The 288,358-nt window shown below is 39.3% G+C and overlaps 1 protein-coding gene and 1 long non-coding RNA gene across 7 annotated transcripts; one reads left to right on the plus strand and one right to left on the minus strand.

The window, feature by feature from the left end:
• Positions 1–32,577: 32,577 nt before the first annotated feature.
• LOC141944856 (uncharacterized) lies at positions 32,578–159,647 on the minus strand. Of its 4 annotated transcripts, XM_074872112.1 has the most exons (10): positions 159,129–159,647; positions 156,727–156,761; positions 154,945–155,092; positions 113,516–113,705; positions 89,197–89,302; positions 73,231–73,343; positions 52,165–52,306; positions 50,012–50,089; positions 37,478–37,688; positions 32,578–32,799 (listed from the first exon to the last, which is right to left on the minus strand). In XM_074872112.1, exons 1-5 carry the CDS (start codon positions 159,133–159,135, stop codon positions 89,278–89,280), a joined length of 405 nt encoding a protein of 134 aa, XP_074728213.1. In that variant the 5' UTR covers positions 159,136–159,647; the 3' UTR covers positions 32,578–32,799; positions 37,478–37,688; positions 50,012–50,089; positions 52,165–52,306; positions 73,231–73,343; positions 89,197–89,277. The 4 variants fall into 4 exon arrangements, 3 of the variants coding, with proteins under 3 accessions (XP_074728213.1, XP_074728212.1, XP_074728210.1); XM_074872111.1 differs by lacking the exons at positions 154,945–155,092; positions 156,727–156,761; positions 159,129–159,647 and adding exons at positions 133,985–134,265; positions 135,318–135,775; XR_012629345.1 differs by lacking the exons at positions 154,945–155,092; positions 156,727–156,761; positions 159,129–159,647 and adding an exon at positions 134,180–134,372.
• Positions 135,971–150,562, plus strand: LOC141944857 (uncharacterized). Of its 3 annotated transcripts, none has more exons than XR_012629347.1 (2): positions 135,971–137,110; positions 149,912–150,562. It is a non-coding gene; the product is annotated as an uncharacterized LOC141944857 (long non-coding RNA). The 3 variants fall into 3 exon arrangements; XR_012629346.1 differs by lacking the exon at positions 149,912–150,562 and adding an exon at positions 137,524–137,663; XR_012629348.1 differs by lacking the exon at positions 135,971–137,110 and adding an exon at positions 147,810–148,686.
• Positions 159,648–288,358: the final 128,711 nt, after the last annotated feature.

Consider the following 288,358-nt stretch of genomic DNA (forward strand, 5'->3'; position numbering starts at 1 on the left):
GGGGCAATGATCCTCTTCACAAGCACCCACTGTCTCTTCCTGTCATTGTTGTATCAGTCCTTAAAGCCCTATTTGTTTTGCAAACCTTTTTTTTTTTTTTTTTTTAAATTAGTCAACTCTTCATTGACTGCTATCAAATAATTATACTAGAATTGTTGCTCCTGTTTACCCGAGTATTCAGTTCTCTGGGCCCAAATCTTATAATTTCACTTAATTTTGTAGAGTCCTCTTTGCCTATACATAGCTAAAGATCCTAAGACAGTTTATTGACTTTCATTTGCTCTTAGAGAAAAGACAAAGACTAGAATCGGTCATTATCCCACTCTCAATCCCATGAACTATATATACAGGAAAACATGTATTATTAAGTAAATAAAGGTGAACTATACATCTAAAAAAATCAGAGTGGAATACTGGATTCATAATGTACTTAATCTGAACCTAATCAATCTCTGATTAAAATATTTTCACAATGTTGATTTTTTTAAAAAAGTCTGTAATTCCTAGGAGAGCCCAGTTGGAAGAACTAACCCTTTTCCATTATTTTTTCTGTTTCTAGCTCTTACATTGTTTTTTTCACTCCAGAAACAGAAACTTTACAGCTGGTATATATATTACACTAATGATGCTTTACTTTAGAAATATACCTACAGATGTTAAATTAATCTAGTTAGATTTTAGTTACCTTTGAGACCTAACTACAGTGTTTTCTTCTGGAAGGTATTCACATTTTATTTGTCCCCATGGTTCTTGAAAGTCAGGCTGTCTTTGGATAAATTATAGTTGATTTCATGTTTTTCTTAGATATCCACTCGTATCCATAAATTTGAAAGGTGTGTATTGTACTACTGGAGAATGTACTTTGAAATCAGTTTTAGATTTGGTTGCTAATCTGGTGACCCTGCTTTTCTCTTCTGTAAACAATGTTAAATAGTGTGCAATGGGCCTGAGTCCAGCAAGGCTGTTCACTAAATAGCCTCCAGGTAGAGTTACTCGGCAGTGAAGGACAAACCCTGCAATAAAAGAGGAGTTTGATAATACAAACGTATGAAAATCTATACTGAATGCTTCTAGCAATATACATCTGTTTGCAGCTTTCTGAACTGGGATATCTGAACTGGATACCATTCCAGTGAGAAACAGGCTGTACTCAGAGCAGCCTGTACCTGATACGAGGTTTCTGATAAGCTGGATACCAAAAAGATTATTGAGCAAATATGTTTGATACAGTAGTCTACTATTTTATATTGTTTTTCCATTCCTGATCACCAGTCATCATAGGGCTCACAAAATTTAGGTGATTCAATTCTAAGGCTTTGTCGCTCCAGCAGAATTAAAAACTTACTTTTAAAAAATGTTCATGTGCCTTAGGAAAAAAACACCATCTTTATTCGCTGGATTAATCACTTGGAGCAATGTGCTAAATACACTGAGCCGTTCTTTTTGTGGATCAAGCCTTCGTTCTTGGCAGCCACGTCCTTCATGCCGTGCATACTGTAACCCACCGTTGTTATTTTTTTATTTATCATGGGAAAGCAGAGTGCTTTATAGCAAATAAAGGGATAGCTTCTCCCAGAGGGGCTTATGCTACAGCCAGAGATACACCCAGAAAGAGTGGGGAAACACAGGGATCACAATAAAGGTCACGATGAAAGCTTGACATGGCTCATATGTTTTGTTAACGCCACTTTGGATTTAGCGTGCTTCATCAATTTTTATGGGTGGTATTCAGATTGAGGCTGGGGAGTGGGGAGCTGGTATAAGAAAAAGGAAATTAATGTACTGCTGAGATGTACCAGATGCAGAGGCGTTGTGGAGGAAAGAAACAGAGACCTTCAAATTGCACATTGTTGACAGTGAAGAACTTTCAGTGGAGCCTACAGGCAGGGTGGCTATCGACACTTCTGCCCTTTAGTCTCTCTTCGTGCAACCTGTCCATCCTATACCCTGTGAGCACTTGAGCAAAGGGACTAGGTTTTATCTCTTTCTCCAGGGCTTCTGTGAGATAAAAGTGTTGTGATTTTTTTTTTGCCTTTCCAAATTCACCAGTGTAGAATAGAGACAAAACCAGAGAGTTACTTAAAAAACCTGCAACAAACAGCAAAATTACATTCTTGTTTTCCTTCCATATCATTAGCAAAGCGTATCAGTGGTTAGTACAGCAAAACTAAAGCCTATAAGACAGCTGATGGGAGGTCAGTTCTCATGCAGACCCGTAACAAAGACAAAGTTATAATCCCTGTCTCAGGGGTAACATGTATGGATGCATATATTTCTTGTATATATTCAGCTTTTACCAACATACCTCCAAAAAACTGTGCCAGAACTTACAGAGAGACGGAGGCAGAAGCAGAAAACACATTGCTTTATACTAACCTTTCCAGCATCAAGTGGATTAAAAAAGCATTGCTTTTCAGAAAAGAAGAATAATAGTAACTATCTGCAGTGGCTTAGCTTTACAAAGTGCAATCATCTAGTGTTAACAAAGTTATTCTCCCTATTTGCCAGCACGCACAGAAACCTTGCACTGCTCACACTCTGAAGTGTATTGTCAGTGTGTAGTCATCATCATAAAATTGTTTTCAAGAATTCAGCCCTGCAGAAAACAGCAGAGCTCACCAAAAACCCTGACAGGTCGCACTCAGGAGTTGTTCAAGCCATCCCTCTAAACATCACTCAAAGTGAATTTAGCTACTGCAGATTTTACAAGGACTGTATGTATGGAATAAAAACACCATTTGTGTTTACCTCGGGCAAAGCACATCCTCAGACCCCACATGAGACAGTGCACCCCGAAGCCCGGATGGGTCCATAAGCACATTCGGCCCTACAACACGACTGGAAATGACACCAAACGCACCAAAAAACCTGTATTGTAACATACTGCAGTAAGCACATTGCCGTACCCTCCACAACACCTAGCAGCTGCCCAAAACAGGAGCTACAAATGCTCTATTAATTAGGATATATAGCTTCTCTTTACCTGGTATTCACCTTCTGCTGCTTTTCAGAAACTCACAGCTTTGCCTCTTTACAGTTGAATTTCTCGTGCTTACCTATCGCATGAACTGGGTTTCACTGCAGTGTAACAACTGCATTTTTTTCATATTCCTCTCTGTGTTATTACTATTTTCCTTGTCTTGGCACCATAAATGAGGTAGCTTTTTGCCAAGATCATACTACAGAAACAACAGTGACTGTCTCTTACTGCTCTTCTGCTTGGATACAAAGATGTTGTTACTGTTAAGAAACAAACAGGAAAGTTGTCCATGCGGATAAGCCTTTCTTGCTGTAACAGTTCAGGATATACCAAGGTGCTTCTGAAGCTAGGAAAATTTATCATTTAAAAAAAAAATCTGTAAAGCCCATGCACAGTATGTTTTGTAGAGATGTCAGGCCCGATGACAAACTAGTGGGAGTTTGATGCAACAGGTGATATTTTAGAATGACTTTTTAACATTCAACATGCTTACATGACTTTTCCACAAGCACCACCTGCATGAAATAAAGATGAGTGCCTACCTACTGAAATTATATTCAGATTTGCTGGAAAGCACACCATGACTTTTAGATTTAATAGAACCCATTTTTCTCATTTAAAAATATTTCTCCTTGGATTTGTCTTACAGCATTACAAGAACACAAATAGAAGATTTCCCTTAAACTAATATTTTTTTATTCCTAATAAAATGTTGTCTCTACAAATAACAAATACTCCCCCTGGAAATTATTCAAACCTAAAAAAGAAACATTTTCTGTTTAAACTACTCTTTGATAGGATCAAAACAATGTAGTCCCTCTTCTGAGGACATTCTCAGAAGCAGACAAAGCTTTATGGCACAGACAGCAGAATCTGAGCAATTTAGCCATCAAAACCACTAAAGTAAATGCTAAATCCAGTTTTAGCAAACCATAAAGTAGTATCCTACAGTACTCTGTGAATAGTTTTGTATTACCAGCAGCTGACTTAAAATAGTAACAGGACAATTATGCCATCTTTTAAAATAATGATTCTATCATAACAAAAATATTTGCATGAAGTAAACGGACATTGAGTAAGTGTGGACTTTTGTACTGGTGATTACGTTGCATCAAGCCATGTTGAAAACAAGGTGGAGAGACTAGAAAAAAACCTGGACATTAAAGAGCTTCCACCCTTTTTCTATTCCTCTGCTTGCAAGAATATCCATGTGTCCTTTGAACAAGGATGAAAAGACTTACTTCTGCTACGAAAAAAATCCCCCAAACCCAACCCTCCAAAAATCCAAATAAACACAGTTCTTCCCTATTCCTTAATCCATCTGACTGATACTTCAAGCTTTATGATTTCTATTCTTTCTGCTGAAATCATCAAAGAGACTTTTGTAGCAGAAAAAGCAACAACCCGTCTCTGATGTTGTTTGCAGTTTTTCATAGTGGGCCAGATCCTGAAAGATGTTCTGATGTTCTATGGTGCACCTTCCTCAATCATAACCCCCAGAAGAAAATATTTACCATACCTGTCTCTAGAAAAAAGGGTAGACTAACATGCTCCAACACAAAGAAATTTAGGATACAGTCTCACCATGTTTAGACCCTGAAGTTGGAGCCATGTGAATTTGATGTGTTGATTCAGTTTCTGCAATTTAAAAATCACTCTTACATTCCTTTCTGGGACTGTACGTCCAGGAAATTGCCATCTCCAGGTGGCTTTTTTTTTTTTTTCTTTTTAAATGAAAAAGGCTTAAAATCTCTAACAAAATTCACAATTCACCTGTGAATATGGTGGATTTTACAGCTGTCTCTAAAGGTCACTGATTGCAGACATTTGCTGATTATCAAGGCTCTCTGAATAGTCACTCTGTTGTTTCTTTTAAAAGTGCAGTTCCATTTAAAGTTCAAAAAGAAAAGCCAGACTTCCTTATAGAAGCAGTATTGAATCAATTAAGCATGGTGGACCCTATCTTTTTGTAGAGCCATGCTCTTACAATGCTTTTTTCCTCAGTGTAAAACACTAATGAATTTTCAAGAATCCTTTTACCGAGTGAAAAGCATGTTTTAAAATATAATCAGGTAACTCAGAAGAGACTTAAGCCATCGAGGGAATTGGACTCCTGCTTCTGTATGTTCCCTTGTGCCATGGTGGCTAACAGCACGATTACAGGTTTACCTTTTAACTACTAGTAACCTGAATGATGTATCACAGAGCTCCCCTGAGGTCTAGAGCAGCCCTGAGGTTAGTCAGGTGCTGGGATGAAGATTTAAAAAAAAAAAAACAAAAAAAAAAAAAGAGAGATAATGGGTTTACAAATAGATTCTGAAGTGGCCTGCATTTCTGAGATGAAAAATGCGATTTTTGGAATTATGGTCTTCAAAATGATAAAGGTTTGTTTTAATTTCTGGCCTATGAATTTCCATAGTAATTTCAGTATGTCTCTCATTGTTCTGGAGCTTGATTCTCTATTAATCAAAGTGAACACAAATCAGGAGAAAGTCTAGGAAAGAGGGTTACTGCCTTGAGAAGAGAGTAAGGCTCTTTAAAAGGTGGCTGTTTAATCAATTATTGTGTTTATCTAATTGATAATAAAGTTGAATCCCTCCAAAATTCGGAATTGGCACGCTTTGAGTTTTTAGAACCTGTCAGGGTTCTAAAACATTGGACTGAGGGTCCCCTGCAATTTTTTATGGAGGTACAGAGTGCATCACAAATTCAAATTATGTATTTCAAACACACCTGGAAAATATTTTTAAAACGTAGTGATGACAATGAATAAAAGACTGCGCTCTGGGACATATATAATGATTGCTGTTCCCATCACAGAAATCTTTGTAAGAGAATTTATTGCATTCTGAAAGAGGTAGTGAAGGAAAGAGTAAGCTTTGAAGACTGTCTCTGTGCAGTTTACACAAGATATTCTGCATATCAGGTGGAATACCTTTTAAAGGGATGCTGGATTCTCTCCAGATTTTCCTGGGGAAACGTGTCTCCAGTGAAAAACCAGCAAAACCAGAAGTTTAAAGTGCTGAAATGGCAGCGATGCTTGGGGCTGATGAGCACACATCCAAAGGGCTGCATCCAGATAGCCTAGAGCTCTTCTTTTTACTACTGAATGGTTTCTGACAAAATATTGAACCCAGCTGTTTTATTTAACAAAGAAAGGACAGCAAAGATTTTTTTTTATCTCTTCTATAAAAAGCAAAAAAAATGACCTTCTCTTGCTTAGACCTGTGGAACAGGGGCATGTCATGAGAATAGCTTTGTGAAAGAGCAGGCTGTGGGGAGTTTCTTTCCTTCTGCTGAGCTGTTTTGGTCCTTTAAGAAACACCATTAATCAGCTGGATGTAGCCTGCATGTGTTTTCAAGTGACTGTAAGGCTGCCTACTAAATACCTGTTGTACAGGCTATCGATGGCACAACCATAAGATGGTTTAATGAGTATTCCTGTGGAGATGTGGTGTTGGGAGTGCAACAGCATAGGTGGAGTTCTGCAGAGCTAGATACAATTGCAGTGATGTCACTGCCTTGTGCTGTTTTAGTTAATCGATCTAAATAACAACTTATTTTATTGAAATTCTTGATTTTTCTTAGGCACTTCTGAGCAAATCATTATATTATGATCCTGTATAAAAATATATAAGTATTCATGATTTGTGAAACGATTATATATGTGGGCCTGGAATGATTGTTCTATTTGTGTTAGTCTGAATGAATATTCACTGTGTTCGTTGGAAAACACCAAACCCAATAAACTTTTTACATTCTTCATATTTTTACACAAGGTAGTATTACCGATTGTCTAGTTAATAAAGTGCCTGTGAACAAGCTGAAAAAATGAAGGACTTACTTTAGTGGAACTATTTCTATACATACACACATTGTAGGTGTGCTGGAAAACGAACAAAGCCTGATTTCCCACACATTTTGTGTGATGGGAACACCAGCTGGTCGCCTCCTCTCCCCCAATTCCTTTAGCTCTGTGGCCTTTGTTTTCAGCCCTACACTGAACAGTAACTCTCCAGCAACCCTCATCTGAGGGCAAAGCAGCTGGTTTGTGCTCTGTTGGTGCTGCCTGCCCAGCTGGCTACTCACTTTTGCAGTGGTAGGAGACCACATCACTAGGCAAACACTAATCTGTGTTGCTTATGACTATTCAATTTCCAATTTCTACGTCATTTATGGGGACTTGATTTCTTTGAAAGTAATATCCCTCTGGCGATTTTGGTTTAAGTCAGACTGTGGGGTCTACGTTGCTGGGTCCACATCACAGAATCACAGAATCATCTGGGTTGGAAAAGCCCTTGAAGATCCTCCAATCCAACCATTAACTTCACACTGACCGTTCTCAACTCCACCAGATCCCTCAGCGCTGGGTCAACCCGACTCTTCAACCCCTCCAGGGATGGGGACTCCCCCCCTGCCCTGGGCAGCCCATTCCAACGCCCAACAACCCCTTCTGCAAAGAAATACTTCCTAAGAGCCAGTCTGACCCTGCCCTGGCGCAGCTTGAGGCCATTCCCTCTTGTCCTGGTGCTTGTTCCTTGGGTCAAGAGACTCATCCCCCCTCTCTGCACCCTCCTTTCAGGCAGTTGTAGAGGGCCATGAGGTCTCCCCTCAGCCTCCTCTTCTCCAGACTAAACCCCCCCAGTTCCCTCAGCCGCTCCCCATCACACCTGTGCTCCAGACCCTGCACCAGCTCCGTTGCCCTTCTCTGGACACGCTCGAGTCATTCAATGTCCTTTTTGTAGTGAGGGGCCCAAAACTGAACCCAGTCATCGAGGGGCGGCCTCACCAGTGCCGAGCACAGGGGTAAGATCCCTTCCCTGTCCCTGCTGGCCACGCTAGTGCTGACACAAGCCAGGTTACCATACATCATCTCACTGTTCACCTACCAGAACCCAGTCTAAATGCAAGGGACAGGAGTATCCATCATCAAATGAGAAGCATATTCATCTACTTTGGGCTGGTACAAATTACTGTAAAAAACTGCTGCACATGATTCAAAAAGTGCAAGTACTGCATCTAAGAATTATTTTCATCACCGTTACTAATGCGCAAGCTATAGCTTCTCTATTATTTTTGGTACAGCAATAACTCAAATCAATGAATGTTTCTTTGTGCGTTGGGAAATTTCATCTCTGTACATAGCACACTAAAAACTACAAATTCTTTACACGGAATTCTAACTGAATTTTAAGTGTTCTGATTTTTAAAGAGCACATAAGCTCGGTGTGAATTCATAACTCATCTTTGCTCTGATTTCTAAGTTGTATTTATATCTACGTATAAATAAGTAAAGAGAATAATTTTAGGCAGTTTGCAGTGCTGTGATTTTTAAACTGCACAGCACGAATGGTTATTAATGACACTAAAGAGAATGATAAACATCTGACCTCTAGCGGCAGCTATCTCACAAGTAACTAAGGCATCCATTCCATGTGGGAGAAGTGAGGGAGGTGGAAAGGGCAAAAAAAAGTGGTTATAGAGTAAGCTGGAATTGTGGAGTGAAGCCTGAGCTTTCATTAGTTGCTTTGTTAGGTTTTGTTTAATTATCTTTTCCATCGAGATCCCAGTCCAGAATCCAGGATCGTTTTGTTTCTGAAACTTTTATTCATGAACCTTCAGTGTTTATTACTATGTTTAAGAAGTGTGTGCATGGTCTTCCAAAAGGAGGTTTTCCAAAAGAAATACAGCAAGATTCTAACGGGTTTTATAGCTTCACATAGGAAGATTTTGGTAAGTTTGTCGCTTTGGTTGTTTCCCCTCCTTGCACACACAGTTATTCAACAAGCACGTTTGGATCCTCATTAGACTCCATTCCTTCTCCTCAACTGACACAGAACATTTCCCCAGTGAAAAGACATACTTCACTATCAGCACTCTGTACATCAAAGCTTTCATTCCTATTGGGCTAAAAATACAGAAGCTATTCCATAAACAAAGGTCACAACCTTTCTAATCAAATGATTAATCCAAATATTAAATCCCCTCCATGAGAAACAACAGTCTTGTTTTTAACCCCGGTAGGATTAAATTTCAAAGTGCTGGTTTACACAAACTTTCTCCTAAGCCAAAAACATTATCTGCAAGCAAGCTAAGGTTAAACCTACTTTTCATTACAGCTTTGTGAAGCCTTCAGACCACTGATAGAGTCTTTTTAACATGATGGTGGCAAATCTGCAGGAGGACTGAAGCAATATCAGTTTCAAAGGGTCATTATTTTTTGAGTTGGAGTTAGAATAAGTTACGCTTATTTCCTGAAGCCAGAATGAAAGTGAAATTACATACATCTCAAAGAATTTTGTACATTAAAAACAAGTCGATACAGCTATATGAAGATATGATTTCTGCAACAACATCTGTGATAGCAAATATTTTAGCCCATTGAAATGATCAGATTAATTGGGACATAATAAGGGTAAATTTGTGTTTTCCTCATGACTGACAAGTGCTGATTTGAGAAGGGCACAGACCAAGTACTACATCATTTAATGTTTCTCATAAAACCCGCTTAAATTATCATAGTTATATTTAAACATCCTTTTATATTTGAGCCATTTGTTTTCTATTTAACAGAAAAATTTCTGTAATATTTTTCATCTAAAAGCCTCTGAGAATCACATCTTTCTCCTGTCTGTTGAGACTAGTTCAAAATCTCCTCCCTTATCTTCAAGGTGCTTTGGCACAAGCCCAAGATACCCGTCGTGTCCTACACAAGGTGTCAAAGTGAGTTAACAAAAAAAGATGTGAATTTAGAGTGAATATAACTCGAGCATATATAATTTCTCTATGGACACTCATTTAGGAGTCAGCTGGCCATAATTACCTTAATTTAATTCACACTCAAAGGGAATTAAACTGAAGTGAACTAATGGTTTGTCAACATGGAGAGACACTGTACAATAAGCTCGGTGTAAATTCACAACTCATCAGCTACCTTGCTCTCACTTCCCTTGTGGAAATACAGCGTGCCCTCAAGGTGCCTTTGTATGAGGTAACTTAATTTTTTTCGGGAAAAAAAAAAGCTATATATGGAAGTGTAGGCTGATTGATAGCAGGTGCAGAAGTGATTGTATTTCAGCGGTGCTACGTGTAGAAAGAAGGTCAGCGTATATCATTCATGCAGTTGAAGTTTCTCTACTGTTTTGTGACCATGATGCCACTTTCTATGCTATAGGGTCTACTTTGAACTGGAGAAAGCCAAACGACATTTTTGGTGTTTCTGTAGCAGGGGAACAGGCAGCACATTAATACTGAATACCCGGTGTACCATCATTTCATATTTTTATTGAGTAACTTCACCATGTAGGAGTGTAGAGAAGCCTTAACTATTTCTGAATGAAAACATCCGAAAGCAGTTACATATTCTAAATTTACACTGTTACGCATCTTGGTTTAACTTTACCGAGTATCTCAGTATTAATTTTCCACTAACTGATTTCCCACATTTCTTTATTCATTAGATTTAACAGCATTTTCTGTTAGCATAAACAAAGCAATGCAATAAGAAGCACGGTGAAATATCCCTACTTGCAATACTCCCTTTAAATTTAATCAGCACGGTCAGGCAGAGTCTGACATTATTATCCAGTTATGAAAACATCCCCAGCTCTATTCATTCAGCCATTTCTGCTCATTTTTCCAGGCACAGAAAGTTTGCGCTGTAGCGTGCCTTGTCAGATTTGGAGCCCTTCCAGTACCTGATGAGCATATTAACAGTGCTCCCATTCATAGACGAGAGCCTGCCAGTTCTATCTAATTTTAGTGAAGTTGCTATTTATAGTTAGATCACTGCGTTTTCTCTTGTGAAAGCCTCGCAACTGCTAGGCGCGGAGGGAATATATTTTTGTGCTGTTTTAGTTGGCACACAAAAAGTTCGCGGTTGTAATTTACCTAAGTCCAAAATACTCTGCAGTCCTCCCAAAGTAACAGCAACGCCCCGCGTAACAATTTACAACCAAAAATATTGTGGCACCGTTGGCTATTTGTTCCCGAGTCCACTGAGATGCCTACTGTGTCAAGAGTATAGGCGACCCAGAAATCAGATGATAGTACAAAATCATAGTCTTTGCTAAATATTACTCTACGCAGAAAGGTTTCAAGGTCCAAAGGATGGGGGATAGGGGGAGAATTTTGGGTCGGATCTCTCTATGCCTTAACACCTGTACTACAGGTCAATTGAACTGAATTCTTTCTGCCTTGTTTCACCATAGAAGAAAAAGCATATTAATAGCAGTAGTAATAATACCTTCCTTTTCACCACAGTATTTTTTGAATATTTATTCCCCAACTTTGCAAGTAGTGTTAAATGTCAAGAAATGTTATGGGGAAAAGGTTCTCTGCTGTAGACTTGGTGGTTAAATTTACATATATAGGTTGTTACAACTGAGACATTTCATTAATGTACCAAGAATTTATGCTCCACTATCTATATATGTACATGTGTGTGTATATATATAATCTATATGGGAAATTAAGAGACAGCTGAGAGGAAATCAACATTACAGTTCATTTTATCTTGCAGCAAAACATACACATGAAAAGCGAGCACTCTGAAACAATTTCATTTAGAAATGCAGTTTTTGAATCATATATATTCTAGTGCTGCAAAGTTGTATAATGATCCTTGGGCAAACACAAGCTGGCATCTTCCAGTTAGAAAAACACTTTGTTACATGTTTTAGTAATTGATAATTTGTTCCCAGTTTTGTTGACATGACTGGATGGTGGTTGAAAAAATTAAATTTCTTTTTTGTAAGTTGAAGTTCATCTCATCTTGGAATTTCAAAATGAATTCTGACCTCAGTAGAGGGAGGTTCGAGTCACAGAGTTTCAGTCCAGATTGGGTTGTTTTGGCTTCAAAACACCCGAAGTTGGTAGTGTCTACTCTTGTTTTGTCTCTGTATAGGCCTCTGATATTGGTAATGTGCATCTCCCATATATGTAAGTGGTGCTTGCAGGGGTTCTTTAGTGTCTTTCTGATGTCGTATCTTGCTTGCATAGAATACATATTCTGATCATCCCTCAGTCTTACTCCAGCAGCCATGAAGACAGAGGTTGGAACAAATACAACCATGAGAATCACGAAAAGTCAGAAAATAATCTTTGTACTCATCAATCTTAATTTCATTCTGATTTCTAGATATTATGTGTATCACAACAAGAAAGGGCATTGAACCAGCAGAGATTTTCTTTCAACTGAAATTTATATCCAGCCTGGCTGGGTTTATGCCGAGGCAGAGTTGAACTGGAACTGAATCAGAAAAGTAGCTGAAGAACGAAAAAATGGTGTAAGTCTGTGGATAATGTGGTTCACAGGACAAAACCCATTTTTTTCTCTATTAATTTGTAGCTGACTGCTCCACGTGATAAAGACCATACCCACTAATCACAGGCCGGCAGAGGACTCTCATTTCTCTAACTTTCAGAGGCAGAAACATGCTTTAGCTGCATGGTTCTGTCAGTAAGACTGTACATGTCCCTCCCACCTCCTCCAGCTGAACAGAGATGTTCCAGAAAAACGACTGGTTTAGATGTTATTGCAGTGTTGCCTAATCAGAATTACAGGTAAAGCTGTAACACAGCTTTAAAAGGGCCCTAGATTACCAAATATTTATATTAGCTTGAGCATGATTTATGGCGGACGAGGATGCTCCTTGTGTGTTACTGGCAGGGTAACACTGAGAAACCCTTGCAGCTGCAGGCATATTTGGTTCTATTTTTTTAGGGGATGTAGAAAGAGAGGCGACGCAGCACGCAGAGGTGACAGCCGTCGGCTGAGGGCTGGGAGTCCAGAGGGTTTCAAGCTCTTGTGTCACCGGCAGACCCAGACATCTGCGTGGCGGGTAGAGCACATACACGTGTGCTTGGCCAGCCTGTGGTTGGCATCATACTGACATCCTCAAAATCTTAAATAGGACCAAGCGCCTCTGCCAGGTGCCCACACCACAGGTTTTCCCTGGCAAAACACCCATCCCCTCACACCTCGGCCAGACCATGGCCACGGGTCCTCTGGCAGAACCCCTCCCCTCCTCGCAGCCTGCATGCTCTTCTGAATGCTGATTCCTGGGCACATACGTTGCTTTTCCCCTGCTCTACCTCATTGCAATAGATTACTAACCCTGTTCTATAAACATAAAGCAAGATATTTTTTTAACACACTTATTTCCTAATGCTTCGATTTAGCCACTTCTGAAAATGTCCTTCAAGCATAGTTTTTCACAACAAAAACCACAGTTTGAAAGGTTCATTCTTACTTCACAGGCTGTCAAATCTCCCTCCTTGCACCACGTCAGGCTATCTTGTTTGCTTAGCTTGTCTTGCTTTGTGGTGTCTATTAAGCAAATGAATTACACTGTCCTTGTTTTCATTACTGTATTTTATGAGCTTTTGCAGCCTTCCCAGAACAACCTGACACGTTATTGCTGCTCCCACAAATTGTGCTTTCTTCCACGTTTTCTTGCAACCTATGGAGACATTATGCACTTTTCCACTGTTAGATTTAGGCCCAATGTGATTTCTCTTCAGAAATGCCTCTAAAGAAACCTACTACATCACCACCTGTTGCTCTACACCCTGTAAGAGAGAGTAAAAAGCTTGTACATGGTGACCAGCCACAGAAGCTTCTCCTGCCACCACCTGGTGGGTTGGGGCTGGGTTTTGCAAGCACAGAAATGCAGTATCTCCATCCTTCTTGGATTTTATCTGGCGCTGGTACTCCTGCTCATCCCAGGCATTTAGAGCATTGATGGGTTTAATTACAGTGGCTTTATGGAACGATTTTGAAATAAACACCCGATATAAAATTGGTGATGGTTTTCATATGCCTGTGGTACTCGAACTGCTGGTGAGTTTTGCTTTATGGAGAAGATCTGGCTGATAGCGAGGCAGCGATTATAACTTCAGGGAAGTTTTTTACTTATGTGCTGAAATAAGACATTTTCCTCTACAGCTAATATTTGCCTTTTCTAGTTACTTAAGGTAAAGCAATCCCAGAATCATCTAGGTTGGAAAAGACCTTGAAGATCATCCAGTCCAACCATTAACCTCACACTAACAGTTCCCAATCGCTTCCATCCTTCCTATCCCCACCTCAACTCTTTATGTTTTAGGTCTGTTCTAGTTTATTGTTCCCAAACCAAGAGCAGCAGAATCATTCTACAGAGACTGATGCTGTGTCCCTAGGAAATTTAGGCTTACAGTAATAACCTTCCACTCTCTCTTATAGCACTCATTTTTGGGTTTACAAATGCTCGCATCTGTATCCAAAGTCAGTGAAAATTTGAAATACTGGAAGGACCCATGGCTCCATGTCAAGGAATCTTGACAGCTTTTGATTTCTTGACAATCATTTAATTTCCTTTTGCAAGATCTTTGCTGCTGCAGTTTCTCTCTGCTATTATGAGCCAAAGCAGTGGAGTTTTTCTGTTGTTCCATACTTTTTAGGACATTTTCTATCACTTGCAGCCAGCTGGCTGGTGGCTTTATCTATCCATCTTGTTTTCTGAACTGGCAGCATTGCAGCTGGGCTTCCTAATTTGCCCAGACACTGTTTACTTGCCCCAAAGGTTTTATCTCCTCAGTTCTATGTCACCTGTAAACTCATCTTGGGAAGCTACCTGCTGTTACTTTAAATATTTTTAGAAAACATCCAGCTCATTTAAGATTATTTTGCTCTTTTTGATTTTTGTGAGACTGTCTTTAGCCCCAGAATTCTCTTTAGCCCCAGAAGTTAATCAGCTTTCAAAATCTTGCATTTTATTTCCATTGAGAAGACCAACTGATAAATATATAACCTGTATTATTTTTTTTTTAATATATAATCCTATTTATTTACAAAGAATGTACTCAAAGTCCTGTTTTCCAAAAAAACCCACCTTTCTGCTTGCATTTCTGCTTCTGGCTTTTATCTTGGACACACTCACCTCCACCAAAACAAGGACCTGGCTCCCACATCTGCTTTCAGAGCCAGGAGGTCTGGTTTTGAGGCTTCAGCTCACAACCTACCCCAGTATTGCCATGCTGATTTGCAGCTGTCATGGTAGCATCTGCCACTTCAGCTTTCACTAAAACAAATGGATGAAAAGAGCGCTGATGTCTACAAGTTTCAGTGAGGTTTGTGGCTTCCTAAGGATCAAAGACGCGCTACTTGTAGGAGCTACCCAGCCTCAAGCATAACAATTTATTACTGCCCTAAAATATGATGCACACTGTTGGTACTAAACAAATGACCACAGAGAGGTAAAAGATATGAAAAAAATTAACTGTAATGCTTACAAGGTATTCAGTATCGTGCTACTGTGCAGAGCATTGCTAAAGCCAAAAGCAAGGCGGCCGGTTCAGCAGACTACGCTCTGGATGTTCTGTTTTGGAAATCAGGAATTTTTGTTCTCCCAATGCAGCATTTCTCACCCCAGTCTGCACATGTAGTTCACCTAACGAGGCACATCAACAGCCCCTTCCTTGTCAGTATCCAAGCCTGTCTTTTCCATCTTGCCCACTCTCCCTCCATGAAAGCGCGTTGTCTTTTTAGACGAGGAGAACATCAGTTCTTTAACATTTTTCCCAACCAAACTTGTTATGCATTTTTTCCATGAGCATCTAACTACAGCTTTCAAGATTTCATGCTGTGTAATTCATTTGTGAATAAACTCTTCCCCTGACAAGTTAAAATTAAACCACGCAGCTCACTGCTTACATCAAAGCCAATACAAATAGGCCTGCACCGGGGACTGAAGGAAGCAGCTTTGCAACTCAGATCTTGGGGGGAAAGGAGCACAAAGTTGAAACAGAAATATTTAGAAGTGCCAAAAGGGAAAGTAACTCTTCTTTCAAAGAGCAGCTTTCTATTAAGTCAGTAACAGTTGCTGCAAGAAAGTTGAAACTTTGTATAAAGGCACTATTGTACATGGAAAACATGTTAAATAAGTAGGAAGCAAGGAAGGGAGATGTTAAGACAGATTCATATTGGGGGTTTGTAAGCCATAACTAAAGTTTCAGTGCTTTTCTTTCTAATTTCTACTGCTTTTTTATGCATTTTCTTAAATAAAATTTCCTTGTATTTTCAGGTGTCTCAGCTTCTGTCTTTTGCCAGGGAGCTTCACGTGCATCTCCCAGAACCTCAGACGAGTCTGGCAGCTGAAGCTCTAACCCAGAATCACAGTGTTTGGAAGTTGAAGTCCTCGTTGTGTATTTCTAATGCATCTGTAGATAGAATACTTCCACATCCCTGCTGCGATCACTGGTGCCCCACTCTGATCTTTCTCCAGCCTCTCTTCAGATCCAGTTTATTTCAACTTGATGTGTTATATTAACCCAGCATTTCATTTTTTATTCTTGCCATTTTTAATACATGTCCCGACAATTTTGACAGTGTTGAAACATTATCTTTCGCGGCAGCTTCCGTGTTTCTCTCCGTGTCCTCTCTGCCAGTTCCCTGTACTTACGTCAGTCCTCAGTGGACATTTACACCTGCAAGTCAATAACAGTGCTTCAGAAATCTCTTGTCCCCTGACTCTTTTTTCCATGACTCCCTCTTGCACATTAGGAACTTAAAAGCTGCAACAGCTGCTGAATATTGAATTGCAGGAGATCCTTCTGGCTCTTGCTTGGCTTGCAGAATCTCACACACTCGAGAGTTCAGATATTGAGACAAACTCAGTTTGAAGACCAATTCAAATGGAGTTATTCTGAGGTAGTGTATGCTCTGTTCACTAGATGATGGCCTGTTGAGTGGGATAAATTTGCATTTTGAAAAACTCAAATCAGATTGATCAGACTCAGCTTTAGACTCTCTCCAGCGTCAGATTTCTATCTACTGGCTAAGCCAGCTTCCTCCACTACAGGTTCATTTTGCCATCTTCCCAGCTCAACTAATTATTTTTCCAACCTGATCATGTTGCACATATGCAATCGCAGTTGGATTTTCGTCACCTGTTGAGTCACTCCCTACGTCCTCCCTTCCTCCTGCTTCTAATTTTCCATTTTCAGGATTCCCTCCTCCTTTAGGAGAAAATGGACAAGCATTGTCACCATGGCTTTCAGCCTTATCTTGGCTTGCAGTACTTTTAGCCCACTAAACATTTGATTTAGCATCAGGCTGGACACATTTCAGGGCATTAATTACAAACACCAATCCATTAGTGCATATCCAGACCTTATTCTGCTTTTCATTCCTGTTATGTAGTTAGTCTATGTTAGATAATACAAACTTAAAAATAAATAAGTAAAAGACTTTAGTATATTGACTCTCTTGTTCAATCTGAAGGAATGTAAGAAGAGACAGGTAGAATTTTCTCCCCAAAATTTCCATTAACTTTTGTATTTTACAGCATATTACTAAGCTTTGAATATTGGGAATTCTTATTATATGATTTGAATTAATTTCCCCCTGCTTTACTCTCCCTGTGAGCCTGCTCATAGCAGGACAACTGCCACAAATAAGATGAAATAGGCAAAATAAGTAAGATGAAAAAGGCAAAATTTGCTTTAAGGCCTATGTTTGGATGAAGTAACTGCTATTCAGGTTTTTTGTTTTGGTTTGGGTTTTTTGAGGTCTCATCTTTTTATTAGTATCTTGCAACAATATTGAGTTAATCTACAATTCTGAACTTGGTTTGATACAGAAATAAATTAATTCTATATTTCCAAGCTGAGTTTTAGGTGGTTTAAGATGAAGTCTTTTATGTCTTTATTCCACACATTTGAAATTTTACTATTCCATATGAAAACAAACTTGAGGCACAGGTAAAGATCAATCTTTTAACTGTGGGCTGTATCTTTGGTTGCTTTGATTTGTGTGATCGTTACTGCGGTAAACAGATCCTCAGTTAATGAACAGATATTCTAGTGGTTTTGTTTTGTGGTGGCTTTTTTTATTTTTGTTTTAAAAACCTCCCCTTAATACAAAATGCAGTTATCTCTTTTGGCTTAATAATAGCTGATTAGGATATCCCTAATTCAATAATCTTCTGGAGGTCTCCTAATACATCTATGAATATAAGACTTATTTTTTTTGATCTAGCCAGCTGCACACTGGCTACAGATACATTACTGTGGTTCCTCAAGAAAGCAAGAAAAGTTTTGGCTCTGAAGACTCCATAGTTCACTCTCATTCAGCAATGCATCAGTAGATTGCATAATAGCCAAAACACCATGTGGATGTAAATCAACAAAGACCACTATAAATAAAATGAGGTTAATAGATTAATTTTTGCTCGAAGATAAGGCATTGTGATTTGGTCCCACATATACATGACCTCTAATTTTTGAAAGCTAGTTAGAACCGTTTACTTCATATTGTGTCAGAAGCTGTTTTGCCTCTCAAATATGACTTTAATATATGTTATGCCAGAACTCGTTAGTGTCACATACACTTTTTACATATTTTTATTTTCTGAGGAAAAAGTATTTTTATTTATATGAAAGCAAAACCAACTACGCCTTGTATTATTCCCAAGTCCCATAACAGTCATCATCCTCCTCTTTTTCCAGGTTCAGAAAAATCAGCATCAAAATGTTGTTGGTCCAAAGTCACACAAAGTGCCAGTGTCTGCGTGAACATACTAATTAGGCCAGCCAGTGTATATGCAACTCTATTCAGGACTTGTTAGGCTACACTTGGAATTTAATGTTCACTTTTGGCCCCTGAGCTCAAGACACTGAAAGACACTGAAAAACTGGAGAGGGTCCACTGGAGGGCCACCAAGATGATTAGAGGGTTGGAGAACCTGGTATATGAAGAAAGGCTAAAGGAAGTGGATTTGTTCAGTCTAGAGAAGAAAAGGCTCAGGATGGGTCTAGTCAGTGTCTCTAACACCCAGAGAAGGTAGTTGTGGAGAAGATAGAGATACTCTCTTCAAACGGATTCCCGGTGCCAGGACAAGAGGCTGTGGGCACAAGATGCTGTAGGGGAAACTCCTTCTGGATATAAGAAAAAATTAATCCTTCAGCCAGAGAACAACTGAGCATTGCAATAGGCTTCCCAGAGGAGTACTGGGTGGGACCTTTCTTGATGGAAATATTCAAGACTTTGCTTGACAATGCCCTGGATAACCTAATCTAAGGTGCTGGTTTCAACAGCAGTTTGGACGAGATGATCTCCAGAGGTACTATCTAACCCAGACTTTCCTGTGAATCAATGACGGGGCTTACAGCATCGTGTCCAGCAAACAGCTACAGTGCACAGAGGTACAGAGGGAGAAGGGGTGAGTTCAGGCTGAAGTGTGTAGTGCTAGGATAGACTTAGGACACAAATCAACAAGAAACTGCGTTTCATTAAATGTTTATAGAACAGCTTGTCAAACGTTGCTAACATGAGCAGAGCTTGTATGGTGCTAAAGCATCAGCGAGACAGTTCCTCAAAGTTGCCAAATTTACTTAAAGCCAAATTATAATCTATTGCACTAGTGCTGTCATACCCATTAACTGCCAGATGTAGTTCCTCCTAAAAGTTCAGCGATGCCTGGCTATTTAGAGCACAGGAAAATGTTGCTGAAACTCTTAAATTAGGCAAATAACAGCTGATACACTAGGCATCTAAAGCCATGGGAGATCAATGCATGTGTTAACAGAAAGTCTTTATGCAGTGTGCGCACAGACACTCGCTGGATAGTATTAGTTGAGAGGCTTCTTAAGTGAAATTGAAGTCTAAATCATCCAGTGTCTCCAAGAAGAAGCCTATATATATTTCAGATGCAAGAGTGAGAGACTGCGTCAGCAGATTTATATATATCAGTTTGCTTTTAATTAAACTTTCTGCTTGGCTCTAGAGTCTGCAGCATTTATTGCAGCTAGGGAATTGTGGTTTACTACAGCCCCTGGTTGAGATTAAGTATGCTGTAGAGCCAGAAGAGTGTTTACAGGCCTTCATTATTGATTCATGGGTATTTTCTGCTTGTAGCTATGAAGTAGAAAACTAAAGCTGTTTTAAATAGTTTTTGTTTTTTCCACATATGGAAGCTGGATCTAGATTTGCCACCAAAAGAATGAACGCTTGCAAAGTTTAGAACTGATCAGTAATTTCTCTTATTACTTTTTCAGCAACTCGGTCTGGTTTTGAGTCTTCGGTTGTGTGGGAAACAAGAGGCCGTGTTCACCTGAAACTGTTAAGTGTAAAGCAACAGCAAGTGTAAAAGGTTCAGGCCCCTCAGCTACCGTTTGACAGTTAACCAGTATCTGACAGTTGTTACAACATATCCCAGCCACACCAAATAAAAACTTTGGGTTTTGTGCTCTTCAACTTGCAGTAAGTCTTGATATATAAGCATTATCCCTGTTCTACAGATAAAGACATCATGTGTCTCTTTCTATGGTGGTGCAGTAATTTGACCTTTCTTTATTTAAATATGCATAACACAGCCCAGCAAGAAGTACAATACAGTTTAAGCTATGACTTTATACTTTCATTCTATCATAAAATCCGAGTTATGTGTCCCACTGGAATGGTTATAATTGAGCTCACAAATCAAGCGCAAGGGCAAGAGGCTCCTGACAGGAAGAACAGAATCCGAGGAACATCTTCACAACTCTCACATTGACCAAGTACATTATATTATAAAAGTAGTGAAACATAATGCAAAAATGACTAATTAGCAGGCTAACTAATTACCCCTAGCAAAGTCTGCTACCAACTCAAGACTGCTTTCAGCTGGAAGTCTATCCCTGGCCAAGTGGGGGACTCACACAAATACAGCAGCTTTGAGATTTATCTTCACCGTGTTTATCTCCACAATATTCTTTTCAAGCCAAGTCACTACTGCAAAGCAAGCAGAGCAAAGAGAAAACCATCTAAATGAACACAAGTTTAGTACTGTGGCAGCTGCCTGCTGAAACTCTTTCAAGCCAGTGCTCCTACTGCAAGAAAAGCCTTTTGCAACTTTAAACTTAAGTGAAAAAGTCCCTTCGTAAAATTAAGACACTGTCCTTCCAAGGATCCATCCTTTGCTGAGACAGGAGTGCTACATCTGCTGTGCTCATCCACATATGCCTCTCACTCTTACTGCTCTCTGAGCTGCCAAGGGCACCATGGTACACTCAACAGAAAAGATCTCCACTGTTTAACCGTAACAGCTTGGGAAAAAGCATCACTTTTTGATCATTTGGAATCTGCCATTCCCTAGGTCTCTTACTGCATGAGGCAGGATGCAGTTGTTCCCTGCTCACCTTCTCCACATCACCGATAATCAAAGACTAAGCTGACGACAACCACTTAGCAAATACATGGGATCTTCTGATGAGGTAAGTCATCAAAACAGGATTGAAAAAAAAATGGAAGTAGCATGTTCATACTGTACGAGGTCTTGCTCTATGTCATTACTGATACAGCAAAATACACAAGGACTGATTTAGATATTACACTGAAACACATACTGTTAATGTTTCAAAAAGAGATTGGTTTTGATGTCATCACAAACAGCACATACTGTGAGGAAACAAGCACGAGAAATTCGGTAATCGGTTGGAAAACAGAGAGCTGGGGAACACGAGGATCTCAAGGTTAGTGGGTGAGCACACATCCCCCCTTCCAGCAAAGTTACATCACTCACCCTTCTTTGGATGCCATTTCGGAGGAGACCATGTATCTCAGGAGAAGATTCACAGCTGCAACCTTCTAGGGCAAAGCCCCAGGCTTTGAGGCACTACACCTGGGGAAGAAACAGCAGCGGCAGTGGGTAACTGAGCAGCATGACAAACCTCATGCAAATTATTTCTGATAACTGGTTTATTTACTTGTCTTTAGAGACATTCTGTGCTGAAAACTAGAGGTGCTGCTAACTTTATAAACTTGAATAACCTCTGGACTCAGGTCAACAAATTTGTTTGCCGAAGAACCCAGGGAGGCAGTTTTGTGATGAACATCAGTTCTGATGTCTATCTTCCAAAGAAAAGGTGCTTCAGATGTGGACTAGTGGCCAGTGAAATTACCAAAGAGTAATTCAAGGCACGACCTGTTTTAACTTTCTTTGCTTTAGAAAGGGCTTGCAGCGTGATGAGCATTAAGCAGCTGGAGAATTGGCGAGTGTGTTGCTCTAGAAGCTTAGAAGAGCAGGCAGACTATTATTTGGACTGTTGGGTGCCTTTCAAGAAAAAGAAACCAAAAAAAAACCCCCAGCTAAAAACACATGCCATGAGAGCCTTGCCATAGCTCTAGGCTGTAACCAGAAGGGAGACAAATGTCTTTCCTCAGACAGAGAAATAATGATAATAAATCTGAGTGAAAGGGAGCCCACTGGAGCTTGTCTTATTAATGAAGGGAATGATACTGTAGCTGGAGGGGATTACAGCACTCACCTAGGAGGGAAAAAGTTCCTGTTCCTGGCTTCTGTTTCAAGACCAGGGCCTTAGCAGTAGGTGTTGGCTCAGGAGTCATTTGTTGGCTGTAATTACAGCTTTCCTCCCTCTTGCCAGCTGTTTTGCTTTGCATCTTGACGCAGAGTGTTTAACGCAGGCTGTGGTGCTGCAGGTGACTCCGTGCAGCTCTGCCCTTGTGCTCAGGTCATCCTGCATGTGCTGCAAGGTCTCACATTACCCAGCTGCAGAGTAAGGGCAGAGCCTGTATTTTTCCTATGTGCTACAGTTTTGGAATAATCACAGAATCCCAGAATCATCTCGGTTGGAAAAGCCCTTGAAAATCCTCCAGTCCAACCATTAACCTCACACTGGCCGTTCTCAACTCCACCAGATCCCTCAGCGCTGGGTCAACCCGACTCTTCAACCCCTCCAGGGATGGGGACTCCCCCCCTGCCCTGGGCAGCCCATTCCAACGCCCAACAACCCCTTCTGCAAAGAAATACTTCCTAAGAGCCAGTCTGACCCTGCCCTGGCACAGCTTGAGGCCATTCCCGCTTGTCCTGGCACTTGTTCCTTGGTTCAAGAGACTCATCCCCCCTGTCTGCACCCTCCTTTCAACCTCCTATAATCGATGAATATATGTAAATAATGCTATAAAGTAGAATGAATTACAGCATTTCTTTCCTTGTCACACCATCATATCACTGAAATCAGGCATTTTTTTGCTCCTCTTCCCTATGAAAGGCTATCACAAATTATTCTCCTCCAGCACCAGAAGCAGAGGGCTCTGCAGGACATCATTAACCCAGACAAGCACAGGTCGGGGCCACAGTGTGAGATGGCACGAGATGGAAAGCCTGTTCAGATGAACGTGGAATTCCTACCTACCCTGATGCTATGCATCTTTCCGGCACTCTATGTCTGAAATTAATTTAATTCACCAGTGGTATTTTGGGATTTCCTATGTGTGCCGAATCGTAATAAAAGACATCCGCTGATGGCGAAGTGTCTCAGCTCAGTGGATCACTGACTCCTCCCCAGCCCCTGGGTAGGGCCGCCTGAGACAGACGAAATCCACTTGAGATTGAAAAGGTGTGAGCAGTAAATAAAAGGAAATCCTGGTATAGTCTTCAGCTCCCACACTTTGACCTCCTTTGGTCCCTTCTATATTTTGTTAAGATTATATTTCTTTACGTGCTGCCTGGCTTAAAAGCCGTCATAAATCTGTGGTGTGCAGTAAGAATAACAGAGAAGGCACCGTGTAATACAAGGGGCTATAACTCTATCCCAGGCACTCAGAGAGAGTCGTAAATCAGCTGGGTGAAGCTTTAGCCAGGAGAAGCGGGGGCCGAGGCGGGGAGGGCGGCAGCAGCCTGGCCCCTGCCTGCCGCACGGCAGCCGCCGGACCTCGGCCTCCCTCGGGCTGAGGCGAGGAACCCACCTGCCTCGGAGCTTCTGCTGCCTCCGTGGATTAAAAGCATGGTCTTCAATTAACCCAAAGCACACAAAAAACCCCCCAAACTAGAGTTCCTAAGGTTTTCCAGGCTTGGACAGTGATAAAAAGGCTTTAAATATTTTTACCTTACTACCTTTGGGGGAAATAGCCTGCTGAATGCGACACACAGCTGCAGGTTTGTGCCTCAGCAGGTTGAAGCAAACCCCGGACGCTGCTCCCGTGGTGTGTGCCCGGGTGTTTACCTCCTCTTGGCATCCCCTGTAGGAACAAAGTCACGGCGTGTTTCGGCTCACATCTGGCCAAACCACACCTCGTCTTCCAGCTGCAGACGCTGAGCGTGGCTCAAGGAGCTGGAGGCGGGAACACGCCATCATCTGCTGAGGGCCGTTTCCTTCTGTAGCTGTTCCAGCTTTATGTGAGCAACAACCATTTATTATTGTGTGTTCACATACTTACCCAAACTAATGTAGATGTAGCTCCTCCGTTAGAAATTTGGAAATAGCCTGAGTTACAAATATACTACCATATACTGGATAATACAAATCTTTTTCTTTGCTCTAGTGTGAAAAATCTTTCAAGTGAGGAAACCTTCTGAGAGAGATTTTCCTAATTCTCATTTTGCTCAGATTTTAATAAAAATTGGGGACGATTACTTTTTCTTTTTTCCGTCAGCTAGCACAATATGATGAATGTCTGAAATGTAAGGTATTTATAAGGTTTCTTTTTGCTATGGCTAAGGTTTTAAAACTTCTTAAGCTTTGGAAAATCTGCTGAATTGCAAAAAGGAATGAAATGGAAACTAATTGGTCCATTCAAACTCCCAAGGCAACTCTTGAGTTTTGATAAGATGGGGAAATAAATGGTAAATCATTCAATCCTGGACCATCGATCATTTTATTTTACTCACGGTAAATAGCAGAAAAGGGAGAGAAAAAGAAAATATAACCAAAGTTTTGGACATGTTGGAAGTTTAGGAGGAAAAAAAAAGTTTTTATATTGTAACCACGGGTATCATATGCCTAACCTCAGCGGAGGTCACTGGAAGGAGCCAGCAAGCTAAGCCTAAATAAAAACAGGACCTATCGGATTCCCCATCTGATTTTCAAATAGTCACTGCTGCAACACCATTTGTCAAGCTCGCAGGGTAGCTTTTAACAAATGTAGGAGAGACAGTACCAAATTCAGGTTAAACCCAGAGAGAAGAGCCTGTACGTGTCCACATGGGAATCATCTGCTCAGGAAGGACTGTAAAGACTGAGATTAGGTTGAAACCTCCCAGACCTTGCAGTGCTGCGCACTGTGTTTTACCAGTTCCATGAAAAGTGAGATGTTTTCATCACCAAAAGTGAGATGTTCGAAAGACCTGTCTTGCTGTAAAGGAAGGATTAAGCTGCCATTTTTCACAAAAGGTAAATGACAGTTTACCTTATCAGGAATGATTTTATTTTCAGCTTAGATGTTTACATTGAGAAACACGTAAGAAAGGCACTTTTATTTGTGTTAGTTCTAAGTGCATCAAGTGTTTCTAGCTCTCTTCCAAGTGTTAATTAAAACCACATACTAATATGTAAACTACTGCACACTTTCAGCTGATTGAGAGACCTTTCTAACACACTAATGCCTTTGTTTGCATTATAAAATCTCACTTGGGCTCCTCAAGGATGGAAATATTATTGTTTACATTTGCATATGCAAGCTGGACAGGGAAAACCTCCAGTGAGAGCCTCAGGCCCTGGCTGGAATACAAACATAAGCCACATCAGGGAAACTTAGTTACAACTTGGTTGTCTCTTAACCTGGTTACTCATATGGTTTTGATTTGTGTTGGAGACTAGGCATGAACTGTATTCCACAACCAGACAAAAGCCTTTATACCATCAAATGCTTAGCATGACTGGTAATCATTACTGTTAATTGTAAAACAATTAAAAGTGCCAAAATGACTTTAGGAACACAGATCTATTTGAAAATCAGTGGGTATTTTGGCCTAGGTTTTTTGATGTCTTTGTCTCACTCTCTTAAGCAGTGCTGGCACTGATTTTTATGGTGAGATCTGGGCATCCAAGTCACTGAATCCCAGATCCTCACAGACATCTTCAAAGGCTCCCAGCTCCCATAGTTTTTGTAACAGAAGTTAATACCTGGATAATTTAATGGATGGTTTTGAGCCACACACCAGAGCCACACCAATATAGCTTTAAAATGTTTTGTTAATACTCCTGTCATTCAAGCCTGGTGTGCTCCTCTTAGAACTGGGCTAAGTTTTACTCTTTCCCCACCGATTCCACTTCTTGCGTCTGTATTGCAGCAACAAAGATGTCTGCAGCTCTCCCAGTTCTGCAAAGCCCACTGTGCTGGAGGCTTTCTAGCAGGAGCCCAGATTTGCTTCCTTGATGTTGCCCCAGTGAAACTCCAGCGAGGCACAAGGAGAATAAGCCAGGCAGACACGACCATGTGCTGCTGCGGGCGGGTATATAATAAAGGAGCTGGGCTGTGCTACAGCCCAAACCCGAGTACAACTTTGGGTTCAAGCACTATGGAAGACAGAATCACAGAATCATCTAAGTTGGAAAAGCCCTTGAAGATCCTCCAATCCAACCATTAACCTCACACTGACCGTTCCCAATTCCACCAGATCCCTCAGCGCTGGGTCAACCCGACTCTTCAACCCCTCCAGGGATGGGGACTCCCCCCCTGCCCTGGGCAGCCCATTCCAACGCCCAACAACCCCTTCTGCAAAGAAATACTTCCTAAGAGCCAGTCTGACCCTGCCCTGGCACAGCTTGAGGCCATTCCCTCTTGTCCTGCCGCTGGTTCCTTGGTTCAAGAGACTCATCCCCCCTCTCTGCACCCTCCTTTCAGGGAGTTGTAGAGGGTGATGAGGTCTCCCCTCAGCTGACGTTGTATTTAATCAGGTCTAAAGGCTGTGCTCCAGACCCTGAAGCATATCCTGGCTGGTCCTAGGGGAAATCCCTCTCTGCCAAGGAGAGAAATGCCCATCTAGATGTCAGTGTGACTGTACCAAAGGCCTGGCTGGGCTGGGAGCTCTGTGAGAAGGGTTATGAGCAGATACGCTCCTCCTCTCACCTGTAGTTCAACAGGTTTTCAGTGCAGCCTACATCCCCCTGCTGTGTAAAGTCAATGGCACCAGCAGGATGTCCCGGGTGCAACCAGGTAGGTTGTTGCCTTCTTAAAGCTAACATCCTTGTGAAGTCTCTGAATCTCAAGAGCGCATTGTTTGGATTTTTTCCTAGTAGATTTTTGTATAGTGCCATTCTTCTTGCTTCAAAAGTTTTCCAAACACTATCAGCAAGTGGGGCACAACTTGGTGCATCCTCTTAACAACTGGCCCCTGTACGCACCTTGGTGGGCTTCTGCTCTCGCGCTTCAAGTGTATTAATTCATGTAGTAACTCAGGCCAACGCAGAGAGCTACAGGGGAAAAGCCAAGCAGAGCAAACACCTCGTGCTCAGAGACAGACTTGGACACAAACACTTCTCGCTGTGACTCCCGCAGCGCTCTGACGTCGCTCCGCTCCGCCTGCAGCGACGCTACGTCCCACGCTCCCGCCACGCTGAAGCTCTTGGTGGACCCACAGCTGGAGTGCTCCTTCCCACCCGCCCGCCTGGTGGAAAAGTCAATTCAGCGCAACAGGCAGCGCCTTCCTGCTTGCATGAGCGTTTGCTCGTATTCCTTTTTTATTTTTTTTCTAAACATATGTAGTTTAACCGTGGAGCTCTGGTCAAATTCCAGTTTGTATAACCACCACCCTGCTTTTCCTGGTCCCTTTTGCAGTTTTAATCCAATTCTGTACCCTCCCTCCCTTCTCACCTTCAATTCGCTGTTGTATTTCATGACAGAAATGACTTTATTTCATCAATAATCCTGGCAACCGTTATTCCCGGAACTGATACGCATTCGTACTGTGAGAACTGCGTAGTGTTAGTTACAAAACCCCTCCAAGCCCCAGGAGGTTTCAGCCAGCCATCTTCAGGTAACTGCTGTGCACAAACACATTCATGGCAATTAGCAACATGCTCAGACCTCGATTCTCTGAACGGTGCACGTTGTTTTACCACAGATGACATGTGCTAATGTTTTATTTTGTTCTCATTTAATATTTGTCTCCCAGTACAAGCACAACCCTGGGACCAGGCCCTGTGTGGGGAGCCTTTCCGAGCACAAGGGTGGGCAGGCATTTTTTTCTTTCCTGAGGAGCACCAGCTCTCTCTCTGCACCCACAAGCGCCACTGCTGTATAGCAAGATGTGGTGTGTCATGTTGAATCTGTACCAGCATGGACTGGCGTGCCAGCTACAGTCTTGCTGCATTTTTTGGATTCTCTCCCAGTATAATCCCACTTTGTAATCTGCGCTTCCAGCGGAGCGCCCGGGAACTACTTCTGTGTTCGAGGTCTTTGCCCTCTCAAGAGCAGCCACGGAGGAACAGCCCCACAGTACCTACACACAGTCGCAGTGCTGGATTTTCACAAGTGGGGCTGGTAGCACAGCCTGTTACTAGGATTGTCTAAAAACATTTACCTTTGCTTTAGCATTTTGCCAAACGAAGTAAAAATTTTCACTGGGGGCATCTAGTTTTAGAGAATATGGAGGTTAGCTCACATTAAAAAAACCCCAACAAGAACATAACAGGATCACGGAAGAAGAGGTATAACGCTTCACACATCCATGCAGCTGAGATCTAAAATTCAGCAACAGCGGTTTTAATGTCAGGGATCTGCTCACCTTTTTTTTTTCATACCTTGTCTCAAAACACCACATATTTTCTCCAGGGCACAGACGGGAAACTAACAACTGAAATCTGGCCTCACAGAAAGTCCTTCACCCACCAATTTTCATCTGGTCTGTTAGACACAAACACACAGGCTTTGTTCCAGCAAGATGTATTAAGCTTCTGCACACCGATCAATATGGCTGTTACACTAAAAAAAGAAAGATGTTTAAGCAGACACAGATTTGAGTGTGTTATGATATACACTTATCACATATTATGCACACTCATGACGATGCTTTTTCCTCACACCTAATGCGAGCACCACCACAGCGCATGACCTCAAGAAGTAATGTTGACTTGAGCTTTAAAAAACTAGCTTGTTTTTCATCAAGATTCCAGCAGCTCAAGCTACTACTTACAATTTTCATACAAACATTTTGAGTATACAGTGCTGGAAAATATTTGGTACCACAGAGTTGTGCTTTAAAGTTTCTATTGGAGTTCCCATTAGCTGTAATGACACCTACTGCTAAGGACAGACCTGATTAACTGCAGGCTTGCACACTGCTAAATATAGGCACATGTTTTTGCATTTACTGTAGATCCTAGCGAAGAGAACGCTATGGATTTCTTTGGCCCTTTGTTTTAATGGGATTGCCAGAATGACTAGAATCTGAAAACTCACAGCTCATTACCAAGAACAAAATGCTGACCCAGGCAGAGCCAAAAGATTTTAAAACTACTTCAGAGACGAGATCTAACAGGCTGCTGTAGAACGTGGAGAGCATTTTCCCTCTGTTCACCCCTTTCTCCCATGCAGAACATTTGCTATAAATTTACTGAATGTAAGGCTAAGCTAGAAATTTCCAGCCAATTTTGCATCCTGGAGAGGAGCGGGATGTTTTAAGCTACACACAATGCAATCACTACTCACACTCATCTAAGATGTTTACACTGCAGCTGTGAGTCTGCATTTTCAGCAGAAGAAAGAGAGTTCAGAATCTGCAATGCATGTCCCGCAGCCCTTGAACATGGCCAGCATGGTAAGTATCCTTACAGCAGTTTTAAATTAAGAGATCCTCTTTAAACAGCAAGAAGAAAAGAGAAGATTAAAACCAGCCACAGTATCGCCTATTCCCCTATGTTTTTCAGACACACAGCAATTTTTCCTCTTGTACCAACGGCCTTTATCCCTCTCTATGAACAGAGTCAAATAACATTTCTAACCTTTCATTAAAGGTATTAACAAAAGATCCTGTTTTGAGGTGTTGAATGACCTCAAATACCACCCGAGTTCAGACACGTGATATTTCTGGACCAGAGAAGCAATAAAATACCCAGTTTTGCTGTCGAACATAACATCAGTTTTTTCATTTGCTCTCACCGTGGATGTCACAGCTTGCCTAGCTACAGAGATGAGGGTAATGCTTTTTAGGTGAACAAGGCTTTCTTTTGTGTAGCATGTGAGATAGGAATAGAGGATTATGACTAACTTAAATTTCCAGTTCAGCCTACAGTAATGAGATGCTGTATAATCAAAACAGATACAAATGGTTATACAAAACCAGTCTGATACCTCTGCTCTGAAGGTACCTTAAGGCTTACAGGATTTCTATTTCCTGGCATATTTTGCATGTGGGAGAACGATTTCTATGTCTACAACCAAAACCAGCACCTTGTTGTTTTATTCCCCTTCTTTCAAAGTTTTTTGGTGTGAGCCTCTATAGTTTGTATTCTCAAAATGTCTATAAGGGACCTAAGATCTTCCCTCCATGGTTTTCCAGATGCAATTTGTGCCTTTTAGATAGCAGCAAATTCTCTTTTGGGGGCACTTAAATGTCATGAAATGAGCCTGCTTATGGGAAACTGAGGGACCAAATCAATGTCTGGTTTTGGTTTTTTTAAATCTGGTCCTTCATTTTCATTGTTACAGCTTTTTATCTGTAATATAAAGGAACATTGCGTGACTTAATCTGGTATTATCTGTAAAACACCGGAAGATTCCTGAGGGGGAGGTAAGGTTGAACAAAATCAGTGCATTGCCAGTAAAATTTGTTGCACTCAAACTTAGATGTCAAGGAAGCAAGAACATCTTGAATGCAAGTTCACAGCAGTTTTGGAATAATTTCCCACGATAACTTCGTTCCACTCAGATGAACCAGAAACAAAACAGATCAAGAGCAGACAAACTTCAAAATAAACAAAACTTCTTTAATTCAAATTTTCACGATAAAGATTTTTAAAAATATAATTGTTTTGCAGGCAGTTATTAAAAATAAGGCGAGACACTAAATTTAGAGCTATTAGGGACAGGATGACAACAACTCTATCCAGACTTACTTTGCTGGTCTCAGAAGTATGTTTTAGCTCTTGTTTTTCTGTGAATTAAGACACTGATGTTGTTATGCTGCTTATCAGGGAAGGCAGTAGGTTGTATAGTTATCTCCTGATTGGGGCAAAATCACTACCCTGAAACCACACAACCTACTACCTCATCCTGTTAGAGCATCAAGCGCATCTTCTGAAGGAAACTAACATTTCACCATTTGCAAGCAAGATTTCCTTAGTACTTTCTAGCCCACACATTTCTCAGCCTTAAAAAGACCATAATTATGTCCTGTTGGCCCCTCCCCACAGTTCTACCTGGAAGTCAGTCAGAATTGGTGGGGTGACTCCAGAGACATACGAACCACAGTGGCAGTACACTGTCTCTCCAAATTAGCATTATGTAATAAAAGAACAAGTTAAATCAGCGTACAAAAACTGACTAAAGAAACCTCTTTACCTAGGGCTCAAGCATTTACCAGTTCCAGGGCAGAACATGAGCGACTGGAAGATGCTCTCTTTGTTTTCTGTCCAACTCATCACTTCATAGTTTCTCAAACAGCCTGTGCACAGTGGATTTAAATAGCTGCTGAATCAAAAGTGGGATTTTCTATTGAATATGAACACAAATGCCACAAAGTAATAGAGAAATGAGTCGGCTGTTTCCAAATGGCCACTGAGCATGAGCACGCCCCGCTGCAGACTGGGTTGTACCTCCGTGCCCTGTGACTTACACCCCGTTTTCTCTGAGAAAATGACAAAAAGGAAATTGCTTTTGAACCTGAATGGGAATACAGGAATCTAAACACTAGAAGGACATTTGTGTTCTTTCATAACCCTTCTACAAGAATCAAATCCAACATGTGGACAGAGCCAGAGAATGCTAATGTTTAAAGATATTTGCTTTGTCTTTTGAAGACATATCCAGCGATGATATCACAGCCACTTCAGGAAAGACAGTAGATTGTATAGTTATCTGACAGGCAGGGCATAACCCTAAAACTATACAACCTACTACCTCACCCCAAAGGACAGTCAGACTCTGATCAGATGAAATGCAAGTTGTATTCCCAGACAGCTGGATTGCTTGGCGACAACCTAGAAGAGAAAAAAAATCTGGAGACAAATATTAACAGTCTTGACTCTGAAATGGTTTGCTATATACCGGTCGACATTTTGCTTAATGAGCTCTAGTTTCACGTTTGAAACGTTTAATAGATTTGCAACTTGTGAAGTCATGTCACTGACAAGATACACGAGGGGAAAGAGGATACAGCATTCATTTTTAATAAACGCACTTTTGTACTTCCAGTTCTGACATGACTGCGTCTTATCAAACCAGTTTTGTCGCTTCAGGAAAGGCTTCGCTACAATTTAGAGTGGATGCTGACTTTGAGGGACTGTTTAACGTGCTTCTAGATATTCCTCTATTAATCTGGTGGGTAAGAGCTGAGTTTCTCTAACTGAATTTCCCAAGGTCTGCATGGGTAAATCCATAAGACTGAACAAAGAATTTGTCAAGACTGTGAGGAAATGCTGTGGCCTACTTAAACAATACGCTACTCCTCAATGAACAGTAACCCAGCTCTGAATCAATGGCCAAACCAAACATACCCTACCATACTACCCAGACTTTGGTTAATATGACTAGCAGAATTGCCACTATAGTATAATCTACTCCAACCTCACACTTATGTTACAGTTTGTTATGCCCTATCACCTGGTTTGATGGACCACAGCACTTCTCATTCAGGGCAGATATAAAGAAGTGGAAATCACTGAGATACTAGTCCATACTGGTAATATAAATATTGCTTTAATAAATAAGCTTAATCAGCTAACTTGCTTTTTGTTAACAGTTAACTAAAGAAAACAATAAATGATACACACATCAGCCACACACAGATAAACTAAAGCCATGTTTCACTATAAAGCAGATCTCACCCCAAAGGCAGAAGGTCCCATACTCGGAACTGAAGCGATCTGCCACCGCTTTCAGAATAATTGATAATGGGGATCTAAAAAGAGAGGAGCAAGAGAAAACACATACATATCAATTTCATTTCACTGCATACTGAAACAATTATGAGGTGAGTGAGAGCACGTGTGAAAACAGAGAACAGCTTCTCTGAACATCATTTCCTCAAGGAGAACCATGCACAGCACCAGCTTTCTCGTTCAGTAGTTACTACCACAATTATACCACGGTCTGTGGGGACACCCAATTTGAAACAGAGGGGCAAGAGACAAAGTACAGTTGAAAAAGTAGAAAAGGTATTTTTTTAGATCTGACTTAAATGTTAAGAGCATTGCAGAGACAGGCAGACAGAGGTATCAGCTACTTCACCTTCAAGGAACAAACACTTTGAAACAAAGCAGAGAAGGAAGGAGAATGCAGAATTAGGTATCAATGTGTTAATCCATAGAAGGCAATGTTATACCCTCAACTTCAAAGATCTTTTCACTGTAGTGGACTGAGACCACGTGTAGAAAGAAGTTAGTGGTTGCTGTGAGCTGTACGTGGTGCCTATTTGTTGCACAAAACAGAAATGGTGCAGCTGTGTCCGTTCTGAGACCACTGTACTGGAGGGAATACTGTACAACCCCAGATTTCACCTCTTGTCACATCAGTGCCCTTGTAGGCCAAGAAGGATATACATTAAAATATTCTTTGTATACTATGCAGAAGGAATAGCCTGAGAGATTTCAACATCTCATTAACGTACACTGGTGAAAACTGGTTGCAGAAGCCGCTCTCTAACCACTATCAAAGAAACTCATTTGGAAAGCTCTGCAGCAGAGAGCATGACAGTTTTCTCTAAGTAAATGTTAAATATCTGCATTTTCTGACCAGCTTTTTGGCAAGGTCAATTGCTCTCTGCATAATCCTCTGAAAAAACCCTACCCTGTACCTCTGGTTTTTACATAAAATATTTTAAAACAAACGTCTTCGTCATGCGTGTGGTCAGAGATCTCAGTATTTTTCCTAAGAGCCAAGAATTTGCATTGGAGCTTTGGCTCAAATGCTGGGCAGACGTCAGTCAGTTTTAGGAACACTGGGTGGGTACCTGTGTATTGTGCAGTCACCTCACAGAAAGTGCCTTCAGCGTAAAATAAACCCTACGTTATATAAATATAACAGCGTAACATAACATAATTGGAGGAAAGCTGTGTATTGTGTGATTGACTTCAAAGCGAGACTTTTGTATAAGCATCAGCTTTATAGTGGCAGAATAAAAACAACGTAACCTTTCAGCGTAGCAACTCTTTATGCTGGATGGGCCAGTGAAACCAGTTCAAAGGACCCATCTGGAATTGAAAGGACGCTTCTGCAGTAGTGAAAAGCCCAAACTACCCCACAGGCCCAAACACCTCCTACAACTGGAAATTTTGGATGAAGAAGCTACGCTTAACAGCTGATTCCAGTGACTCTAAGAAACAGAACGGAAAATACAGATTCAAACAATGGCAACATTTTGGAAAGCCTGAATATGTTCTAGGGATTTACATCGCCTGCCTATCTTTAATGTATCTTGAGCCTATCTTTAATATATCTTGACTTCACTTTCACTTTTAGGTGCAATGCTAGATAGGAGATTGGAAAATGTTCAGCTTTCTTGAAAAAATGGCGAGCTTTTATTAACCATTTCAAAAGGATTCTCTTATTTTTTACAATGATAATGATGCTAAATATTCTTTTCTTTATGTGCAGTTCTGATATAATGTTGCCTTAATGTATATTTTTCCCACAAAAATAGGAGTAGTTTCAAAGACATGGAGATAATTATTTGTAGAGTACCATAAACTTTGTGTAATACTATTTTCTGTAAGATCTGCTATTATGGGTATTAGTAGTACTCATTAGCAGACAAAAATGGAAGAGAATGTGCTTTATCCAACATCTAAAATTAACGAGTCTTCTGCTCTCACAAGCTGCTCATAAACTTATTTTAATTGACTAGATCACCAAACAAGGATGAACTTTAAAATACTTAATGAAAGAAAAATGCATGTTCATTTCCTTTCTATGAAGAAGACATGCATACAAAATAACTATCTGGCAAGAGTGATGTTTCTAGTTTAACAACTGTTTAATACCAGCAAAAATATGACATTTCCATATTCCAACTCTCACTGCTCACTGAAAAATGTCTGGGAACTGATGTTAATAAATACCTCAGCAGTCACTTTTTAGAAGGCACAGGGCCAAGTCTGCCATTTCTATGATGTAATAGGAAAGAGGACAGTTTTAAAGTAGGGTTGCTATATAATTAACAGCCTTACTAATTAACAGACTCTGGGACAACACGGAAGAGGCGTTTTGCGATTTCAGAGCACCTTCCGCCCAAAATGTCAGGATGATTTAAAAACACAAAACGTCACTGGGCTCCCAGGAGGAAAGTACATGCCCTGGGTGTGTGCTCCAGGTAGTCCACCGTGATTATACCAGGGAAAAAGATGGCTCGGAGGCTAGTGGCAAGGTAGGGATACTCCTCAGCAAGGCTGAGGGTCTGGATGCAGGCCAGATCAGTGGTTTCCAACATCTCTCCATATAATGATTATCTCCTGGCTTCCAAAGCACTGTACAGTCACCACTCTGCTCCTACAGACTATCCATTCACTATTAAAAATGTCACAAACATTTGCTGGCAAGAGCGGTTGTGGGGTAAATGGCTGAGGATCTGCTACGGTGGATGCTGCAGCCAAGGGAATCTTTCTGACCGGATTCAACAGGACCTGGATCAGTATATTTTTAACTAAATATAACAAAAATGACACAACGCCTCCATACAGCTTGCATCCTTCAAGAAGTAAAAAGTATTCTACCGACACAGATTTTGTGACTCCTATGAAGTACAACATACATCATGATCTTACTCATTACTTGAAGACAGCTGCTTCTAAAATGGCAAACGACAGCTCTTTCCCCAGTTGTGAAACTTTACTGTAATTTAATAATACAGGACAGATTCTGCCAGAACTGCGGGCAGGCACAATGGGAAATACTCACAGGACTGAGCCTCCACAGCCGCCTCCTACTTCACTGGAGAGGCATAAGTTTTTCTAAAATTGGATTCAGTTAGGCTCCTGCTCTAGACACTTCTCTGCACAAGTGTCTATCTTCCTCAGCTGGCTGCAGAAGAACATTGGCCTGCGTGCACTAACCTTTTAATATCTTTAACTAGGCATTAGTATAGCCAGGCTGTAAGTAGATCAAACTTATCAGCCTCTACCTTTGTGCTGACGTCCAAATGGGTGATGAACTTTGGTTGTGATGTTTGCTCATCAGTGAGGTGACTTGCTGCTGTAACATTCAGGTGTGCTGTTCTGGTTTTCAAACCCTATTCACAGTTTTGCATGGAAACATTTTCCTCAAAGTCATTCAGGAGACTTCTTTTAAGAAGGGGAGCAATTCACATGCTATTGAAACCAACAGTAAACCTTCACTTGGCCTCAGTGGCTTTGAAGAAGGTGCTGATGATCCAATACAGCAAAAATTATGAGAGACAGAAGTTAAATGCAACACTTCTGTATCCTTAGCAAGCTTACATATCAGAAAAGAATTTAGGCGCCAACGACTATTTGCATTTAGCAGTGATTCTATTAAAATCAGTTATACAATTTTTGTTCACCTTTGTCTACTTTCTTTATTACACAGAACAGCATAGCTACCGTGACATGGTACTATTTAATAAATAATTCTATGTATTCCCTGAAACCATTGTCATTATCTAACTGTTTGCAAATATCTGGGAAAGACGAGCACCTGTGAAATGAGTCAGAACTCTGGCTAAATGTCTCTGAGCTCTGCAATATTTATGTATGTTCCTAAAATCTGAACATTTTATGTATGGGAAAAAAAAAAAAGGCAACAGAATGCAAAAACATACCAATACATTAGCTTAAATAATTCAGTCTCACATACTGTAGCCTGACTACCAGCCCAGACCTGCACAGGAGCTTCCTTATCCTCATGTGGACCCATGCTGAGTTCAAGGAAATGCCTCCATAGAAATGACCACTCATGTAGCATGTTTCAGAAAAGGTTTACAATGGTATCAAAAAATGGGACATGCTTAATGATAGCTGCTTTAACCTACTGAATGGGTATACAGAGATCTGACTAGCAGTAAAGACAAGGAGCTTGGGCTGGGTATACATCAAAGGCGTTTGTATATGTATAGAACCTTCACAGACATGTTCTATACATGTATGTTAGGCAGTTCATAGCCTTGCTGCTATAAAACGCCTTGAATGTTAAACAGATGCTTCAAAATGACAGTTTTCCATCAAAACACCACCTCATTTTTCTTGGATGTGGGATCATGTCTTCTGCTTATGCAAACTGCAATACCTACACTGACAAAATTTTTATTTTTCTGTTGCATTTATTTCTGAGCTTTGCTTATGTAATACTCTGAACACAAAAGCCCTAAAAGCTAGTAATGATAAAAACACTCAGAATCTCTCAAAGCTTCCACAAAAGGGGAAATTAAACCAGGGGTATCACTGGCTGCTCTGTACGTTGCACTTGTATTCTTAAGCAAATAAATATTTAAGGAGATACATTTTTTTTAAAAAAAATAAACTCCAAAAGGAACGCAGAACTGTTCAATGTATTACGAGCTATTTGTTTTGCAGGACTTAAATATTTATCTTCCGTGTTTTCCTAGCATAATCTTTCCGTCTACTTACTTCCCAGGCAAGTTGTTGTGTTCACTCCGATGGGCTTTCTGCCCAGGTCTAAGACGACTGCCAGGCGTGACACGGACGGCTGAGAAAGCAGCAGCAGCAGCAAGGGACTCATGCTGGGCTGCCTTTCGGAGCTCTCCATGGCAGAAATGACGATTACCAGATCCTAATGCCCAGAAATCAGGGTGAGGCCAGCGTCCAGGGGAGATGAAACCTGTGTGGAAATGGCAAATCCACCGGGGGCAAGTGAGGGACGTCTTACGAAAAGCAAATGTTACAGGTACTCTTGATATCTTACCATGCCTGAAAGCAAAAAAGCAAGGCTGGATTATCTGGGAGATGAGTGTCTGCAGTAAGAGGAGATGAAGCTGTGACAAATTAGCGATTGTTTCTTGTTAAGAAAAGAGCTAAGAAAATGTGTCAGTTTTATTTTCTCTTGTCAGAGGTAGCTAAGAATAAAAGAGGCATATAACACCCTTCTTACAGTAAGCATTTCCTAAATATTCATAATTTATCTCCACGCTCTAATGCAGACTGTATTCATGCAGATGACACAAAAATGAAATATTAATGACACCCCCCCAAATATTGCCTTATTTTACAATGTTGAACATCAGACCTTATTTTTGGAAGAGCTGAACTCACGTAACTCAGCTGACATTACCTGGATTTGCTTAACATCTCTGAACACAATATTGGACATTTAAATTGAGCACTCTTATCTTTGATTTGATACACGATGTCTAACTCTCAAAACTGTGTCTTTCTTGCTTCCCCTCGAGCCCCGTGAAAATAAAAAATGCAACTCAGCACACTCATTGATGCAGAGAACAGTCAGGATCAGAGTCTTCCAGCCTCTCTAGCTAAGTACTCAGCCATCCCACAAGAACTTATTTGCGTAATGTTTTTAAGCATTTTTGGATGGAAAAATCTCTTACTACACGGAGAATCTTAAATAAGCCACTTGACTTTTAAGTCAACCAGATTTGGCTTTTTTGTAGCTGCAATTCATACAGCGTCACACCCAACCTATGTGATAACACTGATAGGAAGTGTTATTTATTTCAGTTCCTTATGTAAGCTAGGAAAATAACATTAACCAGAGTCACAAGATTGTGAAAACAGTATTCATCTGACATCATCTTAAAAACCGCCATCTCCAATCTCAACCCACAAATTCCTTTTTTGGAAAACTGAATTTTCACTCTGAAATGGATTTAAATCTTTGCAAATTGTTTTTTCTTTTAAAAAGAAATGCAATAAACCAGTATGTGCATGTCCTAACTTAATTAAGCACCAAGAGGGAATGTCTGTCAGGGTATGTTCTAAGTTTCAACAAGAAACTAAAATTCATTTTGCAGAAATGCAGCTGTGCCAATAATTCTAGTTGGTAGAAAAATGTCTTCTGCCCTTTGCCCCATAAGGCTTCCATTTAAAATTTTAGCCTTTAGTGAGACCAAGCAGCTGACAAGTAAGAGTGAGGAAATTAGCAGTCTGGGACCCAGAGTTAGATCAAGGGTCTGAATAACCCAGTGTTACATGGATTGAGCCTAAAATTCTGTATTTACATCAATGAACACTTACATTTGCCAACACCACAAACAGGATAAAGTTACTCGAGTGCTAAGGAAGAATAAGCTTTGTATTATGGCAGATGAGCAAAATCCATCCTTTAGAAACTGTTACATTTGTCATGTTTGCTTTCGATCCGTAGCATCTGAAATTGTTCATAGCATTATATGAAAAGCTGGCATAAAATCACCAGTCTATGTAGGATGCTCATTTTAAAATAGTGTTAAAAGCTTAAGATTCATTTCTATTTTAGAACGATGTTCTGAGGTCTGGACTGTATTTTGGCTCAAGCCACTGGGCTTGGTTCAACCTGACAGTCAAGAAGCAAAAGCCTGGAAGTTCACATACATTAACACAGGGAAAATACTGCTACAGGCCTTGCAAACCAAAACTGCAGCGGGCTGTTTACTTCTGGCTACTTTTTTGTGGAGGGGAGGGTAGAGACCTGCTCAAAAATCCCTTTTGCAAGAGCAAGTATTCTCATTGACCCTGTTAGACATTTTCACGTCCACGTTAGGGCATGGCTTTCCCATGGCACACCCGATGACAGTGAGAGATGTGGGGCCACCCGGCAGGGAAGGCCCCTGCCATGCCTCCTGCCTTGCGTCCCCTTCCTCTGCCGTCCTTCTGGAGCCTGAGCCAGGCCCTGCCTCGTGCACGCCTCTAACTCCCAGGGACCTCCATGAATTTGCTGCTAACACCACTGCTAATTATCGAGTTCCCTTTCTCCTTTTAGTTACTGTTTTTCTTTGGTAACCAGCAGATGATCTCTGTGTACACTAACAGCCCTTTGATATTCTCTCAAGTTGTGTTATGATTAAAAAAAATACACACGTGCTTTTGTCACAATTACTTTGCTCCGCGCTGGTCGGTTATTTTCCATTCGGAGTATTCCACGCTGCGGGCGCAACAAAGAGACCGAAATGAAGGCTTACACACACGCTCGCTGCGCCAGCTAATGAGATTACCAGCCTCATTAGCCATCCAACGCAAAGCCCAGTCTGAGACCCAGACCAGGTTTACGCAGCGCAAGTATTAAAAAGAGAGGGGAGAACCACCAAAAATTGCTGGTTTTACCGCAAGGGTCCGATTTGACCATTTGCAACCATGTTTTGAGGGGGGCGAAGGCTTTGGGAGTGCTGGGGGTGACCAGGGCAGTGCCAGCGATACGGCGCTCGCTGGCACAGGGAGCCCTCTGTGAATCACAGGTGAGGAGCTCGGGTGGCCGGACACACAGCTGCCTGTTTCAGCTCCCTCTGTACAACCTTTGGTTTTCTCAGGTGACCGGCGCTCTCCATAGATTTACTCTAGTGTAAGTCTTTTTACCTGACACGAAAGCTTTCACTGGTTAAACATTCATTAACGGCTTTAAAGCAGGGCTTCAGGTGGTAGAGAGCGAGCAGCTCTTTGCCAGAGCTCGGCGGTGTGTTAGACTCTTTGTGTCCATTATTCATGATGCTGTTGCTACAGGCCCTAATTTTACATAAATGAAAGTCACAAGAGAACTGTTAGGATGAGCAACTAGGAAGAGCACAGGAAAAGAGCGCCTCGTCAGTCGGTATTAAAGACACAGTTTAGTATTACATTTTCTGATTTTGAAGCCTCTTGGGAGTGGAAATATGCAACACATTTTCTCTGAAGAGTGACAAGCTGAAACCTAAAATCTTGAAGACGGTCTTTAAAATCAATTTCTTCATGTCCTCTGCACAACTCCATTCCAATTCCCCGCATATGAAAAATACATAACCTCTTATCTCCAAATTCATGCGCCTTACAGTTCCTTTTACCTCCTATTTAAAAACTACTAAAATCTTATCTTAGCTATCATGTAAGCTATTGTTCTGCGCCTGCTCTGGGATGCCGGAAGATTTCAGAATTTGAAATCTGTTGGGCAAGGAGCATATTATACTTTCTCTGAAGATAGAAACGTGCACACTAATAGTTACCAAGCCAGCAATACAGGAAGCAGACTTGATGCAACTGAAATAATTAATTCCCCTCCCTTTAACAACATAAAAAATAGTCATATAAAAATAGCTACTTTTCTGTCTCACAGCATTTATAGCAAACATACTGGACGGTATTTCAACATTTTCCTGCGGGACAAATGGCTTTGAAATAAGCTTCAGGCACAGAATCCATGACATGTAAATTAAGATACACTTCACAAGATATATCTTAGTTGTGAAAGTAGGTCATGCATTTAAGGCATTTCTAGACTCTTGTTTCTTGATGTAAATATTTTGAAAACATTTTTCGTGTATAGAATAATATTTTAATTATTTATCAGATTTCGTTCTTTAAGAACACTAAAGGAACGGCTATTTCTAAACGCCCTCATAGGGTAATAAGTATAACTACTTCCTTGCAACCTTTTATAACTTTATGTAGTGTTTATTCAAACCCTAAGGGAACTGCATCTTTGAAACACACCACAGAAAAGTTGATACAGTAGAAAAAATTAATGTGTGAAGATCACACGCTGTAGGGATCCTGACTAAACAGCATCACGAAATTTTCAAACGTTTACTACCTTGTATTATTTTGGGACTCTTGGAATTTCCTCAAGACTGGTTTTGGGTATTTGTTCACCTGGCTATGAGCAAGTTATTCCATGAGCAAAGTTAAGGAGGAAAAAAAAAGGAGAGAGAGAAAGTAAGAAAGCAAGAGAGTCTATGTGTTTGTAACGTGAATTGAGTTTCGAGGCCAGAATGTCTATCAAGAGAATCTAAAAAAACCAAGGAAATTCAAATCGGGACTACTATCAATTTATCCACTAGGTGTCACAAAATAATCATACAACCAGATGAAAAGCAATTACACGTAAAATGTGTCAGTGTACTACATCACTGAAGTGCTGCTTTGAAACGAAATCTGTTATAAGAGCAGATGCAGGAAAATGTCATGAATCTCATGAATATACATACTGTCAGGAGTGTATGAGAACCTGAGCCATGATACACAAAAGCTGTTGCTAACCACGGTGTATGTCATGTAATGGATTCACATACAAGCATATAAATGTTCCATTAAAAAAAAAAAATCTTCCTAAATCCTAGAAGTGGTATTACCAGTTCTCTGAATCACAAGTCTTATGTTTCTTGCTTTTTAATGCTCAGCTACTGGACTAATGTAAAAATCCCTCATGACTACAGGGTAAATGCCACAAAGAAAACAAGTTCTGAAGGCTAAAATGTATGAGGAGAAGAAACAAAAATACATTATTAATATTACTATAAAATCAAAACAAATGCCAAGCATTGGAATTGGCAGTAACATGCTGACAGACGCTCCTTAGATCTAGACTGTGCTTATGGAAGGGTATATTATGAAGGTCAGGGCAGAAATTACTGAATTGTTCTGTGGCCATTATTCATGAGAAATTAACCTCTATATTGGAGGTGGTTTTGTTCTTCAATGTTCCTGGGCCATTCTAAATTCCTAATTACATGTACACCTGCACTCATCCAAAACACTGACTGCATTAAAGGATCAAGGCTCTGCTGTTGAAACAGGCACTCTGGTTTCCAAAATGGTTCTTTAACAACAGTAACTTTTCCTCAGAGTTGCATAAAATTTTTACAGGCCAAGCAGACTCCAGTGTGAATTTATCATTATCTGTACTCACACATAATCCACACAATTAAAAATGTTGTAATCAACAGTATATGCAGCGTTATAAAGTAGAACAGGCCAGTTAGAAAAGAGAAGGAAACATACCCTGGACATTTTTTATCACATAAATGTAACAGTAACAGGGCTATATACACTCTGCTGACAAGTGCCATTTCATAAAGCCAGCCTAAGCAATGTTAAAAACCCTTCCCCCATTTCAGAAATGCAGTGAGAAGGAACATATGACCTAATACTGCACTATATGTTTATACTGCATTTTATATGTTTTATCACAGTTGTAAAAAGCAAGCGTTTTCAGGGCGTAATTAAGCTCACATGATAAGATTTGGACTTTTTACATAGTCTTTCTTTTTAAGATGTGCTTTCTAAATGTCAGAGCTGGCCAACAGTTTCCAAAGCTTTGAAATACTTTCTAGCTTGGAGATCACAGGAAGGAAGCTTTTTTCCCCTCCAATTTTCTCTCTTTTTTTGAGCAACAAAATTAAATACTTGTGCTTACAGGAACAGCGTACAAATCTGAGAGAGTTATTACTGGGCTTTTGTTTCCAATACTAGCATAACTTTATCCATATATGCTAAAGGAATCTGGTGGTTGTGAAATATACTTTCAGAAAAACTGAAAACTACTCTCTGAAGTTCTCCCCACGTTAAAACCATTATCTGACTTTAAAGAACCCTCCTATGATCTCCATTTAAGCTGAGAGAATTCAGAGCCTCGTGAAATCAATGAGAAGTTTGTTATCTGACTTCAATGAAGCTGTGATTTCACTTTAGGCAGAATCATACAGAAGAAATGCTGAGGTAACTATTCATTACATAAACCCCTGACTCTTTTGATGCCAGGTGTATTGATCAGATGTACAATATTATTAATTCCAACCTGATTTTCAGCAAGTTGTTCCTTTTTGATCTTCCCGTGGTCCAAATCTGCAATATTGTCCTTGTTTTAGTCCTTGTTATGACAGAATCAAACAACCACAGAATAATTCAGGTTGGAAGGGACCTCTGGAAGCATCTAGTCCAACCTCCTGCTCAAAGCAGGTCTAATTAGATCAGGTTGCTCAGGCATGTATCCAGTTGAGTCTTGGACACCTCCAAGGATGGAGAACCCACAACCTCTCTGGGCACCTGTCCCAGTTCTTGACTGTTCTTTGGTAAAAAGATTTTCCTTATATCACACTGGAATTTCTCATGCTTCAACTTGTGGCTGTTGGCTCTCGTTCTATTGCTGTGCACCTCTCAGAGGAGTTGGGCTCCATCTTCTCCTTACCCTGCGATCAGGTAGTTGCAGACAGCAATAAGGTCTCCCCTTTGCCTTTCTTTTTCCAGCCTGGACAGACCCAGCTCTCTCAGCTTCTCCTTGGTTACCATGGGCTCCAGCCCTGATGAGATTGGTGGCCCTCCACTGCGCTCATGCCAGTATGACTGTGTCTTTCTTGTACTAGGGTGCCCAAAACTGGACACAATACTCTAAACGCAGTCTCACAAATATTATAAAGAGGGGAGGAGCAGTTGGCTGTAGTTTTGCTAATGCAGCCCTGGATGCAGTTGGCTAGTTGGCTCTTCACCAGAAAGGCACATGGCTGGCTGACATCAACTTGTACACCAGGACCTCCAGATCCTTTTCTACAGAGCTGCTTCCTACACAGCTGCCCCTCAGCCTGTTTCATTATCATCTCACTGATGGCAGTATATACACCATTTCTCAATTTATCAATATTAAAACTTTTCTTTTTTTTTTTTTTTTTAAATTTGAAAGCTCATCTATCCTAGGCCTCACATGGCCTTGAAGCGCCATGAGTAAAACAGCTTAGGAATGTCAATGTACAGCAAATGTACTTCCCATTAGCTCTTAATGCCATAAATCTAAAATCCTTGATACTACTGCTAGAGCAGTGCTTCCACTCAAATCTTAAAGAAGCTTTAGACAAGATAGAAAGTCTCAACAGCAGCATACAAGACACTTACTTTTGCGTAGGAGCGACTTGTAAATGCATGTAGTTCAGAGGTCCTGCCCTTGCTCATCAGTATTTCACTTACAATGGAATAATTTTAAATTACATTAAGAACTATAATCATATTCTACTATCATTTGCTTTTTCATATCCTCTGCCACTAGAAATAAGCTTGAAGAAAGACATCCAGCCCCAAGTGCACTATTCTGGGAAAGTTTAGATTTAGATGAGAACATTTATGTTCATAACTACATGATTTTTTTTAAGCCTAATTCAACATGAATAACTGGTTCAACTTGGTTTCTGCTCATTAGTGAGCAGTTGGAAGGAACTGGTTAATCATTGTTTGCCATCTGCTTTGGAGAATCAACACTGTACAGACCCTTTTCTGCAGCCAGTGTAAAACCACAATGCACAAAGAGCACTAAAGGAAAATCCTGTTTTCAGCTATGGGTTGTTTTTTTTTTTTTTCAGTGCACACTAAAATGGTAAATATTTTGTGGTTAACCCCCTCTCACTTTCCTCTGGACAGTGGTCTCTGTGGTACATACCACATCATTTAGCAGTCCCTATAAAGGTAGAGCAATAGTGCTGTGGAGAAGCGTTAGTGGTCTGCTCAGTAACAACTTACTCATGGAGAGCCAACCTATCCAGCCACAAGGGCACCTTTCAGAAGAAGGTCAGAAGGCTTCCGGCCACGTACAAGATGTCACCTGTGGACTTTGCTGTAATTTACTTTGGTAGAACACAAATGTAGAGAAATATTAGTGACATTATTAGCTTCAGCTTCCCCCCTGCCCCATCTTTCTTCACATATGAACAGTAAACTTCTCCTATGCACTCCCCATCGAATTTCCTGGCCAAAAACGAAGGCAGCCCCTTTCAGATATTTGCAGTTCTCTCAGGAAGGCTCTGAATTCTCTGAAACTCTCCAGGCTGTTTTATTAAAACCAACTCTAAGTTCTTCCAAACATGCATGTCAGGATTGACTCAAAAAAAGCGTTTGCCTCCTCACACAAAAAGTGAAAATGAAAGAATAAAATTGGTTGACTATCCATGCTACTTTCTGGCTCATCTTCCCCATCTGGTGGGACTGACAAGAGCTGTGTCATAATTAAGAGAGGGAAGGAAGTTTCCATTTTTAGATTAGTTTCGGAATCCAGAATCTTCCTCAAAAAATGAGGAAAAACGTATGTGAATGATGTAAAAACATTCCACTTAAATATAGAAAGATTGCTGGGAAAAGGCACTTCATGAACTGAGGTTTTATTAAAATATACATTGTTAAGTGGCAAAAATATTGGAAGAAATGCTGAGCACGAGAAAATCAATACTGCTAGGCTCACTCTCCTATCAAAGATCTAGCACTGGGGGCCATAATTCAGGTTATTAAAGTCTTTTTTCAGGATTGATTAAAGTTCATTTTAGTAACATCAGCAGGGAACCCTGGCTCCAATGATCTTAATATTGAGAGTGCTAAAGACTGCAGTCTTCCAGCAGAAAATAAAAGTGTGTTCCTCTAGGCCTTCTTGCAAATACAGAACTCACAGTGTATTCAATCATTACAAAGGCCTGTCAGTGAAAAATATTTTTCCTTTAAAAAACCTCATAAAAAGAACACTGGGAAATGTTCCCTCTGACTTCTTCTTGCTCAAGCCATAAACTTTAATCATCCTCCTTTTCTTTGCAGATTTCCTGGGATATATAACAACTGGGGAGACCTACTCTTGCAGATTTCTGAAACCTGCCAGTGGTTTGTAATTTGAGATAACTGGTACCAACAGAGGTCTTAGAAGGAGATCATCCAGTAAGCCTTTGGAGACTTTAGGGTTCAGGACCCACCACTGTCTAATGTGCACTCCGGGACTTTGTGAGAGTACTGCTGGGAGTCCCCTCTCTTACTGCTTGCAGCAAGAGAAAGAAAGATTTAATGAGAACAGTTCACAGAAGAGCTGCACTGTCTTCCAAAAACTCAGCAAAAGAAGTCTTTGGAACAGAGAAGAGAGTAAGTTGGATTCATTTCACAACTGTACCATGTATTTCCATCATGACCTTGGGCAAATACTTGGGTCAGGTTTTCAGAAAAACAAGTTCATTTCTGCTGGCTTCTTCAGATGCTAAAATAACTAGTCAGACTCTCAAAGGCAAACTGCAACCCAGCTGTTGGTCTCCCTGAAAAATTTTCAAGATGAGTTGACCTACGCCAAACGCTTATAAATATCTGGCTTCAACTGTTGAGGCATCTAAAGTATTCACATCTGTGCTTCACTTCCACCTGTAAAATATTATGTTCCTACCTCTATAAGATGAGGAGAACAAACTTGTAATGTCCATGGACCAGCTTTGAGAATCTTCAGTGATAAGATCATTTAAGTATCTAGACTGATACCGGGAACCTGTTTCCTGGGAACCCACCTCCTACTTCTGGCTTTGACAAGAAAGGAACTGTGATTCTGCAAACCCCGAACTCATGATCGTGAGATGCCACAGGTGCCAGGGTAGGTTGCTCTACACTCTGCGGAGAGTCTGACCTTCAGGTCAACCATGGGAACGAGGAGGGCACTTTTCACTCCTTTCTTTAACTGAGACAAGTGCCCCCTCCAACGTGTCTGTGTTGAGTTCAAATGTTGGCTGTGCAAGTTATTATTATACAGTATCTCATTATAAAGCAGAGATATTTAGATCAAGATTTGACTTCCCTTCCTAAACTCAGCGATGTTCTTTGACAGGAACAGGATACTTAATCAAACAATTCAGATCCTGGTTTTGAGAGATTAAGACTATGTCAATACGGACATCTTACTCTATCTTCAAATTCCTAAAGGTGTCTTTAAATATGCTGCATCTACCATAAAGGTCACTAGCTTGCTTAAAATTTAACTGAAACATTTGGACTTGGGACATGTCAGAATTAATGGACCCACTCTCAAGACCAAACTCCTGGCTTCCAGATCACCCTTGTAGCATTCCCTCAGAAGGAACACAGTGTTTCTTGAACTTATTTTTCCAGAACAATTTAGAAGCACTTTAATTCACTGCTCATTAGGGTGAGATTGACACAGGTAATGAGATGAAATAGCGGCAAAAGTTCTCTCTTTCATCCCTCAGCTGGGTCTGGCGGAAGCCGCAAGCCAAAGGCCTTGGTAGCAGGAATTTCACACCAATTGACTCCGCATTCTGCAGTCATTTTTTCTAAGAAATTGTTACATTTGGTAAGTTAGATTTAAAAGACCCATCGGGAAGGTATATCAATAGTTTTCTGCAGACATGCAAGAGTAGAGGGAAAGCAGATTATTAATGCTAGAGTATCATCCTTAAGCTGGGCAGGAATCAGGCACAATAAAACATAAGGTGTGGGCAAGGACCTTCAGTCTTTATCTATGCCAAGACACAGCTATAGAGGCCTGTGCTCTGGTAGGCAATACCCAAGGCAGACTTAAGAAGTCTATACTCTGATTTTTTCCTATGGATATAACCACATGAATGTCTTTGCTTGAGGATCATGTATGTTTTACATCTATATACATATTCCATAAAAATCACCAGCCTTTCACTAGCATTCAACTCATTATCTACACTCCCCACATTACCACATCAACGTTTTATTTGAAGTATCAGTGATAGCATCCCATCAAAATTTAACAGCCACTTTCTATAATTGAAGTGTATTAACTCTTGGTTTCACCTATGCTAAGGTTTATCCTTCTCCTTCTTTTAAAATTCTAATGATATTAAAAATAAAATACCTTTCTACAGCATGACTCAGAAATGCATAATACTCCTTTCTTCAACTCATGGTAAAGGAAATAGATACAAGCAAAAGAATTCTCTATTCCAGTCTTATAGCTTTATACTGAATCTTGAGTGTCAAACGAACAGCGCTTTTAAGGAAAATGTCAACAACTGTAACAGTTACGTAAGATATAGTTAGAAAAATATTTTGCAAGGAAAAATGACAGTTTCTGTCACTTGAGAAGATGATTTATACTTCAGTTTTAGAACGCAAGCAGCCAACATGTGACCTGACATTTACTAAAGGAAATCAAAGAGATGTTCAGCAAGGTTACAAAGGAAAAGCACTAATCGTCCTACACCAGCAGTTCCTCTCTGTACTACAGAAAGGTCTGCATAGTCTTCCTCTCAACATTATGCAGAAAAACAGAAAGAGAGGTCACAATAACAGATCTCCCTTTTGGCATTTTGTGCTAACTCGCTCAATTTACGAAGGCCATCTGGTGCTGTTTACGCTGGCCTTTTTGCATTGTGTCTCATGTTGTTCTTGTGGACGAGCATGATTCACGGCTCACATTAACTATGTGCTTCAAGTTACTTTGCAAGAGAATCTGATGGTTAAAACTGCGCCTAAAGAATGTATAGCTGTTAATGTACACATTCCACACATGACAGAACATAGTGAGAAGGATACCAAAGGCAGGGATGTTCAAATAGGAAGGGTGGCAGGTCAGGTGAGCTGGCTTTCAGTGCTGGGTCTATTATATACTTCCTGTATGACTTGAAATGATTACATGAGCCCTTTGGGGCTCAGTTTTATCACTTGTTAAATGGAGATCATAATTCCCTATCTCACAGTGATACTGGGAGGCTTATTCATTAATGAGTTCAATGCTGGGCAGATGGTCAATACAAATTTTATGCATCGCTGAAGTAACATTTAACCTCAGAGCTTAAGTGGCATATAGCCTTGTGCCAGCCTCTTAGCAGTCACTGTATAAATATTATACATCCACATTACAGAAAATATCTGAGAGACCTGACTTGCTAGTAGTGCTGATTTTGCATTCCTCAAGTTCCAAATCTACAGGATGACAAATGTAAAAGAATGTAAAAAAAAATGTAAAAACAAAACAAAAAAATATTCTTTAAATGCAGTGCAAAACAGGTACTAGCACATCTCCTTGTAATGGTTATAAATGACCAAAAAAAAGAGAAAATGGTACAACTCGTGCACGGAGTATACAGCAATTTAAGTGAATCCATGAAACTATTATTTTAAAGTCTCAAGAATGACCATTGATAGCGTCTGGAGGGATTTCAGTTTAGTGGTGGGAGAAGGGTTGTTTTTACTGGCCTCTGACAAAAAAACAATTCATGAATGTGACTGCCATTTACCTGTAGAAATACAGCTACAATTCAGCATAGTAATGAGTTTAAAGGTATGTTTTAAGGATATTTATAAAGATATAAATACTTACTTTGCTTACTCTGGCAATCAAACACAAGAAGAAAGTTCTTTTCAAAACACCTTTTTCAAGGTTTCTGAGGACTATTTTTAAACTTTATTGCCAGAAGTAATCTACCATGAAGACCTAAGCACCAGCAAGAAATGAATCTCCAGTGTGGTTGCTATGCATACCTTGTCATTTCCTCTGCACAGATGACCAATCTTCACTTCTTTCATCTTCTAACTTGGTTCCCCAGTAAGTCATTCTTTCTGTTTCAAAAAAGAAAGAAAAAAAAAATAATGAAATGTACATGTTATCATTATGAGGGGAAAAAATGAGGAACAGACATACAGATACTAAATGCAGGCCTTCCAGTCTTTTCTGCAGGTGAGGAATATGCTTCAGTAGAAGGCCAGTGTCCCACTTCAAACTTATTTTGAAAGCCTTAATTGAGGTTAAGTGGGGCCAAGCAATTTTTAAGAAAAGTTAACAGATAAAAATATTTAAAACCTTTACTCCTGAATATCAGCCTTGTTTTCAGTCCTTCAAAATTACTCTACCGATTGGTAGTAGAAAGATTAACTGTGTTCAGACTAAGCAGCCAAGTGTGGACATCAATACATCTGGTATAAATTATTCATAAAATGTAGTATTCAGCAGTTTAGTCTCAGTAGCCAGTGATACTAACATTTTTTGATAATGTATTTGTGTCAGTCATACCTTTGCATACGCTTTGTGATCATAGCCAAATACAGAAAGCACAGTTTTTGTTTTCTTGTATTGTGCCAGTGGTAGAACCATGGGGAACGTGAAACAACACTCTAGAAAAATTATTCTGGGTCATCCCCAAGAAGTGATGCTATGACTGTTCTTTGTGTACTCATCAGACCGCATGCTAAATCTATTCACTTCTTATTGCTTCTAGTTTTCTCCAGTTAATTCTGCTGCTTTTTCTTGAAGAAAGGTTACTTTTCTCCACAACATCCTTAAAATTTGTATATATGCAACAGCCCATTGAATCTCCTTGGAATACTGTCTTCCTCCAACAAAATTCACTTCCCATTTTGGCATTCTCAATCTGTGACCACCATAATATGCAAGTGCTTCACAACTCCTGTTGAATGCTACCCTCACAGCAGAAAAATTATTGCCTTCATTTATAGAATAGGAAGATAAAGAGACACAGAGAGGATACAGCTCTCTTTGTCTAAATTAAGATGAGAGAATCATATATAGCGCCAGTAGATAAAGGGTTCTTCAGAGAGAAATCTGCAGTACATATCTAACATAGGTACACTGCACCAACCCCTTAGGGGCCTCTCTCCTCTTCTCTCTCTACAGTAGCACCTTAGAAATAACAATTACATATACATGCACCTAAATTAAAGTACAAGTGAATATTCTCTTCACTGCCAAGTCTAAGATCAAAGCCCTATAAAGCATCCTAAAACTTAGGTTTGGGTTACCCACTGTGAGATACCTGGCCTTGGAATGAAATACAGTAAGGCATCAGAGTTCCCCATACAATCTACAAGGAGAACTAAAGGCTTCAGACTGGTATTCCCATGCCTGGATATCAGACAGGTCTTCATACCAATGCCTATCCACTCCTCATGCCAATTCTCTCTTTCTGTGAAGACATCAATTATGTTAATGTTATGGTTTTTATAAGTTGGTTCCCCTGCCCCCCCTGCCCTTTGTTTGCTTTATGTCCCAAACTGATTTTCTATTTTTTCCCACCTGTTTCAGTATTGCATTTTCACTCCACAGTATACCTTTACACTTTTCCCACTTTCTTCCTTTGGTAGCATTTTTCTCCCTTGTTGCTGCTTCCATAGTTCACCCAAGTACTAGAATAGTCTGGCTTATTTTTCTCAAAGCCACCGTCTTAGCACTGCTTTATTTTGCTTTAGTGGTCAGAGACCAGCTCCTCTTCTTCTGCTCCTTTGGTGACATAATATTTCGTTCTCTATTTAACTTCGAAATGTGCCAGTACATCTGTGTACCATTCTGAACAGCTGAGAGAATTTATTTTAAACTGTCACTCAGTTTATTAATAAAGAAGAAAAATGCATGTGTATATTTTTCCTTAAAATAGAATATAGGTACTGTACAAAAATGTACACGAAAATAATCTTCAGCCTCAGTCAGACATGTGGCTAATGGGAACCCACAGGCAGAAAAAAGCCCAGACACAAGATGGGATAGAAATGCTACAGATAAAGAAACTCTTCAAACTTGACTGCCTTAAAGCTGTGTAAAGAATATGTGTTGATACAGTGCCATATTGAGATTTTATAGACATGGTTTTCAGACTATTCCATTATTACAGTAGGCTACAAACCTGCAGATGTTTAGACATGAAGAACTTTACTCAGTCGTGTCAGTGTTTTCATGACTGGGTCTTAAATTCCTTCTCCTGAGAGCTAGTAAGAAAACCCTCACTCTTAGATGTATCATAGAAGAGCAGCAGTTGCCAGATATTTCTGTTGAAACATGAGAATGAGAAACAAGAAACACCATATTAAACCTGTGTCTGTTTTCTGAACTGCACCGTGCCCATGCTTCAAGGACTTACTTAAATATGGAATTCAAATTAAAGATGTGTTTATGTATTGCTCTGAATTGGGACATTATTGAACATCAGATATATTGTTCCCCAATATGACCTTCTTCAGCAAGAACTGTATTTTAATACTTTGAGTAAATGCAAAGAGAGAAGGCAAACAGCAGGACTGTGTTAACTACAGCAGTTGAGACAGCAAAGTGATACAGCCTGAGAGCCAGAGAACTAACAATAATGCATCTCTGGAACAGAGAGTAAAGTTGTCCTTTGTATTTAATATCTACACACTGAAACAGTTAAGCAACTCTACATCTAGCTTTAGCTGAAGTCACAGAGCTGGTGGTTCCTCACTAATCCAACGCACCAAAAAAGAGTGCTAAAGATAACCTCAAGGATTAATGGCTGACAGTGGAAATCAGTGTACCTGTTTTAGCTTAACCTGAGTATATATTTTTGAAGGCCTATGGGATAAACCACCCTTTTACCGTGGCAGGTTTCAATACAACAGGATTGTTGTTTTAACTCACGCTTTTAAAAATGTAATTCCTATACATAATTCTTATGCATAATGACAGTAGTGCAATGCAAAATGCCAAACACTGTACAACTGACACGTAATGTCCACTAAAATGGAAAAGCCACAGTTCATTGGATAGCAATGCAAGATGTTTACTTTATGGAAAGAAAGGAGAAAGTATCCTTCTGATTGATTAAAAACCCCCAAAACAACATGACTGACTGGAACCCCATTGCTGGGTTTTTTTTGACTACTTGAACAATAGCATGCAAGTAAATTTTTGAGCACTTGCCACCAAGAGCAGTAGGTTTGAACCTACATTACCTCTTAGTTGACTTGCAGAAAGTGGAACTCCATTGCCCCACTACTACATGAATTATTCCTTCATGCAGCAAAATATTAGTGAGCTGTAATTTACAGTGAGCCTTAACTAGACTGCTGTGCTAATTTTCACAACTTTTACGGATTCTCCTTCCCTCCTCCTCCTCCGTGATTGCTGACTAATCTTTCTTGAGGAGTTTTAACATTTTTCCTCTCCGATATTCAAAGATCCCTGTGTACGCCACCTGATTCAGGGACTGAAAATATTTGCTTTGCTTAATTCAATAATCTGAGATCTGAAACTAGCAGAAAATTCCTATGAAGAATTAAAAGCACTTGCTCCAAGTGGCTCTCTTTAGGGAAATACTTCCTTTCAAAATCATACTGACAATACTAACCCAGCTTATAGCAACTAGGTTTCAATAATCTATCACATGACACTTTCAAAAAATCACTTTTTTGTTGTCTTCCCATAGAAATAGTCTTGCTCCAACTAACTACTACTAAGAATACTAAAAGAAGTTCCTGAACTTACCCAACTAAGAGCATTCATGTACAAAAAATCAAATGCTCATTTCTGTTTCACATGGACTAAAGCATTTGTTCACTGAGACATGCTCTTAAAAAGCAACCTAACCATTCTTGAAGTAGGAATCCGAGGTAACAAAAACTGATTTGAGCTCTAAATGGTCCTTGAACAATCTAGTGTCCTCAGTGGTAGCTTGTTGGGTTTGATACTTTTTTTAACTTTATGGAACTTTATTCAACTTTCAAGAAAATAAGTGAGTATCTCCTAAATATATCTTGGAAAACTAACTCATTTCTGCTGCACCTGTTCAAAGATAATCTTGGTGGAAGTAAGAGAACATATGAAAAGCATAAAATAGCATTTGTGGTCAAACGCAGTTACACGACTGACACGTCAGAGATGAACCCTACTAAAATGCAATGGATAAGGTGTTTATCCTCACAGTAGGATCTCCACGAAGTGACACCACTAATTCCATTTTAGGAAAATGTTGGCTATGAATCCTTTTTGGAACAATTTCTTATTTGCCAAAAGACATCCTAGGTGTGGTAACTACAGTTGTTTCCTATGCCCATAAGCTCCACAGCCTGACTGTGCAACTTCACTAAAACACCTCTGTGCAAAATGCAAATTTTTGTGGCACGATGACACTTCAGCCAACAATAGAAAATTGCTTCTACAGTCAAAATCTTCAAAACACCTGCAAAGACCAAAATAATGGGATTTATGCTGAAGTAATACGGAAACAATCAAGGCAAATCAAAACCATTATGTAAAGAAGCAGGTTACTAAAAATAATTAAGACTGAGTTAGTTATTGATTGCATTTGAACAACCTTGTGTTTACTGTCACTGAAGATGAATGCTCATACAATCAGATCACTTGCAAACAGCTGGAATACACGGACTTAACCCCAGACTTGTCTGGTCTTTGACACGATGCACTGTGCAGGCCCATATGCTAAAATATGTTATTGTGAATCCAATCATACAAATTGCAGGTTTTAGTGTAAGAATGCTCCAGCCTACGGCAACTGTAGTCCAGAGTGATTTCCCACCTGCAGTATAACTAACTTGAATAACCACAGCACTTCTGCCTATTTATTCCGTACACATACCACTTGTATTTTTTTCGTAACTACAGTCTACTAATCACTTCTGGAAACAAGACAGTAGGACAGACAGACCCTTGGTCTGGTTCAGACTGTTAATTCTTAAATTCTTAGGATTTCTAACTGAGGAGACTGTGTTTCTCAAAGTTTTGTTTAATATACATGCATATTGAAATTGCCACGACTTCTCAGGCTGTAATAATTCACAATCAAATTCTGTAACATCGTATAAGCAGGAAGAACATCCCTGAAGATGGAGAAGTGGTGAAACAGAAGAACAGCTAATTCAGTTCCTCCAGTGTCTGATTCACTGCAGCACGTTTCACAGCAGAACTAGGCTACCTCAGCCATCAATATCTAGTGCTCAGATTCATACCTTACTGAAAATTTCCATGAAAAAAGCCTTGGAAACAAAAATAAGACAAAGACATTATCAACTGTGTATTGTGAAAACAATTCTGAAAATTGTGAATGTGACAGCAGATGTGCCTGCTTACAGATTATTTCGTTCCACGCGTGATGTACCAGGAGTCACACAACTCCCGGCCCGGTGTCTCACAGGACCAACCGCCGAGCCTCAGAACATCACCACTTCAGAGCATCTTTGGGCCTGCTTGGGGGAACAGTGTACTTTCCTCGACAGCTATGTGAAGCAAACTTACTGCTCTTTTATGCAAAATAGGGCAAGGGCCTAGAAGAAGTTCTGACACACATGATTCCCAACACGTTGGTCAGGAAAACCAAGCTAGGTAGCCAGAAAGTACAGGTCCCTGCGGGTATGCTAAGGTGATGCTCCTGTGCTGAAGCAGAAGTTGTATCTGATACTGCTTTTGATCCATTTTTGTCTTTAGCAAAGAAGATACGTCACTTTTGAGGTAAACCCATATTCTGGAATGTGCTGAACAAATCACAGAATCACAGAATCCTCTAGGTTGGAAAAGACCTTGAAGATCCTCCAGTCCAACCATTAACCTCACACTGACCGTTCTCAACTCCACCAGATCCCTCAGCGCTGGCTCAACCCAACTCTTCAACCCCTCCAGGGATGGGGACTCCCCCCCTGCCCTGGGCAGCCCATTCCAACGCCCAACAACCCCTTCTGCAAAGAAATACTTCCTAAGAGCCAGTCTGACCCTGCCCTGGCGCAGCTTGAGGCCATTCCCTCTTGTCCTGGCGCTTGTTCCTTGGGTCAAGAGACTCATCCCCATCTTTATTTCATAATATTTCATAACAGGGGGAAAGTTTATCTTAAGAGTCATTTTGCTGTTAAATGATTTATTATAACTCGGAGTCAAGGCAGGTAAAACCACTAAGGAAGTGCTGTATCTTCCAAATAATTCAACTCCAAGTGGAGTTAAACTCTATACGTGAACAGGAGGGTTGAAGTTTGGGAGGAAGGTGAGGAGCAGAGTTTTGCCAATCAAAAAAATATTTCCCACACATACGTCAATGCAGTTCTCTGCACCACTACCTGAAAAATGAGCAGGCGTTAAAGAAATGCACACTTAAAGAGACTACTAATGAGGTTACTTCTGCTATCACAAAGTCTGGATTAGCCAATGAATCTTTCAAAGTATCTAACTTGAAAAATAGTGTTTGGCAAAGTCCACTGACATCTGCCACAACTTTATTTAGCCTTCTACATTCCCTGGAGGTACTGCATAGGAGCTGCTCTGCAGTACCACACTAGAGCAACTGCAGACAGAAGGGAATGTAGACAGACATGCAAAGTGTTTAAAATAGGAAACACAGCCTCTGTGCTGGGGGCTAGTATAACAGGTGTATATATATTGGGAGCTTATATTAATGAGGCTTCTGTTACACATGTACGAGGCTGCCGGCAGCCTTTTCAGTAGTAGATGGGTATTTTGGTTAAAGTCAGACAGAGTAACCTCATAGTAACCTCTAGTCTGGCTCACAGCCACTAGGGAGAACTCTGAAGGACTGTCCCTTGGTGCTGCATTGATTAGATTTCTTCCCATAATACATGCAGTGTTTTTGCTCAGTAAACCTTACTAACAATTGAATCAAGAATAAAGAGTGAGAGGGGAAATAAAAGCTGATCTCCATGTGAAAATGGGCCATAAAATTAACAAGGTTCTCAACATCAAGTAATTCTGTCTGCTCTACTGTGGCCAGAAAATCAGAGCCTGTAAAATACGTAAGCAAGCAAGGAGAAAAAAACCAAACAAAAATTTTTCCAGAATTTATACATCAAAGTTGAATATTTAAACACACAACACCTAAGAAATCTAAAAGCTTAACTTTCCCTACTAACATTTAAATATTTCCTTGTCCATATATTGTACATGCATCATTTTTGGACACTAGTTATGTTGGCAAATGCACATTTTGCACAATCTTTTATGGTGCTGTGGAAATGTTAATATACAAGTTTCCTAATTTCCATGTCTTGTAGCATCAACAATGCATAGAAAGCACCTTTATAAAAAACAAACAAAAAAGCCACATGCTCTTAAATAAAATGTGGATGATATACTGGGATGTAACAACTCTTCAGTGGAGTAATTCTGCTTCTAAGAACTTTAGCATCAATGCACCGGGGTACTATAATCCCGGAACACACTCTAATCTAGTTGCTGGATACTGGAAGTGCACTGTTGTCAGTTAGACTGTGTGGCTGATGTATTATTTCAGTGAAGGCAGACTGAGCCTGTCCAGTAGGAGACATTCTGAATGTACAATACTTTAACTACAGTTGTAAACAAACTTTCACGGAAAATTTTCATGTGAATAAGAATTTGCAAATGCAAAGATTTAGCACAAAAGTCTCTCAGACTTGCTGAATTCTTTAATGAAATTTCAGTCCTTTGCCTTTTGCAGCATGCTAATCTGCCTCCTCCAAAGATAGCTGGTATTTGCAGCATGCTAATCTGCTTCCTCCAAAGATAGCCCAACAAAAGGTTGGCCTGGTAGAAAACCAGGTATCTGCAAGGTTTGGTGGTAATTACCAATATTTTTTTTGCTAGAATGATCCTCAGTTGCTAAAGAAGAAATCAAACCCCAAATCGTGTCATTGGAAAGACAACTGCAACACTGAACGTTCCAGATAAACAGCCCATTCATTTAAGAAAGGAACACCATTTTCTATCAATAATGAATCACCTAAGTTCTGAATAACAATTATAACACTCACCTACCTGGTAATTCATGTAAGAAAAACTATGATCTTTCTAATGTAAACATAACCTATTACCAAGTATTAAAGTAGAAAGGATGAATAGGATTGTCATGACTTCAACTATCCACACCGCATGAAAAATGATAAAGTAAGTAAACTAAGTATTTTGCAATATCCAGAGTAAGATGGGAACATAATACACAGGATCGCCTTAATAAAGCATATGAGAATATACAAATAATTTATTTATATCTTCCCTAACAACACAAGTGCTCTCAGAATGGTCTGTTATCCAAAAATGATCAATATGGATAGGAAGACTGGTATAGCATGCAATGGAATTTTTAAAGGTTTATAGCTGTATCTGGATACCAGACTAGATCTTAAGCTACACATGTTATCATAACTGGGACCTGACAAAGTAGAAGCAAAAAAAGCTTCTTGCTACATGAAAACAGGTGTCTAATATCAAAGGGAAACAATGGTAATGACCTTTAAATACTGGCATTTGTTTGAGGTCTTCTCCCCGAGATCTTTTAAATGAGCGACTGGTAAAGCAATGTCAAGAAGCAATAATCAGACAAAAAATACCCAAGTAAAAAGTCATCACTACAAGAAGCTGATGCTGAATATTAACAACCCTTTTCACTTCTGGAAACACGGGCACTGTAATTTTTACAATTTTGTTTAAAAAAAACGATCTGATCATTTCTGACCCTTTGATATTAACTATGGGAAATGAATGAAAACTGGCCATTCACCTGGCACTAGCCTACATTCCTAGCCACTGCTGATCTCTAAAGTCCTTCTGAGTGTCCAAACACTGTGCAAACTAATTGTTGGCAAACTACTTGCAAGAACATGCAATCTACATTCAGAGGAGAAAGATCTTACTTAAAAATTAAAAAAATAATAATTACAAAATAAGCCAAAGCATCTTCATGAAAGAAAATGAGATTTTTCATAGAGGTTCTTTATGTGTTTTGGAGCTTAAACCGTGTGGTAAATGCATGATACATTTTGCACAAATGGCACTTTAAATATTCAAATATGACTTAAGTTTTTGAGTGTCATGCCCTTCCTATGTCCAACATCTCCTTTTCAGAAAAAGCTCAGAAAAGAATCAGATGCTTGATATACTCCACCGTGATAGTCTGTCCTCTACCATTCAAACAAGTAACACACAGAACTGTAGGATGAATTACAAAACACACAGAAACAACACACCCTATTAAGAGGCCTATTAAGTCTTTCATTTATGCCATAGGTACTAAGTATGATGAACTAAACCCATATATGCATAAGTATTAAAACCAAGCTGCTTCCGCAAACCTCCAAGAAAGGCAGTTTTGTACAGAAATGGAGACCGCAAAATTTTGCAGGGAGCCTACACAGTTTTTCACGCTCTCCACTGCCCCAGCATTCAGGGAAACTCGAGGCCTTTCCATGGCATTGGGCAGAACAAGTCAACAGCCCTTCTTGGAATTACTGGAAAGCTGCAGACCTCATCTGAGAGATCCCAAAAGAGAGTTATTAATCTATTCGGTTGTAGGATGCATTGTTCATATGTGTGCTCCGCTGCTGCAGTACATCATGTCTACTACCTGGAGTATTCTGGCCAGCACTGTCCTCCAAAGTTCACTGTAAGCTCCCATGTGCCATGAGGATAACAGAAAGGACAGTGCAAGCCCCACTTTCAGTTTCTGTCAACTCTGAATACAGTCTGTGACATTATACTAATGCGACAGAGGCAGGACATGAAAGATACACACAGATAACTCACCCCCAAGTACTTTAACTACCACACAGAGAAGTCTTCCTTTCTTCTTGGAGCGTCTGTCTACAAGGCACACTCTTGTGGCTCACGCACTGTAATGTGATGTAGAAGAGTTCAACTAAAAAAGGATGGCAATAAAGTTCTGACAAAAGAGATGTCTGCTCTGGATCATTCCACCAGCAAATGGTGTTTCCAAAAACTATGTGTGAAACCCCATATAGCTGTTTTCCAGATGTCAGCAATGCAGATGCATCTCAAGGAAGCAGCAGAACATGCCTGCTGCCTGTTAAAATCAAGTATGTAATGGGAAAGGACCTAGCAGAGCAGACAAACACAAAATACAAGCCCTCGTTATTGCTACTTTAAAAAAAATCCTTTGAGATATTGCCTAAGATAGGGCTTATCAAATAGGGTGGTAAACATTTTAAAGTTGTCTCAGCATGAACGTTTGTATTCTGCTTGCTGAGGCAGCTGTCCCTAGGAAGGATGTATTTATACGTAAAAATCACAAAAATATGCTATTACAGTTATGAATGCATAAGGCTAGGGAGTACTATCATAAGCTGCCTTGTAGTTCCAAGGTGGTTATTTTGAATTAATGGAAAAACACTTATTAATCCCCCAAGGAACCTAGATTTCAGACACTGAGTAAAAAACGCTCTTCTGTAAGAGGAAAGCAAACCTTATTAACTCCTAGTTACACCTTCAGAGAATTGACTGGAAATCCAGGTGTCTTATCTCTGTAACCTATGATCTGAGTCCAGATCATTTGCGTCTTTGTCTCCAATGGCACCTCCACTAAACTTGCTCTGCACTGAGTTATTTTGTGTTACATACTAAATAATTTGTGGAGGCTACTGTTCAACTGAAACTGAAAATCTCTTTCAGAACTTCCCCCTTTATTTATTGTTGGGGCAACAAGAATGTTTGAAATTAATTCATAACTCATGTCAGATGATTTGGGCCATTTTTGGTCCAATGTGATGGTCCTACCAGTTTGGTGACTGAAAACATCACTGTTTCTTGCTGATCCTTTAATAAAAGCAAAGCCTTTGATCAATACAATGGGTGAGGGTCAGTGTCAGAAAATGAGTGACCCAAGAAAAAGCTCACTCATGAGAAAATCCACGTGGAGGTGAAAATATAGGTAATATAGAGGTATGCTCTCACTGTAGTCAGTTATTTGCTGGAATAAGGTGCTGATACTTTTATACTCAAGATGTGTTAAAAATCCTCCCAGTTAATACACCGTTAACAGGACTGAGTCATGTAGTTCACATTTTTATCACTAACAACAGTGATAGATATATTTGCAGCATATTGGAGGAACTTCAAAGTAATTTATAAGCACTAATGACAAGGAAGCATTAATCCTTATTTTGCAGGTGAAGAACATATGTACAAGACACCTCTGTGCTTTTGTGTGAATCACTGCAGCAGAGGCAGAAACTGAACTTGAATTACCTACAACCTCTATTACATCTATACGAACAGCTTTCTGAAAGACCATGGTAGACATAGGAAGATGTCCTGAGAAGAAAACAGAAAGAAGCAATTTTCAGTGTAATCCTCTCAAAAGAAAGTCTAGCATCGGTATGGAGCTCCCACCTCAAAAGCCAAAACCAAAACCCAACAAAACCCAAGAACAAAACAGCCCATGCTGTATTTCTACAGAGAACTTTAGTCAAGTGTGGCAATTTCTGTGTCCCTCCTCACTCGGTCCGTAACAGCCATCCCCACCTGGCAATCAGTCTTGTTTGGAGGACTTACTCCCTGACATGTAATTCCAGATTTTTCTTGCAGCTTTGAGATATTGCTGTACATGTACGGGTGAGAAAGAAAGGAAGAATGACTCTACAGAAGGAGTTTCAGATGCTTTATTTTTACTGCTGTACACACCGTTTTCTGAGGTGTTTGGCACTAAGGGCGCAATGTATTAAAATGATTGACTGATTGCATTTTAAAAATAGAAGTACTGTTCTGATACTGGGATTAACTATTATCATTAAGATATGGCAGAATTTTAAACAGCTTTGAAGCTGCACCCTACTGTGAATGTAAAGCGTCCTTCCCCATCCCCCCTTGCCCACGTTATACACACAAAACAGAGTTTTTCATAAAGGAAGCGAGTAAAAGCCACTAACTTCGCTCCTCACACAGTGAGTACTGTATCCATAGGACCACAGTAACAACTCCACAGTGTCCTTTCAATTCCCATCGTGCATTTTTCATCTGCTTTCAGCAAACTTGTGGCCTCCCCCCCCTTTTTTTTCTTAACGTTATGTGTTGCTCTATGGGAGAAGCTTAATCATCGCTATTTTGAAGGTTCTTATTTTTAAATATCCTATATATTCTGGATCAAATCTTAGTTATCGAAGGGGCTGCAAATAATATTTGGAATACATGGTGTAATCTGGTGGCCTATTACAGTGTAAGCAGGTTCTGATTCAGAGCTGGGTGAGCGACTGCAGCTACAGGGAGACCCTGCCAGCAGCACATTCGTGCCAATAGAAAAGAACAGTTGATGGCATCTACCCAAGGTCAGCTCCTCAAATTCGGGAGCTGGTTTTCTTCCAGACACTGTAAAGTCGCTTGTTTAAATGCAGCCAGTCGGCAACAATTAAGCGTCTAAATAAAACATGCAGATTTTGTACTCCTTTTGAAATCTCCTCCATGCCATGCTGTTTATTTTCTATTTCTCACAGTCTTCATTATCCAACAATCAGGCTACAAAATGGCGGTCAGAGTGAGGCAGACATTTTGTAACTGTCTCATTAGAAGCCTAACAGAACAATGAAAATGCACCGAATGAAAAGCAGCAATCTGAGGAGCCAAAAGGAGCACTACGACGACCGAGCTTTTAAGCAAACCCTTTATCTTATTTTCTAGCAAAGTTAAAACAAAGCCACGCTGAGAAGCAACCTGACAGTATTTTACCCCCATGCAGGCAAAATATAGTCTAGGGTGGCCCTTTTCAAACACTTTCACTTCAGCGAGTGCAGCTCGTCACCTATGTGAGCAAAGACTCTTCTGTGCCCCTGTCTACTGTGTGCCATATGGACTCAAGACCACCCATTGACAGTGACTCAGTCGCTATAATCTTAACCACATTCTTCCCTTGAAAGTCCAGACACTAATGTTTTCTATTACAGCTCCAGGAGCTTTACAGTCTTCAGCACAGCTTTTAAAGCACTTGCAACAAAATCAGCAAACGAACATTTAAAGAATGGAGCCTACCTCCATCTCTGCAAATAGCTTTTCATTCAGACTTAACTATCTAATGTGTAATAAACTAGGGACAGCAAAAGCAGAACAAAGTAATACCATATCTGATAAAAGCAAAAAGCCCCAAGAATTAATAAGCACGTTCCTTTTTTTAAATTGTGTGCCCACCAAACTGCTCGTAGAAGTAGTAGCAACTGATGTATCCTCAGAAGCAAATATGCAAATCTTTAGGAAAAAACTGCAAAGCACATGCTACTCATTAAAGATTCAGGTACCTGCCAACTTCAGGTTCAGAAATTCAGACATTTTTAGACTGTTCCCTGAGAAAAAAACAAAAACAAAACCACCAACCTACAACAACTTTGAACACAGAAAAACTATGTTTTTGTCACCCTCCTATAAATAAAAAATGGCTGAGGGGATTTTGCTTACATTTTTTAATGATATAAAATGAGAAAAGCGGCCGGGCTGATGTTATATTTGAAAAGGGGGATACAGGTTTAAAAAAACCACTCTGAAATTATATAATGAAAAATATAATCATTATAAATTTTAATGCAGCTTTGATTTTGAGGGACTTGAAATATAGAACTTAACAAAACAGGTAAGGAATAATTACATAGGCATGCTGAAAACACAGGCATTAGACAGCTACACTGGCATTAGAAGAGATTAGGCTAAAGCAGTGCGTCTCTGTTCCCTCTTTTCTTACAAAGACTCGCACTCCAGTGTGGTGCTGCTACCTGATAGCCAATGAACCACGTCATGAAACAGGCAACTGAACGGGAAGAAACGGCTGGCCCTCGAAAGCCAAAGTTAGGGAACCCTTCCTGGGGTGCAGGTGGCAGAGTGAACCCGCTACCTGGAAAATCAGCCTGGAGAAGCTTATTTTGAAACTTTATCTCTTGGTGGTAAATGGAAGAAAGCTGGCGTGCCCGACTGTGTTGAGAGAAAGCCCCCAGAGAGAACAGGGTAAAATGTTCTTAGAAAAGGGAAAGATTTAGCCTATAGTTTACATACGACTATGACACATTTGCCATGTGAGAAGTTTCCAGGCTACACACTGACCCTTCCCTTACAAGCAAGTAAGAGATAACAGCAAGTGAAAGGTGATTTTTTGGGGGCCACCTAGACTTGTAGTATATATAAAAGGAGAGGAGGATAATTATTACCACAGCTCGTACCCTCGGCAGAGCCTGAGCTGCCCGGGACAGGCACACGTGTGATGCTCTCAACATATGGTGGAGGTCCCACTCCAGACTGTGCTACGGCGAGCCCTGAGAGAGACGTGTCTGAAGAGTCCAGCTGCTGAACGACCCCCTCCAGCGCTCGCGTGAGGCTGTCTCTCATAACACAATATAGCCCTCTGTGGTTTAGGGGAGATGTTATTTCTCCGAGACATATTTTGCAGTGTCCCGTATCTTTGTGGTGGGGCTAGCAATCTGCCGCACTGCTGTGACAACAGGTGGGATGGCTCTTTCAAAACTTGAACAAACCTGCCCAAATCCGGATGTCTGCCAAGCTTACCACACAGACGCTACGTTCAAAGGTTACGACCCATCTCTAAAACCACCGATTTAAAAGCGCCAATTGTAGATGTCCTTTGCTTTTGTTACAAAACCCCCAAATCTGGAAAGAATTCTGAGTTTTGTTACAAACTTGAAAACAGGCCAAATTTCATGAAGAAGTTCCCTAAGGGTCGTGATCCTTCAGAGTTAGGCTAACTCCAATCTGAGCTGGGAGAAAAAAGCTCTGAGTTAACGCAAGGTTTCACACGGGAAATGTGGGAAACTTGTGGTTTGACAAGATTTCCCTGCAAAGCCAGGTGAAGTTCAGTGGTTTCTGTGATATTTCACGAAGAGTGTCTGGGTGCCTTTGAACTTGAAACTCAAAGCAGAATCCAGCAGCTGCAAACTTAAACACAGCAAGACGAAGATTAAGAAAAAAATGTTTGCATCAGCTCCTGGGAAGAATATATTGTGTTTCACCTGCTGACATTTGAAAAAGCAAAGTCTACACACCCTACTGTTCAATTTAAATAAGAACATTAGGGAGGTACAGTAGAGGCACAGATGCATTAGACTTTAGACTTAAGTAAGGTACCTGTGGGTGGACTGCAGAGTCCCTGTCTACATTGCTGCCCACTGCTGTTCTTGCAACTACTCACATTGATTTCTAGAAATTATACGATGCCATCCCCACAGGCTGTATCACAGCCTCTTTTCTAGAATCACCAAAGCTACCAAGGCTTCCTTTCAACAATCAGGAGGAAACGAAAGAGAAGTTGGTTCTAGCCCTTAAATTCGGAGAATTGGAATTAAAAAGACAAAAGGACCACATGGGTTTAAGGTTTGAAGCAGTATTTTTCTTCAAACAGCACTATTCAGACATCTCCTCTACAACTGCAAGCTTTCAAGGCTGATGAAACAAACAGCTTGGAGTTTATATTATATATGGTGTATATATATTATATATATAATAAATATATATATTATATCATATATATATTATATATGATATATATTATGGTATTATATTAGTTCACAACAGTGTGAATCTCTGTGGTATTTGGAGTCTGTTAGCGAGCTGATGCAGAATACTTTGAGCATCTTCTGGTCACAATAAAGAGCAGCTTGTAAGCAAGAGAGGGAAACCAGTGTGTAAGAATGCCATTCGTGTGGGCACCAGTGGTCTACAGCCATGTAACTTATCAGCTTTGGTTTGCTATGTTAGAATAGGAATAATCATACCCTGTTGGGAATTCATAATATTTTCTATTTTGAAAGGGCTTTTCTTAATAGCACTGAAAACAGGAGAATCTACATGGAGCGCTTACAGCTGTAAGGGAAAAAGGGAAAACTGATTTTGGGATGCAGGAAACAAAAGAAGAATAAAGGACTGTAAGAGGATAAAAGAGAAAGGTAAAACAGGAAAGGAAAAGCGAGATGATTACAGACAATAAAGAGTGAAAAACAACTGGCAAAATTTGGGAGAAAGGTTTAGAAATCATACTGAAAAACAGGCAACGGGGATAAAAAAGACTAAGCATGTTAATCATGAGACACATTTCTTCGACACATTTTTTTAAGGAGAGTAAACTTTTTGTGCAGTAAAGTAATATTAGTATTGCTTAATTTTGATTCTACTGCTAAATCATTAGAGAAAGGAAAAAATTCGAAATTTTGTCAGCACAGTTTTGGTCTTTGGGGTTCCAATTCTTTGGTGAACTATTCCTTAACCACTTGTAAATGCTGGAAATTATATATGCTGATCCTAGAATAATATCCCTTGCTCCCCCCAAGTCTCCAATTATCCTTTAATACAGAAAATTAACCATTTATATTAAATAGTTAACCAGATCACCTCAGGGTCATTGCAGTATTCTCCCTAATGATGTAGTTTCTGCTTATGACTGAGTGAAGTTTTGGAAAAGCAGAAAAATATTTTGCAGAGACTCACAAAGTATCACATCTGGCTTTTTATATACTTCTGCATCTGTTTTTTGAGGTCTATTTCCTAATGGAGGAGCTTAATAGTTATATAGACAAGAGAGAGTCAAACTGATACAGCTGTGAGCATATAAATGCTGTGGTTTTCGATTGTGACCCTGGATAATACTAAAGTTGTAGAAATCATCTGGAATAAAAGGAACTACAGCAACAACAAACCCCAGAGTGCTTTCTTGCTAGTTTAAAAAGCACTGGATTTATCATTATGACCTAGCACATCTCTTTATATACATTCCCCTTCTCTTTATCATTTATGTAAGACCAGTTGCCGTGACAACTAAAAGAATTGTTTTAATAAAGCAATGTCCCCCTATATTTTAAATACTGCAGGTTCCCGAGACAAAGAAATCCACCCCACAACTTCAAAGATACAAAAATAATACACAACACAAAAAGAAGCTGAGAAAGAAAAAGGAGAACCGGCATACCAAATGAATTTGGCATGGAAATAGTATTTCTGGTCCACAACTCCAAGCACACGCTTACTGCTTATTATAAGCTTTATTACCGATACCTCCTACACCCCTAACTTCTTCTGCGTCCCCATGGCAAACCAATCAAAACCTGTGCCTCTTAATTGGACTCCAATCAAATAAGCACAACACAATGCAAGTATTACGAGGATACGGCCTTAAATGCGAAGAGCTCTATACCTACTGAGACCAAGGCATCAGTTAAAATCTGATGTGAGGTAGTGATGAAAGGCTCGTGGATTGCCAAGGGAAAGCAGATCCCGTGCATCTGAGCAAACAGTCTTCAAACAAGACTACACAGATGGCCCAAAGGAGGTTTGTCTTTGCTGGATCAGGTCCTTGCAGTGTAAGTAGCAATCCGAAAGTTTACTCTTAATTACAGAGACATGCGGGTGTACTGGTCAGCACAAATGACCAGAGCCTGGTGGGAAATTCTGGGAAGGAAAACGTGAACATCTTGGTTCACTGGAGTAAAATGCTAATTCTAAATTCTCCCTGTGTGTTGCTGTTCTTCAGATAGGGACTTCTGTGTGCTTTGTGCTGGCCTGGGGTGACAGAATTCTACCTATTCCACGAAGTTATTCAGACCACGAATAGTTAACAGAAAATGTACAAAAGAGAACAATCACACATTGTCAAGGGAGATGAAATTAAATATCCCAACAGACATTCCTGTTCATAAGACATTCTGGCCAACAGGCTTCCTCAGATACTACAGTGATAACAATATAATTAGTTTCATTATTAATGCTAATTCAATGGGAATTTAACAGAATAAATAGTTCAAATTAGCAATTTCTTTTAGGAGTTCTGGGCTGGCAACAGTAAGATCTGTCTCTGTGTAAAGCGACAACAGACAGCTTAAACTTCAGGTTTGCAACCTCTGCAACATTAGGCATCGCATTACTAACCCAGAGCTAGGTAATGATTCTCCTGCCAACCTTAATGAGCTTTCAGCTACCTAAGCGGGCTTCAAACTTAACGAGCACAGGTAGTATTAGCAGCAGCGTAGCCGCTGCAGCGCGGGGTTCGCAAGGGACGGGTTTATCTGCCTTAGAAGCTGATCTCTTGTGCTGTCACATCCAGCCAGCTCCTGGGACCCAGACCGGTCGGCCAGAAGCTGGTTCCTGCTAAGACGCCGTTCCGGCTCGGGCTTCAACCTAGTTCTTACTTGTGTGACAGTGACTACACCGAAACCCAGCGCTTGGACTACCAGGATGATTTGATTAGCAGCACAGCATGACTGGATTAGCAGCTGATGCACTGTGTTAACTCAAGTTTGAAGTCTCTCGCCACTTCTCTATTTTATTACCAATTTAAACATCGGTAGCACTTGTTCTTTAAAACAGGCTCCCAAGGGACTAGCTGACTCAAGTAAAAAGCACCACGCCACAAACTAGAGGTTTTTGTGGGTGAATGAAGTTGAGGTCCCAGTAACACTTGAGTTGGGTCTGTAGTTAACACTTCAGTGAAGACAGATCCTTATTTTACACATGCACACTCAGAGTTTATAAGATTTTTATGCTTTTTTTGCCCCATAAATTATTTATTTTCTGAAATACTTTTAGAACTGTGTAATTAACACCATGTTTCTGATTTTACATGGGAGGCAGCTTTTTAAAGATATTTTGAAGCATAAATTCTGCACAAACTATTCCATATACTTTTTTTACCTTTAAAAGCTTCCCTCTGCCACAGCGCATATTTTTGAATAGGAATCACAGATTACGTAGTTTAGAACCGTTGTTTACAGGAGTTTTACATTCCAAGTTTCCATCTTTTATTCCTCTGCAACTGTGAAAGAGTTAATCTCACATCTTAATGGGAGTTTGTCCTTAATAAGAAAGCATAAAGCAAGCCAACAATAATAAGCTAAATGAAGGCTATTCTTTTGCCTTTTGTCAATATTTTCATAGCGACAAATAGATCAAACACAAGATATTTTTTAAGGCTTTTATTTTTTCCCTCTTTGTAAATCATAAATGCTTTGGTATATTTAATTTCAAAATGAGTTCCCTGTGGATTAGGCTAACACGATGGATTAAAAAAACCTTCCCAAACCCTGCTGTATCTTAGATGGAAAAGTACACAAAATGTTCTTTTGCTATTTCCCCCTGCTCATTTTCTAGCGGCTGCTTTTTCCCCTATACCTAAAGACCAAGCTGTCTACGTTAATCAAAAAAGTTTCATAGTCCTATTCGGAGACTTCAAAACATTGTAACACATATTATTCAGAGGAAAATATTCAAGTACCTAAATATTTGCTACACCACACAGGTATAGCTGGCATATTCATGTGGGAAGAGGTAGAAAATTCCCCCCTGCAACACAAACTCAGCCCTTGAAAAGCAGAGGGAATACCTGCATTTTGCCACAGTCTGCACAAGGCACTACTTGGTGTCTTTTTGTGGGAGAAGGGTTTGAAATGTGTGCGAAGATCCAATGGACAACAGTCCTTCTCAATCTGTACAAGTTTTAAACCTTCCTAAGCAAGGTCAGAAGACACTTCTGTCCAGTGAGAGGTGTTTGTAAGACCTGACTAACTTTTCCATGCAAGGGCATTGGCCAGACTCTGAAAATATTCCTCTGCAATGCTTGCTTGCCAGAGGGGATTTAATTTGTGGACTTGAATGTCCTTTCTCCTGACTTTCTGTCCTTACTGGTTATATGTGACCAAGGGCTCCTCAGTGAAACATAGAGTACAGCTGTTAACAACTGCTGTAACATATGGACACAAGCCTTTCGTTAATGCAATAGGCTGGGGCTTGGTTCCCCGCCCCCATTAAATCTGTTTGATGGTAAATCCTTTTCCTGGAAAAAGCTTTTGTAGAAACGGTGAACTCTGGTCCAGCTGCGGACGGACGTGAAGGCAGCAGCGGTGGCAACGAGACAGACCATGGCCTCAACGCAGAGGGAACGTCCAAGGCTGGACTGCCTCCTCCTTCACGCACTGAACCAGAGAACAGAGTCTGAAAACCAGAAGCAAAAGTGACAGAACCAACTTTCTGTTTGATAATCCTCAACTCTTCCAGCTGGTCCCGGGCAGCTGGGATGTCTACCAGCACAAAAAGAGCCCATCAAGAGAACACCATGAAAACAGCCTTCATGGCTTCCTTACGTGTTTGGTGGCCCACCCGGCCCTCGTCCAAAGTGAAAGTGTGCCCTCTAAACATTTCACAAGAGTGGTAAAAGTACTGACAAGTTACTTACAAATAGCATCCTAAGTTTTAACAAATTTCTTTGGAGAGAGAGGCAGGCATGCAGCGTGAACAAAAAATAATGAATGCTAACTCTCAGAAAAACAAAAATCCCAGTTGCGGCTCCAAAAGATCATGAATTTCAGCTTTAGCATGGATGCAATTTTGGTTACTTACCATGTATTTGAAACAATTGAAGTGGTTTTTTTCTGTGTTTATTTTGGAGCCAGCTATTTTTAAGGTCACAATCCCTGCTAAGGGAGGAAACTCTGTCTCTAGGGTACTGGGAATTAAACAGAGGAAAGAAAAAAGCACAGAGAAAGTAGCTGCCTTACAGAGAGAATTCAAATGTTTTGTTTCCTTCCTTGTTCAGTCTGTAGTCAAAGAAGAACTTTACAGTAAACATTAACTCGTGTTTTTTTTAAAAAACAAATGTAATTCTGAATTTCACAGGAATTCTTTTTTAACTTTTTCCCTCCTGGAATTCCTTCTGATAAACTGCAATATAAAGGGACACCGCCACTTGTCGATCATCTTTTACAACCTCAGAGGTTAGGCTTATCACTCTCCTGTCTGCGGTGACTTATTTAACAGCACCTACGTCAAGCGAAGTATTTTGTGCAGGCAGTGTTCAGACTCGGAGATACAAATGAGGAGGTGCAGGGAAGGCAGCAAATGTTTTGAGAGCCTTGGAAAAGCCAATTGAGATAGAAATCAGCTACTGCAGAGGGCACATAGGAGTGCTGAGACCACAGACTCCTGTGCCAGGAACCAGAGGAAACCAGTGCTGAAGGAATGGTGCAGGAAAGGACGGGCGCGAGTGAACAGAGAGGCTGCACAGACAACCGAGGCAACTCCACCCCAGAGGAGTGCAGAACTGACGGCTGTCAGCCCGCAGTCTGCTCTGTCCCTGCTCGAGGAGGTCACACAAGATGATACCACTCTGTATCTGACACAAGGGATTCACTCTGGAGTCTTAGGTGTTAAGTAATGCAGAGAAGGATCAAAGCCAGCAGCTATATGGAAAGAGGCTTCTTTCACAACTTAATTGCTCATTTGCAAAATACCAGTGTTATTTATTTAAGTGGCTATGACCTTTTCTGATGCACTGGTCATGTGAATGCTCATGTGTGGGTGTCAGAAGAACATCATGATAATAAAATACTAATATTTTAGATCAGGAGATGCCCAATTTATTTTGCTGGGATAGCATCCCTACAGAAGCAGAGCTGCACCTCACTGAGGCAGGGGTTACAGCTGTTTCCAACTCTGCCCCAGGCTCTACATCTGCAGAAGAGAAATGCATTTGCATGCATTTTTCAGGTATCTTTTACTCATGGGCATACCAAGATCTTTGGAATCCTTCGTTTCAGCTAGCCTCTGCTCTTCTTGTCATATCCCAGATTACGGTACATGTCAGGTATGTTCCTCCAACTGCAGTGCCAAGAAGCATTATTTTGAGGTGCACAAGGTGACTTCCATGGCTCTAACTAAACACATAAAGCACATAGAGGCAGAGAATGGCACTGGCACACCAGTCCACAGGACATGCAGTGTCAACTAGAATTGGTTAGGGAACAGCGTGACCAGAATAATATCAAGAAGGCTAGCTGGTAAAGGAGGACACTCCCATGCCTTAACAGTGGTACAACGCTAGACATGATCTGTTCCTTGCTTACAAAGATGTCAGCAGTAAGACATAATGATTAAGGGAAAGTCTTTAATCTCTGCTTATTCCTTGGGCGCAACTTGGATAAAGAACACCAATAAAGTGCAGCAATTATCGAAACAGCAGGTTATAAGAAACTTAGGGGGGAAAAAAGAGGGGGTGTGATACAAGAGTTCTAAGAGTGGAAAAATAAGGAAAAATTTATCCAAATTATTCTTAGACTATTATTTTGCTTCAGAAAGGGCGCGCTCTGTCTCATACCCAGGCACCATAGTAAGAAACTATTATTTTGTTTCAGTTAGGATGCTCAAATTTGGGACATTAATAAAAATGGGACAGGAGCCCATGGCAATATAAAATAATTTTCTCTTCAGACATTGTCTTGTAGATGTATATGCAACTTATCTTCAGGTGATATCTGTGTGTTCATATGCAGCCTGACCTGAGTAGGGTACATACCTGTACCCTACTTTCCAGTGACACAAAAGAGCTACACAGCTTTTTCTTTTAACCACCTGCACAGATACTCTGTCATATACATTAATGTAAGTATCTAAAAATACAGATCAGAACTGACTGCTACTGGTGTGAAGGGAAACTGTGTGACCTCTCCATCCCATTTAAACACATTAGCAGGCTTTAATAAAGTCAAGCAATATTGTTAGCTATATTAGCACAACTAAACAGTCCTTGAGGTATAAAAGAACTGTGCATGCTCAAATGAGAGTATCAATAAATTTAAGAACTAATAGTATTCAAGCCATATGGTTACCACATTAAAACTAAGCTTTTAAGAGTTCAGGAAGGAGATTAAAAGCCTGTAAAGCATATTTAGATAGTGAATACACAAGAATTAGGTGTGTGTTTTGAGACTTGTTTTATTTAAATTCTGTTGTAATCAATACATATTTTGGAAGGCCACGAGAAACTCCTCAAGCAGATGATGTTATTCAATGAAGTCTGAATACAAGAATACTCCTTCTGACAGGCTGAGGGAATGTAGGCTTACCAAGAAAGATGTTCTAACTGAAACATGTGAATAATTAAGTCTGAAAGAATGTGGTAGCTGCATAGATAGGAAGAGCACTGTGTTACACTTGACCAAGACCAGAATACAACGCTGAGGGACTGTGAATTTTTCCAGAAGTTCAGGCTGTGGCAGGGTGTTCTAAGTAAGTATACCTTGCAGGAAGGTACTGCTTTAGATTTGCTAGCCTTCTGAAAGAATATACACTTTCCAAAACGTGAACAGTGGAATGTGTTTTTAGCAATGTTTCTTAAAAGCATACTTCAACTACAAAGGAGCAGAAAAAAAAAATCTGTTCAAGTGAAAGATCACTCTCTCAACTTCTTAATGCACATTAGGTGACTTACCAAAATACTTCTTTTTTGAGTCACACTACTTCTAAGTCTCCCTTGCTTGCTTTGACATCGTATCTGGAACAGACAATGGTAAGCAGAGTCTGGTTTGCATGTTATCAGTGAATCTGAAATAAAGAAAATAATTTTGTTCAGAATTACTTTTATTCTCCATGCCTCAAGGAACACAAGCACCATCAAACTTCAGTACCAACATACCTGAAAATCCCACTGAGCTGTCAAAGACAACATCCCAACTCATCAGAACCCAGCACCAATGATTCCATACAAGATGGATCTAAGTGAAGGCAGTTTTTAAATAAGATCTCATGTACAACAGCTTCTTACCCGTAACACTTATTATTCAACTGATGTCCAAGAGCAAGTCTGAAGCTCACTAATTTTCCCTTGCTAGGTCTGTTTTCAGTGGCATGCTGTTCAAAATATGACCATTGCTTGAACAAACTCAAGTATTTTCTATTTCTGAGTCTCAGATTTTCACTGTGACCATTTCCGAAACTCTCCCTTATGAAAGAATGACACATTTGTATTTATGAACAGCATGGCTCATGAACTTTCATACCGACTGGAATATTTTAATAAAAGCAGAAAGCTTTAGCTTTTTGTAGCTGAATCTCATGAGCATGCAACTCAGCAACCCAAAGTATCAATCTCATTAAGCCTCATGGCCTTGATTTTACACATTAATAATCTGATCACTATTTTTATCAAAATCAAGAAAGAGTCCATATGAGTTGATAATGGAATCATGAATCTCCGTCACTGCACGGCAACGTCAGACCATGTAAAAAGAATACAGTACTCTGATTATCTCTGCAACAATTATGTAACTTATACCTTCTGGTTTTCATCACTGACTGTCTTCTCAGTTGCCGTAATATCCAGCAAAAGTACGTGAAGCAAAGAAATCCTGTTGTGTTGAATGCGAGAAACTAACTGGTGGAAAAAAATCATCTATCTTTTACACTGTGCTTTGAAATCTAGGAACAATCCCAATTTGCCCCTCAGGACTGTTCAAAGGTTCCACCAGAGCTGTTCAGTGCATTTTACATTACATCACTGGGCTGCAAAATCCAATCAGGGAGATAATAATGTTTGCTATTTTTGTAATTACTCCAAGCATCTGTTGTGGATGAAGGTATGTCACATGGTTATGATTTAATAGCAATTAAAGATTTATTAATAGTGTGAGGTAGATCAAAGGTTAAATTTTAGCAGCACTTAATGGTTGATTGATTTAAAGATTAACAAAATGATTTGGCAAAATACGTTATGATTAAAATAGTGGCTTGATTACAGATTCGAGAATTACAAGATTCACACTAACTTACTACAAGGTATTCTGAATCAAAGTTTACATCTATATATGTATGTAAAACACAAGACAAACACACAAATAGCGGGGAAATATTTGGATAACCAGTGAAATATATACCATCCACACTTGTGAAGGTAAATGTGCATAGTTAAACACATAGATAGGTAAAGAGGTGGATGGAAGACGCCAGCCTAGAGTTAAAACTTTCCTCTTCTTGAGTTTGGAGTAAATGCTCACAATGTATCAGTCTTTCTCAATGGATGGTAACTGAGAGTTGAGAAGTCTGACTTCACCCTGGCCTTCTGTTGGTTTTGTGGGCAGATAATCTTCAAAATTCAAGAAGTCTGTGCCTGAGAGATGTCCCAGCCCAGGGGAGAAGCTGGTCACAGCCTGCTGTGATCCAGGGGAGCTCACAGGGTCTCACTTAGGGCCGCTATTTATAGGGTCCAAGATAATTGACTTTCATCAGGTAATTTTCCATTTCAGCCCAACTCGGAGGAGGAAATACTTTCTACGAGTTGCGCAGGCCCAGAACTTGCTAGATTTCAAAGGTCTGCTATCACCCCCTTCGGCCACGACCCAGGTACAGATGTACCAGGCTGTCAGGAGGTGATTGATTGTCATTATTGTTCCCAAGCGATAGGGAAAGCAGCAATCAGGTACGTTAAGGGGGTGCCTTGATGCTCTGGTCTGCTGCCTTTCGCCATCCATCTTGGGTTGGTCTGCGGCCCAGGAACGGGGGAATCGCACCAAGCACCGAGCAGTCCACGAGCGGGGACTTACACCACCACAGCATCCTGGTACCAAAAGCAAAAAAACCTGTCTTCCTCTGTTAAAAAGTTGTTGAGAAGGTAGTTTTAACTTCAGGAAATTACGAGCATTCTTGTTACATAGGACACATTATAATCATAGTCTTTTCTATCATCAGGTCTGTGAAACTTGTTAGGAAAAAAAACCCCTCCACAAACCTTGCTTTAAGGAAGACCTGGTGCCAAAATCTACACTGAAAAATTCTAACCATCTTCTGTACAGATTAAGTTATATTCAGGACATGATACCTTCCGTTTTCAGTGGCTGAACTCTCACTTTATACCTCTTCAGAACATTATGCAGAAATATGTTTCTTCATTCTTCCTGTGTGAGCTGTGCAAAAATCTACTGCTGACACAAGCAGCAGCATATCCAACAGTGAAAAAGCCTGTAAATGTCACTGGCAAAATATCTTTTCATTAAGAAGGAAAGCACACCCGTGATGGAATCTGATTTGTGTTTTACCGCTTTTAAAACTTCACAACTTACTAATTCCAAGTAGTGCTGGGCCTACCATTTTGGTAAGGAAGTACCAGCTTTTTAACACATCATCAGCCAGTGGTAGTTGCTGTATTATTCACATATTCTTTCACCTTTCCCAAGGTATAGCTCATTAAAAAGAAGTTTTGATGGAGCTTGCTGTCTTGAAGAAGAAGGTTTAAAGAACACTACGGCAACAAAATATAACTTCTCTCATATTTCTGCATTTCTAAAGACATAAAGTAGTATGAATAAAATACTCTTAATAGTAGCTGCTGTAATTATTCACCAAAACAGCAGGGGGAAAAAAAAAAAGTTGCGATACAGCTTAAAATGTATTAAATCCATTCACAATTAGCCTGGTCGCATCCTTCAAGTCAAAGGGAGTAAACCTGGAAGCTGAGTTCTAAGGTATAATTCCTGAGTTTTCATTAAGCACCTGCTGCCATAGGTATTGAATAGGCACAACATTTGTTATTCCTCAAAGCACTGCACTGAAAATGCACATACGAATTAAAGAATCAGACAAAGTTGCATGTGTGCCTAACTAGGCTTGCTCCCACGCAGAGAGAGATTAGGATATTCCTCGCCTGGACTCTGAGAGTTGCCTATGAACAGTTATTGTTTGGCTACAAAGAGCAAAATTCTCTGCAGGGTGCTTTACTGTGATTTTATATCTAAGGGAGGAGTAGTATTTAGTCTTGTTAATGACATTTTCCAGAAACTGCTTTGGATACATTCTTTCCCTCCCCAAAATTATTTTTATGATCGTCAGTACAAATTACTCCCAAGAATAGACTGTCTTCTTACACATGCAATGTCAAATGGAACTGATCAAAATCTAATCTATTTTCTTCACAGGTTTTTTTTCTACAATGGATATGTATGTATTTGTGTAAATCTGTATTCCAAACATTACTCCATTATTTTAAATAATAAATACTATTTTTAAAAGATAAAGTAAAATAAAATAAATAATAACTTCTTAAATTATAAATAATAAATCAAAAAGAAAACCAATACTCAGCTTCCACCATCAAACCTATCACTTCAAACTGCTCTGCTTCTATAAGGAAATTAAAGTTTTATGCTGCCAGTACTGAGAATCCAATATGAGCCTTATCCTTTGCACATAAAATGCCTTGCTTTTGCTCCAAACTCTCAAAGCCAGCTATGTTCTGGTTATCTCCTTCACGTGCCATATGTGTCCTGCAGTAAATTAAGTACCACAACTTCTTGCCTCCCTGAGAAAAGGCGGTGCCAGCTGTATTTTGCATGCCTACACGCAGCAAGTGCTAATTTCACAGATTAAACAGGTTTTCTCTAACTGTAACCACAATCTATGTATTACAATGCCACTAGGGATTTCCCCCCGCTTTACTCAATCCAGAGCTTTACTATATCGCTATCCATTATAACTGATGTACATTTACTATGCACATACATATCCATAAAATAATATGTTCTACGTTTTTATCCTCTGAAATATGAATTAAGGAATTGTCTTTGGTGACAGTCCGCTCTTTTGTCTGTGCATTACCAGCAAAAGAATAACAATGCTCAATGGATTTCAATCAAGAATTAACAAGAGGAATGAAAAATGTTTTATGTAGTTCCCTTTCTTCATATGCACAACTAAATCAGGCGTGTCTTCTCGGTATTCGTGCAGATAGACACTGTTTTCATACAGTTATAAATAATCACTGAGATTATCATCACAGAAAGAAGTTAGCGGGGAACAAACACATAAAAAGCCTTTCTGTTTTTGTTTATTTATACACTGTATTTCACAGCACTTTTTCCTATCGTAAGTCAACCAGTTAGACATTGCTGAAAGAAACCTTGCCCAACAACAGCAGGAAGAGGAAAAAAGCCTCGGAATTATTTTCTCAAAGAAACTAAAACCAAACCAAAACAAGGCACAATATTAGAATGACATTAGAAATTATATACCAGATTTTACCAGCTGGGGGAAAAAGGGCAAGCTAAGCATGTCCCTTTAGCTCTCCCATTTCGTTAATTCTTCACCAGTGCATGTACCTACAAAAGACTTCAGCTGAATTCCAGTTTAATTTCTCCCTAGACTATCCTGGAGACATTCTATTTAAATATGTTCTCATTTTCTTCATGTCATGTTATGTGTTTCTTCCCTGGAAGTGCAGTGTGTTGTCCTGAGAGGGTAATACAGGTAACATTTAATACATAATTGTGAAATAATAGTAGCATCTATCAACTCTGAATTCCACTGGCACTATTAATTCTCACAGAATATACCCACATAACTGAGGCCACAAGCTCTGGGACTCCAAAATGCTGTGAACCATTTTTAGCACCAGCAGCAGGGAAAGAGGAAAGTCAAGAAAAGTCAATTTGCATGAGGACCGGTGACTAAACCAAGTCTCTGTCCTGGTTCTGACAGCTGCCCTTAGAACTTTCTCTCACTCTCCCAAAAACACAGTGTTTGTGTAATCACAAGGAAACAAGGAAGACGAACTATCCGTAAAACATACTTGAGTCTCCCTTTCAATGGCATCTAATTTTTCAGTTGCAGTTTTGCACTGAGCATTCATTAATTCAACAGCAAAACAGTGGATGAACCACAAAGTCTAAGAGGAAATCTTTACTTTCAATTTTCTTTGTCTAATCGCTGACAAAAATATCCTCAGAGTAGACACTTCCTAGACAGTAACAGACCCATATCCAGCTCCAAGAATCTAGATGAAATATGCAAACTAAATGATGTACCAACTAATATGTACCACTAATGCATGTATAACCTTAAAAAGCACAAATTCTGTCTAAAATCCCGGAAAATTCAGTTTAGAAAAAGATCACCATCTTTGCTTTTTATTAGCTAGGAGTATACACTGCTTTCACCTGAAATACTGCTGCATTTTCCAGAATCCTACATTGAATTAAGTGGCTGCTTTACCACCTGCACTCTAACTAATATTATCTCAGCAAGTGTCACTGGAGTAATGCAATGCAAATAGGACTTGTATTCTCATCTCCACTTCTAAATTGTACTCGTGCCCTGAAAAAGTAGAATGCATGTGACAAATTCAATGCCCTTTATACTTTTCACCAGTAACACAATTCGGGAATGACCTGAGAAGTCAGGCATATGACTAAAATTATGCATGTGAGTGGTTCTCCAGATCTCAGAGAAGCCTACGCTGCCCAGTCACCACCGAAGCCGAGTTAAGAGAAAAACAAATGTCCCTGCAATGAGCGATTCCGTTGCTCAAATCCAGCTTCCACTTCCAACCCAAAGAAAAGCTAGCTGTGGTGGCTTATGTGCTGCTCTGTATGTAAGACCCTAGAAAGCCACATCCTTTTTGCCTCTGTTTCTCTGCAAGGCTGCGGATCAGCAGCACTCTGCTTAAAAAACCGGGTGGTGTGAGATCTGCCGCTCCCCACCTGCGCTGGGTGGCCCAAGGGGGACGCAGAAGTGAACCCTGTGGCAGAGAGCTCAGAGAGCACGTTCATACATGCTGGACAGAAATCCAACCTTTCTAAAGACCTAGGAGGATCTAAATAGCCACTCTTCTTCTGGAATTTGTTTAGCAGTCACAAACTTTAGAAGTCTGAAAAACACTCTTTACACCAGAGCTAATCAACTACCACACGCGATAGGACGCTCAGGTTTTGTCACTTCATACTCCCATACTTGAGCCCTGACACCCAAAAAAAGACTTAAGAAAGGCTTCCTATAGTGGGATGCATATTTTCTTCCAATATCAATGTTCTTTCAGAACAGTGCAACGTGGATGAACATCTGAAAACAGCATGGCAATGTGGAAACAGTGCCTGCATTTTACTTTTTTTTTTTCCTATTTTAATTATCAAGGCAGAAAGAAATTTAAGTATTGAAGGTTCTAAGTTTAAATTCATTAAACTTGCACATTTATTTATCTAAGCAGAGAAAAATCAGCAAGCTGAAAAGTAACTGAAAAATATTTTCAGTAATTGAAATGAAGTAACCAACATTAAGTAGGGGAAGGAAATTTGTACTTTGTTTTAATACGCAATTTTAATATAACACCTACTTAGGATGGCATTTGAGAGTTTGCATAAATATTTCAGCATTCTAAATTCCATCTTTACCAAGCTGTACATAATCACACTTCTTATTATCATTTTCACTGAAACAGAAACTTAGTAAACAAATATTTAATTTCAGTACCTTAAAGCAATAATAACAGAGCTGTACCTTTGCCTGCACTCTATGTCCATCTTCTCTGTGCCCAGGACTATTTTCAACTGTAAATGATTCCAAAAGCTATAAATGCACAGTAAGATACATAACTTGCTGCATGATTGAAATGGCTTCCGGAAGGAGGATGCAAAATCTGAACTGTCACCTCCAACTCTGTTTCTCAGTGACACGGAGGCAGAGTTCCACAAATAGCTGGGAAGTTATATTAAGAGGTTGTGTGATGTCCTGCCAGGATCTTTACTAGGCTTCTAGAGTACAAAGGTTATATATTATTTATTTATAGAGGAGGAGGATACTGTACAAACCATATGAGGTTTTAGGAAGCTTGTACTTCTAACCTGAGTGATTCTGTGAAATAATACAATGTACATCACATTTTGAGAATGGCATTAAAGTATGCCTGTAATTGAAAGGTGTCCCCATTAACTAGTATATGGTCTTGATTCAAGGAGAAAATCAAGATGCATGCTTAAATCTTGCTCAGCTGGGACACAGCTTACCTTGTTTTATGGTTTAAAAGGAATTTACAGGAGACTTCCATCTCTTTTAGATAGACTGAGCAGTGGCAAGATGAGGATTTCTCTTATTATGTGTTTGTAGAGCACAGCCGTATCTTCTTACTCTACACGTAAAATGAGTTTCTCTTCTGCATTTGCACAGCACACTGTACGACATGTCCTAAGTGTGATGAGTCCATCCTCCCCAGCCATAACATACACCAGTTTATGATAAAGGGGTTGGTTAAGATTTGATTCTCACCCCAGTTCTGCCATCTAGTAACTGCAGTCGCTTGGTCAAATCACTCCTGCCTTGCCTCTGCTCTCCTGGGACCAGGTAGTAGAGCACTAATGTTTGCCAGACAGCTGTTGTGTGGCTTAATTATCTCCACAAAGCAAAACAGAATTACTGCAAATTGTTGTTCAAGGACTTGAAATGCATGCCATGCCTGTCAATAGTATCAGCAAATCAATCAGTATTTTGAGTACACACAAATACAGGCTGTTTTCTAACAAATAAACACATTTTTCCCCTTTCCAGTTAAAGAAGGGAATAAAGTAGCCTTCAGGCCTGTAGTGAACCCTGCCTTCCCTCCCACTCTTCACTTATTAACAGGCTGGAAAACTAAAGTATATTGTGCCTATCTCTCTAGACACTGTTTTTATTTTAACATTACTGATTTTCAAACTTGACAGAGCCTTTAATAAGATATAATAGGAAAGCTGAACGTCAGTCCCAAGAGTCAGAAAAACACTCCATTTTAACCTGTCTGAAATGCAGCAAACAGCTTCAAGAAAGAAAATGAACAGACAGAATTACTTAAATATTCTGTGTCAAGATACTTCTATTGTATCAGTATGAACCTTGAGTATACGTGAGACATAGATGCCCTCTGGAAGATGTATGAAGTCACTGATTTTAGAAGTTGCTATTTGAGATTTTTTGCTTAGTCTGCATTTATTTTGATTTTAAATGGTATTCTGCCAATTCAATTTAGAAATAAACTGATTTCCTACCTTATCTGAAAAATACAGCTATTAGCAATCCTCCTAATACAACGAAGCTGGTCATTGCCAGCCCACACCAATCCCATAATAGTGGGATTTCTAGTGTTCTTTTAAGATGTTTTGATGGGCAGTACCATTTTCTGAATGTATTAATCCTCAGTTTCCTTCTGATTTCTGCTCAACACATTGTGGGAAAATTAATTCCCATTTTTTACCTGTTCAGGCATCTCAAGCTACTTTTGACATTTTTTTTTGATGGGTTCAATCTTCCACTGTCAGCAATGTAAAGTCCATGGCATTTTCTTACTTACACCTTCCCTCCTGTTGTCTTTTTCCATCTCCATCATAACAATGCCTCTTAAAAAACCCTACCTCTGCCTCTGAAAAATCCCTACCAAAATGGAGAAACTTGTTTTGTTTAAAACACTGGATTAAAGGTGAGTATCCACGTTTATTTCCTGCAATGAAACAGATTTTCAAAACAGCTTCTCTCCAGTGCTAAAAGCCCACCACTGATGTCAGATTTTCAAGTGAGCTCAGCATCAACTAGTTTCCTGCTTCAATTCTTCTGATCAGGTATTTGAGATAGCTCATGGCCAATAAAGCTGCGTATTTTTCAAAGTCCACCCTTCTGTTCTGCTGTCTAAACAGGACTTCACTATCTTTGACATTCTGGCCCTAATCTTTCTGTGCCCCAGTATGTCATATGAAAAGCAAAAAAAAACCAAAAAAAAAGGTATTTGTCTTCTCCCAAGGTTTATCTTTACATAAAAGGAATTTAGGATGTACATGATCAAATACTGTACTGCACACAGCTTGTCTTGAATTTTAACCTGGAACTCCACTATAAGACTCATTTAAGAATACCACTGTTGTGTCACGCAATGTCATGCATTATATTTACTATAATATTTTGCCAAAAAGAAGATTTAAGACACTTAAGCCAGCTCAGTTTCAGTGGACTAAAATTTGCAAAGCCTGTCTGCACTAAGAAGCCCGAAGTGAAATCTAGTAAGGAAAAACTCCCGCAGGCAGCAAGATTTTACGGTGATTTAGTTAAAATCAGTCTCTCAATATCATGATTTTGTATGTTTGTTCGGCTGGTTGTTTGTTTGCAGGAGCAACCTTAGCAGTCTGCAAAACCTGGTGAGTAAATAGTAATTTTAATACTTTGCTCTTTTCATTGCTTTCCATTTGAAACTCTTAATGTGTTCTACAAACACAGCAAAGAGCTCTTCTTTTTATTTAACAAAAGATGCTACAAAGGAGCGACTGTGTCTGAGGATGAAGGGCAGCTCAGGCAGCTGCAATTGCTCATTTCCAACTCTGTGCTAGGCCCAGTCTGAAGGATAAATCCACTCACTCTTTTCATCCCATAACCTGAGGGTTCAGTGGTGGGTAGAGGCTACATGGGACCTATAGTACATTACACGTGTTCTACTGTTAAGCCCAGAAGAGTTTAAGAACACTCTAATCTTAAGCACACCTTGTGACTTCTGGCAACATCCTAACTCATTAACTACAGGTGTGTTTATAAAACACTGGTTCTACCAGGAAAGAAAAGGTACCATCAAACTCTTAGAAGGTGGAAAATTTGACAATTTAACACTTAAAGTCTTTCTGATCTCCTTTGCCTATTTAAGTATTATTTAAGCATTTATTAGCCCATTCTAAGGAGATCATGTGTCTCAATATGTAACTGACTGGTGACTTCTGTTCTTCCTAGCTTGTTTAAATGTCAGGGTTCCTCACGCACCTTTACTCTCCTCTTCCTGCTTCTCTCTACCATTCAAGTCTCTTATCACTGGAAAGCTGAAAATCACTGAACACGTTGATCTCAATACGATCCCGATTAGGATCAGCGCTCTACCCAAAATGAGGGATATCCAACACATATCAAATGATAGCAAAGTCAAAAGCATAAGGTGTTCATCAAGCAAATATTTAAAAAACCCACCACCAACAAATGTGTTCCAGCAGCGTTAAGTTTTAGAAATAGGTACCTCAGGAATAACACCCAGACTCAGTAAAGTACCCCAGCATATATTTAGTCTGAAACATGGCAGTTGAGTTAAACACACACTTAAATGCTTTCTTTAACTGGAAACTATCATGAGTTTTTCTGCTGTTACCAAATATGCCCATGCTTATAATTGACGTGGCTGCTGAGACATAATTTCTCTTGAACTACAGACCTTTTAGGTTAGTGGTTACTTCACGTACAAGGCTACCCTGTCCCGGATTACTTAACTGTGTTCTATCTACCACACTAATCTAACTTCCAAAAATATCATCTCAATAATCCTTTACCAGCTTGGCTGTCAGATTCCATAAAGCATCCTTCCATCTCGAACTAGCAGGAGGTAGTTTCAAAACAAACAAAAAGGAAGTGGCTCTTCCTAACACGTGTGTTAAGCTGTGGGACTCCTTGCTACGGAGTTAACGTGGCTGCTCGGAGTTTGCAGGGCTCAGAGGGAGATCACCCAAGTTTAGAGAATAGAAATCCATTGTGGTTACTAAATAGAAAGAAACTATGCCTGGCTGTGTACGTCTCTGGGATGGCTGAACACCAAGAGATTACTTAGTCGAAATATGATATACAATTTCCTTGGTCTTACACACTTCCTTAGGCATTTGGTTTTGGCCAGTGCTGAGGACAGGTGACGGTCCGAGTGGCTGGACAATCCATCTACTGCTGGACGAGTCCTGGGACTAAGCTCACGTGCTCATTCTTATGCTCAGATGTTCCAGCCCTTCCTAGAGGGAGCTCCTACTCCCTGCACACTGCTGTTGAGTGAATGATTAGCAATAGTTAAACAAAACGTAAAATAGTACAGACTGAGGCTTAACCAAATCCTGTTTCAGCCTACTGGTTCAAACTGAGCAAAAATGTTTCAGCATTTTTCAGTTTTTCTGTTTTAAGGAAAAAAACTATCCATTTTTTTCAGTGCCACCCAAAACAGACATGCTTTTAGAATAATAGAGGTTTCATGAATTTTTAATGTAGTTCACTTTTATATTCAAAATTAAATTTCAAGCAAAAAGTTAAAGACATTCAGCAAAATCAAAACTGCTTTACTGATTACCTCAAGTTCTACCCATCAGCTACCAAGTTTAATGAGGTTTAATTCAATCTGACCAGCAACACAGATGTCTCCTAGTATTCTTAGCTAAGACACAGAGCAAAAATGATTGAATCTGTGAGAAACACTCTACTGCCTCTTCCCAATTCCTATCTATTCCTATCAGAATCAGATGTAAGAAGAAATTCCACCAGAAAAGTTTTTCTCATGAGACTGCCAACTGATTCTGCAGATTCAGCTAAATAACAGACTTCTGTGCGCTTCTCTGAACAGATCCTCCTAATCACTCTTTACAGGATACGAGAACAAAATTAGAAAAGGGGAGGGGGACGCGACTAAAGTAACACAGAAACTTCACAGATCTGTATGTGCCATTTAATACTTTGTGAGCAGCCAAGTATTTATTTTCATCTTTTAGGTGGAAATTTTAAGATGCTGAATCTTGAAATGGATTATAATTGTGCCAACTGAAATTTCATTCAAATAGACTTGGCAATCAATTCCACCACTTATAATCCATAAGAAATGCTTTGGCTGCAGTGTAGCACAAAGGATGTAGTTACTTGGAAACATGCTTTCAGTTTCAGCAATGAAAGGCGAATTTTAACGTTTTAAGAAAACTACTGCATTGTGTAGATTGAAGGCGAGAATTTTGTCTCCTGTCTTTATTCTAAGCAGTGCAGCAGTTGCCTTAAAATGCTGAAAATTGCCTTGCATTACCAAAATTGAAAGCATGTTTATGTGATTTTAGCTAGGTGGGATTACCATCAATGTCCATGGTCTCCACATGCTGTTGGAGGCTCACGGTCATCCCAACTGTTGTTTCTTTGCTTTTTGAAGTGCAGGGAGAGAAAAAAAAAATCAAGCTCCTCTGAGGTTTGGGATCTGACCCATCTTTATATCATTTTTAATACTAATTTTCCTGTGGCTTAAATCAATCCTCCCACTATCTGCAAGAGGCTACTGGGATCTGCCCTGTGAACCCCCTCCTTTTCCCCTAGCATACTTCTTTGGGATGATCTCATTCTCCACTCATATATCTTCACATTCCATCTGTAGGCCGATAACTCATAAATCTGCCCCTTCTTTCATGGCTTGTCTCATTTCATCTCATCCTGTCTCATGTCTCTTCTTGGGTGTTTTGTTGTCAGTTATGAGTCATTATAACTCAGGCTTAATTCACATCTGAAACCCTCTTCCCTCCCCGCATTACTGTTCAATATATGCCAGTTAGGTCCAATGAATGCCCCGCCTCAAGAAAAAAAAATAAAAAGGAAAAAAAAAAAATCAATTCATGTTTTTGAACATTATCAAGGAAACCAAACTTTCAGGCCACAAGTTCAGGGACTTCCAACAGGATGGCTGTCAACTAAATCATGTCTTAATTTTTTATTTTCTTCCTCCTCGGTGTCTTCACTGCATTTAGATTTTATAGCTGACATTCAACTAACCACTGCTACCTAGTCTTCATTTGGCAGCAGGAGCTGCTCACGCCTGGGCTGCGTAACAGGTGCAAAGCTGTCATTTTGAAACAAAGGCATCCAACCATCACCATCAACTTAACAGCACCCAGTCACCGCTGTCACCACTCAATGCAGAATCGATGTTCAAAAAAAGTAACCGACACTCCTGCACTTTCTGAAACCATTGCCTTGGTTACAAGATGCAGCAAACAGGAATAGAAGAAGTGGCTAACAATTAACTGGAATAATCCTGTATCGCATTCTTTAGCAGTATTTTGATACTAATTCTTCCTATACTCAACGCAGAGTGTTTTGGAAGGAGAAGGACTAGGGTTTTGAGACTTCCGCAAAGTTTTCCTGTTGGTTTCCTTGCTATCCAACTAGAAAGTCCCATTTCTGCACCGGGGGGAACTGCAAATGCCTTATTTCCTTTCAACTGTGTACAGAACATCCAGTTCCTTTTAAAATGCCATCATCTTCTAGAAATAGACTGTGACAATATACTGATTTCAAGTTTTTCAGGTCCTAAAATTACACAAAATTTGTGAAATAGAAGTACTCCTTCCGTGCAAACCAAAACTAATTAAAATCTTCATCTTGAATACAGCACACTTGTAAGTAGCTTTGTTATATTGTAATTGTAGTTTATTTAGAAAATAGTGTATCTGGGTAGTGTTAGAACCATGAAAGGATTTCAACAAGCATTAAGTGTAATTTCTTCCCCAAAGAAGGAAAAAAAAAATCTTCCTTTCTATAGTAGCTTGTTACTCATCGTTATTCAAATCATATGAGTTTGAAATTTCTAAGAGGAAAATCTGACTTTTAGAATTTTCCTATTTTGAGGGAATTAGAAGTACTGGAACGATCACAACCTGAAATTCTAAAGTAAACTATTTTCTCCATAACTATGAGTTTTTAGAACATTAAGTAAGGTCAGTAATTCATATCTAAAATACTGCATGTTTGATCTGACCACCACTTTTGGGTACAGAATTAGTGCTTAATTTCAGGTTACAGGATGTTCTCCGGCAGTATTCTTCCTATCTATTGTCAATACAATTTGGGTAAGGCTCATTTCTCCTGTCTTAAGAGTGTTAACTGTTTTGAAGGAACTGCATAACTAAGTAGTTAAACACTTTTTAATCTCGAGTGTACTTATTCTCAAAAGGCTTAAAAGTTAAAATTATTTAGATACAATTAATCTTCTTACAGAAAAATAGTATCACTCTTCAAAGTTGGAGAGAAACCTTTCCAAAATCTACATTAGGAGATTCTTACAGCAGTTTCCTGTTCTTACAGACAAAACTGTAGCTCCAGAGACCGAGGATGTTTCTGAAGGCAAATGATCTGGCTCAGGGTTCAAAACCACTTGGGAAAAAAGCAAGTTTTCACCACTGACTTCACATTTTGCAATGCCACTGCTAGCAACTACTTGTATCAGAAGACCAATGTTACAAAAAACTAGCCAGTGAAGACAAAATACTGAAATGAAAAGAACTAATAATGCTACACCATCATTCACTGGTCCCATGTGTTACATCTGTATTACGTGTAGCAAAACCTGGTGCTTTGTGATTTAATATCAATTTTGCATACGAGTTATCTGATGTTCACTCAGATGAAGCAAGCTGCACGAAGTCAAAGAAGCAGTTTGGTAGCAAAATTTGAAAGAGTACATCAATACTGTCTACGAACACACTGCCAAAACCACGGGAATGCACACATAATAAAATACGAACTTGAATAAATATCTGTAAGCTGATACAGCGTGTAGTTCAGGAATTAAAATAACATTCAAAGTGACTTAGCTGTTTACACATAGTTGGTTTTCAGACAGTCACATACGGTACAACATTTAACAAGAGTCATTTTCACATATTAGTGACATAACCATTAGACATATACCCTTAGGAGATACCTCTGCTTTTGTGGTTTTGTTTAAAATACTTAATTATAAATAATAGTTTGCAACGTTAATTATAACAATTTAATGATTGTAACGAGATAACGTAGGATTGTAATGACTATACAAGCAAAATGTTTTCTCTGAATGCACTTTGTATTGATGCATTCTGCAAACACAACTCTTACCTTTACGCCTGTTAGCAATCCCATTTGCTTCACTGAATTAATCAGCTATAAAGGGACGTAGCTGTGTACCGTCAATATCTCTACAGTATTATCATAATACCAAAATGTATGTAATTACTTGTTGCTATTATCAGTTTGCACATCTATCGCACGTCTGTCATCACCTGCTCACAAGGAGCTTTGAAAAGTAATCACATAATTGTTCTCCTTGCTTCAGAGACACATAACACAGACTAAACAGACCTGTGCTACTTTTCCCTGTATGTACTCGTAAAACAAAAATCTATTTTCCTGTAATATAGAAATTTACAACCTTTCTCTAGATTTCCCTTGCTATCCAACTAGAAAGTCCCATTTCTGCACTGGGAGGAACTGCAAATGCCTTATTTCCTTTCAACTGTGTACAGAACATATACACTATTTAAATCTCACTAAAATCCTTGAGGCCTGGCAAGAGGTACACAGGATCTTCTGTCATCTCTGGGAACCAAAATGAATTTCACCCTCACTGCAGGCCTAACCCAGGGCTTACACGGCTGCCAGGATCTAATTCCTGAGGTCACTGGGAGTTTTATAGCGCCTGAGCCCATCAGTAGAGGACAGGCCGTTCACTTTGCTCCAGTGAATGTCAGAAAAGAATCCGCTTTCTCCACCGTTCCTCAGAGGGCCATCAATGCTCTGCGTAGTCATAGATGGTAAAATCCGGCTTAGCTAACTGATGAGATGGAACATCCAGAAGCACCAACGTGCGTTGAACTCTGAGCTGCAACTCTGACACACCACCTTTCCAACTCCAGCTTCATCTTTAAGCTGCGTGGTGGCATTCTGACTAAACAGCTTTAAATCCTTCTTGTGACTTTTTCCTTTCTTTTATGTCATTTTCTCACCACTTTGTGCGAGTTAACAAGAACATTTTCCTTCAAGTGCATGAATTGCAGAGTACCCCACATCATGCACCAATTACTGGTATACGTAACGAAAGCACAAATACCTGAACGCCTTGCAGATTAGTCTCAAATGTCTCCTCTTTGTGCGTTTGGAGTTCATTTTGCCAGATTACTGCTTCATCTTTTTAGGGGCAGCTGGAGACAGATACACTGTAACAGAAGAAGAAAAAGCTATCTGAGTATGAATTTAGTCAGAAACTGCAGAATAAACACAGCAAAAGCCAAAACATCATAAAATAAACATTTAAGTACTGTTACCCCCTACAGTCTGTTTTACTGATAAGTGTGACATATCATGCAGAGCAGATAAACAAGAAACAGTAAACAAACCATGTCATTTCATAGAAAAGGATGGAAAATATTTGCACTGTTCCTTTAAGCAGTGGTTTTGAACTTTCTGAACTGAGCCACGCTCAAGACTATTGGCAGTGCTCGACGCTTTGCTGGATTTAGTGGCTCCTTTGCCAACCTCTCTCCTTCTCCCCTTCTTCAGTGGAACCAGAAAAGCTTTTTAGCTCGAGTACAACATCTCTTCTATGATATACAGACACCTCGCTGGCTTGGGACTACTCACCCAGAGTACACACATTATAGCAAAACTACACTCAAAACCTAATGAAAACTTTCCCTCTACTGGTTACTCAGGAATTGGGAGAATGAGAAACAAACCATTTGTTGTACACCAAGACCAAATCATCTGCCACATAAACTAACATAAGCTTGCACTGAGCAGAGTGATGCTATGCCAGTTCATACAAGCAGAGAATTTGGTCGCTGTGTGTGTAAAAGTCTCTGTGAAATATCTTTAAATTCATAAGAATAAAACCCAGAGAATCCTCTTCTCTCCAGGCCACTAAGAAAATGTTTGTTCTATTTTTGTGAGAGAGTCAGTTCACTGACATTAGCATAAAGATAAATCAACACACGCACACAAATACCACAACTTCACACAGATCTGGATGTTATGGAATGCCCAAAGTATACTTGTTTTCTTCTTGTTTTCCTTGATTCTGCTTATCTTTCAAAAACCCAAAGCAAAACCTGCCTTTCCCTCTAACATCCTTAGACCTTAGGCCGCTGTCAGCCTTTCCCTGGCTGAAGCAACTTGGGTATGGACTCCTCAAAACAAAAATTTGAACATCAAATAAAATGCATTCTCCTTCTCACTGCTTCTTCCAGATCCTGCCAGCCTGTGGTACAGAGTACACAGCAGACATAACTGGTGCACTCTCTCTCTGGAGGTCACCTGGCTAGTCCAGTCATCACATGTATCATAACTGCTTCTAGTCTCGTTGCATCAGTTTACCTATGTCAACAGTTACTGTGGACATGCTGTTTCAATTTAAGGTTCACGTTTCTCTTAAAAAATAACAATCAGTATGATCTGAGTTTTAACACTCCTTATTCTCGTATTTACTGCAAGTGATCACTGGAGCACAGGTCTGATGGGGAGCAGCTGAGGGAACTGGGGGGGTTTAGTCTGGAGAAGAGGAGGCTGAGGGGAGACCTCATGGCCCTCTACAACTCCCTGAAAGGAGGGTGCAGAGAGGGGGGATGAGTCTCTTGAACCAAGGAACAAGCGCCAGGACAAGAGGGAATGGCCTCAAGCTGCGCCAGGGCAGGGTCAGACTGGCTCTTAGGAAGTATTTCTTTGCAGAAGGGGTTGTTGGGCGTTGGAATGGGCTGCCCAGGGCAGGGGGGGAGTCCCCATCCCTGGAGGGGTTGAAGAGTCGGGTTGAGCCAGCGCTGAGGGATCTGGTGGAGTTGAGAATGGTCAGTGTGAGGTTAATGGTTGGACTGGAGGAGCTTCAAGGGCTTTTCCAACCGAGACGATTCTGTGATTCTGTGATTGCATCGTAAAAAAAAATTATGTATTTTGAATTACAATTGGTAGTTGTGTACAATACTTAGTTTCTTCTACCTTTAAAAAACATCTGAATGAAAGTTAGAGGTCATTGACAATAAGCCCTAGCAACCAAACACTATCATGGGCCCGTAACAGGCACAAGTCCAAGTCTCCACTACCCCCTGCTTCTTCAGCTTCTCTACCTCTCCTTATCATTAGGTACTGACGACAGCACATGGTAAAGTGATGTGTTATGTGGTCAAAGGTCACACAGCAGCATATAGGTCTAATTCAAATCCAGTTCCAGCAGCAGAAGACTGACACATTAGTTCCCAGTTTCAAATGCTTCTGCTTGCTAAGTTTTGCCTTTCTGGGAACATCAGAATCTACACACACATTTCAAATGGGTTCTAAAATGCATCTACTGTGCATGTAAAGTACTTTCCATAAAGGTATTCTTTCATTAAATATCACTGAGCTTGGATCTCTCATGAATATTGATGCAAGCCTGAAATTTTCAAAACTTAGGGCAATGTGACTTTAGAAGATGCAATCTTCCCTAACAGCAGTTTCTGAAGATTCCGGGTCCCTTTGAAGATTCCTGAAGCTGACCACCCAATATCACTATTTTCCAATCTTAAGGCAAGGTATATTGTGAAAAGTGATGGAGTGGCCACTATTTGGAAGACATCAGATGATTTACAGATCAGTAACATCCCATGGAGGTCAAAACCATGTCCTTTCCTGGTAGCCAAATTCTGTCATTATCAGCAAGTACATAATCTCACTAAAGTAAACTGTAAGGCTAGACTGGAAAAGGATAGATAAAGAAAACTCCATACACTGAGTCACTGTAGGGAGTCTAAAGCTGAGTATCTAATAATTAGTCTTATCTCTATCAAGGTGCAACAGAATAAGCTGAGAAGTGCAAGAATGCTTGACAAGGCCCTAGGGCTCTTCACAGCTGCAGAGAAACCTCATTGTTCTGGAGAACTTTAAGGATGGTCTCACGTGGAGAGAACATGAGAGATTTCGTTTTTGTGCCACGCTGCTGATGCGGGTATCTGGAAGGTACATTTATCTACACACTCTTCCCTTCATACAAGCCACAGCGATGCCGAAGGTTCGCTGTTGGGTTCCCCTTCACACGGCTGCTCAGGCACGGTGAGCAGTAGGTACACAAAGAACAGCCTCTGGGGCAGCCAAACTTCTGCTGTCTTGCGAGGAAGCCCAAAGGAAAACTCACTTTAAAGAGAGAGATGGCTTCCTTGAAGTTCTTACATTTCAACCTCTGCTTTACACAAGACTTATTCAGGATGCTTTAGTTAACACAAATCTTTAGATTTAGAGATTTACTGGTGACTGTTACACATTCAAACAGCAGCTGACACTTCACCCTCCAAATTGAAGGAAACACCCAGGAAAACAAGGTGGTTCCTCCTTCCCCGTGCTCTAATACAAACTGGATGATGTGTAAGTGCTTGAGTAACAGGTTTATGGGACTCTTCCTCCAAAACCAGAGCAGTTTCTCTCCAAAACGTACAAATGATATGACACCGAACTGATAGGGATCATGTATCTCTGTAAAATACAAGTTTCATTGTCCTTCTATTTTAAGACATGGTGGTAACTAGAATAGACATGATATGATTGCTTCTTCCTAAGGTTCACAGTTGTTCCCTTTTTCCATCAACATTTTGCTGAATAAGCAGGGCAAATGCTTTAAGCGAGTCCTGACTGCAATGTCCTGTGCAGCCATTAGTCTGGTTTTCTACAGACAGCAAATTCTTGTTTTATGGGCCATCCCTTCAACTGTCTGGAGGAATCGGGGTGTTTCAGCAATCCTTGTTACAGCTATTTCCTGTGACCAACCACTTCCATATTCTCTGAAGAAAATAAAGAATCAGTTATACTAAAACCAAAAGGGAATGTATGCATTTTTCATTTGCATGGTACTGTGGACTCACAGCTTTCTTCTACCCATCATGGGTTTTTTGCAAATTCCCATTCAAAGAAAGTGGAATTTTGCCACCGGCTTCAAGGAGAGCCGAACAGCTTTTGTGTTCACAATATCCTTTTCCTTGGGCAGCACAAAATAGTGCACTTGGGATATAAAAATTTGTTTGAGTATGAAAAAGGACCCAAAGCTTCTGTTTTTAATGCCCCAGCCCTTTCAATGCCTACAGCCCTCCAGTCAGCTGCACTACTTTTACAGAACAGGGGAGGAAGAGAAACTGGAAAAAACACCGTAACTGAAATACAAGCAAATGACCTAATCTACAACATGGATTTGTAGCTAGCCTGATTCCACTGCCAGAGAAGTCCAAGACAAGCTTTATCTTCAGAGAACACAACAGAAGATCTTTACTCAGTATAATAAACTGTGAGCAGTTTGCACTTTCATATAGTTAAAACGTATTGACCATAGTTGGGTCAAGTGGGTGGTTACGCCACACGATTTTTTTTTTTCAAGTTTTCTAATGCTCTCACAAGGTCCAGAGCCTTCTTTCTGCATTTTCTGAGAGAGACAAAAAAGAAACAGGGTCAGAGGGGAAAAAAATGGGAGGTCTGGTTACCCTACACCTTCCTTTCCAAAGCAGATGACAAATTTTATCATTCTTCATGATTAAGTTTTATTACCTGGGTTATTGTTGAGGCTTTCAAGTCTAAGTTAATTCACCCCAACATCAACTGACAGAGGAAAATCAGACCTTTATTTACACTGCCTGCAAAAAAGTATTACTGGCAGGCTGAAGCACACAGACAAAAGCTAATACCTTTATCTGTTTCATGATTTGTACAAACACACTCTTTGCAGCCTCTAGTGCACACCTAGCCATTCCGAAAATCCAACAGCTGCACAGTACCACTGACATTTACACTAGACTGGGTGATTGAATCCACAAGGAATACCATTTCAATAGAAATTCTGCCCCATAAAGTGACTATCATATTCCATAGATCTGTTCTCTGCCAAACGCAACTGGTCCAAGTCTGCCATCATGTGTCCCATCTGCCTCTCCAGTGAGCCTGTACCGGCAACCTCACGCAGATAAATCACCCGAGGAGCTTGTTCCAGGAAGGGCCTCTAACACTGCATGTGGAGAAGGCAGATGGGATTTGGAGCAGGCCACACCTTGATCATCCTGAGAAAATGCCACTCCTTAGCCAGCCCCTTGCCTGTAATACAACACATAGAAGGGACTTAACCGTAGCCATTTCTCTCCAGTCCATAAAACAGAGTAACAGCACTGCTCTGCCTCACAGGGTACTTGCAATGCTACAACCAAGAGCCACAGGCACAGTCTTTATTAGTGCTGAATGCCATTATAATGATTTGAAAAAGCCAAACTTAACATTTAGAAACTGACTGAAGTCAGACCTGACTGGAGAGTTTAAGTTAGAAGATGTACCTTACAATAACCTAATCTAGTTCAATGAGACTGTCTATATCCAATCCATATCGCTACTTATTCTTAGAGTGGAACTGCACTACCAAAAATACTGACTTGAGATGGCCACGAAGAAAACGTGCTAGCAAAAATTATTCAGAAATCATTTTAGCCATGTAAAATGCCTATGCTGCTCTGACATGTTCCATCATGAAATAGTTCACAAGATTCTGCCTCAAAGGTTACACTTATTACTCGCATGTACAGAAAACAGGACTTAGGACAAACTGTATTTTAAATACAGGGGACTGAGGCATGGAAGAATAATGTTCACCCTCTCCTAAGAGATAGTGCAAAAGACTATCCAAAGTAAATAAATAATTTGTGAACTATTATGCATAGGATTTTTTTTTTTTTTCAGTTAAACATTTCTTTCCTAATCCTTTTAGGACTAGAATATCATTAGTCTAATTCAAGACTGTGTGCCTTGTTTCCTCCTTCCCCCTCAGAACAAGACCATACCAATCAGTGTGTGTTAATCTTGCAAATCAGCTTCTCTGAACGGCTTGCTTTTCTCAGCAGCTGTACGCTGGCTTCATCATGGAGCTGAAGTCAGCTGCTCTGGTACTTGCCACTAAAACGCAGAATGTCAATCACTTACACTGCTCATGAGAATTAGCACAACACAAGTCTAATTAGAAACTAAACACTGTGTTATCTGCAATGATTCGGAGATGGAGTAAGTTGATGCATGTTTTAGGAACCTTTCTTGCTGCACAGTAGTTCATGATAACACCCACCTCACAGCTCATTAGCGAATCAAAATATTATACTGTATAAATACTACTTTGCTCTTTTACATTTTACAGAAGCCCCAGGTCTCAGAAGCCTCCATTACAGAGTATATGTGATTTAGTTATATTGGAACATTGTAGGAAATGGAAAGCAGCCCTGACTGTCCAAAAACAGCAAAATGGAAGCCAATATACTGTATACTTTGGTCCTCTCTCTATAGAAATAGTCCCAACCAGCCTCAAGACATTTTAAACTGAAATACATATTGGCAGAACACAAAGAAACTATATACTGTATGACACTGTACATGAATTCTCAGTACTTCTGCGCTGGATTTATTTCTTTCTCTTGCTCTTTTCTGCAAAAAACAATGTAACCCACTATAAATCTAGACGGCACTACTGCGAGCTTCAACCAGAAATCCAAATGCAAGGAGGGGGAAACCTGGCAAAGAACTGGAATCAAAGATGTAAATGTTTAACAGCAAAAGAAGGACATGAAAGGATATGCAGCTGTTTTGCTGCACGGTTTCTCAAAACGGGAATTGGAGAGCACAAACGTAGACCACGTTCTCACTCCTAGTTGAGATAAACATTTACAAGCTATTAATTTTAAACAGGAAGACGTAACATTAGGACACGACCTTTAATTTCACTGAGTCCGTGAAGGCAAACCACCACAGCTCTACTGCAGTGCAGTTAAACATCCAAGAAGAGGTGCATAGTATTCCACTGCTTTGTTATTACAGGTGTACTTGATTTTAGATTCAAGGAGGAAGGTGCAATTTTACGGCTGTGTGGAAAAATCTTTAAAATGCTTGCGGGTGGATGTCTAATGATGCCAGACTGGTGTTGCAAAACATAATATGAAGATAAAGCATCGAAGAAATCGTCTACGTGCCAATGAACAAGCATTTAGGTAAATAATACTAAACCATACACGCACAGATTTGGTGTCATTACGCTACTATTACAGATGCGTACCCTGCTTTTGTTCTTTTAAAAGGGTGCAATTCTGATGTGTTATCATTAGCTTTCTAGCTGGAAGCCGGTGGAACTTGAAATACACCAACAAAAGATAGTGGAAGATTAATTTACAGAGAAAATCTGCAGATTTTGAAAAGCCACAATCTACCTGTAGCTTGAAAGATGAAACACATTTCTTGTTTGTGTAACATTCCCCACGTTTCCCATCTAGAAATACGTGCAGACAATTTTTTACTGTGGGAAACTATTAAATACATAAGATACCGCTTTGTATTAATGGGCAAGTATGTATTTATAGCATTTTCTTATAAAAATGAAAGCAGGGCAAAGGCTGAAAGGTGACAAGCTTGGACTTTTGTATCCCAACCTGAGACACCGTATAGGTGGATCTCCTGCACGAAGCTGAATACTTTGAAACCTTTGGAAGGGATATCAGCAAGGTCTCAAGTTTGGTTCTCCAACACTGACACTTCCAGAATTACTAGTAATTTTTAAACCTTGGCTCACAATCTCTAAAATAAAGTTCTGTAGCATCCAAACAATCCCTGATAGAATCCGGTAACTCCGTAGGGGAAAAAATATTGTACACATATATTAAGGGTAAAATTATTCTCCATTGTACAACTGGCTTCTCATCATTGAGGGCCTTAAATAGACCCTCTGCTTTAGCTTACTAATACTTTCCATCAGAAGAAGACTGAGGATCCCTTCAAGAGGTTTATTTCAGGCTTAGAATACAGTTAGTTCCAACACAGGCTGCAACAGAGTACCCAAAGCTCTGGAACATGCAATTCCGAAAGCTTGAGAATTTTTTTTTTTAAGAAGCACTAAATACAACCATGACTTGGAAATATGAGCTAACTGTACTGAAGTAGACAAAATCCTTTGCACTATTTAATAACGTGGCAAAATGCAGCTAATGCTGTATTTTAATTTTTAAAATTATAAATACTATTTATTGAAAGACAAGTATACTATTTGCTATGATACAAATATACAGTGTTTTGTGAGGTTCTTTAATTTTCGGTTAGGTCACTCATATAAACGTGATTTTTAGCAGAAAGTTTTTTCCATTCTAGAATAAGTTTTTTCCATTCTAGAATACTTTTAGTGCCATTTAGTTTTCTTCAACAATAACATGTGCAAAACAAGTATTTCCTGTGACTCTGGGAACTGTTTTGGACATCAAGACTAGGGTTGCAATCCACATCCATAACACACTGGATTGAAATCTCAGATCCTAAAGCATATGTTAACTTGATGAAAATCAAAACTAGTACTACTGTGTCCTTAGATAAAATGCAAACGGCCTTCTTGCAAATGATTTCTCAATGCATTGCGGGCAGCAAAGAACATTTAGGAATTGTATTTTATATTTCTGTCATCTTTCACCTGAAACGTCTGCGTGCTCAACAAAGACTAACAAAGAGACCTTCCACAAGGTAGCAGTGCATTACGTGATGGTGAAAGGAAGGTACGGAGAGATAAGTGACCTACAGAGGCCGTGCAGGAGGGCTGCGGCACAGCTGAGAGCGGAGCCCTCACCGCCCCGGCCCAAGCCCTCTGCTCTAAGCACGAGCTCAGTTTCCCTGGTTGGAGAAGCACGTAGGAGGTGTGACAGAGAAGTCTTCTACCCCACCTTTTAGGAGGACAACTGTTTGCAATCTTATGAAGAGAAAACCACGTTCAGCTGTTACCAGGTTTGGTGGGCAATCCTGGACATGCCAGTTGAGAATTAGGAACATGTTTTAAAGTACCTGGACAGCACCTCATTGGAAGCTGGGGTACAGATTTCTAACTTCAAATAATACATAATTCTAAGTAGGCACAGGAATTACCTGAAAGCTTCTGCTACTTTTCACTCGACTTCCCATTGAGAACATGCGATAACTGAAATGACCTTGCTTGCCATATCCTACCTACGAACATTTGAAGAGAGTATGTTTCTTTGACTTGGGTCTGTTAAGGGACAAATATGAAGAATCAAAATTTAAAGCAACACTCAAATACTGGTAACCTATTTGTAAGCATTATGACAGCAAACATATCAGCATTAATTTATGATTAAAAATTCAGGAAAAAGTAAGGTGAAGAGAAGGGAAAAGAAGACTTGGGAAACACATAAAAGTCACCAAGTTTGTCCTACTCTAATTAAAGAACAGTCCCAGATGGCATTTCCAGGCTCTGTAATGGCACTGGCATGTCTGATTTTGCTGTAAAATTCTGATTTTATATTTGTTTCATGAAATTTACTGTCCTTGCTTAAAAGTTTTTTTTTTTTAATAAGAGATTCACCTTCTATTTATATGCAGATGAAAATGATCTAACTTGAGATGGAGCAGTCTTATGAATCAGGCCCAGAGACATTTAAAAAAGGGGGGGTCTGCTTTGTGCAGAAAAACAAGTACAGTCCATTTGCAGTTTAACAAAACACTAGGATCTTGTTGCAAGGTGTATAAAGCTAGATGTTCTTCTCTTAGTTCTAGGACTGGTTTCAGGTTATAAACATTATGAGCTGTTTTTTCTGAAAATTAATTGCTATAGATCCAGGCCAGTGTGGTCAGGTGAAAAGCAGCACAGGGCAAGACTGAGTAATGAAAATTTCAGTTCAGCCTCAAAACACATTAATAAAGGCAACGTCTTAAAAAATATGTATATACATACATAATGTATATATGTATGTTTTAGATAGCTCTGTATTTCTGGTAATAACTGTGGTTATTGCAGAGAACAGTAATTTGTCCAAACCAAACCATAAATAATTAAGGCCAGGATTTCGAAATCGGATCTGTGTGGGTGGATTTTTGCACCCCCGCGGATTCAGTGGCAGGATCAAAGATTAGGAAAGCCAGAAATACACTCAGAATCTGAATATTGCTGAAGTGCAGCACCTGGCATTTCCAGCACGGGTAAAGGTCTGTTTTCACTGCCACCCTCCCACCCAAATGCCTGACGAACAAACATTTTCAAAGCAGCAAACCATCATATTCTTGTCCCACCCTCCCCACAGCAGCCAATTCCTACCTTTGAGCCAATTCCTTCTTTGAGTTATGAGTTAGAGCTAAGGAAACAACAGAGCTGGCATTTTGAGCCTCAATTCTCCTTACTATTCCAATTAAAATAAGTTTAGCTTAAACCCCTCTTCCCAAGCACTGATTTTTTTTTTTGACTTTCTAAAAAAATCACAGAATCATCTTGGTTGGAAAAGCCTTTGAAGCTCCTCCAGTCCAACCATGAACCTCACACTGACCATTCTCAACTCCACCAGATCCCTCAGCGCTGGGTCAACCCGACTCTCCAACCCCTCCAGGGATGGGGACTCCCCCCCTGCCCTGGGCAGCCCATTCCAACGCCCAACAACCCCTTCTGCAAAGAAATACTTCCTAAGAGCCAGTCTGACCCTGCCCTGGCGCAGCTTGAGGCCATTCCCTCTTGTCCTGGTGCTTGTTCCTTGGTTCAAGAGACTCATCCCCCCTCTCTGCACCCTCCTTTCAGGGAGTTGTAGAGGGCCATGAGGTCTCCCCTCAGCCTCCTCCAGACAAAACCCCCCCAGTTCCCTCAGCTGCTCCCCATAAGATAAATAAAGTGTTTATTTTTATTTCAGCTGTTCTGAAAGTCATCAGAGAAAAACTACACCCGTTCCTAGTGGTGATAGTATGGAGCAGGGGCAGAACTTCTGGCTCCTGCTGAGGAAGTCGTTGACAGCTGTCACACAAGAAGTCACTTGATGGTGACAACTGGACAATAACTGCCCACAGACTCAACTTCCACTTTTGGACAAAATTACTGAGAATGCTGTCAGGTTCAAGCATATGAACAGAGTAGCCTTATTTACCCAAGTTGATTGAAGGACAGACATGGAGAGATCACAGCGTTTTGGTATTACCCTGGTGTCCTCCTGAGAACTTGCAACGGTCACGTATTAAGTGATTGCAGCACATCTACGAGCTTTTAACACTGGTCATCAGGAGACAGTACAGACACTGTCCTGTCCTCTAGAAATCTTAAAGAGTTGCTGACCTACTTTTTCTCTTCTAGAAATCCGGAAAAAAAAAGCCCTGCTATTCACTTCAACAAGTCTTGGTCACATGTTGGTTTTCCTCCTGCTCAGTATGTCTGTAAGGTAACGAGGGAGGTTTATGTCCAACAGGCATTTCCGTAGATGATGTTCAGTCCCTTTCAATTCAAACATGTCTGTCAAATACCCTGGCAGTAACTGGAAGAGAAACAGGCTGTGAATGAAGGCCATAGAGCTGCAACTCAACCTCCCTAAAAATGAGGTATGTTGGTTGTAGAAACTTAAAAGATCATCGTGACGATGACTGCAGCTGTCCCTGGGGTTTTTCTGAGTGTATGTTGCCAGGGTGTCAAGCACGTGTGTACATGTCATACTGGTTTTTTGCATTTTTGGTAAACCTGTGTTTCTCTGGATACAAGAGAATTTGTTACAATTACATTTGGGAACCTTGACTTAAATCACCACTGGAATACAGCTCCCATTCATGTAACTCCCAGGTTAAAAGAGAAAATACTAGGCCAACATTAGAAAGAATCAGTCTAGATGATGTCCCCCAGTTGCCTTAATTTGTGGGAGAAATTCAAAGCTGATCAGCAATTCAGCTGATTTCCATGGAAACAGGATTTCAACTCATGAATCAAAATTGCATGAGGGCCAAAAATTCCAAACACAGATTATAAAAATATTTTTCCACATTGGGATTCTCAAAATAAAAGGCAAATAGTTAAGCAGAATAGGAATAATAAAGTCACAAGGGACTCGTTTTTCATCATCCACGCTATCTTTGCTTTGTATGGTACATATCTACCTTGTATCTACACACTTACATTCTTTGAGTATTTCATTAAATGCCCTAAATATCAACCCATTTTCATGGTTTTAATATCTTTAACAACTTAAAAGCAGAAAGCACCTATATGTGGAGAGGACCCATCAGCATTTAGTTGAGCACCTGACCACAGGTGACCTCAAGATCTGGACTTAAACTTTGCTCAGGGGAACAGCTAAATACGTTATTACTGCATTTCCCCGTGGAAACATTGCCAAGAGCATTCTCTGCTTCAGAATTATCACTTCTCTTGAATACCCAACAAAGAATATACGATTATTCCTCTGGAACACATTTGGAGTATATGATTTCTTTAAGCAAACAGGGCTCACTGTTATACTTTTGCCTTGGTAGTAACTGAGGCTCTTGAAATAAAGACTTGCAGTAATATTTAACACTAGCAGTGACAAAGCTATGTAAGAATTAGATTATTTCATAATTGTCAGTATTTCACCAAAAGAGGTTTTAAAGTCCTCTTTCAGTTTACATCATTTCTCATCATCTACAGAATAAATCCAAATGTGCAAATATCCAGTTCAGCTCCAAGGATACAGAACAGCATGTGGTATTCTGCATTATACAAAAACTGCTTAATGTGTTAACATCTTACTGCCTAGGGAGAACTTTTTCAGATCACGTAACTTGGAGAAATTTTAAAACCTCTGTAAACATAGTGTAGTGTTAAGGACATGACATAGGTCAGATTTTAAATATATGATTAGCAACTTCAGCTCTTAAAATAATGAACAGATTCCCTTCCAAACTGAAGAGTAGCAACAACAACAACCACCAAGAATTGATTCAATAGCTTTAACTGAAATTACTGGGAGTCCTTCCATTCCATTCAATGAAAATTTTATCTGGCACATAGCTGGTGGTTTGTTCATTTGTTTTTTCTTGCAAATATCTTTATTATTTGGTCAGATCTTTAGGATGGTTGAATATTTTTCCATTAACTTTTCAGTTTTATGCCCAATTTTCTTTTTGAATAAACCACATGTACTGCAGATATATAATGAAACCAAGAGAATACTTCAGAACTGTGTATTTGTTCTGCTATGGTTTATTTATTCTTTCTACATATTCCTGGGTTTAAGAAACCTTCAAAGCACTACCCAAAATAAAACAGCAATGTTACACGTAACTTTTTAACTCAAGGAATCAGGGTTTCCTAAAGATAGCTTCTAATGAAAGGGCTTTTTTTTTTTTTTACACCACCTTTACTGATGCAATTATATTTAATCACTATTAACAGTCAAGATTTTTAGCAGCTAGATGAAGTGTACTGTATTAGCTTAATAGCTGTATCTTTCTCAGACTTTTCAGATCTTGTTTTTCTTTTCTACTAGAGCAGAGAGCTAGGGGATTGGAAACTTCCAGTGATTCTTCTGTAGACTGAAGTGGTTTAACTGTGTCTGCTCATGTAAGAGGACAACTCTAATTCTCACGGGTCAAGGAAGAGAACAACTGAAAACTACATTACCTTTCCACATTAGCCAGAAGCACATATTTTCAGAAAGCAAACAGGACAGAAAACATTAGCTGCTGTACCAAAAATATACAGACATAAAATAAAACAACTCAAGAAATCTGAGACTCAGATCTCTTCAAAGTTTTATGAAAGAGCAAGCCCACGCATTTAGAGCTAAACTGGATGAATCCATCACATGACTCAATACCCCAAAGAAAATGTGGCACGTAGTATATTAAGTTAATAAAAAACAAACAAATGTACAGCTAATAAGTCTGAAAATTCAAACCTTAAGTTCCTCATTATAAAAGCCACAAATGACTTTCTAAGCAGAACTACCCAAACCACTATGCCGTGTCCCTTGGGACAATCAGTTTTCCTTCTCATCTTCTTTGCTGCTTTTGTACTGATGCATAAAAGTTTAGTTGTCTGGGGCCCAACCATTTTCAGGCAGCTTTGAGCAGTCACCAGTCTAGCGACGAGATGATCATACGTGATGAAAGGACAAGGTTAACTCACAATTTCCGAGTTAGTGTTAGTGTTTCATGTACCACGTGATGAATAACAACATGAGAGGCCCTTATTCTTCTAAAACATAATTGGCGTTTCTTTAGAGAACAGTGTAGAGAAACACAAAAAATGGGGGTAACATTCAGGTCATGCTCAGATGGATTAACTTCCTGGTGCCTCTTTCAAACATTGTCGTCCTACTTCTCTCTGAACCGCAGATAAGTCACCACAACTTTCCTCTGGATGTGCTTTTCATGCAAACATCTGGTGACTAACCAGAGGCTGATAACCCAAAGACACCTAAAGGCTGGCCTTCCCCACCCAGCCCACTTGGATCAGCTTGATCTCCTATTCCTTCATACATGTTGAGCTCCAGAACACCCTTTTGGTTCCCGTTCTGCTGAAACAGAACTTGATTTCACCTCACTGAAGCCCCATCATAGTGCCTGTTGGTTTCTTTCTGCCTCCTTTATCTCTGGCCGAGGACGGGAGAGCCCACGAGGCGTCAGCCAGACACACACTGCACCGTCCCGCTGCTCGCTACTGAATTCCACTCCTGTGACTCCGTTCCTACCAGCCCCTAACGTTATTGTGCTTTCGTGCATTGCTCACAGTCTTCATTTCACCCCCGGCTGGCTGCCTCCCCACAACCCGGTCGCCCTCGTCCTGCCCTCTGCCTCCCACCGCTGCCTGGCTAACACTAGCCACAACAGTGCTACCGGCTGCAGATCCACGAGCGCGGTGCAAATACGGTTGTTGCAATCAGGAGCTGCAGACATAGGTGGTGACCACTTTCTGCCGTGGACATGTGCTACAAGATGTTGAATTTGCTTAAGTCTTGCTGTAAACTTCCTCCTGCACTGGGGCAATTTCTCCACGACTTCAAGTACAGCTGCTTTTTCACAGAAGAGGCTGCACGCAGCACCGAGACCTCAGTAATGATGATTTCCATGTCCCTTCCGGCACGTGTTCAGAGGAGTGTACCAGCACGCTGCCACAGCAGCATCCTTCACGAGCCCGTCTCTGCCCCGTTTCCTGGATTCATTTTAAGCGAGCCTGTGTATTGCAAGAGCAGGCCTTGTTCTGCTCCTTTCCCTGGACAGTTCAGCTCCTCTTGTTCTTTTGATTCATTCCTTTAGGGTTAGATGTCTTTTTCTCAGCAATTCCTCCTACAAACTGAAATCACATGTCCCACAAATGATCCTGTCTCTAATTAGGAGATCTTTTATGTCTCTGAAGTACACGTGCATGCCAGAATTCTCAGCAACACGATGCAAGCATCTATCCTCTGCTTCTTGCTTTTGGGATTCAGCAAAAAGTGCTCTGCTACCTCCTGTATATTTTCCTCAAACATTTTCCTCAGCTGTTCCAGGGTTTGTGTATTCATTCCTGGCAATTTTATTTCACTCTTTCATTTTGTCCTGTGAAAATGTAAAAAAGCTGCACCTTCATTTTGTCATTTTTATTCCCTTTGTCAGGTTCATATACAGACACAATTCTTCCACATACGCATGAAATCTTCCTGGCCTGGAATTTTTGCATTCCTAGTGGTCTGGTTCCTTGCAGGGGATTCATTTGCCCATTTCTAGGTGCTGCTAATCAGACTTTTTTCTCTCAGTGGGTCTCAGCCTGCCTGATGCTAACCATGTTTCCATGCACAGTATGCTAGGTAAGTAACATGAGGGCTCCATACTTTTGCAGCCAACTTTAACACAGGTATTTGGAGAGCTTTGCTACATATAATACATGGATATTTCAGTCAAGTACAATGAGAATAAAATACCCAGTTTTTCAAACTCGCAAACTATGCTCCTCTTTCCAAATTCCAGTTAGGTTGCAGAGGAGGTTGTTCTGACAAACTTGGCAGACACTCCAAATTTTCTGAAGTATTCTCCCTCACCTCCCTCCTCCCTAATTGAAGTATTATATTTCTTTTCCTAGACTTCTAATAGCCATGTTTAAGAAAACTACAACATTCTCTAATGGAGAGTTTCCCAAGAAGAAGTGACAGTGTCAGTCAGTCCCCACTGCAGATAAACATTCTTGCTTGAAAATTTCTGGAAGCATCGCTTGAACCTAACAAATCACCTAGCAGAATGATTTTTCTCTTCTGCACCACAGCTCCTCGACTCCATAGCAGACACAACCTGTCTCCCCACTAATTCATGCCTTTAAGAGCTTCTCAGCTCCATAAGCTGCCGGGAAATTATGTTTTAATCAAGTACCTAAGCTCTGAAATATAGTCGGAAGCTCTGCTTTGGGAAGACGCTAAAACCTGTAGGCCCAGAGCTCCCCTTCGGTCCCTCCTGCTGGGCTGAGCTGCTTTGCAGGTGCAGAGTGCCTTGCTGCCTCGGGTTGAGAAGCTCTACCGAGTCACCACCAAGGGTGCACATGCCCGAGGCACGGAGTCAAAGTGCTCTCCCACCGTGCACCCTCGATTCGTAGGTGGAGGTGGCCATTAACATTCACACGACAGCCAGCACTTCAAAATGGGTCACACACAACCATCCCAGAGGGACTGACGGTAAAACAGACACAGCATCCTTAGGTCAAGTACACGAGCCAAACAATGCTACGCTTCAAAGAAGTAAAAACATTGTTTAATGTACTTTAGGAGAGCAAGTGAAAATACTGCAAAGATGTGAGAATTGAAATTGTTTTGTGAGGTTACCGTATGCTTAATTTGACTTGGCCATAGAGAAATATCATCAAGCCACACCACTGAACAATACGTCACATCCAACTGGTCTTCTCTCAGGAGAACAAAGGTGCTGGACTTCATTCTTCTGGTGCCCCCCTTGGAAGCATAAGTGACAGTAAATTTTAAGGGCTAAGATTTAGGATCGGTGCAGACCTGCCTTTCTGCAAATGTGATTTTAAGGCTCAATGCAACTGTTGCTAAAAATAAGGTAATAGAAGGGTTCCGGTCTTGCACTATAATGAACTGCAGGCTCAATTGTTTGAAGAAGTAAAATTGCATTGATGAGACCGGATCAAAGACAAACGAAAAATCAGATATTTCCTCTTGAGGGTAAAATTTTTTGGAGGGTCATGCTTTCTCAAGCAGCCCTTACTGTGGTTTAAAGGCAGAGAGATCTTGTAATCAGATTTAATATATTATCAAAACAACAAAAAGAGAAGTGGGCACATGAAAACTCCAGTGTCAGAAAACGCTCAAAGAAAACCAAACGTTAGCAGTTCCTACTACCAAGTGGAACATGCGACCAATCTTGCTTTGTTTTAGAAATTAGCTGCAACACAGACAACAGAATGGCATTAGTAACAGCTACAACTGTCTACCATCCCCAGGCAGTAAACCTCCTGGAAAACTTCAGAGGCGCCACCATTTTTAATTCCTTGCCAACACGTACACTTGTCATGATCGCTGGGATGCCAACCACTTCATGACAGAATCCAAACAGCAAGAATTTTTAATCCAGGGAATACTCAGAGCAACTTATGTCAGTCCCAGCACCTCATTCCAAAGTCTGAGAATAATGTATCGCACAGCTGTTACAATTAAATCAAATATGCACTTAAAATTATTTATTCCTTCATGCTTTTTTAAAATAAATAATCGTTTCCTGTGGCCAGTTTACTAAATCTGAATTTTGTGGACATGTAATTTCATTGTCTAATAATACTCAGGAGAACTGAAATGAAAAAGAAGAACAGAGAGGCCAGATAATTGCTTGAACACAGGTTGTACAAAACCAGTTTTATAGATGTACCTTCTGATTATGTCAACCATCTTAGCAGCCCTGGACTCACTGTCATTTGTGGAGCTCTTCCACAAAGAGCTGACTGGTCAAACGGCATTGATGAATTTCATGTCTAGCTGCTAAACCGTATCTAAAAATGGGAAGAGGACACACTGCACTTTATACGATTATCCTATAATCAGTATTTGTAGTCAGAGCAGTAGTGCTGCACGAACCTGTGAATTTAGAGCAGTCTGTGCACCCGTGACCACAGCAGCTCCACAATTACATTAGAAAGAGCATGCCCCCAAATTTACTTTTCAACAACAGCGTGCACTCTGGACTTCTTGTATAGTCTGTCCCATAAAAGAAGAATTAGTTTAAAAACACCCCAACAAAATATAAGAATCATATCCTGAATATCACATGCTTAGATTTAACCAAAGAATACCAGATATACCTGTAAAAGGGCTCCAATATCTTCAACATACCATCTTCTCCTATTCTGCTACCAATCTCAAGAATTGCTACAGTCCCCTGATAGGCACATCAGGCTGGAACTGTCTAAAGTCTTCAAAAGAGAAATAATGACCTCAAAACTGGCAGGGTTTTACCCAGCATCTAAAGTTGGTTTCTTAAAAGCATACCTGAAATGTCTCTCCTCTCAGGCCACCTGGAGAGAGATATTCTTCATTCAAGGTCCAATGTAAAGGGAAAATTAAAGACTGGCCCCGAAGCAGTTCCTATGGGCCAAACTGAAGCAAGTGGCAGTGCCAGGCACCGACTGGTAAATACAAGCAAAAATAAAAATTCCTAATCAAACATCTCCATGGCTGCAATACAGGCTGTCTGGATGCTATAGCCACGCTCCAACCAGCTCTGAGTGCTAAAGGACTATGAGAGCACTGTTTCAGACCTCTAGGAAGCAGTGAAATCCAGTGGTGAGTTTTAAATCAGTTTTAAGCACAGTTCAGCTGATCTGTGTTCTGCAGCAGTAATACCAATATTGGGATCTGCTTTCATACCTGTTGCTTGTTCACAGAAAAGAAAACTTGCCATACGACCCAGCCTATAAACTACTGGGGCATGGGTGGAGAAAACGTCAGGAGCCACAAGAATCACTGGGTGAGAAATTAAATGTGGGAAAGAAGCCACAACTAAACTGCTAATGGCAGTTGTGCAGCCCATTCAACTGGATGTACCTGGGGCTGGTTTAGCACCAATGCAATACTACGTCTCAAGTGGCCCGAGGCAGAGTAAAAGTCACTTTGAGATACAAGACAGCATACCCCACAGCATGTCAAACACCTAACAGAGGAATTCCTCACCACAGAGCCACGTCCAGAATCACTGTACTTAAAATTGTGGCTACTTCTTAGGGGAGAAGACAGCAGACGCCTTTAAGATCCATTTACCTATTCTCTGAGGTGCATTTAATTTACTAAAAAAGGCATGCTTCTCAAATCCATTTCCCTGAAAGTACCAAAACCACACAGAAGCCCGAAGACTGAGTAACATAATGTCTGAGACAATAAGAAGACAGAACTGTATGAACAGATTCATCTGTTGCTAATGAACTGCAGTGTCATATTAACATTTCAAACAAGAATACTGGCACCTTTTTCACATCCCCTTTCTACCCCGATTTTGACCACTCTGTAAAGAAATAAATACAGAAACACATATGCATGAAAAATGATGTTAACAAATTATGATGCTTCCTAAAAAGCACAACTGACTTCCAGTTTTAAATCAGACGTTTTAGCAGAAACAATTTTTAAAATAAAAAAATTTTGCAACAGGAGTCGCTCTGTCATTCTGCTATTTCAAGACCTGCTTCCACAGAAATAAGCTGAAATACCGATATGTCCAATTTAGAAATAATACAGATGTTCATGCTGAAAGAGCTTTAGGTCCCAAAACACAAGAATGACTCCATGCTTTGGATTTATACAGCTCTGCGTCCACTAGTTGGTTGAGAATGCTTTGCCATCAATTGCACACACAGGTACAAAACATTATTAGCAATCACCCAAGTAATTTGATGTCCAGTGTGGCATCTGTCAGGAATAGCCACACGTTGCTAATGCTCTTCTGAGCTGTAGTGATGAGGCTGCTGGTGTAAATAAAAATACAAAGCTTCAACATCAAGACTCTTCAAAATTCAGCACTGAATTATGTATCCCAACTATATGATAATTTTATTTTATTTCCTTCAGTGCCAACACTTTTAGTAAAACCTCACGGATAAGGTTTAATTTTTACTTTCTGCTTGTATACATTTAATTTTAATAACTAGGCCATTCTTATTTCTGACAGTGAAATGAGGAAACTTCTTTTTATTAGAAAGAATAATTCCTGTTGCATTTTGCAAAGCAAGACCACAGAAGACACTTCATGCGTGTGACAGAATCCTGCGTGTCACAGTCCTCTGTGTCCTGAATTCTCCTGTTAAAAGCAGCACAACTCTTCCCAGTCAACTTAACAGGCACTAGTGCCCATCCCAAGCAACAGGGGTGTGCGGGTCACCTCCTGTGACTTCAACCTGCCAGGCATTGGGTGCCCGGGAGCGGGCACTCACTGTACCTGACAAAGAGGATACAGGCACTTACAGCAACAACCCTTTCACCCAAAGCAGGTTTTTAAGGTAGGTGGGAAAAATCACCCATCTCGTCTCATCCTACAGAGAAATTACGCTCCTAGGGCTTTAAACATAGGAACTATCAACTCATTTCATGTCTATCTGTCTCAAGAGTTTGCACTAGCTGGGTACGTAGCTTCCAATGATGAGAATTCATATATGCTAATCGTTGTTTGCTTAAAAATTCAGTTTCATTGATTACTAATATAAGCAAATTATTGGAAGTACTCAAGTAGTATTATGAGACTATGAAAATGTTTGGTAATTTGTAAAAATATAGTATTTATGGAAAAAAAGACTTATACCAAAATAATAGAAAGATTATGATTTTCCCAAAAGACTCTAAAGTAACATTACTGCCTTTCTACCTTTCTCCTGGTTACTCTGCGAATTTAATTACCCTCTTGTGCTATTCCTTGCAAGCTCCTTTTGTTGCTTAAATCTTCAAAATAAAATTTATTTTTTCAATATTAGCTAGAGCTGAGCCACTTTTTCTTACAGGACCTCTTGCACAGGAATTATGTACAGAGAAAGAGAGCCACATACTGAAAACCACTGCCATATTTATTTAAGCCTACAGACATTTTTTTAGAACCTATCAGAAAAAGGTTTGAATTATAAGGAACATATACTCATCTCACCATTACTTGTCAGCTGAAGAGTCAATCAGCCAACTGAGTGTACGAACAAAGATTTATATTTAGAGGGCTGAATAGAAAAAGGTTGCAGTTAAAGCATAAAGTTCTCAAAATCTAGAAAACGCCAAAGCTAAGACCGCCCTCTTCTCAGAAAAAGCTGTTTTGACTGAAATTGCTCTATCGCAGTAAATCTGAACAATATGCTCAGCATTCAGTGATCATCCCAAATATTTTAAGTTTGGCAATATTCTAAGGAACTGGTAACAATGCAAATACAAGGCAATCAGCTTCTCCTACAACTACCTTTCCCTACTTTACTACTATCATTTTAGTTGGATGGAGAAAGTCAAGACCTTTCCAATGTATTAACTAACTTGAGGATATACCTTAATCTTTATGTTACGTGCTGTATTCTATTCCACCACATTCCTTCTCTGAAAAAAAAATAGGATTATCAGTCATTTCCTGTGGACTGGAAAGAAATACAGACTTGAAAGGCTTGCAAGAGCAATTTAATATTGGAGCAACTGCACTGTTCATTTTCTGTATTCATTTCTCACCAGCTGAGTTACGATCTCTTGTGTACAAGGGAATCTGCTTATCACAGGTGGGTCTAAAGCTTTTGGAAGGAAAAGTCCAAATCATTCAATTTCTTGTGGAATTACAAAGAAAAATGCAGCTGAGAAAAAAAAAAACCCCGCAACCAAACCTCCTTCTTCAAGTGAACACATGTAAATTAACTTTCAAGAAATATAACAAACATCTGGTCAGTCTTTCCCCTCTGCTGGTTTGAGGATTTGAGAACAACATGCTCCTTGGGCCAGAAACTGAGAAATTAGAAATAAGCAAACTTAATTTGGATCTGTGTTTGCAACTGTTTTCGAAATGCCTCGTTTCTCACTTTGCAACAGGTAAGAGAAGGCCAAATTTACTGATTTCTCTTTCTATTCATATCTGGAGCAATGCAGCATCAGCTGACAGAGTCAACTGCACATCTCCAGGACACGGGAAGCATGGGAGAACAGTTTCTCCTCCCTCTGAGGATATCCAGAGCAAGCGTATTTGAAGGAAGGTTTATTGGGCATTAAAAGACTTTTAAGACATGTTCCAAAAAATCCTCCTGTGAATATGTAAGCGAGAACCAACAGAATGAGAAAACAGTAAGAAGATTGAATTTTAGTTAACCCAAGACAAAATAAACTGAATAAACTAAAGAAAATTTTGAAACAATATAGCAGTAAGAAGAGAGGCTAGTATTTATTGTATACATTGAAGATGTTCTGATTACAAATGTATTTTAATTAACTACTTGTGACAGTATCACGGGACATTACCCAATTTTATTGTTAGCTGGGTTTCTTCCTCAAAAAAATGAACTTCAAGCTGCGGAGACTTTAACCTTAACAAGACTTCACACATTAGAGTTCTTGGAATAGACCACTTCCTTAAAAATACATGAGAATCAAGTTTTAGAAGACTTTAGCTTAGTCTGTGATCTTGCAATTTATTCTGAGGTCTAGTCCTAAAGAGATATATGTATTACTAGACTAACGTACCTCAGCGGTAGCAATAACAACTCAGTTTTCTTAATAAGAACAAGGACCTTTTAATCAGACTGATTTTTCCTCTCCATTTTTTTATAAGAAGATTCTTATGGTGAGCTATTTGTGTTTTAAATTCAGTGTACAATATATGGACATCCAGATCTCAGCTTTTTAACACCACTGGCACATAATTAAAGACATAAAGCAAGACAAAAATCAGCAAACTGGTGACATTTCTCAAGTCATTACTCTATATAATTATTTTAAGGCCTTGAAACTTATAACCCCCCAGTACCTAGATATGCACAGCTCCAAACACATGTCCCTAGTTGTTGCAGAGATAAATGGGTTTCATAGAATCAAATCAGAGACTCAAAGGGTGCTTAGAAAAAGTCTGTTGCTGACAACTCTCTTACACACCAGGACTGAAATTTTAGCTGATCTCAACTGTCTCAGTACTGACACAAAAGATGCACAACCCCTTAAGTTAAAAGATCCATCACATACAGGGCTTCGTCCTCAGACACAGTAAATCCAAAACACTTTATATATTTATACACATGTATGCATGAACACACATACATTCACCCACATGTGTTTTCTATGCAAAACAAAGTCATATCATCCTATGCCAGGATTCCTGTTCAGCTTTATCATGTTCTTGATTTAATCCACACTTGGACCATGCAGGCTACAGATCAGTGCAATGGATTCATCAGCAAAAGGGTAATTTACACTAGCCATTTCTAGAAATAAGACACTGATGTAATGGTTATATAAGTCTTTGCACGTCTTCATTAGTATCTCTGGTGGTCTGGAGTGTGCACAGATTGTGGTACCAGTGTATAACTATCTTTTCTATCTACAGCATTGGAATGATAACAACAAGAAAGCATGCATGCTTTTCCTTTACTGCAGATACACAGACTACAGAAGGATTTCAAAAATAAAAAAATAAATAAAATCTGCATGCTCTTGATTCTCCCACACTTATTACCAACTGCTATGTCTTCTACCACAAATATTCTCTTTGATGTTAACAAGAAAGATGAGCTGCAAAGGCTGCAAGAATGCTTATGCCCATTACTGACTTAATTATAAACTTGTCTGACTATAAACAAAAGAAAAATAAATTGTTTGTATGCCCTGGCCAAATTCCTAAGGCTATAAAGTAAGCATTCCACTATTTGTCATAAGAAGCATTTTATATTGCCATGAATGTAAACACCTGCAATATTAAGAACTGTACCCAATACACATTTAGACAACAAGGTCTTTGGCATGAATTTTAGTTATATAGATGACCTGAAACAGAAGCAGGAGAAAAAGATTCATGTATACAAGAAAGTACTGATAGCCCTTGGAAATGCTCTTTATATGAAATACTATGACTACAGTCACAGAGAAGGTATCCTGATGACACCCCAACTACCTGTACTAAATTGATATAGCAATAAGGAAGTAAACTGGAAGAATTTAATTCATCAAAAGTAAGATAATGGAAACCACTACTGAATACAAAACAAAAACACTAAGAACAAGAAACAACACTAACTATACACAGTGCAAATATTTCAGCTATTTCTCAGGATCTAAGCAAGTCAAAATATATTGTACTACTCATCAATTCATACTTTCCATACTTACACTAAAAACTTATTTTTCGTAGTTAAACATTTCTGTACTTTGACATATATTATCAAAAGAATAAAGAAAACATAATATATGCTTTAATTTTTGAATAGGAAACAATTTCTTCAAATATGTATCTGTTTAATCCCGGTAGCAAGCTTAGGCTTATTGTTGTTTCTGTTTTCATAATTTGAACGTATATTGCCTTGAAATTTTCTTACGTGGAATTGCTCCTGTAGACATTTCAGCATAGAAGTCAATGCACAAACAGTATCTTCTCTGCCCTAGAATTACACCTTCACACTTCACATCAGCTTCTACTTTACAACTAAGTTGTTTGTTCTTTTTTTTTAATCTTACCCCAAGTTTCCAAAGAATCTTCTAGGAGTCCTGCAGACAATGTGATCGAAAACTTCTATTTGACTACTTTCATCCTGCAGGCGCTTTGAATGACGGTTCAGATGAGGAAGAGCTTTTTCACTGTTAAAGTGTAATTCTTCGGCTGTAAATTTCACACTCCTTACACGGAGACCACATCCAGGCTGATACACTGAAAAAATAGTTTAAAAAAAAAATATCTTTCACCATGCAGAAACATGTAAATATGCATCAACTGAAGGAGCAAATGTCTGTAACGGTTTTCTTTTTTCTGCTTTTGTAACTCTTGGGCAGGATCATCAATATTAGCTGTAAAAGAAAGGATGCCTGAGCTCTGCGTTCAGATCTCAAACATACAAAGAGGTCTGTACACAGGTGTGAGCCTAGGAATCAAAGTTTTACAGAAACATCCATTTTTTAAAACTGGGCCCTATATCGGAGCGTAGGCAGGGAAGAACAAGTCATTTTTAGCGGACACCTTTTTACTTCACAAGGGTAACAATTCTCAAAACAATTCCCCATACAATTTTATTCTTTGTGTGTCCTTTTTATCAACATGCTGCCAGACACTTCTCTATCTTAACCCATGAGCTTTGTGATCGCACTGCACAGAACACCACTCTTTGTCAGGAGACTGCACTGTACCACGAGGAAAAAGCAACAGCTCGAGCAGCGTGCACATATATTTCCAACTGCTCTCTATACAGTGAGACAAACTGTAAAAGAAAAGAAGTTATCTGCATTGTAAAGCAGGACAGCAGTATTGTTTTGAACTGTACGCCGCATGCATTTCAGCAACGTGAAAAGGACAGACACCTGCTTTTTGACTTCCAAGTCACGTAGTCTGTAAAATAACAGAGTAAACCTGATCTGATGAATTGTCCAGCATAGGAGTAACATTAACAGTTTCTCAAACATCTTGTGGATTATTTATTATAAAGGTTTTCTGGTATGAAGACTAACCGTGTTACAGAGAGTGGCAATACCTCACTTTGTAACTGTACAGCCTGTAAATTCACACTGGAGATTTCCTACGGACACCGCGCAGTGTTCAGGAAGCCAGAGATGGAATCAACATCACCAAGCTTAAATCTAAGATAAATCTAATTAATGGCTGAAGAATTATCGTGCTTTTTAACTAGAGAAGGGCCTCCTCCATAAAGCTCATCTCGGTAGAAATCCGTTCTGCAGCCTGCGAGAGAGGGGCCAAGCCTGGTGTGCTGTGAGAGACTCATCCCCATCTGCAGTGTGTATGTGGAAACTAGTCATCTCGGATGATTCAAATCTTGCAGAGACAGGAATTCCTGTTGCCCTGCTCACACAGATGCTTGTGGACAGCTCAAAGACTCCCGGAACAGTGTTTGAGTATCTTGGCAATTTAATCTTTAGTGGTTATTACAGTACGCTTGTCCCACATAGGTTAAATATGTAAATAAAACCCCACATGTATTTAATACAATTAAATGTATTTTTATATTTAAATTATATGCAATAAAATTAAATATATGAAATATTAAATTAACTGTATCCACGTAGAATACACAAACATACAACTTTCTATAGAAACATATATATCTGTTGTACTCAGCAAGCAATTTGTACAGTGGCAGGGTGATTAATTTCTATCCATACTTCCAAACGCGTGTCTTAGAGCATTAACGTATACTTTAATTACTGTGCCAAGCAGATGAGCACATAATAGCAGCTATCATTTTAGAACTTTAGAGACATGGTTCACTATTTGAAAAAACCCTTCTTAGATGAACATTTGCTTTACAAAAGCAACAGACTCTTGATCTTATCAATGTTGCTTAATTTTAAAATCAAATCACAAATTTCATGATATTTAGTATTGTTCTTAAAGCCTTGGCTCCTGCAGTTATGCAATTACAAGGCACTTAACAATTTTTAAGACTAAGTATATCTCTAACCCTCGTGTTTTATGCTTAAAATGTGTATCTCAGCAGCTCAAAAACCACCCAGCAAAGTAAAAGAAACTCTACAGCGTTTTAACATCTTACAGCATTTAAACTATGTCATGATTTTCAAATCCAGGCTAGTATTTTCCTAAATTAATACCTGAAATTAGTAACGCCACACTATTAACCCAGGAATCTGCTGTGAAGGCCAAGGCCAGGCCGGCCAACAGCATCAGCTTCTGGCAGCGTTTCTAGCTGACAGTCAGCAAAAATACCCATATAGCTTAGACCAGCTTGGAGAGAGCAGTACAGGCTCACGCGCAGCCATCAAGCCTGTCCTGGCTACAACCATCACGGGGACCTGCACGTGAGAGCCCCAGCGACACCCCGACAGGCCTCCTGTGTCACTCACCGGCTCGCTGAGCATTACCTCAACGCAGACAGAGTAAGGAGGAGGACCCCCAAGATGGTCGGGGGCTGGAGCATTAGCCCTGTGAGAAGAGGCTCAGGGAACGGAGCTTGCTCAGCCTGGAGAAGAGAAGCCTTTGGTGATAGCCTTTCCATACCTGAGGGGAGGTTACTGAGAAGTCAGAGCCAGGTTGTTCACAGTGGGATGTGGTGGGAGAACCAAGAGACAACAGACTTAAGTTGAAATATAAGAGGTTCAGGCTGGAAATAAGAAAAAAAACTTTTCCGCCATGAGGTCAGTCCAGCAGCGGAAGAGGCTGCACAGAGAGGTCGTGCAGTCTCCATGCTCGGAGGATTTCACGACCCAACGGGATGAAACCCCGAGCAACCTGGTCTGATCTCACAGCTAACCCTCCTTTGAGCAGCAGGTTGGACATCCTGAGGTCCCTTCCAACCTGAATGATGATCCCACCATCATTCTGTGTTGCTGATCACTGCTGCCTAACTTTCATGTTTTCTGGAGCTGGTCTCTTCTCACAAGGTTTTATTTGCTCTGTTCACTCCTTAGAGTCCTTACTCTCGACACCCTTCAGGCCCCAAAAGAGCATCTTATTTGACACCAGTGTTTGTTTTTTCTTGAAGAGCCAACTGTTCTTTCAGGCACTTGAATCCCGAAGTATTTTAGCAAATACTCTGAAATCCGTGAGTTGATTCTGGACTGTATTTGTTATTATCTAATGAGTAACCTTCCTACAGTATCAACATGCAAACCAGAAGGCATGAAACACCTGTAAAAATTTTTCCTCATCATGAACAAAATCCAACTTAGTTCAGGGCTTTTCCCTTATCTTTAAAAACAATACAGCCTTGTATCTGACCTTGACATACCCTTTCTTCACAGGGGTCAAATCAGCTGCTAAAACTGCTGGTATAAATGTATTTCCACTATTTTTTTCCTGCGTATGTTCTACATTTTTAGTTCCCGAAGCATACTGTGGAGACCAAGAACAGCCCTGTGCAGGCAGGCGGCTTTCCACACAAGAAAATCAAAGCACATGCACAGCAAGACCCATGAAGTAGATCTCCACACATGTACCTGTTTTTATGACTACTATAACTGTTACAGAGCGTAACAACATAAACACAATATACAAAGGAACTGGGAAGCAACAGTGCTGAGCCAACTACAACTTCAACTGACATTTGAAAATGCTCGTTTGGCTCTTACATGAGGTCCTGGGTACATATTGATACACAGAGTTTATTATTCAAGTCTAAAAATAGTGAACTCACTGAAAAAAACTTACTAGGAATAGTAAGAAATATACAGTTACAACAGGCCACCCCAAAGCACTTCTAAAACACAGTGAGCACAAACCTGCTATACTTTTATCAGAAGACCACCTTCCTAAAGCAACTGATTTTCATCACTTCCTGAAGTGCTTTTGCTTGATTTCTTTTTCTTGTCCAGCTGTGCCCTAACTTCATTTTACTAATGTATATAATTTTCCCTAAGAAAAGATTAAGTGGGTAAATCAGGTTCCTGCTCCTGGCACCAAGATATTAGTGAGCTCCATCAGCTATTAAGGGGCTCCAAACTATGGCAAACAAGTCCCCCAAGGCTCATTTAGGAAAAAAATACAAAAACACAGGTCTACTCTTGCCAGAGTGTCTGCCTCTTACATTCATAGAAACCTGTCTCAGAAGAAAAAAAATAAAATCTTTATTATGTATGAGGTACAGACCATCTGCAGTGGGCTCCAAGAGCCAACTTAAAAGAAGTGGGAGGGAGGGCAGTGTTCCCAGCTGCATTACCAGTGAGCTAAGAGCTTGAGACTCAGAAGCTGTTTGTGAGTAGGAAAGAGATGGTGGGTCAGGATGAAGGAGGATGTACAAGACCTGTCATCATAAAGGATGAAAAAAAAACGTTGTTACGTACATACTGTGTGTAGGGGTATATGGAGAAGGGCAACAAGAACAAAGAAAACCTGGTGAAGACACAAAGATCAGCCCATAAAAAGAGTTTTCTAGGAGTGCTCTCACCCTGTCACTGTGGTGGAAGAAGCACACAGAAGGTAAGAAGGGATGATAATATTATTGCTCCAGTTGTAATATGCACCACTGAGCTCTTCATGACATGGGAAGTAAGAATGGCAACAGAAGTAAACTGGTAGCAATGAAGAATTTGAGGAGGTTTGCTTTTTTACTCATTCTTTTAAAGCATTAAACACAGCTTTCCACATTAGTCTTACAAATTTTCCTACTTCTCTTGACACCTCTTTTCACTGCTGCCACTACACATACCCATATTAGCTATTTACTATTATGCATACCGTTACAGCTCTATAGTGTTTCATTTCTGAAAATGAAAAAATAACCGTTTTTTAATTTTAACCACTGAAACTCAGTTACATTTAATCTTCCCACCAAAAAAAAACCAAAACCCAACTCATGAGATTCTAACTTCTAGCAGCTTGCCTATGCATTTATGTGTTTGCAGTTCAATAAACAGGTGATAGTTACATGAGCTATAAAGGAACTGTGATTAGGTAAATATGAGTAAACCTTTCGAAGTGACTGTTGCTGACTGTCAGGAAGCAAATCTATTTACCTCTCTATTCAAGCCAAGAATCATCACAAGTATTTGTCCTGTTATGTAAAAATTTACTGGCTTTTTAAACACTACAAATTAAACCCTGGTTTCACCGATACCCCTGGCTAAAACCCCGCTCATCTCTCTGGAGGAGGATGGGATTTCACCTGGAATTTGAATCTATATATGGGCTGATGCTGTAAATACTTACCCACGATGGAAGGGGCATGGACATTTGAGCTCTGGTGAACCTTGTCACACACTGAAGACACTTTTCCCAGCGGTCTGCTCCACCTAGCTGCTGGAGATGAGGGCTCTCCATGCTGACTCAGCAAACACAGACCTCAGGCGTACTCCAGCAGCTTAGCAGAAAATGATTCATTGCGAAGGGTTGGAGCTGAACCTGGGGGTTTTGCAATGAAGCAGCTAAAGGTGTGGGCACACGTTCCCTTCTGGAAATTCTGCTACGGAAGCACTAATCCCCAGTCAAAGGGTGGAGCAGGGAGTTTGGGGCAGTAGCAACTTAAACCACTTCAAGGAGGTTTGCCAGAGCTTGTCTGTCAGTGCTGGAGCTTTACTCCTGTAAAAAGTCCTATCAACTTCAAAGGGACTGCATGCACCAGTGCAATTAGTGACATCCACGCTTGCAAAGAAGACTGAAGCCTAATTAAAATGCATATTTTTTAAATGCACACAGTGATATCGCTTTCATTTTGCTGAAGTACTACAAACACCGGGAGAAAGAGTGCAAGATTATTGTGCTTAAATTTGCTTATTTACTTAAAATAAGGTCAATTTTGCCTAAATATGCCAATATGCATAGAAAACTGTACCCCTACAAGTCTATCCTAATCTGTATACACTACCATAGACGAGCCCTTGCTATAAAAATGCCATTTTATCCATGTATCTAGGAATATGCTTATGCCTAAGCAGGGAATTTTAAGTTGTTTCCCAGACTGTTCCTGTATCCAACTGCAACCTGTTTATTTTGACCTCAGTTCTTAGAAACTGTTGATGCCACGGTAGAAATATGCTGTGTGTTCCAACAGGCAACAAACAGTCCTAATGACAGAATACTCCATCTGTGCTGCCAGAGCATACAGCCTCAGTCTATAGCTCATATATGCTCTAGCTGAGCACAAAGCCTTGAAACATGGGGAGAGAGCAGGAACGTAACCTGCACCCCAGCTCATCTTGCCAGGTGTATACATTCTGATGTGACAAAACTACCCAAAATAGGCCTTTGTAGAGAGTCACAAGTCAGCCAGTTTACACCGATACAATTCAAATGCACCAGCAGCACTTTTATCCTACCCTCCCTGTTCTGATTTTATTAAGTACAGGCTTTTTCAAATCTTTCAAAACTACAAAGTAAAGAAAGCTGACTTAAAATTGTCCAGTGCTATCAAAAGGTAAGAGTTAAAGTGTGCAGAACATATGGCACTATTTACAGCAGGCTAACACACTGAATTCAAGGGAATTTTCCATCAGCCTCGTACTCTGGAAAAGGTATATTACAGAAAAATGCATGTGGGGATCCTTTAATTTTTCTTGCATCTTCTCTTCTTATATGATGCAGCTGTGGAGCAACACCCACTGGTATTGGTAGCATGAAACAGCGATCCTTTCCTTTTACCAAGGTCTGGTACCAATTACCATGGATTTAGAGGCACTATATAAAAGACAGTGCTGATTTGTTTCTAAATTTGTATCTTGATTAAACTGTCAGACTATAGCACAAAAGCAGAGCTTACCTGCCTTTAAAATGCTGCTACAATAAATTATCCAAGAAGTGCAGTACAATTTGAAAATGCTTATAAATGGATCAATACTACGCTTTCTGCTTAGATTTTATATTTTGGTCATGCCAAATCAAATGGAATAGAAGCAGCATTTTATATTCAAACTGTAAACTCAGTATGTTCCAAATAAAAACTGTATGTGAGGAGAGACTGTGAAGCAGGATTCTAAAAATCACCCAAGTTGGCCAAGAGAATAACTGCATTATTATCTTCCAAATTATTTTTTGGTGTATTTTGGTTCACAAAAAAAGCAAATATGAAAGGCCAAAATTCATATTCTCGGGAACACAGATGTACACCTCCATGGGTCAGAACAGTGTTTTTTCAATTTACCCCTGTAAACAGAGCAGAAGTTGGTCTCGCCCTGTTAAAGCGAAGTCATTTCCCCCAGAATAGCTTTAATGATACTGAATATATTTTAACTATCTAGAATTTCAACATCTAGGATTAGTGCTGTAAACATACATAGGGACTGCGGTCTAATGAAAGAAAAAGTCAACATAAACATGGCGAAGCAAAAGCCAGATCAGCCATGCAGAACTTCCAAAAAGTAGCTTAGGAATTAAACTACGGTTATTAAACTACAGTTATTAAAACTTTAACAGTATACTGAACCACTCTGTATAATGCAAATATTATATATTTAAAAAAAAAAAGAGATTAATTTTCAATCATGTTTACAAGCCATCGCTTTTCCTAAAGCTTCTGCTTTTTTTGCCAACGTTCTTGTATGTCCTAACACAATTTTTCTACTTACTTTTATTGGGCATCCATGTAAGAAATAGCTATTCTAAAGTAACTAATTAGCATGCACCCTTCCAGAGAGAGAATATATGATAGAAGTATTACATAGTGAAGTTCAGGCATATTTTTATACCCTCAAAAGAGGGTAATTGATCCTCCCCTCTCCCCAGTTTCAAATGTGGAACTTGGCTGCTATGGGTTCTTTCCCACACAAATCAAGCCTTAGCTCTTTTGAATTGAAACAATATGGGATGATTATTGTGGGAAATTTTTTACTGTTACTGTAATTTAAAACTTTCTGTACCCAATTTTGCATTTTCTATAAATCAAAAACCCATTTCACTTAGGGCTACAATTAAACAGAGGAAATCAAAGACTAACTTCTAAGCGAGTCTTGCTATTAATCATAGGATGAACTAGTAGTACAACTACTTTTACTGCAGTTTCTTTCTGCCTGAGAACTACATTTTAATCTAAAGCTTGAGCTCTTTAGAAGAGACTGTGTCACAGACGAGACAAATTAAATAAAGGTATACTAAATGGTATAGCATTGCATGCTATTTAAGATGGAAGAAAAAACCCAAAGCATTCAGACTTCTGTAGTAACTCCAAAAAAAAATCACTAGCTACAATGCAATCAATCACGGTTATTTATAGCAGCCTCTCTCACCTTTTGACACAACAGAAGCCTGCTAAAAAGTACAGCGCTGGCAATGTTTGCGCCATCGCAACGCTACTACAGAGACAACTACTCAGGGTTTGATGCTGCAATTACAGAAGCTCCCGTGCTTTTTTCTTTCACCAGAAGCAGCCATGGAGTCACGTCTTTTACTTTACGCATCTGAGCTGAAATATCTTTTTCTCCTTTTTAAAGAATGATTTACAAAAGCAATTGATTTCAACATCAAAATTTACATTTAAAATACGACACACAAACACAAAATTAAAATATTAGTGAAAAATAAAACTGTGTGGAACATGTAAACTTTGGGCTTCTGTTTTTTAAAACTGGAAGTCAAAATGATGCATTTCTATTTCCTAAAAAGAAAAAATGCATCTTGATTGCTAGACAAAATAAAATATGAACCCTTAAATCAACAGAAAGACATGTTTCACCCAGCTGCCTATTTTTCTTTTCCTCTGTCTGTTTCTCAAACAAATTCTTTTCATGTCATTACTGTTTTTCAGTGCCCAGATATTTTTAGGGAGAGGTTTAATGCCTCATGGTGTTACTCTGCAAAACTCCTACAGAGGTGCAAGTCACCGCATAATTTTCAGCAGTACGTCCACAGTAAGAACAAGCAATAGTAATTTATTCATAAAATACATACTCAAAATAAAAACTGGCTTCCAGTTCAACACAGTCTGTAATGTGTATATTCCAAGCTAAAGAGGAACTTTTTACTGTTTGCGAGGTAAAATGTATCTTGCAAAAATTCCCATTTTTTTTAAATCAGACACAAAGAAAATAGCTGTGAAGAGTTCTGGGAGTTACTGGAAGGGCTTCTTACAAACAAAAATCTTCCCAACGCTGACCTACTATTCAAATACTGTGTTTCAACAAAACACCAACAGAAAAGTTTTCACCTCTGGGAAGAATTTGATTTTTAAAAGTAAATGACTTACTGAGACTACAGGTTGAAACATTATTTTACTATTGATTTTCTTCCTAATGAAGATTTCTAATGTACTTGGAGATCTCATTATCTCTGCCAATGAACTCCTGAAGCATCAACACCTCTGTTTCTCAAAAAGTGCATTCAAAACATGTCAGTTGGTCTGTGACACAGTGAGATCCCAGGTCTTTGCTTCAGTTTGCTGAAACTCGCTCATCATTTTGAGCGTACCATTTCCCGAGCTGAAGGACAGGGGAACTCTCATTTTGTCTTCCTCTCTGATCTGAGCATCAGCCCAAGGCAGGTACACAGGAGAAGCACAAGCCAAAACAATTCTTGCAACCACACCCCTGTCTACCAGTAATTTTGGAAAGACTGCATGTGAATTGACCTAAAGAGTAAAGAAAGAAAAAGTGGTGAAAACCCAAAAAATCAAGCACGGAAGTTTTGAAATCTTGTGCAAATGGCATGAAAAAAACTGGAGCGCTTACTGAATTTAGATAGTTACAAACCCTGACCAACTTAACAGTCCGAACTAGAACGTTTGCCCCTTCTCTTTTTCTCCTCAGGTTTATCACACTAATTTCTCCTATTTGATCTCAAACGATACTGTAAACTGAAGAGGGAAACCGCCCACCCTGGCGTGCTTACACTCCTTGGTGTGCAGGACGCCTACAGGGAGCTTGCACTGGAAGTGTTCTTGTACCACAGGTAATAAGAATATAAGACCACCAGTTACCAGAAGCACTGATGAGCCAGTCAGAAACACCTAAGTGAAAGGACTACAACATACTCAGGGCCCAGCAGCACTCACCCCAAGATTTTCAGCACCATTAATAATCGGGCTATAAAGCTCTGAAATTGGGCAGAGGATTGCTAGGAAACATTTCAGAAAACTCTGGCTGTAAGTCTCCTGTATTTTCACTTTTGGCTCAAAGCACTGTTTTTCACCCAGCCCTTACCAGCTGCAGATGAGAGGGGAAGCGGTGGTAGGAGGGGGAGAGGACGTGGAAGCAACACAGTCTGGGAAATGTGAGGATAATCCTGTTTATGAACGTCACTCGACTACCAGTGGGTGCAAGGTAAGTCCTTTGCATGAGCATCTGCAGGATGTGATGGTCACAGGCACACTTGCTAGAAAAGTAGGGGGAGGGGGAAAAAAAAAAATAAGCAAAGCAGTTTTTAGGGTATTCATTAAAAGACAGTTGGCCTTCCACAGTAACTAAGGCAGTCAGCTTTAGCTGGCTTGAAGCTGTCCACATGGTGGAACCAGTGTGGCTCTCTGCGCTCAGTCAAATCCTCGCCTACTTCCCAACTCTGTGCATCACGTGTGTGTCTGGGGCACTCTCCAGTGTAGCTGTGCCCTTGATGAGAATGAAAATTGTAGACAGGGTGACTGAGAAAGCCTGCTCACTTGAGCTGACTGTAATTTGCTACACAATGCCAATGCTGCGCGAACCAGGCACGCCTGCCTGTCTTCTAGAAACTAAACTCTTTTAGGACGAACAGAGGATAGGCTGCTGTAAAAAGAAATAAATCCTAAACTCAACTACATTCAGTCATGCAGTAGGATAAAAAGAATGGAATTATCAGAGAGAAAAAAAAGTCAGCAAACAAAAGCTTTAAAATATGCCAGTGTCTTTATTTTAAAAAGTTCCCTCCCAGTTTTCTATTCTGCAGGGAGCACATAAAATGTTATGATTTGTAAGTGTTAGTTTCCATGGTCATTGTTTAGTATTCTGTAAAGGTTTGGGTTTTTGCCTTTTTTTTTTTTTAGTCAGTGATCTAATTAATTTCCCTATACAGTCTTAAAATGCTATCAGTACACTGGATTTTAATTACTTGTACAGCAGAATCCTAAACTGGAAGGGCAACAGACCAAGCAATTTCACAGCCTCTTTCTACTGAGCTGCTCTGATCAGCCGTAGACTTTGATTTGGGGTATATCCATGCAGATGCTGTGCGTGCTGCACTCTCTCCCATTACTTATGAATGCATAAAACAGAGCGACTAATTTACAAGATGGTGGTGATGAAAGAAACCTCATGGCAAGTAAGCAAGGGAGCACATAGCCTTCCACTTCAGTGGAGAACACTGCTAAATTTTGGGAGGCAGAGGAGTTGCCTCCTAAAGCTATGGGTGAAAGTCTCCATTCAAAGGAAGTCAAGGACTAGAAGAGCAGCTGCAGCACAGATCTAGACTATGAGATGCCGCCTTGTGCAAAGCAGTATTTAACCCCTCGAATTCTGCAGGCACTGCACTGCAAAACTGCTCACAACTACTCCCTTCTCAGCTGCGTGTACTCCATGTGTATGCTGTACGTGGTTTATTCAGACAGCTACTGTTTCTCACAGAAGAAATCTCATGGGCAACATCGGAGTTACCTCCAACTTACGAGGGGAGGTGCTGAAGCAGAGAAGGAGGAGGAAACTTGAAGAGGCTCTTACTGTTACACCCAAGGCTGAGTGTAAAAGAATCTCCCAACTTCTTACTCATTTTTCCAGACAAGGGCACCGCGACTCCCACATATGAATACTTCACCAAGGCCTAATTTCTGGACAACAGCATGTCTAAGATGCACATTTTACAAATTAAAGGATAGAAGAGTGACTAGATAAAGCTCTGAGGACTGCAGATTATATTGATCAGAAAGAGTTAACCCCATTGAATGCAACGGCACAATAAAAATTATTCTTTGTACCCAGTATTTCTCCCAGTGGCTTCTGCAGTCGTAGCTCATGGTACATAAAGGATAGGAAAAAAGCTGCGTGCTATCTGAAGTGGTTTGAGTGGGACTTAAACTCTATGCAGGCCTTGAACTAGTCGTCTACAAAGAGGTGAAATTCACTTTGTGAAGAATGGCTTCACTTTTTTTAATTGCCGTTAGAAGTAATACCCACTAGACAGCGATGTGAAACACAGTCACTGATCACCTGGATAAACCTTTCCATTATAAGTGTTTTTCAAAAATACTCATACAGAGCTCTAACGAAGTCTGCAAGTGCACTGCCAAAGTAATTTTTCAGCTTGATCTCTTGATGTTAATTGAATTGTGACACTTTTCTATTTGTTCTTCCACTAATTGCAACTTTAAAACTAATATACGCAGTTAAAGCCTGATTTTTCACAGACTGATCTTCAGGAAAGATTGTTAGCTCTTCCTGCTGGCCCTTCAACTAATGTGTATTTTGGGTTAGATTGTATCTCAGGAGGAACACACCAATGACAAGAAAAGTTACAAAATTCAGGGATTTGCTACTGCCTCACCCACCCCCTCTTTTCCAGGTGAAGTTCAATCCACCCCCAGGCGGGTATGTACTCTTCCATGTACTCAGCTCGGCAGGCATCAAAAGTTAAAAGGCTTGCAGCAATTATTTTGACAATAACGGCATTTTAGTGCTCCTGTGTCCAACCCAGGACCTTATATGGGTGCAAACCAGCCATATCCAACTGACAGTGTAAAGAAATCTATTTTGGGAAGAGAATTATGCTCATACTTTAAGTTCCTTCGAACTTGGTAAAAACTGATTGCAAGATGCGGACTGCGCGTACAGCACCTTCCATAAGCATGGAAGCATCTTCATAAAGTTACAACTGGTTTGTTGCCACTCCTGACTCCCACACTGGCCTGGCTCTTTACAACAGGCACAACAACCTTTCAGTTTGCTTTTCTTTCCCAAATCAGTCCTCTTTTTCTAGAAACTCTAGACCACCTTGCTCCCTGCTGGCTGTATCTGCAGTCAGGTGCTATTCCTTATCCACTTGCCTTAAGCAACACTGTAAGCTTTGACTCCTGAAAGCATTTTGGGGCAAAAAATACAAGCACCTGACGGATACCATTTTTATCCTGTTAAACACAACCCCCTGAGAACATTTTATGTTACAGAGAAGAAAGTAATTGCCACTCTAAATAAAGCACTAAATAGCATCTTAAACATGTACACGCGAATATTACATGTTCAACTTCATTTTTATTTACACCAGATAGGAGTGCATCTATACAAAAAAATACTCTGATCTCATACGTGAAACGTATATATCGTAGAGTGGGTTATGCTTTAAACGAAATAATTTTATAGACATTCAGAAGGCACCAAGGAGACAGTAGAAATAATTGTTTTAGTATAATTTAAAATGTAAATGTCATGTAATATGTAATTTAAATGTAAATCTGCACCTTAAACCTTCAATCCATCAATGTAAGTCTCCATTTAAGAAACAAAATTTCCATGTGATCATGTTAATTCCTCCTTCTATAATAATTATAGAATGAGAAATGTATAACCTTCCATTAAAAAACTGGTAACTAACTATCTTCATAACAGACTGAGTTGGAAAACTATTTAAAAGGATGGTTACTAATAAAAATAGATTTAAAGATGCAAATGGTTTATTCACATAATAACTAAGCAACAAAAACCCCGCTATATTTCACACTGCATTAAAAACAAAACCAAACCCATGATGAACCCCCGCAGCAAAATTTGTATGTGCATACCCTTTGGGCCTGTAATAATTTCCATCCATTTTGAGATAATATGATCAATTCCTTCCCATGCACCCTACAATTCATAAATGCATGCTGGAGTAGGAAGAATACCAATGCTGTGTCCCTTAAAACAAGAAAGCAAGACTCTGACACTCCTTGGTTTAAATTAGACAAAATAAGAAGGGGAAAAAAGCTAACTGCTTGAGTCCATAAGGTCATGCAGAACGTAGCATTCTTTAAATGCACTTTAAGAGTCATTTGAGTTCAGGCTTCCTGTATCAGGTTTTTAAATTAGTGTTACTATGGTTTGAGAGCACAATCCAAAACTCTCTGATATCTGTGGGAGACTTTCCACTGACTCAGGACTGGATATACTATTTTGTTTCCTACAGACAAATAAGACAATACATCTCATCTGCCAAAGGTAACAAAAATATCATGAGAAGTCTCCTTTCTTAAAAAAAAAAAAAAAAAAAGAATCTGCAACAAAGAGAAAAATAAATATAAAAAGAAGAGGAAAAAAAAAAAGACTTATCAAAGAGTAAAATATTTTGAAAATAATACTTGCTGTATATACAAATGTAGAAGTAAATATACCAGAGCTCTTTGTGTACAGGTAGCAAAACAAATAGTGATCAAAATCTCTTGGATGCAATCAAATAGCTTTCCTACCCTTTTGCACACTGAATTCCAATAAAAAGCAAGACTAGTTCTGAAAAGGTTGCCAATGCATTTAAAACTCCACGTCAAAGCTTTGTGTTCACCAACTCAGTACTTTCTGAACAGAAACAAGTAACTGTCCATCTAAAACACTGTAAGTATTTGTAACTCCTTTACAGTTATTACAACTTGCAGATGAAAATATAAACGAACTCTTCTACAGCTTTACCTTCTGACCAGAACAAAGTCTTTTCTATCACCTATCCTACTGCGATTCTGTAAAACCAGTTACTGTGAGTGAGGTATTAGAAAGAATAATATAACTTGCGTCAAAAAAATCAGTATTAACTGTATCACCTTTACAGAAACCCCAAACTGACCTCTCTCTGATGGATTAACTTCAGTGTGAAGTATCTTGGCCTACCATGGTTGTAAAACACAAAAACGCTGTCACGTCTTTCTCTAAGCTACTCACTGCCACTGCCTGCCCCCCACCCCAGCATTAAAATAAATAAGACCTGATGGTGCTGCTTCTTGTTTTCTAGCTCCTGAAATGAACTGTTTCCAGTGTAGTTTTCTATTTTTGAAATTACATAGAACAAGAAAAAATAAAATAGGGAAAATAAAGAAAACAAGGCCAGTTTCAAATAATTATTTTTTTTTTTTCTAATTTGGCATTCTAAAAATCTTTGTGTCTGTAGTTATAAAAGCATGTGAACTCTTTTATCATTAAAATTGAAGCTGCCTTCTCCTTCTGGAAATGTCCACTTACACTGACAAAAGAATTTCAGGAGCTGAATGAATGCCACAGTAAACATATCTGTATGCAGGTATCTGAATACATGGGCAACACGCTAAGCGTACCTCAGATTTAAAGTGTTGCTAAATATCAGTCAGCAATTCAAACACCATCAATCAAAGGCTACAGAAAATGATGACTTAATATTTAATAAAGGTATATTGGTTATTATAATAATAAATTCATTTTTCCTTAGCTCCTCTTCCTTCCCCTTTGCAAAATCTTCAGTCGGTATCCAAAGCAATTTACTTTTCTATTTGTGTTTTAACAAGTTTGAAAAGAGCAAATCACTTTGAAACTCCTGAGAGATTGGACAGGAGCTGAATGTTTTCCTTGGCACATAACAGGATATGACGGTTGAGGTTAATTTAAACTTACGTGTGTAAAAATAAGTAAGTAGTACATTGCCATCTTAAATCTATAGACTCCTTCCAAAAAGACTGCCCTAATTTAAATAAAGAATGCATAAGGTAATGCATCAACTACATACCAAATATGGAACCAACATTTACTCTTTCTTTACTCATAAAACTCTTATTCGGAGCATCAGTGAGATGAAGCTCTTTGGAGCTTCCCCCCCCCCCCCCCCCCCCCCCATTTTTAAAACAAAACAACAAAACAAGATCAATGCTTAGACGTATATTTTGGAGTATCATGCCTGGACAATTTTTATGAGAGTTTTGAAAAGTTTTGTGGAACACCCTGAAAACCACCATAGCAGTCAAATCATTAGTGCAAACTATTATGTATATAGGCTTAATCCCAATCTCATTTGAAGTCGATGGAAAAACCCCTGCCACCTTCAGAGGCCTTTGGATCAGATCCTTTGTTTCCAGAGGTACGGCATAACAGATTTCAAACGTGTGCAAGAGGAAAGAGTGTACAACTGCTAAACAACTAAACTACTAAATAACTAGTAAAACTAACCTTCTGCAAAAAACGACTGTTTTCACAAAGGGCAACTCAACATGATGAAATCTTATATTTGATGGTATATATTTTGAAAAGACAGGCTGCAAAGGGCCTGATTCTGGTCATTTTATTCCCGCACATCCACCCACAAATCAAGGCATCTTAAACAGAATTATGTTCTGTTTTGGAGATCACAAGGCAAATTTTAATGAAATCCTACTAGTACTGGGGTTACTAGGAGATTTTAAATATTCTACGTGAGAGCAGGAATACCCATGGATAAATTTCTGCATCATTCCTAGCAAAATCACAAATTTGTTTCCTCAGTAGTGAGAAGTTACAGGCCAGATTTATCAGTGATTCCACAAACATGCACACGCACTACGTTAGCGAATATCTGGGTAGAGGGGGATTGCTCCAAAGCCCATCAAACTCAACAGAATTCATCCTATTGCAGATCAGGCACGGAGTCAAATGCATAAACAAGTACAGATTTGCACAGCCAGTACAGTTCAGAGTAGTATAAACTCAGGACTTGGAAAAGTGCGTGTGCATCTGAAAACATCTACCCCGCCATTTTATATCTACTGGGATCACTCTACTTATGAATGTCTATTGTGCTGGCTACAGGGATTTCAACTTTTTGTCTTCTGGCTGCAATCCTAAGTCTAGCTAGCTGCATGCATACTGGATAAACACCTATCTTTGCAAAAATCAAATGCACTGTACAAGCACACACGCTATACGAACACGTATGTAGCTATGAAGAAACATGTTCTACAGTGTGTCTTATTTGAGAAACAAAGACATGCAGTCATATTTCTAATTTTTTTTTTCTTCTTAGACAGGTACGGGCGCCATAAATCAAAATTAAAACTGTATGGCAGTATTGCTTTGTTATATATATTAGACCTCCAGAAAAACCATCGTTGCGCAGGGAGGAGGAGGGAGGGTTGATTACCTGCACCTGTTTCAAGCTGAGAGCGACTGATGCAGTTAGTAAGAAAAAAAAAAAAAAAGCCTAATTAGAGCGCATTTCCATTTTCTGGAGGGAAGGTGTCACAATCACAGGCCTGCCCGTGCCCTGAGCACCCATGTGCACAGGAGATTCTGAACGCTGCCGTATGAGGTACAAGGCCCTGCCGAGGTTTATCACGCCACAGGAAAATGTGGCACATGGACGAAGGCCGATTACAGTGAAACCATTCTGCCTGCAAGGGAGCTGCTGAAACACTGAGTGGACTCTCCTCCTCCCCCCGCCCCCCACCAAAGAAATTTTCTTCAAAAGAAAACTGGATGAAACATGGCATTCCTTCCACTCCTCCTTTTATTTCTCCTTAGCTGCTACAAAATGTTTACGAATACTTGGCATGTACAAGGAGAAGGCAGTGCTGTACCAATACAGCCATACAAAAAAAAAAAAATATAATCCAGCCTCACAGTCTTATGTTATCTTCTCTATTCAACAAAGACAAGAACTACGGCCTGCACCCATATCTGAAAGTGGTAACTCCTGCTCCATTCCCTTTCTTCTCTCCACCTCCTCCCTTTTCCCCTCTCCTTTACCCACAATAAAATCTCCCTTAACCTGATCCAAACCTGGCAGCGTTCACCCAGGCAAAATTCCAATTCATTTCAAAAAGTTTAGCCTGAATAAGGATGCCACTCGTCCCATTTCTTATCTCTGAAAGTAACCATCACATCGTAACCCACCTATTTGTGTAAAATGCTGTGGACTACGCTCCTCTTGTTTCATTGCAAGCTGCTCTCTGCCTTGCACGTAACAGTGCTCTCTGTTGAGCACTTCGTATTACTCACAGGCCTAGAACATATGTACCTTTCCCTCGTGTTCCCTGCTTTCTCGGCGTTAGTATCATTCGGTAAAAGCCATATTTTTAGTCAAGATAGGTGGGAGTTTAAGAATAGACTGTTCATTTATCAGCATACAGATCACCTTACATATCCTTCTGGAGGATAAAAATCCATGGGAGGCGGGGGGGGGAACACACACGGAGAGGGGGGGGACGACAGAGTTTGGAGCAAAACCAGTGCATCTTAGATTATTTTCACTGTGTTTCACTCAATTAGTATCTGACAATATGCAAAACTTCATCCTAGCCAGCTACCAAAAAAAAAAAAAAAAATCTTTTAATTAAGCAAAGTACTGTCTATACTTTTAATTTTTCATTCCACGCACCAAATATTTTGTACAAGAATCTTGGCAGTCCAACACAAAACACTTTCAAAATGTAAGTGCTCTAACTCATGTGCATAATTCCTGACGACATTCATCTGAGGGGCTGAATATTTCTATCAGCAGTTATATTTCAAGTTACAGACTAAAAATATTTTTAAATTTAAAACTTGGAATTCACCAATCTAATGAACAGATTTTAATCCTTCAATTAACATACACGTGATCTTTATGCACTATGTTCATTTTCAGCATGCTTATAGAAATCCTCACTGTGAAATAAGGCAATACTGCTTCTTTTACTTTCACAGCAATTATTCCTAGCAAGCCACCACAAAATAATGAACTAATACACCAGAAGCAATTTTATATTCCTTTAAGTGCTCAGCAACAAAACAACCCCAACAAGTATTACAACCTAAGGAAAAAAAAAACCCCTCTTTAGATAAACAGCATCATTAGAAGCAATATCACTGAGCACTCCAGAATTTCCCAGTGAGGAGTGTTTAGCAGTTTGTGATTTTATAACAAGGACCACAAGTCAAAACCCTCAACTAATATTTTATTTGCATTGTACTATGCAGCACTACAGGCCTCTAAAAAGTACTTTAAAGAAATTAATTTTAGCTATCACCAAGCCATACGTTCCTAAATTCCTTTCTTAATCTACACAGTCCACTGAAACATTCTCTACTTACTTTGAGCTTGATCAGCCAATAAATAGTGCTTTACTACTTAAAGTTATGAGTTGTTTTTCAGTTTATGTTGCCATAAAACAGTTCAAATGCAATGCCAATACGGAGATGGTTTTGATATAATTCTGTCAATGGCCTTGAATTTAAAACTATTTTTTGTACAAGTCAGTCGGTATCTTCTAATTATTTTGTGGGGGTTTTGGGGGGAGGAAAGAAAAAAAGCTAAACTTATTTGGATTTGTTTTGTCATTTAATCCCTGGATATAAATAAAATTAAAGGGAAAAGATTAAAATATTTTACATAGGCATCCCATTTTTTTCAGTGTAGAGGAAAGCATTTTGTTTTACAAATATATATGAAAGGACTAGTTTCCTCGAGAAGTGTCTTTAAAATATATTTATTTCCAGATACATTAATTTGCACATGCACTTGTCTATATAAAGAATACAAAGTATTATAATAGGTCTGGCAATTTCATAGTAGTAATAAATCTTAAGTGTATAACCGTCTGCCAAATTGTGCCTAACTCAGTACATCCATATCCACATGCTACTTTGATCTATAAATGGCATTACTCTAATATTTAAGTATTATACTTAACATAATTCTTCATTAACACCCAAAGAGCAAGAGAAAGAGAGTGGGAGTGTGCATGAGCATGTGCCCGTGTGCGCACGTAAAAGATAAAGAAGAAAATACACTTACAGCACTTACGGACCTTTAAAGGCCATGAAAAATAGTATTTTAAAAATGTATGATAAAAATGGTAATTATAAACTAATCCTGAACAATTCCAGGTATTACAAAATTTTAAGTACGGACCCTGAAAATAATTACGTCCAAATTCACGTTGCTAAGACAATCAGGAAACGGAACTGTAATGAGATACAATTACTGAAGATCATCACATAGTTACCTTAAAAATATTAGTTGAGAAATGCGAACAGGGACCCTTGTGTATACACACACAAATGGCATAAACCCCTGCGTACTTGTTAGCAGCTGCGTTAGAACTGCTCTGCCTAGGGATGTTTAATAACGTTTCAAACATACTGAAATATTAAATAAATATAAAAACTTGCACCGCCCAACTTTGTTTCTTTTCTCGAGCTTCCTTCTATTTTTTTTTATCAAAAAAAAAAAAAAAAGGGAAGGGGGGGGAATGCCATTCAAGAAAGAAGCTATATTGTAATCAATGAAGGCAAGACTGGCACAAGTCCTAGAACATTTGCATGCAGAAATAAAAGCTGTGATCGACCTTTGTCTGCTAAGAAAATGAAGCTTGCTGGTTTTAAACAGGCTAGCGAAGGGAGGGGCAGACTTGATAGAGAGGGAGAAGAGAACCTAAAAAATAGCAACAATAGCAAATATTAGTATATCACATCCCTAATAGCCAGCGAGCGATCATCCTGAGTGAGCCTCAACCTCGCCGGGCTGATAACGTCCTACGGGTTAATAATAAATTAATAGGCAGACGCGAGCCAATTCGCCGATACCCACGTAGTTTCTTGAAACTTAAAATTTTCCCCCTTGGTAATTACTCGCCTCTCACGCCACCGTCGCGAGTAGATAACCCCCAAAGGCTGGTGCCGGGGGGAGCCGGGGAAGCAGCTTACCCTGCGCAGGGTGGGGAGCCAGCCTCGGGGAGCCGCCGGCGGTGGGGGGGGGAAATGAGGGTGGAGGGGGGGGTTCACCTTGCAGCTCTGCAGTCTCCTGGAAAAGCAGGCAGAAGGCAGTGAGCGAGCTCTGTGGCATTTCTCGCCCTTGCAAGTGCACGCAGGCCCGGGAGAGGAGGGGAAGGCGGTCCTTACCTAGCAACCGGCGCCGGCTTCTCCTCCGCCCGCTCCCCTGCCACAACTGCCCCCGGCTGCCAGCGCCCCGCAGCAACAATGGGCGGCTGCGAGGGGTGGCATGAAGGGAGGGAAGGGAAGGGATGGGAAGCGGAGAAGGGAAAGGGGGAGAGAGAGAGCGAGCGAGAGACGGAGGGAGAGAGGAGGGAGGGGGGGAAAGGAAAAAAAAAAAAAGAGAGAGAAGCGTGTTAAGCTTGTCTGGTAGTTAACAAGTCTTGAATGAAGAATGTTAGCAAACAGACAAACAGCATGTCTGATGCATGCTAATAGTCCTGGCTTCACCGCTGACACTATGAATAATTCAGTAGAAAGGAGGGAAGGGGGGGGGGGGGGGGGAGAAAAAAGCACCCTCCACCCTCCCTTCACGCTTTCAAACGTCTGCAGAGAAGACGAGGATAAAAAACTATGCCGCAACTTTCTCCTTTCCAGCCATCGCTAAGAAAATATTCGGCAAAAAGGCCAGTTAGGCACCATCACTTTTGCCAGCGCTGCCTCTCTCGGAGATTTTCGATTCCTATTTTTGTTGGCTATTAATTTCCCCCCCCCCCCCTCCCCTCTTTACCGCCTATTTTACTTCTTTTGTCTAGGAGCTGGCACCTGTCCCAGAGACGGCATTTTACTGCACATCCCCTTTTCCCTTCCTCAGCAGAGGAAGGGGGGGGGGGGGGGGGGGGGGGGGGAGAGGTTTGCAAGGACGAAACAGCCTGTGTACCCCCTACCACACACCCAGCCCCCTGCCTCCTCCTTCCCGCCCCCCCCCCCCCCCCAATATTTCCATTTCAGCCATAGTCAAATTACAAGGGGTTTGGAGGGATATCATCCGCCCTATTTCACATGGCGCAGATACCTAAAGCTATTAAAAATATATTTCTATTAAAGAGAAAGAGAAAGCTAGCGAGAGGCTCCTTCCATGAGCAGCACTGTGCACTGATACTCGGGGGAGAAAAATGACGAATAAAAAGCCTTCATTCTCCCAGCACACAAACTAGCAAAGCCCGATTCATCGCTCAAAGCAATCCATTTCTTTAACGGAGGGGAAAAAGAGAGAGAGAGGAGAGAAAAAAGGATCAGCGGAGGGGAAAATAGTTGGAGCTTTAACCTCGACATTGCGATATACAGTAGAGCCGAGCACAGCGCAGGAGAGACGGAAAACGAGCCCCGTTCCCAAACGGTGGAAGAGGAGGGTTAAATAAAGCGGAGGCAAAAAGAAGATCCTATTTGCAGCATTTTTAAAAGTTCTGCTCTGGCAAAGGCCGTCTGAAGGGGAGGCCCTTGCAGCAGGAATGCGAGCAGCAGCAGCAGCAACCTTTTTTTTTTTTTTTTCCTCTCTCTCAGAGTCCAGCCTCCCCCTTGTGAGCGACTGGAGCAATCTGGCTAAGGAAGAGGAGGAGGAGGACGTGAGCTAGCGAAACGCAGAGGGCTAGAGCTGATGATGAAAGAGGCACGGCCCTGCGTGAGCAGGCTCGTCTTCACCGTACGCAGAGCAGCCACGGAGCCGCGCACCGCGCAACCGGCCGAGCGCCGCGACACGCCGCGACACGCCGCGACACCCACGGCCACCCCCGGCGCGGTGGGGCTGGGGAGGGAAGGAAGGAGGGAGTGGGGGGGGGGGGGACCCAGGGAGAAAAAGAGCAACTGGGAGGAAAGGCGCTGCGCTGGAATGTAAAGGCACCCACGCCACGGCAGTGTGCGTGCAGGGTAGGGCGGCTAATGAAGCTTTTAATTGGGGGGGGGGGGGGCGTCCTACGGGAACATCTTCCGGGATTAAAACGGGGAGGAGAGAGCTCCTCTTTCTATTTACACATACCTAGACGTCTCTCTGTAGCAAAGCAGTCCGCCAGGACCACGAAACTGCAGCGCACACACACACACCAAAAAAAAAAAAAACACCAAAACCAACAGAAAACCAAACACCAAACCCACCGAGCTGAAAATGGGTATTTGAAAAAGCAAACGCTGTATGTGACAAAAAAACTTCGTGATTTTGTTTTCTCATGCCCTTACTTCTAAACCAGCTGCACAGCCAAGCTCAGGCTGCTTGGCCCTTATAACTATCTTGGCACCGAGTCAAAAGCTGATAAGCATTTGGGCGAGACAGCTCAACTGCTGTGCTGGAAGAAAAACAGCTGCCATGATTGCTGTTTGATTGAGAGCGCTTACACACACGCACAAAAAAACATATCGGACTGCAAAGACGGGCCACAAATGCCTGAGGATTCGGCTTCAGAGGATCAACACACATTTCCTCTAAAAAAAAATTTAAAAATTATATAGTTTCTCCTCCATTTCCCCTCCCCTTTTTTAAAGAAAACGTACTGCGTGGACTTGCTTTTCTTCTTCCCATCCCCCCTCCATAACCTCAAGCAAACTCAAGGAATTGTGCCAAAAGTCCCGTTGCTAGTTACCAAGTGCATTTTTTTAAACGTCCCTTTGATACTTCTTTCCCTCGTGCTTGCCATGGAACATGCAAGTAAGATAATCTTTCCATTACTTACAAGAAGTAATTAAAAAAAGAAAAAGAACTTCTAGCTCAAGGTTCCTTTCTCTTTTTCTCTCTGAAGGGGCAAAAGGAGGGAAACGAGGGGGAGAAGGATGTTTTTTCTCTTTGCCGAGTCCAACATTTGGCTTTTTCCATTTGTGGCAGATCACTGTAACGCTATTGTAAAACAACTTCCTGCCCCTTTTGGCTCACGTTCCAGAAGCTGCTAGGCTAAGTTCATAGCACAAACTTTTTTCCCCCTTGCCGAAGAAGAGAGACAAAAAAAAATGTCCTGCAAATTATTTTCCCCCTTTTCTGGCTAATGGACTCACAAGGTGAATTTATTGCAGCTCTTTAAGAATGTTACACAAGAGACGTCGGTATCCCAGCTGGATAATTCATAAGCTGAAAAGGTGGGGTCATTATAAATATATGTCTGTCTGTGTCTGTGTGCATTTTAATTTTGTAATTTTGAATTGTAAGTCTTAATACCATCAGGTGGATAATGAGCTAAGCTGCTTCATCTGTCATACTAATTTGTGTATCTATCATAGCACAGATCATTGGCTTAGTATATACAGCCTCCTACTTTCCAATTGCTTTTGTACTCTAAGGTGACCTGCACCTCTCTTGTCTTCCTCCCCTCCTCTAAACGCTCAGTCTCATGAAAATACCCACCGAAAGCTTCTGAACCCTCCCTGCTAGAAACGGGAGATGTTGCAGTCTCTCTGCTAGAAGCCAAAAAGGAAAAAATAAGGCCTCCACAACTTGCTCTCTCACGATCTCTCTCTCCCTCTCCCTCTCTCTCCCTCTGTTTCTCTCATAGCAACAGCATTTCTTGGTACGCCTGCTTTGGCATACATCAGCATTTCTACCCGTCCAAGTGTCCTTTTGCGTCACATCTCGCCATTTCACTCAACCAATGAAATCTCCTTGTTGCAATAAAAATATATATACTTTTTCTGTTATTGGTATATTCAAAAAAATGTTTTATGTGCCTTCCTAACAAAAAACGTTGTCAAGCGTTTGATTTGCCCTACATGGGAGGGGGGGCGGGGGGGGGGCGGGGGAAGAGGCTGTACAGGATTCAACCTTGAAGAGTCTTCTCTGAGGAAAATATTTTACCATAAGAAAAAAGGGATTACATGGTTACTTAAGGAAAGTCATAGTTGTCCCTCTCATTTAATATTTATTTTGCTTATGCTATCATTGCTTTCCTGACGTACTTTTAAAACAGCTAGGCAGTTTCAACTAATCGGAAAAGTCAATACCATGTGTTTCTAAGACTTTGTAAAATATTCTTCAGGAAAAAATATATTAATTGATCTTTGATTCCTCTAAATATTGATCGTGAGGTGACAGAAAAAAATGCAATGGAAAAAGAAAACCGGTAGATTTGAGTTTCAATCCCTTGCAACTCTCAGATCCCATCCAAAGAGGCTGCTCTCCAACCTCCTGCTTAAAAACGCACTATCCTGCAAAATGGAGCAGAGGTCTTGGGAGGCACGGATTTTTTCCAGGATGCATTTCCTTCTTACATAAACGCGCATGATTTTTAAAAACGCAGTATTTAAATGATCAGCTGCGGTCATGAGAGTGAGAAAGACTTAATACTGTTTGCAATATATTATAGCTTGTGATGCAGCCATTCCAAGAGCTGTATGTACTCTGCCTAACTGGTAAGACTGGTGAAAGCAAGCCCTACTAAGAACAATATAATATACTGTATTTGACAGAACAGACGTTCTACCTGTACATCACCAAGTATATGAAAACCCATCTCATTGTTTTCAGGCCTGACTTTAATCACAATTGCTCTATTAAAATGCACAGTATTAGCCAAGTCTAGAAAGTACAGGGTGGCACATGTGGGTTTCTCGGAACTAGCTGGCTGTGCCACATCTTCAGTGACTCCTGCAGTGACATATTTAAGGAACCTCTGTTACACATTTTTATTCAGCCTCAAATCTCAAGAAAACGCTCAACCACTGGCATTCTGAGGAGAATAAACATTTCTTTTGTAAGCCAAATATATGTTTTATGGTTTACCCTTACCAACTTTCTTTTTTTTTTTAAATGGTGTGAAACCACAAAGTGTTTTTAATATTTATTTTTAAGGAATTATAGTAAAAGCATACTAGAGATTATCAGGACATAGCTCACAAGATATTTAAACAGTAACTTTCCCACAAATTTTTATTTCGGTAAAATGACACCTAGTAATTCTGACCTCTTCTAATAACTTTGGTATCTACTGCATAGACTGCGGATGCAGAGGATGTGTATGCATAAATTCTGGCTGGTCAAAAAGTAAAAGCAAGCAAAATTTCTGGATAACAGGCTTAGCAGCAGACAGCCATAATGTCCAGCTAAAATTCTTATCATTTTTGTTCAAAAATAATGGCACGACATTCATGATAGTATTTAACAGAACACAGACAGATGAGACTGTTAACCCTACACAGAAAAAAAAAATAAAATATATGCGATCGTGCATTCAACAACTTTTAATGCCAATGTAATATAAAAGACAGACCTGTTTTTTAGGGAAGGATCAGGCTCAAGTATATGAACAGCTTAGCTGATAGTGGGTTACTTGCATTTAATCGGTTTTCTGAATGACTTTCCCCTTTTTTCTGAGACACTATTTTTAGCTCCTTACTTATTTTTGTACTTGCTATATAAAAATACATATCTCCTCGTTCTTTCCTCTCCATACGTATCCCTTCCTTTCTCACTTTTTGTAGAAATGTGGAAAGAGCTGAGTTTCATCTCTGCTTTTGCCTGTTTCATACCTGGGGTAATTCTGGTGCATTTGGAGAGTTGAAAGTGCATTGCTTTTACACAATTATGGCTCAGGTTCATTCATGGAAAGTGATCCTTCTTCAAGGCGATATATAAATGCATTATATCTGTCACCATAGTTGTAAAATAAGATTGAAAGTCGTCTAACTTTAGCTTACCACAATACTAAAAAACAAGGATACAGGAAAGAGGAAAACAATTACGTGTTGTAAGCTTCACTTAATAGGAACGGAATTCCAAAAAGGGAAGTGGAGGAATTATTTTAAGACTCATCATGCCTGAATAAGTTCAAATTATGTAAATAGTAGTAAGCCAATATTTTCACACCACAGTTTACACTATTACATAATTTTATAACCTCTCTCTTTCCCCTTATCACAAGTTCTGTCTATTGGAAACTCATTACAGATACTCCTGCTATACACTAATTCATTTGCTTACATTTTAACTCAAGAGTGGTATCTCTTGTTCTTTCATCTCAGTTTTGTGTGATACAGACATCAACCCTAAGGTCTGCTCTAAACAGATCATGATTTTTTTCTTTCTAAACAATACAGCTCATTTTCAATACGGGGTGGTTGCTAATCTAACAGCCTCCAGAAATGTTTAATAAAAAATGATCAGGTACATGATCTTTTAAAAAATAATCCAATCAAACATATTTCTTTTTTAGGATTAAGCTAGCTAGAAAAGTGTAAATTCACATTTTTTGATTTTTTTAATCATATAATTAAAATAATTCCAGTACACATTTTTTAAAAATCACCAAGAATAGCTTTACTTAACATTCAGAGAGCTTTTCTTTTTTAAGACACTCTCCAGGGATTAAAAATAATAATAATTAATATATATATATAAAAAAGAAAAGCAGTCTTGTCCATCATTGCCTAAAGGGACCGAAGGTGCTCTGTGGGACTACAGCTGGTGTACACTTCATAGAAAGGACAGTAATGACACACTGTGCAGGCTACCTGGGAAAGTTCTGTTCTGCTGTTGACTAACTCGCATTAATTCCAATGGATCAATGGCATATTAAATTATGGGGGAAAAAAATACCAAATAAAGACAATTTCAAAGTAGGTGATTCAAACTGTAAAGGCAAGCTGAACACGGATATATTTCCACATTCTTCCCTTCAAAACATAATGAAGCATTTTGCAAAAAACAGTTCCTTCAGTGCACTGTATTTTAACAGTAATGTTTTATAGCAAACTTGGCATTAAACTGGTATCAACATAAATGAAGCTCTGGCAGTAGGACAAGTGTTTTGTTTTTTAATTTTTTTTTTTTTTTAAAGAAAGGAGGCATTAAACAGTGCATTGCATTAGCAGTTTTTTAAAGGGTGTTATCGACACAATTTTGTTTATCTTGCGACTATTTTTTTCCCTTTTTTTTTCACTGTACAGAGCTGTATGCTTGAAGCTGATATTAATATTTTGCTTATATACCGTGCTTACTGATGCAAATTTACATCATCGGCAGCAAATCAAAGCCCGAGACAGGATTTTATTTACTTGCTTCTACTTATTGAGCATAAAGAGGCTCCAAAGTTCCTGGAGGCTGCAAGTACTTATTCGCAAAGGAGGCGCAAGCTGGGAACTCAGCAGTGCCCCAGTCACGTCTAGTTTGACGGCCGGCTAAGCAGCAACCTCCTCAGCTGTAAAACACCCCCATTTTATTTTATACTGAAAACGTAACTCCACTTCGCAGTACAGCCAGTTTCCCCTAGCAGCCTGAAGTCATGCTCTGACCGACTGTAATTTATTCTTCACGCTGCGAGCAGACAATACGGCCCCGCACTCTGGATCACTGTCTCCTGTGCTTTCCTGACAGCCCAAGACACGCCGCCCCCCCCTCACCCCGGCCCAGCTCAGCTCGGCCCGGCTCAGCCCGCCGCTTCCCCACGGCCCCAGCCAAACCCTCCGGCAGCACCTCCACCACCCCTGCCCAGCGCCGGGGAGGGGGGGGGCACGTAGCCGCGGGAAGCCGGGACTACGGAGGCCAAGCCCAGGAGAGAACGTATTAAAGGGATTTGTGCCGTCCGATATCTCTGTACCTTCAGCAATAACCGAGGTGTCTAGTTTTCCGGCTGTAAAGGCTCGGGCCGGTCACTGCTTTTCTCCTGGTAGCACCAGGAGCACAGAGTTAAAACAAGCTCTTGGATTTTAAAACACAGCCCTCGTGTTTGTTTAAATGGACACATCTGCTTAAAATTGGATGCCTCACAGAAAGAGCTACTGAAGGGGGGGGGGGGGGGGGGGAGGAAAAAAAAAAAGTGAGCTAATTAAAAAAAAAAAGTAAATAAGACAGTGTAGAAAAAGAAAATGTAACTTTTCAGAGAATGATAAGCTGCAAAAAGTAAGCAAATGTACAAAATGAAACCTGTACTGAAAACTTAAAATTTCTTAGGTCTACAAAGGGGATTAAAACACCTTTATATTGTAAGTTACTTAAAGGCTTTTAAACTAGTCAAAGAGTTGTCCGGTGACCAAATTCTCTGATATTAAGAGTCTCTGTTATAATTACAAAACAGAGTGCTACAATCCTGAACGAAGTGAATTGGAAATGGGAACAAAAATTACACACAATAGAAATTCCTTAGTGGTTTTTGGTAGTGAAATGTTAGTAGAAATGAAAAATTTGTATGAAGTGTAAGAAAATAAAAAGGGATGTCTGTTACAGTAACATATTCATAGCATAGTTGCAATTATTTAGTAAACAGAGACACTTAATCCAAAATGGTTGTAGATACAAAATTCACAGGGACACAATCCGTTTATGAGTGGAATATTAGTATCATATCTATTTTATGTAGCCAACTTCAGTTTTACAGTTCAAGGCAATATTTCTGTTTAACCCATAAAAGCTAAAATATATGGTACATAAGGTGCATCTTAGATTGTCTATTGAGCTTGGCTATCTAAAATATCACTGGAATCTCACACTATAACAAAGTATATTGGCACTGGTAAATTTAAATCCCTCTCCTTGAAAAAAAATAATTCCTAACATGAATGATACTGACACATTATTGTTATTATCATCAAATATAACATTGAGAGAGTAATGAACCTACTGAAAGTGTTGATGTATTTATCTGGACAGATAACACAGGCTTCTACATTCTTTATATCAGTCGCAGGTAGAAATTAACAGTTGTGAAAAAAGAACACCATCTTCAATTCAATACTTCATAGAACTTGTGTTTCATGAACTGTCTTACCAGGAATCATTTGAGGTTTTTCTTCCCATCTGTCATGTTATACTTACTAAAGTTGTCACACTTGCATTATTAAATTTCTTATATTTTGAAGGGGTGCCTAAATTTTTATGTTTAGCTTTAACAGTATTCTGCTATTTTTCAGTTTCAGTAAACAAAATGTCACACAGACACGATTCTGTATTTCCTTTGTCCAGAAAGATGTATTCCTACAGAGACACATTTAACCATTCCATGATCTATACACATACATTTCACAAAAAAAAAAAAATAAAAATGACAGAGCGCACAGAAAGGATGTTAGCAAATTTGAAGGGACAACTGCCCCACTCCCAAACGCAGCCTGTGAACAAGGCATGAGGTAGCAGCGTGCATCAGAAGTTCAAACTTGCCCCACTACCAGCAGCTGCAGCGGTGGAGTGACGGCTCTGGGACTCCAAAGCAGACACAGCAGCAGCAAGGCCTCAACTCAGAGCATCAGGCTCTGAAAGGAACAGTTTCTGTTCCTATCGAAAGAAGAGACCTTTACGTTTTATTACTTTTACATCACATGGCACATAAAAGGTTTTTTTTAAAAAAGAAGGTGATTTCCATGTTGCCAGCAAACCAGAACCTTAGTGCAAAAAAAAAAAAAAAAAATATCTTTTTTTATAATCTCCCATTTTGCTTTTTAAAAGATTAATCAGCATCTATGCAGATTAAATGTATGCCATAGTTTAATAAAGGTTATTTTAATTAAGTTTATAACAACCTGACAAAACCAATACAAACACTCCTATAAGGAAAACATTCAATGGAGTTTTTACTCTGCTATCTACACTAATAAAATACAATATGAATGATAACACTGGCATCACACACCAAGGGAAAAAAAAAAAGGGGGGTGGGGGGGTGGGGGGGTGGGAATTGTGAAAAGATGCTTCCAGACTTACTCAGTGAACTGTTTTTCAGTTGTTTAAAAACACTTCCTTTTCAGAATACTGAAAGTTCCCAGGGGTATCAGTGACTAATCCATGGAAATTTTAAGTTTCAAATTTAACCATTTTTTCCTAGGGCATAAATGCATTTTACTGGAGATTTTAGACGGATGGTAAAAGCATTGAAATGTTAAAAGGTCAGTTCTTAAATTTCTGTTTCCAGAAAATGATATCAACAGAAATGTAATGCTATGAATTTTTCTTGGTCCACCAAAAATTTCAAGAAAATTGCAGTGTTTTTTCTAGTGCAAACAAGTAACTTCAGAAAATTGTGCAGGGAGAAAACGACGAGAGAAAGACTTTTTGCCTCTTGGCAACAGGACAGTGAGACTTGGTTCGAAATACAGAACTCTCCCTGACTCACTTAGAAATAAATCTGCTTTTCAAAAACTTTTGAAGCCAAATACCAAAATCAAAGTTGTCATCTAAAGCCCACATTACTTCCGTCATTTATTTGTAAGAAAATTAAGCAATTCCCCCTTCCCCCAACAGCCTTTTTAACAAAATCACATACTTCATCTCTTCTACATGTGTGCCCACACACATACGTGTGTGCTGTGTGCAATATGGTGGCCCTATATACGAGAGAGATGTATGTGAATGTATGTATTTATGGTCTCATGTTACAAGAGCCCTGTAAGTATAAATACTATTAGAGTAAGACTGTAAATTAATATTTAGTTTACATAATACTGCTCGATATAAGTCACAGTATTTTAATAATGCAGCCTGAAGACTGCTAACAAAGGGTTAGATTTGAATTATAACAGGAAAATCATAAAGGACATGGTTCAGGACTTTTTAGTTATACAAATAAACATCATTTTAAAAAAATGTTAGTATGTCTAAAGTATCGTTTAAGAACTATACAAAAGAAGTTGATTGTAACAGCACTGCACCAGCAGTAATTTCATCCCTTCAGCATTATCGTGACAACTCATGACTACATTCAGAGAACACGTACAGCCAACTGCTCTGTGGCTACCTGAGTGTGAGACCTCGCTCCTGTACTAGACCTGAAAGAATCAGGGAGGCTGACACAAAGATCAGGGATTTTGTCTAATAAAGCACTGTACACATAGACCAAAATGTTGTTCCAGCACTCAGCTGGCAGTGCTCTGCGTTTTCAACACAGAGGGAAAGCAAAATAGATACTTAAGATTCATTATGGGGACATACAAAACACAGTTTTGCTTTAATACTGGACTTACCCATTTTCTAGATCAGCATGTGTGTATCCCACATGTACAGGGAAAGATTTTTATAGGAATATCAGAATTACTGTATCATTTTTCAGCTTTTACTGGCCAGCTAATGGCCAAAACTTTAATCAGTCTAAGAAATTTTTTGGAAATCTATTGGAAAAGGCCATTTTGTGCTGGAACTACTCCGTTATTCCAGCTTTCATCTTTGCCCTTCCCTGACAGAACGCCATTTTGAGGCTGTCACGCATTTTTCTTTCCAAAGTGGATAATGCCAGTGGAAAACATAAGGATGGTATCCTCGTACCACAGAAAAATACAGCAATGCAGTTTCACAGAGAAGTAGCATTTTTATTTTTACAGGTGCAACTGAAGTCTGTCTTGTATTTTCTGCTCACCCTAATATTAATTTAAAACCACACACACAAAAATGTATGATATGCAGCTACTTGTATCCATTTAGCATTTTGAAACTTGCACATATTTCTTTTTATTCAAGTATTCAATGGAAAGAGGCAGAAGATATTTCACCAGAAGACAAATCAGGCAAATAAGCATTTACTTCAAATGAATTTTGCCGAGTTACACTGGGCCTAAATATACATATCCGGCAGTCCGGTGTTTAGAAAAATGTTTATCTTCAAAAAGTAAAGAACAGACTCAGTAATTTCCATAGTACATGTGAAGCCTGGCCAAACCCATATTACACAAGACTATGTTTTTAATTTTTTATTTTTTCTCTCCTTAGATAAACTGATATATTGCAAATCATTGTCCAAAGGATCGAGGAAATCAACAGGGTAATAAGAAATGGCTTAATATTAAAAGCAGAATAGACAGGTGGACAACAGTTGCTTAACAGAGGAGGCTGTTACATATGAATGGTTCTTACTTAGTTTTCACTGCAGGGGTCACATTTGGAAACAATTTTGATAAAGCAAATTTATAAAAATCATATAGAAGTTCATATTTTGAATTTCAGTAACACCTTTGTCTAGGAAATGAGAAAAGTCTTCACCACCACTAAGCTTTACCAGGTACACTAACTGGAGAAATCACTACCAGAAGTAGTAATGCTGAGGAATCAAGTTCATGCAGTATAATAGACTATTCTCTGCCCGTTCTATTAATCCAAACTTTGCCAGGGAAAAAGCTCTTTTTTAAACAGTAAAACAGAAAAGAAAAAAAAAAAAATCCTGAGAGGCTTGAATCGGGAACGTTCAAAGCAAAACATTTCCAAAAGGCTCCACTCAGTAGGAAGCTTTCAGAAGAGGGACTTCTACTATGATGTCTTAGATTATCACATTGCATGTTGAAATACTTAACACACACTAAGAAAAACTAGTTTTTCTTTCGAGCAGGCACTTACTATAGTTATTGTGAGGTTCCAGTATCTTTTTGAGGAAAAAGAACTATTTTAAAATTTGAATATTGGCTGAATTTTTTTTTCCTTTTATTCTAAGCAGCTATCCACATTTTAAAATTCTCCTACAGCTCATTACCTCCAAACAAAGCACAACCATATCCATGCTTTAAGGCAAAAAATACCACAAAAATAAATGCAACTGACATTGCCTTGACACTCTCTTTAGTCTTTAAAATCCTGCAGATAACAGAAAAGCAATACTAGTACTGAAGAACACATGGTGAGAGGGGATGGACCTTATTATTTTCATTTAGTAAGCATATTCATTATAACTAAGTAACAAGTGAGGAATATACCTATGCTAACCTGGTAGGACTATTTTTATTAGATAATGGGTATAATAAATACACCTTTCCACTCTGGCTTCCATTAAAATCTAAAGCTAGTGGATTTTGGGAATTTTAAGCAACGAATAAAGGACACAGAAGGGTTGGTTTCAGTATTGCTGTAGTCAGTGTCACTTGCTGCTCACGTACTAACTCTCTGCTGCTCACGTTTGGCTCAGCTTTGAATGCAACTTTTCATTAGAAGAGCATGATGTTTCGGTTGCTTGGCCACTCTTTTGTTTGAAGAGCTTATTTTGCTGTATTACAGAACGCACTTTTAAATCTAAGAGTAGATTGTGTTTGTTTAAATAATACAACTTCAAGAAAACTAAAGGAAAGACAGAACATTTTACTTGAAATGACTGGAATGCAAAGAAAACAAATTAAAATGAGGAAGGAGAAAGAAACAGAAAATTTTGCTCTTACACAAAAGAGAGTTACAGTATTCTCTATCGGGCAAATCCGTATTACAACACATAATCTGAAGGAGAAAAAAAAAAAAAAAGGCTTGGAAGCCTGCAACAATTAAAAAAAAGCAGCATGCCCTCTTCTCTGAAGAGAAGAGTCTGGTACAGAGGCAAAATCTGTGTAGCAAAGGCAGCGACACTACCCCAGGTTCTCTGTTGAACCCTGCCCAGCGCCTTGGAGAAGCCTCTGGAGAAGGATGCTCTGGGCAAGGCAGCGGTGCCGGGGATCTCCTGCCCACACATTCCTCCCAGGCCCCCAGCAGGATTGAGCCCCTCCAGCGTGGTTAAGCCTCCTGTTCCACAACAGTGGACTGAACACGAGAGGTGCCCGCAACTCTACAGAAGACACAGACCGAGAAGCGTCTCTTGGATGCCTTACTGCTTGTTCCTAAAGCAGCCCAAAAGGAGTCAAGAGAAACACAGCTGCAAACAGCACAGCATGTGCAGGATTGTACCCTAAACCAGCAGTAACATCAGGTGAACCCACCCTGCACTCCATTATGCCAATACAGTAGAGTCTTCTAGGGATTTATAGTGGTATAAAGCATGAAAAAAAACCACAAGAAAACCCCACCAGTAAGCCCAGAAATACCCAAGTTGGAGAGCTAAAAATTTACTGTTGTATACATTTTTATCTCCATTCTATTCATGTCAACTGCCACAGAAGCCTCAAAGCTTACTATCGTAGTATTACTTATTTTTGTGATGGCAACATTCGAAGCTGCCCCCAATACACACACATCCCTTGTGCTCAGTTTTAACCCTGCTGTGTTTTACACAACTTGGCTGTCATCAGCAATTAAGGGCTATTTTTTTTTTTTTTTTTTGATACAAGGAAGGAATGTGGGAAAGCAGTATTTTGACTGAGGATACGTGTTTACAGTTTAATTATTTTATAGTCTAGCATTGTATTTCACAGATTTCACTGCTCAAAGAACAGCTTATAGATGAAAAATAATAAACATCTTTCACTGAAAAGTGATGGTTTTCTATACGTGAGTCTTCCAGATAATTCATCCCAGATTCCACGTTAATATATGTTCCCGAGTCACAGCAACTAAAAATGAGATACAATGCATTCTGCCACAAAAAGCCAAAAAAAAAGAAAATCAGCAGCATTTTTGCATATAATTAGTGATAAACATGAGGAAGTCCTCGTTCACTTTGGCTTAGTACCCCATGCTTACTATGCTCGGCTTCACAGGGCTCTGTGCGTGTATTTATTTGGTGCAACACAAAGAAAATGTTATGAAAAAGGTGATGAATACAATCTGCTGGGACACAGCATCACATTTCCTTACAGGCCGAGAAACAATGCTTATTTTGAGACCTCAGAGGCCCAAGTTCAATGCTGCAATTGCCATGCGGTTTCTCTCTTTTAAGAGAAAAATTCTCTAATTTTCACTAGTCTAACGCTTCTTCATTTGGAACAGTCCAGTGAGAGGGGAAAAGAAAAAAAAAAGAAGTTTAAAAGCTGAAACCAGAGAAATTGAATTACTGGCAGCACGGGGGGAAGACCCAAGCAATATATTTGGTTCAACAAGGGATTAAGCGCCACAGCCATCGGTAAGTAAAGAGCTAATACGTCCTCTTTGAAATAGTTTGACTTCTACTCTCGCTGTGACTGCTGCACGCTCGGAGGTTCGGGTGAAGCAAACCTGATACTCTGCCATTCTCCGCCAGCACGTGCCTAAATTAGTTCTCCATTTTGTGGTGGCCCTCTGAGAGCAATTCCCATTGAGAAGTGAACAAAGGCCGCGACCCCAGGGTCAGAGTGTAATGCAGGAAGCATGACCTCCCCTTTGTTCAGAACAGCACTGTTTACTCTGCCTAAGTAAAGATCACCAATACATTAACTAAAGAGGATTAAAAAGGTCATATCCCTAGGGATGGAGCTCACGCAAGTGGCAACTCTCTTCAGTCACTAAATCATTTGACTTCCCCCCTAACCCCCCTTCAAAATAGAGACACCTTAAGCTGCCAAGGCTCAATGGCACATTAATTCCAGAGAAGTATGTATGAACTTCATGTGGTCTTCCTTCTAAAACCAGGTTAATTTCTGCACAGCTAGCCAGCTGGTTTGAAGAGGTTTTTTTAGTTATAAAAACATTTTAAGTGAAAACTATCACCTCAATACAATTTTTTTTTCTTTTATATCTCCTTTTGAAGCGTTCTGAGTTTATTTATTAAATTGTTTGGGTCTTCAAATAGTTATTAAAAAGTGTAATCTTTTGTAGCTATTACAAATGCAAATCTTAAAATATCCTGTAGTATGTGGACAGGCAGAAAAGTTGCCTGATGCTGTAGATAATTGCAAACTCCAAGGATGGCTCATCGCAAAAAAGAAACCAAGGAAAATAAAGTGAAAACAAGCTGCCTGTAAGAATTCACATGTGCTGATAGCTAGGCTTAATCAGGCTAAATAAGCACCTCCTTTGTCTGCTAAGCTTTCTGTTATACACTATCGTATCTGAGAACATCATTATTAATATGAAATATAACAACAGAAGCATCTCTTGAAACGGCTAAATTAATGCCGCACTGGTGACATACAGGAGGCAACGTGGCCAATTCGACAGCATGCTGGATTGTCTCCTTTCCATTCTCACCTCTAATCCTCTGGCCTGCTGGATGATCCCAACTTTTGCTTTGTGTCTCCGCTTCCTCATCTGTGGTGATATTGCTCACCGGGATGCAGATGTTACCATCAGTTACTCAGCCAGGATGGGAGAAAAAGAGCATGTGGAAGGGAGTGGTCTAGACTAAGACATTTTCCCCTCTCTACCCTCAGGCAGAAGCACTTCTGATGAAGCTGAACATTGCTAGAGCTTCCAGAAGAAAGTAATAGGAATAAGGCCAGGCAGGGGGCCCAAGCTGATCAAAGTCCTTGGCGCAGGGAGCTCAGCACCACAGACAAACCTCACGGCGGCTAAATGCAGTTGAAATCAGCCCTGGATCACCCACCATGCCAGCTGACTTTGAAAGGAGACTCCAAAAACCGAGGTCTTAGAGCAGCACAGTACAGGAGTTCACTGCATGGATTGTATGGGGGGAGGAGGGAGAGGGTGTCCTTCAATTCTCAGATACTTTGTGCAAAATAGCTATTTTCGAATCCACAAGAACAGACGCAGTTTTCTAGTCTCTAGCAACGTGAATTAATGCATAAAGCGTGGCAAGCTGGGGTCTCGTTATACCCAGCCTGCACTCACACTGGTACGCTCTGCCCCTTCCTGCCTCTCCTGCTAGCCCTGCATTCTCAAGTATCAGGCAGGACGAGGAAGGAAGATTCTTTGCACTCCTCTTCAGGACATTTGAGAAGTCACTCTTCCCATTTGCAGTCTTCTTCATAGCCAGGAACCCATGCATTTCAAATGTTTTTAAAAGGATCTGAACAGATAAATGAAATCAAGAATCCAATAAAAATAACATCATGTTTTCCTTATTACGTTCTCTCTGTGAAAAGAATAATTTCCTTCTTCACCCACCACTGCTGTTCCTCGTTCCTATGGTTTCTGATCTTTCCTCACCCCAGTAGGAAGAGAGGGAAACTTACTGTCATCAGGAAAACCAAAAGGAGGAAGTCTTCTCAGCATACACGTCCCACTGGGGAGCACAGGGTTTAGCCCAGATGGCTCACAACAGATTCTAACATGGCCAAGCGTAAAGAAGAAACTTCCAAACCATGTGTTTGCACCGTGATGGGCGGTATTCCCACTGCAGGTGGGTGAAAGACTGGCACTCAGTATAACTCTCTTCTACATTTTCTCACCTGTCCACTTCTGCGCCTGGAACAATCAAATCTAATCATATTGCTTCCAGTGATTGCTCTTCTCTGACATCTGATCTAAAAGTATTGGCCTTTTTATTATATACACCAGGAGTCAAAGAAAGAACAGTGGAGTCAGAAAGCCTTGACAGACAAGTTTAGAAAAGCCTGTGTCCAGAGCAAAACAAGCACCTAGTGAAAACCAAAAACGTACAGCAGGTATTTAAAATACAGTACCAAATTGCCACGTTTTACGTTTATCAGATCTTCCCATTGACTTCAATGGGAACACTCTGCTTTTCTGCATGGAAGATTATGCAGGCATAGCATATCAGTCAGGGGAAAAAAAAAAAAAAAAAAAGAGTTAACAAAAATCTCTAGACACAGAAGAAGTAGGTGGACAAGGGCAATCTGAATACTGAGAAAAGCTGTGCAATAGATTGAGGCAAAGAGGTATCTTTTCTGAAAAACAAAAGCCCTAAACTGAAACAACTAGAACAAAGAATATACTTAGAAAGTAATATTTAAAAATGGAGATTAGGAGCATAAGGACTGAACCAAAGACATAAGGACAATTTATTGACATACATTAGAAGCAGGAAGACTGCACAACAGTTGTCTGGCAAGTCTGAAATAGTACTGGGAAACAAAGGGAGTGAATAAAGAGGAGGAAAAACACTGCAGAAAAGATAACCGCTGATTATGACCTTGAGATACTCAGTCATGCAAAAGGGTAAACTCGCCCTTTCTCACCCTGTATGACCATATTAGCATTTCTTGTTAGCTGGGCTCCTGGTCTAGGGTATTAAAAAAAAAGCAAAGCTGTATACCCACTACTTCCAGTGAAAGCTCAGGATTATACCTCCTAGTCTTTCATTTCCCAGTTCTCTTTCACACCAGCCAACAGCACTCTCCCTCCAAGATGGGAAGTAAAAACCACACTCTGGAAAGCTATGGAATAAGACGTCCCTTCTCTTGAACAGGAAAAGGGAGGAAACATGACTTTGCAACACAAAATTCTTGCACAGTCCATTTTTTTGGGGCATGGAGCAATATTGACCCTACCCCATATTCCTGGATACACCTGTATCTCCTGATGCCCAGAAATCCAGACAGACCCAAAGGTACCTTTTAGCTTAAAAGAGAAGTTATCAGGCTTAACACAAGTGGAAAAATCTATGATATTCAAGTGATCAAATTGTCTCCTCTGGTCCCTCCAGACAACAAATCCCATTAATCAATTCTTTTGCAAGTAAAGGGTGAAAGAGCAGCAAATACCAAAACAGAAAGTGCTGAAATAACTGGATAAATGAAAAGGCAAGCCATTCTGAGGACTAGATACCCACGCAGGAGTTCTGAAGCTGCTCAAGGTTGGAGGCAGGGTTTCCAACAAAAACGTGCTCTCTCCTATCAGGAACGAAAGGGTAGCACTCCTTAAAAATAGCCACAAATGATGATCCAGATTACATGCCAATGAATTCTTGCATTTAGTAGACCTTCTGGAAGGCTACTTTAACAGATTATAACTTTAATGCCTAAGCAGCGATTACATAATGGAGAGAAAAACAACATTGCTAACATAATGAAAAATAGGTCTTTTTTAACTTGGAGTGCATCCGCAGAAGAAATTACTGTTTATTTGGCCTTTCAAATGGGCTTTGATAATGTGACTCATAAAGACCATAAAGAAAACAGAGTAATCATGACTGAAAGTTGGAGTCATGATTAAAAATGAGCTAAGCAGCCAAAATTAAAATGTAGGAAGAAAAAGAAAGACGTTTTAAGAAGAAAAAGGTTAACAGTTGTTGCGTGCAGAGGCCATGCTGGTTATCAGCTTTTAACTTCAGTTAGCAGTCTGGAAAGATCAGCTGTAAAAAAAGAGTGGCAAAGCTGACAAGTGAGGGGAGTGTATTTGGGTTACTGAAGGGTTTAACGAAGTCGAGTGAATCTGAAACACTTCAAATATTTTTTTTTTAAATCATCGCTAAGGAAATCATATTGCAACATTCTCGGCGAAGGGGAAAGACCAGGGTGCCATCATAACAAGTCGACGAAAGCTTTCATGTATACGCAGCGATGTCAAATAAGCCAAGTTTTACGATGCACACGAGAAAGCACAACATTACCCTCCTAATATATACCTGCCAGGGAAATGCCTTCACAGAGAATGCCATCTACAGTTCTTCTTACCTCACCTCGTTAAAGCTACAGAGGTAACAGGAGTGCAAGGACAGGTGACTAAAATGATTTGACTTACAAAAAGACTGCCATATACGAAACCATGAGGTGATGAAACCATTTATGTTAGCGAGCACGTAAGCAACAGGGAGCACAACAGAGATACATACTTTGAAAGTCAGGAATTATAGTCTGACTTTCTCGCCTACTTCCAGCCTTGAATGGGAGATTATTCAGTTAAATGAAATAAGCAGTAAATTCAAACTGTGGGAATACATTACTTTTACAAAGTGCAGGCTGAGCATGCGAAAATCGGCACTGCAGTCCATCATTAGGGGACATCAGTGGGATTCTGAAAGAATACGGTTCTATTCATAGCCCACAAAAATATAGTGTTAAATGGGATTGTTTGCTGGAAAGACCATAAAGACCTTTGCGCAAAGCCATGATAAAGCCATTGGCCAAGGGATCTAGCTGGCCCACTTTCTGACAAGGACAGGGTATTCCAAAAGGATCAAATGTTGGTCGTCTTCGCCCTCCGTTCTCTTACCAATCAACCCTTTGTAAGAACTGTCAGGGTAGACTTAGCATTAATTAGACTGTGGATCTGATCCAATGCAGTAATTTCTACTTTTGTTTCCTATGGCCAAAAGCAATGGCAAAAAAAAAATAGACAAGTTCACTTTAACTAAAGCGAAGTCATTCATCCTCTAAGCTAGCTGCTTAGCCTGATACAATGCTATCAATGCATCACTCAAACTTCACAAAAATACTTTAAAACATCTATGTTTGCTTTGCCACCTGCTCTTCCCCTTCCCGCAAATAATTAGCAAGAACCTACTATACAAATGTGTTTCCTTCTTTATTTTATTATCTTTTTCCCCATCCCCACATCTTTATTTGCAAAAACCATTTAATAATTATAAGAGATTCCAAGATGTGTGTCAGATCCTGGGATATTGCCACTTGTATGGTGGTTTGCTACACTTAGCCTTCAGTCTTGTGGCTAACAATTCACCCAAACTGTGATAATACCTCACCACAACCCACACGCTGCTGCTCTTCAAAGGAAAACAAGGGTACATAATTAAGAGATGATGAGCTCAAATGTAAGACAGGAGATGAGGGAGCAGATTCTGAAACCACACCTGTGAGTGGTTATACTACTGAAGAAGTTTCTTCAGCTCCATCTTCACTCACAGTATCAGAAAAGTCATGCATTTTCAAAACACACTTGCAGCAGCAGAGGAGAAAAAAAAAAAAATCATGCCACTGCAGAAGAATAGCTTTAATATCAATTATACAGAATTCAGATTATAAATAAGCATTATTAAGAAACAGCCCTTGTAACAAGCATGAACTACATCTTAAAAAAAAAATATATATATACACACACTTATAGTTTTACTGGAAATACTGTCAAAATCTCATCCCACAAGAACTGTTACCTGAAAATATTCTCAAAGTCTCATTCCAAGCTTTTGTGATTCTGTAATTGCCATCATAATATAAAGAACTATAGACAAAAACATCTGTGCGTATACGTGCCAGTTCAGTGGCTAATGGTGCAGCATACTGCATGGAAATAAAAACTAGGAAGTGGATACAGATACATTCTAGAGCCTACAGGATCAATCCCTTGTTGGATATTCAGAATAAAAAGAAATACCAAACCACTTTCCTTATTACTCTGTAAAGTTGGAACTAGTTTTCGTTGGTTTTGTCATGGTTAGTGAAGGAGTTGAGAAATCTGGGGCAGAACAAGATGTGAATAAAGCTACCGAACTCAAGTGAGGACAACCGACCATTCTTCAGAAATATGCATTAGGAAATAATAGGATTACCTGATTTCTGATTTTTAAAAAGTATTTTTGTTTTACCTGAAAGAAGTCTGTGTTTTGTCACGATGAAGGACCACATCTCCACAAGCGAGTGCCCGTCTGCAGGGCCAGATCCTCTAAGTGGCAGCCACACCCTCTTCTTCCTCATTTTTTTCCACTGACCATGAAATACTTTCAAAGCCAGGCCCTGAAAAAAAAAAATAAATACATTTTTAATGGACACCAGATACCACATTGCTGATTTAATTAGTCAGATTAGAAACAAATAAATATATTTGCACACATACATTTGTATTTTCTGTTCCATTTCAAACAAATTTGGTAGGCCTGATTTGACACTCCATTCAAATCACAGGAAACATAATTAAAAAGTGCTCTATGTTGATGGCAGAATCAAGACCTCTATCTCTTTTTAGAATTGAATATAACATGTTTTCCATTGGTACTGGAAAAATTCACAAATCAGAGGCTTTTCAGAGTATCTTCAGACAAGCCTATGTATTTTGAATTGTAATAGATGCCAACACAAGGCAAGCTTAGAAAGATGTTCCAGAGGTTGTCTCTTCAGTCCGTGGGGTTCTATGGACTTGAAACTCAGCCAGATCTCTAACTCTGACTTGATTTTAAAAATAGAATTTTTTTTAAAGAAAATATTTGAGTAAAACTTTCTCGGCTTATGTATCGCTCATAACCTCACCCAGATTATCAGGTGATTTGGATCAGGGTATCTACAGGACAGTTAATAATGATACTGCATAGCAAGTATCACCCAACATGTCCTTACTCTCACTATATTTCATACAATTTATTTTATCAATAATTTTGCAGCACATCGGACTATATGGAAATTGATTGCTGCTATAAACTGTTCTGCATATTGTATCATCTGCTGGCTTTAATTCATTATTTAAATGACACTGTAATTATACTACATTTCATATTCTATTTAACCAGAGAATATTGACTATGAATACAAAGTGATAAAAAACAACTTTTTCTAGTATCTCAAAACACACCCCCTTATTTTCCAATAACCAGCTCCAGCATTCAACAACAAAGCAAAAATACAGTATATTTAGGGTTCAGCAACCTAAAGCTCAATTTTTTGCAAACAACTGCCCAAAGATATTACTGTTCAGCTATCATTAGGACTATGAAATTAATAGTAAAATAAACTGCTTGTTTATTGAAATTTAGAACTAAATATGTAACCTGAATCCACAGCTTCATGCTATTCTGTTTGCTGAAGGAGCAAATTGATATTAAAATAAAAACGTTAAGGTTATACTGAGATGTGTGTTAGGGGATGACAACATATATTACAGGCAGTATATTAAGTAATGCCAAATCCAAAATAATTTTGTAATCCCAGCATCTACTACAAATTTATTCGTGTATGATTGCATACCCCCTTATAAACAAGTGATCCACTTGCACTATTAGTAGAGGTGTTGTGTTCACAGTTTCACACTGTCCTACATCCTAATAGGTTTCCAGTATACAATTTTGAAATCTCAAAGCCTGCATGATGCTGTATTCTGCACATATAGTAAATTACAATTAACTTGCAGAATAGTATCAGTACTATAGTATTTGTAGACATGTTTATTCACACAGAAGCCTTTTTTCTTTAAACAGCAGAGTATTAGGTGATACATGTACCTCTCATCATACTGGAGTGCTCTGATGCAGAACGCTAACTTTTAAATCCAAATACATAGGAGGGGAAAATGTTAGCACGTTACTGTTCTACTGGTCTATAAAGATTCACCCCGCAAAGCCCTCCCATCCATGTATTCCATATCAGAAAAGCAGACTTACTCCAGGCTGTTTGCGTTCATATTTACGAAGGTGCTCTGCAAAAAAGGGAGCAAACAGAAATCCAAGGGTTAACAGAAGAAAAAAACCAAACCAAACCAACAAACCACACCACCAAAATCCCCGGCCATGCTGAAGACCTCGCAAGAAAAGGAAAATGTTCAGCAGATAACAGCCTAACAAAAAGCAAACGGAGAATTTAGTGTCTCGGTATTGCCTGGACACCAGTTTGGGATTTAGGCAGCCTTGGATTACAAGGACTATTCCCTTGAAAATCTAGCCCACAGTTCCTGCGCTGTTTTCTACCAATACCACATCCAAACTGTGACTAAACACCTCATTATGCTTCGCTGGCACTATCTGAAGCAAACATACTGTACAATTTTATGTGGCACCTAGAAACGGAGGGAAAAAAGAGGCTATTTTTTCTACCGAACGGTAATGAAATGACAAACAGCAAGTTCCGTGCAAAACCTTGCACGATCAGTAAATGTTTCCCCCCCGCCCCGTTTTCTTTCTGTGGCAGGCAACAGGTGACAAAATACAGCCCCCAATATTCAGCTTTAAAAATAAGAAAATTTAGTCTACAAGACATCTATAATATAGTCCTTTTTTTTAATTAAAATTGAATAAAGAGGTTTAACTGGGCCTCTACACTGGCTTCAGAAAGTAAATGCCTTTCTTAACATTCATTTGTAGATGTTTCATTTAAAGAAAATACAGCTCTCCCAGTTACAAACAACAACCAGTGGTTTTACGTAACAAACTAGTATTGACAGATCTTAAAAGATAAAACCCAAACTGCATTTTCAAAGGAACTGCATGCCTCAAATACTTCACTATAATCTCTTTTTCCAATAACTTCTACATGGTCTTAAATACGTCGATGAATTATGAGGTAATAACCTCCAATTTTCTTAGCTCTTTCTCCAGACAAACATTATATTGTGATTTATGAATACCTGAAGTACTTAGTTTGCTGTTCACAGCACTTAAACAGTTAATCGAATTTATGAGAAGTGAGAATATCACGTTAAAGATTCCTTCTGTTTTCTCCTTTAAGCTTCACCACCTCAAAAGCATTTTTCCCATGGATATTATTTAGAAATATTCTTCCTTTGTGCACTGGACATATTACTACAGCTCAGGAGGCCGTACCCTGTGCCAGTCTCCATGCCACTCATTAAATAATTTTACTCCCATACGTACACACGCAGCTGGTCAAGTGCAAGAAAAGGACTTTGCTGCGTTCAGCTGCATCTCCCGCACTTCCACAGCGAGCCTTGGAAAGCAATCACAAGGCTACAAAAATTATCAGCCTCTCTCCACTGTCCATTTCTTGAGTTTGATAGTGCCCAGACTACATTTCTAAAGCAGTGGTATGCTGTGCTGTGGCGGTACACCTGTGTCCCTTTTAGCACAAGACCGCATCACAATAGGCTAAAAACGTTTCAATTCTGTTAATACCCATGCCTCAATTCGCAATTAAAAAGAATCCTTCTTTAAAGACACTTTTTCCTGAAATATTGAAATGCTTAAAAAGTAGTTTTCTATTTGGAAAGCTTGTGTAATTTCTTCCCTTTACAAAAACACAGCTTTGTAGCACCAGCAAAGAGGACCCGGTACAGCAGATGGTTAAAATTCTGCATCATTTCTAATAGCCTTAAGAGAAAGCACTGCCTTTTTTCGGGGGAGGGCGGGGGTGGGGGTGGGGGGGGGGGAGGAGAGGAGAGGAAAAAAAAAGCTGAGAACAGCAATTTGCAGCCCCCTTTTTTTTTTTTCCTTGACAGCAGCTAGCCACGCCTCAGTCTGGCCCTTCCTCCAACCTCTGCTAACCTAAAAACCAGCGCCAACCTGGCAGCAGGCCATATATTCAAAAGTAAACATTATTCTCCTGCCATTTTTCAGTGGTGTTTATCATATCCTGATCTTTTTTTTTTTTTTCCTTGCCTCCCCCCCACCCCCGCCTCGCTGAGGCTGAAATCCCTATCCTTGCCCCGGTTTGTTTCGCTTTGCAACTACATCAAGACATCAAAGTCACGCTCTTATCTAACATGGCAAACTTGCAAAAAACGCGTTAGAGGGATTTTACCTTCACCCTGTGAAGCAGCGGACTATTTTGGAGCGGGAAAAAAACCAAAGTCAGACGTATCTTTACGTATTGCTGTCCCACAGCCCGGGGTGGTACGTCCTTCTCCATCCCTACAGGAACGGGCTCTTCCTGACACAGCGCAAACGCTCCTTTCAAAGCCTGCAGCTGCCGTGAGGAACCCGGCTTTGGCTTCCACAGCTTTTCCGTTTTCTTATTTAATTGCCACAGGAGCGTTTAAAAAAATAAATCGCTCTCTTAAGCACCCGTGAGGACGCACGTAGAGCCCTGCACCTGACTCTTTGTTATCCCTCACCATTCATTCCCTGTCCCTTCCGCTCCTCGCTTCCTCCTCCCACCTTGGACTGCTCCTCATTTATAAAGGCTCTAAAAAAAAAAAAAAAAAAAAAAAAAAAAAAAAAAAAGACTAATTAAACTAGTTGCCCATTACTGCTTTTTACCTAGTCGTGCACTGCATTGGATGGGTAGTTGACACACCGGCAGAAAAAGGGAAGATTTAAAAAAAAAAAAAAATAAAAAGGAGGGGGTGTATAAATAAATAAATAAAGAGGGATGCTGCCGCTTGAATCCTCTGAGCGCCCCCCTCCGGCTGGGTGCTGGCGAGGAGAGAAGGAGAGGAGGGAAGGGGAGAGGCGTCAGCTCCGTCCCGCCGCGGGCCGGGGCGCGGAGGCTGCACATCGGCCATGTTGTCCGCGCCGCCTCCTGCCCCGTCTTATCGGGTGAAGGAGCTGGCAGCGTGCCAGGCCGCCTGCCGCAAGGCGGGTGTCAGGCCGGGGCAAAGTTTATTGTTCGCCGCTGCTATCTGTACCTCAGAGGTGGCGGGGGGGGATTGGGATTTTTATTTTTCTCCTCAGTAAAAGACGCCCCACCACCACCACCACCACCTTCCGCCCCCGGCCCACCAGCAGCCTGGCGCGGCGGCTGAGGGGAGACCGCACCGGCGCAGGTAGCGCGGGCTCGAGGACTTCGCCCCTCACCGCCGCCTCCTCCTCTCCCCCTCCACACTCCCCCCCCCCTCGCTTTTTCTCTCTAGGCACTGTAAAGTACAAATAACGTGGAGTGGTTTAGTCAAAACAGTCATGTGCAAGTAGCCTGGCAAACAAAAGCCTTTATTTATTTATTTAGCTCGCGCATAGATAAGGAGGAGCCTTTTGTGCACATAAATTTCACACACATCAGAAAGGAGATGCCATGCTGCTTTCCGCGGGCTGACACAGCTTGTCTGGAAACGCCACAGGACAGCCTGCAGGCTCATTAATAATTGCGAATGGCTCGCCATTTCCATATTTAAATTGTGAAGCAGCGTATGATTAATTAAGAAGGAGAAAGCAAAAAAAAAAAAAAAATTAAAAAAAAAAAAAAGAGGCGAGAGAGGCAAGGCCTGCCCGGGCTGCCTGGCCAGGCTGCCCGCTTTAACTCCTTCTTTCCCACGCGCGTCGGGGTCCGCAGGATGCCTCCCCCCGGCTGGTGCCTGGCAACTCGGAGTGAATATCAATTCTGCTATTTTTGTGTAGTTAGGCAACCACGTGAGTGCTTTTGCGAGGCTCTGAATAGCCACGAACTAATGAAGAGAATTTGCTGCAATCCACTCATCATTAGCTTTTCATTTGGGGGAAAAGAAAAAAAAAAAATCGCTTATAAATTTTAGCGTGATTGTAAATTAATGTATTTTCATGCAGCGAGGTTAAAAGAGTATTTACAAAGTTATTTATATAAAGAAATATTGCAATTAAAATCCAGTAAAATGTGTAATTTAAACTCATCTGAGTGCTCCAAACTATGAAAATATTTCACATTGAAATGCTGTGATTAACTTGCGCACAGAATCTCAGATCCTCCAACATCAATGAAGACAAGTAATAAATACGCTCTATACCCTAATCAAAATATTTAACAATAATTTATCAGAGATCTTAAACTTCAGATTATTCTGTTTCTCCCAAGTACTGAGTTTTCAGATCTTAACTGTCACAGATGCTGCATTTTTGGGGGGAGGGTCTGTGTTTCTGACTAGTTGAGTCACTGAAATACCCCGCGAGATTGACTCCGCGGACGCTCACGCTGTGAAACCCCACGCGTGGGGATGGGGGGGGTGTGTGTCAACTCGGGCATCCGCTACTCGGGTTCTTTGGCTTCGAGCGGCTGGGAGGGGGCGGTGGGCGCGGAGCGGGCGCGGGTGGGCGCGGAGCGGGCGCGGGTGGGCGCGGGGCGGGCACACGCAGCCGCCGGGTCCGGCCCCGGCTCACGTGACCGGTGTGATTCAGCAGTCTGCAGTCATCATGGAAAAAAAAAAAAAAAAAAAAAAAAGGAAAGGGAAAAAAAAAAAAAAAAGAGGGAAAAAAAAAAATCTCGCCTCTCCGCCTGCTCTCGAGATGCGGTGGCTGCCCTTGTGTTCACTGTCCTGCCCGGCCCAAGCGGGCGCTTTTAACCCTTTTCTTTTTGCAACCCTTCCCTTGTCTTAAATCCAGTTGTTCCAGAATTTCATCTGTAACTGTCTGGTTATTTATCCTCCTTTAATCTTCACTTTCCACGGTTAATATTTAGTATTACACAGCAGAAGCAAAGACGTACAGTTTTTTTCCGCAGATGAGCACTTTATGTGACTGGGGGATGTGCAAAATAAATGGACCGTGCGCTAAACTAAAGCTATCTTTCTTGTTAAGCCAAGGACATACTCATTGGACTTACTAAAAGCCTTTTTTTGCAGAGTATGAATTCTGGATATGACTTGTCAGGTGGCTGCAACAAGCTGAGTTTATCCAGGTATGACTTAGGCTAGTTAGGCTTTATCTCCTTAGTACGGTCAGTTCACAACCTGGTACCAAGTTTGCCCTGATGAGCTGTTATCACGTTGGGATTATTCAGCATTTTAATTAATGTTCTGAGCAAGGACAGAAAGGAAAGGCTGCAAAATGAAACAAATTCATTTACAGGGCCCCAGTTTTAGGACCCCAATACCATCTACTAGATGCTTGGTATTAGAAATACATTTCCCCCATCTACCTATTAATACGTGCACGTCTACCAGAGTCCCTCGGCTTCCTCTAAAGCATTTCGTAACTTCTCCGATGACAGAGCTGAGGGAGAGAGCTGAAACACCAGTGGTCTGATCAGAGATGACAAATTGTTGAGTTTTCCTTCCTGCTACCAACATTCTGTAAAAGTTTCTGCTGGGTGTAATCTGTTTATCCTTGTAATATGTGAAGCCCCACAGGGCAATTTACCAAAATCATTCTACAGCTACCACCATCAAGAAAATTTTCACCCCCTTTACAGATCAGAATAAAGTATATTCTGCCGTGCAGTATGAAGACCAACTTGTTACACCCAAATGTTCTGCATCTGAAAGTAAACAAACAAACAAACAGCATACCGAGCAAATTCTAGCCCATAAAGGCTTATGAAGTCAGGCCTAAACTATTTATTTATTTGGTTTTAGAGGCTATAGAATTGCTTGGAGGATACAATCCTTTAGCTATAAAAATGTTAATACTTGCTTTAAAATGAATAAAAAGCTTGCTGTTCTCTCTTACAAGGTTTGCTAAGTGTAGTCACAAATACCAAATATTTTGTTAAAACAAGTGTAAGTTGCGTATGCCAAAATGTTCTCTATGATCATTGTTCTTGTGTACTTACTGCTTTTCTCTTGTTTAAAAGAGCATGACACTGTCAGAGCTAATACTGACCAGTCAAAACACCCACGGATGAAACGTATCAGTAAGACTTTAATTTCTCATTTCTAAAATAATTTTTAGAACATGCGAAAATATGTTTGTAAAATTATTAAAGGTATACTGAGGGTGCTAAAACTGGAAAAGTCAGTAACAATTTTAGTATATTTTTTCTCATTTCTTACATACATATTCAGTTACAGACCTCCCAGTATTATGAAGCTTATGGGAGTTGGCTGGTGATTCCAAACTCAACATGCTTGCTTAAAGTGATCTCTCTATGCTTTGTAGCTCAGCGGAGTATGAGGAAGCTGCACAGTTGCATCTCACTAAATTCTAATGGAAAAAATACTCACTTAAAAATCTTCACTACATTATTAAATGATCCAAAAATATTATAGGTGGGGCTAGCACGACTGCCAACTGCTGTGATTGCCAGATACCTCCTATTATAAGACGGCATTTTCAAAGTTGCTTAAAAACTTTGCCAAACTTAAACTGTTTGGCTGAAAATTTCCCTCACCAGGTGTGTGCCTCAGGGATAACTTATTTGAAAATCTGCAGCCAAACGGCTTAGACCTTTCCAAGAACGAGCCTATCGAAGCATCAATTGTTTGGTCCATGCTGCCAAATTACAGAAACCTTTTCTTTGAGAAGCTCCTGCATCCCCACGTTTGGAGCAGAGGTTAAGACGGGAGGTAGCCTGTTAAGGAAGTGGATTTTGCCGCTTCATTCTAGCCAGGCTGTAAACGTTTGGAAACTTCAGTTTGTGTACACTTGCTAGGGACTCGCTGAAGTTTAATAGGAAAAATTCCCAAAGATCTCACTTTTGCTAAACATGCTGATTCTTCTCACAGCTGTCCAGGTTGATGAGATGGCAAATAAACCCACCACAGGCTCTACACCAGAACTATGTAATGCAGCCCTGTAATGGCTGAACTAGGCTTAATCAGAAGCACCCATCTGGGTGCCACGAAACAAGCGTCTCTGGCTCTTAATATTTCTCCTGCTTGCATCCAGACAGCCTGGTGGAAGTTGTTTGATTTCAGTATGGAAGAACTAAAGAGATCAAACCAGAATAGGAAAAAAAAAGAAAGGAGAAGGACGTCAGTAAACTGGTAGAGCCCAGCAGAGCAAGGGAGGCCGGTTGGGTGCAGAAGGCGAGAGTACACTCTTAGCCTGAGCAGGGAAGCTACAACTATTTGCAAAGAGAAACTGGACTTCTTGGCTGGGGAAGCAAACGGGAGCAGGTAGAAAAGAGACAGTGCTGAGAAGCCAGGACACTGTCAAGAGAGGGAATCACCAACAACTCTGTTGTTCCTCTACGGAGGTGGTTTAAATAGAGAATTATCTTATTGCCATCAGTTGGCCCAAGTAGCCGGGCACTGTGGGATGGCTCAGAATATTCCACTCCTCCTGATGACTCATTTGGATGTTAGTAGACTGCTACAAGATAAAATCTCTGCTTATGCAATTTGCTTTTAACCCCCCCCTAACTTGCAAAAAATGACATGCACAAGCATGTGCATTCACACACACATACACATGCATACACGTGTTAAAACTGTATTGAAACAAGGGTTAATCTTGTTCAGACAGGATTAAAGGGTGCAGAATCAAACAGAAAAAATAAGAATAAAATCTACTGTGCAGCAACACTTCTTGTATAGAGCCCTTGTATGAAACAGTTCTCACTCAGAGGCCTGTATCCCTCTTTTCTGCTGGGTCCCAGTTCATTTAATGGACAGAACAAAACAATGCCAATATGAGCAGCTACTCAGTATTTTGTAGTTTCCTCACTGAACAATGTGCAGCCCCATGTCTTATTTACTGGATGTTTCTCAAACTACCCACCAGAGACTGAATGACAAGGTTTCCCTGTGGTACTTATCATTGTGGTCCTTGAATGCTTCTCAGAGACCCACTCATTTATCTTCATGAAAATCCCGTGAGCTGAAGGAGAGATACTACCGACATTTTAAAGAGTAAGAATTTGGCACAAGTATCAATGCATTCTGGGTGCCCAAACTGGGAGATGAAGAACCTGGCTTTTCAGGTTACTCGGCTTTATAAAGCACCACATGTCTTGGCATTGTATGTTGAAAGCACCTTTCCCCTAGATTTCACTGGCACTGGCAAACGCTTGCCATAGTTCACAACCAAACGCGAATATGAGGTACCAAAATTAACAGATTTATAATTTGAGTGTGATAAAAAACAAAAATAAAATACCTGGCCTAATGTATTTCTGCCAAATAAACACACCTCCTTTACAAGGCAAAGTTTTAAAGCAAGTACTACCATGCGTTAGGGGGTTATGTAACATTTCCCATTATCCCAGTTTAATAAAACTTGTTTTCTTAGCCCTACAGTGTCGGGAGATGGCATAAAATAAAATCAGTTTTTAAAACTATTTTCTATCCTTTAATATCTTTGTTTTAAGTAAATATTAAGACAGGGCGGGGGGTTGACTCCAAAGTTTTGAACTGTGGAGTTGGCAATACCCAGGAATGCCTTAGGGGGAGGTGTATTTTCTTGCTGAGCCTTCCCTTTTTCGGGTTATGATTTTGGGTTGTGATTCACAGTTGCTGTAACTGATGCCTGCTCAGTGGTCCACATGGACTGACTCAGGTGTTCTGAACCGAGGGCAAGTGCTCACACTACCACACAACCATCAGAAATACCAGGCCAAAGCGCCATCAACTTGTAATTTCTCCCCAAAGGAAGACTGAAAGACCACAGAGAATGCACACTTCTTTTACACTACCAGAGGTGGGAGGACACGTGGTCAAGGCAGCAGAGGGAAGGTCATAGTGCTCTTCCTGGAAAGTCTGTCCGTATCAGAGTTTTTTATTTTGGATTACTATTATTCTAGTAGCACTTTGTTCAATTTGTTCTGCATCTTCTGAATTTTCATCCTTGTTTCTTGAATATTTTAAGTGTTTTGAAGAGTGCCTAGAGCTGAAAATCATTACTCAAAGAAACCTGTATTAACATGAATGCCAACATTAGCTTTTACAAGCATCTTTGAGACACTCCAATTGCATTACAGCTTTAACCTAGCTATGGAAGCAAAACTCAACGTGGGATAAATCAAAAAATCACAGGAAACGCGAGCTGTGAAGTTAAATGTGAGGGTATTTGAAAAGAAAATTGGTTTTCAAGGTGAATGATTTGTAAGAATTCAGTGCAAAGAGATCTAACCATAAATATCTTTTCCAGGTAGGCTGGGTTTTTGGAAGAATAAGCTTCTACATCATAGCGTAATGATGCAAACAGCAAGGATCTTGAACTAAAGTGTGGACAGATGACAGCTTCCAACAGGAGATGCAGTATGCTTTAGTGAAGCAGCAAACAGTTGCCTGAAGATATGCTAGACATAAATTATTCTCAAACTATGATGATAATGGGCAAAATGTTGATAACATGGTTTCCAATACAAGGACCACCATCTTCTCAATGGAATAGTGATGTCTGGGTACAGTGCTTTAATCTGAAACCAACCTTGCTCAGGGCAAGCTTGACGAGGCTGAAAAAATGATTCCAGGAGAGAAACAGTTCAAATAGTCCAAACAGAATTTGTAAAGCATGATTTTGAAGGCACTCTTCTGATCTGGAGAAATGAAAATTCAAGTTTTTCCCTATAAAATATTTTTTTCATTCTTGCCTCATCTCAGGACTCCTACACAACTTCTCAAGAAATACACTCATAAAAAACTATGCTAAAATCACATTCTGGAATCCTAGCTGATCTACGTGGAAGAAATGTCCCAATCCAACTCAAATTGTTGGCTAGTGTGTGAACATTTTCACCTGAATGTGAAAGTCACTTTTTCATTTTTTACAGAATGTTAGGTTACTTCTGATAAAACTTTTTCATTTTTAAAAAACTGCTTCTTTAGAAAAGGTACAACTCACCTCCCTGCACTCTGTCATAAGTAGGGAAAAATTAATCTGGTAAGTGATCTAATGACGAAAAAGCAGGAAAACCAAGAGTTAAAGTTGCTGTGTTTACAATGCACACTGTTAATTTTGAATGGTGAAACGGCAAGTGGAAAACAAGTGTGTAGGGGATGAGAAAGTACTGGAGTTTCCTTCTTAATGTGGTTCCCAAACAGTCAACTGTGGTTTATACTCTGAATAAAAGTCATATTATTCTTATCTAAACCATCTAAGAGCAGCATTCACATATTCTGGAATAGAACACACACTCCTGGGAAGAAAGGCTGATACCTAAGAAGAAAAACAGTGGAAGAAGTGGAAAAAAAACCCCAAACAGTTCTCTGTTCAATTAATTTAAAAAGTCAAAATCAGCCAACCAGAAATTTAAACTGATCTAGCTAAGTGTTAACTTATTTCCTAGCTCTTGTTTATTTTTCTCACAACATTCATTATTACTGAAACATGGCTTTTTGTTTATGAATTTACTTCTAGCATAGGACTGCTTGACAAGCAATGTTTATGCATTTTGTCATATGTCATTAGTTTTTCCACATAACTATGCATGCTGACACTAAAAGATACCTTCCACATTTTTTTTCAGTCTAAATAGATTAATTTTTGAATTATTTTAAAACAGAATAAATAATGAACAATGGAGTAGTGAAATCAGTGTTAATTCAATTGCATTTTTAAGGTTATTCTGACATTTGAAAAAGTGGCCAAGCACATTCTGCCTGCTTGTTTTTATACAGATACATCTGTCAGAAATTCATGCACAAGCTTGTATGGGACTCCTAGTATTGTGTGTGTTGTAAAATAAATCTGTATTGGTCTGCTCCCAATCTAAATATACTCGTGACTAAAGCTCTTACATGCAGATATCAATCTAGCAAATCAAAATCTGTTTCCAGGCACTGCAACTTACTGAATTTATAGACAAAACTTAACAGGTGATGAAAAAAAAAATACATCAAAGATTACTTTAACTCTGCTGTAATACACTTCTACCATTAGATCTTATTTTATTGAATGATTCATGCCTTATTGGCTTTTCTAGATTTGCTTTTATATTTCTGCCTCGCTATTTTAAGATGTATTATCTTTAATCCAAAAACTGCCATCCTACCTAAACCTACTTAGAATTTTCTATGATGAAATCTCATTGAATGAAGATTAGTGAGAATTACAGATCTTTCATGGTGCAGTTTGAGGGAACATACCAACCACAGCACAGCATAACCCAAAAAAGGTCTTACCCACATTTAAATTTTATAATATCACAATTGAAAGCTACAAAATATGTGGGATTTTTTTCTTCACTGAGCAAAAATAATAGAAGACACACTGATTTGTGTTCAGCTTGTACTTCATAGCAGAAAGATTCATAGCTTTCATATATTCATGTGTCATTTGTATGATGGGCAGAACCTATGAAATGGCGTGTTGTTTCTGTAGAAAGATGCTAACAGGGATTCAAATCCCAGAGTGGAAGGGAGCTTAAAACAGGACAAAACTCATCTGGAACTTGACTGCTTTGTAGGAAATTCTCCTATTTAGAGCCACCACAGATGTTTTGCCTGAATCTGTCTGCACATGCAATTAGCAGAAAATGAACGGAAAATTGCAATTATTTGGGAAAGACCAGGGCGGTAAGTTGAAGCTTTTCTATCCAGTACTTTCTGTTCACTTAAGATACAACATCACTCTCCAGTTAAAAACTCTTAAGAAGTTATTTCCCTTGTCATTTAAAGGAAACTGATATACTGTGCACTTTGAAGTTATCAGAATTACTGAACATTTCTATTGCAGTAGTGTACAGGGACTATAACTTTGGGCCCAACTGTGTTGAGTGCTGAGCAAAGACAAAGAGTTTGATTCTCAAGCCTTTAGGGCAATGGCCCTTTTTACAGAATAAGGAACAGAGCAATCTTACATATTTGTAATATGCAGTCTCAATTTTTAGTTGAAGGAATAACACTTTAAGGGTATTCCTCCACAGTTCAGAGTAGGTAACAGCATCTACAAACAATTAAGTATTAATTAAAAAAACCCTCTCTAACTTCAGCACCTTACTGACTAAATTAAAATTTTCCTTTTTAAAAATATTTGTAACAGTTTACTCTGAATTTTTCCCCAAAAATTCTGGCTGAGTTAGTGCATGATTATTTTCTAATGGAAAATCTCAACATGCCTCTTCTGCAATAAAAATGTCTAAAAGAGAACCCTTAAAGTATGTTTTCTTACATTGGTAACTGCAGAAAATATAAAAAAGAACAAGATACTTTAGTCTGGTGCTTGTATTTTGTGTTCTCACACTCACCATATTGAGTTCAGCATTTTTTAAATAGACAGATTTCAGATTAAAAAAAATTCACGTGTGAGGTTTGTTTGCAAAAAATAATCCAGTTATTGCTCAGTTATTCTTTATATGTGTAGATGGGGAGCAAGTTCACGTTGCTTTTAAACAATAGCTTTTGTTCTTGAGATATATTTCAGAGGCAGCAAAATACTAGTTGCTGCAGCACTAGGAGTTCTTGATACATTGAACAGTTGAGGAAACAGTCTCAGAAACTATGTAAACTGCTTCCAGCCTGAACTTAGCAGGCTGCTTTTTTGCCAGTACTTCAAAACATGTTTAGCTGAATAAGCATATTTGCAACATTACAACAGGGTGTAATCACTTTTTCATCTGATCTGCTCTTCATGTACGCTTTATTACAAAAAGGTGGAAAGTTATATGTGGAGAAAAAACAGGCATAAAGAAATGTAAAATTAAAAAGTCTCTAAAACATTTTCCATCCCCCCCCCCGCCCCCCCCAGCACCCTCCCCAGTAAAATGCATGAAAAACCCTCATGCAGATGATGAGTGCATGACTCACATGGCAGTTTCATACAGCTTCCTCTTCTAGCGTAAGCCTCACTGGGATTCTCTCTCTCCCTGGTACTAGCTACCGCATGGTGCATGGATGTTGTTTAAGATGTTTTCTTTCACCTGAAGTGAGCTAAATGGTTCCAGCAGCATTTGAGAAATCACTGCTTTCCCTCCGCCACGGCACTCCAGCGCCAGAGAGCGGGGGTGTGAAAGCTCGGGCTTCCCAGCAGAGAGGAGAGAGAGGTGCTGGCACCGAGCTCTCCGGGAGGAGGCCTCCTGCCAAAACAGCCCAAACCCTCAGCCAGAAGTAGCTAACCTTAGAGGACACCGCGCAGACCGTTCGTCCGCTGAGGCTCCCAAGAATAGCGAAGGTTGCGAACGGGATGCAAAGCAAACGTAGGTCAGAGTGTAACTGCCACAGGACTACAGGTCTGATTCTCCTCTCCGGTTAATGGCCTTACCCCTTAGGACTTGAAAGGACTCAGGATTTCACACAGTGAAACACTTGTTCAGCTGCCAAGAGAAAGGCTACTAAAATGACAAAGCAGAACCCACGTCTGTATGAAGCAAACTACAGGAAACAGCTTCCCCACTCTTCTCTTTCCAGACTTCAGAGGAGACCCCTCGCTTGGCTGGTGTGAACACCTGTAACTCAACTCGAGTAAGACTGTTTCACATCAGCCTGGCAGCCAGGCTGTGCAGGGACAAGGCTGGAGGCAAATATCACTGTGAGGGAGGTTTGATGGAGTTTGGTTACCTGGCTGGAGAAAGACACTGTCTGGTCTCGAGATGGCATTCGGTTTAGTCATCTGGTGTGGAAGAGCAGAGCATGTGGTTCAGGAATGCAAGCTCATACTTGTTTCTAAGTCATCTCTGGCATAATACCTAGATTCAAGCTCCGTGGTAAATATTTGAACGCTTACACAGACTTTGTGCAAAGGAAAGGGAACTGTTTAATGAAAAAATGGCTGCGTGTACCAACTGTGGGCTAAAAGTTTTCAGATTGTGTCACTATTTATAAACAAAAACCTGCCAAAGATAGTGGTCAAGGTATGAAAGAGAGGGCTGCAACATGCAGTACATTAGAGAGCTTTTCAACTTCTACTTTTTTTTTTTAAAAAATGAGTTTAGTTGGCATTAATTATATGTTACCTGTTCTCCAGAATTTACTGTTCATACTAATTAGCACTACAGGAGTACTTCAGATCCCTTAATATTAGGGCACTGCTGTGGTAGGGTATGCTTTGTAATATTGACAAGATTAATTAGATATTAATGATGAAAAATATAATGCAGGGAAAGTTTGGGAGGAAGAACAGTGGTTTGGGGATGTGTTGCAGTTCACGCCGGGTCCCGGGATGCCCTAACAGCCGCACGAGGGACTAGAACCCTGTATCTGGGGAGTACGGGGCAGGGGGTGAAAAGAGGAGGGGGAAACTGGATTGTTGTTGTGTACCAGGGTCAAAGAAAGAAATCTGTTCATTCTCAGAGGAGGTCTCATGTAAAAGCTGTTCACGTAGATACTAAAAAGCACAGTCGTCATTTGCTGTGACTTTACCACCTCTGCGTAGGAGCTGTTGGGAAGGTGGGAGAGCCGTATGTCCTACGTTAGAGATTTAAACGTACAGGTGTAGCACAAACTGGAAAACTTCCCCATATGTTATCAGTAATTACGTTTGTGAGATCAAGAACATGGTCATCCAGTGCAAAGATGACTTTGCAGGCAGCTAGTCATCTTCCCTCTTGCTTTCTCAGAACATATTTAGTGCCAACAAACATAACAGGGCAGAGGGGTACAACTGCCTTCGCTCTGATGGAGTGATACCTGTCCAGTTGGGTTGATGTTCATACATAAATTCAATTTATTGTATCTATTTGTCTGTGTTACTGCAGCTGTTCTGCATCCCTATTTTTTCATGCTCACACTAGTAAATACCAGGGACGACAGCCTGATTAATGATGACAAGACTGAATTAGGGATGTAACTAAGGGCTGTGTGATCGTACAGATTCAATCGTTTTGCATGAGTAAAATGGGGAAGAAGGAGAAACTAAGGAGTAAATAAATTAAAGTGCTGTCTTTAAATAAGCTCAGCAGTGCAGCAACGCAATATGGAAATAAAGTGGTATCTGTGACTTCAGAGGTCCCTTTAATTCCAGAGCTGTATGTTACAATTTAGTGTCATCTGTTGTTATTTCAACCTTAAGGTATCCAAATATGGGTAAATATAAATAAAATTGGGGAAGGGAGGAAAACAGAGCTATAAAAACATGCAGCTCCCCTAAAATATGGAGCCTTTTCTTTATAAAATTTAAGTCAAAACTAATCATGAGACCATGACATATGGCACTTTCAGCACAGTTGGGCAAATAATGCCCTTTTATGTTGATTGTGTGAGGCCAGGGGATATCAATGTTGAGATTTGCAACCATCGCCACAACAATTGAGTCTGCCTGGGATGATCGGGAGCAACTGAAAATGCTTCCTTTGAAAGAAAACTCATGCAACTCTTTATTTATTATTTAACTAATGGGAGGGGCTGTTCATCTATAAATGTTCATCTATTATTTAGAAAGGAAAATGCAGTACAGTGTTTTCCTCCATGTATCAGACCATTTCCTTATCTTTAAGGGCTGAACATAACAATTTATAAATGGACAAAAGTAGCTTTTGAAAGGTACTACAGTATTTTCCAAGTGACAGAATGTCTCTGAAAAAACGCATCATGCCTCAAACATCCCCTCTTCAAAATACAAGACAGTAAATAAATAACACGGTTTCACACAAGGATGTCATGATGTTGAACCTGCAAACACCTCCATCTTCTGCCTATAAATACGCTGAACCTTTCCCAGCCTCCTTGGGACCATGACGGCTCAGGAGGCCTTGCCTAAGTGTATCTTCAGCCAGAAGAACTAGACTGTCAGTATAAAATGCTTTACCCTGATAATAATGTTATATGATGTCTGCTCTGGAAAAGTCTGATTTTCTCCTACACCACCTGGCTACTAATTAAGCTTTCCTCCCATCTCACCTTTTGGTCAATTGAGACTCACTCTCTTTGCTCTCTGATGCAAACAAAATTATAGAAATAAAGTCAATTTTTATGCTGGTCCTTCTGTTCAAATACTGTCACCCATTACCTTAACATGTGTTATATCTTGTCTAGGTTACAACTTATCTACAGTATCGATTTGCGTAATTTTACAGCAGAAGTACCCCTGCTTAGACGGCTCCACAAAACAGAGCTCTGCAAGTCTCAGGTGTCTTTAACTTATTTGGAGGCTGAACCAAGGGTGATGTCTCTATAGTCAAGCCATTTTAAACTCATTTTCCACTTGTCCTTTGCTAAGCAGAACTCAAACGTACTGAAGGATGATGACCTGCGTACCCAATTCACCCAGAGTTTTTGCAGAGCAGCCTGCTAGTGAAGTATCCATCAAGTATTCCCTCTGAAGAGGCTTGGCAGCTGTGAGTCCTCCCTGCCAATTAGTGGTTGAAAGGCAGAAATTACAGAATCACAGAATCATCTCGGTTGGCAAAGCCCTCGAAGACCATCCGGTCCAACCATTAACCTCACACTGACCGTTCTCAACTCCACCAGATCCCTCAGCGCTGGGTCAACCCGACTCTTCAACCCCTCCAGGGATGGGGACTCCCCCCCTGCCCTGGGCAGCCCATTCCAACGCCCAACAACCCCTTCTGCAAAGAAATCCTTCCTAAGAGCCAGTCTGACCCTGCCCTGGCGCAGCTTGAGGCCATTCCCTCTTGGCCTGGCGCTTGTTCCTTGGCTCAAGAGACTCATCCCCCCTCTCTGCACCCTCCTTTCAGGGAGTTGTAGAGGGCCATGAGGTCTCCCCTCAGACTCCTCTTCTCCAGACTAAACCTCCCCCAGTTCCCTCAGCCGCTCCTCATAAGACATGTGCTCCAAATTAGCCAAGATATAGAAGTTTTAAGGCACACCGCAAGGCTAAAAGCATACTGTGTATTTATAACTTTTCAGTCCGATGGTTGATTTACCGATTTTGAAGTGCCAAAGGATGTTTTATTGCATGCATTGTCTATAAAATGACATACTACAGCATCTTCTGCCTTTGGAAGGCTGCAAAGGCCAGTACACACCATCAAGAGTCCAGCCTACTTCTATAAAGATTACCTTTATAAATCCATAAAGATTTATAGTACAAACATTTCCAATACATACGTTGGTGATTTTGCCTGAACTCCAATATATTATTATATGCAAAGACAGTAGCCAGCAGCTATTCAGAATCGCTCAGGGACTGTGTTAGCAGTAAGTGAATTCATTTTTCTGTTTTAAAATCCTTTCAAGAAACGAATAAACTACGATAACAATAGAATCTTTAACAATATTACTCAGACAAATGTTTGGACATCTGACACGCTAGAGTGAAGTGTGATAGCATCTATCATCAGCCGATGCTGTACAGTTATACAGCATTTCCCTGCAATCAGGAACTGCGTCAGATTAAAACGCTGTGCTTTAGAGGCAGGCAAAGAACTTCCTTGCAGAAACAGAACCACACAGTCCATACAGTTCTCCCCTTCTGACACCAGGAATACACATTAAACAGCAGAATTTCAGGTGTGTAACTGGGAGGCACCAGACAGCTGGCCCTCACCGACTATCAGGGGGAGTTATACCTGTGAAATAATCTTTCAGATACTTAAAACCACAGTATATTTAATGAGGACATTTGTGGCATAACCAAATTTATGGATATGAGTCTCCTTAGGAGTCATGCAATGCTGACAGAAATGCTGATACAAACTAAGATAAAAACCTATCTTCTTAATATGCAGAAAGAAACCTATTTTAAGAATCCATTTGGGCATTCAGCATTTTTACTGGGTACTACTTTAGTCTCTGCATTTTAAAACCCCTTACTTTGGTTACCAAAAGTTTTGCTGTGCAAAGATCAGAGTGCTAGTAAGCGTAAAACTCCCTAAAAATATTTTAAATGTTTCTTACGCAATGCAATGCTACAATTTTCCAAAGTCTGGTATCTCCAAGACTTTTATAGGCTTGAAGTCATAATTTGCACTCGAGTGAATGCCACTTGAGCAATAAAACTCCCTGTTTCTATTCCGCCAAATTATCGTATCCTAAAACTGTCCCACTGATCTGAGACTACTGCAACTACTATAATTCTTTATTTAGGTACCTTCTTTATCCAGGTAATAAAACGTATTTGTGGTAGATGTTGATTTTGCTGTTAGATTTCTGCCTTTCTGAGGTAACACAAAATTTTGCATGCTAAAGAAAGCCACGAAGGAGCTGGATTAATGATAAAAATGCATGAAAAGCAGTTCATCCAGTCAGTATCACCATACTGCTAGACAGGATAGTACCACAATAAATCTATGGCATGCATGTAACATCAATATGTATACCTTGAAGCTTATACCATTTATACATTAAAAAATCATATTCAGCAGGAAAGAGCTAACTACATCTGGTTCTGGGTTTTTTTGGTCATTTTTCGCTTTGTTTAGGAGTACGCGTTTTTAGGTGAAGCATTATAAAATGCCTTTGAGAGTAGACTGCTCACCTATATCTTTCGTGCATTTTAAAATTTTCTAGTAATGCATGGATACACAGAAAGAAAGAAAATGGCTGCAGAATTAGACTCACCGTCATTAAAGTAATTAAAACGCAATATTAATCTTTAATGGTAATTATTCTTTTAATAGCCCCTCCAAATTATAAGCAGAGAGCTACAGCTTCCCCTCCAGCAACAGCACTCTAACCCCACCAAGGGAAGAAAAGCACTCCTTGCCAGGCGTGCCAGAAGGAGCCCCAACCAAGCATTGCATCTTCCCTGTCACAGACACCCAAAATTTACACAAAGCGGTCAGAACTGGCCACGTTCCAGGCCAACATTCCCTGTAAAGTGAAAATCCTTTGGTTATGTCAAACAAAATCCCAGAGGTACTATATACAATACCGAACTCAGTTTCATGTCTGGCAAATACAAGTCTGCTAAATGCAACAAGTGCAAATCCCTCTTTTAGTAAGAAGAAGAAATGAAATTTATATGGCTGGTAATGCCCTCGCTGACTTTTCAGCCTACTTCTACACCACGTTGTTATTTATACATTCTCAGCCTGCACTTGCACCTTCTCACAGGCTGAAGCTGGTATTAATGTGGTTACAACAGGTAGGACAACAAGGAATCAGGCTGATATAGACCTTGATACAAGGAAAGCAACAACTTTCCTCCTCTGCCCTCACCAGTTCCTACTCTGGGTCCTCCTCCAGGCCTTAGGGTTGACTAAGCCTCCACTACGCCATCCCATCTATTCCCCAGAGGCTTCCAGCTCTCGCTCACAGTCCTGCCCCCATTCAGATCTGAGTGCCACAAAACAGTGCACTGGGACAGGAGGACCACATTCACAAGTAAAACTCATTTAACATGTTGTTGTTGTTAAGTATACAACACATTTTTTTATTACAGGAGGAAATTTGGTGTGAAATACTGCACAGCAGTAGTATTAACAAGGGAGGAATTGCTTAGATGGGACAGGCTCAGGGCTCCCGTGCTCCCTTTCATTACCTCTGTCGTGGCCAAATAATTCAAGATGTCCTTTTTCAAATGTAACTGTTATTGTATACCCTTTAGACTTGAACTTCATCACTATGGACAGACAAATGGAGGTCTCCCATATGGGCAGTCAAAAGGAGAGTGTTCTCCACACCAATTCCTCAAAGAACCCTTGCATTTAATTTCTTGTGTCTACACAAGAAACATCCTTAAACTTCTGTATGTAGCAGAAATAAAAAAGGATGAGCAAGCAGTGCCACAATTATTGCTTTAATATAATTAGACAAATTTAAAGCAGTGCTCCGTTGTGTAGAGTACCCTATCTACTTAGAGGTTGCATTTCATTATGCAAGTGGGCCACATAGACATGTACCAAACAGTAAAGTACTATGAAAAATTCTACAAAAATTTAGGTTTTAGATTGCTAAAAACTGAGATTAATCCTTACTAAAAATAATTTGATTTTTAACGTAATTATGCTCTTAAAAACTTTAATTGCGAAGAACTAAAATCAGTATCCAATTTCTTGAGCATTTCAATTCAATGAGAGTGACTGTTAAGAAGTATTTCCTATTTTAATAATCAATGAAAAAATACTGAAATAGCATGGGGATAAGATGAGGAGTAAAACTATGCTTATTTTGTGCTTAGGCCCACATGCACAGAAAGTATAACCAAAACTTTTCATAATGAAAAATGGTCACCATTAAAACTAGAATCTTCATTAAGTTCAGGCATGTTCCTTGCTTATTCAACATAATATCCCCAGTATGAGTGAAGAGGATTACTTTCAGTGTGTCCCAAAGCAGGGGATATAAGAGGGTACACTAAAGTTAATCAGAGCAGGAGGTTTTTTTGATCTTTCAAAGATTTGACAGGAGGAGAGTATGTCTCCTTTGCAGGGATCCAAGTTCTGTTTGTCAACTGAATTTGTCCTTTAAGTTTCCCACTGTGACTTGGTCATAGCAAGAGGTGAACGGAGAAGATGAGATTTCCTGATAATTCTTCTAAGAATTGACAGCTCAAATCTGTCATTAGCTCCTCCACCATCCACCACAGAAAAATTCTAGCGATGACCAGCCTTTGCAAACTCTAGCTCCTGGTCATGACCCATAGTTTGGGATTTGAGTTGGGGAGGTAACGTGAAGAAAACAGGAGTAAAAAAGAGATCTGGGGATCCGTCAGCATCCATGTGAGCAAATTGCCACTGCAATATCCAGAGAGGCAGACAATGACAGGCTGTCACAGCTCTATAGGGGACACTGGGGAGGGCTCGCACACACAGCTGAGGAAGAAGGACAAGCTGTGGTGGGGATGAGTGCCTCTCCTGAGACACGGGGAGCACGCCTGGAGAAAATGAAGCTCAGTAGGCTCTTGGCAGCATCAGGGCATGTAAATACTTGTCATGTTCGCTGGCTTTTCCTAATGTCTATAAATTGCATAATGACACAATGAGGAAAATAGCCATTTGTTCTAATGGTAAAATATCAAAAGCAGCCTACCTCTTCAAAGGAAGGGTATGCATATTTCTGGAGTGTGAACACAGCCATCAATCCTGTTGCAGAGCTAACAGGAGAAAAAAAAACACAAGGTGAGAGATTCCCAGAGAAGAAATCACTATTAAAAAGAAAAAAAAAATAAAAAAAACAAGTAGAAGAAAACTGAAGAACCAGATAAGAAAATTCCATCGCCTCTTCTTTTCCCACCTTGAAGTAAAACAACTCTCAAAGCTTGATTTATTAAGGTTTTTTTTTTAATTTTCCTCTCTGGAAAACTGAAAGCTCATAACAACCTTAACTATGGGATCTCTGCAGATTCCTCACACTGCACACACCTAATTAAAGGATTTGTCTTCATCCAAATTACTGCGATATGTCAGTAGTCTTCTCGATCCTTTTCTGTGGCACAGAAATCTCAGTAAGCAATTTCTGTCTTTTCTCTCTCCTATTCAGAACCAATTCCATAAAAACAAACAAACAAAAAAATCCCTCTACTGGTCAGGGCTGCAGACCTCAAGGAATCCACTACAGGGCAGGATACCCAACAGCATCCAAACTGTGTCTGCAACTTTTGCTTTCACTTACGAGTAATCCAGGGGGTTTAGGAGCTGATAGAACCCACCTGAATAACAGCATGAACTAATGTAACAGCTGCTTTTCCTACTTTAGGATTTGTACAAATAAAGTATCTTTCACACTAGGTCAGAAAGCAGTGTGTATTTTGATAAAAATAAATCTCTGTTCAATAGTGAGTGAACCATTACAGAATATAAAACTATTCAGTCTGTGTGCTTCTCGCCTCCTTAAAATTCCAGAAACAATAAAAGAGCATATATGTATGTAACACACACACACACACAAATTAAAAGAATAATACCCAGAATTTATTAATTTGGTCAATCTGATGCACTATGAAAGAATTACTGAGTTTCAAGAGTAAAATAACTGCCAAAAAAGCAAGCTGTTCTGGAAGTGTATACTGTACCGGTACACGCAACAGGATTTAAGAGAAAAATATATAAGAGAAATTTTTCTTAATCTAAAATCAGCATATATTTACATGTTTGTAATGTAGTCTAGATGTTTTGTTGATCTCCATCTGTTTTCAGAGCTAGCTACAAGGAGCTTCCCATGTGCTCAACTGCATCCATGATTATGAAAAGATTTTAAACCGCAGAAAGGCTCTATGACTGTGCAGACATGCTTTCTGACTTATCAAATTACCTTTTGATTACGCTGAATGCTTTACAGATAGGTCACTACTTGCATGCATCCAGAAGTTAACGCTAAATGAAATAATTAGTGAATGAAAGAACTGCTTTGTCACATGCAAAGTGCTTTATGCCTTGCAAATTGTTGGGAAAAAACCAGGTAAGCGTAGGAACAACAACAAAAAAATCATCATTGTAATTGCAACATGATTTAATACAGCTACTAATAAAGATTATCTGTGTATCCAGTAGAGTCATAACTGAGATGCCTGTAAGTATGAAGCATATGAGCAAGTTCGAAAAAACATTTGATCAGGATAAAAGGCTGCAGATAACTTCAGAATTGCATTTATTTGCTTCTTTGTCCATACCCAAACGTTAGCAGTGACTGGAGTTGGTGGGATTCAGCCTGTGCTTTCACTGTGTGGATGGCAGTCACCCACATCGCTGCATTAAATGTTTATTTGTCCATTTTGAAGCTAAGATTCAAATTTGATTTCAGAGCATGACTACATCTGCAGCGAGCTTATTATTGCTTCTTTACTAAATATTAAAGCCACGAAGCAATATGTATCTAATTGCTGAAAACATTCTTAATAAATGAATCATGGTTGTGTTTTAAAAATTAATTTCTATGTGTGGTAAAATATTTTGCCTATTAAAATAGTCAAAACTGACTGAAATATTTATTTACTAAAGCAATCTTGTGAGAGAACCGATTTTTTAAGATGTAAAAATAAAAAAAACAAATAATGAAATCTTCTTACGATGAATCTCCAACTCCTGACGATTTTATGCTGTTTGCAGCAGATTAGTAGTTGTGTAGGCTAAGAAGGGACGTTCCTAAACAACATTTATTTTGATGCTTATTGGTATTATTCTGTGGAATCTTTTTCAATGTTTCAACTGTTAAACCCTGTATCTTTCTATTAATACATTACACGATTTTTTTAAATGTTTATTTTATGAGATGCTTTTTCACAGTAAGGTTTAGTATTTGTAAACATTTCCATTTAAAACATGCTTTTGCTATTTACATGTGTCTTACCCAATATGGCATTTTAAAATAACGTTCTCAACTGTATTTCTAAGGGTCAGATGCAACTTGGCATGGGTAAGACAATGAACTGATTATACCTAAGCATTTGTTTTGGGGTAATTGTTTGCAGCTAGTGCAGCTGAAGAGTTAAAGCCATGTGCTGAATTTAAATCTATAAACATGAAAGATGGTGCCAACTTGGCAGCGAATCGTGCATTCAAAAGTAAACGGGTCTCCCTGGCTGCTTCAAATGGAGGCATCAATATGAGGTTTAGCTGCTGCCTCTCTAGTTCACAGATGCAACCTTCCTTGCCTATGTCGCCTTTTACTCAAAACAGTCCATATTTTGCAGAAAGTCTCTTTAAAACAGACCAAGAAAGGTCACGGTTTGCAATTCAATGAGCATATTAAAAGGAGATCTGGCATATTTTATTACTTCTATAAGAAAAACCTCAGATCTCAAGATACAAGTATAAAGACAAACACTTTTTGTAACTGAGTTTTAAATAAATCAAACTCAAGAAGGGCTTACTGGTTTCAGAGTAATGGAGCTACAGTAAGCCAGCCTGGAAATGAGATGCCAGCTCCTAACAAACCTGCAATAGTATCCCTCACAATGTATTCAGACACACCATTTAAAATTCAAAATGTAATTTGGAAGGAATCAAATTACAGTGGATAAATCTATATTTCATTTTAAGAACTGCAAAAAGCCAAACCTCTTCTAAAACTGGAAGATGAAAAACAAAGCTCAGGAAATGCTTTCTTTGGGGAAGACAGTCTTTTTTTAGATGTGTTTTAAGCTTCACATGCAAGTTGTCAAAAGATCAGGTTATCGGTGATATGCCAAGATGGTTTTCATTAGATATCTTTAAGTGTGACCATTAAAGCTATATGAATGGCTTCTGAAGTCTTGAATTCTAAAAGATGCCTATTCTTTGTCAGTCCATGCATAAATGAAGATCTCCATATAGTCTTTGCATGTAGCTAAGGAGGAAACATTTCAGGATGTAACCCAAATGTGTCTAAATAAAAACAGGAAAAAAAGAAAACCCAAACCCAAACCAGAAGGGAGATTAAGCTAATGCAATGTTTTCTATGAAAGGACAAATGTCATCTTTTATTCAGCTGGACTCTTTTTCATAGAAGAGGCAAAAATAGCAGCAATACAGTGCACTGGTGAGCACTGCCCTCTCACTGCCTCCAGATGTACTGACATTTGATTTGCTGCTGATTAGTATGGGCAAAAGAAGAGGGGGGGAAAAAAAAGCTGGCATCAAGTCACGTCCTCCATCTTAGTCCCAGCTGGTACCAAGCTCCAAAGAAACAAAGCGACTTCAGACTGTGCTATCATATATTCATGACCAAGAAGAAATATAAAAACCAGCACGTTTGAATTCCTGACAACCATAGAAGAATAGTGCATTGGCATGTTGAATTTTTCCAGCCAGCCTTTGCTGACCTATAAACCTTTGTGACTGGAACAAATGCAAATAGAGCTGACTTGCCTCACAAACTACTGAAGGGTATTCAAACCGAGTTGTGTCTAACAGGCTAACAATAACCCACTGTCCCACCCATGCAAAACACACAGTCTGGGAAAAACAGCTTTAGAAAAGCACTTGACGGAGACATAAAATGCAGACCACGCCAGGAAAAAAAGCCATCTTTCTTCATACTTCTTCACCTAAAATGTCATCATAACAGAGTAATCGGGAGTAAAATTATCTAACTATTAAAAGGAATTGTGCATAATTTTAAAAACAGGCTGGGAATTAGCAACTGAAAAAATCAGGGACTGCATCATCTGAAGTCAGATCGGGCTTCAGCCATCAAATTTCATGCCCTAAAAGCAAACCTACAGTGAACAACAAAGTCTAAAAAACGGTTGTGTGCTAACAAATTACATACTAGCACTGAAATAAATTCCACTTTGGGAAAGAGTATATCTAGAGTAAAAGGTCTGCTCAACTACAAAAATCCCTGGATGACATTTCTCTTTGAATTATCATTATTCTTGTATTTTTACTTGAGGAAGGGAGATATCTGAAGGTATTGACCTCTCCAGCTTTCCTATGGCCCCCAAAATAGCTACAAGATGAGGAAGATCAAATTCATACAGTAATTCAGCAAAATCCTTTTCCATCAGAGAAAGGAAAGAAGGCACCGCTGTAGGGCATTTCTTCAGTGAAACAAGTAATTTCTTTTTGTGAGGGAGTTAAAATAGGAAAGTGGATGGCTCTTTTCTTGAGTATCTGCATGCTCTCGCTATCTTTTTATTTGACTCTGCATAGGTCTGTGATTGAATGGGCCCAAGTAGCCATCCCTTGGTCTGCTTCCATCAAAGGCTAATTAAAGCAGCCTCACTCCCTGTGCAGAAAGAAAGGGATGAACAAGAGCAAAGGAACGTAGGGGAAAATGTGGTCCTATCTCAGTGCTCCTGCTGTTTGCTAGGTAGAGTCATTAGTGATTAAGTCTGACCCCAGACTTCATCCTGTGCTTGCACTGCTTGAACATTCATTAGGTAAGTCATATCATTGTCATCTTAACACTCAGATAAATTCAGGTATCTAATTTATCCCCCCTAAATTCAGGTGTCCAGACATCTAATTTTCTGAAGCTGCGTACGTAAGCAAAGAAGAAAAAGGGGCACCTCCTGATGAGCATTCAGATCACCGACTGACTGTGCTGGAAGCCTAGTCTGAGCAAACTCCTAATCTGGTACATTTAATTTAGTCCCCAGATCTAATCTCCCTAAAGCAGAAAGAATCCAGGCCAGAGCACTAGTCCTACAAGCAGCTGCCATTAGTCTTTTTGCATTCAGCAAACTACTTGCGGGTATAAAATTGATTGTGTGTAAGTCCTTAGATTCTGAGCATGGCAGATACATTTTTGAAACCTTTTCAACATCCGGCCTTTAAGAACAGAGCGTTAAGGAAAGTTGAGAAGATTTGTCTCAAGTTTCCATTGAAGCGCCTATGATATACAACCATTTCATAAACATTCCCCCGTGTTCATAAAAAATGCAGAGGCAGCTAGCACCCGGAATAGCTTGAAAGAGAGTGCAAAAAGAGGAGTTTGCATTTCTATCACCTAATAGCAAAAGGTAAGGCATAACCCTTGTAAGAAGCTACTGAATTTGAACAGGAAGGGGGAAGTCCCTTCTGGACCAAACTGCTATGTAAGCATATGCTAGGAGGTTTAAAATGGAGTTTAGCTACATGTGGAATCACTTCAGAAAAACTGATTTATATGCAGTGACAAATGCCCCAAAAAAGTAACATATCTGTGAGGAATTCCCAGCGATGAACTAAAAATCTGCCATTATGCCATGTTCTTTAAGAAAGGAGATATGGATCCTCAACTCTCTTGGACATTTGGGAGATTTGGGCCTGTACGGGGTATTTAGGCTGGAATTCATCCCACGAGTCGCAGCTGCCTGTGTTAGGTACCAAGTGTGACTTGCCTTTTGGGCTGCCTGTACCGCCAGCAGAACAAGGCAAGATGATTGGAGTTGTCTTCTGAGGTGACAGAAGGCATTCTCTACCTCTCCTGTTGTTACAAGAGGATCCTTAATGACCTCAAGTGACAAGTCATTTAACATCCAGAGGCTGAAGTTTTCTATACTTAGTCTTCTGTTCCAAAGCAACAATGCATCCCAAAAATAAACTGAATTCCACTATGCTGAAATTACAAATGCTTAAATAAAAGCAGGTATTTCATTAAAACTCACCGACATTCACCTCTTCATTGCACTTCTGCATAAATTTTGTATTGTCTAATTTTATTTTGTTTTTAGATACTTTTTCAGTGGCATTAGTATTGATTCTAATTTGTCTGGATTTGCAGTGTTTATAGTCATTGCAGGGCTAAAGCATATAGAAAGGCAAACAAGAGGATAGGAAAGACACTATCTTCCTTTGGCTCTTCTAGGTAAACGTTCGCTAAAGGTGTTAGTGTTGCAACGGGTTGGCAGTATTCTGTCATGTGATGAAATCAAGGATGAAGAATGAAGCCAAATTACCAATATTCTAGTTTAGAAATAACTAGCAGATAGTTCTGCAGAACCACAAAGGTGTGTAAAAGGTCTCTTTTAGATTTAATGTAGTGTAGCAAATTTATTCTACGGATTAAAAGAAGTTTACCTTTAAAGTGTACATTAAAATGCACAGAGATAAATTTTATGGCCTTGTTTCAATGTGAAAAACAACAGTGGGGTTTTTTTTAAGTCTTTTCCTGCTAAAATTCCAGAACTTAAAGGGTCAGATGTGTTTTTAAAGCATGTAACTCCTCTAAAAGTTTCATTTTATCCTTGTTAAACTCTGAAAATACTAGAGCAGGCAAAACATGTACATAACTGAAAGCTGAGCTCCCAACTCTGGTCTCTAGCTATAATATTGCCCTGGTACACAGGGCTGGAGGATGTCTCACACGTTTGTTAAATGCCTATCGTAAATACAGAGACCCTGTCTATCCAAAACAGTCAAGTCAGATGCAGAAAAGCCTGCCTTAGTCTTCCTTGGTTCAGGGTACTGCTCAATTAATGTAACATACAGCCTACTGGTTTTAAGCTCACATAACCTCCAGATATTTACTCCTATTATAGTTTACTATAAACTGTAGCATACAATGTATTTTCCAAAAGGTCTCCTACATTTAACAGCTCCATCAGCCAGCTAATTACAACTAAAACTCCTAATCTGGTAGTGGTAAATAACACAATTCTCTTCACTCTGTTTTTCCCGTCCTCATTCTTTTTAAAAAGCACTGAAAATTCTTACTGCTGGCAAAGAAAGATACGACACATCCATTTAGGCTTTCATGAATGGTGATAAAATAGGCTTGTGTGCCCACCGTGGATGCTAAGAACACCCAGCCGGAGTATAACTTACATGACACTTCACACATATGTCACCTCTTACGTGAAGAGAGGGGAAAAAAGTTTCAGAGCATTTTTGGAAACAGCAGATTTTTTCAGTGATCCCATTTACCCTTCTGCCAGAATAATACTTGAGTAGGTGTTTCAGTCAATTTAACTTTGAATCCAGACTAAACGGCCTTTTCAGTCCAAGCGTTCTTTAAATAACTTTCTTCATATCAGATGGGGAAATCATCAACAGCAGAGATTAGATACAATATCAAAAGGTATTAATCAGAATGCTTTCAGTGCTATTAAAACCTCACCAAGCTAAGAAGGCCAGATGAGACATAAGCAAAAATAGAGCACTTGCAGAAGGACACCCACGTAGACGGTGAGCTTACGGACCCTGTAAGCTTAAGAAAAAACTCAGAAAGCCTACCTTTTTGGTCCGCTGTCCTGAAATTCTTGGCCAGTGGTTTTCTATTTTGAGCAGGCTGTTGCCTTTTTTAATCACAAAAGCAGCACAGATTTTACACCCATAGCTATATGAAAATGGCACAGGGCTTGCTTCAGCCAGCTCCCTAGCGCAGAGTTCCCCAAGGCTGAAACAGGGCACAGACTCATTAGACCAGCATCAGCTGCTGCTTTCCTGATAAACACTTCATATTAGAAATGCTAAAAAAGACAGAGGCTTGAGAAAGAAAATTTCTGGAGAATGAATGTTGTTGTCAAGGGAAGACTGATGGGGACTAATACACCAACAGTTAAGAGGGGAAAAAAATCAAAACCACAGGTTTTTTGGCATGTAAGCTCTTTTCCTGGCCTCACAGCTACAACAGTACTACCATTTCTTGGTGAAAGACAATAGAACGGGCCCTAACACCTTAATTCCGTTCCCAGTCTTGATTCAGGTCGAGTACATGATCCTTGAAAACTGAGATGACTGTTCCTAAGATCTAAAATGGGGATGATGCTGCTTCCACTTTCCAATTCATTGACACTGACTCCAGCCCATGACAGTCTCTCAGTACATCGATAGCTGAACCTCCCAAAACGGGTCCTGACGAGAGTTGGCCTTGCTGTTACACAATTAGAGCTGAAACGATGTTCCCATGTAGCCAGATACACCAGTTAAACACCCATTTGTCAACCGAGTTGGAGGGCATGACCTACAAACTCTACCGCCAAGCAGGAGAGGTTCTTCAGATCTTCTGAAGCAAGAGGAGCACGTGCATGGCTAAACATCTCCGGGGGCTGCCAGCCCTGATGTGCCTGTACATCTCGATGGCTCCACAGCCTTCAACCTCTTGTAGGCGATCATGATCCCTATCAGTAAGGCTGGAGAATGCTGTGTGATCTCTGTTGCCAAGGCAGATTTCACATAAACAATACAACGGCAAAAAGCTTCTCTATAATTTCCATAAAATAGCCAGGCACAATTTAGCCCTTATTATGCAGTTTTTTGATCACTAGGTTTTTGTACCTTAGTATAATCAGAATTAGGACAGATTGTGTGTAAACTTGCTTTTAAACCACCTACCTCCTCATCCCCTCCTTTGTATTTTACTATCTTGCCTTTCTTACACCATTAAGGTAATACGTAATACCTGGTAGGTATGCACTATTTCCTTTTAGAATTTTCTGTGCTGTGGGTTTAGAAGTATAACCTTTCCTTCCAAAGAAAGTTATCACTGCTAGGCAATTTAAGTGTGTCTGATTAGATAATGTGAGAAGATATCCCTGTTCTTGTGTTCCTGTGAGCTGGCAAATTTTCTCATGCGCTGTTGCCTGGTTTTGGGTGGGAGAGAGTTAGTTTTCTTCAGAGCTGCTAGTACCGGGCTGTGTTTTGGATTTGTGCTGGGAACAGCGTTGGTAACACGGGGATGTTTTGGTTATCGCTGGGCAGCACTTACACAGAGCCAAGGCCGCTTCTGCTCCTCACAGCACCCGCCAGCGAGTGGCTGGGGACACAAGGAGCTGGGAGGGGACACAGCCGGGACAGCTGACCCCAACTGACCCCAGGGACATCCCAGACCACAGGACATTGTGCTCAGCACGTAAAGCTGGGGGAAGGAGGAGGAAGGGGGGGATGTTGGGAGTGATGGCGTTTGTCCTCCCAAGTCACCGTTACGTGTGACAGAGCCCTGCTGTCCTGGGGATGGCCGAGCACCTGCCTGCGAGGGGGAGTGGTGGATGAATTCCTGATTTTGCTTTGCTTGCGTGCACAGCTTTTGCTTTCCTGATTAAACTGTCTTTTTCTCAACCCATGATTTTTCTGACTTTCACCCTTCCAATTCTCTTCCGCATCCCACCCAGGGAGAGCGAGCAAGCAGCTGGGTGGTGCTTAGCTGCTGGCTGGGGTTAAACCAGAACAACTATTCAGTTTTAGTTTAACTCATCCTTATTTGAACAGAGGAGCATTACCCCACATTGGGACAGAACGAGCAAATCTTGCTCTCAACACAATATTTTGTTCCAGGATAAAAAGTTCAAATAAGTTCAAACAAGATTCCAATCCTGCATCTAAGTCTATGCAGACAGGTTTGTTGAGACAAGGTGTAGAGAACAAGTAAAACAAATAAACAAGGACTGTAGAGAGGACTTCATCCAAACTCAGCCCCAGAAATTCACCCAGAATTTGGAGAGAATGCTTTTGGTTGGGTTGTTAGCACTAACATGGTTTGGTTTCATTTCCCAATCTAAAAACCATTGGCTATTTGTACGAATTCATCCTGGAGAGTGCTCTTCTCCCCATATAAAATTGTATAGGTTTGGTAAATCTTTTGCATAAAAGGGACAACTCATACTGACACTATGTTTCTCAGGATATTATAAACAAACAACTGATAGAAGAAGTGACTAATCAATTTTAAAAGGACAGTGAGAGAAGGTATGCTTTCAGGATGAGTGCCGTGGAAGGCTTTTGCCGCAGGATTTGGGATGTGCCGGCATTCTGGAGCAAGCAGTGTCAGTGAAGTTCTGTCAGATCAAGTCACATGCTTATAGACATAAAAACATGGATCTAGATATAAAAAAAATAGATGTTTATCAGGTGCAGCAGACTTAAAAGCAATCATTTCCCATGAATCCAAACAATAAAACTTAGGGGGAAAACAATCATGTTAACAATCCTGATCAGATCATCAAAATTTAAACCTTTGATAGTTCTAACACGTTTTAGTGAAAAGTCTGGTTTGGACTTCGTTTTGGTTTGCATTTGACGTAACTTCTATGGCTTTTGCTGTGTCATAGTCAGTATTTTCCTTGAAGAAAAATTAAATTGGTCAATTTTTATTTTAGCTTTGTGTATTAATTTCCAGGAAACGCCTTTCCCAGTTACATTCGCTAATATTTTTCTAAGAATATGTTTATTCTTCATAGTATTATACACAGTGTTTCCCTTGGGCTGTTTGCCTTTATTTTGTAAGGCAAAGGGGACAATATAATTATTTGGAAAAACAGATTGCTGCATCTCCCCAGAACAAATTTACAGTTCATTTTCTGATTTTCAGCACAGCAGCATGGGCAGCAGCACAGAAATCCTGTGCCCCTTCAGTCAGGTCACAAAAAATCTAAAGAATCTTCCTCTTGACTATACTTTCTTCCACTCCAAATATAACATAAGCATCCTTCATTAGTCAACCCAAAGGCCAATTCTGGGAGTGGGGCTGCAGCCTAGAGTTGTGAGGGCTGGATCTAGGATCCCTGCAGGCCCCAGACCTATTACCATAACTTACCAAAATGTATTTAACTATTAATATTACACTGGTACCACCACTGCTACAGTTCACTACTTGAATCACATGATGTTGGCAGAGAAGATATGAAAAACGGTTTACGCTGAAAATACTGATGGATCTTGAGGAATAGCGTCTTGTCCTACTACAGTGAAGTTGGTTCAAGTTTTGCCATTGCCTTCGATGAAAGTAGTATCCATCCTCTTAATTTCTGGTCTTTGCTGTAAGTCAGGTTGTTGTCATGAATTATAGATCAGAGCTTTAGGAACTTACGGGTAAATGTAAAGAGATTTGCAGAATTAGCATGAGACTCACATATGTGTGACTAGGGAGCCGAGTCTTTCTGATTATTCATTCTGTTCATTTAAGATGCTTTCTTGTGTTCAGCTACTTTCTCTAATATTCCCATAAGTAAGTTCATGATTGATGTAAAAGACTGCTCCCTCTTATTTTTAGAAATACAGTCAAAACCAGCGTAACAAAAATACTATCTGTAATACCACAAAATGGGAAGCAACCCAGGGTTGTATACCTAGTTGTACAAAAGGGTTGCCTGGCCAAAACATTTGGAATGGATCATTAGAAAGTCTCCAAACGCTGAACTGAACAGCCAAGCAATACAATTACATCAATTGTTCTGCACTGAGGCAGTTTGTAGCGTGCCTGTGAAGTGGGAGGCATTTCCCACGCCTGCTTTAGGCTGCAGTAAATCACCTGGGTTGTTCCACATCCTTGCGAGCTTACAGTTTGTCACCGTGTACTGTAGATGTCATGACGGGAGAGGGGGGAGGGAGCGTGCATTTGATATGCCTCATTTCCCTGACAGAGATGGCCATTAACAAAATACTGTAAATTAATCTCACATTTAAGAGAAGCATTTTCATTTTTAGGCTGTTCACTCACAGATGATAATGTAGAATTAATGTAAGTTACTTTCTCTGAGATTGTGGCAGACCATGCTAGAAACAACTGAATCAGGAGAAAAGAAAAAGAATTCACATACTATCTCAAATTGAATCTCAGAGTAAATACATGGATTTACACCCTTACTTATTCCAAGAATGATTTTATTTAGTTATTGCCATCACTGGGAAAAGCTAGCACAAAAATATGCTCATGCTCCAGACAATCTTCTTGACTGTTTTACATCCAGACTTGCAGACATTCATACCCTTCTTTATTCCAAAAATGACTCTACCTACTTATTTCCTTTATTTGTGAAACTAAAACAATGGGGTACTCTTGCTGTAGGCAATCTTCTGGATGGTTTTAACTGCTGACTTCTACCTGCCTTTTAAATTAATATTTCTGAATGCTGCACTAAGACCATTTTAAAAGAGACATTAGCTAAACTGGGAACTATAGAAGATCAGAGATCTTCTATGTTAAATACTCCAGTACTCTCTGAAACTACAGTAGTCTCAAAAATCACTCCACATTGATGTGAACATATCCTCGTCAACAACTTTCTGTTCTAGAAAGCTCGTTCATCCTTTATTTATTTTTTGTATAACAAAATAGCAACGGGGTGTTGCCTTCTCTCTGAGGCCTGATTATTTTAGTTTAACTATCCATTCTGCTATTTTAGTTTAACTATCCATTCTGCTTTTTGTGAGTTGATTCTATACTACTACGTTTCTGTTTTGTCATGTTTTCATTTCTAGCACAAAACCACATGGATATGTGAGACAATTCAAAGTTGTGCTTCAGGAACATCAAAATGGGCTTTGGACCAGACTCTGTTTATATATCTGAAATCGCTGCATATGGATATCAGGTCTATGCATGCTGGTGAGAGTTTTCCAGACATAGTCTCTCTCCGTTACCTAGACTGCATACCAGATACCTGGATAACAGTAGTTTAATAGTGAAAGTCTACAGAAATAAAAATTAATTGTGTTCACTGTGTAAATAAGAGTGTTTATAATAAACTGCCACAATATTCTACCTTCATTCATGCATAGAGATATCCTTTGTGTTGGAATGTTCATGGTATTGATCTGAGAGAAAGGACAGTTAACTTCACCTCATATAAGAATATTAAAGAAATATGATTTCATTATATTCTATTCATGAACTGCAGGTTCAATCTGAAGACATTACAATAGCCCTATATTCCATATATATATATTTCTTAAGCTACTTCTGAACTTCATTCTTTGGTCTAAAACAGATGAGAAAAAGCAACACAAACAAGGTAAATGTCTAACAGCCTTTTACAGTGTGATTTCTTCCAGCAAAAAACAGTGTTAATTTATGCTAGAAATATTTCTATCTGCCTTTTTTTGGATCATGGAATGCACTTTATTTTTATTATCTCAATGCTCTTTTTGTCAGGCCACACTCCCTTGGGTAGGAGGGGCTCTTTCCCAACACAAGAACAGACAACTCAAGAATTTGGAGCTCTACGCTAAAAGTGGAATAGATATTGCCAAGCCCTTTAGGGTCACATTTTTTGAAGGAGATCATCTTTCTTAGTCAAGGCCTGCTTTGCAGAAGCACCCAGCTCTCACACGCATGAAATAGAGTGGCCAAATCTTTAAAAGCGCTGAGCTTCTGGGTGTTGATCTGTTTTGCAAATCTTGCTCCAGCTCCAGGTTTGGAATACTGTAGATACTTAGCTCTAGGTTTTTTGGCTTTAGCATACAAATGCCATCAAATTTCAGAAAGCTGTAATGTAGGTGAGGACCAATCATGTGGGACTAAACACTACTGGAGAAAAACTGAGGAACTGAGCCCATGGTGAGCTAAAGTGTCAAGAGTATAGCCATTACTATCAGATAAGCATACATCCTAAATTTATTTAAAGAATACAGATATATCACCTTGAAAGACACAAACTAACATGCTACACGAACTATATTTGTAATGGCACAAATTATTTACAAGTTTTGTAAAATCCTCCAAGGACAACTTCTGCCTTGCCTGATGCAAAGAGAAATACTGTATCAAATATAACAGCCGCCTTAGCCACACGTTTCTTTGTATTTATTACTCTCATACAAAAATATATTTTTTTAGTAAGTCATAAAACAGATTTCAAGGATCTGTATTAATCTGTGACTTCTGTTCCAGTTTTCCTAAGCAGCCACAACAAATACCTGCACTATATTTAAGTAACATGCACTAACGTATTTAACAGACTGTCGTCGGAACTCACTGAAATTTGTTTTGACTTGGAGAAGAAATCTCATAACTGAAACACTTTTAACATTTAAAATGTTTTCTAAAAGACACCATCAAATGCCAAAAACATTTGACTCATGGTGGGTTATCAGTACTTACATGGAATTCCTGTTCAGGCCAAGAGTTAAGAAAGCCTAAGAAAATTTAGATAGTACAAGTACTTGTGGGGTCTTGGAAAAAGAAAGAAGATGTAGTCTCACGAGAAGAGACAAATTCTTCATATCTATTCCTCTGAAATTGCCTGTTATAAAGTAAGTAATATATAAAACAAAAAGTATTGCAGTTCATCTAGCACAGTATATGTACTCAAGTGTCTATATCACAATATTTGCATTCTGATACTTGAGCAGCCACTTCTTAAATGTCGCTGTATGAGTGTCCCTTTACTTCACTTACACTTCTGGGGTTTTTCACTCAGTTTTAAACCACAGACATCTGAGGATGGGGGAAAACACTGTTTCCCATTATCTTTAATGAAGAGTTAAGTTTCACAGACTTCCTAGTTTAATGCAGGATTTAATACAGGATTATTTCACTACAGGCAGGGTTCGCTAAATAGAATGAAATGACAAGATCGTTATTTCTCTAGTGGCAGTTCCATTCCTACAGATCACCTTCGTGCAGCCCTTGTGCTGTATGATTGTAATTTCAAGGTAGAGACTTCAGAGTGTTTTACTGTCCGTTAAAACTTTGGGACAGCTTCCAGTGCCTTTCTAAAAAGAGTTCCATAGGCCAAAATCCTCTGCTGTGTAGCACAAAGAAAAGCTGCTACAAGACACAGGCACTTACAAGAAAAGCCTTCTCATTCCTGCCTTCTTAGTATAAAACTCCACATACAATTGACTTCTTAGTTAAGGCATTTAGGAAAACAATCACCATCTGCACTGGATTGTCATCCATATTTCAATTATTAATTTTTATCCCTTTACTTCCAATTAAGTGGGTAAAGAAGCTGCCTCCATGAAAAATGTGCATATTTATAATCCAGTTTATAAATAAATCTTTTTCATTGCTCTTTGTGCTTAAAGATGGAAGAGATGTCATTTGTACAGTAAGTTCTATCCACACACTGTAAATATACTACAGAAGTTACACAGAATGGAAAGGCTGTGGTATAGCAGCTTTATCTCTATTATCCCGCTAACCACAAGACCCCTGAACTGTAAAGCCAAGAGCAATAAAGATCATCAGAAATGAATGCCAATAAAACGTTAACACTGCACACGACATCATTATGTCTTCTGCATATACAATGAAAATATCACGTGTTGGAATTTTTTTCTCTCTGTTTTCCTACAATATGGTATGTCTGCCTCTAAATACGTCAGAGGTGAAAGGAAATTATTTTAAAAAATCACTAACTACAACCCAGTGTATGTGTCAAACTCATGATTTTAAGAGACTTTCTCTAGAGAGTACTAGCAACAAGTGCCATGTGTCCCCAAAACTGTGACTTTCCAACAGCATAAAGACTTGTTTCATGCAGATCTTAAACATGCCGCTGAGCCATTGACTGTTGTGGACTCCTGGGCATCAGGCCAAAATAATTTGGGGGAGAAATTCCACATATACAAGGGGGAAAAAAATGAAATAGCTCCCTGGCAGAGAGATGTGTGTGTGTGTGTGCATTCATGTCTCATTAAGAGTAGCTTTAAGTTACGAAAGAGATTATGAAAGCTCCTCCAGAGATCATATATTGATGAACCAGCTACACAGTCAAATGTCCCTGACCAGTAATGGCTTATTTATGGATATTGTCCAAAGATGTGTACATATGTACATGAGAACATTACATGCCCACATAGGGGAATAAACTGTCATTCCAGAACTGCTGAGAAAAACAGATGATCCCCTTACTGTGGCTCAGGAAATAAGCACTTCCTTCTCCTGCCAGTGAAAGCCTTAACTTCAGGACAAAGCAAGCCTGATGATACTCAGGAAAAGAGTTATCCTTCAAGAGCCTTCGCTGATAAAAAGCAGCAGTGCTGAGACTGAAAAATGTAGGCAACGTTCCGAGATGTAGTTGGTCAGTCTCACACACCCTGTCCATACTGAGGGACAGCCCTAGTTTCCTCATCATCCAAGCCCGAGGAATGTTGCTGATGTGCTCTGCAGCTCCCGTTCCACTTGTTTTCGTCATTGAAAACAGGGTTTTCATCAGAAGGAAAGCAGGGTCTGCCAGGATTATGGTCATGACAAGCAATAAGCTTGCAAGATATGCAACTGGGAACTGAGATTCTGTGATATAAAGCAAGGGACATCTGCCCTTAAATAGATAACCTGCAAAGATCTGTGGGCAGCAGCTGACAACAGACTCAGTTGCAGTGGTGCTAGACATCTCCAATGCCTATATCTTAATGAACTCCTACCATCTCCATGCCCGTACCATCCACTTCCACACAGGACTGAGTGAGATAGTCAGACAAACCTGTTTAGTTTCTTCTCCTACACACATAAGAGGAAGATTCAGTCAAAGTTGTGATCACAGGGGAATACCACGTGAGTTTGCCATAAGCATCTTTTCAATCACAAAAATTAGACAAGTACCAGAGGGGAAAAAAAGATGTAAAAGCTTTAAAGCAGTGATCATCTTTTTTTCCTGTTTGTACACTACCTAGCACAATAAAATAATGACAAATATAGAAATAGCTCTGAAATCTCTACTGGACTAAGATGGAAAATTCTGCTTCTGAACATTGGGCTGCATTATCATGGGAGTAGCAAAACCAGAATACACATAACATTATGAATGCTTTTGTTTCCCATGTTTCTTTAGAAATGTTTAAATTAGAAAAACGTAAGGGAAATGGAGAAGTAATAATTTTGAGAATTAATTTTTCATTTTAACTTTCTAAAAGTCTACAATATAGTATTACTCTCACACCTGATTTTCAAAGGCAATCTAACAAGTGATGTCATAGGTGATATAATTAAATTAGTCATCAACAACACTGTCAGGGATGGCAGTTTTCTGTTAGATGAGCAGAAGATCATACCGTGCTAATACCTACTCCAAGTGGGTCTCAGAAAACACATCTCTCTCTCCTAATACTCTGCAAGGCTACCAAATTCTTCTATTATTACGAAAAGTTTACAGATTTTGCAGAAGTTATACCCTTTGACTCCAGTCTGAGGTTGGAAAAGTTTACATACTAAGAACAGAGAGTGAGAAAAAGCTGCCTTCATGTATTGATTCTTGTCTGTGTCTGAGTAGCGTGGTTGATCAAAGTGTCCTGCCCCTAGCACTTACACTCTCAGGACAGTGGAAAACAGCTTTAAGAGGGGCCAAAAGCGTCTGAACGCACATATCTGATATTGTCTGAGTCAGAAAATGCAGGCCTTTGACATTCAAATATAAGAAAATATCAATGTTCTACACAAGACAGTGGGTGAGAGAGAAAAAATTGACAAAATACGCAAGTTGAGTAAAATGACTAACGTATTTGCTATGTTTTCTCAGCTCCACATACCCTTAGGACCACATATTTAATCTGAATAGTCTTCACTGTTATGTAAAAAGGAAAATGCCAGAAAAGACCTATGAAATCTGTTACAGAAAGAATTATGTACACAGAAAGGGGAAATCTAATGTCTGAACACACAAAAGAAGTGTGAGCTACCGAATTCAAATCTACCACTTCAAAAACTTTACTTCCAGTGTACGAGGAATAATGACAATCCCATTTGTGTCTTCCTGTCTTATGTTTGTTATATGCTTGTGCACAGCTTGCTTTATTTCTGGAAGACATCAGACCTAGTAAAAAGTCAATGCTTTGATTTCCTGACTTGCATGATACTGTGGTAAAGTGTTCTCCTGTCCTAATCAAATTCAAAAATATTTCCTAATACTGAAAAAATATGTTGACTCTTTCTGATTATCATAACAATGGAAATCATGTTCTGAAAAGGTTAAGTATGTGCCAAATACAAAATATGTATATTAGCTATGTATAAGTTGAAAAAAGAGGAGCTCTTCTAATCTCTTCTTTAGTTTAAATAGGTTCCTAAAATAGATTTTGTTTGTCAAAGTCCTATAGAATATACTTAACTTTAAAAATAGCAATAAAAAGTAATTTGCCATTGGTGAACGTTTTTTCTTACATGATTAGTCTTATTAACTTCAGTTCAATTCACTCACACAAGAAAGGCTTTGCCAGACTGGGTCTGCCTATGTTTGGCACAGAATATTGTACCGAAGAATCCAAAAGATGGAAAGCGTAGAAACACCAGGAGGGAGATTAACTAAAGATTTTTCAGTTGGAACTCTGGTTGATGAATAAATACATTTTCTGTGAGTCAGAAGCACCCTTTGAGAGCTCCCGACATCTCTTGGTAGTTTGTTGCAGGAGGAGCTAAGAAAAGGGAGGATGATGACTGGGAGGCAAGGGTACAGGAGAGAAGGAAAGTTTAAGCCTGTTTATTCTGGCGGGTACTAAACAAGGGCAGAAGTCATGCAGGTATGTTTGGAGAGCTCAGTATTTCTGTGCACAAGTGACAGGGCAGTTGTGCCAATGCACTGCTGTGACTTCGGACTTAGTGGTTTTTATAATACACTGACACATTATCATCATGTTTTGAAAACGGTTGAATCTCATACAGATTAAATAAAGAAACCAGATTTCTTCAAATGTACGCTAAAAGCCAATTGTCAGGTCTCAACCTTTTGCTCAGAAAGATGTATTTTCTCAAGCGAGTCAGAAAAGTCTATTTTAAATGTTGATTTAATGACATTAATGTCAGATAAAAGCAGTTCTGTTTGTGCAGCGCTCCAAACATGCCATATTCCAAAGACGGGCATGGGTCACTTGGGAGTCTTGTTCATTCAGGTCAAGGAGGTGCAGGTGTACGCACTGGGATGTGAGAGCTACATCTTCACTCTGAGGAGGGAGAAGCACCTCTGCTCCTCTGCAAGCACCCTCCTTATTGCCACTGTGCTGCATGTTGTCAAATGCCCAGTGGGAAGAGGTCTCTCTGGAAAACTGAAAGTGCTGCCTCACAGCTCAGCCTTTGTAAGATGAACTATATTCAACAGTACCATGTTTGCACCAAACACAAGGAGGTTCAAACAGGAATTATTTAAAAAAAAAAAAAAATCCAGTGTAGCTACAAATATGATTTCCCTCTTAGCTAAAACATAAGACACTCAAATTAAAAGGTCATGAGTCCTGCTAGCTCTTCTTCATATCCCTCTTGCAGAACAGAAGAGTTATGAAGTGGCCTCAGGCTTTGGCCAGAACTTGAGGGGAGAGGCAGAAAGGGGGAAAGAGACTTATTTGTTCAAATGCACCATTTATCATGCTTTAATTAAATATAGCTCAGGAATTTCCCCAGAGTTGCAGAGGGAGGACCACAGAGCTTGTGACAGACATTTAGGACTTGTAGCCTGTCTCTTCCTACCAGCACGACATTCTCTAAAGAGGCCACTCTAAATTAAGCCAGGTGCTGACCACAACTGTTGTTTCACCCAGGTTAGAGCATCCTGCTCTGTGCCGCCTAATGGTCTCAGTCTATAAAATTATACGTGCTCTGCCCTGGACTTTTTAGTAGTTTAAGTTGTCCTCAAGCTGCTTATTGCCTAAATTTTCATCTCTGTGAAACACAGAGAAAACATTCTCTGTCAAGAAGACTTGTAAACCCTGCAAATTACTACTTTGAAATCCTCATATGCTAAGGTCATGTACAGTTGCAAAGACTCTGTTGATGCTCATTCATGTTTAATTGTACCCAGCAGCACAACAGGACTGCTCCTATGCGTAAAGTGAGGCAGGAGTAAGAGTTGGCAAGATCAAAGGCCTGTGAAACTATTCTCTTCTTTCTAGTTTATAGTAAAGGCAGACTGGCTTCTAACAATCAGTGAGATCTTTTCCTGAAGAGACAGATTAATCATATTCTATCCAACAAATGCCACCAGGAAAGTTGAGAGCTGTGGCTGCTGCAAACTCCGCTTATTTTCTCAGACTCTGCTCCTCAAGCTGTCCATGCTTACTTCTGTTGGCTTACATTTGCCTGGACCTTTTTCATGTACCAGCTGGTATTTACCCCCAGTGTGACACATTGTAGATAAACTGACACAGACTATGCCCTCTCCCCAGTTTTACACAGATTACAGACACTTATTACAAATAAACAAACACAACCATGCTATGCAACTGATGTTCATCTTTTTTAAGGACTGCATTTGCAGGGAAAAGGACTGTTGTAAAAAAAAAAAATGGGGAGTATTTTAAAAAAAATATTTTTCAGTAGTTACTAAATTTATTCAATAATATTTTTTTAATATGCTTTTTTTACATACTGAATTGTGACGTAATTTCAGTTTCTGTCTCAGTAATATTCTGTGTCCATAGTTCAGGTTAAATTTCTCTTGAAGTTAACAGGAGTCTTTCCTTAACAACAAAGTGAGGATTGGCCTAAGTCCCCTGTGCTCCTGAGTGATATGAATAGCAGTATTCAGTGACCTCCAGTTTTGCCTCAGCACCTTATTCTTACTGCCTTCTGCAATCTTCTCCTCCCTTTAGCAAGAATGTTTTTAAACTTGAGCTCTTCATTTCCAGTTCCAGTGTCGAGAGACTAAATTTGAAAGAGCTTTGGCTTTCATTAGCAAATCATCAGTACCAACAAAACCACAAGCAACAAAAAAAGCACATCAGCATGCTTTTCAGCACTGTCGCTAACTGACATCTTCTCCTTCCCTGAGCTTTTTGTGTTTTGGGGGATTTTTTGTTGTTGGTTCTTTAATCAGTGAAACTAGACTATTGAGCTTTGAGCAGGAAAAGAGAGCCGGTCCTTTCATTTTATAATTAGTGGAAATTCAGTAGTAGCATTAACAGCTGTCTCTTTCAAAGAAGCGCTTAGCATCATCTATGCACAAGTTATAGCACAGATTGGGAAGAAATACTAGCAACAACATGTTTCACATCCATACTGGGGACACACTAGCAATTGGTTTTGACTACAGGATGGTCCAAACCCGTTGTTTGGGCAGGCTAATGGCTTTGTTTGGTTCTTTTCGAAAACGTAACTTTTCATTTTTTTACTTTTTGCTTAACAATGTGGACGAAAGAACGCACAAGAGAAGCAGACAGAAAGACAGACAGAGTGTCCCACATGATGAGATCAATTAGGCAATCATTTTGGACATGTTCAGACAAAGAAGGTGGTCTCCTTGGAAACTGCAATCACATGCACACACACTCAGAATAACTTCTCCCACATTCTATTCTCTGCTCGGTACAACAAACTTGGATGTAAGCTCCGAGGGACAATCACACATCCAGTGTCGACAGACTTGTCAGCATTTCAAATTCCACAAAACAGGCCCCCTAGTCTCCTCTTCAACAAATTTACCACAGATCAGAGTATTAAAAGGTGTATCAGGAGGGTGACAAGGAGGGAGCAGGCATAGCTTCCAGTGTTTAAAGATGAAAATTACGACTTTCTGGAAAGCAAGATGGTGTAAAAATACCTCTTAAAACTTTGAAAGGCTTCAGAAAACTCTCAGACATAAAATAAAACCATTGGAAAATGTTACAGTCCTAAAATTAAATAACAAGTTTGCTACTGGGACAAGCAAAACTCCCAGATACTTAGTGGATAATTTTTTTTTCAACTTGAAAAACAAGGGAAACAACATTTTATATCCACATTTGCAAAAAATTCTTCAGACCACAGTGTTCTTTCTTACAAAAGTATTTTACTACTAAAACAAAAAACCCTACTCCCTTCTTCAAGACTGTGATGTAATCTTTAATGTTATGAGCGATAAAGTCAGACATTACAAAAATTGGCATTAACTCTATTAACTATTATACTGACAAAAGGTGGCCATTTAAAACAGATGAGAGCAAGATTAAAATCTTTTTTCAAGAAAGTACAATTACATGAGGTAAGACTCCTTAAAAATAAAATGTTTCTGAGTCTTCTATAACATTAGCATACATACTGGAGTTTTTACCATATTTAATAGCCTTCCTTGTATTAATTTCTTTGTACTAAAAATATATTTCACAGGAGTATAGTATAGTTTCATTAATATAAGAGAGACATGGTACATGGTGCTCAGATGAAACACAAACTGGAACACAGTTTTATGTAACAATAGGTGAAATATCTGCCTTAGCAATCCATATATAGGCTTCAATTAACCTTAAAATGAACTTCTCTTTCAGGCAAAAAGACAAAATTTTCTAATTGGAAGGTTTTATATCCAAACAGTGCCAACATAAGCACTGAAAGAGCCAACTAAGCCTGGAAGAAAAAAGATAATTTACCAGAGCTCCCATTTCACCCTGTACGAAAGTTCCATACTGCAACTCCCTGGAACTCCTACGACAGCAACCTGAAAGTTAATGTAAAGTAACGTGGTATGACACACATATAACCATCAGTGGAGCCCAGACCTCCAGTTTTGTACTGCCTGAGTAACTGTGAACCCTTCAGCTGTTCAATGACAAAGGCATTATTAGTACTGGGACTGAAAAATAAAGGAAGATGAATTAGTCCCACATACTACACCAGTAATTAGAGTGGTAAGGACATTCCTTTTTCAAATGGACCTCCAGATGCCGTAGTGTTTCTCCTTTGCCATCTGAAAGCAGATGCAAATCGGAGCACAGAATAAATCATCGCAAATGCTTAAAAAAGGATAAAATTTGATTTTTATCAGACAAATTTGATTTATCAGACAAATCTGATCCAAATTTAAATTTTGAGCTAAACCTGTGTTTTGCAATAAGTAGGTCTAATGGAAAGGTTTACTAGGATTCTCTTCCTATTTTGCTTCCCAAAGTAAGCATTAAAAAGGAAGGAGCACACTTGTCCTCTCCTTCCGCCAAACAGCTTTTTCGCAAAAGGTACATGTTGCAATGTAGTGTTTAAACTTAGCCTAAAATTCCTAACAAGTACATTTTTCTTGTAAAAAACTGAATCAAACAGCAAAAGCTCTACTCCTCTAAAGATTCAGCTTCGTGACTTCATCTATTTAGTTTTGTAACTACAACACATCCTGCCTCTAAACTGTACAGGATTAAAAGCATAAATTCCTAAATTCATAAAACTACAGAGAAAGCATTTTCATTAAAGTAAAAAAGGCCAAAGATACAGAGCTCCTGCCAACTTCAACGTGAGCCTTACGGGCTTCTGAGATACCCCATTTCTGCAACAGTCCCTGAGCCAGCCTTTGTGTACACTCAGTACATGTTATTTGTCATCTCAGATTAAGACAGGGCATTGCTGTGTAAGGATACACAGAAGGGGATTCTTGGACCAGTTTTCAAAGGTATGTAGCTAGCCCTGCCAGCAGAAGGTAAAATTGATTTGTGGATCTTGCAAATCAGATCTCCGTGTGCTTTTAATACTAAAAACTTCAGAAGGTGAACTACTAAATTCTTATTTTCAAAATTCTGATTTTTGGCATTTGATTCTTTTGTCCTGATTTCATTGAAACATTTTTCATGCAGAATGGTGGAAATAAAATCTAAAAATTAAAGCAGTTCCCCTTAAATCTCTCCAGTGCAACTGGTCATATGAAGTATCTGAAGTTTTGCACAAGGGTGACCCACCCATTTTAGAGATTCTTCAGTTCAATCTACTGCTTAGAAATGCTCCCAAGCTGAGTCACACAGACAGTCAAAAGTATCTAGGGCATTTTAAGAGTTTGTCTTGGCAATCTGCTACTTTACATTAACACAGGATGTTAACGTTTTGATTCTAACACATTTAAAGTGTCTCTTTTTCAGCGACTGATGTAGACCCAGGACAGTTTTCTCTTCCACTGCCTGTTACATGGAAGTCTGTGCTGCCAGGCTTTCTTGGGGAGATCTGCTGGCCAGGTGAAACAGTAAAATTACAACAAGCTGGTTGAGTGCCTGCAGAAGTCGGGCATCCTTCCACAGACCTCGGCTTTGCCCCATCACAGACTCGCAGAGCTGGAGTGCTGGGAGAGCAAGGGAAGGAGGTGGGCTGGTGAGAAGGAAGAATTCCTTGCCAGTTCCTTTGTCCTCACCCTTTCTATCATCGCTTCCCAAGGCATCCTGTGTTTTGACTTTTCTCTGTCGAAATCTCACCATCCCAATCCATTTCAAGAGGGATATGTTTGTTGTTGTCATTGCCTTGAAGTATCAAAAATACTTCCAATTTGAATACAATTTTTTTTAATGTTTAATGTGTTAAATAATCAAGCTACATTCATTTCTACTTCGAATTACTAGAAAGGGCACATCATACACTGTCTGCAAAATACTACCCAGTCTCTTTTTAAACATGAATATGGTTTTCTTTTCAGAACTAGTTACTGACCTCAAATCCAAGAACTCCATAAATATCTTGTGACACAACTAGTTTACCATGTGCAGCCAGGAGAGACTGTCACTTCCTAATCCAAGATGCAAAGTCCCACAACAACAACAAAAAAAATTACTTCTGCCTGATAATAGTATTTGACAGGTAGTCTGACAAGTTTTTTATTTATCAAAGACTTAGAAATATCATGTTTTAAATTTTTCTTCTGTACCATAAAAAGCCACGGTTTTGGAAATAGTGACAAAGAGCAGACTGGCACTTGCAGTAGCATGGACAGTACTTCTGTCCACCCTTAAGTCTTCCTTGCTGGTTACCATCAAAGCCCTGCCTATGCTCAACAGTGTTCCTTTGGAGGAATTATTTACCAAAACACATAATCCTCTGTGCCCTTCTGTCAAAAGCAGATGTAGCCCCACTCTGAGTAGGAGAGAGCACACATGGGACAGCATAAACCACACTGGGGTGTGTTGATGGAGAGTACTCCAAGCTCCAGCACTCCTGATCAGTCTTGGGCAGTTCACAGGGCTTTCCCCAGGCAGATTCCAGGAACAGGCTTTAATTCTGCACCAGAACACTGATATGCTTTACAAAGGGCTTCGTACGTGTTTTACAGATTAGGAAAGTGATCTACAGATAAGTAATTTCATCAGTGTTATGCACACAGAGGTCTGTGACAAAGCTGGGAATGCAGTTATTTCCTCTTGCTGCCTTAAACTCCGGTCCTTCAGTCACCACAGTCTCACAAAGACCGGTGTTAGGCCCTATCTAAATGTGTGCAACTCCTTCAAAATGCACTCTCAGGTATGATTTGGTGCATTTCTGCTCACAGACATAGCATTAAAAAAAAATTTTAAGAATACCGTTCTTTCTACTACAAAAGCCAAACTTTTAATACAATTAGTGAAGATGTCAGAAATTCACCCTCAATATTCCTGGCTCAAAGAATTAATTAGGTAGGTAGGCAAGAACATGTGGTATTATGTTTTCAATGAGGTAAGCACAGTCACCTAGAAGCTTTCACAGAACCAGTAATCCTATGATAGATCAACACAGAAAAAAAGGTTCAATAAAAAGGCGAAAATTGCTCCTTCTTTACGACTTCATGTGTGTCCTCCGTACTGACTTATTCAGAAAAGCTCTTAAGCAAAGGAAATCAGACCAAAACCAAACTACAAGCAACTGGCATAATGTAAGCTTTACTGTAAATTCAGTAAAAGCAATGAAAAAATCCATCGGTCAAATCATATTATTAACAACTTCATGTCTACTAGCCAGGAAGTTACAATAGGTCACATATTCTTTTATGACCCAGTGCCCGCGTGTTTAGGTACTCTAGTTCTGTACATATGGAAAAAATAAAGAACACCTTTTTTACTGTCACAAATTTCTACACACCTTCCATTCTCTTCGAAATGGTTGATTCACACAGATGAAAAGATGACCTAAGATTCTGTGATGGGATCACTGCTTTTTCTAACCACATCACAGACACATGGAGAAATCGTAAATGGGGTTTAACAGTCTCTTGGTGTTGCCAGAGTCGATCAGACGCTTTCTTGGAGAACCACCTATAGCGTCTGTGATGAGTCATCTGGACATGGTTCCACTCCCATCTTCTAGCATAAACCTGCTAAGAATTTAGCAATACTGGCCTGAGTAACCTGGCCGGGTTGTTTTCTACTACTTTCATTTGCTTGGATAGAAAAAATTAAGACTATCCTGATTTATGACTGAAAAATATTTTGTGTTTCTTCCCACAGAAGAAAAATTGAAGGTGCTTCATTCTGGATTGTTGAGCTTGTGTTCACTGAAGTCAATGAAAAAAAACAAATTCCAGAGGTTTCAGTGAGCCTTGGATGAGGCACTAGAGGCCTTCCAATGTGGCATATCAAATCAGAAACATGAGGTGGTGTATCTCTTGTATAAAAGATAAACTGTGAATTAAATAACACACTGACAATAAAGCCACTTAACAACGCACTTGAACAAATAAAAAGGTGGAAGCTGAACCCCAGAAGAGCTGTGTGTACCTTTCATTTAAAACAGATACTGAAAAAAAATACACCTAAAATTAAGGAAACTACACCTGGACTAAAACAAATTTTATACACATTACTAAATTTTAGAATCATCACAGTAATGTCACATGCCAAACATGCTGTCACTTTCCATTTTATACTGGCAAAAGGGCATTTTTTGCTGCATTTTTCTAGCCCTCAAAACATATATATGAATTTCTAAATTTAGAAATATTCAACATTATTAAAAGAGGCCTATTTTGAAAAAGAAGCACAAGTCAAAATATACAAATCAGGAGAGCAATTCAGGTGTCAAAACAGAGACAGGAAATGGCTTAAAAGCTGACATGCTCTTTGACCCAGCTCCATAAGACCCTATCACAACATGGTAGCATATACCCAAGAGATAAAAGTGCAACAGTAGCTGATGCTCTTCAGTGTCAGCTGCCCTTCATGCACGGGAATTTGGGACTCTTGTTCAAAAAGCCCATCTCTTTGGCCCAACATCAGGCATTGTACAGTGTCCTGAGGACAGATGGAATAGCTGAGGACAGACTGGGTCACTGTGGTTTTACTGGAAGGAAGGATGCTCTTTGGCTTCATGGTAAGGTGGGCTCAATTTTTCTCCCCGGTGAGAAATTGCTGAAGTTGTGCCCAAGGCATGGATTTGTATTGAACTTGCAATGTGGTATAGAACTAGGCTCCAGGTTTTAACTCTCTACCATATTTAATCTCTTTGTTAAGGCATTTTTAGTAAGCTCGTATATTAAGCAACAACTCAGAAGGCTTCAGAAGCAACATGTCACCAGCACAGGGAAGAATGATAAAGTAGAATTCCTCTCCAGCTGTGTACAGCTGTGCATATTTCAACCAGTTATTACAGAATCAAAGAATAATTGAGTTTGGAAGGGACCTTATGAGGTCTCAAGTCCCACTTCCTGCTCAATGTAGGGACAACTATTAGGTTACACCAGGTTGCTCAAGGCTTCATCCAGCTGGGTCTTGAAATCCCCCAAATGTGGGGACTCCACAACTGCTCTGGGCAACCTGTCCTACTGCTTGACTGACCTCATAGCGAAAAAGTTTTTCGTTATATCCAGTCTGAAGCTCTCATTTCAATTTATGTTCACTGCCTCTGTATCCTCTCATCATTCACTGCTGGGACTCCATCATCTCAACAGCCTCCCTGTGGATACTGGAAGGCTGTTATTTGATCCCCCTGTCTCCCAAAGCTTTTCTCAGCCTCCCCCTTCTAGGACAAAAGCTGTAGCCCGCTGACCATCATGGTGGCCCTTCGCTGAACTCTTTACAGTCTATCAGTGCCTGGATGGAGTCTTCTAGATTAGCTGTAAAGAACGGTATGTAATCTCTTCCCTCAACCTACTGCCTGTGGTCCTGTTCATACAGCCAAGGATGCCATTAGCTGTCATCGCTGCCAGGGCACAGGGCTGGCTCATGCCCAGCTCACTGCCTGCCAAGAGCTGCTCCCCAGCCTCTATCACCGCAGCGGGAGTCTTCCCTCCCAAGTACGGAACTTTGTATTTATTCCTGTTGAATTCTATAGAGTTCCTGTTGACCCACGCCTCCAGCCTGTCTAGGTCATTCTGGATGATATTTCTGTCCTCAGGATTGCTCCTTACAATTTGGTGTCATCTGCAAACTTCACAAACATGCAATTCATTGCTTCCTCCAGGTCACTGCTGAAAGTGTTGAACAGGACAAGTCCCAGAAGAAACCCCTGAGGTGCTCCCCTTGTCACTGACCTCCTACTAGAGTCCAACCCATTAATCACTACTCTCTAAGCCTGACCATCCAACCATTTCTTAGGCATTTATTTGTCCACCCATCCAGGTCATAACATTCTAAATTGGACACAAGAATATTTGGAGGCATCGTCCAGAAAGTCTTGCTGAAGTTAAGATAAATGACTGCTGTCCCTCATCCACAGCCTCATCCAGCTGTTTTATCATAGAAGGCAACCAGTATAACTTGGATAAATCCATGTTGATTGTTTCCAGCCATCTCTTTCTCACTCTAAATGATGTATATGTTTATTTACTCAGTGCCCCGAAGTACTATGCATAAGCTGTATGTATGTAGAAGATACCAGCCCACAGGCTTTGTCACTGAAACTAGCAGCTCAGAGTTTGCTTCAAGAAATATTATCACTCCTGTACACACTGTGAACAAAGACTCTTCATTTGCACCATATAAAGCTCTGCTGCACAGCATTTGCTACAGCATTCAACTTCAGTTATGAAGAAGAGTGTGTATGCATACGTATGTATGTATATGCACGTATTTGTAGATGTATATAGAAAGATAAACCAGTGATTTTTCATCCTCAGTTGTCAAAATTCAGTATTCACTCAAGTGCCTTTTAGACTGCTGATCAATTCTGATTAGCTGAGGTATTTTAAAAACACTACTGAACTATGAAATCTAACTGAAAAAAGTAAGACAAACAGACCGTTTCTTATTGCTTCCAAAATAATTAATAACCGAGTCTAAGACTTATCTACTACATACTACAATACATACTGCAACTCTTATAAAAAATATTCCACGGCATTTAATATGTTGTTAACAACCAACAGCTAAATGTGGTGGTCCTGCTACAGAATTACAGATGATTAATTAAATCTCTCAAAAATAAAAAGCATTGTAATGAAACGTATATGCTTTTAGAATAATTTCTATAGAAAACCATACATTTATTTAATCCCAATTAATTTCTACAGCCCTTTTCCACAGCGGGATATTGCCTGAGATGAAAAATAACACATTCAACCTTCTTTTAGCAAGTCTCATACCTGCATGCTCTTGAGACTACATTCTTGTTTCTGCTGGTAGGTGTTATATAAATTTGTAATACGGACCATCTGATAAGCATTTTCCAAGACTGCCTCTTCCACATGAACAGAAATAAATTCTCAGCACCTGGATGTCACAGCATAAAGATGGTAATTGAAAACCATGCTTAGAAGTACAGTGAAGTATCTAGAAGCAGCAGAAACATAATGGAAATCTTAGACAGAAGCATAAAACTCTATAGGACCCTATACCACATCTGACTAGGATAAGAATTGCTGCCAAAAGTGATAAACTGACCGTACTATAAGAAATGTAGTATAAAGCAAGAGAAAGCTGACCTTACTAAACACACAAAGTTTTTCCAAATGTTTGGCACTATCAGTAGGGTTTGAGTTGCCTTTTTTTTCACTTTACATTTGTAAAATCACTGTTGCGTTGATAAACAAATAATTAAGATAATTCATTCTCCTAACTGTACCACAACTGCTAAAATCCAAGATTTTGCACAATACTGGGGGAATCAGAAGCACTACTTTTTGAGACATTCACCACGGCTTCTGCTCTACTGATCTGAAGGAAAACATACCTGAGAGTGAATTGTCTTAAAGTCCAATTTTAAATTACAGTCATAGTAATGCAATTATTGATAAACAGATAAATGTTAGTTACTTTTAATGCTGCAAACCTATAAAAGACTGAGTTGAAATTTATTCTATCTTTCTACTTTATTTACCTTTTCTACTATCTGTTACCTTATTTAAAATACACTGGTGACATTGGCTGCATCCTGATTAATGGCTATGGTTTGATTTTAAAATTTTAGATTGCCTTTGCACTCAAAAAAAAATATAGTCCCCTGTTGATATATAACATAAAGGAGTTTTTATGAAGTGATTGAAAGAGTTAATACAGATTCTGAATGAGATATAGCAGTATAAACTGGGTTTTGCTCAGTTTTTCCAGAAGCTTTTTTTTGGTAAAAAAAAAAAAGTTATTATATTCCACTTCTATCACTCAGAACTCAATTTCAGGCAAAGTTATATTTAGAAAAACATGTATTATTTGAACATGTTGTATTATCAGAAGCCCTCCTCTTCTGTGTAGTGTAAGTACGTTTAACTTCAGAGAAATTTCTGATAGGAGGATCTGGAAAAAACTACATGAGGTAGTATTTTCTGTCTATAACTTTAAGCAAAACTTCTAATACTGGAATTTGACAAGAATGCCTTTCAGAAGTTTGATTGTTAACAGACCCCAGTAAAGTTTTATTTAAAAATGACATCAAGTATTTCAGTTCGTAAGCTCTGAAAACATCTATTTAATGTTTGAGAAACTTCAAAATGGGAAAGGAAAACAGGAAATAAAAGCAACTGATAGATAAAGAATGGTGGTATTTATGGGTTTTTTTAAAAGTACAGTTCAAATAACACAAGAACAAAACCAATATAGCAGAAGCCCTTCTATTTTCATTAAATAATACAATTTCAACAACCAGTATTTTTTTGTTAGTTTCCTACATCCTCAAAAAACACCCATCCATTCCAATGTGGAGGAAGTTTCCGAGATCCTAAATTGGTAAAGTATCTCCACGGATAGCCTTTCTGATCAAAATTTCACAGAAACCTGCAGTAACATCTCCCGACCTTTGCTGAGAATAAGGGAGAAGATCTAAAACAGACTATAAAAGACCATCTTCCAAAGCAACCTATCACACTAAAGTTAGTTGCATATCCCAGAGCACTCTCAATTTTAAAAGCATGTGGCACAGCCAAGGGCTTATTACATAAAATATTTCTTTTCTGAAGTCAAACATCTCTTCAAAAATAAACCTCTGTTTGTAGGCACACCTCCTACTTGCAGCATGGTTTTTGAGTAACTGGTATTTTCACTCCTTTCTAAAGTTAAAAGTAATCTGGTCAGAAGACATAAATCTGCAAAACAGGTAAGTGAAAGGCACAATCTAAACTTTATTCCAGTTGCACAAAGAGCTGGAAGGAAGGATTAAGCAATAGTATCACAACAATGCATAAGAGCAGTGCGTAGGAAGAACAGAGAGAAGGCTGGAAATGATACTGTAGGTAGCTACAACAGCATCAAACCGGTATCATTAAGTAACTACAATTACGTAGCACAAGGTTAATAAATATGTTGTCAGTCTCTCAGGACCATCATTTCTCCTTCTGATTTACTGATCTTTGTTTCTACTTACTGGCATGCAGCAGGATTCTTCAGTTAAATAGCGCTACTCAATTTACAGCCACAATTATGCCCCTTCCCTGTGAAACCTCAACTCCATTTCAGTGACTCTGCATGACCAGATTCATAACAGGACCATCAAGAAGGAAACACACTTAAGTGAGTTTTCAAAGCTTCTACCCATGGCTACATGGAATCTCTTTCACACACCAGGAAAGCCAAGATACTGTTTAACTCCTGGGACACTGCAGAAGCCTCTGCCTGTCCTGACAAGACCACATTTTTTTCAGAAAACAGTATGAGGCTATTGAATGGATTCTGGTTTCAGATTGGTAGTGATTTTGGATTAAGAATTGGCTTTAGCCTCACACAAGAGGTTAATAAGGTTGACAAATCCCAATTTATATATAGCCTTAAGATACCACATTTAACTGTAGGATGCTTACAACCCGAAGTAGACTCCATAGTCACTCTCAATTAGAAGCCCTATTCTTCTTAGTCATCTACAGTAAAAAGAGGACCATCCAGGCCACGTTTACTTCAACTGAATGTAGGCAGTATCCTCACAATTCCAGATGCTGCACCCTTTCATCCCTTTCATGTTTTTCACAAGCAGTAATTTGCTTTCTCTCTTTATTCATTACCAGTGCTGCTTAAAAACCTTATTCTAACACCTCATAGTCCTCTACTCTTCCAACTACATCGTATCCTGAAGTGAATTCATATGGTTTATTTTCTAACGTAACAATGACTGTCAGAGTTTCCCCTCAAGTGCTAATACATGCTTTAGCACAAAAGATGTGGACCCAGGTTCCAGATTAAAATGACATACAGGATTAAGCAGTTTACAAACAGGAGGTAAATTCATTTGAAAATCCTGATAACTGCCCGCATATACGTAGAAACACTTACAAGAGTAAATGTTGAAGAGAGTGCGGGTCTAGAAAAAGTCCTTTTTGTTCATGGGGAATTCAAACAAGACATGTCGAGTCAGACATAGCACCGTCATGTAATACTGCAACTTCATCCTAAACTGCATGAGAACTTCTAGCCACAAGATTGAAAGGGATATAAACTAGTTATTAAAAGATCCTCTCCCCTTTTGAGACGGCTCAAATAGTGGCTTCACTTAGTACCTCTCACCTGGAAATGGCCACCACAAAGAACTGATTGGTATTTTTGAGAACTGGAACTGTAAATTTTTGAATTTGGGAGAAAAAGTGTGTAAGTATAGAGAGGAGAGACTGACTGCAGATCAACTAACTTCTCACTGATCAGAATTCAGGTCTGCTCTGAGTGTAGACATGTATCAGCTAACGACATACAGCCTGAATATGAAACCGCAGAACATTCTAAAACACATATTTACAATTGCAGCATTTAAAAGTACAGAATAGCTGGAAATATCATAGCTCTTAGTTCAACTTAAAATTTCCAGTGCTGGTTTCCAGCATATGCTGCATAAATAGATAGTTAAACATGTATCTATTTTAATAAATAAACCCTGCCAGCCGGCTTCTACATCTCTTAGAACTAGAAATGCTAACCACAGAGATTTGTCCCAAGCAAACAGGGGAACTCTAAGTGCCCTTTGCAGAAACTTTTCACTAGCAAGTTTTGGCAGTACATATCTAGCTACTCACATATTTCCAAGAGATACGGTGTTCCATTCTGCCAGGATGCAATTATCTAGGAGGAAGGGGCTATGTGATTCAGTGAGGTACACGTCCCACTGAAGGTAACGGTGCCTTTTAACTCTACACCAGACTTCTGGCCGCTTGGTTCCTCTTAATATCACTTCCTCAGTAACACGAAGGACTGTTTCAAAGAGTAAGTGAAGAAGAAGTGAAGAAGCTTTACCTTTGTCTTTTCAGAGGTGAGTGTTTTTCTTCTACATTTCTATATTTATTCAAACATAGTCAGGCAGCCAATGTAAGAAACTCCAGCCATAAATATTAGATCTAAAACCTCAGTTATAGTATGTATTTTGAATGCTAACCCGTACTGGAAGCAATTTTCTGTCTCAGAGATTCATCCTAATTTTCTGTAAGTATTACAGAAACACGTATACCTACAAAAGAGTAGAATTGAACAATTTTTTCCTTCACCCTTTATTATCATACCTTTACTATGTTTTCCTCACATCTTTATGAGTAAGTTAAATTGATTCCAGAAAGAGCACTCAGGATGCAAGGTTCCTTTTTGGTATTATTTAGAGGTTCTAGTCTAGGAGTAGAATTTAAAAAAACTATGCTTACATCTTAGTATCAATGGTCCCATAAGCACCTTCTTTTCTGCCTGTTTAATTATTTCTATTTCTGGATTTTTTTATTCTTCCCAGAATCACCACCACTGTGGCTGAGGAAAGCCTCTTAGCTCTTATCTCATGTTTAAAGCAGGAATCCATGAGGCAGCCAATTCCTGCAGCAGTGTTTGCTGCACACATTGAGCTCAGCACGTAACACAACAGCCTCACTTATTATCACTAATAAACACGATCTGTGGTGCCACACATCTTTACGCAGTATGTTAGCACCTAACTATGTGCACACCAAGTGGGAAAGCAGCTTCTGCTGGCTCCTGAGCTTTAACTGGGCTACACTGTACCTCACAGTACAGCAACTTTAACCAGGAGAATACCAGGATACCAGCAAGGTTGTTGAAGTCATTCTACTATTCAGAAAGAGATGCGAGATTAATGGAGAAATGCATAAAGAGATTACTATGAAAACATGAAATTGCTGACCAGTGAATAAGAAAATTCTTCTAAGAGTTCTTGCCCTCATCCCTTACCTTAAGTCCTCTCTACATGTGTAGGCATTTAATTCTATCATTCAAGGACTTATCAGAGAAATGAAATAGGAAACAGTTTGGGGATCACAGAATGTACAGAATATGAATGAGTCCTAGAACTCTTCAACAAACATGAACTATAAGACTACCTTTTCATTTCCTGCACTAAACATATTATATGCTGGCAAAAAAAAAAAAAAAAATCACAGTATAAATGAAAGACATTTTGTTTTTAAAATCACAGCCCACTTGATAAGGTATTGCAAAATCACAACCCGTTTTTGTCTTGTCCTTAAATACGGCATTTAACTGCGTAATTATTCAAGTCCCATAGACAGCATCCAGACAAGGAGCTGGATAGACTTTTGTGTTGGTTAAATCGTAAATTTCCCCATACAAACTGCTTTATTAGAGCAATAGAAGTATAAGCTCCACTTCTGAGAAAAAAAAAAAAAGGGCAAAAAAGGCAAATTCTTGTTTCCTGTTATGTTTCATGTTATCTTTCAAAAGTTCAGCAGCTAAAAGCTACCATGAAACAAGCCAGAGTATTTAATGAGACAGAAACTGGCAAATAACGCTTTTCATGGGACCAAGTTGTACTTTTTCTTCAAGCTAGTCAATAAATTGTATTTAATACAAGAAAAGTACTGCCTATAGCTCTTTAAATAAATATTAAAGGCCTGGTAAAAAGCAGGAACGTATTCATTTGGGAGAAACCTTTACTGCTTATGCCGCAGAAATTACTTTAAAAACTAAACTAGTTGGAACAAAGAGTCTCTGCACTTCAGCTGAAAAGTAAGGGCAATTTGATGAACTAGTATCGATATGAAATATAACCTACAATGTTTTATGTAACTGCTATTGCAGTTTGGTTTTAAATAAAGCCAATAAAAATCGGTTCCTATCATTTAAAAATTGCTTATTTGGTATCTGAGAGATTTTTCATTTGGATGTCTAAAGAGATTGTTCTCCCTGTATTTCTGCATCAAACTCTCTCTTCTGATAATGGTGTCATTGAACAGCATCCTTAGCTTCATTCTCCTTCTTTATACCTCAGCAAACACATCTACTGCCCCAATTGCTCTTAATCTTTATATTACTGGTTCACAAACTGTAGCTTTCCATACCTTCCCCCTACAGTCTTCATTCAGTTCTGTGTTACTGATATAGTCTGTTACTTAATGCCCTCCCACCGTATCACTCTGGATGCTCGTGTAACATCTCCATGGTAAAAAACAACTCAATGTGGGGAGTTCACCTGCATCAATATTCTTCTTTTCCAGTGATGCCACCAATCTGCCATTTCAGTCCCACATTTGACTCCTTCATCCTCACCCTGCATGTAATGGATCTCAGTAATTTGGCTTCTTTTCTAGTCTTTTCCATGTATTTCCAGTTCTACTTTTCTGTCTTACAAGCTAAAACGCATGCTTGTGTTTTATCAAGTTGCTCTTTAGGAAATCATGACACAGTGTCTCACTTCCTGCACTGCAGCCCCTTTGCACACAGCAGCAAAAAAGGATTTTTTCCCCTTTCCCTCCCTCAACTTAGATTTCAGTTCTTTCTATGCAATCTTTTGGCCCAACATGCATTTAGTCTTGAGTTCAAGCCACTGGGTAAGTTCACCATAGGGTATAGTAAAGGGCATCTCTTTAATCAAAGTCTTAATTCTTAAAACTACCTTGAAATTTTTGCTGGTGTTTTATTATGGTATCCATGTAAAATGGAAAACAACACTATGTATCTTTTTTCAACAGATGTTCCTGTTATTATATTCAGATGTAAGGTATTTTCTTATTGGCATTTCGACTTGCAACTCTAACAAACACATCGCTATGTGCATCTCTACAAGACCACTAAGGTTTATCTAGAAAGAAATACACTTTTAAAAATAAAAGCAAATATTGTATTATCTCTGCTCAGACTGATAAGCAGTCGTCCACTCTAATCTATTAGCATTTTACCATCATTTTTAACCAAATCAATAGTATTGTATCTAAGAGAAAAGAGGGACTAGAAGTCATCCATAGAAGAAAGCTGTAGACTAATAATTCTGTTAAGCCATCCAGAGTCCCGGACTATTAGTTACACAGTTAGTGCTGAAAACAGAGGAGAATGCTGTCCAGGAAGACTAAAACTGAACAACTGTGTAGCTCTCTGTGCACAGTGAAGATCCTCAAGGAAGAAAGTACATGTGCAAAATGATTTTTCTCACAAAAGAGATTTTAGGGGCACTCATACAAGCTAACCCTTCTTGCACAGATGTTTTACCACCGATCACCAGGGAAGTGTTCCACAGAAGTTCCGAAGTCTCCGCTTCTGTACAACATCACCTGCAATGATTCAAGAAAAGCAAATCCCGAATAGCCTCTAGGTCACACAGCAGTATATAAACTTACAGTTTTGGAGGAGAAGAAAAGAAATGCTGCACAGGCAAGTATCTTGTAATGCAGAAGAAAGGGTAAGAGAAGCACCTTTTTCACAAGCCTCTTAGGTTTGGTTTTGTTTTCATTCTTCTGTAGTTTTATGGCTTGAGGTTGGGGTTTTTTTCATTTTTATGTACTTTTTCATTTTTCTAAATACTGAACCTCCTAGATTCTCTTGCTCTTCAAGCCAAACACTGCAAAAATCTGTCAAACAAGAGTGAACCTGTCCCTGGACAAATTATTCTTGCAACTTTAGAGGTTGTATCCAGAAACTTTTCCCTTTAGCCACTGAAAGCTGAGTGAGTGATTCTGCCCCTGGGAAGGTGTGGTCATCGGCAGTCACATAATATTAGCATTCAACATATCCATGAGTGATCTCATCTTTCTACAACCCCAGGGTATCATTGTTTCTCCACTTTTCCAGCTCTCTTCTCTGTCTGAATTGGCATTGTAGTCATTACCAGTGTTCGCCAAGAAGTTAAACCTTCAGAAATCTTGTACATATATAAAGAAAGAATTGCCCATACAGCCTCTATGGGAAAGCAGTCACAGAAGTCTTCTGTCTCTAGACATCTCATGTATACATAGCAGAGCTCAAACAGACAATTTGATAGAATCTGTGTCTGGTTTGGTTGGTTTTGAAAATATGAACAAGCAGTTTTAGGTTTACTGAAGAAACACTTACCATGGACTCCCTGTTACAAATTTGTTTCGCTCAAACATCTGCACTGACTATTGAAAACCACTAACAAATGTCCAACTAAGATCAAAGGAAAACTTTTAAACGAGATCTGAAGAAACCCTAATTTTCAAAGTTAGTGCACACGCACGTGAGACATGCTCATACAGTCACACCAGCTGCATGAGCATCTATAGTCTTTCTTACCATCATTTGTGTTACAAGTAGGTGTGAGTTTAGGACTCATAATTTATGCTGTTATCTTCCACAGTGGAATGTCACATTTGCTTTGGCATTAGACAGTTTGTCACAGAAACCATTCAAGTCTGACTGTAACGAAAAGCAGAAAGACAGAAGTTAGATGATGATTACTGCAGTAGCAAGTCTTGCTTTTATAGCTTTGCTTATCCACATGTTATCGAGCTGCAGAAATAGCAAGGAGTTCCACATACAACAAGGTGCCCCATCACCATGTTTATGTGATACAGAATCACAGAAAATGAGATTCTGTGATTCTGTGAGTTCCACATAAAACAAGGTGCCCCATCACCATGTTTATGTGATACAGCACCATCGATATGGTTAAAAATAATGGTAAAATGATCATCAACATAGCGAAAAACATGCTGATGTATGTAGAGATCCTCCATTCAATCACTGGCCCAAGCATAATATGCCCATCTTGTGCTATCTAACAGGTTCACAATACAAAGATGAACGTGTGAATGATATGTGAATACTGAAAAATGAACACCTTTGCTCTCAAAATATCAATATGGGGTTTCTTCTTCAGTTACTTGATTAATAGCAATTGGTCATAGGTTCTTGCATTTTTCTCAATTAAGAACTGGGCCATGATCATCTGAATTTTAGTTTTACTTGTATTTTCTAGCAGAGCCTTTACAACCATTCCACACACTGGCTGGAATACTGGTTTTGTTCATTAATAGCATATATTCCAGTTTGGACAGGATTTTGAAACCAGTTCCCAGAGATGTGAAACTAACACTGCAAAGTGCTGCAGGAAGCTGTATTTCACACATCTATCTATGGGGATGTGTGTCTTATAAGAGTTTTATTTGTCTGATTTGCATTTATACTGCTGAATTTTATTGGCCCTCTGATGTCCTTTATTAGATTTAACCCGATTTCAACATGTTTAGCATTGAGGGGATTTCTCAGGTCCAACCTGTGGACAATTCCTGCCAGGTTTGTTTTTACTATTCCCAGTGTAGCGTATAAGAAAAAGGAAGAGGAGGATAAAGACTAGGACATCTGAAAAGCACATGTTATAATTTGTTGCGCTGCCATTTACATTAATACCTTTTAAATCCAGTTGTAGCACTGGAAAACACAAACTGAAGCTTTATTGCTGCTAAGTTGTGAAGGCAGTCATACAGAAACTGTGCGCTGCCTTGCCAAAAATGCTCATTTCTCCCAAAGTTTCTACAAATAAAGTGATTTACTTCCCTAAAGTGACCTAGACTAAATGTAAACTAAAGGAAAACATACAGGAAAACTTACAAGCCTTCAACAAAGAACAAATTTTTAAATTTTAAGAGAGACAAACACCAAGAGCACAACAGATGGCCAGGAAATACAGATATAATTAACAGTCCCACAAACTTTTTCTTTTCCCCAAAGACATTAGATGAAAAGCATGCCTAAGGAGTCAGTTTGACTCAACAGAAGCCTGTACTAACGTAGTACAAAAGCAAAGTAAGGTTCAGTGACTAATCCTAGTCCTTAGCTGGACAATTTATGGTGCTTTTCCTCATTATGACCTCCTTATAAAAGCATTACCCGAATCACCTGACCATACATGCAGCCATGCTGTTCTGATATGGGCTGAAATAACAGAACTGCAAGAAATGTAAAAAAATGCTAATTTAATAAAGTCACCCTGAGTTTTAGTTACCTCACCTACAAGAAAGGAAGTATGAGACCTTACCATTCCTGTTCTTATTTTATAGGCTAAGCCAATGCACTATAACTGATTTGAGCAAATCGAAATACTTTGCTTATAGAGACAATGAAAAAACCCACCAAATTTAATAAAGCAACAGTCCCGCAGGATGAAAATAAGCAACATTCATTTTCATCCCTATAAATTTTATAATACTTTAAAAATAAAAGAGGCAGGCAACAGCAAAGTCCCTCAATGTTGTCAGGTTGCACACCTGCTACGGACTCCTTATTAGACACAGGTACCACTGCTGCTTGCTGACTGAACTATCTCTACTGGGAGACTTGCCAAGCATGTATTGAAGATGCAGAGTTTTCTAAACTCAGAAATAACACTAGAGCGTACAGTTGGTTCTTGAGGGCTAGTTCTTGAGGACAAACGCAGCATATACCAGACAACTTCAGTATACCCCAAATTCTTTCCAAGGTCTCAAAAGAAAGTCAACAACAAAACCAACAAAGTTAAAACTGAGCTAAATAAAAAGCAAGTAGGCAGAAATTCTCCCCTTTCTTTTGTTACTAAAAAGATAAGTAGCATAACTATACGCAAAATACTTAAACAGTATTGATTTTTTTCTTAAACGTAAGTTTTGCAATTAGTAAATTAGACAGCAATTAGACTGGCATAACATACCAGTGGTGGGAGGAACAGCCCCTTCCCAACACCACCTTCCACTGGGTTTATAATTCAGAGAAAAGTAGACTCAGAACTATACCAAGAGGGGCAGCTGGATGAGGAAAATGAGGTTGCCCTTCAGATCTGAACTCTGTAAAACAGTCAGCAGAAGAGCTCCAGCGAGCTCCTACATACAGGCCAGATGGTTTTAAAGCCCACAGATTGAACTTTGGAAGGATAAATATTCTCTCAAGCGTTGTTTAGGAGAGAGATTGCAAGGACTAAAACTGCCAGGGAGCACACTTAACATTTAAAAACATGGGATGAATATCCAGTGTCTGAGTCACCCACATCTTGGCCCCATTTAGTTTGCTAGGACAGACGTGAGCGTTGTTTTCCAGACGCATTGGGATGCTGGTGCCTGGCCCCTCAGCACAGGGGAGGAAGCTGGTGGTGGAGAACCAGCAGTGTTGGAGCGCAGTGTCTGCAGCCCAGCAGAACACTAACAGGCACCTCAGAAAATTGTACAGTCATCTGTACTAAGATCTGCTGGAGGTCACAGGGCCCATGAAGTCTGAGAGGGGAAGCGGGAAAAGAAAAGTGAAGTATTTCTTTAGGCAATCCCAAGGTAATTCAAGGGACAATGTATGTTTGTACACCTAGTTTCAAGAGAAAATGACTTCTTGGGTATGGTTGCTCCCCTGTTCTTGCCTGAGTTATATATTCCAAGATGCACAAGACACCCCACGGGTTTTCTCAGCTGAAAACAGAGTTTTTCTTGCTCAGAAAGTGAAGGGCTTACAGGGGATGTAGAAGTGCCTTGCACAGGGCAAGTAGCATCTCTCTTCAGAACCATGAAGATGGAAGGAAGGTAAGTAAGGCAGGTTATCAAAGCAAAACCAGACCTTTGGAGAAGTCACCTGTGCAACTTCCTAGAAACTGAGACAGTCCAATGCCATCTAATATTGTAAACTGATGTCCTTCTATCTGTATTAAAAAGGTTATTTGAATGGGTGCTTGATAAGAACTTAGGACCTCTATCATCTCCAAGAAAAGCCTCACAGATACTCCTGCTTAGCTGAGCAGTAAAGAAGAGCCTCCTATCTTCCTATAAAGTATCTACCTATAGATGTGATGACTGAGTATATAAATATTGATATCTTTGTATTCAGCCCTTCAGATCCTAAAGCATTTCTGTGTCACAGCTGCTTATTTTATAACTAAAAAAAAAATCCTGAAGTGTCATTAGTTACCACAGTATCAACAGTAAGACTGTGAAAGCACTTGAATTGTATTCTGCTGTGTGCATTAGCCACAAGCAGTCAGCTAAATTCCAACTGGGGAATCTTACACTTAGTCAATGCAGCACTGAAAGCGCACAGAGTGGTTCTCAAATTGAACCCTTCTCTGACCTGTAAGAAAATGAATCTGTAAGTCATTGAGAGAAAGAAACAAAGATAGACACAGGGAAAGGAATGAATTAAACACAAAATTCCCAGGATGCCACGTTTAGTCATTCTTCCAACTATTAACACACTTTGGAAAGAATTAGTACTCTCATGCATGGTAGAGAAATAGCCTTGTAGTTACCGCCTTTCTGCAGAACAACAACTCACTGGAGTCTCACAGAAAAAGGAATATGCCTCAACTCTTGAGCTGATGCTTTACTAAAAGAAAAAATAATTACTGAGACAAAATGTGAAGTATTACAGGGACTGCACTGTAAAAACGACGAATTACCAAATTGCTGAATCTACTTCAGATTTCTAAGTATACCAAAAAGTACAGAAGTTGCCCATAAGACTAAGTTTAAAGTAAAATGCTACATATCCATATTGATTTTAGAATGGGAAATTCTAAAGCCAAGGAATAACCTGACTGGAAATTTTACCCAGGAAACAAAACAAAACAAAACAAAAAAAATCAATGATAGACTGTGGGGAAAGTTGTGGTTTACAATTTATCTGGCAGTAGTACTTAGCTGCCATGACTAGGGATCAGAACCAGGCAGCTTTGGGTGTAACAGACAGTACCTGTAATCACAGGTTACTACAGTCTTCAGCAGCTTGAGAGTCACTAGACTCTCTAAACCCAGCGGAGAGAGAGAGGCTTTGCCATGGTTCTTACTGCTCTCTTTTGAATACAGAAAATTTTTGCCTATGGAAAATAAAAATATCCATACTAGTTGAGAGGTTTTTTTTCCTTTTAGTCCTTTTCAAAGAGATATAAACAGGTGGAGTTCTCTCTCCCTCTCTTTCAAAAAGAAAAAAAAAAACCAAACACAAAAGAATTTAGTACTGAATTTAGTGAGCAGAACTCGAACCTCAGTTCTAGTCTTAAACCATTTAAAATGTGAGCAATACTAGATCTGCCATTCTGTTCACGTATTTTGCCTTACATTTATTAAACCTGACCTGTGGGAAGCATCTCTCAACCCATCCAGAAGTATGGAACTCATTGCTTAATACTGCAAAGTTGTTTATATAAGTTTATATAATCTCCGTATCTGCTCAGCTGCTGTACGGCTGCCAACAAATGGACCAAGTCATACTGATTTTTGTGAGGATTTTTGCAATCCAGATGCTTGTGCAGAAGAAACAGGATGTATACAATCCATTCACTAAAACTCTTTAGTTATTTTGATTCCCCCAAAAGCTATTATAAACAAGACAGAAGATTAGAAGTAGTGACTTCTAAAATGAAAATCTGTAGCCATATTACCTGCTCCCAGCTTTTCCTTTGCATCCAATATTTGGTGTCTCTAAAAGATACATCTACTTCTTAATCATTTCCCCTACTAATTCATTTCCTTTATTAGTACTGAACTATGTATCTCATGCAATGATGCTTTTAAAGAGAAGCATAAATCAAAAGAATGTACATAGACATTACATTCAGGCCAACATCATAAAAATTAAACATTCTCTTTTCCAGTTTGCCTATTCACTTAGCTAAATGTTTTAAAGAATGCTGACAGTTCTCCTTTCCACTTCCCTTCTTGTCTTTTTGGTGGCTTACCACAGATGAATATCATTTGACCTATAACGAAACTATTTGATAATGCATTGTCATAAAATTATTCAACTACATTATATGATGTAAGCACTTTTGTAATTTTCACAATCTCTGTCTAATTTCAACAGGTTCCTGTTTCTTTTTAAGGAAAGTGCCAAAAGATGCAGGTGGTTCTCCTAAGAATGGGCTAATTTCTTCAATACGAAACAAAGTATTCATTGCAGTTCAAGGCTGTAAATATAGTAAATACAAGCACAGGAAAACAGAATGTAACACAGACATGAGATCTAACTCAAATCTAGGTGACAGTGTCCTGCCCAGCATACATACACCTTCTTTGTCAGTTCTTCACTGTTACATTACAATCCATATTTAGTAAACTCAGAGAAAATCAGTGTTAGCATACAGAAAGATCAGAGAGCTTGAAACAATTAGCTATGATGGGTTTTTTTAAATCCACGTACTTTGATTTGTTAAATTTAAATGACAGAAACATAACCATTTGTTAAATTTAAATGACAGAAACATGACCAAAATGGGATGCTCTCAGTATATACAATGTAAAATCCAACCCAGCTCCTGTTGACGTTAGCAGATGATTTGCCTTTCTGCTCATGGGGACTAGAATGAAAGCAAGAAGGCTAGTCTATGCTCCCAGTTCTAGCAACTACTTAAGGTGTGTTCTGAACAATGTTAGTACAACTCCTGCAAATGTCTGTCTGGATAGTCTTGTTTTAGTTAAAATTATGTTTAGATTATATCAAATAAGTGAACTAAGCTGTACTAGAAGAAAGTCCCCATTATTCTAAGAGTGATCACACAGAACATTAAACTATTTGGTTTGCATTGCCATATAATTTTACTGGTATAGCAATTCTGGCAAATACCCTTTTGTGGACAAGACTCATCTTTAGAATCATATTTAGACCAAACCAAGAGGTTAGTCTGAAATTGAAAGAGCAGTGTCTCCCAGCACTAGATGAAGTCTGACCAAACCAGTTCCATGTCAGTGCAACAGTTACTTCTGAAAAGCCATACTATAAAGCTATAATGGCTCAACAAATTAGAAGTTGTTTGAAAATGAAGACCACAAGAATTACCAGCTAACACTAGCACAGCACTTTATTATATCTAGTACAAAGGATCTGATTCTCGCACAAGTTCCCCCTGAAGAAGAAGAATGGAAATGGAAGAAAGTACCTTGAAACCTTCTCCAGTTTCCCGAAGGAAAAATTCTTCTCGTGGAACAGCGTATAGTATAATAGAGCAATTACATTTCAAAAGAAATGCTGCTAGTCTGTAAGTAACTTAAATATGTGACTACCTAGCCAGTATCTTCAAGTGTCTGTCTCGCTGCAGTAGTGCCTCGGAAAGAAAAGCCAAGGTGTGAAAGGAACAGAAGCCAATAATTTATTTACAAAGCTTATCTGACTTCTCAAGTTTAATGTTCAAAAAGGGCAAAAAACCCTCATCTTTGTGCAGAAATGCTTTATTGCTTTGTGGCTTTTACTATCCTTGTACATACACATAAATATTTAATCAAGACCCAGGACTTCACTCAGCACTCTTGAAAACCAGGATTAATACTCTGAAAAGCTGTCACATGGAGTAGGCTAAAATCAGGATTTAAGAGCCTAAATGCTTCGAAAATTTTTCCCCATTCAAATATTGTTCAGCTTCCTGCTATTCCTTACTCCCTCTGTAACAGTACATACAAGGCGCAAGTCCACTGAAATGAAATTTTAAACCCAAATAAAAAATCTGAAATAACAGGCACTGGATTAAGGCACAGACAGTACTACTGCTATTTCTCTTCTAATGCTGGTATACTTCTTACTTACAGATTTGTAAGCAGGTCATTTTGGTATTAGTTATCAGTAAAGAAAACCCCCAAACTATTTTCAGGAACATGAACCAAAAATTCTTGAGCAGATGCTCAACTTCTTCCTCTTGAGTCAGACAAACAAATCTGTTTGTCCTCTCCTGACTTCTGCTTTCTACAAAGCAAATGCAAAAACTCACAAACTCACTGAATTACTGTAATTGTTCAGGAGTTAGACAGTTTAGCTATTTAGTGGTCTGGTGATCTATTTTGCCATCAGAATCACTGAATGCCTTCATTTTGTCCCATCTTTTGCTTATCATACAAATAGGCCTTCTGTCTACCAAGTAGCATTAGATATACCATGTGATGCTGATGTCCAGTTTACTGCTCTCATAACCTCTCTTTCACAATGACCTCACAGTAATAGCAGCTTTTGTTTTCACATGAGATAAGCTGACATAAAATGACTCCAGCAAAGCATTTATTTGCTTGTTTGTTTTTTAAATAATAAAATTAATTACAAGTGGTATGTTTTTAGGGACTTCAATTACAGAAGACTTGGAATTACCTGTTATTTTGGATGGGGTGGGGGGAGAGCGCATCAGTAAATTAGTTCTGACAAAACCTTTGATGAATGTTGAATCAGATAATACACATTCAGATTTATAATGTCTCTCACTTAAACCAGGGTAAAGGTGCACCAAGATTTTCAACGTGACAAGCTATATGGAGACGCCCATTTTACACACTACTATCATACACCTCTCCAGTCTTAAATCCCCCTAATTCTTTGCCCTTTTTCTCTTTCTCCTTCACCATTCCTATCTACCAGAGCCAATATCAGCTAAAGAGTATAGCGCCCGTTCTCCACCCATGTACAGTTCCAAGAGTAAAACTAGTCCTTGCAAGCTACTGAAGGCTATTTCCAATTTTCTATTTCTCATTTCCATTTTCTTTTTCCTCTTGTCTTCTTGGGCAGGAGGAAGGAAGAAAGTTTCAATTGACTGGTAGGTATTTCAGCTTTGGCTCTTACCGTGAAAGATTAGGTAAGTACTATCCCTCTCCCTCTGACTGGCAACAAGGAGGGTTAAAGGGATATCAGCAGCTGCTGGGGTGAAAAGAAAGAAAATGAATGATATGTTTCATCAGAGAAGTGCATCTGGAACCTAATACCCAGGCATAACACTCTGGAGGTACGCAAAGGAGAAGGAAAGGAGACGTGCACCTAATGAATCTGTGATAAACAGTGGCACAAGGTATCAACCAGCAGCCCAAGACTCTTAGTCTTATAGTTCATAGTTGTAAACAGTAAGATTACGGTTGCAAAATAAAAGCTGGAAACCCAGAAATATCGTCCATTAAAACCAAATTTGCCTTAAAAAATGAATCAGTTTTACCAAGTGAATCCATAAACACATGTGACCATTCACTGAATGTCTTCCTTCTTCCTTATTTGCACTCTCCTGTTACCATTACTCCACCAATCATTCCACATTTCACATAAAAGGTTTCTGCATTACCAGCGATTTTAATGGTGTCTGACATCCACCTTCAAAATCGTCTTTTATATTTCAACACTGAGAGTGGCAGCATGTGTTGACACAAGGAAACACATTAGATACAAAGAGAATAGTATCTGACTGAACAATCAAATTTTTGTGAAACTAAATACTGTTACAACAGCCACATATTAACATCTTAGCCTCTAGGTGATTCTCTGCAACCTGAACGTCTGTCAGCAGTACCTGTTATTAACAATATATGGTATTGCATGTATTCTTTATATGTTCTTTAATTTCTTCCCTATTTAATTTGGGACAACCAGGAAGGGTTTTGATGTTTTTCTGGTTTTTGTTTGATTTTGTTTGTTTGTTGTTTTGTTCCTAGGTGTCTGAGACATTTCCAATTCGAGTCCAGGGCCACAATTATCTAGCAAAACTAACCTGACATTCAGGTCTGGACTCCTGACTCTGGTCCACTACTCGCTCTTTTGTTGCTATCCTTAAGTGAGAAGCACATTGATTAGAAACACAGCTTTCCATGGGGAGATATTTTACCTCTATTTTCTGTGAGATACCACAAGTACTATTGGACATTAAGTATTCTTGGAGTACACAGCCCACTATTTTAAAACATAAATCGCACCACTTTTTTTTTTTTTACTGAAAACTGCACGACCTGTGGAGAGTTACCACTGAGTTGCTACCAGTTTCTTTCAGCTTTCCCTGCAGCTCATCAGCTGAAGTTACAAAATCCCTCCAGCACCAAACATAGAATCACAGAATGGTTTGGGTTGGAAGGGACCTTAAAGATCTTCCAGTCCCACTCCCCTGCCCTGGGCAGGGCCACCTTCCACTAGCCCAGGTTGCCCAAAGCCCTGTCCAACCTGGCCTTGAACCGTTCCAGGGAGGGGGCAGCCACAGCTTCTCTGGGCAACCTGTGCCAGGGCCTCAACCACCCTCACAGGGAAGAATTTCTTCCTTATATCTAATCTAAATCTCCCCTCTGTCAGTTTAAACCTGTTACCCCTCATCCTATCCCTACTCCTCTGATCAAGAGTCCCTCCCCCCTTTCCTGTAGCCCCTTTCAGTCCTGGAAGGCTGCTCTAAGGTCTCCCCGGAGCCTTCTCTTCTCCAGCTGAACCCCCCCAACTCTCTCAGCCTGTCCTCACAGGGGAGGTGCTCCAGCCCCTTGAGCATCTTCATGTCGTCCTCTGGCCCCACTCAAGCAGCTCCATGTCCTTCTGATGTTGGGAATGATCCACTCAGAGTCTGACTTCCAAGTCAATATTGCTCTTCCTGTTCTAGTTCAGTTCAGTTAGCCAAGAAGTTAGGTGACCTCATACATATTAAATGAAATGTTTAAGCCTGGCTCCACACAAAACTGTGCAAAATGTCACGTGGGTTTACACAAATCCTGCATACTCAAACTATCCAAGAAATCTGTCCATTCACACCCGTAGTATTCCTTGCAGACCCACGGCCATAAATAAATACTGACCGTTTCTCATTTCCACAGCACCCAACAGGCCAGGCAATTCTGGTACTCTGACAAATGAAAAACGGTGACTTTGCAATTCCCTTCCCTGTATTCCTTGGACAACCTTTGCCTTATTCTACTGGGATGATCAAAGTCTTTATCTACATATGGATTCCTTCTCTCCAATATATACATTAGAAACACCAAAACTCTTCCAAGGGCAAATCTAGAACATGAAGTAGAAAATAATCTCATTCAATTAGGATTTGCTAGATCACTTCTACTTGATGTTTTTTAGTATATTTCAAATTATTTCTGGTAACAGTTCACAATAACCAACACGTTTATATATGTAGGAGTATGAACAAGTGATTGTGACCTCCAGGTAGTACAGTGATATTGTACAATACATCAATCCTGTGCTTAGTCTGACAAATGTGAGTCACTGACGCTTTATATTTCCTTTAAGAAGATGATGGAAGAGGGTGAAACAAGCTGAAGCTCGTTTCACCTGCAAGCTAACATAATGACTCATTGTTCATTTCAAATCTCTTCCTGAAGCACTCCATAAATCTAAGGTTGGTGGTCCAATCTTTATCATATCAAGTTTTTAAACTAGTATCTTCCCTGTCTCTGAAAGACTGATGTCATTTTACATGAATTACACACAAAGTAGCATTATTAATTGTCTTTTCCTCATATTGAGAAATTACTTCCCAAGAAAATCTTTTGACTTCACAGAACGCACATTGACACGATGTAGCACTACATCAATATACAGGAAAGCATAGATGAAAATTACCTTTTTTTGCATCTTGAATGAATTCCAGTCCACCTTAATTTTAACCAATCTTTCAAGGTTCATGTATACTCAGAGTCAGGAAGACAGATCATTGACAACATAACCCTGATTACAATTATGTAATTAGGATTGATTAATAGATAAGTGACTTTATTGAATACTTTGTTGCTAGTGCATTTTCTTTATCAAAGATCTCATCGGTGATTTTACTAAATGCTTCCTCCCTTCAAAGGAGATGTCTTGCACAACATGCATTATCATAGTCTAACAGTAAAAGTTTTCATGCAAAATTGTGCAACTTTTGTAACAGAAGTTACTTCAAACTCCATTATGGGAAAAATCTGAAAAATTTTGGGGGAAGGAGGAGAAAGGAAGAGAAAGAAAGTAAGTGGGAGTGACAAGGAGAGAGACTATTTCTTAGTCAGGAAACCATGATCCCTGAATACAAGAAAAGAAGCAGGCAGGGAAATCCATTTCAAAATTTTTCATGTGATGCATTATTTGAACTGATCAACAAATTATTGCTAAACTCACTAAATAATCTTCAGGCAGAATCTCCTGCACAGAAAAGGCCTTTCCCTCCTCTGTTCCTGATCACAAAAGGCAAGTGATGGTACCCACTGGAGTGAATAAGACTTTTTCCCTGCACTTTCTCTCAGTGCACAAGCCAGCAGACTTGCCAAGGAACTCAAAGTGTTCCACTCTTTTGTAACCATCTCCCTCTCTAAATCCAAAAAAAATGTGGAATGGTACTAAGTGAAATAACTGAGTCCTAGTACATGCAAAGTATTTCATATAAAAGTATAATCAGACTGTATAATGGACCTTACCTTGAAGACTGTGCTCTCCTTAAATTTTGTAGTTTCTAAGGTAAAGTGACTTAAAGAGAACTCAGCACGAACAAGGACTTTAAGGATTAGACCTAATATAATAATAGATTATAGTATCTTATACTGCATACAATTTATTTTATTATGAAGGCTCTCAGGGTATGTGCATCCACGTAATTCAGAAATCTGCAAGACTGGGAATTTTCTGGTGACGTTATTTCATTCGGAAATACCAGGTCACAGTGAAGGGTTTTCATGTACCAGGTAAAATTTGTAGCTAGAGAGAATAATTCCCAAGACCAGAAAATACCTCAGTCATTAGGGCACTCATCTGCACTGTGGGAGATGTGGCTTCAAAATGCTTCAACTTCTGCCTGATATTTGTTTCTATTTATGTTACAGTTTGCATACTTAATCACATGTTCGTTGGCCTGCATTTCCACAGTCTGATGATTTGGACACTTGTCTAGGAAGTAGAAGACCCAGGTGAAAGTCCCCATTCTGTGCAATTCTTTGTAAAGACTTCAAGCTGGCTGAATACCTGAGTGAATGCATTGGACAACAAGCTCATTATGGGTAAATCCTACTTTCTTTTCTCTTCCTCCACAAAATTCCTTCTTACATGCAGATACTCAGACAATTCAAATGCCCAAACTCAAAGCTTATTTTGGACAGAAGGCTGCTCTGAAGTCTAGTGCCATATGAAATGCTGCACGGCACCACCACCTTGGAACAGCAAAGCCACATGCAATCTCACTTTCAGGGACCTAATTCAAGACAGGACACAAATGATTAAGGAGTCTTCAGTCCATCATGCATTTGGTCTAACAAACTTCCACGGCTCTACAAACCCACTTAGAACAACAGGGACACATGGTTTTCTTTCTCCTTCCACCTAGTAAATACAATGGCCTCTTGTAGCTCTTCAAGGTTGAGGCCAGAAATTCTCCACTTTCCTTGTTTTTTCCCCATCCTTGAAAAGGAAAAGTAAGAGAGATCTTTGGGTTCCCATGTTCTTCAAGGGCTAGATGGGCTAAGGCACTTTGCTTTTAATACGTGCCCCATGGTTTTAAACTCCATTTTGGTGCATCTGTAAGTTCATGACTCTCTGAATTTCTGTTTCATGGCCGTCAGCAGATATGGGGGAAGCACTGTTGCATTTTTAAAAATTATTTTTACCTGTCTTATGTTTTCAATTCTCTTTTAAATAGAGAATAAGAAACATCATATACAGGTATTTCTAATGAAAATAGAGAACAATGTATTCATCACATGAATCCAGACACCGGTTATACAAGTACATACCTATATTATCAATGTTTAATTTGGCCTTTATTATACAGTATAAAGTTAGTGTAAAATAGATGAGAATTTTGTCTGGGAAATGAAGTGAAAACTCAGGCATCTGAGGGTCCTTGCAATCCAGGAGTCAAATAGAGACATAAAAATATTAACATGTTTCTTTCTAGCAGCTTGTATCTTCTTTTCTTTTTCACTTCTGCAGAATTGTGTGTGTCTAAAGCTGTTTGTCAACATGTATTAATTATTAGCACCCAACTAACACATATATTCACAGTTTGAACTTTAAGTTGTATTTTTATTTATAAACATTTTCCATATTTTTCAGAACACTTAGGAAGCTCTCTTTGGTGGTGGATTTTCCCCCATGTATATTTTGAATTTTTACCATATTACTGTATTGTACTAAAAATACTTCATGAATGCAGTTAGAAGTTGAACTCAAAAAGGCATGTATTGCATATTTAGATCTCTTCTTACGCTAAACAGAGGGGAGAACTGTAAAATTCATATAGCGAAATAGTATTTTGCTACAAACAAGGGAAAGACTTTTGCTAGATGAGGCTCCAACCTTGAAGAAAACTAAAAGAAATATTTTATGTGTATCAGTTATGGTACCATTAAGAAAGTTGCTTCAAGACTAAATCCCTGTAAGATAAGTTAAAGGCAGACAAGTAGATATTCTTAGCAGACACAGCACTGGACAGGGTAACTTTGGTTCTGTTCCTATATGCTGCTGTCTTGCTGAATGACCTTGCTTCAGCTGTTTCAATTCCACGTTTCATTTTTGCCTTTGCAAAATGAAACTCAGAATACGGGCTACTTCTAGAAAATACTACAACATTTATGAATATGAGCTGCATAGATAAGGTATTTTACAAGCATTTAAGTAAACAAGTACCTTGTTTTGTATTACTAGTCATCTTCACATCTGTGCATAGATATGGGATTGATCTCTCATAGGAAGGAGGAAAAAACCCAACAAACAAACACAACAAACCACCCTTCTGTGTAGAACAAACTTCTACATCCACAGCTCTCCCGCTGCTTTGTTTGGCAGGGGGATGCAATGGAAAGAGACTTTCACATCACCAGAAGAGCCCTGCATAATGTAGCAACAAAAAGAATTTCCACTCTCTGCTGAATGAAGTGCCAAAACTCACTAAGGTTAGTTAGAGGAGTACTTATGTCCCATTTCTCATGCAACTCTGATCAATATAATTCATCTGAGACATATGAATTTTAATGGACAATCACTTACACAAAAAGCATTTTCACCAAGACATCCAGCTCTCATTTACTTCTCTAAAATCAGAGGGGATGCCTCAGGAACAAGATTTACAGATCAATATAAATGTACAGATTGCTTGACATACTTGTCAGTCATTTTTGCCCCAATGGAAGAACAACTTCAGAAACTCCAGTTTTATACATTTACAAGTATAGTACCTTCACAGAGTTCACGTTCTAGAACCACCTTGGATATTAAAAACCTGTAATTTACAGGAAGGAAATCTAGGATTAAGAATTGCAACCGGATGAGATTCTTCTAGAAAAGGCAGTTATATATGGTGCCTAATTTCAGAGGATTTGATCACTCCTGATTCTAGCAGAATGTTTCAGTATTTATACAGATAAGAACCTGTATTTTAAAAGAACTGCACTGAAAACAGAAACAAGATGGCATAGGAAAGATATGATACCTATTTAAACCTACCACCTTAAAGAGCAACCAACTAAATTATTTTCCATTAAGTCAGGCAAGTTTAGCAAGTAACAATTGAAGTTAAATCAGTTCCTTCTGTCTAAGACACTGTTCTCATATGTGGTTTTAAGACTCAAATGGCAGCAAGTTAACCTTAATTGTTCCTTGTTTAGCTTGCACCATTTAAATAACTAACACATCTGGTTTTATAGATAGGACATCTTTATACGTTCTCCCCTGCCCCCACATTGGAAGGAAGAAGGGCATTTGTCTACTAATTTTGCTCTGTACATGGGAAATGTTATTCATCACGTAGAACATGGATGCAATTAAGTAACCATATTGAGAGCTGCTGTTCTACTTCTTAAAGCACAAAGTTAACTTGAGTTGACTTGGTCCTTATCAACGTGGGATGGTTCCTTCAACCAAGCTGGCAAAGTTCAACCGAAATGCTGTGCCTGGTAACACACACAACGACAGACAGATTTAGACAAATGAGAGAAGCCAGAAGATGAAAAGAATGATCAGCACTTGACAAAACAGGACTTATGAACTGAAGTTCAGTGAACTGGGCGTCTTTATTCTAAGAAGAAAAGATTGAGGAGACATTATCACAACTGCATATACATTTGAAGATGAGTATTAAGACAGCAGTTGTCCAATTTTGCCATGTCCACGTGGCAGGATATGGTGGGGTTCTACCCCATGGGGTTAATGGGACTGATTTAAGAAAGGAAATGTTTAGTTGGTTAGGTCTAATGAAAGCTTGCTAAGTATAAAGATAGATATGCACTAAAACAGGTTACCTAGTAAGACTGTGGAATTCACCTTATTGGAATTTTTAAAAAACAGGATAAATAAGCATCTCTCAGGAACAAGGTATGTGTTGTGTTCTTAATGTCCAGTCAGAGTAAGGCAGAAGTCACAATGGTCAAGTATGGCTGTTAATGTTTCTAGGTATTTTATTTCCTTCTAAAGGGTTGGGGTTTTTTTCCTTTCCCTGGTGCACCTGGGGTTTTTTACAGTTCAGGAATTTAAAAATACCTACTGTGGCTAAATTAAATTTCCCTCTTAGAATAGGAAAGTAATACGCATGTCCCCAGGCCATTTATTTTTTCCCCTCTCAGAAGTAAATTAATTTGTCTACAAACTAAAGGAAATGTAAAATTGGTCCTTGAAGAAAGCCAACACACTTATTCCTAAGACCCTTGGCAGAACAAAGCAGGCTCATTAGACTTATTGTGAAGTTAAAACTCATTGAAATCTTATATACAAGCTTTACTCAAATTGTATGTGTAGGCTTTGTGGGTTTTGATACTATTCTTTAAAAATAACTGCCTTTTTTCTCATTCAGCCGAACAGTTCTTCTCTAGAGACTTTCCTTTAAAATTGCCAGCTACTGAAATGGCTGTTACTTCTATGGACTTCCAGGATATCAAGACATTAACTTCATTTATTTTTCTAAAAAGCAAAGTTCCCTAGTCACAACAGAAATGGGGTGCAAACTGACCATAAACAAGCACAATCACTTGTCCCTTTCTGTGTCCCTCTCCACCTCACAATTTGATCTCCACAGACATTTTAGAGTCAATGTTTGTAGGAAAAAATGCAGGGATTGATTATTTCAAGGATTTCATTCTATGCAAAGGCAAACTCCAGCATTGTTGCCACGGAGGACAACAGAAAACCTCCTGAAAGAAGCACTTCCTATGAAGAAAATGAAGTGGACAAAAAGCATCTTGAAAAAATTCCAGTTAAGAGAAAAAAATAATGGAAAATTATAATCATCAAGACAAATTAACTCTGATCCCGTGTTCTTTAATGAGAAAAGCAATTTTTCAAACATATAACCACCTACTACTGAAAAGAATAAAAGAGAAGATGATATGGCCAACAGGTGGAACAATAATCCATGCTACAGAGAAAAGAACATTGAGAGATGTCAAGAAAAGTGGGAGGATAAAGGTTCTGAAGTATGTCTACCGTGAAACTTATGTGCAGTGTTCAGAAGAACATGTACAGAACAATATGAGATAGAGGAGGCTATCTCACCGACTTTTATCTATCTTTCGTTTTGCTCAGATTTCTTAAGAGCTTCACTGCAATTCTAAAATCCCCCAGTTTTGTAAATCCTGCTCATTGGGGTACTTAAAATAGTTCTGTAATGCTTTGTGGCCTGGAGTCATTGGTATCTATTCTCAACTTTAATTCTCTTTTCATGCCAATTTTGCCAAGAATATACGCCAGCACATTAGAAAACTGTTAAACAAATCACTTCAGGGGAAGTTACTTCTTAAAACACAGTGCTTGGCCTCAGGTAATCACAAGGTGCTGCGGCTGTCATGGCTACAGACTATTAAGGATCTAACACTGGATCAACTGTTTTCATTCTTGGAGAGGTCCCAAAAGGTGGTATTAGGCAATAGCTTTTCTATCTAGAAAACTCATATGCTGGATAATGCAGACTACTCCAATCCTCTTTGATCCAGTGTGTATATGAGTCACTGTGGAGCTGCGGCCAAGTACCAGTGTAAAATCCCCCAACCCTTCCCCTGCAATTTTGGTTGGATATTGCACTCCTCGCTTTCTGTCCCAGAGAGTGCAGTTTGTGCAGATTGGCTGTGTGATTTTAAACAGCTGCTGCACATCACTGTAGATTCATTGTATTTCAGTGGCAGGTGAAAGGAATTGCGCATTTCAATCTAATTGTATGTACAAGTGGTATACTACAGCTTTCTAAAGACATGACAAGAGGTTTTTAAAGTACTCTAAGGATCTTCTGAGCAAAGAGAAAAAGGTACTGTAGAAGTAATTCTTTATTAATATTGCATGTTCTATATCCTTATAATATCCTTGCCATGAATTTGAAATAATAGGCATACTATACTACTAAAAGTCACACAGCCACTTGAAAATTTTTGAAAAGGCATTCTCAGAGTCCTACACTGTACTACTGAAATCCCAGTGTTAATGGTTTGTAGCCAATGTACAATTTAAAGAAGAAAATCAAGCAATACTTTTTCTATTAAATCCTCTACTTCTGCTCAACTTTGCTGAGTTGAGTTATAAAAGCCTGTTAGAAAAGACTGAGTTGCTTCCTGGATTATAATGTTGCACAAGTAAGCAGTGTATCTCAAACATACTGTAAACCTGCTAGATAATAGAAAAATTCACCAAACCAAAAATTGCTTCACAAATTTTCAAACTCACAGCTGTTGAATTATATCCCACCAGTGTTTTGTGGTATAGAGCAGGCAATCACATCTTTAGATGTTCAGAAGATAGTAAAATTCATGCAAGTCAGGAAGACTGAGAAAAAAACAGAATATGACACCGTTAATTTTTCTTCTCTGCACCACTCTGATGAATTTAATGGCATTAGTTTGTGTTTAATCCATGCTAATAGAGCAGAGAGTAGTTTACTAAGATATGGTTTGGATTAGCTCACTTTATTTAAAAGCAAACACAGTCCTAAAATTGCTGATATTTTGTCTTTTAAACTATCATATACAGTCTCTATGGATCAGCACAAAATTAAAACAGGAAAAAAAATTAATTCATGTTTCCATAAGGACATATTACAAACTTCTGTTAGTTTCTTTTCTGTGTTCAATCAGTATCTTAATAGGAGAGAGAGGGAGAGCCTGCAGAAATAAACTGGTGCCTTTATAATAACACGTTTATACTAGAAAAAAGGATGCTTTTTAATAACACGTTATCCAGTGCATTAGAATCCAGCATGAACAAGACAGTCCACTTCTAAGAAGTCTTAATGGGCAGAGAACAAATCTTGGACCCCACAATCATCCCACCTAAAGAAGGCCTCTTTAAGAGCATACTTCCCAGTGGGTTCCCTATAATTCCCTGTAGTCAAGAGCCATAATCTTCTAATAGCTGAATAACCTCCTGGTAGTGCTTACTCCTCTTTGTTGACGATACAAACGAGTTCTAGCTTAGGTGCCTCAAGCTAGGTAGGATGTATCCTACCTTCTACCTAACTTCTAATTCAATTTCATCTTCACCAACTACACGTATTTAAATGACAACATGCCCCATCTGCACCAGAATTTGAAAACGTGCTAACTGGCATGTCCACATGGATACATACTGCACCGAGCAGTTCCTTCCTTTCCCCAACTACACTTCTAATGTGCTCACGTGCCTGTACACACAGAAGGTGAGGGTAAGAAGAAGGAGAGAAAAAAAAACTCTAACAAAACTTTTCTATTTCCTAAGGAAGCTGTCATTTTCCTGGGAATGTTAGAACCTTTTGGCTTAATCAGATTTTCACAGATTGCCATATTTGGAGGAAAACAGAGCATTATCATCAGAGACTCACCGTCTCAGCTCATCCAGCTGAGTCACAGTACATCATTAAATACTACCTCTCTAGAAATGAGGCATTAGGAAGAAAAGACACTGTTGTGGTGCCACGCAAGTCTTCCTGGCATGAGACTAGGCTTTCCATATTACCCACAAGTGATAAAATCATAGATAGTCCTACAGGTTATTTCAAACCACTGTAGATAAAATCTTGACGTATCATCATGTCTTTCTGCACCAGAACCATGCCATAAAACAGAAGGTACATTCTATCATGGGAAAATCTCTATCTCAGAATGACTGTTCTTGCCCTCAGTAGTCCTTTCACTCCATGTCTGATACAACTCTAATTTCTGCTGTTCTTCCATAAGGAGAAGGCAGTGATTACCTCTGTCTTTGCAAAAGCAAATTTTCACCAACCTTCCCCCGCCAAATTACGCACATCCATTCCCCCCCGGACACACAAAACACAACTCTTTAATATTTTTAGAGGTACTTTTAAATTAGTTAATTATTTTCCTCTGTAGGCGTTAAAAAAACAATTTTCTCTAAAGAGGGGATGGCAGGTATCAATCTCGGTATCTTGTCCTCAATATTTCTGTAAAGTAGGTAATTTATTGCATTATTTGCATGGAAACTTTCTCTGCATTACTCTTTTCTTTTGACCAAAGATGGTATCTTACCAGTTCCATACTTTCTTTTTCTTTAGAACACTACAGATCTCATACACTAACATGAAACAGTCAAGTCGAGCGAACCAAAAATTAATTCCCTATATATAACAAGGTCTTGACAGTATGGTAAGAGACTAAGATAGAGGTCTTCAAACTACTGCTACCTTGAAACAGTTAATGCAGCTCAGAATTTTACTGCTTTAAGAAAGTACAAAGCATAACACAATTTTTCAGTGTCCCACACCTGGCTGATCTTTGCAACCTTGACGAATCTGTGAGAAAGCTGAGTAGATTTTGCAATGTGGCTATTAAAGCATGAAAGGGCTGACTGAATATTGCATTGAGACACCTCCCAAATTTTGGCAAGATTTCTGATTCGTGTTTAGGAGTCGTGTCCACAGGCATGAGCTACTTAAGCAACATAAGCCTGAAGTTAGTATTTACGCCTTTGCCTGTTAATTCTGACAGCCCACAGCCCACGTCCACCTTTTTGAGTTCTATCAAGATCTAAAGAAATACAGAATGCTGATCCCTCCCTTAATGTTCCTTTCAGTGTCCCTTTATGCTGACATTTCTTTGAAATACATACTCAACAGATAGCATTTCACTAATAGTCTATCACTGCAGTCCATCATTCTCCAGTATACTCAAACTGTTTCAGGATTTCCCAACTGCTTTGCACCAGACTGAAATGATCATTTCTGGGGGTGAGCAAAGTCAAGAGAATAGGGATACTCACCAGCATGCCTATCCCATGCCTTTCTTCCTGGCCATGCTGTCTGTGGTAACTGTAATACATCTGCTCCAAAGTTTAAAAGTGTTTCTAGAACAGCAAGTTGCAGGTCATGAATCACTATCTGAATAGGGGAGAATAGAAGCCAGTATGACTAGGGTCCATCTCTTGTCCTTAATATCTATTAGCTGTCTCACAACAAGATCAGATGCTTTACTTTGAAATATCTTGATCTTAAAGTAAATCCTGAATAGGACAAAGAGGGCACAGGTGCATTCTGAGCAGTTCTCTGTTCAAATGATCTCCCACTCCTTTCCTCTGTAAAAACATACCCTGTACTATGTTGCACTGTTATGGATCTATAGCATTTGTTTCTCCCATGTGGTAAAAGTGAATGGTTATTAAAAAATTACCTTCATATGACTAGACTATGAAGCAGCAGGCGTACTGTTTATGTTGCGGAGTTCTGTGTCAAAAATCGTATAAGCCTGTTGACTGACGTCAATACTGACTATTCAGCCACTGAAAAGACTGTTCTTGGGAAAGAGATTTGCCTTTCTGAAACTGCAGTTACTAGTTACTCAAGTCACTAGTTATTGAAGTTACTAGTTACTCAAGACACTGACCACTCAGAGCTACACTCCAGCATGTCAAAACCCCTATTGCCAGTAACATTCAGAAAGATTAGATGGCTCAGGAAACAGAAGCATAATCCCCAGAAAGTAAAGGAAAACACAGAGGCTCCGTCTATAAGCTTGACAGCTGACATAAGTGCAATCCAAAGGTCCCTTGACAAAATGCAGAACACATTGCAAAATATTTCCATAGGGGTATGCCAACGTAGCAGTGGCAATGAAGTGCATTTAGCACTGATATTGATGCCATGCAAGTCAACCAGTGGATCTGGACTGCACTCGACCAACAATTTGATTACATCATTGAGGACACAGATGGATGAGGACACGATGTACAGTTTATCCCTCCTCTGGAGACTTCAAGTGCAAATGAGATCACTGATTACATCCAGACTAGAGACACTGAGGCAGAAGCGCAGCGTAAACATCTGTAGACTGAAAAGCTCCAGGCAAAAATTTTCTATGTCTGAAACTAGGGCCCATCACCCAAAATCTTATTTAGTAGGCAAATGAAACGGGCTGCCAGGTGACCAGATGCATGTCCTTAAACAAGGTTTTACAAAGAGTGTTTTTCCTGTGTTTTGACTTCTTGCGTTCTGAAATCTTTTGTTTTGAAAGACTACAAATTCTTTAATAAATCTTTATATACGGGTATTTCATTCATACACTCGTATAGGAAGTCATTATCATTATGCCCATTACAAGGAAGGGGAAAAGGAAGCAGAGAGAAGTGACTTGATGTTTCCCCAACAAGGTAGCGACAATGCCAGGAACAGAACCAGGTCATCTGCTTTGCTGACCAGGCCCTACTGCCTGCCAGATGTGGAAATCGAAAAGGACCAGAAATAAAGAGACCACCTCACTACAGTAACAAGTAAGAACAGCTAACTGGAGGTTTAGGAAGAGCACAAACCTGACAGAATCAAGGAAAATTCTTTCATGCCTAAATTCCTTTCTGTGCAGGGATATAAAACCAAATGACCACCTACATATGAAAAAAAAGCTTGGTTTCACTGCTCTAAAGCTACATGACAAACTAATTTGACATAACACAGTAATTTCATAAAAGCAAGGGTTTCTTGCTTGTATAGAAGTGCCAACTGTATTCATGTGTGTCTATTACTTAGGAATAAGGCATCCTTCTCTAGCACTTCTTAGGAGACTGATTGAGAGGAAAAGAATCCTACCTCAGAGTTAGGTAATGCTGAATCCCGAATACTATGTGGGAATGAAAATTCATGCACATGATAACTAGCTACTAGCTCTGGAAAATACTGCCAAAGTATCTGAGCCAGTCTGAAACAAAATAGAAGGAAAAGGCAGATACTTGAGAAGCAGAAGAGACGAGGAAAGAGGAAAACACTGTTCAGGAAGCAATAAGGAGCAGAAATAGCCTGAAAAATCTTCATTTTTTTTTTTATCTGTTCTTATTTTGCTCTAAAACATAAGGCTCAGAATAGCAACATGGTCTAAATTCAATGCAAGGATGCTCAGCTTCTCTCTGCAAAATTGTCTTGCCCAGATAGTTGTAAAAGCCTTTTTTTTTTTTTTTTTTTAATAGCTAACAATAATTGGCAATTGCCTAAGTCACTGAGATTTAGGCAGCAAGAAGTTACCAAATAACTATAACCAACTTCCTTCAGGTACCGTTTCCCCTACAACTCCCTAGAAGGAGAAAATCAAAACAAAGCAGAAGTGGTGCAGAAAACCAGAACAATGGAAACAGTCAGTCCTTGTAGACTTTCTATTTGAGAGAGACATGTTCAATTCAGTGCAGAAGATAAAATGATAATTATAATACCTACCACCTGGAACAGCACACCACAAGAGCATGTTACTGACACAACAAAATTGGTTCCCCCTGTCCCCCTTCTATTACCAATCAGATAAAGGTTGGTTTACAGACCTAGTAGACAAATACAAGCCGTTAAAATGGCATAACTCACTTTTTAAGTGTGCCCATTCTTACAATGCTTAAAGCAACAAGCCCTCTAGTTCACTTGAATTTACCATTTTGTCCATCAAGCCACATGTATTATACCAGATGCCAATGTTTCTGCTGATGACAGCAGAGCAATTTGGACAATTGATTTGATAAGCACAGATCAGGGGGACAAAACATTAAGATTGATAACATGTAAAATAAGTTATAAAGAGACAGAGAATGTGATGGTTTGTGCTGAAAAACTCATAACTTTATAATATAATATAGTGGGATTTGAAACCAAAGGGCAATGTTTTTTCAGTGGTACAAAGCTCCTATTTGTTTCTAGCAATCAGAATAAAGAAAAAAAAAAAAAAAAAGAGGTTTTAAAACTCTGACACAAACATTTATCCAAAATGCATTACTGAACCACATACAAGTTTTGCCTATCCTGGACCCTGGACACACAGAGAACAATGCAGGAAATTCCATATTCCACTGAGGGAGGATAAAACATTTTAGTATTGTTTTTTCCCTTTCTCCCCACGCCCTTCTGTAGTGGCAGCTGTTTGAAACTCACAACGTTGAAATCTTAAAGTAAATGTTATGGTGTTGAATTGTAACTGTCAGAAAATGAGAAGGTGAAATACATTTTTATCAGCCCAGTTTTACCTACCTATATGTATGTGTGCATGCATTCACTGACAGACAGACAACTCTGCAAAGCTCCAGCTCTGCCAGCACATTGAGCAGTACCTTCTCAGTGTCTGCCCTCCTTGGGACACCTACAGTTTAAGCACCTGAGTGCCACAATTACACTGAGAAATTAGGGGCCTGCAAAAGTATCCAGTCAGGAAAAAGGATCTGCCAGCAGGGATTCAGTTTCAGGATTCATCCCTTAGACTGATTTTCTTTTAAAGAGAATGCGCTCTCTTCTCAGACTCAGCTTAATCTTTTAGAGTATATGGGGAGACTCTTTCTTCTGATAAGAATGTAACAGTTCTCCTATATTTTTGCCTTCTAACAAGTCGCTTTATCTCTTGTACAGAATGTATTGTATTGGAAATCTAAATGGCATTATATGATACATCTAATCAATCAGTCCTGTCTTTTTCCTTTAGTCTAGTTGTCTAAATATTGAAAAAATGAAAACTGGAAGGCTTTTCTATAGTCTGCAGAAAAAAAAGAAAAAAAGACATTGAGATAAATTTCTTCATAAGCCATACCAACAGAAAGTATTCAGAAAAGCATCATCTACTTGAGTAATTTCAGAAACACACTTCATAACACCTGCAGAATTATAGGCATTTTTGTATTGCTTATATATTTTTATTATTGATGGCTTTCAAGATAAATACAAAGAAATAAGCAACTTTATTTCTCATTCTATTTTGACAAAAATAATGAAAATGTAACTTAAACTCACTCAAGGAAAGATGAAGCTATTGAGAATGTTCAATAGATGTATCTGTGATATGAGAAGCATAGTTAAAACTTTTCACAACCCTTTCATATTTCAGCAAGCAGTTACACTTGTGAAAACATTAGCAAATTTCAGGAAAACTATCAGAGACTATTACACACACACAAAAAAAATCAATAATAAAATAGTTGACTCAGCCCTTGAAAAAGGACAGGGTTCAATTTAAAAAAAACCCAACCATACTAATTAAGATTCAATAACAAAAGAGTTTTGACAGCTTCTCGTTTCAAACTCTAAAAAATACACAGTATCTCTGAAGTAGTAAATACTTTGCCAGCTGTATCCTGATGCCGTCACTCATGTAATCACATATTATCTTCACAAAATATTCTAGTGGAGCCAGTGGCATGCCCTCTGAGGTGAGGTGCTACTCAAGATGGGTACACGTAAATTATCTGATCCTCTGGAGGTGGGAGAAAAGCCCTCAGAATGTTAACAGCAATCTTTATAGGAAATTTTATTTTTAATTTCAATCTAAATAGTCGGATGCAATTCAATGATACTTTTCCATTGTGTATATCAAGAAATTGCAAATGTTCATCAATACTCTTACACTGAAAGGCCTTACTGGACAGATGCAGTTCATAAGACACAGCTGTTGTGCCAGAAACTGATACAATGCCTCGGCTGTAGTTGCATTTTACAGGGATAAACTTCTAAAATAACACAACAGAATGTAACATAATTTTCAGAAAAGTCTTAACTGAAAGATTCTTCCAAATGCTGATCTCACAACACTGAAATTTTGTTAATGGCAATGAGTATTATTTCAAGATCTAAAAAAATATCCAAGAAAGATCAAAGCTCCCCTTTAATTTTTAGCAGTTTAAAATTCCATGTTTTGTATTTCTAATCACATTGTCACCCGTTACATATACTAAAAATCTGTATTTGTACATTCATTTGTATTTTTACACAGTATATTATTTCACTGCCTCGTTTCATTATATTGATATTTATGTCTATATACAGAAAAATGAATATGGATTTTTTTAAAAAAAAAAAAAAAAAACAACTCCTGGCTTGGATTTTTCGATTGTATACTTAGCCTATTATTTCTGTCACTGTTTACGGGCATTATAAAAACATGCACATTAAAAAATAATACTGCTCCAGCTCCCTCATCGATGTTTTAAAAAATCTAAACCTTCAAATATTTCTGAACTACTAATAATTCTATACACTGGGGGGTGGGGGGGTGTGTTCTACCTGCCTTTTCTATCACCAAATTTTCAAAATGAAGCAATAAACAGAGATCGAGCCTGCTGCTTACAATAGAAAAGCTGATTACTGGGAAGAACTCAAAAGAAAAGGAATTTAGTCAGACTGAAAGCATTAAAAGCAATTCAAACTTTCTGGATTACATCATTGGAAGCAGTATGTAATTTGTTCCAATTGATGTCATTTGCTCACATAAAGCCATTATTTTACAAAGCACCTTAGCATATTTATACTTTCCTTCCTGCTAACACTCCGATCAGACTCACTTGCACCTGACACATGAAACACGTGGGAAAGACAATGCAAAATCATCAAGTCTGACAAATATATTTTGCCCAAACCACACTAATATTAATAGATAAAACGCTGCATCATATGTATTTTTAAACATCCCCTTGTAACTGAAAACGTGAAAAGAATTCTCCACATTCTGTTCATACAATGACCTTGGATAACTTAGATCTGTTCTTGTGGGATTTGCAACTCTTTTCCTGAATGGATGCAAGATGAGGTAATGCCATTCAAAAGGGGCTGAGCAGTGAAACGTTACATGCAGAACTCAAATATTCTGGCCCCAGTTCTAACCTTGTAATTATATTTAACTGGGTCAATGGAATTTCTCAACTTCCACTACTTGTTTCTTTGCTTCTAGATTTAAAGACTGCCAGTTCCATATGGATAATAAACTAATAGACAGTATTTCAAATTAACACTACAAAAACATTAAACTGCAAGAAACACACATTTGTGCTGCTCATCTACATCGTGACTGGTAAACTGCAGAGTTATACTCCCCGTGCCTTGCTTACTGTATTATGGTAAGGGTAGGCCCTTACTGTTTCACCACATCACTCAGCCAGCCACCCAACTGCAAGTAATGTTTTTAATTACCAAATTATATTCCTTTTTAAAAGTGCTTTAAACAATACAATCTGTCTGAAGCACAGGATAACAACTTCTTTAAAATCACTCTGGGGTCAATTAAAAATCAAGCAACTTCGCTGCATACCTTTAGAACTGAATAAAGTTGTGAAAAAATATGTTCTATATGATTTGACCTGTGAAAAAGAAAATCTCACATTTTAAAATCTCTAGAATAATAGTGGCACAATCACTGCAAGTGTTAATAAAATACATGTAAAATATGAGCGTGTGTTAAGGAAAACAGAGGGATTTTGGTACCTGTTTCAACCTATTTACCCCACAAATACATCACTAAGCTTCTAAAACCTCATAAAACTGAACTATCAGTAAGCAAAACTTCAACAGAGCATAAGCTTGTGCCATATTAATCAAGATATCCACAAACAACTTGCACAGATCTATAAATATACACAGATATACAGGTGGGTAGAGATAAGTTTCCTACTCTGTTTTCTTTGCACAAAGCAACAGAGAAAAATCAGCAGCTAACTAGTAGAAGACTATACAATGCAGAATTTGAGGTTTAAAATAATTCCCGAGTCTTCAGTTTACCTTTGGCAGAGTTCTTTTGCTTTTAAATGCATACATTTTGTTTCTGAAAAAAAACCACGTCAAATTCAAAGAAGGACAAATTCAAAAAGAAAACAGAAATAATGACATGCCCCCTTACCTTCTTCATCTTTGATGGGTCACTGGTAATTTTTTGTCTATGCCCCAAATCCTGTTTACAAACCATTTTTTAAATGGAACTTCGGAATGGCATGCCTAGCAACACTAGAAATCATAAATATAGTATAAATAACTGTATACACACACACCCCCCATGAAAAGGCACATACTTATGGTTTCAATCCTGTGTCTTCTTTAACAAAAGTTCGTAGTAGAGAACTCCATAAAGCATGCAGAACAATGACAGTGCTGCATATTCTCCCTAAAGTGCAGATGGTACTAAAGCAGATTTTAAGATAAAGATGAAAATTAAACCTCATTCACTCCTCCTTGTTCCTCTTCTGGGAACACACACCCCCCCACACACATCACCAAAGAAAAAGAAATACCGAATGTGTTCACAGCATACAAGCTATTTGTAATTTCTCACACTGGGTGATCAAATGTTAACTAAGATACGTGCAGAGAGAACCGGCTTAAAGGCTTTATTTCTTTTCTGAACCGGACATAAGTTGACAGCCCCGATCAAAATGAATATTTCTCCACTTTTCTATAATGAGTTTTTTCAACAGGACATCAGAAGTAATAATTCCTCACATTATACAACTAGTGAAACGTTAGAAGTTTTATAGACAAACACTGGTGTAAATATATCACATAAAACCTTTTCTTAAAACTTCCACCAGAAATCAGTGTTTACAGAAGTACAGTACAATTCTTTGCCGTCCAAGGTTATACAGCAAAAGCCAGCATGCCTTGGACATCTCCCCTTTCCAATTAAACCTTAACTTACCTTGCATAGTCAAAACCAGCTAGTGAAACTAAGCTGTTAGAAATCTGAGTTCTTTTGTCCACTATCTCATATTTATGTGCCTTTTTTTTTTTTTTCCATTCTGCTGCCATCTGCTGGCAGCAAATTTATTCTACATTTGATAGTCTGTTGTATCACCACTGTTACAGTATTACCTTATTTTCCACGTTTCTTGGCCAACCAATCAGGTAATGTTACACTTCAAAGTCAAAAATTTTCAGCATCAACGGCCTGTTTTAGAGATCAACATGACTTCCTTGGCTTGGAAAAACTGTGCCTCAAAAATGCTATCCATAACCATACAGCATTTAATATTTGTATCTTTTTAAAAATTACAATTTCTTCCAAAGCATTGAGAGTGTAAAAACATTTCTGAGCACTAGTAAAGCTTTCTGAATCTCTTATTCGTTGTTGTCAAAGTACAATCCTGTATCTTGAAGTTTATAAGCAACCACTTCCCCTTGAGGTTTTTGTGCATTTTCTGATAAAATTCACAAGAGCAGTACAACGTTATCCCGTGACCTAAGAGCACAATAAGTAAAATGCAACATAATATAATTTCAAAAAAAGTAAGCTCAGTAAGTTGTGCAACATGCAATATTTTGATGCTAAGTAGTTTTTAATTAACATTGTGCTTTAAGAATGTAGTAATAAAGTATTTCATTATAATCTACTAAATTATAAAATACCATGCTTATACGATAGGTAAGGCATAAGCAATGCAAAAAATGGAAGATGGTTTTGTGTAGGCAAACCCTTTGAAACAGTACTTGTATTCTAAAACTAACAGAAGTACTTTCTAAGAAGAACAATTAAGTGTCTTCAGTTGGAAAGTTCTGCTGGCTAGCCCCTGATTACAGCTGTATGTAGCTCACTAGTGATAGGGAACGGCACAATTGCTTTTCCATAAATTCCAGGGGCAACCACAAAACAAAACAAATTATTAAAAATATCTTCAAGCTTTATGCAGGCAAACTTTCTTTTGTCCCCTTGCCTGCAGATGTACATAATATTTTTTTCTATAGAGGCAAGACATTCTTTTCAATAACCACTAGCTAAAGTTCAATATATGCATATCTGTCCCAAGGATTACACCGACAGACCTCTTCAAGGAGCCTGCACGTGTTTATTTAGCCTTCATTTTGCTTCTTCATTGTCAGGCCTGTCCTGTAGCAACAAGATCTAAACTTTGCAGACATAAACTTGTTCTTTTCAAACTACAGGTGCACATAAATGAACTGCCATGCTTTGTACTGTGAAAATAATCTTGCAGATTCGAGGCATCAAACTAGCCCTTTCTTAGTCTTGCTAATTTGGCCAAGCACATGAGAAACTGAGTTCTCTCATACTCCATGGACCACAGTGAGGCATGAGGTAATTAAGGTAGAATTTTGTCCAGCTAAAATCCACAAAACCTTTTGTTACCGACGTTTTACCCTCTCATGCAAAAGAACTGAAGCGCTCAAAAAGTGGGTAATCGTAAAACAAATGGAGCATCTGTACAGCTCTGCATCCAAAACAAAACACACATTCTGTGACTTCTTCCAATTCAGCCGTTCTGTCAGTTCTTTCCCTAGTACATGCTGAACTACACCAGCGTGACTGCATGAAGTGTTTCTGCTGCCCCGACACTGGAAACACTGTTCCACTAACAAGTCGGGGGCTCTGCAGAACCTGTTCTTTTTGCCTTCAAAAGGCAAAGGGTTTTTTTCTTTGAGTTGTGAGGCTGATAGACACTCTGCTATACAGACAACCTCCAGATCTTGAGTGCATGGACTGACCTAAAGAACCAAGTAAAGTGGGAATGAAAAACCACCAGAGCCCTATCAGTCCAATTTCTTCATCAGCACCAATGAATACGTTTTACTCCTACCTTACAGTTTGTGAAAACTTTGTGTGCTCATCTGTGTGCACAAAAATATGTATGTTCATGGATACGTGTTTATATACATAGCACATATTGGAACACTCTCAAGTCATTAACCAAATTTGTCTTGGAGGAGGAAAGTGAGAAGGACTTATGGTATGGACAGGCAGTGCTGGAGGAGCAAAAGGAAAAACCAATGAAATAATAAACTAAGAATTGTGGTGGAGTTGTGAGGTAAGCTGAGAGCAGGAGTTATCATTTTCAAGAGTACTTTAACAGCAACAAGACTTGAACAAGCTCTTTGAAAAGCTGATGCTGAACGGCTATTTTTGGAGCACAGGAGCCAAAGAGGATGCAAAGTTCAGATACAGCAGTTAATGAGGAGTCTACATCAGAACTCATCATGAAGTCTTGATTGCATCCTCAGGTATGTTACCAGATTTTAGATAAAAGAATTTAAAGAGGGAATGCTGAATGTTTCATCTCATCTTGTTCAGTGTTTGTGCACTTCTGCAAACTCTCATCCTGGTGCATTAGAAGTATTTCAGTACTTCAGCAAAAGCTTTACAGAACAGATACCTCTAAAGAAAATCAGGTCTTGGTTAAGGTAAGGACTGCCATCAAATTCTCAGGGCTCTAGAGCAAACACTTGAAAAGGGATATGATAATAAAACCAAGAAAGACTTGGGAAACATTTTCAGTGCATTTACAGTCTCAGAGATTAGTTATTTAATACAGTTTATTTTCATTTACATTTCTCCTATTTTACTTTTTAGAAATATAATGATCTGTGGGATAAAATAAGATAGCATCCTTTTTTTTCTTTTTTTCCCCATTTAAACATAAGTCAAATCAAACAGTGTATGTACTGGGGGGATTCTGACTGGACAAAAGAGGAAAAATTTTCACAATGAGAACAATCAGCCATTGGAATAATCTCCCCAGGAAAGTGGTGGATTCCCCAACACTGAACACTCTGAGATTCAGCTGCACAGGGGACTGGGCCATCTTGTCTAGACCACGCTTTTGCCAAGAAAGGTTGGACCAGATGGTCCTTGAGGTCCCTTCCAACCTGGTATTCTAAGATTCTATGTAGGAGAAGCTTATACAAACTGCGGCCAGTTGAACACCAAAGCAAATCAGTAACTTACACAATTACTGAGAGAAAAACATTGTATCATCTTCATGGGAAACTAAACCAGAGTCCTTGACTTTGATATAGATAGGATTTGTTCTTAGACACTTACTAAAAAGTATATATTAACCCAGTAGCAAATTTTGATTATATAAATTAGCCCAATGGCATTCTGAACCACCTTTCAAGAATAACTACTCATTTTCAAGACGAAGATTGCAAAATATTTAAATGTGGAAATATTAAACATATACATGCAAGCATGAACAAACACGAACACATGAACATGGACACACACCCTTTTCCACACTTTAGGTAGTAAAATTATTATAAGCTAGTCCAGGGGAAAGAGTTTTCTAGGTACCAACATATGATTGATACATACGCATCCCACTATACTTCAAAATTCCCTCATGTCCAGTACTGAGACAAGTAGCTTTTTAAACTGGAGCAGGGTTTATACAGACCAGATGCAACCATAAAAACACAAACCACTTGAACCTTAATAAAATACACAGTAATGAAAATGTTGTAAAACAGATACTAAAAACATAAAATCTTAACAAGCTTAATCACAATGAAACAGGGTCAAAGCCACTAAGTCCAGCCATTATTTGCGGAAAGCCAACAAACACCAGATGTATTTTGGTTTGAGGCAGGGGGAGGAAAAAAAACCACAACAAACCTATTTTGAGCATTGTAACAATCTACAAGTGATACACAGTCAAAATACATAGGCCATGCAATATTTCACTAACTTGAAGAGTTCCAGCTTTGTACTAAAATTCGTTCAGTCACAACTCATAATCTATCCTATAAAAGAGACATCTGGTATGTGTTAATAGTACACAAACTGAGGGACAGTTGGCATTTCTCTCCCTTCAACCCCCTTCTTCAATATTATTTTCTGAAGAACTCTTCAATACTCTTCTGAAACAAGCAGCTCCACTTTAATGCAATCCATAAAACCCTAAACATTACTTTTAAGTCACAGATCCATAGTATTTCTTACATGTATATGAGGTTATTTTGTCATAAAAAGTAACATTTACATGAAAAATGTCTGAAAATGAAGTAACACTCATATTTAAAAATAAGTCTGTGAAAGTGACAAAGCAGGAAAATGCTTCCCATATTCCTCCTGAAAATGAGTTTGAAATATTTGAATGATCTGCCATACACGAACACTTTATCTCAGTGTTTTCCTTTTTGTAGGAGTACAGTTCCCTGTTTACCAAACTTTCTGAACCACTTCAACCTTTAATTCTTTTAAAGTAAACACTACACTCCTTATCATGATTACACATTGTTATGCTGCTATGATTGCAAACATTGTTACCCATGGTTTCATAAAATACAGTTTATTAACCATTAACCTTAGGCTCTACTGGACAGTGTAGTATTGAAATCAATGCTGATTTTGCAAGCAGCAAAAAGATATTTTTGCAGTGATAAATTATCAGCATTTGGGATTCACTCCTCTGGGCTGCTTTCTGTGCTTGCACAGAACCCAGGCAAGTTAGCAGACCTTCACATAAGTGTGGAATCAAAACCTCTAATAATAAGCAGCCCAAGCACTTAAAAAGCCTAAAAATGTATAAAGCAAACTTGCAAAAATTGGTTGGCAATTCCTTTGTTTGTCTTTTATTTTTTTTTAAAGCCCTTGCAACCATTTTCCTCGGGGGGGGGGGGGGGGGGGCACTTGAATTTTTTTTCCTTCTGAAATAAATTTAAAGATCTGTGACTTCTGCTTCCTTCTGAAATAAATTTGAAGATCTGTGACTTCAGAAGAACTGTAGCTTGAGGAAAAACACCAAGTATCATGAGACAGACATGAAAATCACAAAGAACTGGCAAGAATTTCCTATTGCAGGATTGAAGGATGAGACTGCCAAAGTAACTGAACAATTATCTAGCAGCCAAGTTGCTCATACAGTTTTCTAAAAGCAAATAGCACTGCATTCCAGATCATCACATAAAATGAATGATGTAGGGAAATTTAGGCTACTTGGGGAGGCGGGGGGAGAAGAAAAAAAAATTAAGGATTAATAGAGTGATGCATTGCCACGGATTTTCCACAGAGATTGGGGGATCTCACTCATTAGAAGTTTTTACAAACAGGTTAGACAGGCATCTGTTGGGAATGAAGTAAGTACAGTTTATCCTCTCTCTGGGCAAAGGAGTGGCCAACATAACGTCTGGGGGTCTCTTTCAATCCTACTTTCTATGATGCTATACTCTGCAAATTGAGAATGGAAAAATACTTTTTAAACAATATTCAAGTTTTGCCATAGTGTTAAGAAATATGCTTTGAAAAGAAAAGCCAGGCAGTGAAAACTCTAAAGGTTCAAGCTGGACGTTCTTTACCAGATATCGCTGTTCTGAACATTATTTCATGGATTGCTTGTTAATTCTCCAAATATGACCACTGCTGACAGATTTAAAATTCTTCCTCCTCTCAATTCTCTGGAAGCTACAATTTTTTTTTTAAATTTTGTTTTTCTTTTTACCTGCAAAGGAAATTCCTTTATTCTCTTTAAGGATACACACACAGAGACAAGCACATAATTCTAAACAGCGTATCAATCCTGCACCAATCTGTCACCCACCAGACATTGCGCTCTAAATCTCCCAAAACAATTTTGTTACAGTCAGGTAATACTCTTTATAAACACTGATCTTTAATTACTGTTGTAAGTAGTTAAATCTTGAACTGGGTGGATATACAGTGTCACTTGATATTTAACATATCAATCCTAATTTTATTTATGTACACACACACGCGTGTATATGTATGGGAAAATCCTTTTTGGGGAGAAAGGGAGAGATTATAGTGAATATGCCTAACGTCATAGCAAAAAAGAGAGGGGGATCAACCCAGGAGAGGCACTTACTCACGGAAATTGATGGAGTTGTAGTATTTACACAAGGGCTGACTCCAACCTTGATTCTAACGTACCTTTCTTGAAATTTTTATTTTAAGTCCTGTTTCCCTCTGCTTAGTGAGAACAAAAAAACCAACTCAAATACAGACTTAGAGGTGGGGTGTAATAGGTCAGCTTCACACTGCACGAACCAGAAGGGAAAAAGTGGACTGTGAGAGGTTTCTGCCAGGGCCATTGTTAGACTCAAGTGATTTTTTAGAGGCCTTGAAGTAGCCAAAGCTGAATTGGCTGTGAAACACTGAAAGTGAAAACAAAAGAGCAAAACTTCTCTCAGAATCCAATCCTGGGAAGAAGCTCGCAGCCCGAGTAAATGGACTGCATGATTAGACAAATGTATTCAAAAGGCTCACCCTGCCCTGTAGGAACTGGCTTCCGTTCAGCTGCAGCTGCTATTTCTGCAAGGTATCGGGCTGCAAACAGAGCAGCAGATGTGAGTCGCTGCTCTCCATTATCCCACGGGCACAGCAGGCTGGTGCAGGCGTGTCACAGACCCAGCTCACCCCTCTGACCTGGCCGCAGCCCGACGCTTCGCAGGCCTGAGCAGGAACCGCAGAATCACAGAATCATCTCGGTTGGAAAAGACCATGAAGATCCTCCAGTCCAACCATTAACCTCACACTGACCGTTCTCAACTCCACCAGATCCCTCAGCGCTGGGTCAACCCGACTCTTCACCCCTTCCAGGGATGGGGACTCCCCCCCTGCCCTGGGCAGCCCATTCCAACGCCAACCTGTCCCAGGCCTCAGCGCTGAGGCACCTGAGGGGAGCACTGCCTTCCTCTTCCAGGGCCACCTCAACACTGGTCACCCCATGTCTCAAAACAAAAAGCAATATCCAAACAGCGTACGATCTATTACCATTATCAGAGTTTTAATTTGAGATTTTAAATCTGATTTAGACCTGCGGTAGAGCGCTGTTATACTGCATATATCCCATATGGTTTTGTTTTTTTAAGTAACGACATGTTTAAGCACTATGAGACACATCCTCAGCTGAAGAAAACAGAGGTGTGGCATTGCACACCAGTGAACCACTGGCCATCAACATTTTTATAACTTCATTCCGTGTTTCAACAATATTCTCTGCACACCCAAATTAAAAAATATCTTCAGTTTAACCGCAGACTATGCTGAAAAGGAAAAAAAAATATATTTTATTTGTAACATTTTATTGTCCTATGAATGTTGCTAAATTCTGCTACTGAATACAGGGGGAAAAAACCTCCCAGTCCAGCTTCTGTACAGCACTAATTCATTTCTGTATTTCTTATTATGTCTGTCCTTATTTATGTCCTCCCTCATATAACTAACTCTTTCATTCCTATATATCTTCACTTAAGAGCTTCTCTGCACTTCCAATTAATTTTTACGTTTGGAAAATGAGTATTTATTTTCTGTTTCTAGGTAACTTTTCTAACCAAGTAACTACTACAACAGAGTATCACGTATCAGATGAATCAAATGATGTACAGAACAACATTAGAATACTTCTTCAAAATCCTCATGAAAAAAATGGTGGATTTTCTTATTCCCCCCTCAGCCCCAACTCTCTATTGCTGCCTCCGTTTCAGTGTTTGGGAATAATCTCATAATTTCCCTTCAAGTTCTACTTAGTCTACCTTCCCCTCTATTAAAGCTCTCCAGTGAAGAACCTACTTGGATAACTTACAGATCGCATTTTTTTTTACATGCACTTTTAAAATTATTTCCCAGGCTGTACCAACTAATTGGTTTAATGAAATGATTTGTCATCTCACATTTCAAAGGTAGAGCCTGTCACGCAGGAATCCATCCTATTTTTCATGTTCATCATGTACACTGAAGATGTCAAATGCAAATAGTTTTCAAATTTGCAAACCTTTGGGAAACAGTTTTCTAGCTGGGCATATTAGGAGACAACAGTCATCTTAGTGACTTTTTCACATAGTATTCTTTTTCTACTTAAGAATTCATTTGGACTTTGCAAAACTAAGAATCTTTGTATTTCTTTGAACTGTAGAGCTGCTGCTGGCAAACTCTTTAAAAAATTAACTCCTACTTTGAAGTTTAAAACCAGCTTTTAAAAAGTCTTGAATATGATTTTAATTCCCATTAATAACCAAACTATTCATGCACAGAAGTATGTTCTTAAATGCAGATGTGGGCATGTAAATCTGTAAGGGAATGTGCACCAACTCTTTATTGTAACTTATAACATAGCTGCTGTAATTAAAATAATTACTAGTTCTTCCATAAAGTTATCTGAATCTGTACTGGCTCCTTCAGTATATAAACCAGCCAGTGACCTAGTGACCACCTTTAAAGGGTTTGATTAAACGTAGGAAGCCTCATCAAAATAACTTCTTTCTTTGAGAAAAGGCCCCATGGCTAGAGAGGGGGAAAAAAAAAATGTATTTCCTATAGTTAAAACAACTGTCCATATTCTCTTTCCAGATACAGATTAATTATGCTAGAATTAATCTGAGGTAAATACTATTTTCAAAACAGTACTTTTAGATTTATCATTCTAGTTCTGTAACAGTGTAACAAGGAGAATTTGGTTTAATTTCTCTTTAAAACACACCATTAATTTTATACAGTCATTATAAAAATCTGCAGTCTAAGTGTATTACTTTATAAAGACAATCCTCCCATATGAGCCACAGACAGGAAAACATTTATAAATCCTTCAGGACACCTTTTTAGATTACCCTTATTTTTTGCTTATTACTGCACTTATGTGAAAGTTAACCGTTTAGTTTAGTTTTAAACCATATTTCTTTCATACAGGCTTGTGAGTTGCTGTGGAAAAGGTCCTGTTGTTCCAGAAGGAGAGTCAAATGTAAAGCAGATATTCCTTACAGCTTCCCCCACGCAAACAGTCATTAAATGTATGTAACCTGTATCTCTTGACAGTGAAAAAGTAACACTAGCAATAGTTGGTATCATGGAATTAGTAAGACACAATGAAATCCCAGTGAACGTCCATATAAAATCATGCTTAGACAACCAGCACAGTACAAACCCACTTCAATCAACAGCTGCTTTAAGTGCAGTTATTAAATTCGCAATTTTTCCACCTCAACTCATGTAAAACTGGTGGTTTATAAGACAATAACAAATATTGACCATTTAAGAACACGCCATGTAAAATACAGTGTTCTCCTTCCGTAAACTGACCCTGAATCTTGACACTTCTTCTTGCTATATGGATTATGCTTTGAAAAGATAAAGCAGTTCTTTACCAGTAATGGAGCTGTTAATACAAACACTGTAATGTCAGCAAGACAGGCTGGCTTAACCAAGAATAAAAGAGATTGAGACTTAGGAAGGATTCTCTTGTTTGCTGGCCCCTTTCTATAGTGGTATTTAGGCACCTCACAATCTTTGTCTTCCTAGTATAATTGCAAAGTGAGGAATTATAATAATTGCCATTCTACAAATGAAAGAGAGACTAAGGGGCTATATTTTAAAGGTACTTACGTGCCTAAAGATGCAGATAGGCACCTACTGCTATTTTAGCTCTTAACCTAATTAGCAGATTTAGTTGCAAATTCTAGCCTTGGGCATCAGTGTTTGATAGCTGTGCTGTCTATTAAATCACCAGGAATATCATTACAGCTGTCTTTTTGAGTTTCGTGTTTAGTGTTTACATGTAACTTTAGTTAAATGGAAGAAGAGAAGGAGAATATTCCAAAACAGTGGGGGATAGACTTAAAGTGAATATACATGAACAATTTGCACCAAAATACATAGCAGGCATTGGAATTATGCCAAGACAGGATATTAAATACCCTAATTTAGTTAGTTTAGTTGCATGGTCTTAGATGTATTAACCACACACTACTTCTGTCACATTACAGTTTCTCCTTTCGTTCTGAAATTCTAGTTCCTAATGCTCCATTCTAGGACAAGTAAATCTCTACATTTATTTTACTCTCAGCTTTAATGTTCAGTTAATCTTTGTATACTGTGTCTTTATCTGAAGTTAAAAATTGTTAACTGTATCAGGTTACACACAACAAATAGTATGTTTCTACAGCTGAGAAATTCTCTGTTAACAACTCGGATACTATTTAGCATTAAACGGGTTAGAAACTTTTGCAAAACAGCTCCCAGTACAAACACTGAATGGAGGGGCTGGCAACATGGGTAGGAACTCACAAATAGGTACCTTGATTGAACCTAGAAACATTAATATTTCAAACTTCCCAAATCATAATGAAACATTAGAAGGCTGACATTTGTTTATTCTATTTTTATAGCACAGTTCACACATTGTATCAGCTCTGTATTTATGTCACTTCAAAAATCAAAAATGGATAGCAAATATTTCCCACCTCAGTTTGCTTCAGATCTTCTATAAAATTTAATTGTTTAATGTACCCAAACTAGTATCACTTGGACTAAATGCCTGTTGTGTCTCCTTTGTGACAGAAGTATTAACCAACTAGAATTCTGCTCTGTCAGGTGATGTGACAGGAAATAAACTGGCTCCAGCTTACAGATCTCCTTGGTGCCACGTACTTGCCAGAGCTGTCACCGTTTTCTCTTCTGCAAGATAACCTCACCGTTCAAAAGATCTCTAGCTGCCACCCCTCCACTTCAAATTCTTACCTCTGTAGAGGTACATATGCAGAACCACACTGTATTTCATTAATGATAGATCAGACGTTGAAATGCAATGCTGGCTTTTAGTATCAAAGAAAAGCTAATACTGAATTTAATAGTGAATGTAAGTATTTAACAATACCCATTAATAATGATTCTTAAGTTTAGTTTAAATTTAGATTGACCAGTTGCTGGTCAATCAATTTCAGCAGCCATCTTCTTTTGAAATTCACAATCTCAATCTAATCAATTAAAATAATTAAAACAATACTATCATAGAGAAAAGCCTTTACAAGTTTCTATTGTCATACTATAATATTGGTTTTAATGTGCACCTTTGGATCAGCAAACACAATGTTCTAGAGATATACTAAGACTTAGTTTGCTCTTTCTGCACCTTTTAAGTCTTACGGCAGATGTTTAGCTTCTCAAAACTATTATATTATCCAAAAGTCAAGCTCAATGGCTATTGTACGTAAGTCCTGGTAAAAGGGTTTCTCCTCTAAGACAAGACATAAAGCTACTGTTGTCCTGGGGAAATTTTCATTATTTCTCACCGTAAGACCTCTTGTCTCCTTACTTTTACTGAGCTCTGCAACCTGAGGACACCAAACCAACTGCCCCTAACTCATTCAGCTCTTCCCTCTGCAACTTAGATACTAGTTCAGCCTTACAAATAGATTAATAGCTACCCCCTGCAGTGCCATCAGTGCCAATTCTTGGACTGGGCTTTTGGAGATGTTACAGGATTAGCCTAATTGCCAAGACCTTTCAGGTGACCTCAAAGCCAGGAACAAACACCTCTACCTAGAGTTACCTATGTACACTCCTACATTTCTCATCACACACAACCCTCATCATCACATCCTTCAAGACACGTCTCAGCAACCCATAACCTATTCATCTCTTCAAGAACATCACAGTACAGGCAAGATATCCAGTCCCCTTATTAGCACCATTATTAAGACCACTTATGCTACCAGAGGAAAATATGTGTAACAGAAATCCTGTAAGATACTAGAGAAAGAAATATGGCAAATGCAACAAGTGGAACTAGAGCATGTCTTATTCTTCCTATTAGAAGAGGGCTTATCAAAGTATGTAGTTACTGCACATGCACTCTCTCTCATGTGTACATGTACACCCATTCACACAATCTCCTTTTTCTTATGGAAACAACTACCTTGGCCTTCTTCCCTCAAAAATGAACACTGAATCCAGTACTGCCACACGACACCAATCTGCTTGCATACCACCTATACCTGAGCTCAGAACAAGAAAAAAGCAGCTCCATGTGCTGTATGAGCCCCCTTTACGTGCATTTACCTGACAATGTTTTGTTTCTAGCAGATAAATAATCCAGCTGTGCTAGTTATCTGCTTAGCACGTCCCTTCTCCCATCACCTGCAAATCAGCAGAGCTCAGCATGGTTGGCACCTGGCAACAGTCCTGACCAAAGTCAGTCTGTACAAAGACGGTGCTACTCCCTTTTACTGGAGCCACTCCAGTAAAATCAGTGATGTTCTTTGTAAGATCAAGTTAAGTGACATTCAGTGAGAAGTCTTCCTAGCTTTCTTTAAGACAGCAGAGCACTCAAATATAAAGCATCATCCTGATTTACTGGTAAATTAGTTTTTGAACTGACAGTGCTGACACTGCCAGAAAAAAAAAAAAAAAAATTATCTTTAACAGAAGCAACCAGAATGTGGCAGAGAATCATCTCCAAAGAATAAAACAAAGGCCAGACTAAGTCTATGCAATCTGTCATAGAGTTGTCATCTTTTTTCTTTCTGTTATATGATTTACAACATCACAAATTGTGCAGCAGACATAATAACAGCAAAGTTTGATGTTAAATGATTTTTCTGACTCCCCTTATCTTCTCTAGTACTGAAAAGGCCATGTATGTCTGTCATACGGCACTTTACCCTCCCACAGAATCTCCAGAAACCAGCCTTAATATACACTTTAAAGCAGAAGAACAGTGGGCAGGCTGTCAGTGACCAGCTGTGTTAACAATATTCTGGTCAAACACTACTACCACAGCCCCCCCCAGTGCAGAGGAAGGGATGGGGGCAAAGCTTTGGGCTGTTAGAGTTGGAGAACTTTCTCCTGTATTTGTTTATCTGTCATTAAGTTTCAGTGTGCAAGCACCTAAACTTATCTCAAGATGGGCCAAGACATAGAGTCTTCATAAAGAGTCTTGTGCAGATATCAAATTACCACAGAGGCCCTGGAATATTGCATTTTAGGAGCAGTGTAGGGAGGAAAATCTTTTTGCTCATGGATTTTTTGATAATAGCAAGGATGTCTTACACTCAGTAAGCTTTTGACTTCTGATAGGAATTAAAATGCACTGCAGTTGATGGCAGGAGTTACCCATTTACCATAAACTAAAAAAACCACCTTAGCTCCCAAAATCAGCTGATAATGGTAGAGGTATTCGCTTCCTTTGTTCACAATATATTGTTCATTATTGAATATTACATTTTGCTGGAGGGCTGCAGCTGGCAAAGATAAAAATGCCTGTCTGCTCTGCACCAGGTACAGCAATTTGGGTCAGGTGGATACCTCTGGGGGGAAAGTTGGAAGGTGCAGGAATCTCTCCTTTTCTGAGAATTGCACAGACTGTTCAACTGCTGAAAGGCTGCAGAGTGCAGGTGAAACAAGAGTGAATACGAGAAACACAGCATGCAGACAGCCTGCAGCATAAAAAGAAACAGGAAGCTATCCAGGCCTCAGATGTGAGAGAAAACACGCCTTTTCTCTGAGGACCCAGCATGGTCACTGTCAAAATCATTGCAACCCAAAAAGCCACTGAAAGTTGCTAGATGGAGAACAAGGCTGAAGCAAAAGGTTTGTCCTCCAGTGACACACGAAACAAAATGAAGATTTGCTTTCAAACCATTTATTTTTATCCAATCTCAACCAGGAGACCTCAGTGGTTTTGTGTTTTTATATCCTTACTGTTTTAGTTTGTCTCCAAATAATACTGAACTCAGGATACAAACTGTAAGCTGCTCTGTCTTTTCTGTGAGCACATTTCAGAAGAAAGATGCAGGAAGATATACTTCAAAGCTCTGGCTGACACAAGTTTTCCCCTACACTTCCTCAAAGGAAAACAGCAGCCAGTCCCTAGGTGCTGCTCCGGGGGGATGATGAAGGCCCAACTGCTCCACTGGCAGTCTTGTACAGCAAGGGGAGGGAAGGCTTGTCTGTGGGCCAACCCTGAGACCCAGATGCCCATCTGCCCTGTGCCAGCTGCCATCTATAGAATCACACAACAGCCCAGGTTGGAAGGGATCTCACAAGATCATCTGGTCCAACCTTTTGTGGGAAAAGGGAGCCTAGATAAGATTTTCTAACTCCTTGTCCAATTGTAGCTTGAAAACCTCCCGTCATGCGAACTCTACCACACACCCTATTTGAAGTCACACAGTGTATTGCACGTTGTGTAGTGTTTGTAGACACTACATGGAATGATTTACAAACAGAAGACTTGCTAGATCAGTGGAGAAGGCTGGGAGGCCCAAGTTAGGTCCAGCTCCCATTAGAGTTGTCATCCATTTTATAAAAAGTGGTCACAGATAATAGCAAGAGGCAATAATGGTGTTATGTAAAACAGATGGCAAGTGGGCTGAAGGCTTGGCCAGGACATCTGGCTACCAAACTTACACAGGGTCTGTGTCAGGCTGTGTGTGAGGTTGGGGGTGGTACTGATACAGAGAACTCAAGCACACCCTGGGCTAAAAGGGGCCTTGTTGGCAGCACTACAAATGCTTGCAAAGATTTGTGGGTTAACTTTTAAAAGTGTCAGAAAGGAGAATGTGAACCTGACATGCGTGACAACAGAAGTGCAATTCAGGTGCTGAAATATGGGCGTCCATTGACATTTTCAAAAACCCAGTATGCCCTGCCCGACCTCCCGTAAGTCTGTTTCAGATCTGCCAACCCTCTGCAGATGTCTCACATACCCGAGGCCATAAAAAAAGGTCATCAGGTGCTTATGTGCAAGCACCTGAGTCCCACTCTCAGTGTTTCAGCGAGATTTCGGAGAGCAACTGATTATTCTTGGGCTTTGACTAAGCGAAATGTTCATTTAAGATAATTACAGCTAAATATGAAAACAAGTGTAATTTTGCCAGTCTGGATTATCCCACATGGGCAGCAGCAAGGCGGGACAGGATGGAAAAAAAAAAATTCAGTAATAGCCTTCTGATCTGAGTTTCTCCAATTCTTACATCAAAGATGGGAAATGAACCACCAAAACGGACATTTGGCTTTCTAACTCCGTGATTCCAGTGACAGACAAGCTTCACGATTGTGAACAAGCTCCAAGTTCTTCTCATTTCCCATTCTGGCTCTCTGGTGGCTGAGATGAGCATAAAACCAAACGTACAGACTCGTGAGACTGACTCTCAGGTACGACAGCTGGTGGTAGACAGCAACTGGGCGAGCGCAGACAGGAAATTGTTACCAGAGAGGCAGACAGGATGGCAGACGTTGCAGGCTCCATCCTAAACTTCTTTTTCTTTGGGGTATGTGGCAGATTTAGAGCTGCTCTATAGTTTTTTTAGGAATACTGTGCATTAACTTAGCCATTAGGATGTTTTTTTGACAGCTATGGTGGTTTAATTCAGTCACAGTCTGTCTGGAAAAGCAGGCAGGAAAAGCATGGCAAAATACAGGCCACTTCTTCAAGAGTTAGAAACCAGTGCCAGGGTAGTTTGGGTTTCTTTTCCTACAAAACCAGCTCTGACCCTGGACAGGCAAAGCATGCAAATACTGAAGAACCTAAGGATGAACGCTAACAAAAAAAGCTTCATGCTTCAAAACTGTTTTATTCACTAATAGGAGAAAGTCACTAGTGAGTAATACTGTTTACGCAAAGTCCATCTTATCTAATTCCCTCCTTCCACTGCTGCTGTCTTACTACAAGATACTTTGTGTTAAAGGTGGCTTCTTCAATCAAAATACACCATAAAGCACAGATTCCCCAAAAGAAGAACTGCAAGTAACTAGTCAGTCAGAAAGACAAGATAGTGGATCTGACAAACTAAGAAAACTGAAATTCCACTTTGAGGTATAAAATAGTCACACCTTCCCCACTGGGAATAAGACACGTGCAAATGGCTTTCAGCCAGCTCTTCTCTGCAATTAAACATAGATATCATGTGGCTACAATGCTTAGCATTCCCTAAATCCACATGTGAAACACAGATGGTTAGGAATAGGAGACAGGCTATTCCTGCAGCTTCTACTGTGGTGGCATCAACCTGGGCCCAGCACTCAGAGGAATTCTACTAAAAAAAGCAGACCTTTGCTGCAGATTAACACTGTGGTCCCTCCCCATCATTTTTCCAGAGTCCACCTTTCTCTCACATGGTGGGAGTGTTTTACAGAAGTGAAAAACTCAGCAGAGCATGAAATAGCAGAGTTATGAACGCTAATGCACACAGCAGTGTTCTCCAAGACTCTAGACTGGAGCCAGCAGTATTATCAGTATTCACTGAGGTACCAATAACCTGATTTCCTCTTTTGAAAATTCCAAGACTGTGTCTCATTTCTTTGTTCACTGGGAAATTTATCCTAATGGACTCGCAAGAGTCATTCAGTTCACAGGGTCTAGGTGTAATTTCTTCTTTTGGAGAGGAGGTTGCAATGAAAATGAAGTACAGGAAGCAGTCAGTCTACTCTCCCTGTGATAAGTATCCTTTGACATGGTAAACAGACTTTTCTCCTCAGTCCTCACGAACCTGTAATGTTGTATGAAGTCCTACTGAACTCTTCTTCTCCTTACTTCCCTAGGTTGATCGAAATGCAGCTCTTGGAAGCCTCTTTCTAAAGCCCTACATAGGAAATTTACTTCCTCCAAACATGTAATTGATGGCTACAATATAAACTGAAAAAAAACACCTGTAACCAAACTCTCAAAGCTGCTAATGGAAGTCATTCAGTTAGTGCAGAATGATGTTAAAAAGCAGGTAAAACTGGACATAAAACATCATTAACAGGCTACAATAAGATATTATCTTTACAGTGACAGGAAGCATTGTTAGAGAGGCACACCCTGTCCCATGGCAATCACACACAGTATTTTATCAAAGGTTAAAGCCAAATACTGGTGGCAAAAAAATGCAATTATCTGGAACTTCCTAAGCACAAGGCATGAGGTTGTCAAAACATGATGTATAATGTCATACTCTCACACCCAAAAATAAGAATCCTTAGTTTCAAAAATTCTGGTCATCCAAAAGATTGTGCTAAAGGGTAAAGGAAGCAGACACTTGTGCTCTTTGAGAAAGATCTCAGTTACTTCATTCATGCTTAAGCTGAGACAGGCCCTTTAGGATGTTTTAACAATTACAAGGCAAGATAGGGAATTCACTTGATGGAATCATGAACACAACCTTTGTTTTTACCATCAATTATTTTAGTGCAGGTAGATTTTTTATGTGACAAGAATATGCATCATATTATACACGACTTTAATCTGAGTCTACCATTTCATTCATGTTAAATTTATAAATTTATGCTACAACAGATTTTAATGAATCTTCTGCCATTACACAAAATAGTCCCTTAGATTTTTAACTTAAAATCAACTCCCGCTTTTCCAGGAGGTGGTCTGGTACAAGGCTTACTTCCTGCTATGCTTTGCAGCACCACAGCTGGAAAGATGTTATAACACATGTTGGTCTTTTTTTCGGGTCAAGTATCTCCAGCAGTTTATAAAATACATGTTTGGAGAGAGTGGTCACAGATCTCTATCATTTAACTAGGAATATTCTTTTATTATATTCACTTATGTCTCATGACAGGATACAGTAATTTTGTTAATTGCTGAAATCTTTTCTATGTGTTTACCTAGCCTCTCAAGAATACAGCCCATGATACCTTTTTCACAGGTGAGACAGAATAGTGTCAGAATATGAAGTCCATACCACCTGAGTAAGCAAAGAACACTAAGGAGGCCTCTCTCACATTCATTCTCCTCCAACAAAGAAGCTGCAGCTTGTGAACTCTGCTAATTCCCTTGACTAGCCCAAGAACCTGACCCTTCCCCCTGGTCCCAAACTCTTACCGCCACTGGCCATCAGCAAGTAGACTGCTGTGGGTTTCAGACTGATGGACACAACAAATGGCTTGGAGTTCATTTGAAACAGGGGGAAAAAAAAAATAGGGAGCTAATTTTTGATAAGAAATGAGTTTAAAGGTCTCGGGAGCGGGGAAAGAATGCAAGCAAGGAGACAGGAATGAGACAAGGAAACGATTATGAATGTTCAGAAAAAGAAAATACAAAGCTCCTCAGGAAGGGGAAGGTTATACAAGAGTGAGGACAGGGGGAGGGGGAGGAAGCAAGGGAACACACCAGCAAAAAACACTGGAAAGAATACCTGAAAAACCACAGCTAAGGAAAATTAGGGAAAGTTTGCAGCTTTCCTACTGACATGAATGTTTTATTTCCTCTACTCTTAATTTTTTAATATTTTCTCAGTGTCTGTGAAAGAATTTTCCAAGTTCTTTGAGCCTGCCGGTATGACACAGTAGATAAGAGAGAATCCCTCAACCAGTGACAGGATCAACATCATAGCTACTATCCTAGTAACATACAATCAGCTTTCATCAACAGCCTGAACAAAGTCTATCAGAAGTATTTCCCAGTCTTTCTCTTGCTTTGTTAAAAAAAAAAAAACAAACAAAAACAAATAAAAAACACCACCTGTCCTAGAAAGGCAGAACCTAGTAACAGCAGCAGCAGACCAGTAATGTGTGAGTTGCTGAGTAAATGACCAGAGATTGAGAAAAAGCAGAAAATCTTCAATTTATCAGTTCACTGGTCCCTAGGTGTCAACACTCCTGATACGTTCATTAAGTCACCAAGCAGTCCTGCAATCTATTAGCTACATCTCTCCAAATTTATAGTGCTGAAATGCATAATTAATTGTGTGGGTTTTTTACATTATTTGTTCTGCAGTCACAAAAGCTAATCCATTCCTGTGTTCTAGCTAGTTAGCTAGCCTGGGAATCTTTGTATATGTTGATCATTTAATGCTAAACAAGTGAGTTATTGACATTTAGAATCATCACGAAAGGCTCTTGTAACTCAAAAAATCTGTTCCTGTAAGTGCTTTAAAAACAGCTGACCTTAATGCAAGTGATTGCATAAATCCAAAAGAAAACACAGTAAGAGAAGGCTAGCTGGAAATTTCAACAATCTTTTAATCCTCTCACAATTCTTTATATACCATAACTCTTCAGGAAATCCACCATCAAAATTAGGCAATTGCAAACAGATGTGTGGTGTATTTTAAATCCTTGTCAATATCCTGGTTACTGAGCTAGAATCCAAACAGCATAAAAAACATGAACTCAGGGGGTCACAGTGCTCCCTGATATACTCAGTTCAAGTAACAGGAACCATACATATCAACTTTATTATCCATGATACCACTTATGCATCAAGACGGCACTCACCCTACTTTTGTAAACGGGTTTTGTCTTCTCTTGGGGTAAGAAGAATAACCTATTCTTGACGCTGGGATCAGTATATGATCATCTAACCACTTCAAGAAACCCTTCATACCAGTCAGCAATTGATAGGATAAATGCAACACCACAGTACGAAGGTAACTTTGAAATCAGTTAAGGCTTGCCGTACAGTTTTGAATACAACAGAGATATCTACGCTTCAAGGTTGAATTCATACCACTAAGCTGAATATCCAACCAATATGTATTACATCACCAAGGAAACTATGCACTCTTGATGTGTGAAACATGTCTAAACATTTACTTTATCTGATAAGCATACATATGTAGATTTCAAGTACAAGTAAATCTGCATTTTGCATTGCTGCTATTCTTTCAGCTGGGGAAAATGAATATGTATAAACCAAGAGAGTAGGAAAAATATGAGAATAAAGAGGAAAAAATAGGAAAGAATATTGGGTTTGGATTATATTATGTAAAGACAATTTCATTGATATTACCATCTTACCAAAAAACCAAAGTGAAAACACAACTGAGAAATAGAACCTAAAAACAATCAGAGTGGGATTCATCTCACTACCTGGATCAGTCAAAAAGTTTGGCATATAAACTCTCCTTTATAGTCAGGCACCTACTCCAAGCCAGTCATTCCACCTCTTTCTGTAGTCAGCCAGTCCAAAGGCAAACTCATTCAGCCTATTGAGGGCACCTACTTTAGGGTAGCACGGGTCACCATGTCCCCCCTGACTTCAGAGGGAGGCACCAAACTCTCAGATGGCTAAAACCACACGACAGAAAACTGAGGTTTTCTGTTACCATGACAGTTTATCACTACCCTAATTTCCCTAGATGACTGCAAAGACACATCAAAAACCTACATCCAATCTGAGGTACCTGAGGCAGCTAGATGCTGAAATCTGACATTCTGAACACCAGACCCAGCCTTCCTTGAAAAATCTTATATAAAAAAAATATGGAAAAAACATTTTTATTAATATTGCTCTTTACAGAGCTTTAGGAGTATGAAACACTGGCCACTTTTGGTAACAAAAGATGAGTGACGTTTAATTAATTGATTTATGTATGTTTATTCTGGCTTAACACTAAAAATACTTTATCTTTTTCATCTACTATAAAAATGAAGAACAAAAAAATACATGAAGGTCTGAAAAAAACCTCTGCAAGCATTCTAGGATGATGATCAAATTTGTTTGGTTTGTTGTTCAGGCACATAATTTTAGAAAGGGATATTCATGAAAAAAATCAACTGGGAGAAGAACATGACTAAAAATGCTCTGAGAAAAATGTAGTTTGTGAAAAAGATGTTTTATGTCTTCTTTACAAGGCAAATGAACCGAACCACAAGAAAGACAGAATTTTTATATTACATTAAATTTTATATTAAGCTGCATGAGAAATATTTCTGTTAAATGAGGCATTAAAAAAAAAAAAAAAAAGAAAAAAGAGATCCTCCTCATACTTCATTGCCATTCCATCAAAAGCTGATGCATAATTAGAGGAAAAGGCACAACAAGCCATGAATTTCAGAATAAAGGCAAAAGAAGAAAATAATGCAATGAAAAAAAAAAAATCTGTAAACATGTGCATGAATGTTAAGACCATTCCTTCAGCTAGCTCAAATCTGTATTTACTCTTTACTCAAGTTTGTGTGGACTCCTTTTTCTCTACAAATAGAAGACATTTTTGAGGCACCTTTCTCTCCTTTTTATTTCCTGTATCAGTTGAATTAAATTGTAATAAATAACCTTTTAAAAAAATCTAGATTCTCTCCTATCTAAGTAATTAAAAACATCTTTCTGAAGACAAATGATAATGTTTTAGCAAGAAAAGTTCTGAATATAACCAGGTAAACCCAGCAACTATAGGAAAGGCCATTCAATCCAGCTTCAGTGATAACCTCTGGGTACAATTGCAGAGGCCTGCTCAGCAAGAAGCACTGCTCTAAGACTGGCAGATCCAGCAAGTACTGAAAACTACCTTTATGGCAGAAATTGTGGTGGCATGCTGCATCTACTCTAAAAAACCAGCAGAGCACTAAGAGGTGGCTCTCTCACAGGTATGCAGGACACGTCACGTACCTGCCATCACGGTGAAAACTGGGCACGGCTTGCTTGTGTTCCAGACAGCAATCTGAGCCAGGCACTTGACCAGTCTTAACGCAAGGCCTAAGAAATAGAAGCAAAAAGAAAAAATCCCATCAGAATCCACATTTGCAATGTTTGAAAACAAAGATGCCTTCCATATCATGCCATCAATCACCTTGCTCTTGTGTGCTATTTATCATTTAGTTTGCTCTGTGACAGAAAGGGCAAAAAACATGCAGACCTCATTTAGGCTTATCCAGTTCAACAGTGAGATCTGAAGAGAAGAATTAAGTCTGCATATGATTGAAACATACTGTCATAAGCATTTTGCCAAACACTATCTATCATTCTGGCACTGTACATTGCCACATATTTTTGTATACTACTTGATAAAGAATTTCTAGCCAATATACCCATCTGTCATGGAAGTGAAAATAATCCCATACAAATAAAACAAGGAAAATATGCTTGCAAAGCTATAATAAATTTGGTTTTCTGTAACTATGAACATTTGAAGTTTTATGAATGCCTAACCTAAAAATAACTTCTTGTTATGCATTATCAATTATAGTAAATATTTAATAAGCAGTTGGTTGTACAAAATCATATCTTAAATCTACTTGAAGACTAGAGCAAATTATACAAAGTTTAAGGTATTTTAAAATAAAGATATGTTGAAAGTAGTTTTTCAAAAAAAAAAAAAAACAACAGCTCTAAAGCTGAAAACTCAAAACTTGAAACAGTCTGGCATGCATTATAAATCAATCTTGATCTAGGAGATCAAAAGGCTATTGCCACAAAATTTATCTGTGGCAGTAAATCTTCAGAACTGAAGTTACAGTTGTTCACAGTCACTGAAGTAAAACAAAAGACAACATTTAGGGACTGGGCAAACTGCTCATGACAGTGACAGAACCAATTTGCTATAGACTGCTTCCTTCCTCTGCTACTAAATGTATTGACAACTGTTTATTTTTAACTCGGACCTCATACTTCTGGAAATTTAAACAATACTCCACCAATATTTAAAAATAATGGAAGACTACTCAAATTCAGTTTATAGGTTAAACACATAAGATGTCTACGTTCACTCAAAGTTTTGATATTTTACTGAATTCAAACAAAATGTTTTGGTTACAGAAGACACACTTCAGTTGTCAAAAAGCATTTAGTTGTAACCTACAAAAAGTACTGTGAGCCCAAATAAAGATGTTACTTTTTCTTCCAAGAGACAATGAACTTGTACTCAATTTAGAGGTGAAAAATACATACCGAAGGAATATTTTCATATTTGGTAAAGCTATGTATCTTGTAAAATTAAATATCTAAATCCAATTCTTAAATATTGATCTTATATAATAAGAGCTTAACAGTTGATACTAAAATGATACTACATCTGAATGAAACCTTCTGTAAACATTTATACTATTATAAGTCATAAAAAATACATGTCCTATATTAACTTTGTACAAACTACTGAAATATTTACAGGATTTTCAGTATAAACCACTGAAATGCAGCAGACTTTAACTGATCTCTTTTAGATGCTATACCATACAGAACATGAGTTGTGAAATACATTTTTACCGTCCTAAAAATCTCTAAGAATCTGTCATCGTCACTTGCAGTCATTTTCCAGCAAAAAGTTAATTAGGAAGTGCTAGCTTACATTTCACTTCTTTTTAATTAAAGAAAATAAATGTTATTTCCTAGGCAGGTCAACATAAAAGAAATTAAAAACCTAAAGTTATTAGCTATTATAGTTTAACCTGCCAACCAAAATTACTTCGTAATGGCAAAAAAGCCCTTCTGATATCCATTTGATACTACTTGACAAACTAAGACATCTGTGTGTTATGAATAAACCGTATGAATGCTAATGGCACTAGGATCCACATGTCTCCAAGGTATCTGCGCAAATCCACTCTGAGTTGCTAGTGCTACACAAACTGTATAAAATTGAATGGAAAAACTTTCACGGAGTTGGTAGGTAAATCCTTGCTGTCATCAGATACCTCTCTCAGACTAATCACAGCAATTGGCATCTTCATGAAGAATCTGAGAAGAAGATCTGAACTACCTATGCGTGGGAATTAACTGTTGATGTCCTGTATTTCCTACAAGTTACCATCTTGACGAAAACTTACATTAATAAATTAATAAATAAACAATGTATTTTCTGAACGCATTAGGCTCTTTATCTGAACTGCAAGTGATATACAGACTTAATCTCCCAAAAGAAAATACTCTCATTTCTCTTATCCATAATTTTATTTAAAAATATAGTGCAAATAAATTGTTGGAAAAAAAAATATATTCTCTATGAGAAATCCTGCTCCATGCAGAGGACTGCTGAAAGATGTTCAATACCAGCTAAAACCCTTTTGAGAATATTCAAAAATGTCCTGTGACTCAGTGAGAGAAGTGCCTACAGTCTTCAACCCACTTGGAAGTAAAAGTCTGGACATTTGTCAAGAAAGAAACTATACAAGGGGCCCTATAGAAAGGGAAGGAAGTCCTCTTCATGCATTTTGAGTTTTGCCTTCTACAATTAGACACACTACACTGAAAAAAATCAGTACTGGTTATGGAAACTGTACTGGGTAGGTATTGCCCTTTGGCAATGGGGATGCTTCGATTACAACAGTTGAAAGAAAAGTTAAATTCTATTTCTTTTCACCTGATGTAATGAAAATTCTTACTTTGGCACTCAAAACAATCCATCACTGTACTTCCACAAAAATGAGTTGGAAGAGGCCTCTATAAAACATGTCACCACTTCTTCACATTATATTTTTGGTGTGGAAAGGACAGAATAAAGTAAGTTACTTCAATTCAAAAGTGAAATAGGAAAAAGTGAAAGAGCAATAGAGAAAAAAGAATCGATATTATCAAAAGCATAGTGCTGAAAGATAGTTCCTAGGTTAATAAAAGGCAATTCACACGGCCTATTTAATTATTGAGTCTGAGGCATTGGTAACAGTTTCTTATTTTAAATCAATCTGTATATAAAAATGCATGTTCAACAACACAAATTGGCTATATAGTTAAAAGACAAAAACATAAACCCTGGTTGGTCCTACATTTACTTTACCATATCTAAATATTAATGATCCTATAATTAAAGAATTTCCTGAACTTCAACCATACTTGCCTAAGAGCAGCCATTAATTACTCAGTGTTGCTACACTTCTAGGAATACTCTCTGGCCGTTCTCCAGCAGGACTAGTTACCAGTGTAGCTGTTTATCTTTCCTCAGAACAGGGAAGAGTAGTGCATGTGACACACATTACTAGTTTTGTTACATGCTAACTTAAAAAAAAAAAAAAAAAGGCTCTCAGTAATCTCTACCAGAGTAAATCTGACAGCCTTCAACAAGATTCATGTTCATGGAGTAAAAAAAAACAAACCACCATACATCCTGGCTTAGACATTTTCTTTCATGAGACTTGAAAAAGCTCAATATAAATTAAACTGGTTTTATTTGCAATGGTCACAGAAAGTTTTACTTTAAAACGGAAGACTCTTAGTTACGCATGTGTACAAGTCTCTCTGCTTCTAGTACAGCGGATAAACGGTTCAGACTCCAGTTCCCTACAGAGAAATACAACCTCTGTAATTGCTGTCAAGGTCAATAAGAACAAGGTAAGTGCTTAAGTGCTGGACATACAATTTACATCAGCCTGGAGCAATTTTAACATGAATTTTCAACTTTTTCAACCTGTTTAACGTTTATTCGAACACTACAGTTTTGAAAAGATACAGTTATCATGTGAGCCTGGCAATTTCTGCTTTCAAATATGCACACTGCCCTTTTTTGCAATCATCTATAGCAGGATTTAGAGGAACTGTGGATTTGAGTAACTAAAGTCAAACGGCATCACTGTCCCTTCTGAAATATCAACAACCCCAAGATGCTTCGGGTTGAAAAAGACAAAAAAGCAGAACCATAAACAGACAGTAACTTTATTTCCTCACAATTTGGGGATATATTTTTTGTGCAATTAGTTAATTGCTGTTAACATTTATTGAATTTAGCTGAAACATCTCAATTCTGATACACAATCTCCAAAGTTCAGTCTCTGGGCTACATCTGTTAATAAAATGGTGCTAAGAGAAAGCAGATTTATTTAGGTTAGACGGGAATGTGTTCCCAACAGATTCCAGTGACAAGGTTGCATTAGCAGTGAAATGATAGGTATCGGCAATGATGAATTTTGACCCAAATGTAGGCTTTATTTACTATTCCTATTTAACACCTCCTGAAACCCACTTGGCACAGTTTTAAAATGAAAGAGACCTGGGATACTAAACAAAACTGATACACAGTTCATTAACCAAACCAGAAAACACCTTTCTTTATGATATTAAAAAAAAAAAAAAAAAGAAGGAAAAGTGCAAAAAGACCAAATTCACCTTCTTTTCCTTCACACCTATAGTTAAGACACACAACTTTGGGGACTATTCTAAGCTTATCATAAATGTAGGAAAATAAAAAGGAAGTTATTGAACGCGCCCTTTTACAGCTTTGACCTATGAAAATAAATCAGGCCAATATTCTGAGGGTATTTATTCTGCTATAGGAAAGTATATATATTCTCTGCATGCCAAAGATGACACTGTCTTCCTCAGTAAAAGATGCTTTGTCAAGCTCTCGAAGAAATCTCTCAATTTCAACTCATTTACTTGGCTACCTGCTAGGAAGAAGATTTACTTTTCTTAAGTCACTGAAATAACACAAGATTATGTCTCTGGTAAGATCACATTTTATACTACTTTTCTGTAATTCCTAAACTCACAATTTGGAATTGGTCAGTACCACAGTTAGAAATACCAGAAAAAGCAGTGCAATTACCAAAGGGCATTAGAAGTTGACATAAAAATTCTGACAAAAAGTGTCAGACATGGTAGAGGAAGGCAAAGACAATCTAAACTGCTAAACAATGCTATTACACAGATGTCGTGTCGTACTGTGTATCTGCACGTGCTGTAAGGGAATTTCAAAACAAGGGCCAATTCAAAAGTGACTGTTTTCTTGTTAAGGCATAACACAGAATCTTTGAGTTGGAAGGAACCTCTTGAGATCACCTAGTCCATCCCACCCTGCTCAAGCTTGGACCACCTAGAGCAGGCTACCCAGGACCATGTTAAGTCAGGTTTTGGCTCTCCACAACCTCTCTGGGAAGCCTGTTCCAGTATTTGAGCACCCTCACAAGAACAATTTTTTTTTCTTGTGTTTAGATGGCATTTCATGCATTTTATTTTGTGCTTATTGCATCCTATACTGTCACTGGACACTACCAAGAAGAGTCTGGCTCCCTCAACTTCACCCCCTCCTGTTACGTACTTATACACTTTGATAAGATCAGAGCCCCCCTGCCCCAAAAATCTCACCTCTCTTAACCTCTCTTTATAGGAAAGACACTCCAGTGCCTTAATCATCTTCATGGCCCCTCACTGGACTCATGCCAGTATGTCCAAGCCTCTTTTGGACTTGGGAGCCCGGGACAGGAACCAGCACTCTAGATGTGGTCTCACCAGGGCTGAGAAGGGAGGAATGATCCCTCCCTCATCCTGTTAGCCAAGCTCTTCCTAATGCAGCCCAAGTTGCTGTTGGCCTTCTTTACTGCGAGGGCGTACTCCTGGCTCGTGGTCAGCTTGGTGTCCACCAGGATCCCAAGGTCCTTCGCTGCAGAGCTGCTTTCCAGCCAGCTGGCTCCTAGCATATACTGGTGCATGGGATCATTCCTTCCCAGACACAGGATTTTTTATTTCCCCATGCTGAAAGTCTTGAGGCTCCTCTCTGCCCATTTCTCCACCATAAGCAACTGATGTCATCTACCTGGACTTGTACAAAACATCTGACGCTGTCCTGCATGACATCCTTCTCTCTAAATTGGAGAGACATGGATTTGACAGATGGACCACACAGTGGATAAGGAATTGGCTGGATGGCCACACTCAAAGAGTTGGGGTCAACAGCTCGCTGTGCCAGTGGAGAGCGGCGACAAGTGGCGCCCTCGGGGGTTGGGACTGGCGCTGTTTAACATCTTTGTTGGTAACACTGACAGTGGGATCGAGGCACCCTCAGCAAGTTTGCCAATGACACCGAGCTGTGTTATGCGGAGGACACACTGAGGGAAGGGATGTGCCATCCAGAGGGACCTGGACAGGCTGGAGAGGTGGGACGTGCAAACCTCATGGAGTTCAACGAGGCCAAGGGCAAGGTCCTGCCCATGGGTTGGGGCAATCCCAAGCACAAATCCAGGCTGGGTGAGGAGTGGATTGAGAGCAGACCCATGGAGAAGAACTTGGGGGTGTTGGGGGATGGAAAACTGACTGTGAGCCAGCAACGTACACTGGCAGCCCAGAAAGCCAACCGTGTCCTGGGCTGCGTTGTGTGGCCAGCAGGTCGAGGGAGGGGATTCTCCCCCTCTGCTCTGTCCTCATGAGACCCCCCTGCAGTGCTGGGTCCAGCTCTGGGGGCACCAACATCAGAAGGACACGGACCTGCTCGAGCGGGGCCAGAGGAGGCCACGAAGATGATCGAGGGGCTGGAGCACCTCCCCTGTGAGGACAGGCTGAGAGAGTTGGGGGGGTTCGGCTGGAGAAGAGAAGGCTCCGGGGAGACCTTAGAGCGGCCTCCCAGACCTTAAAGGGGATACAGGAAAGGGGGGAGGCACTCTTGATTGGGCGGGAGGGATAGGACAAGGGGTCATGGTTTTAAACTGACAAAGGGGAGATTTAGATGAGATCTAACGAAGAAATTCTTCCCTGTGAGGGTGGTGAGGCCCTGGCACAGGTTGCCCAGAGAAGCTGTGGCTGCCCCCTCCCTGGAAGGATTCAAGGCCAGGTTGGACAGGGCTTTGGGCAACCTGGGCTAGTGGAAGGTGTCCCTGCCCGGGGCAGGGGGGTAGAACTAGATGATCTTTAAGGTCCTTCTAATCTAAACCATTCTATGTCCAAGTCCCTCTGAATGGTGGCACAATCCTCTGGTGTATCAGCCACTCCTCCTCACAGTTTTGTATCATCTGCGAACTTAATGAGGGTCCACTCTGTCCCGCCATCTACGTTATTAATGAAGATATTAAATGGTTTTCGCCCCAGTACTGATCCCTCAGGTATACCACTAAGGACCTACCTCCAGCTGGACTTCATGCCACTCATCACAACTCTCTGGGCCTGGCCATTCAGCCAGTTTTCAATCCACCTCACTGTCCACTTATCTAACCCATATTTCCTCCACTTACCTATTAAGATATTATGAGAAATAGCATCAAAAGCCTTACTGAAGCCAAGAGAAACAGCATGCATTGCTCTCCTCTCATCCATCAAACTAGTCACCTCATTATAGAAGGCTATCAGGTTGGTTAAGCATGATTTCCCCTTCATAAAACCATGATGAATATTTCCAATAACCTTCTTGTCCATCACATTTCTGGAAATCGTTTCCAGGATTAGTTGTTCCAACACCTTCTCACCTCCTGAGGTGAGGCTGACCAGCCCACAGTTCCCCTTCTTAAAGAGAGGGGTTACATTTGCTTTATTACAGTCTTCAGAAACCTACCCTGATTACCACAACCTTCCAAAGATAATTAAGCGTTGCCTTGCAATGACATCGGCCAGACCCCACAGCACTCAGGGATGCAATCCATTAGGCCCCATGGACTCACAGATGTCCAGTTTGTTCAAGTGATCTTCCTCCACCAAGAGTGAGTCTTTGTTGCTTCATACTTTTCCTTGGACCTGGGATTCCTGAAAACTTGTCTCTGTGTTAAGGGATATCTTAATATATTGACCAAAACCAAAGCATTTCTAGATCAAATCCTATTCCCAACTCTCCCCCACGAAAGAATGCACATGAAAAGCAGTATGTCCTTCCAGTACTTCTCTACATGCAGTTATTTTAAGTTAGCTACTGCTACTGAAGTTCATGACAATATGATATATAGTAAAGAAATACCTCTGAAATCAAAGGAAAGTTTACAGAAGAGCAATTCCATTGACTGAACTATTCAAAAATAAAAACAAAATGGAAACAATCCCAGCTTAAAACACAAGGCAGAGAAACACTGGCTTACAGGAAAATTTATACTGATTTTAGATGAGCTTTAGAGTAGCTAACTAAACCAGTTACGTTTAACAGTGATGAAAAGAAATACTACTCCGGCACACAAGTGGTTTTTGACTTTTGTATAGGGTTCTTCCCTAATGTGGAATGAAGGCCACAAACAGATTCAGAGTAATTTAAAGACTAAAAATAGAAACATACCAAAAATAAAACCATGGTGAGTCTCATGTGAAGCCCACAAGAAAAAGCACTCTGTCAAATTGGCACAATAAAATCAGTGCCCTTGAGGTCAATCCAGTTCAATCAAGTTCATTAACATAAGCATAATAATAAGTGAAGCCTTTACACTGGTTTAATTTTCATGCTGTCCTCCTCCCCCCCAAATCTGCTGAAGTTGCAGTACATTTCATTGATAAAATTGTTGCAAAAGGAGCTCTGGAATGAACACACATTTCTCAACCATGCAACTGCAAAACTACATGATAGATGACCCGAGTTTAAGATTGCATGTGGCAACTTCTATTCACACAGAGGACAGAAAGAGGAAATAAATACATTAGTAAATTTGGATGGATGGGAACAATAAACAGCAACAGAGTGAAGGACTAAGATCCAATCAATACTGCAAATCAGTGCTTTTCACAGTGCCATCTGGCAAACATCATTTAATATAACATTAAGGGGAAGTATAAACATGATACACAGACATATGCACTTCCAGATTCTGTGGTAACTAAAATAATTTCTAATGAAGGTTTGGAAAATGCCTTCAGGGATACTGCTAGGTAAGATTCTGACAGTGACTCTGCAAGATCATGGTAACATGCCTAATAACCATTGAGAAACAAGAAATTCTGCTGTGCCAGACTTTGATTAAGGACAAACTTTGAAATCAGGAATCTTTGTTGTATATGCAAGAAGGCTGCAGCAAATTACATACATGCATCATAAGTACCAGAAGTGTTCTTTCACACATGGAAAAATATTGTCTGTTGAGGACAAAAGAAAGTATGGATCCAAAATCTGGGTGCCAGACATGCTGTAAAACTGCACAAAAATACGGAGAAGGGAAGGAAAAAAAACCAAAAACTCGAACCAAAAAAAACCAAAGCCACACAGTGACCAGCTGCAACAAGCCAACAAATACCTCAATGAGAAGCAAAGTTTTTCCCCAGCAACAGCTGGAAATACAGAGTCAACTCCAGGACATACTGTAGACAGAAGTGAAGGAGACCCCAAAAATGTAACAGACCTATTACAGAAGTGACAAGAAAATTAACTTTACAAAAATCAGCACATGTAATGGGATTGTTTCTCAGTATGCAGAGAACCAAACTAATAAGTGCAATTTCGTTTAAGTATTAAAGATGTTCCAACCCTCTCTTCCCCTTCATCCCCTAGATCCCAACGATCAACACAACTGTTTCTACAGGGAGCACTCCAAAACAGGCAGTCTAGCACAACTAACTAACTGTCCCAGAAATACATATGTAGCTACAAGATTTTTACCAACCAGAAGTGTCCCTATCATTGTGATGCTGCAGTTAAGGAAATTAAGTTTCTTCAGTGTTCTTTGCTGCAGGTCTCTATATTCACATTTTGTGACAAGTCTTTACTTCTGTGATCTTAATTGAAAAATTCAGAGTTGTGCCATTAATCAACATAGTATCTACAGAAAAAAAATCTTTCGTCATAAAATAATTTATCCCATACATTTGCTTTCATTATGTATTAAATGCAAAGGCAAAGAATCAGATACCAGCATTTGCTTGTTTGCTTCACTTTTCATTTAACATTTTTTATGAGTCTTAAAGGCCATTAAGAAATACCCACTGAGGTATAAGTGGATGGTCTAAACAAGCCCAAATTAAAAAATTAATTACAACAACAATTTCTGATGACAACTTGAACAGATTTCCACTATCACTCTGGATTTATCTTGTCTCGGAAAACACCTGCAACATATGTACATCTGTTTTGTTAGCGCTCTCTGGCAGAGGAACTCTACACTTACAGGCAGAGTGGAAGGATCATATTGGAGAAAGGCAGACGGACATGGCCAGAACATAATCACCAAGTAGAGGGCAATAACCTTGGAGAAGAAACAAAAAGAACAGCAAGTCTTGTAGTTTGCATGAAGCAGGAAAGTCAATGGCAGCAAAACAGAGAAAGGCCAAGGTAGAAAGGAGCTCAGCTAACCTCCAATTAGCTATAAAGATGCTCTTTTGCTATGTATGGTCTATACGTGTTTAGGAAGAAGCATTAACCCCCTGCAGCATGTTTGGACACGTAATCACTTTGGGATCAAAATAATATTCCTGGCTTTCCTGTGCAGTAGTAAAATACAGCATAAATATGCTTTTCAACTACTATTCAGGTAATATGACTCATTAAGTGCTGTTTCAATGCCATTCCTCCATACACGTAAAGAGGGAAAACAGTAACACCATTCCAAAATGGAAGAGTGACAGCTATTCAAAGGGGGGGAGGCCACATACAGACACCAATTCAATGGTGCTGCACCTGTCCACTTTAGACCTGAATTTGACCCAAAATACCAAACTGGAAGAGAACAAATAAGCTCTTTGAAAATACCTTTACTAAAAACTAGTAAATGTATTAAGGTCAAATTAAGAATCACTATTCTCCAAATACTAAGTGAACTTCACACTTGTAGTGTGTTTTTTAATTGAGGCTTACAAATCATCACAAAATAAACACAGCACACATAGCCCCCTATATGTATGTAAGTCCTCAACATCCAGGACATCTTTGACTTCATTTTCAGCCGTGGAAAATTGAAAGGTTCAACAAAGTAAAATGACTTGATTGTGGTTTAACCTCAAACCTGTGACAAAACCTGGAATATTGAACTCCCCATTATCATTACTTTGTTAATGCTGCTGCATTAAGGTACAATCTACTCGCTGCAAAAACTCAAGATATGGTTCCCCCAAGCTCTTCTCAGAGATTGTGAGTTAACCGATGGAGGATACTAAGCACACAACCATCTAACAAAATGAACTGCAGTACTGTTATATTCAATAGGTATAACAATGCATGACTTATATACATGCAACTACAATAGGAAGAATATCACCATTTAACTCATGCTCAAGGGCTAAATTAATAAGACTGCAGGCTCAAAGTGACTGACAGCTCCAGCTCCCCAGTGCTCAGACAACTCACCCCATCTAGTGCAACTAAGAGTTACTTTGTGGTTCCTACAGCTTCGGTGATTTGGACCGACAATTTTAAAGTTCATCTGCAGGCTATACAGGAGTCTGATATTACAGAATGCTCTGAGCTGGGATGACATCAACTACAAACATGGAACCTTCTTTGTTTTGCAGTATGAAGAACAGACCTACTAGTTATGAAAAGGGGAGAATACTCCACAGTCCAAAGCAAATTTCATACAATTTAATAAACATAATAAACCGGAAGAATCTTCTCATTTTTCAGATGCATTTAAGACAGTGAAAGTAATCACTGCTATACATGTAGCTTGACAACACTTAGCTCAAACATGCTTTAAAAAAAATGCATAGTTGTTCAATTGAAAAAAAAGATGGCCAATGAGATGCACACAATGTACAAGTACTTAGAGAACTTTGCTTTGAGTATCCACGTATAGATTGCAGAGAGTGTACCCATCAATATAATCTGACATCAGTGAACAGAGATTTTAGCTTACCTTAACAGGAATACTTCCCACCATAGAAGTCTGGCTCACGCTTCTGTGATATTGCTCTAATTTCAAAAAGCATAATGGGACACTTCACTGCCTGAAGAGAGATGGCAATCTAGAAGCCTTCTCCTCTCCTCTTCAGCAGGTTTTCATAGAGACTCATATTCTCAGTGAGCTAGAAGTTCAACATGCTCTGAGAGCCATTACAGTTTTTCTAATTTTCGTGCCTATCTGCCTCCATTTACTACCCTTATTGCTTCAGTCATGGTAAATTCAGGATGTAATATGCAATTTACCAACTCTTTCAATGACTTTTAGTAAGTCTGCTTCCAAAAAAAAAAAAAAAAAAGCAGTGGGGGGAGAGAAGAGTGAATTTTGCTACTACAAGCCCTTCGGGTTCCACACAGATTCAGATAAGGGTGGAGATAAGTCCTATGCTTTATAGCTGCCTTTGTGATTTCTTTACTGCAGCAGTGATTATATGCATTTATTTTGCCTGTTATTTCTGTAATTTTCAAACAAAGTCTGCCTTTGCCTACGAGCACTAAATCTGCCTTTACGCACAGCTCTCTTAAATGAAGATTCTGTTAAAGGAAGCGAGTCTCTCTTTGTACTCCTGAAAGAAGAAAAGAACTTTGCCTTCAAGAAATGCGAAAGGAAAGGTGGCAAAGTGAGTAAAGAGAGCTATTCTAGTTCTTTACCACTATAGTGAAAAAAACTGGCTTCATTGACGTGGAAGATTATTGAGAAGTACAGACAATAATTACAGCCTGAGGCTGAGAGAAAACAACATAGTAGATATAGCTGCTGGGAATCTTCTAAGGAGGAAAGTCAGAGAGCACAAGGCACAAGCAATTAAATAGCAAGGCAAAAAGTAAACAAAGGCACAGAGAGAATGATCATGCAAAGAGAGACAGAGGCATCTCATAATACACACCGGGAAAAGAATTGGCAAAGGATGTAGGAAAGGTATTCAGGAAATTACATCACGTAAGCAGAGGTCCTACGCCAGATTTTGATTTCGGATGATATATATGCCTTGATGCTGCTTGCAGAGTGATATGCAAGATTCAGAGATTACTTTTAGGAAAACTGAGACAATTCTGATGTGAAATTTTTGCTTCTGAGTAACATTAAAGAATGCCCTGCTGCTGCCAGTCAACAACATGCCATATCATTTAAATAAATGCATTTTGAAAGGACGGAGTTTCAACATCATTCAAACAACGTCTTGGGGAATGGGGGAAGCCAGCACTTACATCGACACAATTGCAACTGAACAAAACGTGAAGCAAATAAACCATTTGGCTGCAACTACAAAAAGCAATTTAGCCACTGGAATTCCATGCTGATTTTCTGCTTTCTTGGACAAGAGGGGCATGAAAACCTGCTACTGACATATAAAACAGAAAAGAGCATCTGTCAAAATACTGCTCTCTGATCTTAAACTGGCAGGGTTGCAGAGAACAGCTCTGCTTTTAACCAAAGAATGAAACAAATCACTGGTTTCATCAATTCTTAATGGACTTCAATTTCAAAATTAGCAGCAAATGTTAATACTGCTAACTTAGCAATTCCTGTGTATAAAACAGAACGAAGAAAATCAAATTGATGATCTAATTGGAGTGCAACTTTTTTGGGCCAGTATTAGCATTTTTGAGCAGTCCTGTGAATATCCTTCCTCTCCACAGCTCAGCTAAAAACGAGACACCTGTCATATGGAATTACATTACCAAGCAGGTAGGTCTGGGACAGGACCAAAGGATGTAGGAGACAGTAAATGAGATAACATTAGTCATTTAGTTTGCATGAAATACATAGAATTGTTTGTGTTGGGGCTATTAAACATACGTGACCAATATTAACATAAACAATAAGACTGTTATTGAGCACTTCGGCCAATTTTGCAAAAGCAAAAATTAACATTTTTAAATACAAAAAAGTTACAAAATATGCAGTCATTTCCAGCAGATTCCAGCACTGTTGCTGCATAACATAAACTCAGTATTTTGTAGACTATACCTGGTTTTAAACTTGAGTACGGTCCACAGTCTGAGAAGAATACACACAAGCTGCAAATAAGTTAACCCCCAAAATACATACTGCGTGGACTGAGTTTTTCCTGTTGTGCATGAATATTGCACACCAGGAGTTAGTGCCTATTATTTCTTAGAGAAAGAAAATAAAATATACAACCCCAAGAAGCCATTTCATAATAACTACTGTGTCCCTAAGAAACCTTAGAGAGTCAGTAGTGAAACACGGACTGAGAGGTTCCAGGATATTGGCAGTACATAGGTAGAGATGAGGAACTCTATTCTTCACAACTCCCTTCTCTCAGAAAGGTCAGTTAAACACTTGCTAGTAGGAAAGGCATCCCATAAATTATTTGATAAGAGATTGCAGTTAGGTTTGTACAGAAATGGAAGGCAAAATCCCCAAAGGATATGGTGGCAATTTTGGTCTATCCATCCAAAATGACTAAAGATCTTGTTTGCTAAAAAGGAAAGGTTGACGGCTCTTTTCTCTAGTTTCATCTTGAGTTTATGGGTTTTGAGTTTTCTTGACTATCAGTCTTGATTATGCTTATATACCCCATATATGCTTATATACACCATATATGCTCAGATACACCATATTCTCTATTCTCTGACTTTATGCCAAATTTCAATTAAAATGTAAAGCAATTTAACACACCAGTAAAGACTTCATAGTAATCCCAAACACTTCAGACTAAAACCTTTGCACAAAAGGCAGACCAACTCAAATATTAATGAAATTGTTCCTTCAGTTCATCAATGTTTTCATAATCACAGTATTGATTTTACAGATATATTCAGAAAACCAACATAAATGGTCACGAACATCAAAGCAAATTCTCAGTTTTTACTTAAGCAAATATTGGCTGATTCTTCACGTCATATTCATCAGGTTGGAATTGGAAATATCTGTGGCAAAGGCCACACCGAATCCCCTGCTGAATAAGTTTTCTCTATAGAGGAATATATATAATAATATATTATGTATAATCTGTGTATATGGTGATATATGTCTGTTTATAACAAGCAATATAAAAAGGATTAAGCAGGATTTGTGATAAGGATTTGTGCATGATTTGTTCCAGTTTAGCACTTTTTAGACATTATGACATCATAGTTAATTCTAAACCTCTTGATGTAGTTAACCTGATTTATAAGAGTATCATATTCCCACTTGGGTACAAGAGAAACAGAATACTAAATATCACAGCTGACACCCTTCCCAAAGGCACCATCAAATATTTCACTGAAGATCTTAAGCTGTAATAACCCAAAATCCCAGCCATTAAAAAACCTTCACACATGAACATATCCACTTACTGTCACAACAGAACGCTTCCGAGATCAGAGCTACAGCTCTCCCCTACAAGTTGATTCCTTGTTTCACTTTGTCACCATTTATGTAATAAGAGATACTAGAACTGAATGTAAGGAAGATCACCCATTATTAACAGATTGCATTAATTACCTTAGTAACGATGTTAATAATTCTGCAAAATAAGGAACACTAGAGACTTCAGGATGGAATCAAACTTCCACTGTGTCGATGGCAGACAACTCGTACATACTGGTCCTGGAGAAGGAACCTAAACTTAAATTCCTTCAGAGCAATTGGTGCAATTTCCTGTAACTATCACAAACTGTTGCCTCTTCTATCAGTTCACTTTATCCTGTATTCTCAAGTATTCCTCCAGAGAAGTCTCTACCATCGACTGTAGCCTCTGAGTAAATAAATAAAATTTTCTTCCCTCAATTTCTGCCTCAGTAGAACAGTTATCATGACCAACCTGCTGTCTAATCACAATAAAAATTCCATCGAACCACTGCACTATTGTTCCAGTAGGTATGCAGCAGAAGAAAAATTGTATCAGACAAGTTTTAAATAAAACCTGAAATGCAAGACGTTATAGAAAAAAATCATTTTAGTTTGTTCAGAATCAGCACATCCAGCACAGAAACAATACGAAACACATCTCTACGCATACCTAAACCACAGAAAAAATATGCTTACTAAATTCACTGCATAAGCTCTCCATGTACCACTGCTGTTTCAGTGCTACTACAGTCCTTTTACACCCAAGAGATGAAAACAGAAATAGCTGAGTATTCTTTGGTGTCTGCAACTGTGAGGATTGGAATTCCAATCACTTGCTCCGTTAGATCTAAGCAAAGCCCGATGATCTTACGCAATACTTGTTTCTTGGATTGCATCAAACATTTACTTTGTGAAAGATTTAGATTATTTTAAGTACAGATTTTATCTTTTCAGATCTGAGTCAGAATCAGCAATACAAATGAGCAGGGTGTTTGGCTGCTGCTGGACTGGTTTGGTTAAGCTATACACCTCTTTAATTGAAAGCAGGGAGTTTGTACTGGTGACACCAATAATGAAATATGATCTTTTTGCTGAAAGGTGTAGGACATAGCTGAAGCCATAAATCATTAGTCTTTCTGAACGCCGAACTCAAAAGCATGCTTTGCTTTCCCTCGGCTTGCCATCAAACATCCATCCTCAGTAGGGCCAAAGCACACAGTTCTTCCAACGGAGACTTCTAAAATATCTTTTTCCACAGGATCTGCTGCAGTGATTTAGGGCTGTCCCTGGATCCTGTATCATTTTCTGCTTTCCCTTTAGTTCACTGATTATTTTTTCCTTCCTTCTCTCCAGACTCAACACCCCTCAACAGCACTACAATTATATGATCTCTCACTCTGCAAAACTGAATTTAATCACCTCAATGGATGTGGAAGCAGGACAATGTCAAACCTCTCTGGGGGAGGACTGTACTGCCTCTAGGAAGATGGCTGGTTAGGCCCACATAGGATGCACCTTCTGACATGCCAGATGTACCTTGTTCTTCAAGAGACACTCTACACTCCTTAGAGGTTCATTCAAATTCAACTGCAACATCCCTGAAAAAGGCTATGATGCCCTGTTCCTAGTATCATTTTAATACTTTGGGTTAAAATATGGAATTCGGGGGAAAGATGAGAGAAATGAGTAGCAGGGGTTAGAAGATAATCAATTCTGTAACTACAAACAAGGTCAGGGCAAACACTGTCTGTGAGCTGTCATTAAAACAACTTTTTTTGTTGCTATTCCTTGCTAGTTTTTCCTAATATAAAGAATTATAAAATCAGACAGATGATGTGTGGCAGCATATAAAAAGGAAAATAATTTTAATGTTAAGAGTATCCTGTATTTTCAAGAAAGCAGAATTTGAAGTTTTTTTACTTAAGAATACTTGAGAATACCCTTTAAAATTTGTAACTATCAGGTGGTATGGATTTAAGAAATTCCAGTAAAATTTGTCCCCTTAACAGCACAGGTTATAGAACCTGGCTGTAAGTATGTAACCTGGAATGGAACTTGACACAAATATATTTTAGCTACGAGCATTTTATATTTGAAAGATACACTCAGAAAATTTATAGCAATGTGTAGACTACAGATATATAAACGAAAAAAAAAGCTATATTAGCACCTGAGCTGAAGACAGCCCATTTCTACCTGTGTTTGAAGGTGGACTTTTTTGACCAATGCATAGTAAGGCTGCAGCATGAACAAAGCCCTTTACAGACACCAAAGAATCTCCAGGAGAGAAAATACATCTATGAGAAAGATTTTTTGGTGTCTGATAAGGGCTGAGCTCACTCATGATGAGGATAACAATGCACGTTCTTTCCTTTATTCAGGCCCTTCCTTTCTCCAAAGGTCTGTTAAAAGCTTGCCTAACTAAAGTGTATGTATAGTCCTCTAACAATTTCAGTTTGTGATGGGGCCATGCTTCTCTTCCCCCCCTCCCCTTGGGCTGCACAAGGCCTCAGGCAGAGTACTGAGCAGGCCTTGTGTAAAAATGCAGTATCAAAACAGCCACCTCTCTGTTAAAACTGATGATCAGCTCAGAGGTTATTAACAGGGACATGAAAGACAGCGCACAATTGGGTAACTCTCATCTCCTTAGGAAAAGAATTTGAAATAGAAGTTTGGGGTACTATTTGTTTCAAAGACGTTCTTCTCTGAAATTCCAAAACTGAGAAGTCCATTACAACAGCACTGCTATTTGTAGTCTGAAAGCTGGAGTTTTAAAATAAGAGAGAGAACTACCACAACATTTCTGTGGTGCATGGAAAATGGGACATGTTAAAACTCCATTTTTATGCATTTCTGAAAGCAGACAAGAATCATTAGCCAAAATGGCTCTAAAGATTACAGACAAGTCTCAGACAATGGAACGGCTAAAATGAACATTACAGGTGAAAATGTTGTTATACCAACCCTCAGTGGAAAAACATGCATTTTATGCAAAATCATAAATATTAACCTGCATGAATGAAATTTAGAACTACTCATTTTCTAACAAAAATATTCCGAGTTACTAGTGCCATTTTTTTTGTTTCTCCATTGTGCTCCTTGGTTGACTCATGATCCCAGATAGGGTCTGATCCAGTAAATGTTTCCAGATGTAAAGTTCTTATTTAATACTCCACCTAGAAGTAAATCTTACTCCCACTAGTTACTGTTTGTATAACCCTTCTGAGTTCAGCCTTAAAAAGTAAAAAACAAAATCCATATCCATTAGAAAGTTATTAATTTCCCTATTCCCTGTCAGAGATAAAGGAACACAGGCCCAGGCCATCAATCAAGGTATGCAGATCATCCATTTCAGTAAAATAAAATTCCCACTGACTTCGATAGAACTTGGGACCTCACCCAGGTTCCTGACAAACTGACTCAGGACGAACCGAGAAGGGGACTGTGGAGTAGAGAGTGACAATCTCCTGAAGCTTTCCACTGCTCCACAGAAGTAGCTCATGCTTACATGTTTAGTATTACGTATTATCCTATTGTAAATATAATAAATAGCCCACAAGATATATTAAAAAGACAGAATGAAGCTTTCACCCTGTTGTCCATGCAACAGAAGAAGGAGAGCACTTAGGCTACCCACAGTATTCTTTCACTGGCCAACAAGTAGGGCTAGCCTTCAGTTGCATACAATACAGTAGATTGCTTTCCATGCCATCTAGCAATCCTTCAGGCACCGATTCAGTTTTTTCTGGTTTTTCCTACCACTTCTAAACCATCCTTGAAACTCAGGCCAGAAACTCAGCAAACACGCTAGTGCTAAAAGCTACTTTCAGAAAACTACTGTAATCAGGTCTATGATGCTGACAGGTCTTCTGTGTCCCTTTGTACACAGAGATATGAAGCCTTTAAATGTTGGCAAGAAGCATGATGGGTCTCCAAGACTTAACTCTCTGCAAAACCAGTAATAGCTTCTACTATTATACAGAAATCCAAAGTGTCTCTCAGATAATTTACCTTTCCTGAACAAGCACAAGTAAATATACACACTGAAAACTACCTATAAAAGGATGTTCAGGGCTCTCAGTAGATGTCTTTGTGTTCCTTCCTCTGTTTCCTTGCAACAGAATAACTGATGACTTCTGAACTATATCATTTTGCCTCTTTTGAGGGGGAAAAAAAAAATCAAGTCTTTTCTCCTAAAAATCATTTTTAAGTTGCTTTATTAATGTAAACTTAAGAAATAAGAAAACAAAAAAGTAAAAGCAATCGCACATTTGAGACAGTTTATTAAATAAAATACAAAAGCACCTCTTGGTTGCTGGAAGCATTCATGCTTCAGCCTTATGCCTTTACAGCGGCCCCGTCATGTGTTAATGATTACATATATTCATTCACTACCAAAAATAGTTTCCTCTAGAATTATGCACAAAGAATATTTGTCCACAGTGAATTTCAAGTTTGGCTAGTCTGCTTGAGTTACAGTTACTCCTAATTTTACAGTGGCAAAAATCCAGAAGTCTACTTTGTGTTAGCAGTTTATCTTTTATGTCAGAATATTTTATTCATTCATTCAAAAGTTAGGAAAGTAGCAGCACCTAAAATCTGAAATCTTTACTTTACCCATGGAACCAGTTATCGCAGTATACAGATTACTATACCAAAATCCTAGTTAGTTTATCTGGAAAGAGCATCACTCTCTCCCCTCTGCTTCTCTCATTTTGCTCTCCTCGGGAAACCTCAAATAGGATCTTCCTGATCACTTTCACGTGCCTTAAGAAATTAGTATATGCTATCAACGCCAAAACATTTGCAAGTTTAGTAAGTAATGGTTACAAAATCAGTAGCAAAAGGAAATATTCAGCAAAAATAATGTGTCTTTTTAATGTGTCCACTGTCTTACAAAATATGAGTGCCGGGGGGGGGGGGGGGGGGGGGGCAGGGGGGGGCTGCTGCACATTTTTCCAAGTATAGATATATATTACTTAAGGTGTAAAACATTTTACACATATTTTAAAAGTTAGCTGCACAGAAGCCTCTGGAAGATTTCTCTTGTGTTGCTTTGAAGCCCTCTGTTCCTCCCTCCCCCTTTTTTTGGATGCAGAGAAAAATTGCTCCATTCCTGCTTGGAATCCAAAGGAGAACAGGAAGTAACGTCTGAGCTCCATAGAGATTCATTTTTATTTGCTTACAGGACGTGGCGGATTCAAAAACTGGCTTCATTTTTCAGTATCCTTAAAGGACCTAACTTTTTTTTTCCCTTTTTGGCAGGGAGCATGGTTGGAACTTCAAGTTCAGCCAAAATAGACAATAAAACAGTAAGAAGGCATAATGCCAAAAATGCAAAGGCATCAGCGTCCAGAGCATAATTCCACCCTTTTTTCTCTCCCCCCCTCAATGATTTACACAGGAAAACGTAAAAAACAGAAAACTCTCTTTGTCCTAGAATGAACCCATATTTTAAACAGCCTGCGAACATCTCAGACCCACTGGAGGCGAGCTAAAGAATGATATTGCTCATTTAAGCTGACAGATTTTTTTTTTTAATCCATATGTTTTATTGTTATGTTCTTTTGAATATCATACTTTGTTCTGCTTCTTGGGAGAAAACATTTGTATGAAGTAACAACATGTGGAATCTCTCACAGAACACAATATGAAATTTGGTTCAAGAGTAGTCTTTTTTCCTCCTCCCTCATGATACACAGTTTTAAACATTATTCTCACTGGCAATAAGCCTGTGCTAGCCTCTAAGCCAAAAAAAGTCCCAATTAATTTAAAATTCTCATTTTGTTGCAGCAAAACTGATTTTTTACTTTTTTATATATATTTTCAGGAGGGTCTAACCTGTGAATAATGCTATGAAAATGATGTGCAATGATCAACAAATAAGTAAAGCTTCTCTGTGAGGATACGTGCAAATGTTTCCTCACATTTGCAACAGGAAGCCAGGCAGGATGGGTCTGGGGGAAGGTCTGGAAGCTGTAGAGCAAAAGTAGAGGGAAAGACAAAAATAGACTTTAAAGAGGATATTGTCTTCCTTACTGCATTAATCCTTGCTTGGAATTAGAAGCTAACTAGTCAGTGTTTCCTTTCCATCATATAAAATTGAACCTATATAATTTGCAGAAAATATCCAGAAGCCACACAATGCCTTCTATTTATTAAGGAGTCAAAGAACTACCTCTGCAGAAGCATGTGTCCAACTCAGAAAACAAAATATGGCAGAACAGAGGCTACCTCCTTTATGTAAGTGCAAAGTGCACCTGAAAAATATTAACTTTTTCTTTCTGAATAAAGAAAATAAAGAGTAACTATGACACCTGCATTAAAAACAACTAAAATGCTAATTGAATAAAAAAGGTAGACTTTTGGGGAGGGTGCAAAGTATTTTTGCAAAGCCAAAATTTCTAGTGTTTGTGAGGCCAAACACTAGAAATCTGTGTAACTGTAAGGAAAAGCACTGAAAAGACCATCAAAACCACTGAGGATTTAAACACATGGTTTTCAGAGGAACTGTGGTATGAACTCACTTTGGAACAGGTGGGGCAAAATGGCACACTAGTCTGAGCTAGCGAAAATACAGATCACCCAGAAGGATTAGTAGGACCCTACTAGAAACAACAACAGGGGGATAAAAAGGAAGAAAAAAAAAAAACCACACAATTCTTATAAAAGTTTCATAAAGTGACATTTCAGGCCAGGTTCAGAAATGAAAATATAGCATGTACAGTAAATTTAAATAGAAAACAGATGGCATCTGCCCAGCCTTGTGTCAATCATGTGAATAAAACACAGCAAAACAAAACAAAAAGCCAACCAGTCAAAACAAAAAAACCCAAAAAACTTCACACACCACACAGATAATCGGGCAAGTAGACCCAGAAAGGACAGGTCTGCCACAGATTATTTAACAAATCCCTGTAATTTTAAAAAGATGAATGATAAATTGTCTGTTTGGATGCTCAAGGCACAAGTATTCACATGAGAGATGCATCTTGCTGGTGCCACATCAAAAAAACACATGAAGTTACAAGGGCAAAGATCATATAGCATTTTGGATTAATGTGGACTTCTAAAAGAAAAAAAAGATATCACAATGGAAGCTGATGATATAGCTGGTAAAAAGATATCCACTAGGATGCCTAGGTTTCCTGAGGAAAAATTAGGCTTTTCATTATGGATGGGCTGGGCACAAAGCTCCACTTCATGTGAATAATCATCATGGTATCTCGTGAAAATTCAATTTCAAGCCTCTCATGTATCCATTCTACAAAGGAAGTCCTGCTTCCTGGCTGGACTGTAACTTCCCTTAATGAACTGTAGCCGAGTTCTAGTCGTTATGTTATAAAAATGCACCAAGCAGCACAACTACTGACTCTGCTGTGGCCACTGGAGTTGGAAGATGTTGTTAAATGTGTATCGACACCATCTTTTGCAAGCAAAGGCACGCATGCTCTGCCTGCTCCCCAGACTGGCTAGGTGCAAGTAAAGCCTGCACGCAGCTCAGGTGCGCTGCTTTGCTCACAAAGATGAATTGTTTTGAGGCAAATCTCAAACGTTTTGCATTCAGTTGTCTCCAATCAGAAGGCCAACCCCATTTACAAAAGACTGCATATAGGAACATTTAACATTTTCAAGTGCTTTTTTTGTTTAATTGTCAGCTTACGTCCCGAACATTACTCAAAACTGAACTCCAATTTACCCCATGGCTAAATACATTACTCTTCAGATCTAACCTGGAAATCAGACACAAGAAATAACAGTCAGTACAACAAAAATAGCTTGAATCTTCAGGATACTATAAACCCAGTACAGTAGTAAGACTGTGGTACACACACTATTTTAGAGTGGGAGAATACTGCTGCAATATGCTCTAACAAGAAATGTCTGTACCCTTCGGATCTGTAAATGCAAAGGACAATCATGTCCAAAGAACCTGGAAACAGGTGCTCAAAGTGAAGTCTCTATTTGTAGTTTGCCTTTGGTTTTGGGAGCAGGGGTGTGCTCATTTTTGGCTTTGTTTTGGGGCTTTTTTTCTTTGTTTCACTGACTTCTAATGTACGTACAAACTACAATTGGAAAGAGACAATATTAGAATATATACACCACTTCTGCAGTAATGTAAGGTGAAAGGGCTCACCTAACTTCTAGGAACACCAAAGTAGTAAGAGAGCTGATTCTAGAGCTGATAAATTTTCACTCTAACAGGACTCATTCAGCATTAGCAGAAACGCTCTGCTTACTTACTAGTGCCACATCCTCTGTTAGAGACCTAAACGAAAAAAAAAAGCCCATCCCTGCTTACTCTTTATCAATCTCATGAACACACTGTTCAAATGACAGCAGAATGGTTAAGTGGCCTAGTGGGCCTACAACCAAGAAAGCAAGCTAAGACCGGAGGAATGGGAACCAAGCCAATTGTCTAGACAGCAGGCAAAAAAACATGCTGGCTAAATTTAATCAGCTGCCTCCTTTATTTTGTAAAGTGAATGGGTAGATTATAGCCAGGGTGACACATAATTTGTATAGAAATGGCTTGTTTAATTGTAATTTAAAAAGAGATGAACTTCATCCCAGTTCCATATCCATCATTCTCATACTTGCACATCAAACCAAGAGCCATCTTCAAAATAAACAGCAGCTGTTGAAAGCCTCCAACCTCAGCAGTGGCTCTGCACTCTCCCTATCTTTATAGATTCTTTTGCTGATCCCCTCACTCATCCCTAGAAGAGAAAAAGAAGCCTCTTTTCAGGCTACCATAAGTTCTCTGCTCTCCACAGAGGGTCTTTTAAGATTCAGACTGGCAGCTTCTTTCTTGAGAAGGGGGCAAAGTTGGCAAAGGACAAATAACATGATTTATAACATCTACTGACTACAATCAGTTGCACAGACTGCAGTACAGAACAGCTGGCAGGACAGCGAAGAATAGTTCTTATTAGAGACGTACTATTTAAACTCCGTAACTATATCCAAATTTTGATCCAAAGGCTTTACAAGAAACATGGTGAAATTCTAAAACCCGGGAGAGGGGCGGGGG

The sequence above is a fragment of the Strix uralensis genome, chromosome 5 (assembly GCF_047716275.1).
Source record: "Strix uralensis isolate ZFMK-TIS-50842 chromosome 5, bStrUra1, whole genome shotgun sequence".
In the NCBI taxonomy this organism is placed as follows: Eukaryota; Metazoa; Chordata; class Aves; order Strigiformes; family Strigidae; genus Strix; species Strix uralensis.

Excerpts from the sequence above, each read along its gene's own strand:
- LOC141944856 (XM_074872109.1), bottom strand. The coding sequence starts at position 159,511 with ATGTGCAGCCTCCGCGCCCCGGCCCGCGGCGGGACGGAGCTGACGCCT. Across the intron at positions 156,762-159,273 it reads CCAATGCAGTGCACGACTAG|AGCACCTTCGTAAATATGAA; the intron begins GTAAAAAGCAGT and ends CCTTTTTTGCAG. Across the intron at positions 113,706-154,944 it reads AAAACACAGACTTCTTTCAG|TGTATCAGCCTGGATGTGGT; the intron begins GTAAAACAAAAA and ends CTATTTTTTCAG.